This window comes from Peromyscus maniculatus, chromosome 2, assembly GCF_049852395.1.
Source record: "Peromyscus maniculatus bairdii isolate BWxNUB_F1_BW_parent chromosome 2, HU_Pman_BW_mat_3.1, whole genome shotgun sequence".
Lineage (NCBI taxonomy): Eukaryota > Metazoa > Chordata > Mammalia > Rodentia > Cricetidae > Peromyscus > Peromyscus maniculatus.
In genome coordinates, this window is record NC_134853.1 from 82,498,188 (window position 1) to 82,767,230 (window position 269,043).

Sequence of the window (269,043 nt, forward strand, 5' to 3'; positions counted from 1 at the left end):
TCTCCAAAACTGAACATATACTCAGACACAAAGCAACTCTAAAAGATACAAGAAAGTTGAAAGAACAACCTACATCCTATCTGACCACCACAGATTAAAGCTGTATACCAACATCAGAAAGTTTGCAAACTCATGGAAACTGAACCACTCACTACTAAATGAAAAATAGATCAAGAAAGAAGTGAAAGACTTTCTAGAATTGAATGAAAATGAATACACACCATACCCAAACATATGGGACACAAGGAAGGAGGTTCTAAGAGGCAGGTTCACAGCACTAAGCACCTACATAAAAAAGCTGGAGACATCTCATACCAGTAATTTAACAGCACACATGAAAGCTCTAGGACAAAAAGAAGAAATCACACCCAGAAAGAGTAGATGGCAAGAAATAATCAAACTTGGGGCTGAAAATAATAAAATAGAAACAAGCAAACAACAGCACAATGATACAAAGAATCAATAAAACAAGCTGGTTCTTTAAGAAAAAGCAATAAGATTGACAAACACTTATCCAAATTAACTAATAGGCAGAGAGAGAATATCTAAATGAGTAAAATTAGAAATGAAAGGGAGACATAACAACAGACACCAAAGAAATCAAGAAAATCCTAAAGATATACTTTAAAACCTACACTCCATCAAATTAGAAGATCTAAAAGAAATGGGTAATTTTCTTGATATATACCACTTACAAAGTTATATCAAAATCAGATAAGCAGCTTAAACAAGCCTATAAGTCCTAATGAAATAAAAGCAATAATTAAAAGTCTCCCAACTATCAAAAGCCCAGGGCTACATGGTTTTAGCACAGAACTATACAAGACTTTTTAAGAAGAGTTGATGCCAATACTCTTCAAATCATTCCACAAAATGAAAACAGAAGGAACATTGTCCAATTCGTTTTATGAGGCCAGTTACCCTGACACCCAAACCACCTAAAGACCCAACAAAGAGAGAGAATTACAGACCAATTTCCCTTGTGAACATAGATGTGAAAATTCTCAATAAAGTACTTGCAAACAGAACCCAAGAACACATAAGGAAAAGATTATCTGCCATGATCAAGCAGGCTACATCCCAGAGATGTAGGGGTGGTTGAACACACCCATCAATAAATGTAATCCACCATATAAAAAAACTGAAAGTCAAAAACCACATGATTATTTTATTAGATGCTTAAAAGGCCTTTAACAAAATCCAACACCCCTTCATGATAAATGAAGAGATTAGGGACACAAGGAATATACCTCAACATAATAAAGGTAGTTTACTGAAAGGCCATAGCCAACATCAACTTAAATGGAGAGAAACTCAAAGCAATTCCACTAAAATCAGGAACAAGACAAGGTTGTCCACTCTTTTCATATCTATTCAATATTGTCCTTGATATCTTAGCTAGATCAAGCATACAACTAAAAGAGATCAAGGAATACAAATTGGAAAGGAAGAAGTCAAAGTATCTTTATTTGTAGATGATATGATAGTATGCATAAGGGACCCAAAGAGTTCCCCCAGGAAACTCCTACAGCTGATAAATAATTTTAGCAAAGTAGCTGAATACAAAATTAACTCACAAAAATCAGTAGCCCTCCTATATACAAATGACAAATGGACTGAGAAAGAAATCTTGGAAATAAAATCTTTCACAATAGCCTCAAATAATATCAAATATCTTGGGGTACTTCTACCAAGCAAGTAAAGAGCTATATATGTGATAAAAACTTTAAGACATCAAAAGAAAGACAAGAAAGAAAGAAAGAAAGAAGGAAGGAAGGAAGGAAGGAAGGAAGGAAGGAAGGAAGGAAGGAAGGAAGGAAAGAACTGAAAAAGATTTCAGAAGATGGAGAGATCTCCCATGCTCATGGATCAGTAAGATTAATAAAGTAAAAATGGCCACCCCACCAAAAGCTATCTACAGATTCAGTGCAATATCTATCAATAATCCAACATAATTCTTCACAGATTTTGAAAGGAGAGTTTTCAGCTTCATGTGAAAACATAACAAACCCAGGATCACCAGAAGAGTCTTGAATAATAAAAGAACTGCTGGAGGTATCACCATCCCTGATTTCAAGTTGTACATCAAAGCTATAGTAATAAAAACGGGACAGTATGGGAACAGAAACAGAGATGTTGATCAATGAAATCAAATTGAAGACCCAGACATAAATCCACACACCTATGTACACCTGAGCTTTGATTGAAAAAAAAAAGCCAGAAATACACACTGAAAAAAAGGCACTTCAACAAATGGTACTGGTCACACTGGATGCCTGCATGTAGAAGAATACAACTAGATCCATACTTATTACACTGCACAAAATTTAATTCCAATTGGATCAAAGACCCCAACAGAAAACTAGAAACACTGAGCCTGACAGAAGAGAAAGTATGGGAATAGCCTTGAATTCATTGGCACAGAAGACTTTCTGAACAGAACACCATTAGCACAGGAACTATGATCAATAATTAATAAATGGGACCTCATGAAACTGAGAAGCTTCTGCACAGCAAGCGACACTGCCGTTCAGACCTCTGGCAACCTACAGAGTGGGGAAAGATTTTTACAAACTACATATCTGATATAGGGCTAATATCCAAAATATATAAAGAATTCAAATAATTAGATATCAAGAAAACAAATAACCCAACTGAAAATTGGGGTACATACCTAAACAGAATTCTCAAAGGAGGAAACTCAGATGACTGTGGAACACTCAAAGAAATGTTCAACATCATCCTTAGTTGTCAGAGAAATACAAATAAAAACTACTCTGAGATTTCATCTTACACCCATCAGAATGGCTAAGTTCAATAAAACAAGTGATGGTTCATGGATGTGTAGTAAGGGGAACACTCATCCATCGATGGCAGGAGTGCAAACTTGTATGGCCACTGCAGTATGGAAACCAGTGTGACAGTTCTTCAGGAAGATGGGAATCCATCTACCTCAAGATCCAGCTCTACCACTCTTGGGCAGATACCCAAAGGTCACTTCATCCTACCACAGAGACACATGCTCAACCATGTTCATTGCTGCTCTATTCATACTAGCTAAAAATTGGAAAGAATGTAGATGTCCCTCCATAGAAGAATAGATAAAGAAAATGCGGTACATTTACACAGTGGTACATTTTTTCAGCCATTAAAAAATAAAATCCAAAGGTAAATGGATGGGACTAGAAAAAAAAAATCCTGAGTGACATATCCCAAACCCAGTGGATTAGCTCTTAAGTCAATAATAACCAAGCTATAATCCATAGAACCACAGAGGTTTGGTATAGAGTTAGTAATGGGGGGTGGGCAGGCACAGATAGATGTCATTAGGAAAGGGAAATAGAGTACAGTTATGGATGTATGGGGAGTGAAATGGGAAGATCAAATGGTGAGGGGAGACTGGGAAAATGAGGGAGGGAATATGGGGAAAGACAGCTAAAATTAAGGGCCATTTGAGGGGTGGTATGGAAACCTAATATGGTAGAAGCTTACTAAAATATATACATAGATGAAAGCAACCTAAATGAAATCACCAAACAACGACTATATCTTGTCACCAATGAAGCTATCAATTTTGGAATTAAGCTACATCTAATTGAGTTGTTGGACTAAGGGGTCCCATAGCAATTCCCAAACAACCCAGGATATTGCCAAGTCTATAGGTTGCTCTCCAAAAACTGACACCAAGGCCCCATTGCTAAAGCCAATACCTACCCAACTCACTGAACATGGAGAAGGTGAGAGTGAGAGACCTTGGAGCACTCAGCCCCAAACAGGAGGTCTCCATCAAATCCCTCACCTCAGGGATCAGGGAACCCTGCAGAAGAGGAGGCAGAAAGAGTGTGAGAGCCAGAAGTAATGGAGAAGACAAGGCCCTCTAAATCAACATGATCAAAGCTCATATGAACTCACAGAGGCTGGAGCAGCCTGCACAGGACCTGCAAGAGTCTGCACCAGGACCTTTACACATACGTTATGGTAGCTCCCGGTTTAGTATTTGTATGGGATTCCTGAGTGTGCGAACAAGTGGGTCTCTGTTTCTTGTGCCTTCTCTTGGGATCTTTTCCTTGTGTTTATTTGTTTTGTCCAATTCTGATACTTTTAGTTTTTGTTTTATCCTACTATATTGTGTTTATTTTACTTAAAATAAATAAATAATAATAAAAAATCTCTTGGAAATACCTCGCTCTAGCAGCCACCCTGTTGGAGTAGCACATCCTTCATGGATCTCATGGGACAGGAACCCGTCTCTCAGATGGAGGAATAGTTGCTGCTTCACCTCAGACTGTTAAGTTAAAGAAGATTGGAGAGGGAAGACACCATAGGACAAGCCAGAAGTTTTCCGAACAACAGAAACAGCACTGACGAGAACCACACATTGGCAAACACTGATTGAGAATGATTTATTAGGGTCCAATTAGTATGCATTTCAATTCAAATAATCCTTATCGCCCCCATAAAAATGGCGTTAATAAACGTCCAAGTTCATTTCACTCATTTCCAGAATAAAACTTCTGCATTTTGTGTAAACTCTGAGCGAAATCTTTCTCCTGCTAACTGGCTCTCCACCTGCTTTTTTTTGTTCACCAGACACATTTCATGGGCCTTCCCTCTGTGCAGACAAGGGCCACACTTCACCTTCCCCTTCCCTAGAATGCCACTCTCTTCAGGACTTCTTTCTCTCAAACATCCTCCTGACCTTCCCACACCTGCTTCAGGGCTGTATTTCTTCCTCGTTTCTCCTTTTAGCACATCAATAGGGCCACCAGTCACCTGGACAATGTACCAGGCATCTCTGAGGACGATCATCTATTGGGCGATTGCTGGAGACACACACACAGCAGCCAGTTGCTAACAGACCCCACCCAGGCTACTTAGTAGAGCAATGCTGGACTCACTTCTGTGATTTCTTTGTGTTTTCTTCAATTCGACGTGACAACCGTGTCTGCCAAGAATGGGATCACCATTCCCTCAAAACACGAGAGGGAAATCACTAGCTACATTAGGTCATCTTGGTTATTGGGAAACATCTTGTTAAGAAGTCATTCTCAACTTGAGTAACCACTGTGTTTCTTCTGTAAAAAGGTAACTTTAGGGACATTTACACTGCCACTCCTGCAGTTTGAAAGTAGAATGTCCCTTTTTATAAAGTGAAAACACATGAGGACATTTCACATTTTAAAAAGTAGGTCCTTCATGGGAATAGGTCCTAAGTAAATAATCAATGATACTGGCAAAGTCTTATGTACACAAGATTCTTCCAATATTATAATAATGAAAATTTTTAAAAAAATCTAGTCAACAATACAGGAATGGTTAAATAAACTGAGCTGTATCCATTAAATGGAATATTATATGGCCGCTAACACTGTTTTTGTAAAAAAAAAAAAACATAATAATAATGCCATAGGAAAACCTAGCAATTCTGAAAGAAAAAGTTACAAAAAAATTTACAATATCATTCCAATTATGTAAAAAAGTATATAATATATGTCTGTAGGCATACATGCACGAGCTGGTAAAGATGGCTACCTCTGGGTTGTTATATCAGTAATCTTTCTTTTCTTATTCTTTCTCATACAGTTCTGCAATTTTCAAGTTTTCTATATTAAGTATGTATTATTTTATAACTTGGAAAACCACAGGCTTTAAAAAAACATCTGCTAATGTCCTGGCAATAAGAATGCACTTGGGTGTCTTAACTACGTGGTGACAGTACCACCACACTTCATCTTCTCCCAGGTTTTTAGAGTATACACTCTTTGGGTGATAAGATCGCACTCCCCGCCTTTCATGCCTGTTCCAATACCTTAAAAGGTCAAGTGGTGAGGATATTGTTTCTTCCACAGCCCAAATGAATACTGACTTTTACTAGATTCTTCTATCCCCTAGAAGAGTTAAAATATTATCCTTTCATCTTTAAAGAAAAACATACTGTATACACATGCCACATGCTTGCTTTCTAAACAAACACAAAAAACATTCTAATTTACAGTTTTCCTCCATAGTGGAAAAAAAATTCTCCTATGTCAATTTAACAGTCTTTTCAACCAGAAACACGCTGACAGGAATAAACATACTTATTAAGTGAAATGTATCCTCCAGAGTTTCTTGTTTTGTATTTTAAAGGGGAAGCCTGTATGAAGTCGTGTGCTCAATTTGGCAGATTTCTCTTCTGGCTTAGGCCAAACCACACAAAATCTTTTAAGTCTAGCTGGTGAAGGCTACACGGTCACCCCAGAGTCTGTTTCTGAATTCCACTGCAAGACATACACTTTCTATTTTCCAAAGAAGGAGGAGGGGTGGGGGCGCCACATAGGTTCATCCCCAGGCTATGTCAAGTCTCTTGGGTCTAGGGACAAATACTGCCATTGGTTAGTGTTTAAGTACAGGAGTAGCTTCCTCTCCTCTGGCTCCCCACCTTGCCCTGGCAATAGGGGTGGGGGTTCACAGCTTCACAGAGGCTGGCTGGCTTCCTTCTAAACCACAGAGTGGTCATTGCTGTGAGCTCCAGCCAGAATGGTGTGGTTGAGGGAGGAGGCTGAGCGGTCGGAGCCTTCCGTGGGGCCATTGGCGTTCTCACTGCGCTGGCAGCACAGGATCTGCCTGAAGGTGGCGCTCATCTCTTTGTCACGGTAGGAGTAGATGATGGGGTTCATGGCGGAGTTGAACTCAGCGAGGAGGAGGAAGAACTTCTCATAGGCCAGGACGTTGCACTGTGGACAACACACATCCAGCAGTAACAAGACCAGTCCCGGTGTCCAGCAGATAATAAAGGCACCTATGGCGACAGGGGAGGGGTCAAGTATTAGAAGGAGAATAATGAATATCATTATGAAATGTGTAACCAAAAAGGCACATGATCTCAGGTCTGTGTGCAAATCCTGAGACCAGAGCCACCAATCATGGAGACAACTGAAATGTTTGCTTCGGCAATAGAAGAAATAGTCACCTTAATAATGTGCTGTTGACTCAAGTCCTAGCTAAACCTGAGGGTGTATGACATATGAACACTTTTGAACAGACCACAGAGTTTGATGGATAGCTGTTCCATGAGAAAATGCATTAGGAATATACACTACTACATGAGTTCTTAAAAACTAAAATCTCATACAGGCATGGTTGCGGGGGGAGGGGCAAAAGGTAGACATTAATGACACAAGCCTCCAGGTTTATTGAAGATGCAGTTTCTATTTTCTGTTTACCAGTGCACAAATCATTGCTGTGCCTTTTAGGGAACTAGGCGTTTAAGCAAATTGAATTTTTGTCTCATTTTTCTCATCTGAAAAACATACCTCTTGGGGTTGGCTATAGAATGTAAAGGAATGCTAAGAAAATAATCACCCAGTGTACTTTAACAACCCCAACAACAACGTTGTTATTCCAAGATCTGTGGCGCGTAAACAGCAGCTTCCAGTGATGAATGTTTTCGTTTTTAACCCAGCAATCAAAGTTCTGGCATACACTTTACAAATGATAACTCACCTAAGCTGCACATATAACAGGCAAACTGAAACCCCACTGTACAAACAGAGAAACTGAGACCCAGAAGGTTTAAATGCCTCACTTAAAAGATCACTGCACTGGAAAGGGGTAAACAAGAGGCAAACCCCAGATTTTCTACTCCTGCCACCTGGCTCTGGAGTCCACATTCCTGAAAGTACTACATTATCCTTCCACTCTTCGCGACTTGTAAAGTTAAATATTTGTAACCAAATTTTATGTCTCAGCTGTTTTCTAACTTAGATCAACTCTCTGCTTTCTCCCCCGCAACTACTCTGCATTATTAAGATTTTTCTATAATCACAAGTGGTTTGGAAATTCAGATGGTAAAAGATATGCCATCTTATTTAGTTTCTGAGATCACTTTCCATTTGGAGCTAAGGGAACGTGTAAGTCATGAGATGATTAATTAGCCTTGATCACTATATTATCTTAGCATGTACTGGAGGGTCTTCTACTGAAGGAATATGGTAGCCAGGGGCGCAGTGTATGCTATTATTCGTCAGCTAAGAGGCCCCATGTTGGATAAACAGCTATCTAGTAGACAGAGGGTGAGTCGGGAGAAGCCTCACACGCATTTGGATCTTTATATCCACACAGTTACACAGGGTGGTGCTGGCCTCGGTGGGTGTAAACTTAGACTGGAGTACTCAGCTTGGATCAGTCTCAAGGATTGGTTTTCATAAAAAGTAAACAAATGTGACTTAGTCTCCAAACAGCCAACTTTAAATAGGAGCTTGCCTTCCTTCCTTCCTTCCTTCCTTCCTTCCTTCCTTCCTTCCTTCCTTCCTTCCTTCCTTCCTTCCTTCCTTCCCTCCCTTCTTTCTTCTCTCTCTCTCTCTCTCTCTCTCTCTCTCTCTCTCTCTCTCTCTCTCTCTCTCTCTCTCTCTCTGAACCTATTCAGCAGGGAAATACAAATAAAGCAAGAAGAAAAGTCCTCCATAAAGCTCTTTGTTCTGTAACACTAGTGTGTATTGGTTTGAAACCGCTGTTCACTTTGAAGACCATCCAAGGTGCTTCATTTTTCTTATAAATTCAATACTCTCGACTCTCCTCAGAGAGTGAAAACAATATTCCAAATATCAGCAGATAATAGCCAGACCACTATCTGAACCTTAATAAAAGTGTTAACAGAGCCTTCATTCCAAGCCCTTGAATTTCCTTTATTGAAAATCACTCAGAGAGCTAAACATGAAGGGAAATCAAAGGAATGCCTCTTGGGTTTCAGAAATAATGCCTTATTCATTGAGAAGCCAGGAAAGAAATTATTCTCAGGGTGGAAAATGCTTGGATGGAAAATCCACGGTCCCTTTATTCATCTACTTGGAACACACACACACACACACACACACACACACACACACACACACACACACCCGGGAATGGGAAAGCAATCCTAAAAGTTCCTTTTCCCTTTTCCTTTATTAAAGCTCTACTTGAGCTTACCTGGCTCCAAGCACAGGCAGATACATTTGAAAGAAAACAGCCTCTGTTCCCTGTTGGCAACACAAGGGGAAGCCCTTCGCGTACAGTTGCTCAGTCGCTTGACTTTGACCAGAAAAGGATTCAAACACAATCACAGGTTGTTTACGGTTCCTCCCAATGCTCACATTCAAGAAGAGCAGTCTGTTTAGGAAGGAGATGGCTCTAGAAATGAGACTTTGCACTTAACTTTTAGACGGAAAAAAAAAAAAAAAGCCAGGCAGTGGTGGCACATGTCTTTAATTCCAGCACTTGGCAGGCAGAGGCAGGCAGATCTCTGAGTTAGAGACCAGCCTAGTCTCCAGGACAGCCAAGGCTGCATAGAGAGAGACCCTGTCTTGAAAAAAATCCAAAAACAAAATACAAAAAACAAACAAACAAAAAAAACACCCAAAAAACAAACAAACAAACAAAAAAAAGCACCCTGTTAGATTTGGCCACAGGAAGTGGGAAATGCCACAGCCTGACAGGAGCCAGCTATGTGAACACTTTGTGAGGAAACTCAGAGTCCTCTTCATTCTTCACAGGAAGGAACTGGTTTTAGAACTGTGATTAGGCCTGACCACATTGTCTCAGAGTCTTCAAGACTCAATCAAGTGTCTTCATGATACACAGTTGACAGCCTCAGAAATCCACATTGAAAACCAGTCACAGGGACCTTTCCCACCCTCCTTCCCTTCTCTTTCTCAGGGGTGTCTTGAATCAAGCTGACCCAAAGACAACAGTGTATTCTAGAAGGGGAACAGGGGGCCTGGAAAAGTCCAAGGTGACTGAGCTCCTAAGTCATAGTGAACGGTAGTTTGAAATCAAATTTGCTCAAGTGACAGGTTTCCCTCTGTGCTTCTAAGAACCAAAGCCTCATCCATTTTTATTTCCTTTTTTAAAATAAGTAGACAACTCTAACTGAGTTGGGTCATCCGGCTCCATATGTGCATGATGGACCACATCCAGTCTGCAGATTTGGATGTGCACACACAAGCACATGCGTAGAGATGCGCTGATGAGTTGAACAGAACCCCCATGTCATTATCTGCAAAGCAGAGAAGCAGCAGCTCTCTTCCTACCCCACAGGGCACGAGGAGCAATGGGCAAATGTCCCTTCCACCGTCCGCCTCCCAGTGTTGGAGTGTCGCAGAGGAGGAAGCTTGTGCATACGGCTCTGGGGTAGATCCTCGGCACAGAAGAACATGAAAGCATGATATGAGCCATGAAGAGCTGGGGTTTACAGAGCTACCCACATTGCCAGACAGTCCCAGGACTCACAGTTAGGCATGGAAGGAAACCAAGAAGGAAGAGAGAGAGGGAGCAGAAGGGAGCCACTCCGCTGCAGGTGGCTCTGTGGCTTCTCAGCTCCATACTTCACCGGACGGGAAATAAAAATAATATAGAATTCCCGTGGCAAGGCTGCTTTTGGTGTTCTCTTTATTTGGCATATCTCTGACGGCAGATTCTCTACAGACCAAGGCACACAACCAAAGAATGGTATTCAACAGTATGAAAGAGAGGAAGTACAAATAGTTTGTGGTTACATATTGTAAAACCAGAAGTGGCAGAAGATAAGGTGTCCAAGGCCAGGAAAACCCTGTGTATCTGGCTAAGACGTTCATTTTCCAGCTTAGCACTGGTTCTCAGCTTGAATGGCATATAATAATAATGCAGATGGGGACTTGTAAGGAATGATGACCTTCATTTTAATCTCATTGGCCTCAACTGCCAGATTTTCATTTCAAAAACAGATTAGTGACAGTGGAAGAAGAACATGACCAAGATAAGTAGAATGTGTGTTTGTATGTGCACACATGCACGTGTGCATATATATGTATGTATATATACTCGGTTATTTCTAGTTTCTAAAATAGGAGTAAGTAGAGCCCAAATCAGGGTAGCAACACCAGGAAAGCAGTGTAGACTAGGAAAGTATTTGTGAGGCTGTCCTCCACCTGATGGTGAGGAAGAGGGAGAGTCTGCCATGACTTCTGGGTTTTCAACTTGAATGAAGCATGAACAGTACCTTTTGTGGAGGGAGGAAACGAGAGAAAGTGCTAGGTCAGCATTCTGTTGGTGGAAGTGGGGAGCAACAGTTGACAGTCTCGGTAGTCTCGTGTGGTGTGTTTTGTCTGAGGCACCTGAAGGATATCAGAGGGGGTGCCTTCAAGTCACCCCGCTAAGCTCCTGGGAGACTGAGTCTGGGGAGCCTTGACTCAGTGTGCAGAAAGATCCCCCTGACTGGTCTCGGTCACGAGGAAGATGGGGGTGGGAGGCTATTCAAAAAATGTCTGAGGGTTGCCTTTCCCTGGACAAGCTGCAATTCCTTCTTACACATCTGTCAAAGCAATCCTGGAGGGCCCGGTGCCCACATAAATGGAAAGAGAGGTGCTGGAATGTTGGTCCAAGAGGCAGGGAGGGAGGGGCAGCTTTGGAACAACAGGTCACAGCTGCAGACCACGGTCCTATAACCACACCATGCCTCCGACCACACAACCCACCAGACCCACCCACGGCACGAAGCTCACCACCTGCTCTCCCAATCAGCTGCTTCTCTGCAGTGGCTCTCTCCTAACCAGTTGATCTTCCATTCTTTGCTTTCATATGGAGCACAAAAACCAAAGCTAAAGAAAAATCAGGTAGCAGGGGCCAGAGAAGACCCCTAGAAAGAGAGCCCAAGACTTTGGATGAGCAAAGCAGAAAGCATTACCAGTCTGGGCTGGCAAAATTGTGTTTTCATAAAAAATTCAGGAATTCCACAGATCTGGACGAGTCAAGGTAAATCAATTCTACAGCAGCCCCGCACCCAAGTTAACCTCTCCGTGACTTTATTCTTTTCATTTCTCTAACAGGGACTTCAAACATTTTTTTCTTTCTCCTGGTGCCATTGAATTTGTGTATTCCCTCGGGGAAGTCCAGTTAGATCCCAGAATCCATTCCAATTTCAGTTCATCTCTGAAGGTCCATTGTGGTTCTGCTGTAACAGTTCTTATCTGACATGTCTTAAAAGAATCTCAGGTAGTTCTGGGATGTTTTGATCACACTATGATACTCTCGAGACTGCCAGTAAAGTTTACTTTGAATCAGCGGGTGGAGCTAGCCACTAGCTGACTAAAATTAACCATAGAGGTTTTGGAGGACCCAGGACATGTATAGCAACTCAGGAAGTAGTGGGGAGGGGCTAAGAAAGATTCTCAGCCTTTTAGATGGAGGACTGAGAGAGAGGAGGTCTCTGGTTGCTTCTCCATGGCTTCTTTGATCATTCAAGTTCTTACCCTGACTCCTGAGTTTTTATTGATAAAGAATACTTGGATTAATTAGATAAATGCTTCAGGTAGTGAACCTTAGACATAATAAAGCTTATTCCCCTGTCCAGTAGCTAAGGGGTCATTAGGATGTAACTATATGGGGTATGTTTAGGCAGTATTGGGGACTGAACCCAGAGCCTCATGCATGCTAAGCAAATGCTTTACACTGAGATAGACCCCAACGCCTTTCAACATTATTTTGAGAGTGACTCTTACCAGGCTGCCCAGGAGGACCCTGAGCTAGAATAATCTAGCCCAAGTGGGTCTTGAACTTGCAATCTTCCTACCTCAGCCTCCCCGGTTGTTGGGATTCCAGGTTTGTGCCACCAGTCCCAGCTTGTGATGGCCTTTAGAGATGAAAGCTTTTTCTAGAAGACTAACCTAGACTGTCATATATTGTTTTTCCTGTCCACTGAAAAGAATTAATTCATATGTTTTATGTCTGTCCTTTATAAAAAGAATTTGTTTTTAATCATGGGCATGCTTGTCTGTGTGATTGGATGCCATGTTTGTGGGTACCTATGGAAGCCAGAGGTGTTGAATCTTCTGGAGCTTGAGTTACAGGCTGTTGTGAGCTGCCTGATGTGGCTGCTGGGAATGAAAACCAGCTCCTTTATGAGAATCATCTATGTTCTTACCCACTAAGCCAGCTCTCCAGCCCTGTGTCGAGATGTCTATCTTAATACCAATTTCACTCCACCTAGTCAGTGTCAAACATTTCCACTTCTGTTTTGTAACCGTTGCGCATGTTTGTGTGTGTGCATATATGTGTGTGTGTGTGTGTATGTGTGTGTGTGTGTGTGTGTGTGTGTGTGTGTGTGTGTGTCTGTGTGTGTGTTCTTATGTGTGAAGGTGGCTGCAGCTGTGCATGTATGGAAGTCAGAGGACCATCTCAGGCATTGGTCCTCACCTCCTACCTTGTTTGAGGCAGGGCCTCTCTTGTTCGCTGCTGCATGTACCCAGCTAGCTGGCAGAGTGGGAGTTACTAGATGTATTGCTGTTACTAGATGTCTAGATGTGGAATGCTATAGTCTAGATCTGGGCTGCCTACCAAAGGTCCATGTGGTAAATAGAGGCTTAGTTGCCATGGCATTATGGAATTCTTGTCTTTTCCCTCCCCCATTTGCAAGAGTCCATGTAACCACTTTCTTCCTAGAAAGTGTGCATAAGCTGGAGGGTGTTTTCTCTCAGAGCACTGTGCTCGAGAATGGAGCACTGCAGACATGACACCTGATGGCACTTCCTCTCTATTTGCTGATACATGGCCTTCTTTACTTCTCAACCGTCACGTGGCACTGACTTCCTGCTTCCTAGACACAACACCTTCTCAGCGGCCGTTAGTGCGCCACTGCCCGTCCCATTCCCAGTTACCCACCCCTACGTCCATCTACTCCCACTCAGTCTCCAGCTGTCATTGCTTTCAGGGCGCCTCCCACAATGAAGTCAAAACCCCTTTCCTCAGTTCTCAGCACTCTGCGACCCTCAATGGTGAAGCATCACACTTGTCATTCAGTGTTTACAGGATCGATATTGGTTACAATTTCCCCTGCCATCAGGCCATCTCTGCTCTCCACTGGACAGTATCCTGTAAAGATCTATTGAATGAATCTTCTTTTCTAAAATCAGTAAATAAAGAACATGCATCATCCCACAAGAAAGTCTGTTCATCAAACTCTTTTCTTACACATGCCTATGTGAAATGTCAATTTATTTACTTTCACTCAGGAAATCACTAATGTTACCAGGGAACATCGGTTCAGATATATTGTCTTTGTTCAAAGTTGTTGTTTGGCTCTTGGTGGGCAGTTTTATTAAGAAGTATTCCATTTTTATTCTGAGTGACTTTCTAGCTATTCTTTTTGTTCCTTGGGGATGACTTTTATAATAGATACTGGATATTTTTAGAATCTACATTCAAATATGACTGATTCCTTACTTTTCTTTTGTATTTTCAGCATCTTGCTTTTTACTTGGCAACTAGGAAGGCATGCTGGACTTCCTTTCCAGGATCAATATTGGGTCTTTAGCTGTTGTTTGTCTGTTTTGTTGCTGGGTAATTCAGGCATTTTGTCAGTGATGGGGAATGGAGAACTAATTTATTTTTCATTTTAAGGGATGATTTCTTTTTTTGTGAGCAGTATTTTCATATAGTAATGCATCCTAACTTAGTCAATAAAATAGTGTCCTCCATCTTTTATAGATGTCAACTAGAACCCATTAGAAGCCAGTTTGTTTCTTATACTAACACGACTTCTATGTAAGCTGTCACTTTATCTTCAGCTGCACTGGAGGGCACCATGCTTTGGGGAGTGACTTCCCATTGGGGGAAAAATGTCTACATACAGGACTGCTTATTTGGGAGAGGATGGTATAATGAACTGCCACCAAAGCTGGTGTTTTGCCTATACCTACATATCCAGTGATGGCAATCTGATGTGTAGGCAAATGCAGTTAGATAACCACCTGAAGAGGGGAGAACAGGAAACACACATACACAATAATTAAGTCAGAGAGAAGCAGCATGGCCATCTGGCCAGCTCCAGGATACACAGGGCCATGCATCTTTTAAGCACACACACACACTACTTCCACCAGCAGCTAAGACACTCAGGAATAGAACATGACATTTGAGGTCTCTGTGAGCACACAAAACAGGAAATTATTGAATTTACCTTCAACAGAACAAACTGTACAGTAGTCTAAACCATGTTAAGAGGGGTCACCACCTGTCCCCTCCTCCCTGTATATACTTTCTCAAGTATATCCACCTCCGTCTCAAAGTAAAGATGTAGCAGGAGCTGAGGCTACAGACTTACCAGAGTATAATTGCCCACCAATAACCAAACATTAATGCCACCCTACAGCCTTACAAAAGATTTTTCTAAAAACTCTTAGATCTCCCAGGAAAATTATTGTTGTCAATTCTAGACGGACATCAGCTAACTTCAAAAGTAACAGTAAAGTTACAGCATGACTATAGCCCAGCTGTTACCAAGGTGATTTGAATAATATTTATCCTGTTCAAGGGATAAATGAACTCCCCAAAATCTTTCCCTTGCAAAAGTTCAACACGAACAGGAAGTTTATAATTGGTTTTGCAACATATTTAATTTTTAGCTATAAATTAAGAGTCTTCCAAATGATGCGCATCTAAACAAGTACTGAAATTTGGCTGAAAATGCTCATAGATTATAGCGAGGGACAAAATCCAATGGATTTTAATCTTGTACTTCATGAACTGCTTTCATGGACCAACATGACATGTACTACTTAGAGGGAAATTTCAAAGGCACAGAAACGTAATGGAAATTTCACTTACTTGTCTTTTTACTGCCAAAGGGGGGAAAAACAGAGTTTGGTCCAAAAGCAAATATTTTGTGTGTTCTTTGCAACCTAAAAATATTTATTACTTGTATTCTTTTCCTAGTGTCCAAAAGACATGAAAAGAAGAATGGCTGAAATTGTCAATGTGATTGTTTTTTTGGAGATCTGTTGAGTCTCCTCTGGCTGCCAGATGTCCTGGGTTGACCTTTTCAAAGCACAGATTCCTGGCAGAGTGGGAGGGAGGTACTGTCTGTTCTGCTATAATATGATAGCTGTGTGCTGAAGATATCTCCTGTTATCAAAAATGTTTGAATCTTTTTAAAGGACAGGTTTAAAAAAATGTAAAAAGAAAGACTTATGAAAAGCAATTATTCAAATGAGAAATGGGTGTTAGGGATGTTCATGATCAAGATTTTCATATCTATGACTATAAGTAATTTTTTGGCATGAACATCAGTTATTTTAATTACAGGTGTTGAATGAAACCCAGAGGATCAGCCCTGACAAAAGCAACTTTCAATGCAATCCAGTAAATTCTCATAGCACAGAAAACCTAAGCAACATCAATCTTTTCTAAATGCTTTAAAGATAAACTGTTGGGCTGGAGAGGTAGCTTGGGGATTAAGAGAATTACTAACTGCTCTTCCAGAGGACCAGGGTTCAATTTCCAGCGCCCACGTGGTGTCTCACAACTGTCTGTAACTCCAGTTCCAGGGGATCCGATAGCCTCTTCTGGCCTCCTCTAGGACAGGCATGGATGTGGAACACATACATGCAGGCAGAACATTCATACAGACAAAAATAAATACAGTCTAAGACATAGGTTGCAGCAATATCATTTTTGAGAATTTATCCTACAAATGTATCCACCTACTGTACAAGTCATGTATAATTCAGGAATTATTTGAAATACTGTTTATTCAAAAGATTAAGAATAACACACTGCCATAGAAAATAAAACAAATCACATTGTAGATAAAAAGTGGACTCATTCAATTTCTAAGAGCCGGATACTCTGTCTTTATTGCTACCAAATGAGCTCAAAAAATTGCATTAGTGAAAAAGAACACAATGTAAAATACGTATAACTTGCCACCAACTCTCTCTTGACAGGAGCATCAGCCAAGAACTGTACAACATGGGCCTCAATTTAGACTAAGAGTCAATTCATTTGAGAAATGTTCAGAACATCATAAAGACGATACATTAGACGTGCTACTCAACTCGAAAAGCAACACCTGTGCGCATGTGCCAATCCTTTGAAACACAGCCCGGGCTTTCTATCCGAGCGTGGGTCTTTCGACTGAGGCCCCATGTCTTCTTCCAAGAAAAAGCCACCACAAGCCACTGCCAACGTGGCCCCTCCATTACGGAGTCAGCACTTAAGACTTTCTCTTGTCTTCTTCATTTTTGCTTTAGAATGTTGTTGTTGTTTTAATCACATTTACATTTTTATTGTGTGTGTGTTTATGTCTGTGAACGCACACGTGCACTGGTGTGCATGTGGAGGTGAGAGGGTAACGTCCTCCTCCTCTTCTCCCACTATGTGGGAGTCGGGGATTGAACTCAGGTCATCAGGCTTGGTGGCAGGGGCCTTTGCCTACTAAGCTGTCCCACCCTCATATTTTTGTTTTTGAGACATGGTTTTACTCCCTAACTCTAGCTGTGAACTTGTGATCCAGTCTGCCTCCCAAAGGTTGAGATTTGTGGGTGAGCACCTCCATGCTCGGCTTACAAGTCTTCCAAAGCAACCTGACTGCAAAGGCCTTGCGGATAGTTCACGGTTCCTCCAGGTTTTCCAAACGGCTTCCCTTTTCAATTTGCTTTCACTTAATATTAGGAGAATATTCACCTCATTTACACATATATGTTTTCTTTGTTTGCATTTATGATTTATCAGACAGTATAAATTATGTAATTATGATAGTTTGGTATAAAGTTTTAGGAACAAAAACAATGTGGTTATGGGTAACTGTCAGGAGTTAAATTACTAGCCTTACAGTGATACTGTACCAATTTTTCTGTTTTTTTTTTAACTCATGCAAACATGAATATTTGTTATATATCAAGTGTTTTTCGAGGTAGTAGGGATATATCAATGAATCAAAGAGGAAAACAAAATTCTCTGCCCTCATTGACCCTGGGTTCTAAAATGGGTAAGAAAAGCACCTAAGAAAGTGAGCACAGTGCCTTTTAGAAGGAGCTGGTACCCGGAGACTGAGCAACAGAAACCCGAGGAGCCCCCTGCAGTAGTGATCCCAGGGGCTACTTGGTATGATTACAAGGGATGCTGCTGCCTTTGAACACAGGAAGGTGACATTTTGATGGTCCCAGTGATATGATTTGCTGATTGGATTTGAGAGGGAAAGAGGAGTCAAGTGGATTTAATGACAGGAAGGCCGCTGATGGTGGTTACATGGCGTTCTGAGAACAGAGGCCTCACTGGGACAGGTTCAAGAGAGGAAAGAAAACGGGCACCGCAAGTAAAGACAAATTGGGTGCAATTTTACTGTAGTAGAAAGAAAAGTGGTTGAGGCATGAAGTGTTACGGTTTACAAAGTTACGGTTTACATCAAGTTGGTGGAGAGGCGATTGAGAACAAACGTGTGGGCTGGAAATGGAGAATGCTTGCTTAGTATGAACAAATCCATAGGTCTAAGCCCCAGTAGTGTGTGAATCAGGCATGATGGGCACGTGTTTGACAGGAGGATCATCAATTCAAGGTCATCTGTGGCTACATAGTGGGTTTGAGGCTAGCCTGGGCTACATGAGACCTTGTCTTCTCCTCTTCCCCTTAAAGAAAGAATAATAGTGTGAATGCAAAGGCATGCATACCTGTGTACCTATATATCCTCATACACATAGAGTCTATTTTTAGAAAGCTATGTCAAAGATGGGTTATTGCCATGGCCAAGGGTTGCCATGAGAACAATGCTTCCCCGTCAATTTCTCTTTACTGGTGTTTTTACCACAATCACTATTTAAAAATTAACTCTAAAATCATATAGAGCTCACTATTGCCACCATTAACATACTTGGTGGTGAATTTAACTGCCAGAAGTTCACTGCACCTCAGTTAATTTGCACTAGAATAGGTATTTCAATAATGAATTCCTCATATAACCCAAGCAAATGACTGTATTATATCCAAGGCAGATTTTTAATAACTCAATAGGCCTGTCTGATGCCACTCAGCTCAGGCAGGTGGAAGCCACCCACCGGCCAGCCTGGATCCTCCAGGCCCGGGCTGTCTGAAGACATCCATGGGCCCTACCTGGCACCCCAGGGCACTGGGCAGGAGGGTGCCATTATGATGAGCAACTGTATAGAGGAGAAATGGGAGAGAGAGAGAGGCAAAATGGCTCATGTCCTGTGGAAAGAGATAGAATGGCTAAAGTGAAGGCAGTGAGGAGCAGGATGACATGGGTAGCCTGCTTGCCACCTGGTGCCATGGCGACCCTGGACCCTGGGCTGCTGCTGAAGGCCATGTCTGGGTCCATGGTCCTATTGCAGCTGGGGTCTGTGTTGACATCCATGGCCCATGTTGCCACCAAAGGCCACAAGGATGCCCAGTGTCTGGGCTGCTACCTGTGGCTATCTATGCAGATGTCAGAAGTCAGTGCTGCCAGGGGCCTTACCAGTCTGAGTGGTCTGCACTGCAACTCTGTGTCATAGAGATGTCCAGGACCAAGCTGCAGCTGAAAGCCATGTCTGGATCCGTGGCCCTACTGCAGCCAGGATCTGAGTTGATGTCCTTGGTTCCTATTACCACCAAAGGCCATGGGAATGCCTAGGGTCTGGCCCACCTCCTGAGGCCATGGTGGTGTCCAAAAGCCATGCTGCAGCTGTGCCATGCTGATCTGGGTGGCCTACACTGCTACCCAGGACCATGGTGACCTCCAGGCCCAGGCTGCTGCCAATGACCATATCTGGGTCTGTGATCCTAGAGCAGCCAGGGTCTGGGTTGAAGTCTGAGTCTGTGTTGTCACCAAAGGCCACACAGATGCCCGGTCTCTTGACCACAACCTTGACCACAGCCTTACTGGTGTCCAAGGACCATGCTGCTGCTGGTGCCATACTGATGTGAGTGGCCTGAGCTGCCACCTGGGGACCTGGTGTCATCTAGACCCACACTGCTGCCTAGGGCCATGTCTGGGCCTGTGGCCCTACAGCAACTGGGGTCTGTGTTGAAGTCTGTGGCCCCTGTTACCACTAAAGACCTTGTAGATGCCTAGGGTCTAGTCAGCTACCTGAGACCATGATGGTATCCGAGAGCCATGCTGTTACCAGAGCCATGCTGATCTGGGTGGCCTCAGCTGCCACAGGGGCATGGTGATGTCCAGGCCTGAGCTGCTGCCAAGGGCCATGTCTGGGTCCGTGGTCCTGCTGTGACTAGGGTCTGTGTTGATGTCTGCGGTCCACAGTACCACAGGGAACTGTGAGAACCATGCATGATGAAATCCGAGGGCCAGGCTGAGCCCCTTGCTGGACACTGCCACAAGAGATCTAGCCCCAACTCTCATGAAAGAGCTGCATTAGGGAGAGGCTCCAGGCTTCACCATGGGTGTGGGACATCTGGCTCTGATGGTGTGGGTTTAGGAGAGTTGGCTACACCCCGCACCTGACAGGGGCAGCCACAACAGCCAGATCCGACCAGCTCAACTACCACCCAGGCCCACATCCAGAACCTTGAGTTGGCCCACCCTAACATCCACCCCATCTATGACCTACTGGAGTACATGAAGGGAATGATACCCACAGGATCTCCACGACTCGGGGTGGCCACGGGATATCCAAGAGGAGTTTCGGTGAGGGTCTAGTGATGATGATACCAGAAACCAGAGGCCTTGAACCAGGCCAATGACTCACTGAAATGAACATTTGCTAGTTAAGGGGTCTACTTCGTGACACACCACAGCTTCCAAGACCACTACGATGAAAGAATATGTGATGGAGAGGCTGGAAAGATGGAGGAGCGAAATGGGTGTTGTTGTTGTTGTTGTTGTTGTGTTTGGGGTGGGGAAGGCCACAAGGGTGGAAGGACTGGGAAATAAGTGGAATTGTGGTGCATGATAGGAAATTCCCTATTTTTAGAATCAATAAAAAAAAATTGTGTTTAAAAAAACTCAATCAATAGGATAAAGACGGTCTAGGATAGTTCAGAAAGCCCTAAATTAATTTCCATGAGAACATCAGTCTTGCATTCAGAGGCTGCCATAAATGAGTAAAGGTAAATGAAAGGACTCTTGTGCATGTCCACCATGAATTTATGAGTGGACTTCCTCCAAAAGAAAAAAAAAGTGATTAAAATACAAATGTTGCTCCAATAGAAAATTTTAAGAAACTTGTTCAAAATCAATAAAACAAATTTCTTTTTAAGAATTTTAAGATTTATTGTTATTTTTACTTATGTGTATGTGCACATGAGAGCATTCCATGTGTATGTAGTGCTCACAGAAGCCAGAATAGAGCTTTAGATCCCCTACAGTGCCAAAGCTTTCCTCTTAGCAATCTGCCTCTAATTTTTGTTTTGTTCATGTGTACTCAAGGTGAGGCATGTCAAGTTGCAGAATGCTTAGTGACAGCATTAACTAAACCCAGCATTGGTCCCAACAGTTTAAAACAATTCTTCAGTCTCTTCCCATTAGCTGCTCTTGAGAGTCAAAGCTGGTGGGTTCTAAAATAGGGAGGCTTGTCTAGCATGCATTCAGTTCCCAGAACCAAAAAGAAAAAAATCACAAGCCTCCTAGGAGATGCAGAGTCCAGGGAACTTTTGAGTTTGATGTGTTCAAGATTCTTCTAACTGTCCTTAAAAAGCCAGTTTCTCAGCCAGGCGGTGGTGGTACACACCTTTAATCCCAGCACTCAGGAGGCAGAGCCGGAAGGATCTCTGTGAGTTTGAGGCCTGCCTGGTCTACAGAGCGAGATCCAGGACAGGCACCAAAACTACACAGAGAAACCCTGTCAAAAAAAAAAAAAAAAAAAAGCCAGTTTCTCCAGGTTTGAGAAGTTGGGCTTGGTGGGCAGGGAAAGGGGAAGTGGTGGTCTGAGGATGGGAAGACTCGCTGACTCACCTGGCCACAGCAAGGGTGGCAAGCTAAAACTGGGTCTTTCATCAGCTTTCCTTCTTCACTCCTAAAGACACAGCACCTCCACCCATGAAGCCCACGGGCCCCAGAGCAGGAGGAAGGCAAAGAGAAGGGACAGCCACGGCTTTGTCAGTTTCTAAAAGGCTTCTGTGGGCACGGCAACCTTTGACATGGATGAAAGACAGCATCACGAATAAAAGGCATGCTTAAGGACCGCGCAGCCCACGCACCAGAAAAGTTCCATAATATTGTAAACGTCACAAGTGTGAGGTGGATGGTGTTCATAGCTAGCCTTGGCCATGTGTGATGGGAAGCAGCCCATGGGCCACAGGTTGGACACCCCTGGTAAATGACTTTTTCGGGGGGAAAAAAAAAAAAAAAGAAGCCACTACCCAACACATGTTTTTTCTATTATGAGTAGTCTTAAGACTTCCCAACCCCTAAAGACCTAGTCCCTGGGTCTAGTTTAGACAAGACAGTATAGGCTTTCTCCCTGGTCCTCCCAGATACATACAAACCCTGGGAAGAAAGACAAAGAGAACACTAGGGCACAAGGATGAAGATGAACTGGGATGTGATCCCAGAGCTAGAGGAATACACAAACTCTGGATGCCCAATAGAGCAACAGCAGGCAGCCCATGCAGGCTCACTCCTTTCCTCCTCTCACTCCATATCATACAGGAATTCTCCAAACAATACCAGGGAGCTAGAGCATTAGCAAAGGGAAGGGTCATAATCCCTCTTCAGTAAGAAGACTGTGACCAGGGAAAGCATGGACCCCGCTTAGTAGGTCTAAAACTCCTCTTTCTCAGTGAGAAAGCAGGTGACTGGCCTTCCCAGCAAAGGGCTCCATTAAGGGGTTGCACTCAGTTGGGGAAGGGCACCAGAAGTGTTGGACAGTAGGAAATCTACTTGTCTTTTCCCTCTTACATAGGCGGCATCAGAAAGCCCTGCCCAGAGCCCCTCTCCCACCAGCTAACACCTAGCAGGGATCGGTAGAACCCAACTAGGTTCAAACACACCAACCAGACCAAAATAGCCGCACAGAGTCCCAGAAAATGATGTTGTCAACAGAAGCACATCCGATAGGTTAGGACTTGTATGCTAAAACCAACGGAGATGAAAGTCTGCTGACAGGAAATATTAAATGAGACTGTGAGTCTCTGAACACGGCACCCAAGTGTCCAGGACACAGTGAAAATCCACCGATCGTATGAAACCTGGGAATATCATAATATGGTGGGGAAATGACAGAGAACCAGCACTAACACGGAGGTACACGAGGTGGTGCAGTGATCAGCGATAATTTAAAGCAGCTGCTATACAAACATTTCCGAGAGTAATTTCACATTCTTTAGAAACAATTGAAAAAACTAAAAACCATTTTATTTTTTAAAAAAAAGAAATTACAAAACCAGTAATGAAAATTAGCTTAATGGGTCCAATAGCAAAGTGCCAATGACAGACACACAGTGTTGTAGAATTCACTCAGTCTGAACAACAGAGGAGAAAAGATTAAAATCAGGTGCAAAGCAGAGCCTCAGGATTTGGGATACAGTAACAAAATAGATAACAGTTACAGCATTGGAGTCCCAGAAGACAACAACAAACATAGGTGTGGAAAATTATTAGAAGTGATTACTTAGAAATTTCTAAATTTGAGTGTGTATGTTTTATATATGTGTATGAGTGTATACAAACACATAGGATTAAGAAGCTATATGAATGCTAAATAGGACAACTCCTCTCAAATTAATTTCATAATTAATGTTTTAAAAATCAGTATGGGAACATATATCTTAAAAGCATCCAGAAAGAACTGATGCATTATCCTTCGAGTGTTAGCAAAACGAAAATCGAATTTGTCATCTGAAACCATGGGCACCAAAGGTAGACCCATCCTTATGGAACAGCTTTAAAAAGTAACCTTTTTTCAAACAGGAAGAACTGGTACAAGAAAAAATCTTGAGAGAAAGCATCCAGGAAAAGGAAAGAGAAGGAAGGGAGCAGAAACCTGGTCACCTCTGTAGACGGCCCCTCAGGAGCGAGCGCTGCAGAGCAGATGACTAGAATACTCTTCAAACACCACCAGATGCACCAGACAAAATATTTAAACACTGGGAAGGTAAAGAGACGCTACGTCTACACTTCAAAATGATAAAAAGCACCAGCATTGCCTTGCTGTGATAAACACCATCTGTTTGTCCGTTTATCTGTAGTAACAGGAGAGCAACCTGGAGCTATAAACAAAGACTGCAGGGGTTGGGGTGGAGATCCTGGGCCTCAGTGGTTTAACCACGAGTACACTGCTCCCAATCAAGCTAATAAGCTCTGCCTGTGCTCATGCAGATGACTGCAATTAGATGCAGTCAGTCACAAAAAAATATGTTTGAAGACTTCAGAGCAGGCTGGGACCTGGGAAGAAGGGATTTTGTTGGAGGTGAGTAAGACGGTATAATGGTGTGTCAAACTGATCAAAGAATACTGTGTCTGTACGAAATTGTGGAAAAATAAATAAAAATTTAAAAGAGAGCAACCAATAAGAAAACTATGCAAGAAGACACACTTAAAAATAAATTAAGGTGCAATTCTAAAAAGCCCCAGTGTTTATTTAGGATTCTGTCCATTTGGTGATTCAATGTAAATAAAAGCATACAGCGTCCAGGAAAGTGTGGAGCTGGTCCTGGGGAGACGGCCCAGTCAGCAAAGTGCTTGCTGTGCACAAAGACCTGAGTTTGATCCCTAAAACATAGATTTCCAAACAAAACAAGTATGACAGCACAAACTTGTAATCCCAGCACTCAGAAGGAAACCTAGTCTACTGGGCAAGCTCTAGGCCAGTGAGAGACCTTGTCTCAAAATAAATAAATAAATAAATAAATAAATAAATAAATAAATAAATAAATAAATAAATAAATAACCTTAAAAATAATCAAGACTGACAGTGCCTGACAGGTAACACCCAAGATTATTTTTTGGTCTCTTCATGCATGTACACACACATGTACACACATCTGCACACACATGAATATTCACACAAAAAGAAGAGTCTAAAACTCGGTGCTACGTCACTCTGGGACAAATCCAATTCTAACCAGGGATGTAGGTTACTAGAACTTTCTGGGCCTCAGCATACTGCCTTCCAAGGAGGAGTGATTCTGAAGGCAGATCGGTAAGACATCTTCCAGAACTAATCCTGTCCATTCCTCCAAACCTCTTTTCTACAGCCATCCTACATTGTTACATGTGATGCACATTCTTGTGAAAATGGACTGAAAACCACAGAACCCATCCAGTTTCCCATGCAAAGACAACACACTCGGTGCTTTCAGGGGTCCCAAAGAATTGAGGAGAGACTCAGAGGACTATGTAACAGACACACTGAGGCACGGACCATTTTCACACAGAGGGATGTTCCTTTCTCACTGGCAGGGGAAAGCCAACTAGACAGAGTTAACTACCTCCTGCCGCTCACTTAGCCCTGCCTGTAGATCTGCCCTGAAATCCACAGATAAAGGAACTGAAAGCTATACTGACAGTGGTCCACCGACTCAACATTAACACACCTGCAGCTTTTCTTCATCAGCTCACGCTTCCACCCTTCCCGTCTGCAGAGGTCAATCAGAGATCATTTACCTTTGGGACGTCACGGGACATCATGGAGAGCTTCACACATTAGACAAAGAAAGGCACTTAAGACAAAAACAGGTCACCACTATGTTTTGTAAATAAGTATGGACACCTCAGTTTTATTATGACAGTACTGAGGTCTTTCTTTTCTTGTTCACAGTATGTAAGATTCAAAAGACTTTGTTTTCCCCTCAATCTCTATTTTCTGTTGCGAAATGGAATTCTATTTCCTAGATAGAAACAGATGGAGTGTCTCAAGAATGCACCGAGCTAGTGGTTAAGGCTCAGGCTTTGGTGTCAGATACACCTGGGCTAAAAGGCTCCGTCCGGTTTGTGTACTGGTTGGCAGGGTCCCGGCTCACCACCCTGGGCCTCAGTTTCTTCATTTATAAAAAGCTCATGACAATCCCCACTTTAAAGGATTGTTAGCAGAACCAAATCGACTTATATATTTAAAGTACTTGGCATGAAAGAGACATTCCACAGTAGCTGCTATAATCCAGGACATGCCTTTAGCAAGAAACTGTTATCAAAGGCAGCAATAGCTTTAGATAAAATTTCAGGAAGTCAGCTCAGTGAGGATCAGGGAACAAGAACAAAAAAAAAGACATCAAGTTCTATGTTTGGGATGTGGAGAGGGGGGACTCTCAGATCAAACACACTGCCACATTCCATGATGGGAGAGTGTCAGCCCTTCCCACCCATGGTATAATGTATTCCATTAAACAGAGTAAGCTCCACTTGTGTGTGTGTTTGTGTGAATGTTTGTTTGAGTGTGCTGTAAGTGAGACATGGACGTTTTCTTTAAAAGCCTATTTCGAGCTGTGTATTCTTTTCCCAAGTAGCAAACTTCTAGGTAAAGCCATACAATTACTAAGAACACCAGCACCACCACATTCTAGCCTGTGTTAGAGACCAAGTTTCTTTATTCTTTGTAAACATCAACCCAACATTTGCCAACATGGCTGCCTCAAAAAATCACAAGTACACATTCCTATCATTTTGTGGTAGGGTTTTCTCATGTTTAGATCTTTTCCTTGGGTTGACTCTCACAAGGAGGAGGATGAAGTGCTTGACAGCGACACAGTTATTAGAGGAGACAGCCCACGATCACAGCCCTTTGCAAACGGTCCTTCCTCCATGTCCCTTCAGGAAAAACTCTTTGAATGAAAATGCTTTCCTGTATAAAATGTACAAATATGCTCAGCAAAAAAACAGAAAACAAAAACAAAAAAAACCCATAGCCTACATAACAAATATATTCTGTGAAATTTGTGAATTATGTATTTTATCAAAACCCAATTTTAATAGTGATCTTAGATATATTTTTTAAGAGTCAACTAAAAGGATAAAGGAAATTTCTAAGAATTATGATATAAAGAAAGCTTTCATGGATGAACAATAATTTTCCAAACAAATCTAGACATAGCAATAAAACCCTATCTATGAATGCCTATGCATTTTCTGGTATTGCCATGTATCTACCTTATCACAAAAGTTAACACACATCTGGAAATGTTAAGAGCTGCACTAATCATGTTGTTTTAACAAGGAGGAGGAAGAGGTAATAACTGATCTGAATAAAGCACTAAATTGTAAAGACTTTGATAGCTGATGCCACAGTTTGGTTATTATGACGTATGTTGCCATAAACGCTGGACACGCACATACAAACGCAAAGAGGAACACCATCCAGCCACAAAGAGCAGGAAATGCTAACAGTTACAGCAACATGGATGGACGTGGAAGATGCGTTGACTGAAATGAGACATGAACGGTGAGTCTCACACTTGATCTTACGTTTGGAAAGGAAAAAGTCGATCCTATAAAATAATGGCAGAGTCACTGAGGACTGGGAGGAGCAGGTACCGGAAACAAAGATTGAAAATAAGTTAAACACACACACTGAACACAGAGGAAGGGTTGGTTCCGGTTTTCCATAGCACAGCAGGGAAATGCTAGTCTATCGACAATAATCTGACATATTTCATGTAAGTAGGATATGAACAGAAACAAATGAACTTTTGAAGGTGGATTTGGTTGTTATATATTATGTGTGCACTGAATCATGCAAATTATACTTTGCATGTAATATGCCTTGATTCTGAGTCAGGAATTCACATTACTGAAGACAAAACTAACCCAACCCCAACCCAATAGCCGAGTTTCTCATCTCTTGTTCTTGGGACTGAGAAGTATATTTTTCATCTAAGCACATTTTTGGGACTTTTTTCCATTTAAACTAAGAATTAAATCACTATTAACATAAATTACTGATTTAAATATTTAGAGTTAAAATATTATAACTTTTATAATTTTTAAAACATTGATTTAGATAAACCTGTAGTAAATTATTAATCCTTAATGGAATTTTTAGTAAGCTACTTTTAATATAGCTATTTTACTGAGACAGTATAAATAAACTGAATTATAATGGTTTTTACTTTAATCGTAAATGTTTTAAATCAGAAAATTCTGAGTTAAATTAATGACATCATATCTTTGAAAGAAAGCTAAACGAATTATAAAGTAGAATGATAGCTTGAAAGAATAAATAGATTTTAGTAAATACACTGAATAGAACACTCTATCGGAAAAGATTTACTAGGCAGTGCAATTAAGTAGACATTACAAAGAAATGCCTTTTTCTCTGTAGACAAAAAAAAAAAAAAAAAAAAAAAAAAAAAAGCCTGATATGAATGAAGCTTCCCAGAAACTTCCTTTGCAAACTCCAAAGGACGGCTTCTAGGGGTGTTGGCAAAACCAGGCACCAGAAAGAACCACGCTGAAGGAAAAGGGCAAGCATGCCTAATACCGTTTGGACATGAGTGTTCTCACAGAAAGCACATGTGTTGAAGATCTGTTCTCCAGTTGCTGGATCCAGGTGACTAAATCAAGAGGACTCTGACCTAACTGACAGATTAACTCACTGCCTAGTTTATCAGATTGTGGCATCGTTGAGAACAGCATGAAGTAGGAGGTGGCATCTGCTCAGAGAAGCAAGTCAGCAGGGTGTGACTTTGAAAGCTAGATCTTGTCATCACCTGACCCAAGAAGCTTCCTGTTTCTCTCTGCTTCCCGGATGGCATGAAGTGAGCAGCTTGTAACGCACCCTCCCATCATAATTTATTTCCTCATCCCTGGCTCAGACACACAGAGCCAAACCATGATGTGCTAATTACCTCTGAAATCATTAGCTAACTTAAATTTTTTCCCTTAAGTTTTTGCCTCAGCTATCTTGTTACAGTGGCAAACAGCTATTTAACACATATAGCATCCTTTGAGAAGTCTGTATCCTCACACATAACAAGGAGACTTTTGAGTTTCCATTTCAGAAAGGACAAGAGAATTACCAATCAGAGAGTAAACGTTTGATGCTCCTACAACTTCTTACATCTTTCCCATGTCTTCACTACTTTGTGTTTCTCAGTTGAGATCTGAATGAATACTTACAATCCACAGAAAGGCTAGGGGTGTGCCTTAAGGAGAGTCATGAAGAAGAAAGGCAACAGAACACCAAAAACCTAATGGGCAGGAAACCTCTGGTGATGGAGGAAGCTGAGAAAAAAGACTGTAGAAAGGAGGAAGGATGCACAAGAGCAACGGGAAACAAAGGCATAAATCATAGCTCCTAAATACTTAATAATAGAAACTGGAAAGAAAAATACAGCTTCTTCCCACACACACCCAACATCTGACCACCCAGAAGGCCAAGTCACTTCACTATGACCCTTTTCACCACAAAAGTGACCAGAACTGCCCACCACAAAGCCATGCTGAACCTGGAAGCTCAAGTATTACTAGAACTTTCCATCCGAAAAGGCTCTCACTCTTCACAAGCACAGACATTTCATCTCTGACTCAGAGATAGAACATCAAACTGTGAAAAAAGAAACGTTTGCCTTTTAATCACACACACACACACACACACACACACACACACACACACACACACTTAATAATAAAGAGACTTTTTATGGGGCAAAGACCTTTTGCCAACTACTGAGTTCTCATTTAATTATTTTTTTTTTTCTCTTTTTAGAAACAGAAGAGGAAACATAAAGGAGAATTTCCTTCTACCATAAAACCCATCCTTAGACATTGGCTATTCAAAGAGCATTGGAATTTCATAACAGAGTCAGTGTTTGGCTATTCAACTGTGCATTAGACTACAGAAGATGGCATAATCTAAATTGGAACCAACTATTAAAATCCAGTCCCATGTTTCTTAAAGAAGACAGTATCTCAACAATGCGTTTCTTCATGGCTCTACTGTGTGCAGGCAGAAAAGCTCAAAGTTCCATTTTAAATGTCACCAGGACACTCTGTCCTTCCTTATTCACAACCCCCACCCCACCCCCCGCCCACACACACCCAATGAAAAAGTTCACTCTCAGTTCACATGATGCTAAATCGTGCCTCTCTTGGGACAGCCAGGGTGAGTGAAAGACCTCAGGAAAAAAGCAAGTGGGAAACCAGGGAAGGTCTTCTGGTCAGCCTCAGGAGTTCAGCACAGGAAGGAGGTAGGGAGGCTGGTGACATTGACTGAGGAGTCCATTGTCATTTGCTCTTCCACAAAGCACCTGAAGATGAATGTCTATGCTATTCCCAAGGTACAGAATCTAAAATTAAAATGCTAAAATAAAATCACTCATCTCACTACCATGCAAGCAGAAGTCTGTTTAAATCTAGAGTTTCTGTTATGTTCTCTGACCTAGAATTCATCTTATATATACTAAGTTCCTTCTCTCTATATATTTATCTATCTATATTTTCTGTCTACCTAGCATATATCTATCTGCATATGTATCTATAGCTATATAATGGAAATATTGAACTGCACTGCACTCTATCATCTACCCATCTACCTACCTACCTACCTACCTACCTATCTAGCTAGCTAGCTAGCTATCAATCATCTATCTATTTTCTACCGGCATATGTATCTATAGCTCTATAATGAAAGTGTTGAATTGTGTTGGAACAGAGGAAATTTAGCATTAGATCACACTACATGAAAAATATTTACTTTTACTGATACACTGAGAATGAAGGGGGCCATGTACTCATCTGTGTACCCACTGATGAACCCACCAGGCTCCAGTGGCTAATTTCAATTCTGTGGTTACACAGACAGCCTGGGCAAGCCAAGAGGGACACAGACAAAAAGATGTGACTGTGGAAAAGAGATTAGTAGGGAGGAGGTGGACAGAGGAAGTAGAGAGATAAGAGGTATGGATGACAACAGTCAGAATGCACGATATACATGTACAAAATTGTCGAAAGAATGAACTTAATTAGTAAAAAAAATAAATAAATAAGGAACGTATAGACTTTTTTTTTTTTTTTGGTTTTTTTTTTTTTTTTTTTTTTTTTTTCGAGAAAGGGTTTCTCTGTGTAGCTTTGTGCCTTTCCTGGGATTCACTTGGTAGCCCAGGCTGGCCTCGAACTCACAGAGATCCACCTGGCTCTGCCTCCCGAGTGCTGGGATTAAAGGCGTGCACCACCACCGCCCGGCACATATAGACTTTTAGAGCAACTGACAGATTCAAAGTAGATTTCTGAAGGAGCTAGTTACCACTTCAGTATCAACCCTATAATAAAGTCAGAAATGTCCATTTTCTTACCAAATGAAAATCAGCACCCTCTATCATTCTACATGGTGAAATTTGATTGATTTTAAGAGTCTCCCAGTCAAAAGTTTAAAATACATTAATAGATGGTGTTAAATGTGTGTGCGCATATATATTCATTTGTATATTTTAATTATGGAATTATAATTACATCATTTCCTCCCTTTCCCTTTCCTCTTTCCAAAACCTCCCATATACCCCTTCTTGCTCTTTCAAATTCATGGCCTCTTTCTTCATTAATTGTTGTTACATACATATATGTATCTGTATATGGCTATATATTCTTAAATATATAAATATAGCCTACTCAGTCTGTATAATGTTACTCATATATATGTTTTCAGGAATGACCATTTGGTATTGCATAACCAATTGGTGTGCTCTTCTTTGGAGAACATTGTCTTAATAAATGTGTCCATTATTGGCTTTAGAGATATACACCTCTGTGTTACAGTGCAGAACAGAGACAAGAATATGATATGCTTAAGGAATAATAAACCCATTTTAGATGGAGCAGAATAAGTGAGTCTGACTTAAAGTCTGAAGGACAGACTACAATATGATTTTGGAAGGGTAACAATGTTAGATTTCAGCTTTCTTAGACAGTGGGGATCCATCTAAAAGACTAATTGGGAGACTCAAAGTGACTACTCTGTAGGAGGGAGAACAGGATGTTGAAAGAGGAGAGAACGGTTAAGCAGTTTAACTGGGTACCTATTGCCTTCCTCCACAGAAAGGGCGGCTCGTTGTTGTTGTTGTTGTTGTTATATTTACTATATTGTTGTTGTTATATTTACTATATTGTTGTTGTTATATTTACTATATTGTTGTTGTTATATTTACTATATTGTTGTTATATTTACTATATTGTTGTTATATTTACTTCATTGTTGTTGTTATATTTACTATATTGTTGTTATATTTACTATATTGTTGTTGTTATATTTACTATTTTGTTGTTGTTATATTTACTGTGTCCAGGTTTGAGAAGTACCACTTCCCTTTACCTTCAGCAGGAGACATGGCTTCTTCCCCATGATTATTTCTCCAAAAGGTTGTCAGTCTCTCTGAGGTTTATCAGTCCCCTGGAACACAAGCTCCACACACCCAGGGGTGGGGGGCCACACACCCGGGGATGGCAGTCCACACACTCGGGGATGGGGGTCCACACACCCGGGGATGGGGTTCTAACTGTAATCCCCAGTGCTTTCTTTCCATCTACATGATGTCTTTAGCATGGTGTGCCATAAGCTTCTCGCCCCATCCTGAGTTCCTTCTTCCCCAGATGGATAGTCTTTTGAAGAGTGACAGACACTGATACCTACATGGAAAGTAATTAAGAAAGTATGTAAGACAGGACCCCTCACCTCCTTCCACTTCCTGTCTTCGTTAAGACCCAGAAGCAGGGAATGGAGAGTGGGGGGAAGGATGGGGGTGGGAGGGATGGGGGGTGGGGTGTCTTGTTTTATTTTGCTCCCTGAGATGGTACTTCTTGGCTTCACTTCTCCCTACAAAGAAATGTTTTGGTTCCCCGGCTAATCCCATCCTTAACAATGAGAACAGAGCCTAGCCACCTGGCTTGCCCAGGAAGTTGAGGGACACACAGATCTCACAAATTGAAAAAGAAAACAAAACCAAAACAGGATAAAAACAAGTGTTTGTGGATGACAAGCATTCCTTTGTTCAAGCTTGTATTGAGTTGTAATATAAAAGTCATTAACTGAACAGGTTGACTTTGGACTCAAGGAGTTTTTAAACTCACTGTACAATTACACTTTTGAACTGTGGTTATGATTTTATGCTTTTTCTATATCTTTTTAAAAATAGCATAAAATGAAATATACAAAATATTTATCTACAATACAACCTCTGGAATCTGACCTGTGGACATCTTACATGAAATGTATACACAAGATGAACATACACACATGAACACACACATATGCACACACACATACAATCACACATACCTTTAAACATATTTTTCCTAAATCTTAAAGGTACAAGGGAGTAAAGGATGTGAACAGGCTAAACTCTTTAGATGTGTCTTTTCACTCTTACTATCAGTAAAGAAATGGCAACTGACTTCTTAAGGAAGAGAAGCTGGGGCTTGATGAGGCAAGATGGCTCAGTGGGTAAGAACGCTTGCTTTTTAGCCCGGCGGCCTGAGTTCAGTCTCAGAAACCGGCTCCTGCAAGTTGTCCTGTTACCTCCATACACACACTGTGACCCATGCAGGAACTAAAGGCAATGAAATCTTTAAGGCAAAAAAGAAGTGTAGTAAGCTCATCTTCTTTTACTTTTCCTACTTATTTTTGAGCATCTGACTCCATAATTTAATAAGTTATAAGACCGTCAACTTTAATGTTATGGTAAAAACAGCACCAGTGAGTAAAGAGCAAACTGCTCTGTCTAGAGCAATAGGACTTTCTGATCCAAAGTCAGACTTCAGATTTAAAATAAAGGAAATGGCACTGAAGGTGACATCAATTCTTTCTCTCTCTCTCTCTCTCTCTCTCTCTCTCTCTCTCTCTCTCTCTCTCTCTCTCTTTCACACACACACACACACACACACACACACACACACACACACACACACACACACACATCCACCAAGGCCTGTAGAAAATCATAGGAAACAGGATTCTCTCAACTTTATAAATGAGGAAACCTATATTCTTATTTCTGCATTTTTTTAAAGAAATGGCATTGAATATGATTTACTTCATAACCAGGACTAAGTGAGAGAATAATAAATCAGTACTTTGCACAGACTTTGTGACTCAGCCATGAGGCCCCGAGCCAGAGGACACCCATTATTATAATTGGGTGACCTTTGGCCTGCCCTAGAGTCCCCTTTCCTCTCCTTGTAGGTGAGGTACAAAAGTCCTCTAATGAGGCAGATGTGTCTTAAGCTCCTCAAGGATTAGGGGATGCTAATTACCCACCCTCTGACTGCAGCGACTTCAAACATTTTACACATAGTGAGATATACATTTGTTAAGTCCACCCAGATTTCAAGAAAGACATTTGGAAAATATAACTTGGAGAAAAAAATTATAACACACATGGCAAACTCAAGATTCTATTCTTTCAAATTAGGTAAAATAAAGATGTGACTTTCTTCCTCTTTGAAAGCTGTTGCCAGGGATGTTACTAAAATAGCTGAGGAGACACACGGAAATAACCTTCACAGAGACTTTCCTTCTCACAGATGCACTAGATAACAAACTGCCCCAAGAATGTGGGTACCAGAAAAACTAGTCATGCTTAGATTGTCTTAACTGCAGGGAAAGATATGTCTATCTGACCCCATTACTGTATTATATTTATTTTCCCTTTTCTTGGTAAATTATTATGTGTGTGTGCGCGCGCACATGCATTACTAGTGCAGATGCAGAGAGGCCAGAAGATGGTGTGGCTACCCTCCTCTATGAGTCTGTAGCCATTTCTTGGAGGTGGAGTCTCTCTCTGAACTGGAAGTCTACTTTTCCTTGGCTGGGCTGGAAGTCAGCAGGCCCCAGTGATTCCCTTGCCTCTGTCTGACTCAGAGCTGGACTTATAGGCATGGGTCAGATGCCTGACTTTATCCATGGGTGCTGGGATCTAAGTACCTGTTCTCATGATAACAAAGCAAGTGCTCTTAACTGCTGAGCCATATGCAGCTCCCTTTGTTCTCTGATATATATATTACACACACACACACACACACACACACACACACACACACACACACACACATGTTTAAGCTGTCCTGAACTCTTTTGTTATAAGAGTTTAGGTATAAACACAGGCCAATCTATACTCTGCAAAGAACTCTAAGAATGTTTATATAACAGTGCTATTTGGACATTAAAATTACCTACATAAATGACACCAGAATGTCTCTGATAGACTCTGAAGAATCCGCTCTGTTTTAACAGGGAGTATAAGATCTGTCACCCACAGCCATGCTGCAGACATGCAGATTACACCATGACTTCAGCATTGAACTCTTCAGGCATACCTGCAGGGTCACAGTTACATCATATTATGTGTTCCCATGCCACTGTTCCTTTGAACTACCCTTGTAGTGAGTGACCCAAGGCCAGAGAGGTAGCGTTTCAAAAACCAACAAGAGGAGAGTGAAAAGGCATGAGTCAGATAGGGGCTCAGAGAAGCAATGCCAAAAGAAGGGAAAATATGCTCAGAGATGCGTTCTTTCAGGGAAGACACATATTCTTGGTGCAAACAAAACAACAACAAAAACTCGGCATGGATTCAAATAGGTTACGTCCCGTGCTTTCAATGTAGGACAACGATCCTTTCTGAAATAACACGGTTGAAGAACAACTTCCTCTTCTGCGGTACTCAAACACCCTGAACATAATAAGAGAAACATCTAAGGTGACCTCCCACCCTGCCTAGCTCCCTCGTCCCACAGATGTGAGTAGACCTGTAACATGATGATGATGATGATGATGATGATGATGATGATGATGGTGGTGGTGGTGGTGGTGGTGATGATGAGCTTGGTTTAGTTTGGTTTTTCTGTGGTTTTGGAGCCTGGACCTCATACATGCTTACAATTTGCTTCCCACAAATAGAATATGGCACTGTCCACAGGCTGTCACTCCCTTGATTAGGCTCTGTTAAATGGCAAAGATGAAGAGGTTTTGCAGATGGCATTAAATTCTCTTTAAGATGATCAATGGGCAGATTAGTCCTGGGTCAACTGGACTTAATTAGTGAGTATACAGACGGACAGGTAAAGGTCAGACACTGGAAGCACCAGAGAAGGACCCTGTTGCTGACCTTGAAAAAGAAAGCTACCATGACTGGACAGACACAAGGAATCAATTCTGCTAGCAAGCTAAGCAAACTGGAAACAGGGGCTCCCTGTCAGGTCTCCATAAGAGAAGGTAGCTCAGCCATTGTGTGCACTTCACCTACCAGACCCTGAGCACTTAGCCAGCTAAGACAAATCTTAGCTTCTAACCTATAGAAGGCAGGCAATACAAGATAGCTTGTAACTAGAGTTTTCCTGCCTTGCCCACGGTCAGGACAAATCTTTGTCACCCGCCAGTCCCACAGCCGCTCAGACCCAACCAAGTAAACACAGAGACTTATATTGCTTACAAACTGTATGGCTGTGGCAGGCTTCTTGCTAACTGTTCTTACAGCTTAAATTAATCAATTTCCATAAATCTATACCTTGCCATGTGGCTCATGGCTTACTGGCGTCTTCACATGCTTCTTGTCGTGGCGGCAGCTGGCAGTGTCTCCTTCTGCCTTCCTGTTCTCTCAATTCTCCTCTCTGTTAGTCCCGCCTATACTTCCTGCCTGGCCACTGGCCAATCAGTGTTTTATTTATTGACCAATCAGAGCATTTGACATACAGACCATCCCACAGCAATAGCTATTTAAAAACCTACAGATTTGGAGTGTTTTGCTATACAGCATAGAAAACCAATGCAACATCTAAAAAGAATGAGGATCAATTTACATAAGAATTGCCTTCTATTAACTAAGAAAGAAGAAAATGCCTGGAACCTAAGATTCCCACATTCTACTTGGCCAAGCTCTCCCACAAGAGAGTTCCTGGTATTTCATTGATATGACTTCCTCCATTTTTGAGGTGCTGCACTGAAGAACCAAGGCCATTCAGAGAATATCAGTGCTTACTCATTCAAGAATACCTGCCTCAATAAACCAGGCAATGTTGAACCTGGCCACTCTGTGGCTTCCACAGTTTCTCACTCAGTCACATTCTTAGGTTGTGAGTGACTCAGCAACATCACGATCTAAAGTCACCATTCCAGTAACTCAAGTCAAGGCCTCCAACCGCAATTGACCCAAAGATTGGCTCTCCCTTCGCCTGCTACTCGGTTACGAAAATCGCCAACAGGCACCCGACCAGGACCAGAAACTTCCTAACAGACCTGAGTGGAAGAGACAATGTTCCATTCCCATTTTTAACACAGAGTCCAAAACACAGTCTAGAGCCAAGCTGTTCAGCTGAGCCCCTGCTCCATAATAGCATGTTCTCTGTGCTCTGCACAAAATTACACCCTGATGATGTCTTTCCATGTGGCTGTGCCCAGAAAGTGGTCAGGAGGCAGCAGAACTCACGTGGGTGACAGATGAGGTATGTGACCATTTAAAGGAAAGAGAAATGGGGGAATGATTATCTGTTTTTTCAGAATCATTCATTTGTCCACCTATTGGAAACCAAGCTTAGTCTTATTTTATATTTTCCTGAACTATGAATATAATGCTTTTGATGTGCAGTCTAATTAAGGTCTGCAAAAAATTGTTAGTTTCTAATAGAAAACACTGGCATTTTCTTCCAATTGCCTTAATTCTTAAACATCAATTAAAATCACAGTAACACTTGAAGGTACCAGACAAAACAGAATAGCAAATTTTTTAGAGCATAGAAAAATTAAAGAATAAACATCTTTTGCTTTTTTGTTTCTTCCTTTCTTCAGCCCCTCCTCTTACATTTTTAACTCCTGAAATGATGAAGCCAGAAACATAGCAAGTAAGAAGCCAACAAAGGCTGAGTTAGGGTTTATGGTCTAGTAAGTGTTAAATTATCTTTAGCAATCCACATGGCCTCTTGGAGCCTTGGGGGTTTTCATTTTTTAGCTTGTTTTGATTTTTATATTTTGTTGTTGTTTAGTGTGTATGAGTGTTTTGCCTACAACTATGCATGCGCACCATATATGTGCATTGTCCATGGAGGCCAGAAGAGGGCATCAGGTTCCCTGGAACAGGAGTTACAAATAGTTTGAGCCACCATGTGAGTGCTGGGAACTGAACCAGGGTCTTCTGCAAGAGCAACAAGTGCTCTTAACCACTGAGCCATCTCTCCAGGGAGCAGAGCCTCAGTCTTATCATCTCCAAAACCACAATGTCTCAAGAATTATAAGAAATGGTGACATTTGACATCCACCCTCAGGGCTGCTAGCCCGAGGTGGTTCCAGTTTCAGCATTAGATAGCCACATCGATGGCATCATGCCTTTGCCAAGAGGAGGCCAGCTGAAAATCCACAAGGGAATCTGAATGAGATGGAAATGGTAACTCAGTGTGAAACAAGAAAAGAAGATGGCAGTATCCCACCTGAGTCTGGGTTTTAAGAGAATGTGCACTCCCCAACAGGAAAGCTCAGGGCACAGCAAAGAGATTTAAAATAACATTCTTTTAAGTTATGCACTTACACTTCATTTTATAAAATAGCTACTACTTGATTAGGACCTATACGCTTACTAAACTGATTTAATCCTTTAAATGAAACTGGGAAGGATTGCAAAAGGGCACTGAGAAATTGTTGAGCATTAAGAACACTGAACTGACAAGGGACGGGAGCATCATCCAGGGATTACATATGCCTGGGAAGACAGTTCAGCAAAGGCTCTTCCAAGTGAGCTGTGCATCTGCTCCCCGAGTCTTAGGCACCTCTGACAGTGCCACGGTCCAGCCCAGGGAGACACAGCTCCAGGAGCTGCAGAAACAAACCTGGTCCCTCCTCCAGGCTGAGCTTTCTCACAGTGTGATGGCCATCGGCCGCAGCAAGGGAAAGGATGGGGCTTTGGGGTTTCAGGCAAGAAATCCAGTCACTGGACGAAAGCATGGAGTTACATGGTTTGTACTGACATCCTCGGCATCTCACCCAGTGATCTAACCTCTTGAGTTTCTGCCCTCCTGCTCACTTTACAGAAAGAAACTGAATACTATGCCCCAGTTGACTCCCTTGGTATGAGGATCAGGATCCAGGCAGTAACAGTTAACTACCATGCTAGACTGCGCTCAGCTCTTAGGTTCCAGGATTTGGAAGAAGTAAATTTAGACTTTATATGGCACGAAGTATTTCCAAGTGGTACATATATTTGAAGCATGAACAGATGTATTCCTGTTTCTATTTATTCACAGTTTCTAAATCATGGCTGTGTCCACCCTTTTTTTAAGGAGGGTGTTTGCTAATGTTTATTCTCATGAATGATAGTAGTTACAAAGTAAGAATATTAAGAAAAATCAGCCATTTGATTTGGACATAGAGGCGGCAAGACAGCTTGTTCCTGTACGGCAAGCAGCGAACTGACACGAACTTACACACAGTCATTTAAGAATAGGTAGAAGAAGTCATAATCTCACAGTAAACGAGTACTTACATTCCATATTCATCTCAATTCTATTTATATCAGCAAAGGGAAAAGAGGGAAAATTTAAATACCCAGTAAGTGTACAATATTCTATCATATTTATGTATTAAGCCGGGCAGTGGTAGCACACGCCTTTATTTCCAGCACTCGGGAGGCAGAGCCAGGCGGATCTCTGTGAGTTCGAGGCCAACCTGGGCTACCAAGTGAGTTCCAGGAAAGGCGCAAAGCTACACAGAGAAACCCTGTCTCGAAAAAACAAAACAAAACAAAAAAATATTTATGTATTAAAATGTTGAGAAGGATACATGTTTTCATAGATTCCTTAATAACATATGAAATATTCCTTACTTTAAAAAAGCATTCGGTAAACTACATATAGTACATGACTTCGCTTGTACTGATTTGCATGAAGAAATCTAAACAGTATATATGTTTTAATGCTTAGATTTTTCCATAAGAAATAAAATTCTAGATTATTTAAATGATTTCATTGGCTTTCTTTTATTTCCAAATCAGAATGCACTGTAATTTTAAAAATAACTGTTACTGAAACAGGAGTCAGTACTTAAAGAGGTAAAAGTGATCCACAGATTACCTGAGTCCCCAAACTTTGCCTGCCCTGTCATGGCCAAGTTAATAGGTCATTTGCACACAGTGAGGCCACCTCTAACAGAGTCTCTGTCCTGGATCCCCTTGCAGCTTCGTCTGTAGCTCTTCTGTGGTAGTTTCCTCACCGCTTGCCTTCCATGCTAACACCTGTTTCTGCACAGCACCCTCCCACGTCTCTGCAGGCTTTGGAACGGCAGGGCTCCCTCCAACTCATACATGCATCTGTGGCAGACTTTCTACCACTCCCTCTCATTGCTTATTCAGGTTTTTAGAGAGGCGAGAGACTCTTCAACATCTACCTTCCCCACAGAAAGAAGTCACGTTGCTTTAATTGAACGGTGTGCACACAGTTACAGTGTTCTTGACGGCAGAGAGGAAACAGAAGCAGATCCGGCAGATGGCATTCCCAAACATATCAGTCATTCTTTCCTAGATTTGGGATTGTGGTGGTTTGAATGAGAAGGCCCCCCATAGGCTCAGATACTGGAACACTTGGTCCCCAGTTGGTGGCCCTCTTTGGGGAGGTGCTGCAGTCTTGCTGGAGGAAGTATAATATCATTGGGGGTGGGTTTGAAGGGTTCACAGCCTTGGACCAGTTCCCATTCACTCTGAGCTTTGTGCTGAGGTGAAGATGTGCTCTATCAGCTCCTGTTCTTCCCCACACCTGTCACTTGCTGCCATGCCTCCCTGTTGTGATGGATGCTCACCCTTCTCTCCCAATAAGCCAAAGTAAACTCTTTCTTATATAAGCTATCGTGGTTATGGTATTTTATCACAGCAACAGAAAAATAACTAATACACACATGCATGTGTGTATACACACATGTATGTATATCTCCACCTATCAGAAGCCTGACCCCTTTATATATATATATATATGTCAGATATATATATATATATATATATATATATATATAATACACACATGCATATTGATCACACACACTTATTCCAGGAAGACAGACACACACACACACACACACACACACACACACACACATACACACACACACACACACACACACACACACACACACACACACACACACACACCTCTATATATAATTACTACTACACAGACAAATCAAGCCTGGCTTTCAAAAAGGATACAAATCCCATAATCCTTGCAGTTCCATCCCAACACCAAACTATTGAGAGTCTACACTAGTTGGTAATGAGTGGTGAAAGATAATGCTGTAATGAATAAACTAAAAACTAAAATGAAACTAATAGATTGGATCCATATACAAAGCCTCTGGTTCCCAGAGAGTGGAAAGGTGCCACTCATCATCACAGAAGCCTGGAAAAGAGGCTAGATTGCTCCAAAGAAGAGCATTCTGGGAAAACAGTTCCAACCAACTGCAGCAGGACAAAGATGGTACCTTCATGTCTGTGAGTCAGAGGGAAGGCAGGAGAAAGTCGTGTTCAATGTGTGCCAGGCACTGTGAGAAGCATTTGAACATATGTTGTTGCATTTTCCCATTGGCGGGAAAGTGCTATGGTGGGCTGAATGAGAAATGTTCCCATAGGTTCATGTATTTGAACTCTTAGTCCCAACCAGGTTCATGGCGTTGTTTGGGAAGGTAACAGAACTGTTAGGAGGTAGAGCCTTCCCGGGGAAGTATGTCCCTGGGGATGGACTTTGAGGGCTTATAGCCTGTCCCTACTTTCTGTCCCTGAATGCAATGGGGTCCTCCAGCTTCCTGCTACCCGCTCTCCCATGTCCTCTCCGCTGCGATGGACTTCACCCTCTGTAACTATGAGCCACAACAAACCTTTCCCTTCCTAAGCTGCTTTTTGTCACGGCAACAGAAAAAAGTAACCAATCCAGTGTCCTCTGTATTAGACGGGCAACAGAAACTCCAGGAAGAACAGGTCTATTACCTGTCACAGGGTTAATGTGTCAGTATAAGTGGGACTTTAAACCCAAGTCCACGTGGGTCCAAATATCAAACTCTACACCATATGGACCTGAGAAAAAGAAAAGGGATGGTCCCCTCCTGGGAAAGAGTAAAGTCAGTGTTCCCTCTTCAACAAAATCCTCACACAGACACGTGCAACTGTTCCTGGACTGATATGACACCAGGCATTGTGTTCCATCTCTTCTCCTGAGGGGAAGAAAGCACCCTAGAACAGCATCAGACCTCATGCCTTCATGAACTATGCTTACAGATTGTGACTTCTGAAGGTCCCGCTGTAACCATGTGCACTCTTCAGTCATGAAGCTGCATGTGACGCATTTTCCTAGGGTGTTGTAACTGGAGTCGTCATTTCAAAGACTTTTGAGAACAAGCAATCCGTATAAAAATATCCATTTTCATTGATAGGAAGTTCTCCAGGACTCAAGAATTTTATCTTTGCAGTTTCAAGCTTTGTCTAGAAACTCTTCAGCCCTTTCCAGTTTTCTCTCCTCATCCTCTCTCACATAACACATGCATACAAACGGATTTGCTGGGGATTAGACTGTCCCGAGTACTCAATATTTAAAGGGAACCAAAAAAAAATTTTTTTTTGCCAAGTTTGGTGGAAAAGGTGAAAGGTAGAATTTAAAACTGAACAAAAACAAGTTGACTACCAGGTCATTTAAAGCAAAGCTAGAGACTGGTGGCACTGTCGGGCCGGTGTGACTGACGTATTCGTGTCTGGATGCCAACACAAAGATTCCACTACAGTAGGTCTGGGCAGAGACCCAATACGATTTAACGAGCATCCCAGGTGACTCACGCGCAGGTGGTCCTTGGACAACACTTGACAAAACATTGACAAGGAATAGATAGGAAGTTGTCACAAGGGTTAAGTGGACGACCCAACATCACCCCAGCCGGCAAGCAGCTAACCTGGAGCTAGACTAGCTAGCCTTTCACACTATGGCATGTTCTCATGTGGTGTGCCTAACATCTTTAAAATTTGGGGTCACTGCCCTATAAATTGTAAGCTATATAGATAAGCAGCTGTAAAAGCCTCCAAGCTTGACACATGGTCGGTGCTTCCTATAAAAAGCTCTTTCTTGACCATCACATATGACCATTTAGAAAGTATTTCCTGTGTTCAGCTGATAAACAGACAGAGTTTCAAAGAGATTAATATTCTTGCTCAAAACTGGACTCGATAATTTTGGCCTTTTTATTTTTTCTTAAATGATGACACAAAGTTGGGTGGGTAAGGGAGGGGGTGGACCTGGGAGGAATGGGGAGTGGTGAGTGAATGTAATAAAAATACATTGCAGGAAACTCTCAAAGAACTAGAATACAAAGGGAAGAATTCTTGGTCAAAACCTTACCCAGGACTCAATGAGTTCTGATCATTAGTGAGCACCTAACACTAGCCATCACCATCAACATATGTTTATAGAAACTCTCTTAAGACTAAAAAGACTGACCCAGCAAAATTTAAAATTGGGTGGGGGGCAGGGAAGTAAAAATAAAACTGAAATCAGCCAAGTACTATATACTTCACTATGATATATATTGAAAAATTAAGTAAAAATAAAAATTCATAGTGGAAAATGATTTAGTTGTCAAAACTTATATTAAAATGAATAACATTTTAAAAATTAAGTCTTTGTGTAACTTATTTGAAAAAATTTAACACTGCAAATTTTTCAGTTAAATCAAAAAGAGAAGCACACTGAAGATGTTCTAAGTATGTTTATGTGTTAAACTACTGAAAAGATGGAAGTCAGCTAACAATACACAGTTCAGAAAATGACCTCAACAAAACCCAACCCCACGTGGATTAGCATTCAAATATCCACAGTTATGAAGATAGGGAAAAAAAACTGTAATCAGAATCTAATCAAAACAATGGGTCAAATTATTGCATGAGACAATTAGCCACATAGAAAGAGAACTACATGCTTGACCATAATAACAGTGATGAGCCAGTGACTGCCAAGCGATAGCATAGTTACTCTATGACAGCACCAAGCAGTTATGTCATGTGCTGCAGACAGAGCAAAGCACACACTTGGAAATATATTTTCTGCCCCCATTTCCAACCTCAGTATGCATTGTTTCATGCACAGATGCATTAGTGACAGATTCCTTGCTTCAGAGGTGGGAAAATCTAGGTTAAACTAAATAAACCACTAGAAAATTCTAGCGCAGAACTTCATTGGTCTTCCTGCTGTACCACACTGGCACAGTAATCTATGGCATAGCGGAGTTACTGTCACACGGTCTCTACTGCGTCTGCTCCCATTCTAAGGAACCATTCTCAGTTACTAGAGGTTTTAAATACCGTGGGATACATGCATGGAGACTTAGAAAGTGTTTGCCATGAAAACATCTCCCCTTCTACTAAATCAGGGCTTCATCTCCACAACATTTGTTTATTTAATCACTACACCACACACACACACACACACACACACACACACACACACACACACACACACATACATACACCACATACATTCTTTGCAGGATGTCTATGGCTTCTCCATTTTTGTTCAGAAACCCACTGACTGCAGTGTGGGCCACAGCATAGCCTTTCCTTCGGAACCAGGCCAGCACATGAAAGGGCCACGCTGCACACCACAGGATCAGCAAGGTCAGCTGGGCAAATCACTTCACAACTAAACGGTGACTCATCAGCTATAAGCACAACATTTTGTTCCCAGGTCTCTGTTGTGGGTCCTTTAAGGTTAGGCTCCTTTACACCTAATTGCACTTTTCTAAGGAGGAAAAAAAAAATAGCTCCAGTAAATGAATCCACACTTGCCACATAGAGAAGCTTTCTGAGGTACAGACATGCCCATTTAGAATGAACTCATGGAAGCCTACTTAACATGCAGCGCTCTTTGTGTCAACAAAAGTCTACTTAGGCAGGGTAAATAGGTGAAGCCATGAATTTCCAGCCTCCTGATGCCAAATTAAATCCCACTTCTTCAAAAAGACCCTGTTATTGCTGTGTCACCCTGTGAGAACTCCGTGTTTGCTTTGGACCATTATGATATGTCCTCTATTGATGAAGGAGACCTGCCAGGGTTTAAGTAAAGCTGTGACCACATTCAGTCTAGACTCTATCATCTTCGAGCAAATACATGAATAAAAAGCTTCTCAGAGGCTTAGGCTGTAGCTTAGACCACAAAGAAAAAATACCCAAGTTATAATAAACACAAGAAAACAAATCTTTTACTAGTCTGGCATGGCAGATCACATGTATGATCCCAACCTAAGAAAGGCTGAAACAGGGCTGTTATGAGTTCAAGGCCAACCTAGACTACATGGTGAATTCCAAGCCTTTGAATAGTATAAGACCCTATCTCAAAAATGTAAAAAATAAGTTTGCTTATGTGACAAGCAAATGTTAAAATGCTTCTTTTCAAATAGTAGGACAAAGAATGCATAAAAGAAGAAAATAATTCCATTTTGACCCAGGGGTGTAAAACCATTTGTTCACAAAAAGGTGTATGTGTAATTTCTGATAAGCAACCATACAGTTCTTTCATTAGAAAGGATCCTTTATTTATTTCCAGACAACTCTAAGTAAAAATTAGAAATAGTAAATAAGTATATTAGTTACCTTCTGTTGCTGTGATAAGCCACCATGACAAAAAGCAAGTTATGGAAGAAAGAGTTTATTTTGGCTTATGGTTCCAGGAGGAGAGTCCATGAAGACAGTTAAGACAAGAAGCTGAGTGCTCATGTCCTCAGCGTAGACTCAGAGTTCAGACATGCTGTAAAGGGAGGCTATAAAATCTGAAAGCTTACACCACCCCCTACCGCCCCATAGCTATTTTCTCCAGCAACAGTGTACCATTTCACCAAACAGCACGCCAACTAGGGGCCAAGTGTTCAAGACCTAAACCTATAGGGCACATTCCTCACTGAAACCACTATAATAAGTTAAGCCCTTTCTGGGCTTAAATTTATCATCAGGTAATATGGAAACACAAAGAAAAAAAAATGTACTCAACAGAATAGGTTCCCATCTAATGTGTTATTTCCTGTGCACATCAAGATTGCTTTATAAAAAAAAACCCAATGAAATTTCATTAAATTTGATGTCCAATTGAATTTTAAAAGATGGATAACAAATGTTACCTTTTATAACAGCCATGTGCTAACAGCAGACTTCTCAAAACATATCCCCATCATTAAACCACTTGCTTGTACAAGTACCTCATATGCAATAATTGTATTTACTAAATTAGAAAATCCAGGTATATGAGCATGTGTACATGCATGTGTGTATGTACCCCAGGTGCATACATATTGAGTTTATCTGTATCAGAAAATCAGACATTATGTTTAGTGTTCCAAAGATCTGAAATAAACCTCTAAGACTAGGACTTTGCATCTCTAGATATAACAGCTGTCCTGAAATTCTCTTGTTGTAATAATGATAAGAAAAATCAATTACTGACATTCTAAAATCCACAGTCCCACACAGCCACAACAGCCTGTAAGGTACCACAGTAAACTATGTTCCTATCATGCTTCAGATGTAGGTGTCAGGTTTTCACAGTAATGATCTTCCTGGCCATAAAACACATAGAGGTCACTATAGAGCCCTTCCTATTCTCTATAGGATATTAACTTGCTCATGTAGAAAGTCATCCCAGGGGCTGGAGAGACGGCTCGGCAGTTAGGAGCACTTGCTGCTCTTGCAGAGGATCCAGGTTCAGCTTCTAGAACTCAGATGGCAGCTCAAAACCACCCTACCTCCGGTACCAATGGATCCAATGCCCTCTTCTGGCTTCCATGAGCATAAGGCTTGAGCATGGTACACATGCCTACATGCAGGCAAATGCTCATAGACATAACATTCAAATTTTAAAATCTTGAAAAAAGAAAGCTATTTCATTTCTTCTAGACTAGTACTCATTCAAAATCCATCTACTTCATAACTATTTGATACTAATCTACTTAGAGTCTAATATGTATTACATTAAGAGAGAATAGGTTATAGTAGTGCAAAATATGATGATTTCAAGATACCGAGTATTCATGATAGACAGATAGATAAATAGATGATAGATAGATAGATAGATAGATAGATAGATAGATAGATAGATAGATAGATAGATATAGAGAGATAGAGAGAGAGAATACTTTACATAAGTGTAACATATAGGTAACATGAGAATAAAAAATATTATTTGACCATTATGGAAGATTCAAATTACATCTCCAAAAATTTATATGGAGAGTCATAACCCTAATAAAGTTTATTGTCATATGCAAATGATAAAATAATTACCTTCTCAGGGAAATGATTGTATTTGTTTTTTTTTTTTATTAAACTCAATATGTAAAGAATATCTAACAGAAATAATTCCTTCCCCTACATGTGCTTGGTAAGTCTGTAGGCTTCATATAAGATGTAATTCCAACTCTATTTATACCTTTCCAGACATTGCCCAGGTGCAATGTGACATTCCTACAGTCCTTGTACATGTTACCACATTATACTGCTTTATTTGCTATATTATTATTGAAATTACTGAAATGGGAGTCTGTGAGCACAGGTTCTATTTTTACTGGCCTCTTTCTTAACAGAGGGGTTAGAAGACCTTCAGTTCATGTGTAAAAATAAAATATTAAAAACAATTACGAACTGGGCCTTAGCCTAACAAATATCCTCGGCAGTCAGAATATGGAACTGCTTTGTGAGAACCGCCTTCTGACAAATGTCCCTTGAGTAGGCAATGAAACCACATTGAGTCTCAGGCTACACGGATACATTTCTATTGTAATGAACCAATCTATGCATGTGCCCCGAGTCAGGGTTTATTCTATCATCCTGCAGTTCTGTAGGGTTTCATGGTATGAGACCTCATCTACACCATACCATCATGAAATGTCCAAAGTGAGTCTCAAAGGAGAGTGTGAGGTTCTGGAAAGCAGACAGGCTTAATCCTTTTCTCCCTAGAATAGTGACAGAAACCACATTAAAGGTCCCATAGGTGGTCACACTGTGAAGTTGGGAGCAGCTGAGGATGGCACAAGGTCTCCTGATCCTATCTGTAGTGCTTTGGACGAGAAACATCCCCCAGTGTCTTGGGCATTTGAACTCTTGATCCTCAGATGGAGGGACTGTTTGGGAGAGGTTTGGGGGGTGGGGAGGGGTTAGGAGGTTTAGGTTCAGCCTTCTGGAAGAAATACATCACCAAGGGTGGACTTTGATTAAAAAAAAAAAAAAGCCTTGCCTTCTTCCAGTTACTTTCTCTCTCTCTGTTTGTGCTTGGGATTGAGATGTGAGCTCTTAGCTTCCTGCTCCTGCTCTGCCATGACATCCACTCTGCCACCACCTGAGAACTTTTAACCCTCTATCACAATAGCCAAAAGAAACTCTTTCTTCTTTACATTGTCTTCAGCCACAGTGCTTTATCCAGCCCCAGAAAAGTACACTGTAAGTCACATATCTGACAGGTTGTCCACGTACTCCAGACTTTCATCACTTTTACCACTCATCAACAGGAAAGAGAAAGGAGTTAGTTCTGCATGGCTTCTGGGCTGCTGGCTGCACCTTAAATGTTTCAGATTCACCTACAGAAGACAATGGCATTCAAATAGGTACTGGTTAAGTGGAATCTTTCACTCCCAAACATTTCTTAACAGTCAATCCCATTTAAATTTACCTATGGGGAGTGAAGCAGATCAAAACTGTCATTTCCTTGGCGTGGGAAAGGCAAAGACATTCACAATGAGATGTACAACCTACTCCAGAGCCAGCTGCTAAATAAAACACAATGGTCTTTTATACTGCGTCAGAGAAATGAAACACCTCCATTGTGTGCAATCGTGGGTTTGGTGCGTGGGTAGTTGTGGACATGAGTGTGTCTGGAAAAGATGGAGGGACAGTTGCTTGTGTGGCTACGACTCACTAGCCTGGGACACCTTCTTTCCTATAGTAAGTGTTCTCTGGGACAGGCTGAACAATGTGCTTCACATAAAGAAATCAGTTCCTATAACCCTAATTCAAAACAGAGGTTAAGGGAAGTTAAAGTCATTTTTTTTCCTTAGGTCCTGGGAGCTTGTGGTGAGAAGCCAAGATTCAAACTGTCCCATCTCACTCCAAATCTAAGTTTATAACCCCTGGAAACAGTGATTCCTACCTTCGTCAAAATCACCAAAGTAAAGGAATATGCGCATCTTTTATTCCATTTAAGGATGGGAAGGAATGACCTTAGTTAGCATTCAGTGTCTCAGCTTAAGAGGCCTGAGTCACTCCTACAGGCCTAAAATAAGAAAGAGCTCCATGAAGGATGGTCTGTCCACACCTCAAAAGGAACTCTGTTGGGTCCATGTGGTCTGGGGGTTTTGTTTCTGTTTGAATGTTTCTTTGTAATAAAAATATTTGAATGGAGATGGGCAACAAAGAATACACGGAGCTGCCGTCGCCAAGGTGTTTTCTCTGGGGCTTGGGGCTTGGGGCTGGGGCAGCGTTACGTCTGCAGAGTGTCTCTCCTGGCCACCACTCATAGGGCCAAGCCAACCCAGGGACTAGCCAAACAATCAAGGCTCTCATGAATGATCCCTCAGATTCTTCTTCAAAGAGGCCTTCACAGGGATGCCACTGGGACCCAAGGACACTTGAGGTAGCTTTAATTCCCTTCCACAGTGCAGGATGTGCATGTAGCTCGGTCACCTGTGGCCAGGAAAGAAGAGACTCTGTGTCTGTTCTCTGAGCAGCAGGACCAACTGGGAAGTCCTCCTTCACTGCCACCCAGGTTTCCATAAGAAAATAAAATTTCAAAACTGACTTCTCAGAGACGATGGTCAATAAAGGCACCACAGTGTTTAATGTTCAACAGAGCATCATAATATGAATCACTAAGAAGGAGGCACTTTGTACAAAGAACAGAGTCTATGTTTTTGTTCTGATGCCCTTTCTAAGTTTTCCACTAGAAAGATCTACAGGTTGGTCATCCTTAACAATCTTATTCATAAAATTAATAGAACCTTAAGGAATCTTGAAAATCAAATTGGCCAACTGATCTTATGGGCAAAGGTAGAAAGATATGAATGAACACAGAGAGAATGTAATTTGCCCATCATCACCCAGATAATCAATGCCAGCATGAGGATCTGAGGCAACCAAGCTAGTGAATAAAAGTGAGAACACACACACCTGAATAAAACCATTCATGCCACATTGTTGCTAAGAAAGTCAACACAATTGTAACATATGTCAGAGCTACAAAATAAGCAAGCAATTCAGTTCTGAATGTCATGTGTCAAAGCCTCAGGTCAGAGAATACCAGCTAGTTACAATGAGGCCAAATTCAAAGAAGCCCTTCCCATGGGCGCTTGCTACATTCACAGCCACAATGATTAGAGCCAATTTCAGTTATCCACACAAATACAGGCTGGTGTTCAGAAAGAAGGAAAGGACAGAAAATGTGGGTGGAACTGGGGTGCAGAAAACAACACACCTATCAGAACACTGGACCCTGGTTTGGTTATGTGCCAACTCAGCAGGAAATTATTCAATGTGAGAGCTTCACACTCTTCATTTGAAAGATGAAGGAGGTAAATGGAATGGTTTTTTAAAGACTCTCTAAACTCTGAAATTCCAAATAAGGACAGACATTTGTCTTCAAAAAAATAATAATAATAATTCTTCCTATCATTTTATGTAGTGGAACAAAACTGGTATGGACCTTCACACTTGAAAAGCAAAGGACAGGAAGCCAGGAAAATATGCACATGAAAAAAAAAAAAACAACATATGTGCCTAGTCTCCTAAGGATGTGTGGGGTTTTACCTGTGGTACCAACCAGCCAGTGTCTGCTTTTGCTACCATAAGTGTCTTTGTTTGGATCACAGTTTGTATACTGCCCCGCCTATAAGACCTGATGCTCATTTTTACTTGCACTTTAGCATTTCTTATCTCTCACCCTAAAGCCCAAACTCCATAGTATGTTTTGAAGGTTTCCTTCATCTGGTCAATACTCTATCCAGCATATCCACGGCATGCAAATCATACCTGATTGCTTTTAGTTTCCCAAGGGTGATAACCATTGCTCACACTATCCCCTGCCCCCCCTACCAGTTCCCCACCCCAGGCCTCCACACGACCGTAAGACAAACTCCTCTTCTACACCCGTCAAGAACCCACTCAAGGTAAAGTGCATGGCGCACAAACATGAGGACGTGAGCTTGGATCCCTGGCACCCATGAAAAGGCCCAGTGTGGAGTCACATCCCTATGATCTCAGTGCTGACAAGGCTGAAGAGGCAGAACTCAGGGGTACGAACCTTGGACTTGCTGGCCAGCAAGTCTAGCTAGTCATAAAGCTCTGGGCTCAGTGAGAAATCCTGTCTCAAAACATAAGGTGAGGAAGCAATTGAGGGAGACACACACTGTCAAACTGTGGCCTGTGTATGCACACACACTTATACACATACAGAGAGATAGAGAGACAGAGACAGAGAGAGAGGGACAAAGACACAGAGAGACAGAGAGAGACAGAGACAGAGACTATGGATCTACTCAATATTGTCTCTTCTGAGAGTCCTGCCCTCCCTTCACTCAGGGTCCCCCTATCCCTACCAAAACAAGGAGCCAACTGCTTTCAGCACATTCTTAGCTTCTCCAACATAAGCACTGCAAAGGATTGTCCTCACTGGTCTGCTTACCACTTAGTGTGTTATTAGCACTCATCAGATTCACTGAATTAAACTGAAAGAACCCAAGGTCAGCACCCTGTGGTGGAAGTGCAGGGAATCCATCCCTACAGCTGAATTCCATTTTGCCACTTACAAAGAGAAAGACCTTCCACAAATTACTCACCATATACTAACCAGGCACTTCAAGGTAAAATCGGGGGGAAATGAAACTTTCTCTAATAGTTAGTCCAAACAACACTTAAAAGTGGTGGTGAGTGTTGACTCTGGCACAAAGTACCTATATAATAATGGGTAATTTATCCTTACTGGTGACCACTGGCTATTGAAATGGACCAAACTAGGGGGAAAAAAGTATTCATTTTGCCAAGAGAGATGACCCCAATGCCCCACATTTATTCTACTTTATATGCCTCTCCGGGATCAGATGTCAAAGCCTCCACACCATCCCCAGGATTTTCCTTCCTGAATTCTGGTTCTCCTCTTGGCTAATTGTCCTCAGTAGAAGTGTCACCACAAATAACAGAGCAAGAAAGGAAAGGACTCACATCCTAAGACAGCCTGTGGTCAAATAAGGAAGAACGCCTCCTCTGCCTGAGTCACTGGGGGAGCCGACTCAAGGAATTCTTGGTAAAATGTCAAGCAGATGGAAGCCTGACCTGGCCAGTGGGGGGAGAGGCACTCCCTAGCTTCACACTGAGACAGGGAATGGGGAGTCAACTACCCCTTGAACAAAAGGTTCCCTCGGTGAGAAACAGCTGGTTTATGGATGCTGCAATACCAAACTACAGGAAACAGTGGGTGACATGTGACTCCTGAGGGTCATTAGAAGAAAGAGAAAGAAAAAAAATGCAACTTCAAGTCTTTGCCTCTGGAAACAAGGCAAAGGTGGAGTTTAGCAGTATCAAGGGAGAATATTAGGATCAACACAAAAAGCCCATTGGCCTGCAAACTCTCCGAGAAGACACGGGATAGTTTTACTCTTGAAAGGCAGCATGATATGGAGGTAAAACACACATAGATCATGGAGCCCAAGTCATGAGTCATATGGAATTCTAGCTCCTAGTTACATAGAGTCCCTAGACTTCCATTTCACCACCTGGGGAAAAGATAGCAAAGTGATCATGGTACTCATGTTCTGTAGGGTTGTCATTTCCAAATCCAAACCTCCAAGGTAGTCTGAGTGCTTGATGAGCAAGTAATGCTGCACACATTTGAAATAAAATTCTTACTAAGCCCTAGTACTCACTCAAAAGCAGCTATCTACACACTTATGCTTCCCAACTGATGCTGCCATTGTAAATCTCCAAGATGTATCTTCTCAGTTGTGGACCAAGAAATGCTTGTTTGAACATGAACACTGAACAGGTCTAAATGCCATAGACCATTCTCATACAGCAAAACCAAAGGCTTTTCCACACAAGTCATAAGTCATAGCCAGCCCAGAATAAATCAAAATAAAATTGATTTGCTATTAACTGAACACCCCAGTAGCTAGTCATTTTCTAGGTTGTTCATATCCTAATTAGAAGTCATGGACTCTTAGCCAGTTGTGGTGGGACAGGTCTTTAACTGAAGCACTCAGGAGGATGAGGCAGAAGAATCATGAATTCCAGGCTATCCTGGACTACATAGTGAGACTCTGTTTCAATAAAAAGCTGGCTTTATTTTAAACTTATGGAACATAATAGAAATATAGGCAGGTGTGTCTCCCATTATAGTTGACTAAAGTGATATGATAGTGAATTCACTGAGGCTCTCTCTTCTCTTCCATCTTGAAAGCTCAGGAAGTTGCTTTTCCTACCATATCCATCCATTCATTCATTCAACAATTGTTTGTTCAGTACCTACGTTGACCCAGACAGCTATAAAAGACTACATAGAGCATTTGACAGAACAAAGCCTTCGATCCCGCTGGCCTCCCCCAGGCTAAAAATCTTCATAAGTCACAGTTTTCAGATATTAAAAAACATTTGTGCAAAAACCAAAGTCAAAAATCCAGATTATCAGTCAATTAATTTATATGAGATGATTGTCAGGACAATGACAATGCTCATTTCTACAAGATGAACCCAAGTTTTCCAAATAACCAGACCCACCCCTTCTAGCAGGAGAGTGAATGGGACAAGAGACATTGGGCATCACTGTGACAAAAACCGGGTTCTTCTGGGCTGTGAATTCCCTATTCTGAACTTTCTACCATTCCCCCATGCATATCCCATACTTCTTCTCACTCTCTCTACTTTTCTCAAAAAAGGTTGTTATTCATTTACTGAACTCTATTCCCTAAATTACAATCATATCCCCATCTTGCCTCAAGTTATTTTCACTCATCATTCTGACTGGAGTTTTCCATGTTCTAAAATGTCTTCCATTCCCTGGCCACAGAATGATTATTATTTATTCCAGAGAAAGGTAACTACATTTGGTCTTTGTGGAGACTGACAGAATCAATGCTACTACTTCTGTTATACACACATTGGAAATTTGTGTGATGGATGGTGGTGGTGTTGCTTATGGTGGAGGAAAAACAACCCAATGAGGCACAAATGTTAATTTTATGTGAATCATTAATTGCAGTACATGATGTGGATATGCTGGAACTTATGCAAAGGTCAAGATTAAAGCAAGAACTTGGTGGGTTCATAGTCCAAATACCACAGTCATTTAGTGCTCTGTGAACTAAGCAGTGACATTAAAATAGAAGAGACATACACCCATGTCACAGTGACCATCAACATTTAGATGGCCAGCAAACAAATGTCTGAGTCAAGACGGAAGCAAAATGTCGCAGGTTATACATTGCATCTCACACACAGACCGTATCCATGGTAAACTGGAATGTGTTTTCTTCAGATCAGGTGAAGCTGTCTGGTAGTATAGAGATGCTCAAAGGCTTTGCTGGAATTAAAGAAGAAAGAAGCTGTTCTTGTGTTCACTGGACTTTGGATGGAATCAGACATCTCATGTCTGAGGTGATGGTGTCCCCAGTGAGGATGCTTCTTGAATGTTCAGTTAGTTAGAGAGGGGTTCAGGTGGGCTGTTGAGTCTGTGGCCTAAATCTCATTCTCACAGGTCTACAGCTCACACTCAATACAGCCATAGAGGATCATCATGACACGCTTGCCCTGACCCAAAAGAACAGGGTGAAGGTTTTTTCAGGGACGCTAACTTACTTAAGGGTAATCTGTGCTCCATCTCCTTCCATGGACTAAAATGAGTGAGAACCACAGTTTCAGAGATGCTACATAATCCCAGGTTATTTACCCCACTGTGCTTTCCAGAGAGCAGAGGATTACAGAACTTTTCCACTCAACTTCTGTAGCAAAGGTGAAACCAAATTTGTTTGTCTGTGTGTTTGCATTGTTAGGGATCTAATCTGGGGTCTTAAACCTGCTAGAAAAACAATCTACCTCTAGACACCAAATGAAACTCTCAGTACCAGGAATGGGTTATCTCTGATTGGGTTGTTAGCCAAGGGGGCCCCATGGAAATTCCCAAACAAGCCAGCATATTGCCAAGACTATTGGTTGATCTTCACAAACTGATAGTAAGTCCCTATTGCTGAAAACAACATCTACACAACTCACTCAATAGGGAGAAGTTGAGCTGGTGCCTACCTGTGGTGACATTTTATTTGTGCGCCCCAATAAAGCTTATCCTTGGATCAGAGGGAAAAGCCAGCCACTATATTAAACATAGAGGTCAGGCAGTGGTAGCACCTGCCTTTAATCCTAGTATTCAGAAGGCAGAGATCCATCTGGATCTCTGTGAGTTCAAGGCCACACTGGGAACAGAGCCAGGCGCGGTGGCACATACCTTTAATCCCAGTGCTAGTTAACCATAGAGGTCTAGAGATCTGTGCAGACAGACAGGAGGTGGTAGAGCTGGGAGGAAAGGAAGTGATGTAGCTGGGTGGAGAGAGGAAGTAAGACGTCAGAGCACAGAAAGGTATATAGGCATGAATATATATATATATATATATATATATATATATATATATATATATATATGAAGTAGCTCTCTCTGGAGGCTGAGGAGTTGATAGGGTGAGGTTGGCTGTGGCTTGTTCTATTCATCTGATCTCTCAGTTTTCACCCCCAATATCTGGCTCTGGGTTTTTTATTTATAAGACCGTTTAGCAATTCATCTTGCACCTACCCAGAGCTTTCATTCCTACTGACTAGTGTTCGTGGTACTGAAAGGTACTCAGCATGCTAGTAGCGGAGAAAGGAAACCACCAAGCCAGCTACAAGCCCTTCAGTCTACAATGATCGTCTGCCTACAAGACATGCTGATGCAATAGTGGCACAAAAGTTGTGGGAGTAACCAACAACTATCTGATTGTAGTTAAGACCCACTCCATGAGATGGAACCCATGCCTGACAATACTCAGGTGCCCAAGAGCCCTAAACTGGATAGGCCACGGACCTAGGGGAAAACCATGTACTCCTGTTCTGCTAAGGAAGTGCAGCCATAAAATGACTCCTAATGACATTCTGATACACTCATAGATCAGTGATCATGAGAGAAGCTTCCTCCTGCAGTAAATGAGAACAAATAAAGAGGTCTACAACTGGACAATGTGCAGAGAATGAGAGACCTCAGAACACTCCATCTTAAATGGGATGTCTCCACTAAATCCCTCCCCGCAGGGCTCAGGGAACTTTGTAGAAAAGAAGGTGGAAAAATTGAAAAAGCCAGTGGGGATGGAGAACACCAAGAAAACAAGGCCTTCTAGACACAACACACAATATGACCTCCTGGAGACTGAGGCAGCATGCACAGGACCTGTACAGGTCTAAGCCAGACAGGGTCCCAGTGCTGAGAGAGGAAGTGGACACAAGCCCCATCCCTTACCCATTAACTATCTCCAGTTGGCAACTGCTCACTACGGAAAAGTTAAGTTTTCTCCAGCAAAGTCTCACTGGGGGTACAAACCACACTTAAGGGCAGGCCCCGTGCCCAGAAGTAGATGGCCAACACAAAATTAACTCAATAGTATTTTTGGAGTGTTGTTATCTCATAATTCTGTATCTGGGCTTTTGTTTGTTTGTTTGTTTGTTTGTTTGATTGTTTTCATCTTACAGGTCTTTTGCTTACGTACTATGGTTTCCCAGTTGTGTTTTTATGAGATTTCTGTGTGTGTAAGTGTGTGTGTGCATCTGCATCTCTACATGCTTCATGTGCTGTCACTTTGGCTCCATTCTTTTCTGTTTGTTTTCTCCTATTCTTTTTTGGTTTTTAGTTGCCTGTTTATTTTCTGATGACAGAATGAAAGGCTGTGGATTTGGGCAGGGGGAGAGGCGGGAAGGGTCTGGGAGGAACTAGAGGAGGGGAAATGACCAGAATATACTATATGAAAAAAATATATTTTCAATTTAAACAAAGCTAAGGGAAAAAGAAGAGAAAAGTTACTCTACCACACAACTATATCCCCAGCCACTAAAGAAGCTATGGTTTGTTTTTCTTACAAGGATTTTGTTGTGGCATGTTTTGTTTATATGGGTGTGCTTTAAGATTAATAAATGTGATCAAACATTAACCTCAATACAGTCTATGAATAAGATGTGATTCAATTAGATAATTATTTAAACAAATTATCACCAAGTGAAATTTTTAGTTTCTCTATATTCCAAAAGACATGTTCTCCAAATGTCTTTTAGGTGGGTATATCTCCAGGTGCCATCCCAGTTCCTAGAACTTATTAGGTTTCTATAATTATTTTCTGAGCATGTAAATATATACATATATTCATACTGATCACCACCATGAGTTTTTTTTAAATCTAGGAAAACTTAAACTTTAAACTTAGTTTAAAGTGAAAGTTATTTCAGTTTAAAACTGGGTATGGTAATTCATGCCTATAATCCAAGCACTCAGGAGAGTGAGGCAGGAGTTTACAAGATAAGGTCAGTTTGGGCTATATATAATGAGTTCAAGGTTAGCCTGTCTCATGCTGAGAGTGAGAGAAATAATTTTCAAGGATGAGTTCCCTAATGGGTTATACAGTACTAAGTGGTCATAAAATGATATACATACAAGAAACATTAAAGGGACTGAACAGGTTATATTAATATATTTAGGCATAGAAAGATAGATGAGAGAGAGAGAGAGAGAGAAAGAGAGAGAGAGAGAGAGAGAGAGAGAGAGAGAGAGAGAGAGAGAGATGGAAGAGGAACATGGGACAGACTGCAGGGAGGAAAGAGGGAGAAATGATATATTTTAATTTTAAAATAAACAACAAAAATTATATGAATTTATAGAGAGAACAACATTATCATCTTTATCTTGAATTGTAAGTTAATGTCTATTAATATGAAGAGAAAATTAATTTTCCAAAACTAATTTTCATAAAGATTAGTGCCATAGATTTCCATAAAACTTTGGTCTATTTGCCTACAATTTGATGAGTTACAGAGAGTCTGCCCAGCTTCTGCACCAACAGACCCAGGCTGCTTTCTACCGTGGTCAGAGAAGCTTCTTTCCACAGTGGACAGCAGTCAATGGAGAGATGCAGAGCTGGTCCCAGTGCTGAGAATGAGATTCTGAGTGCTCAGCCCTAAACAGAACATTCACCACCAAGGCTGAGGGAACATCACAGAAGAGGAAGCAGACAGAAAGTAAGAGCCAGAGAACAGAGATGGCTGCTGAGGGATGCTGCCTCAGCACATGACAGAGCTGTCTAGAGCATGACCTCACAGCAGCAGTGGTTACCTGCACAAGACCTTCACAAGGCCAAGACAGCCAAAAGAGTCACAAGATCATCCTGGCATAGATGGGTAGATGATCTTCAGGAGCCACTCCATACTGAGGAGCTATTGCTCATGGATAGTTGCCGGGGGACGAAGAGTCATTGTCTATGGAGGAACTGAATACTGGTAGGTTTCCCATGTCCCACATCGATGCACACTGGACTTAGTGGGTTATCATAAAATTAAAATAAATAAACAACACAAAATCAAAGACATGAAGTTAGGAGGGGCATGTTGGGGAGATATAGGGAGAACTGGAGGCAGAGATACGTACGATTATATTTCATTGTATACATGGATCAAATTCTCAAAAATAAAATAAAAAACATAATCACAGCATATACACATGGACTAATAAATAACTATGTAGGAAAGCATAAAAGATGTTCATATCATATAAAGTACCATCCATTTGAATATCTGTAAAACAAAGACCTCAGGGCAAGAGTCTTACGATGTGGACTCTAATAAAATCTTTTTAAAGCTCAATGAAACCAGTCATTCTGAGGCTTATGTTTGCTTTGATCTTGGTGGTTTGGGGCTTTGAATGTTATGGAATTCTCAATTCCAGGAAAAAAATCTTCTATGGTATCTTTCATTTCATCATTTACAGAACAGCACTGAGACCAGTCTTTAGCTGGTTATAACTATACAAAGAATGGTAAGCTGGCATTGCCATAGACATTCAAAATGAAATTTCCCTGTTCTTTCATAATGCTGCATATATACCTGGTAAATATTCACACTCTGGTTTAGCACTATCATAAATTAGTGTGGCTACATGACAACTAGGAATCTATAAAGAAGACAACAGTCAAGACAGAACTCACCAAGCACAATGACCACAGTCTTCAGAAGGCTCATCATGGTGTCCCGATTCCTCCTGGGTCCAGAACTATGCCGGGACATTCTCATAGTCCTCTGGCGAACATAGCCAAAGATGTGAGCATAGAGAACCACCATGACCACAAAGGTTACTAGGTTGAAAATGGCCCAGAAGACTAAGTAGGAGTCACTGTAGAGGGGTGCCATGTTGGAACAATGATCAATATCACAGATACAGTTCCAGCCCACACTGGGTATGGCACCCATCACAATGGCCATGGTCCAGATGACCACAATCACCACCACCACACGCCTGTTGCTCATTCGTGTATGGAGCTGCATGCGGAAAACCGTGATGTGCCTCTCAATGGCAATAGCCAGCAGGTTGGCCACAGAGGCCGTGAGGCTGGTGTCGATGAGGCCCTGCCGGAGGAGCCACGTGCTAACAGTCAGTCTCCGAGTATTGGGTCCTGTGTTGAACATCAGGTAGAAGTAGGCCAATCCAGCGAAGAAGTCTGCAGCAGCCAGGTTGGCCATCAAGTAATAAATAGGGAAATGGAAGCGGCGGTTGACATAGATTGCCACCATGACCAGTAGGTTGGCCAGCATGATGAACACACAGACTGTGATCCCCAGTCCCATCACCAGCTTGCTCACCGTGTTCCATTCTGTGGCAAGATATTTCCCACTCCGGTTATAAAAGAAGGCAATAGACTCGTTGTAGAAGCACTGTGGTTCGTTCATGGCTGTGAACTGAAAAAGAAGATGAATGAATGAGTAAAAGAAACCCCAGATCCAAATTTAAAGATGGGCGGACAACACAAGACTCTGATAACATTTGCAAATGAAGAACTAAAATAAAAGCAAAGAATCTGAAAATCTGACACAGAATAATACAAACAGCTATACTGGTCACTTAGTACTCAAGATTAAAGATGGTGAGACAAATAAATGACAAGGTCTCTGCTTGGTGGTTGTGTGTCATTGAAGTTTACAAGAAAAACCACATGGCACACATACAAAAAAAATCTTCCTTAAAAGGCCCAATACAGCCAAAAATCTTACAGAACTTTGCAATTGAAGTATTTATCCTATGGAAGTCTACTCTGCCCTGTTATTTAGTAAGCAGAGGTAATTTCTGGAAATGGTATCATTGGCCAATTAGTCTGCATTTCTCGCCTCACACAGTGATTTTGACCTGTGACAGATATTATGTAACACAAGCTCCCAGAAGGACCATCAGGCCCAACATTTCAAAGGTCATACTATGCATCAAAGACTCTTTAGTCAAAGCCAGCATGTACTGTTCAACATTCCTGTGGTTAGCACAACCCACCCCCAGGACTCTTCATCCCCAGAATAGCATCCATCTACCAATCTGTGACTCTTGAGAATTTTCTTCCCCCTTGGAAGGCTTAATGTAAGCAGTTGATACCTGACACTGTTCCACAAGAAATAAAATTAGTTCAGAGGACATTATATGCCTTCCAGTGTAGAGTGATGCTGCTTTATAATGTGTTTACTTAATCTTTTTTTCTTTTAATCAAAGACAGTTGGAATATACTTGCATACTATTTATACTCACACTCTAGTCCAGAAAGGTTTGAGGTGGTCTAAATAGAATATAGGTAATCAATAAATAGTAGAGAAAAGTTATAAAATAAAAGATAATGAAGACTGCAATGGGGGGATATATATCAAGTAGAAAAAGGGGGGGGAAATCTCTTCCTGAGACCTTCAGTTCATTGGAAAGTTCTATAATTAGAAACTATTCCCTGAAGACATTTCATATTCTTCTTCCTCTTCTCATGATGTGATTTTTAAATCACTAAGACAATATGACAATTTGTGTGTGTGTGTGTGTGTGTGTGTGTGTGTGTGTGTGTGTGTGTGTATTAGGAATTAGACCTAGGACTTTTAACTGCAATTGCAGGCCTGCACATCCAGGCCCACCTTAATCAATATTTTTGATTAATAGGTCTACTAAATATCCATAGGTTGTACATGAATGTTTACAAAACACTAAATGATTTTTAAACAACAGTGTGAAATGCCTGAGTGATTAGTTTTTTGACTTATGACGACAACAACCACAAATTTTTGTTTTCATCCCAACATTTCAAGTCACATTGCTGTTGGTGCATGTGCTGTATGATTATCTCTTGGTCCCTCTCTTCATCAAAGAGATCACACTCCATGACCTTGTCTTACACCTCTTGGCATCTTCTATACAGTCCACAGCGTCTCCCTCACTGCAAATCAGAGAAGTTGCCCTATGGTGTTCTATTCCACCCCAAATCTTGCCCTTATTCTAGGTAATTCATTGACTTTTCCTGCCTGTCATTTCCTGTGGAATGACTCATCCCTAACAGGATTGAGGGCCAGATGACCCAAAGCAGTAAAAAAGATACTTTCTGAGAGCCAACCTGGATCTGCTTAAGGGCCTTAGCAACAGCAGCTAAGACATTATTTGGAGATGACCTGGATCAATGAGAGGCAGCCATGTCACACCAGCAGATGCATATTCATCAGACTTCCCCCCAGGGTGAGGTGGAGGGTATATAAGGCTTGCCTCTTCCTGAATAAACTAAGCTTGTTGTTTCAACATTCTCCCAGAGTCTGTGTCATTGACTCTGTGCCTACTTGGCCCCCTCCCCCAAAGGGGACAACAGCACAGGACCCTGTCACAATTTCCTTGACTTCATCTTCAGTGACCTATTCCATTACAGCCCAGTTGCCCACACCCATGATCACACATACAAGACTTTTTCAACCAGCCAGAACTGCCTGCTTTTGGAAATACTTGAGACATTCTAATTACTCGTCATAATTTCTCATTTTTCAATTTTTCTCATGTGATGCCTAGTACCTCTGTCTTTTGAAGACATCCATTTTCTTGATCCTTCTATTTGTTTTTCCAATGGATTACCCTCCCTATTTTCCAGTTTCTCTTTCATCCAGCTCAGGCTCCATAGTAATTAATTGATTTACTTTTTTGTGAACACAGGAACACAGTCTCTTCCCGAAGACCTCAAGAACTTTCTGATTACATGAGCAACAGCTACCATGTTAATTATTTCTCTTACTGCTGTAACAAAATATCTGGCCAAAGTCAGGTAAGGATGGGAGGGTTTCTTTTTGGCTCACGGTGTGATAGTATAGTCCAGTCTATCAGGGAAATCCTGCCAGCAGAGTGTGGAGCAGCGAATGAAACACACTCAGGATGCAGGGAGTGAGGAATGCTCTACTCAGCTGGCTTTTTCCTTCATAGTCGCTCTAGGGCTCCAGTCTACAGAAGAATGTCCCAACACACACACACACACACACACACACACACACACACACACACACACACAGAGTTAGGGTAGGTCTTCTCACCTTAATTAATCTAGAAACTCCCTCACAGACATGCCCAGACACTTGTAAACATTTCTCAAGTGTACAAAGGGGTTGTGAGCAGAACATTTTTAAGAAGCCTGAATCTATGATTATCTCTTCATTTCAAATCTCTTAACAAAATCATTTCCAAAAAATCTCCTCTGACCACTAAGGTCACTCATTCAGGGGTCCTGTGGGTTGAGTAATGGTTGTCTTTGGAAGCCATGATTGTACCTATCAAACAGAACACAATGAAAAATAATTTCTAAATACAAAAAAATGAAGTAGAGAGAGCAGTGGTGGTACATGACTTTAATCCCAGCACAGGGCGGGGTGGGGTGGGGGGTGGAGGGGAGTGGGGAGGCAGGCAGATCTCTATGAGTTCCAGGCCAGCTTGGTCTACAGAGTGAGTTCCAGGCCTACCAGGGCTTCACAGAAAAACCCTGTCTCAAAAAAAAATCATAAACAAAAAACTATATATATATATAGTTAAATATAAATATATATATATATATAATTCCTAGAGAATAAAAATGCCAAATAAAATAAAAGATGTAAGCTAGCCACTCAGCACGAGAGGGTCAGCAACAACATGAAGGAAATGGAGGATTAAAACAAATACCCAGTCATTCCAAAGATGCGAGGACTGGAGTGCAGCTGGAAAGGCAGAGCCCCAAACAAGGAAAAGCCACTGAATACGAAGACACATTCAGTACTGGTTCGTGTTTACATAAATTACAAAGCAATGTTCAAAGATGTTCAGTTTTCATATAGCTTAATGACATTTGGGAATCTCAAGAGTAAAGAGAGGTTCTAGAAGCATAAAGGGAAACTAAGGAAAAAGCAAGCTCACCAAATGTCTAAGGTAGAAAGAACAGAATAACCCCAGGGTTTCTAATGTGAGAACCTTTAGAGAGATGTTCTCAACCTGTGGGTCATGACCCCTTTGGGGAGTCAAATAACCCTTTCATGGGAGGTTGTATATCAGATAGATTTTACATTACAATTTCCTACCTATCAGATTTTTACATTACAATCCATAACAGCAGCAAAATTACAACTATAGAGTAACAACAAAAACAATTTTATGGCTGGGGGGTCGCTACAACATGAGGAACTGTATTAAAGGGTCACAACATTAGGAAGGTTGAGAACCACTGCTTTAGGACAAAACCCAAGGCATGAAAAATGTTGCTGTATAAGAGAAAACCTTTAGGTAGGATACTTGAACTCCACAGCGCAGATGACCTCACAGGAAACCTCCCCACAGGCTCAGGGGTTTGGACACTTGGTCTTCAGCAGGTGGTACTCTTTTGAAAGGTCATAGAATCTTTTGGATATGAGGCCTAGCTGGCTCACACAGGGCTGTAGGAGTGGAGCCAGGGAGTTAAAGGCCTGGTCAGCTTTAAGTCAGAGCTCTCTGCTTCTCTATGACGGGCCCACTTTATACCCCTGCCAATGTGCCTTTCAGTCATGATGAACTGTGACCTTTGAACTGTGAACCAGTCCTCCCTTTAGTTGTTTCTGTTAGGAACTCTACCACAATGACAAGAAAATAACTAATAAACACAAACGCCTGCGCACGCACGCGCACAAACACACACACAGTCAAAACCACTGGTGCATAAAACTCCCAAGACATACGATTGTTTTCAAATGGTCAAAAACCTAAACATAAAAATAACTCTTGAAACCAATTACACGAGATATAATTTAATAATATTGACATAAATCTATCATTGTACCAAAAAGTACTTGAGCTGGGGGAGTGGAATGTAAATGTCTATTTGTGGTCTCTTATTGTTCAGGTAAGAATCATGTAAGAGAGAGAAGAGGAGAAGGAGGAAGAAGAAATCAAGACATATTAAAATACTATTTAAATTGTGACAATCTGCAAAAATTGCCCGAATGTGCGGGGGCAAACAGTAATTTGGGTGATTACTGAAGTAAGGTCACTTTCCACACTGAAGAAAACATGTGAGCGTTTGGTCTCCAGCTGGTTGTACTGAAGGAAAGGGCAAAAGGCAAAGACTGAGACTCCCCAGGGTATCTACAGAAGAGCATAAGCAGTTTCCTCTTTACTTTGAGAAAAGAAACCAATACTTACTGTCAGAATCATAGGGACAATACGAATATGTACTCAGACAAAATTCAGTAAATACTTTTAAATGAAAGCTATCACTCTACAGTCTAAATCATTACAACTAGAAATCCTTGGGGAGTAAGAAGCTGCCAAATGTTGCCCTGGAGAGGGAATAAATACGCAGATCAGATAAAATTATCTTTAAATGAAATGTCCCTCCACGGCAGAAAGTCTGCATTCACGCCCTCCCTTTCCTCCGGCACTGCTCACTGCACCCCAGAAGCCAAGCATGGGGTGGCGGTGGGACCTCAGTGGCTACTCAGCGAAGCAGATGCTCATCTTAGAAATTTCCTCACCCTATCTGTGATCTTCAAAGTCACAAGAACCTGCCAAGGCTGAGCTCTAGGGGTGCTGTTCTGGAGCTGTCTGAGGTCTCTCTGTCCTTCACTCACTCATCTCCCCCTTCCCAGGCATTTATGGAATGTTAGCAATGGATGTAGCTCAACACTAGGCCTTCAAAGGGAACCAAAATGATACACCTAAGTGCCTGTGAAGCCACTTCCTGTCCATCTGACATGCCTTTCAATCTCCCACAAGGCAATTACGCACTCATTAGCCAAAAGGAAAAACAAACACCTGGCATAAAGCTCTCAAAGCACTAATTAGACCTGTGTGCTTTAGCAGGGAATCCGATAAGAATGTAAATACGTACTCCACTGGCATGCTTTAAGGGTATCTGAATCTATGCTGGGTAAAGTACCAGCAACATGATATAAACAAAGTCAACTTGCTTTCCACTTCTGTGTATGCATTTTATGTGCAAATAGATCTGTGTGTGTCGGTGCACATGCACAGTGTGTGTGCACATGTAGAAGCCAGAGATCAACCTTGGGTATTGTTTTTCATTCACCTTGGCTTTTGAGACAGGATCTCTCATTGGCCTGGATTTGGCTGAATAGACTAGGCTGGCTGGCCCATGAGCTCTGAGGAGTCACCTGTCTCCATCTCCTCGGGATCATATGGTTCCATTTCTATTAACACAGTGGAATGTGTGAGGATATGTGCTTCTCGAAGCAGGTCTCTTCCTGATTCTAATGTCCACCAGTTAACATGTTCAATATGGCAGGTAATGGCTCCGAGTCCCAGTTCTCTCATTTTGAAATGGAAGCATAAAAGATATCTATGACCTTTTCATTTCTAGTTATTAAATCTAAAATAGCAAACGGTCTACACTTGTCTCTCAATAAGAGTAGAAAAAGAGGCAGCATGGAATTTATTCAAATGTGATTAAGTTTACTACCAGGAAAATAATCCCCATCCTTCTTTGAGCCTCAAATTAAAAAGAAGAAAAATGGCATGATTTCCCATTAGAATTCAAGATCACAAAACAATACTGACACAAACTACAAGATGGCTTAACTCTAGTTCCCTAGGATGCTGAAGAACGTGCATAATGAAATGCTTTAGAAATTCACCTAAAATAGTACAACCAGTGATGTTTACATTGTGTAAAGAACCCGTGGACAGCAGCAAACTGTGAGTCAGTGAGAATACATCATGAGAGCCTTCTCAGGAAGGCTCTTCTCTACCAGGCTGAAGAAAGAGGAACATCATCACATTGGCAGATTTCCAGAGAAGTCTGAGTTGTCCCGAAGAGGAGGAATGATAAAAGCCACTAAAAATACAGAAGACATGCAGGCTTAAGTATAGCAAGTCTTGTAGATGCTTCTCTGAGTGAGCCAATTAAGAACTGCACACCAAAGTTAATGGGCTACACCCACAGCAGATTATCATGGTCAGTGAGGACAAGGTTTTAAATGGAACCAGAAAGCAGACATGGCTTTGTCTGAGGCAGTAAGTTTGAACTAAAGGCCTCTAATAGTGCTAGAAGTCTTAGCAATCTCCATATTAGTAAAATAATGGATCAGAAGAAAGTATCAATTCACACACAGTGCAGGTAACAAGAAGGGTAGCTTCACACTGGGAAAAAACAATTAGAGGAATAAGGACTTGCCCAACCAGGAATGGTGGCATGGTCCAGTAATCCCAGTACTCAGGAGGCCAAGGCGGAAAATGCAAGTTCAAGGTTAGCACAGACATGCATGAAAAACCACTGGAACTGGCCAGAAAGACCAAAACACACATATGGCAGCTTGATAGGGTGGCAAGGCTTTACCCATCTGTTGTGGAATATTATTTTAAGATGTGTTACATTTATTTATGCCGTGGAACATTTTTTCATGATGCAAAAATGTATTGCATTCGTTTATGTTGCATTTGTTTAACTCTGTAAAGTTGTGTTACTTTGCCTGTCTAAAACACCTGATTGGTCTAATAAAGAGCTGAAAGGCCAATAGCAAGGCAGGGGAAAGGATAGGCAGGGCTAGCAGGTAAAGAGAATAAATAGGAGGAGAAATCTGGGGGAAAAACGATCAAGGAATGAGAAAAGGAGGACCCCAGGGCACAGCTGCCCAACTACACAGTAAGTCACAGAGTAAGAAGTAAGGAAAGGTATACAGAAATAGAGAAAGATAAAAGCCCAGAGGCAAAAGATAGACAGGCTAATTTAAGCTAAGAAAAGTTGACAAGAAACAAGCCAAGCTAAGGCCAAACATTTACAAGTAATAATAAGACTCCATGTGTATTTATTTGGGAGCTGGGTGGTGGGTCCCACAAAAGAGTCAAAGAGTAAAAACAACCAACTACACCCATCAATTCTTCATTCATTTAAAAATATTAACCTATGTCATGCACAGAAACTCATTCCAGGCTGTATAAACCACTATCATACACAAAACACAAAACCCCATTTGGGCCAATGTGATATGATATATATGTGTATGTATGTATGTGTGTGTGTGTATGTGTGTGTATATATATGTGTGTGTTATACTACATATATATTATGTACATATTTTACCATATTATATATTATTTTACTATATTATATATTATTGTGTTGTATTTATTATAAATTATATTTTATAAGTTATTATATATAGTAATCTCTGAAATTTTTGGAAGAAAATAAAAAATATATTTATAACCTATAAATAGTGGGAAGATTTTTCCAAATGAAACCAAAACATTGACCAAATTTAGTTAATCAAAAAAATTAAGAATTCAGTACTGTAAAAAAAAAAAAAAACATAATGAATGGGAGGGGATGCTTGTATGAAATTTGGCCATTTATATGTATAAGATTCTCTTTACAGTGAAGAGTAAAGATTTCTTACCAAAAAAAAAAAAAAAACCTAAATGATTCACAGAAAAAACATGGGCAAGGACATGGCAGACAGTTCCCAGGAGAAGACCATAACAGTCAATAGCCACATGAAAATCCTCATCACCAGGAGCCAGATAAGGCTGAGCAGCATCTGCAGAAAGGTCCAGGTTTTTCCATCACAGCAAAATTAACTTGTCTGAAAATGTCACGGCCAGTGAGGACAGTCATACAATGCTAGAGAATGGAAACTCAGTACAACAGCTTTGAAAAATGGTTTCAAGAAAATGACTCAAATGCACATAATCAGACGCTGGACTCTAGGGAGGGAAAATCACAAATGTGTCTAAGGAGATTCAATATATATATAATTTTAAATAAAGAAGCAGCAGAAATACTGAACCACCAGAGGAGGAATAAATTACAATATAGTCAAGAGGCTATACTAAAAAGAAATGAAATAAAGCCAGTTCACAGACACTAACCATGAAAGCAAGCTGCACAGGTAAACATGTGGTACATCATCCTTACATTTAAAAATTATAGAAATGGATTATAATTATTCATATTTCTCTCACAGATACACACAGAGAGAATAATAATCATCAATTTCTGATCTGGATGAAAACATTAACAGCATTGGGAAAGGAATACAAAGGACTTCAATAACCATTTATTTATTTATTCATTAAATAAATAATTCATTTCCTTTATTTATTAAAACACAAAAGACTGAGAAATTGCATCACAATGTTAACATTTTATGAAGCAAAGTAATGGATACATTCCTGTACATTTCACATTTGTATTTAGATGAGCATAGTTCATCTAAAAAAATAATTCAATCTAAGTCATTAAAAGAAAGAGGTGGGGATGGGGCATCACAGCTAAGGTTGTAAAGTGCTTGCCATAGACTCATGAGGACCTCGGTTGAGACCCCCAGCAACCATGTATAAATACCATGCGGGGTGCCCCTGTAACTCCAGTGCTGGGGAGGCAGACAGGAAGATCCCTGGGGCCTGCTAGTCAGCTACTCTAGCTGAATCAGGGGCCTCAAATTCAGTAAGAGACCCTGTCTCAAAAGATAAGGTGGATGCAATTGAAGACAACTGGGATCAACCTCTGGCCTTCACCAGCACATGCCCTCATGAGGAGGAGAGAGTATAATTTCTTCACCTGAAAACTGGAGAGGAAAATGTCACCTTTTTGACAGGGGTATGGGGACTCACTATGCAATTCTGGCTAGCCTGCAACTCCTTATGCAGACCAGGCTGTCCCTCCCCGACTCTCACAGAGACATCTACCTGCCTCTGCCGCGTGAGTCCTGGGATTAAAGGCATGGGCCACCACGCTCAACCTAAACCCACCTTCCTTTACGACTGAGCATCAGTTACTCATTTCTGTGACATCTGTTCTGCTGACATGTAAACCAAAACCCACAGGGAATGAGCCTCCATGGGCCACAGGCAATGTCTGAAATGCTGTTGTAATGAACGGATGGGCCCAAACTACATAGTCAGTGTGCATTAGGTTTTCTGCAGCCTAGTCTACTTACAGCCTGTTCTGTTTCCATTTTCAAACAGAAGCCGCAAACACTTATTCCTTCTAGTTTTTACCATCATCTACTACTTTCTCTTGTCATTCCTTAGAGTAAAAACTGCTCTGTGAAACTGCTTTTGCTATGAGTGGACCAAGAATTGTAATAAAATATCCAATAAAAAGCACCTTCTCCTCTTTTACATATCAAGAGAAAATTTAAATAATTTTAAAAGAAAACGTCAACAAAAAGTACTTATAAGAATCCTGGGGCTGGTGAGATGGCTCAGCAGACTATGGCATCTGCAGCCAAGCCTCACTACATGAGTTCAATCCCTAGGACCACCACCTAGTAGATGGAGATGACAGACTCTATCAAGTTGTCCTCTGACTTCCATGTATGTGACATGGCATGTGCATACGCGTGCACGCGCGCACACACACACACACACACACACACACACACACACACACACACACACACGGGGAACATGAAATGAATAAATAAAGTGACATAATTTTTAGTTGTTTTTGAGACAAGGTCTTATTGTGTAGCCCCGCCTGGCCTAAAACTCCATAATGTAGACACGCTGAGCTGGCCTTGAACTCACAGAGATCTGCCTGCCTCTGCCTCCGGAGTGCTAAGATTAAAGGTGTATGTCACCACTGAGGCCAAAATGTAATTTAAAAAAAAAAAATTCCGATTAAGCCACGTATTGTGGCTTATATCTGTTATCCCAGAACACAAGAGGTTGGGGTAAAGCTAGGAGGTGAAAGCTCACGCCTTTAATCCCAGCACTTGGGAGGCAGTAGCAGGTGGATCTCTGTGAGTTCGGGGCCAGCCTGGTCTACAAAGTGAGTTCCAGTGGCTAGAGCTGTTACATAAAGAAACCCTGTCTCAAAAGGAAAAAAAAAAAAAAAAAAAGCGGGGAAGGGGATAGGTAAATTACAAATTCAAGGCTATGTTGGACTGTGGTGTGAAATTCTGTCTTACAAAACAATTGTTTTCAATTCTAATTAAAGGCACACTGTCCGGCGTGTCTGCTGACTGTAATCCTCATATCAGCAGCACACCCTCTCATTATCTGCTTCTTCTCCACTGCCAGGGAGGTGAATTCCCACATGCAGCCTCTGTGGCACCTTAGGGCTCCAAGCCACTCATGAAAGTGTGATACAGCAGGTGAGTCCCTCCATATGGACATGTCTCACAGAGGTGAGATACCTGACCATGTCATCTCTACACAACCCAGCTTATCCCTCCAATTTAGCCCTGATCTATGACCTGTGCCACTAAGTTACAGAGCTGCCATGCTCCTGGGTCCACTCCTCTATTACTTTTGCCGGGTGACTTTATTGCCTTACCAAGCACAGTTAAGGTACTGCTAAGCAAAGTTCTGGAGCAATGTGCTCAGAGTTGGGGCTCATGCATGAATCCAGTGAACAATCTCCAATCTGGGCCTGAACTTAGACTTCAAAATCTCCCTTTGCTGGCTGATGCAGACTCTTCTAACGTTAGTGTGTGGAGATTACCCTCTGGACATTCTGACCGTGGAGTCACGCAGCTCTTGTTCATCCACAACCATGCACCCTGTCCTTCTAGCTGCCAGACTTCGTAGCTCTGCTACAGGCTGAATGCATCTTTGAAAGTTGCTCTACGGCAGCTTCAGAGACGAAGCTGCACCACAGCCACAGCTCATGCTAAGGAACACGTAGACGAAACACACCTTTCCCTTCTTGATAGCCTGACTACAACTGTGATTTACCTCAGGGCAGTGTGGAAGTGACACTCTGCACCTATAGTGTGGCAGGGTCATCACCCAGCAAATTCAGGCTGATTTCTTCCACGATAGTCTCATGACAGCAAGGTTCAGAGCTCAAAGACGACAACCCCTGGACTCTATGGTTATAAACACAGGACATCGTGACACTTTGACATCTATGCTGACTCTGTAACAAAAGTCTGAGTATCAGGAGACCCTAGAATATAAAACTGGCACACCCCAGAGTGGGTGCGAAAGAGAAAGCCGCAGGCCCTTTAAGGACAAAGAAGCGGCTTCACGAACCATTCCAGACCAAACCAATTAAAAGGACATATTAGAAAGATAAATAAGCAAACTTCATAGGTATCTTTTGTGGTTTACCCTCGGCTCCCCACCACCGCCCATGTGATTTTATCTTAGGAAAGAAAAATTGAAAATGAACTCTCAGATTCCAAAATAAGATACCCTCCCAAACTTGCTGAGTTTATAAACACAGAAGGGGCATAAATGAATTTAAATAGCAATATAAGAAGAAATTTAACTTCTAATCGAAACACAGATCAAGATGGAATAAGTCAGAAATCTCCATGTTTATCTCCACATGCATTTATTCCTGGCAATACATGGGACTTTTCCATAGAGTGTTTATCTAACTTGCTTTCCTCTGATGGGTCTTCTGGCATAAGACAAATGCACATCACATACACAAACAGTTACGCAGTAACCACTTTCTCCCTGTAAAGGACTCTCACAACCACAATGGGGGACATGGTGAGAGCTAACATCTGCCTGGTATCTATTAAAGACGCCACAAGGCACTCAGCGGATGCCTTCCCATTTATACTCGCAAGAACGGTGCACATGGTTTTAATCCTACAACATGAAAAATAAAGCCGCAAGAAAAACCTGTCCTGAAAGGTCACTTAGCTGTGGTACACAATAGCTTAGACTTGTACACTCTATATGGATCTAAGCCTATGAACGCTCTCTCTCAGGCCCATGTGTGTGAAGCCAGATCACACTCCGCCTTCACTGTGTGGCACAGGGAACATCACATTGCAATTAATGGTTCATACTAAAATAGTATTTCACACAACTATTAATTATTTATGACTTAGGGTAATAAAAATCATGCATGACTCCTTGGCAATCCAATTTTACATGCAACTATTGCCTTGACTTCCTTACACGGGACACTCCAGTGTGCATCTCTTTTTTGTAGTCTTTGTTGGTGAAGCAGTCTGGTTATCATTTCCGTGTTCTTCAGCAAGTGAAGAGGAAAATGAAACTGTCTTTTTAAATGATGTGAGTTCGTGGGATGGATTAATAACCAAAGAGTGAGTGGATCAGTCCGCGGGCTTCCAAGACGACATAACTGAGTACAATGCAATGTCAGCAGTTGCTTTCAGTTCCTAAGTGTGATAATGGAATTGTGGTTCTATAAACAAACGATACCTGGCAGATGAATAGTGAGATGTGTGGACTGATAAGAGATGGAGAAAAGCTGGGGGCTTAAAGTGGTTCATCTTCCCACAAGTGAAGCGAGTGGGCCAAATGTTGGTAACTGGTGCCTCTAGGTTATTGTGAAAGGAGCTTATGTTCATTCTCGAGAATGTTTGAAAACCTCCTGACCATGGGATTCTACAATAACACACACACACACACACACACACACACACACACACACACACACGAGGAAGAAAGCGAGGGAGGGAGAAGTGAGGAGAGAGATTTTCTGAACTCAGAGTAACATATCCAGTGTTGCAATGCAACTTAATGGCTTTCACTGAACTCAAAGTAAAAGCTTCTAAGAAGTAGGCTTTGAAAACACAAAGGCTTTTAAACAGTTCCAGACCTCAGATGAGAACTGGGGGAACAATCTGCTCCAACACTGAAAATCAACACAATCATACACCTTTAAGGAAAACAAACAAAATCACTTAAAGGGATCAAAATCTCTCTGTGCTACTAGTGTGAGCACAAATGCCATCACACTCTTGACAGGCAGAAGGGAACAGAGTCCACAACACCGAAGGCAAAGGTTCCTTCCTTATTGGAACCCCAGGGATGGCAGCCAAGCACCTTGTACGTACTCAGACACCCATCTGGAGGCTCTATCACCAGGGCGTATCACCGAATGACACACTCTGGTATTGAACTACTGGCCCTTCCATTAACATCGAAAATAAAACTGAAATCCAAGTTTTCCCATTCGACTCCCTGGAACCTCATCAACCACAATGAAATAAATGTTTAGCTGAGTTCTAGAAACGGAAGACAGCAACTACCCCACACCCTCAACATCCACAGGATAGGAACACATCACCAAACCCTGTGGTTCCTGTCTACAAATACATCTCCTCAGGTTCCCTTGGATATGGATGTTTTTTATCAACTCCGGACTAGGGTAGCTATAAATCTCCCTCTGGCTGTCAGTCCAAGCATCCTGGGACTCACCTTAGTGATGTCAGGACTGGGGGCCGGCCCAGCACAAGAAAACAAGCCTGCATCTTGGAGATCAGGCAGGAGCAAAGCAGAGGACACAGACTTGTCTCACTTCAAAACACAAGGCCCATGCCTGGCTGAGTAAACAGAGCCCTGGGCTGAGTGACAATGAGCGCTTTCTTCCCTATTGTTGTTTGAAACAATTGCAGGCTATTTGTTCATATTAATTAGTTTATGTCTGGTGTGGGGCAGCCTTCCCTCGAAGAAAAACGTTCTTTGTTACCAGATGAATAGAAAAACCAACAAAAAAACCACAGCCTTTTTTTTTTTTCTTCCAATTGTTGCCTTTGCCTAGGAATGGGTTTTTCAGGCCTTTCCCACTTGAATGTGAGTTTATCTTCATACCGGACAGTCAGTTCACTTTTCAGAAGAATGTAAGTTCTCTGGCTGGATAATGTCAGAGTAAGGGGACTGCACTGTGGGAGCTGCTCATTATGTGCTACCTAAAGAGATGCCGCCTTCATATAATTCAAGCCTTCGCTGCACCAGGAGACAATAGGTAATAGGAGAGAAGACATCAGCACAGGCTGAGACACACAGCCAAGCCTGCCTTGAAGGAAATCATGACTGTACAAAGCCCAGAGGAAGAGTTGGCCTATAATCAGGAGGCTGGCTCATCATGACCTAGAGCCAGAATCCTAGAGCCAGGAGACCCAAAGGTCTACATCTCTCCTGAAAAATAAACCGACTTGCTCTGTGATCTAGTCATCCCAGCTCGCTGCTGACTCCTCCCAAATGGCTCAATTCCCAAATAACAAAGACTATTACCATGGCCAGCATGGGGTGAGAATGGGACTTGCTTACTCTGATTGGTATTGCTATAGAATTTGCCCCAGAACATTGTCAGTCAGGGTTCAAACACAGGTCTAAGACTCCAAGGCCTGCATAACAATCATGAAACTATACAGGCTCTGTGTGTGTGTGTGTGTGTGTGTGTGTGTGTGTGTGTGTGTGTGTGTGTGTGTTACTATAGAATGAACCCAGGGCCTTCCATAAGCTAGGCAAGCAGTCTACCACCACAGGCTTCATTAAGATATTGTTCAGTTCCTTAATATGGCTTTCAAAGTCCTGCAAAATCCCAAACTTGATAACCCACCCGTTCTAATACTAAAGGTTTGCCAATTTCTACAGTGTAACTACTACACCATGACCAATTTCAACCAGCTCACCAAATGCTGGGTTTGCTTTGGTTTGGTTTTTAAAGAGATTTATTTTATATTTGTGTGTGTGTGTGTGTGTGTGTTTGTGTGTGTGTGTGTGTGTGTGTGTGTGTGTGTGTGTGTATGTGTGTGTGTGTGTCTGTGGGGGGGTATGTGTGTGTGGGGGGGTGAGTACAGGTGCCCTCAGAGGCCAAAAGAGAGCATTGGGTCCTCTGAAGCTGGAGTCACAGACCTCTGAGCCTCCTAGTGTGGATGCTGGGAATCAAACACAGGTCCTCTGCAAGAACAGTTCCCACTCTGAACCACTGCGCCCCACACAGAATTCTTCAAAGTCCAACCATCAGACCTTGTGGTACGGTAGAGGAGCTTCTGGGGACAAGCCCGTGTCCCATGTCCCAGTGCTCACTGAACTAACCCCATGCTGTGCACTTCTCACATCAGGCATTTGCACGTGCTCTTTCTTCTCCCCTGTCAAAGAGCTCAGATCCGTGCACGGGCCCCTTGTCTGGTGGTCTTCTTTCGACAAGCCCGAGTGCTGGTTCCCAGAACAGCCATACTCCCTGTGTCACAGTCATGGTGACACAGCATTTGAACTTGTCATTTCCTTATCTGTCCACCTTCCACCACATTTCAAACTCTATCAAGGCAACAACCTTACTTATCTTATTTATTCTTGCCTGTAGAGGCCTGTCCTATTGCTGAGCAGTAACAACAATACATGCCAACATGCAAGGACAATAAGGCACGAGCCGTTGTTCTGAGCTGAATGCACATGACGTTTTTCAAACAATGCCAGCAGGCTGGCTTCTTCACCGTTCTGTTTATTTGGCAAGCGGGACATGGAGGCAATGAGAGGGTGAACACATTCCCTCAGGCTCAGCACTAAGTGTCAGAGCCAGGATCAACTCAAGCAGTGTGACTACAGGGCCCATGTGCATGCTTCCGAAAAGCAGTGTTTCATGCCATTTTTATTTATTTTTCAATAATGATCCTCAAGGAGAAAATTTTAATTAAATTTAAATTCTCCCTAATGAAAGAAGTCAAACGCTACAAAATGCAGTTCGTTAGGGTAGGGTTGAGCTTTGGAGGGATTTATCATCTCCCCAGATCCAATTTGGACCCTCTGGGGGGCAATAGAATTCTATTGAAAATGTATGTGCTGGCTTTTTCCCTCTGCAGTTCTGTTTATGAGCCATATGTTTGTCCTTAAAAAACACATGGTCTTGTTTTATAGTTTTAATGATCTCTTCCTGTGAGGATTATTCTATGCCTTGCTTTCTTTTCCCTTTATAAGGTGTCTTATGACAATACAGCCATGTTGAAATGCTCATGTTTTAACTGCTATACGCCATTTAAATCATATCCATATACCTGACTTTCAGTATCAGGAACTTTGAACTTTTTGGTGTGACTATCTTTTTACACTCTTCATTGGTCTCATGTGTTTAGACACCAGTATGAGTGCAAAGGTACCCAACTTGATTAAATACTGCCTCATCAGTATTTATTAATACTGATTAATACCCACCCCCTTAAGTCACTGTACCAAATTAACCCCACAGAAAGTTTTCAAGAGTATCTATTTCCCTAGGTGTTTATATTAAATAGAATCCATTTCTACTTTAGACAGTGATGAACATTTTGATGAGTCGGTTAAAAGCATTTATATTACTCACCGACCCACAGTAGTTTACATAACAGGGAAGATGGTGTGTAAATCAACGTTATTGGGAAGGCTGACAGATGACAGTGACGGATGCTGAAATGCCCGAACAAGGGCCTAATTCACTTCACAAAAATGGCCAAGAATAGACACTCGCAGGAACAGCTGCCTTGGGCTTTGAAATGGTAACACAAAGTCACACAAACTAAATCTCTTGATCCATACTCTAAGTCCCTACAGTACAAAACTCTACAGGGGTTCAAAGAAGCAAGACACCCAAGTAATCAAGTGTGGAAATCCTGATGGCCCCGCTAACAAAACAGAAATAACATGATGGAAATGAAACTAAGCTTCAAACATCCCCAAAAAAAACCCTGAAAGATTTAAAGAACAGCAAGGACTTTATTCACAGTGAAACCCCCCAAGTTAATCTATAGCAGTGGTTCTCAACCTTCCTGCTGCAGAATAGTTGTTTATACTATGAAGAGTGTCTTTGTCAAGGAGCCTTCTGATTGGCTTAATAAACAGCTGAATGGCCAATAACTAGGCAGGAAGAGGTTAGGCGGGACTTCCAGGTACCAAGAGGACTCTGGGAAGAAGAAAGGTGTTGACACCAAGAAGACACAGAGGGAGTTGGACATACAAAATGAAAGAAAGGTAAAAAGTCACATGGCAAAAGGTAGATTAATAGACGCAGGTTAATTTAAGTTATAAGAGCTAGTGACACAAGACTAAGCTAAAGCCGAGCTTTCATAATTAAAAGTAAGTCTCTGTATCATTATTTGGGGTTTGGCAATCCAAAGATAGTCCCATGAGAAAGACTCAGACTCGTTACACTTTCCTAATGCTGCAACCCTTTAATACAGTTCCTCATGTTGTGACCCCCAACCATAAATTTTTCATTGCTACTTGATAACTGTAATTTTGCCACTGTTATGAATCATAATGTAAATATCTGTGTTTTCCGATGGTCTTAGGTGATCCCTGTGAAGGGGTCATTCAACTCCCCCCAAGGGGTCACAACCCAGTTGAGAACTGCTGATCTACAGGAAATGAAGAATGACCCTCCTTCTTCCTCCCTCTTTATTGACTCTTTCTTAAAAAAACAAAACCAGATATCCTTATTTTAAATATGCACAAAATATAACAGCTTTCTAAATGAGACAGAAAAAAAAAAAGGATAAAGCAGCATCTTGTGTCATCAAGATGTAAATTTCAATCAATGTGACTGGTCCTCAGGGAACCCTTATATTATACAGTGTGTGTGTATGTGTGTGTGTGTGTGTGTGTGTGTGTGTGTGTGTGTGTGTGTGTGTGACATGGAAGTAAGAGCAGGACTGTGAGGGAGGGGAGAGGAGCCTAAAGAGAGGGGGAGGGGCAGCGGGACTGTGTGATGGGGGTGGGGGAAGAAAGACAGAAGACTGCAGGTCCCTCACATACAGAAGCTAGATTTAAAAGCTATGCCCCTGTGGTGGTTTGAGTGAGGATGTCTCCCGTAGGCTTATGTATTTGAACACTTGGACCCAATCTGGTGGCGCTGTTTGGGAGATTCAGGAGGTGTGGCTTTGCAGGAGGAAGCATGTCCCTGGAGGTGGGCCACTTCCAGATCACTCTCTGCTTCTGCTTGTGTTGCAAGCTGTGAGCTCTGGGCTGCCTGCTCCAGAGGCCATGCCTGCTGCTTTTCCATGACAATGATGGACTCTTAGACATTTGAACCAGAAGCCCAAATAAACACCCATTCTCTAAGTTGCCTTGTTCATGGTGGTTTAGAGTAACAAATCAGTCCATATATGTGACATGGAAACAGAACAGGGCATCTGGATGGGGTGGGAGGAGACAAGTATGAGGGACAGAGGCGGAAGAAGAGACGTGAGAGAAAATGAGCAAAGTACAATGATACATATTGTGAAAATGTCATACTGAAACCCAGTATTTTGTGCACTAACTATAAGCATTTAAAATGCCTCTTATTCAAAGGTACCTATTTTTTCTTAAACCTTTGCCTAAAATCGACTCATAAGTGAGAAGCCACACTGGACACAGACGAGTCACAACAAATGGAGAATAGGAAACCATACTGCTCTTGAGTGCTCTGCATACAAGCTACTGTTTTATCCACTGAAATGCTGGTGAAGGATAATAACGTTTGGAGTTTGAAGCTGAGGCAGGCAGGGAAGCACCAGTCCAAGGCACACTGGTGAGTCCATGTCTGTTTCCCTCCCATTGAACCACACTGCCTGCAGAGACTAAAGGGCAGCATATACTCAAAGCAGCAGGTTACACCATAATCTAAACAAAGAAGGCGTCCTTGCAGAATTTCTGCTCCCCATGTACAGCCAAAGCACTTCACAGGACTACTGCTCAGAAGTTTCTAGAACTCCATTTTGTTTTCAAATTTCCCAGAATGGGCCAAGGCAAAATAATAATTACAGGAAAAGAACAATGAAGCAGCCTTGGAGGGCTTGTTATAAGATTAGATCAAACTGAGAAATACTTGTACCACCACCCTCCTCCTAAAAGAAAGCAGAAATAAGAGAAGTAGAATCTGACTTGTCTTGCTTTGGAGTTTAATGACAATAGCAACAGTTGGGCATCCTCATCTGAGTGTGGTAAACCTGTCGTGTGTGTGTGTGTGTGTGTGTGTGTGTGTGTGTGTGTGTGTGTGTGTGTGTCCCCGTCCCCTCCTCCCCGTGAACAGAGGCCAGTTCATTCTTCCAGCTGCTCCCTCAACTACACAGCCTCTCTTTCTCCAAAGCACCCATCTAAGTACCCACCAAGTGACAATGAGAGGTGGGTTTGACCCAGAGTAAGGTATACTTCCTTAAAACTCGTTTAACTACTGCACAAAGCTATGATTAACAACAACAAAAATCTACCCAGTCACATCACTTACCTGGAGCTGTGAAATTACAGGGCTGGAAGTAGAGGCAGCCGCCATGACAGCGCCGTAGTTTGGAGTGAGGAAATGGCCCCAGCACTGCAATGCCAGGCACAAGAGACAACGACTGGGTTGGCCGATCAGATCTCGGTCATACTAGGAGGAACTGTAAGCCTGCAAAAGACATAAGGAAGCCCAGAATGAGTAGGAGGGGACTTACATGGGCCAGGGAAGAGTCCGGCTAGATCTAGAGGCTAAAATCACTCCCAAGAACCATTAGCTAAATGAACACAGGGGCCTGCTGAGGTAGATCTACCATCAAAAGCCATGACTCTCTTGCCACCTGCCCACACTAGATGCTCTGGGGAGACAGCAACAAGTTGGGGACACAGGAAGATTGCACCCAGAAGAGAAGCCACCTTGTCATTAAATAATGCCTTCTTAAAGCCTACATTTGAGATCTGGTCATCTATATACAAAGGGTGAAGAGCAGCTCCACCACCAAGCAGTAGAGAGAACTCCAGTTCAGCCCTAGCCCTCCCTACCCTTTTGCGGAAACAAAACCAAAAGCAACCCTGAGGCTTGGAGAAGGGAGTCTAGAGAATTGTACGTTTTTGTTGAGACATAAGAGCGGGATGAGATTCCATATTTACATTTCTTCAAAGAACATGGTGAACATTTTAAAGATTTAAGGCCAAGTACCCCAGCATCACATGAGTAAGTGACAAAAGGGATCAGGAACTCAGGGAGGTGGGGTGCTCCATAAATCAGACTGCCTGCCTCCAGGTAAGGGAAAGGGGATCCCTAAAATCCTTTGACATTCTCAAGGAGAGGGTGCTAAACAACCATAAAGTAAAATGCGTGCTTTTCTCATGTATATGTTCACTAAGAAAACTCAAAAAATGCTTAAGTCCCAGCAGTAAGCTAGGACCTTGATCCTGTCCAAAGACGGGCCAGGGGTGGTGCCCCACACTTTTAATCCCAGTACTCAAGAGGCAGAGGCAAGCAGATATTTGTGAATTCAAGGCCATCCTGGTCTACAAAGTGGGTTCCAGGCTAGCTAGAGTTACACAGTGAGGCCCCATCTCAAAAATATAGGGAGAGGGGGTTATCAGCCATGATCACATGAGCATTGCAATTTAGTCCATAAAGGGAAAATTTTCACCTGAAGAAGTTACGAACATCCCCTTCTTCTAAGTAAACATTGTGTTTCCAGTAGCTTTTATCTCACCTAGCAATCCCTCAAAAGAGATTTATCAAGGAAGGCATTCTAATCTCAGCACTCAGGAGGCAGAAGCAGGAAGACTCTGTGCTAGCCTGGACTATATAGTAAGAACCCAGTGATGAAAAGATAAAGGGAAACAAAGAAAGAAGAGAGATGGGGGAGAGGAAGAGAGGGGAGAGGGAGAGGGAATAAGAGAAGGAGAGAAGGGAGCTGGAGAAGGGAAAAAGGAAAACTGACAGAAGGGGAGGGGCGGGAGAGGAGAGAGGGAAGGGGAGGGGGAGGACACATGGATTTACTGAGCACCTATAGGAAACTAGGAACATATAGGACTGAGGCAGCCCCTGCTGCAAATATACCTTCTAATTTCACCAGTGTGCAGGAGATGCCTGAATACTGTTCAACTCTTGGAGAATGACAGTTTCCCTAATAATAAAAGTCACAATCCAAGGGCCCAAGGAGGAGCCCTGTGCAGTAGGAGCGGTGAAGCTGGACAGTGAATCCTAGTCCCTGGATCCCACAGTGTGCTGTACCTATGGCTCCAAGCTTCTGAGCCTCTGTAAGAAATGCCCTGGCCACACAGCGACTCCTATGGCTTGCAAGATTTCATTTTTATTCTTGCACAAGTATCAGGCCTTCACACCGTAGTTTGAATCACATCAGACTTTACTTGTTTTAAATGCAGGGTACTCCCTTTAGGAACAAACGCACAGCAAGCAAGCTTTGAGAGCTATCTCGGCCCAGCGTCAGCATGGGATCCCACAGCTACCCTGAGCCAATGCTGATATCCTCCTCAGCTCTACCTTTAGGAGGAAGAAAGGGACACTGATAATTTAAATGGAAGGCCCAGGGGAAAGGGCAATGGCTTTCTTTACAACAGCCTCCAGAGAGTGGATTCTACCCTAGGAAAATCACAGGACCCCACAGCGCACTGCTTTATACTAACACATGACCCTGTGCTCACCCCTGCTTTCATTTCTCTGTTTTCCTTATGCATTTATAATTCATATCATCTTTCCGTGTTCACAAATGAAGACAAAAAAGAGCACGATAACAACAAGAAGCCAGTAAATGGGAGTCTAAAAGACTCATACTGCATATTCAGATCCATCTCGTTTTAGCTCTAGATAACTTTCATTGCTACAGTATAAAGACCGTCCAGAGGGGAGCACAAGCACCTAGCCTATAACAATAAAAGGATATACCCCCCAAAACCAAGCTGTCATATGTCATATTACTAACAAGAGAGAAAGGAGAGGGGCCAGGGATTAAGGAAAGTCCTCTGCACACCAAGCTCAGTAGCAGTCATTCTACAGTGTCTCGGTTGGATGCTCATGACACAAGAGAGACTTCTGAGACTTCAAAACGTTATATGACCCAGCCACAGCCACGAAGCCAGGAGAGCTCTAAGACCTGAACCAGGACCAGCCTGATGCCAGCGCCCAGGTTCTTTCCTCAGGCCAACCCTCCAACTGGAAGGGTCCTGGAGGACTGGGCTGATAGCTCATTTAGTAAAGTGGTTACCTTGTAAGTATGAGGACATGAGTCTGAGCCCCAGTACCCACACAAAACTCAAGGTGTGGTCGCACGGGTCTGTAAGCCCAGCACTAGGGAGGTGCAGACAGGAGGGTCTCTGGGGTTCACAGACTGTCCAGCCTAGTCAGTGACTGCCAGATCAATAAGAGACCCTGTCTCAAAGGAGGTACACACCATTCCCAAGGATGATACCCGAGATTATTCTCTGACCACCACATGCACAGGCACATGTACACATACATATAGACACATAGAAGGAGAGAATTGGGGGAGGAATCCTATGATCCCAGTTCTGGGGAGGAAGAGATGGGAGGATCCCTGGGTTCATGGTTCAAACAATCTAGCTAAATGGTTGAGCTCCTCATCTGAAGAAATGTGGAATATTCCTTTATACTGTGTCAATATATGTTGCTATGATTGGTTTAATAAAGGAGCTGACTGGCCAATAGCTGAAGAGGATAAAGTTAGGCAAGAGAGCCAAACTCAGACTGCTCGGGGGAAGAAGGGTGAAGTCTAGAGTTGCTAGGAAACACAGACGGTGCAAGACATGCTGGAGGACATGTAAAGCCATGAGCCATGTGACAATACATAGATTAATAGAAATGGGTTAATTTACATTGTAAGAGCTAGTCAGTAATAAGCCTGAACTATCAGCTGAGCATTTACAATTAATATTAAGTTTCTGAGTGATTATTTAGGAGTAGCCACTGGCACAGGAAAACTCCACCCACAAAGAAATGAGGTGTTAAGCCATTGAGAAAGACATCTGGCCTCCAGAAGCCAACACAGCAAGTTAATCCCTGGCTACCACATGCATGCAAATACATGTGACACGCACGAACACATATTCACCTATACACCACACACACAAAATAAGTTTTTTTTTAATTTAAAAAAGGATTATGAATATAAACAGTAAGGAATGACATGGAAGCTACTTCTGATACAAGAAAGCAAAATGGAAAACCATATATAGACCCTCATCCAAAGAACAGAAACATTATACAAATTGAAATGGAGTCTCAAGGATCATGAGCAATTAAATATCATTTTAGGGGAAAACTAAAGTTTTCCAATAAGAAATACACACAGGCTCATTCCTCGTGATAGATTACCAGATTGATTGATGAGGGTAGAAACATTATGAATCAGCCCTAGAAACTGCTTATACCTCCAAACACATGTGCTGGAGAGAACGGACATGGACGGTCCACAATGAGCTAAGGCACAACACCCTCTTCATGAGGTTGCTGGTTCCAAGTGCAGGTACAGAAAATAAGCCAATGAGAATCCAGCAGACCTGAGAGTGTATCCAGAAGTGGGAGGGCACCAGGCCTGGGAGAGCTGGGGTACATTTGAAACACACTAGCTCTTTCAAGAGAGCCTTTGACTCCAGAGGCCAACAAAGCAGGTCAACTCTGGCTGCGCTAACTCCTGATTTACATCAGCTATGAAGATTTCACCAGAAAACTCTGAGAAAAGAATGCCATTAGCTGGCCACTGAGGGGGGCAGCCATGCCAATTGACAATGGCAACACGGATTAGTGAATGCCACACCAAATACCTAAAAGAAAAACTCTAGTTGGAAGCAGACTTCCATCTGACTGCTTCAACTGAAGCTGGCTCCCTCCCCAGGCCTCACAGGGAGATAAACCTCTAATTGGCAAATTAATCTACTACAAGCCTAACCTTTTTCCTTATACTGGATTTCGGTCAAGTAGTGACTCATACAAGTCTCTTGAAAAAACACAGGGTAGATCCCCGGCAAAGAGAGGGGGATGGGAAGAGAAGAAAAACTTTGAGTAGACACCAGCTTCTCTCTCTGAGAATAAGCAACAGAGAAATGTTCAAATGCACCAGGCCCATAAGACACGCTGTTAGAGTTTCAAGTAAAGGGGTTCCAGAATTAGAGCCAATACTTACTTAATCAGTAAGTATACTTCTTAAAGGAGAAACTTCTAGTTCATGTCAATAAGATTCCTGAGGACACGGTGGTTACATCTTTGAACACAGAGCATGTCACCATGATAGAAAAACAAGGTCAGAAAAGCATTTATATTAACCAAAGGAACAAAGAGAGGTAAGTCTGGATTTTGAACTTAAACAAAGGCAGTCAAGGAAATAGAAAACAGAAAATAAACAGTGACAAGAAGACAAACCAGATCTTTAAGATGGGAAAACCTGTATTTAAAGGCTCTAACCCATGCACAGGACAGGCGAACACAAGTCCTAGAAGGAAGAAAGCTGTAAATGATGGCACATGCCCATAATCCCGAGCTCAGGAGGTACAGACAGGAGGATCAGAAGTTCAAGGTCATTCTCAGCTAATGGCAAATTTGGTGTTAGCCTGGATTACATGAGATTCTGTATAAAAGAAACTTATTTTTACATGAAAGAATGACGTTATCATCATTTCTGAAACCAGAAAGGTAGAAAATTATGCCCCAATTTTTAGAAAACGGTTACACAGTTACACACTTGAGATGAAATAGGGGGGAAAATTCAGACTTTATATCTGTGTATTGTTGTATAACAAGCTTGACAGTCTGGCAGAAACTCAGACTGGACCCAAGACCTAGAGCATCAAGGAGATGAGGCACAGGCCAGCCAGCTTGTCTTAGTGTCTGTCCCCATCTGTCCCCGACCAGAACAAGACAGTGTCTGCCACCAGACTTACCTCCCCCAAAGCATGAGACAGAAAGGCTTGTCCTCCAGAATCTCTGATCAGAAGGAAAAGACTTAACAATAGTAAGTCTCAGAAGGAGATACTGCACTCGCCAGAACAAAAACAGGATGCTTTAAAAAGCAATCATTCCAAGTTTAAAAGGATTAGAATGTGAACGTAAGAAAGCTGGACAGAATTTTCGAATAAAATGGGAGAAGAGAGCAAAGGAGTAGAGAATGAGAGCAGAGACCCTGAGAGATTAATCAGAAGAATAAAGGAGTAAAGGAATGCAAGCCAGGGCAGGAGGGCTGCAAGACAAAGCGCAGCCTGGGCAACTTCAGGAGACCCTGTCTCAAGACAAGATAAAAAATGGAAAATGGAGGATCTATAATTCTTGGGTTGTAGATCAGTGTCAGAGTACTTGACTAGCACACACATGGCCCTAGGTTCAGGAAAGAAAGAGAAGGGGGAAAAGACCTCAAAACAGTCCCTAAAATGGAACATCATTTTTGTAGAGTGAAAAGGCCCACAAGGACCTGCCTACCTCAGTGGACTTGGATAGGATCGCATTAATCAGAGCTTTAAGAGGCAGGGGAAGGGCTACAAAGGCTGCAGCTTAGTGGTAGAGTGCACATTGAGCATGCATGCCACAGTGGGACTGAAGGCCAGAACTGCAGAAACTAACACTACAAAGGTCGCAACAGCAACATGCAATTGAATTAAAAATCCTGAAAGACCTCAGAAAGAGGCAGGGGAACTCATAAACCAATAGATGGGAATCCAAGCGCCTTTGGACGATTAAATAAGATCCCTAGATGCAATAAGACAGCGGAACAATGAATGATGAGGGAAGTAATTAACAGACGGATCCTTCCGGAGGATGTGGTTCTAGAGACAGGAAGAAAAAGGAAGAAATGGGAGGTGACAGCGAGGACAGTAAGTGCCAAGATAGAGAGACCCAAAAGACATTAACTGTGAAGAGCAATCCCTGAGTGATGCACACAGGGGTTGAGAAGGTATCCTTGGTAGACCAGCTGTCCATCTGGACATACTGAGAGCAGGTTTCTAATACTAAGAAAGCCTGGTATTACATGAAGAGTTCATAATGTAGAAAACTAACTCAGCATTAAAAAGATGATGAACTAAAAACAGACCCAAAACTTTTTTCCAGAAAAGGATCCACACATTTTCACAATGATGGTAAGGAGGTCCCCATCACCAAGGACTGGAGATAAACCTAAGCCATAGAGCACTTGCCTAGCATGTGCCAGTCCACAGGTTCAAAGCCTCAAATTCAACCCCCAGTGCGACAATAGGTGGGTATGAATACTGACCCAATTGAAACAATTGGAACAAAAGGGAATTCCAATTAAAAGGGCTCAGTTTCCTTAGCAAGCTTCATGGGACTAACACTTTACAAATATCTATAACTGATCCAATTTTTCAAAAATGAAATGCAAAGAACATGACCCAAAGTCCAAAACTTTAGAACCATCCATAAAAGGTAAGTGTCAATGCAGAAATCCAAGGTGATACCATGGAAGGCCATTGTAGAGAGAACAGCACAAGTGTTTATGGTAATAGAATGTCATATTTGTTAGAAATTGTGGCTCAGAGGATAGAATATTCAAATAAGGATAACCAGCACACTTGAGGAAAACAAATGGAACAGAGACGATTTATCAGGGAAAGTCATTTTCTTAGTTCAAGAACAAACAATGTGATAAGGATGGGCGGAGGGGCAGAGTAACTACTTCCTTAAAGGACCCGTGTAGGTGGACAGAAAACAGCCAAAGCGAAACTCCACAGCACTGACTACTAGGAAGACTCAAAGCAAAACTACAGTGCAGGGTCATGCTGAGGATGTGAAAGATTGGAACCCTCGTATGAAGTTGGCAGGAATGTAAAATGCTGCAGTCAACACAGAAGCAGTATGGAGGAGTCTCAGAAAACTCAAAATATAAGCTAGCAATCCTACTTTGAACACATTTCTGAAATAATTAAGATGGGATCTTTAGGAGCTAATCACATACCTGTGTTCATATAGCATAGATAGAGTGGCTTAGAGATAGAAGAAACCCAAGTGTCCAGTAACGGATACACACACATAAATAAACTGATTGGTACATACAATGAGATATTATTATGGATTAAAAAGGAAACAAGCCCTGACATAGGCACCAATAAAGGTGTACCTTAGTGACATTTTGCTGAGGGAAATAAGCTGGTCACATACTGTGTTGCCAGACAACCAGAAGAAAGAATGGGCCAGAGGGTAATGTTTAATGAGCATAGAATTACAATTTCATGATATGGAAAGAGTTCTGGAGACGGGCTGTATGCTACGGTTTGAGGTGACCTTTTAAAGTTTGTGTGTCGAGGCTGGAGAGGTTACTCAATAGTTAAGAGCATGTATTGCTCTTGCAAAGGTCCCAGGTTTGGTTCCCAGCACTGACACCCACACAGAAGCTCACAACCATCCGTAGCTATGGTTCCAGGGGATACAGTACCTCCTCCTAACCTTCTTGGGCACCAGGAACACATGTGGTGCATGGACATACACGCACGTAAAACATTCACACAAATTAAACAAAATAAATAAATCTAAAAAAAAATTGAGTTTATGCATTGGAGATTCAATCTCCATGTTCACCATTTACATCAATGGTTCTTGGAAGTGGAGCCAGATGATGAGGTCATGAGTGTGGGCTCCGATGATGGCACTAGAACTTCAAAGAAGAGGAAGAAAAGCTCCTGCACTTGGGAGGCTGAAGCAGGAGGATCACAAGTTTGAGGCTAGCTGGAGAGGTGGGGGGAGGGGGATGCATAAGCTAGCTTACAAACTGAAGAAACAAGATAAAACTGCATTAATAAACTTATTATCTTGATTTAAAAAATGGATGGACAGGCATAAATTTGCCATTCCAGACATGTTCCCAGTGGGGGGAAAATGCTGTGGAATATAAAACATAATTATGAAATGGCCCCAAATCTATGGTCACTACAATAGTGATGGATGCCCTGTCCAAATACATAGTCTCAGACTCAAACTAGTGTGCTTTATTATGCTTATAAAAATTGGAGAATCTCTATTTGGAAACATTGTCAGGAATGAGCCATAACTGTGAATTTCTGAGGTAAGGGAAAATGAACTCAAGTAAGTGCAGTCAGTCATGACAGAGCTCAAGAAAGGTGGGACCTGTGTCTTGAGGAGGAATGGAAGGAAGGAAGACTGAGACGATCTTGAAAAGTAGGAAAACTAAATTCCATTTTTGGGTAAGAGGCAGATTTAACACAACACTGTGTCTTCTCATAGCCCAAAGGCACAATGCCCAAACCCTTCATCTTAGTGAGTGTCCCATACATGGACCCAGAATAGTACAGGGATGGATGTAATCAGGACCTCTGCCTTTAGGGACAGGAGACTGGGTGTGTTTTCATTGTAGGCTGTTAGGAAGGGAGCCACTGAGCTGGGGTGGTTTCAGTTCAAAGCCTGCAGAGAATGACAAACTCCATATGCATATCCCAGACAAGCTCAAATTCCAACAACAACTGATGGATGGGTCATGGAAGATGCTTCCTCCTAAGAACACAGAAGTAGTTCTCAAGTGGTCTAAATTAAGAAATATGAGTATATAAGCGGATTGGGGAAAGTTGGGGGAAGGAACAAAAGGAAGAAGTCAGGGTAAGTTGGGGAGAGGACCAATAATCCTAATGTAGAAGTCTGTGATTGTGTCAGTAAGAGTGATTCAGCCCCACAACAGCTTCTCAGTGGTGGAGGATTCTGTTGAAAAGGCATTATCCATCATCAAAGATTCAAAGGAGCTGACATTCAACCATCTTTGGAAGAATACATCAACATCAATTCTGAGTGTTTAGAATAACAATAACAAAAAAAGGTGTTTTAAACAAGTATACTTCAACATAAAAAAGTTATGCTTAAAAGATACTTGTCTGGTAGATTTGTGAACAGCCACTTAAAATATACCTAGTGTGGATGCAACTAACTGTTCACCCCTCTTCTGGAATCTATTATGGACAGGCATGTGTATACATGGAATATATCAGAATCCTAATACTATTTTGAGTCCGAAGCTATGTGACTCTATAGTATACTAGAATTAATATTACATGCAGATATTTGGCTCTGAGAATGCTTAACACAAAATCATATGACAGAAAAATTGAAATGATCTGAACATCCAATAATATAGTAATTATCGACTATGTTATTAAAGATATATTTACATTCAAACCAGTTGTATCTAACCAATAAAATTAAACTGTGTTCAAATATCTTTCTCCTATGTGGGGAAACACACAGAGAAATATGTAATACTTAAACAAGTTTTGTTCTCTGAGGTGGTTTGTGTACTTAATTTTTCTGCTAAAAAAGAACGTGCTCAAGGGAAGTAACATGGACCAGATGAGAAAGCTCATCTAATAATAATAATAGAAATGATAAGAGATAAGAAGGTCAATTGAGACAAATCAATTTAAAACCACAAGGAACTACTACTAAGTATGTACTAAAATGGGTAACATTTAAAGGACCACCCACAGTAAGTATTGGCAAGGGTATGAAATAGTGCAGCCCGAATTGCTATAGGAATGTGAGTCTGGAAACAACTGGACCATTTCTATACAAGTTAAACATACTCTTGCTATCCAACCCAGTCATCTCACACCTAGTTACCTACTTGAGAGAAAAGAAAGTGTGTCTATGCCAAAGACCTGAGGACAAGTGCAGGTAGTGGCATCATCTGTGACATCCAAACCCTAGACAATTCAACAACACAGTACTTGTTAGTAAAACCAATGCGCTGCTGGTATGCACAACCCCGTCTATCATTCTCACAATCATTAAGGCAAGTGACAGAAGTCACATGAAACCCAGCATCCACTGTATGACTCTATAAAAGTATAGGAAGTGCAAACTAATCTGTAAATATCATAAGTGGCTGCCTTAGACTATAAGGCAGGTTAACGTGGGGAAGCATTTCAAAAGGACAGGAGGAAATTCAGTCAGTAGTGGATACTGCTCCTCTTGATTACAGTGTAAGACAAAGCAAATGCCACCCTTTATGTCTAGATACATCCTTCACTTTACCAAAAGAAAGCATTTGTCTCACCATTTTAAAATGATATCTCATGGATTTAAAAAAAAATAATGGGGGGTGGGTTGAGGGGAAGGCTGAGGGACAGGAGGATGAAGGAGAGGGGAATCTGTCGTTGATATGTAAAATGAATAGAAAATTACTTAATAATAAAAAAATATTAAAACATTTTACTTAAAGTGGGAAAGCCTGCCTTGTGAAATAATATGGCAAGTAATTTAAAATTGTTTAATTGTAACGAAGCAAGGGAAGCGGAATATAGGGTGGCAGAGATGGGTAAGAAGGTCATCTCCATAAAAAGGCAGCCATGAGCACATTCTGAAGCCCGAAAGGCAAGGGTACAAACAATAGAGAAGAAACGAGAGATGTAGACTCTGGTTTATCAGTATCAGTCGAACCAAGGATGGGTGTATTAGGAGAGATAGAAGTGCTGGGGATAAAACTCAGGTCCTCACACTTACTAGGCAAATGCTCTCCCACTTGAGCTACATCCTCAGCCAAGGATAAGTACAAATGTGTCCACACAATGAGAATGCTGGGAGACATCCTATGTCAAAAACAAGAAGCACATTTGATGTGGGGGAACTTAAATACTATTCTCTACTGAAAGAACTGTCTTGTTCCAGGGAAGTAAGTACATGATGCTCAGGCATCAATCATCAAGGAAGCCATTAGCTTTGTTCCACCAAATCTGACCATTGCTCAAGTAGGCAGAAGATTTTGGCATCATCCAGGTGATCCTGGTTTTGCAGTCAAGTAGAATGTAAGAGTTAGGGGTGTTGGAGGCTTTCACCAAGATTTCAGAGGAAGGCCTGGGAGGACAGACAATGTGAAACAAGGTTGAAGTTACCATGTGGCAGCCCTTGAGTATTCCATATAAAAGAGACTAAGCAGAGTTGGGGGAGGTGTATACAGCACGAGGTTATGAACTGAACTCTTAGCTGCCAAGGATGTAGGTGTGGTGATATGAAAACACATGAATGGGATGTGAAAATCAGAAAACAGTACAAATCTTGATGGATTTGGATAGGTGTTTTGTGGCTATATGGGAGAATGCCCTCATTTGTGAGAATTACCTTATAAAGTACTTGAAGCTCAGCGTTGAATATTAATATAAGCAATTCACTCTCAACCAACTGCTGAGATAAAGGTTCTTCCTACTCAGTACTATAATTGCAACTTTCCTATAGGCTCGAGAGAGAAATGGAATCAGGAGTGAGGAAAAAAGACCAGGAGAGATCCTTTTATTACAGAAACAGCTGTGATAAAAAAAAATGTTTGTAAATGCAAGTGTTCATATTTTGTTATACCATCTATAAGAATAGACAAATCCATGAATAAGCTTCATTTTGTAATTTTCAAACTGGGAAGAAGTTATTGTTACAAATTACATTACCCTCCTAGACACACATGTGCCTGCCTGGTCTTAGAGAAGACAAGAAAAGAAGTCTCAGATGAATCAAAACTTAAGAGCATGTTGCCAGACTCAAATAGGATTCCCAGAAAAGGAGCAGTCTAGACTCAGAGGAAAGGAGAGGCAACCCCAGACCACCACATTTGGCTCTGTTTTCAAAAGCCACAGAAATCCTTAGTGTTAGATGTATTTACGGCCGATACACAACCGAGAGAAGATGATCCAGCAACATGACCCTCAGGACTTCCGTTTCAAAGCTCTAGAAGCAATGGGACAAGGTGCTGTGTTCTTTGAAGACAGTAGATGATGAGATTTCTTCTGCCTACCAGGAGAATAACCTCTTCCAGATGTTGGTCAGCCCACAATGTGCTATTCAAAAACATGAAAGTCCTGTTTATTTTCAAAGTTCTAGAGCCTAGTTCCCTGAATAGCCTCCCATCAAACTGGAGATAAAAGGTAGCTTTAAAGGAAATCGGTATGCATCTACATCTAAGACACACATACGCCAAAAGTTTCATTAAAAAAAAATGTAGAATACAAACCTAGTATCTACCTCAGCCCTGGAAAAATAACGAGGCACTTAATTTCATTTCCCTTCCTGCTCCCAGTATGCACCACTCCACCTCAGTGAACTCCCTTTACAAGTAGAGAGGAGAAGCTAATAAAACTGAGCATTGTGCTGAAGGGTAATGATTCCCAGCCGGGTGTAACATATATGAATATTCCCATTTCCTGAGGATTCACATACATGATATTACCAGCTTAAAGGATCAGTGAGGACAGCCTGCCCTGGTCTCATTTTGTATGTGTATATGTGTGAGTGTGTATGTGTGTGTGTTTGCGTGCACTCGCACACACGTGCATTTGGAAGCTGGCAGACAACCTCAGCTGTTGTTCCCCAGACACTGTCCACATTTTTTTTGTTGTTGTTGTTGTTGAGACAGGTTCTCTCCTTGGCCTGGAATTTGCCACTAAGAGTAGGCTGGCCAGCACACCTCAGGGACCTGCCTGCCTCTACCACCACAGAGCTGGGTTATAAAGACTTGCCACACCTGGCTTCTTTATGTAGGTTCTGGGGGGTCAAACTCAAGTCCCCCTTCTTGCAAGGCAAGTGCTTTGCAGCTGAGCTCTCTCCTTAACTGGCATCATTTCTTCATAGAGCCATCCTGTGGACTGTATTTCAGCCACTCTGCTCAAGAAACAAAGGAACAGCTACAGAGAAAATTAAGTGAGTCTTATCTGTTCACAGTGAGTTTAGAAACTATGAGGACAAATGTAAAAAAAAAAAAAAGTGAGGCCTAACTCACAGGGATAGCACCCCAGCATCTCCCACCCTCTCTGATCTACACTCCTATTGTATCTAATGGTGATACCTTTTAAGATAACTGTTAAAGCTCTCCATCAAGAAAGCCTCAAAAAATGCAAAGGAAGAGCCTCCCTTTCTTTATCTAAACAGACTGTGAAGAGATTAGTAAAGCCCCTAAGAAATCACCCGGCCAGCCTCCGTCCATCCGCTCACAGCATCATCTGAAGACCAAAGGAGACCTAAAATCTGAAAGGCTTCCAACCACGGCATCATCAGCCAGAAAGATACCATCCTGCATGGCCAGAAAGCCGCAGGAGGCTAGTGCAAACACACAGTAAGTGTCACAGGGAACCTTCTAACTGGCACGCTGGTGGCCACTCAGAAGAAGGGCTTTTGCACTGTGACAGTAGGGATGCAACCTGAAGTGGGGGGAAAGTGTTTTTGCTAGCTGGGGTTACAGCTCATGGGGGATAGAGCATTTGCCTAACCCTGCAAGGCCCTGGGGTCAAACCCTAGTCTATCTGGGGAGAGGTGTTCCCAACCTGATAAACTACCATCTTGGGAAAGGCCCTTTCTCCCTGACCAACACTTCCCTGAGGCTGCAGAAGGGATCGGTGTGTGTCAGGGCCAGGGTGAGTGTGCCTGCTGCTTGAAGCCAAGTGAGGAGAGATTTAAAAAGAGCGGGCACAAAGCTGAAAATGCCTTGTATCCCAGAGTTCCCTGTTTGGTAGATACAGGTGCAGTGTGTTCGGTGTTCCGGGGCTGAGGAAGGGGTGGTTTTTTTGTTTTGTTTTGTTTGTTTTTTTAATTTTAAAAAAAAGCCACCTCTTCAAAACAGCCACTCAGTTTCTTTGGATTGGTGGCTAGGGAGGCAACCAGCCCAGTGTGACAAGCAAGGACTGGGCTCCTGCTGGGGCTTAATGACTTCGAGATGGAGCCTGCCCTCCAATCCATGATACATGAACTCCTCTCGGCTGGAGTTCGGAGCACCACACTGGTTTCTTTTGGCTCGCAGCCTGCCCTGCAGCTGGTTGTACTTACTTGAGGTATGGTTTATTTTGAAACAAAATGAACCAGATTTTCCCCACTGCCTATGTGTTTGCTTGGTATTGGAAAGCATTAACCCTGTCAGAGCCAGGCTAACAGTGCTCACAGTGCAGCCAATCGGATGGAAGGAGACAATGAAAGACACCAGCTGATACAAGCTCACCAAACAGAAAACGCATTTCGAAGTAAAAAGCAGACATTCCACCAATCACTTAATTTTGAGACCCCAGCAATCCCCAGCCAGAATACAGAAATACAGAGATAGATAATAGATAGATAGATAGATAGATAGATAGATAGATAGATAGATAGATGATAGATAGATAGATGATAGATAGATAGATAGATAGATAGATAGATAGATAGATAGATAGATAGATAGATAGATATAGAGATAGATAGATAGATAGATAGATAGATAGATAGATAGATAGATAGATAGATAGATAGATAGATAGATATTCCTTTGGAGAGATGGCTCAGCAGTTAAGGGCACTTACTGCTCTTGCCAAGGACCAGAATTTAGTTCCCAGAACCCACATCGGGCAGCTCACAACCATCCCTAACTCCAGTTGTAGGGCATCCAATGGTACTAAGGGCACCTGTATGCATGTGATATATATACACTCACACAGGCATACATATATACATAAAAATTAATAAATAAGTATTTTTTTAAAGTAAGATTTTACTCTGTGCCCTCTGGGGGCTAAATCAAAAGAAGAAACTAGTTGTATATTATTGAGAAAGAGGAAAACTACAGAGAGACCATTTTCTCTTATTAAATCTTAGTAAGAGTCATCCCATGATACAAAATACATAAAGATATTAATATGGCAGTATCTTCTAGCAACCTTCAATAAATTCTAAAGAAAAAAACACATGATTCTCAGATGGTAGACTATCTTTTTTTTTTTTTTTTGGTTTTTTTGAGACAGGGTTTCTCTGTGTAGCTTTGCGCCTTTCCTGGAACTCACTTGGTAGCCCAGGCTGGCCTTGAACTCACAGAGATCCGCCTGCTTCTGCCTCCCAAGTGCTGGGATCAAAGTCGTGCACCACCACCGCCCAGCCAATGGTATCTTAACAAAACTTAAACACTAAGCAGATTTAACCATAATTTAATGAGGGGTTTTAATTTAGTAGAACCTAGATATTCTTAGATGCCTATATTTCTGAAATCTCCTTAAGTAGTTCTGAAGTAAACCTTAGATTATTTGTAACCTGAATTCTTTAAAAATATCTAGTAGGAACAAGTTGTTATAATCTACATGGAGAGCTCCTGAGTGATAAGTAGGATAAAGGGAAAATGGAGTGAGCTTTTCCACCAAATAGAAAACACTAATTCCTGGACCCCACCAAGTCCTCCTGATCCCTCTGTGGGCAGGACAAAGAATCCATGTTTTAATAAGCTCCAGTAAGCTTACCCCAAAAGCCAAACGTGCATTCAACCAGTTCTTAAATCACATGCAGTCATGAGTGCTCCCTGGAAAGCTGTTCAGAAATAGATAACAGGCCTCAAGTCACAGTCTCTGACTCAGTAGGGATGGGCTGGGTCAAGGAACTTGAATTTACCAAGTTCCCAGACATGCTGGTGCTGGGGCGCCTGAGTTCACCCAGGGCACTACTCACTCCACTGTCCATTTCATAGCACAGACCTGAAAGTAGGTAACTCAAGACTGTGCACTAAAAAACAATTGTATGTGTTTTTAATACCCGGCCTAAGAGACAAAATGGGCATTTTCTCTTAAAAACTAAAACAACCTAGACTTTAATCCAAACTGAGGGCCATTTCACATGTTCAGTTATAAAGACTGGCAGAAAAGGTCTTCTGACTCATTCAGTAAAGATGTTAGTTGAAATCGTATGGACCAGGGAGGCACTGTTCTGAGAGGAGGTGTTGCCATTTCTAACTCTTGGACACAAAAACTCTCAGCCAAGAGCCTAACAGCACATTGCTTTTTAATAGAGCTTAATCAGAAGAGCATGGCCCCACATTGCCATGGGGTTGGCCTATAGGACAACGCCGCTGGCTGCTGAGCATCTTCCTGGGAGAGGCGGCTGCCAAAAGCAGCAGCTTTAGTTTAGACAAAGTCAATGGCAGGCTCTCCTCGGCTAAATGAGCTGGCCAAAAGGTCTGAGATCTCCTAAATTCATATCCTGTTCATGAGCCTGCGATCATATCACAGCTCGCCTGGAAAGGCAATTCTAATTTATACAAAGGCCTTTTTAAAAAGTTATTAGATGGCAATATTAAAGGCAGAAGAATGTGGATGTGGGTAGCTTTTTTGTCATTTGCCGATGAAATGTGATCCTTCAAAAGATAGTTCCTATACACTGCATTCTTCCTGGAGCAGCTCCATCAGTCCTTAAGAAACATTAAAATCTAACATCTTTCACACCAACTCAACCCAGAGATAGTACATTAGCATCAACAGCTGTAGTTAATCAATAAGGCCTGCAAATGATCATAAGGTAACTTCTGAGTAAAGATGACATCATCCCCAATCTGCCATAGGGCACACCCAACTTCCAGTTAAAATACAGATAAACAGAAACAAAAAGACAAAAACCTCCAAACAGCTCAGAAGCCAAGAACAGCGACTGAGAGGATTTCAACATAGGAATCCAAGAGATGGGGGAGGCACAAACATTAGGCCATGGTACCACTATTCCCCCGTTCTCCGACCTCTTTCAGACATCTGCTCATAGATCAGTTTATCAGAAGAAATAATCCACTGGCTGGTCCATAGCCTCCTGAACATGGCGGGCTATGTACAAGAAGAAATCTCAGTGATGACTTGTAACTCCAGGACAATGGGGCCCGCTTTGATTAGAGGCCTTCTTAGGGAGACAGGGTCAGGGTTCTCTCCTGGTTTAGTAGTCAGGCTACCGAGCCTGAAAGGGCACCGCCTTTGCCAGTGGTGTGAGCTGTTTGCTGTGCAAGGCCACCAGCCTAAGTGTGAGAGGCAGGTCTATGACCCCAGAGGATCTGCATCACTCCCACAGGGTGGGGCTCTACTGCCAGCATGGAAGCATGGCTTGAACTCCAAACTGCACAGCTGCAATGCCCCCTGTGATGCCCACTCACCTGAGAAGACTGCAGAAACACCGGAAGGTTGCCCACAGAAGCATGGGAGTGGTAGAAAGCTATGTCACTTCTGAGTGTGAAGGTAAACTTAATAATTCCCCCAAGAAAAGCAGTCTTGAGAGAGCTACCATTTCAGAATCAAAATCAATTCTAGCTTAGGATGATGTAATCATGAAGCGGTTTCTTTCAGCAGATTAACCTCGTTGAGTGTGTTTGCTAATTTTCTACAGTTAAAACCAAACATGTGGCCTCGGACTATTCCGAATAATTCCCATTAAAAATGGATAGATTTGGCAACAGAAGCAGTTTTGTTAATGACAAAAGAATAACAAAACAGGAATCCTGTTACTGTACTTACAATTGAACATGGCTCTTGACAGCATAGTTGATTCATTCAACAATAACTCAATTGGCTTACCAGGAGTAGAAAAGTCAAACCATCCTTTGCAATCAAAATGACTGTTTATATTCAAAATCTAAGAGAGACTATTGCAAATCCAATCTGACCTTCCATGGAGAGTCTGAGAACCAAATTATCCATGGAGGCTGATAAGGATTGTCAACATCACAGGATCTAGGATCACCTAGAAGACAAATCTCTCTCCATGTCTGAAGGGAGTTTCTAGATTGGATTAAATGGAGGGAGAAGATGCATCCCACATGGAGGACCCAGGGGCTGAGGTCCTAGACTGGATAAAAAGGAGAAAACGAGCTGAGGACTCACTCACCTCTTTCTGCTTCCCTACTGTAGCTACAATTCAGCCAGCTTCGGTCAGCAGGATAGACAGTGATCTCAAGCTGTGACCCCAAGGAAACCCTTCCTCCCTTATACTGTCAGGTATTCTGACAAAGCAATTAGAAACGTCACGGGGGGGGGGGGGGGGGGGGGGCGGACCTGAGAGTAAACCTCTATACAAAGCTTTGTAATAAAGATATGATACGTGCTTAGAACCAGGCACACACAAGAACATGGAGTCTACAGATGTTCACCCGGGCATAAAGAGACTTGACTAAAATGGTTCTTGGGCAGCAGGGGCTAAAAATGTATCTATCCTGGGATGATTCATCTCTGTGGTCAACTTGACTGGACTGAGAAATGTCATGGATTAGTGAAGACCCCAGGTGTGTCCATCGTGTTTCCAGAAAGGACTGATATGTAGGACAGTGCCTGAGAGGGGAAGCTCCCCTGAATGCATGCTGCAGCATCCATTAGGATGGGAGGATAGATGAAAGAGAAGGGGAAAGAAGGGAGCCAGCTCATGGTGGGAGCCCCATTCTTGCGGAACAAGGCCCTTGTCACTGGCACCACCAATCAAGAACACGAGACAACAGCTTCTTCAGCCTTTCCCATGCAGATGACTCCAGGGAGTTTCCAAAGCTTCAGCATCAGACTGGGGACTTCGGAGTTTATAGACATATACATACAGGATTTATATACACATGCATATATGTTCTCTTCCTCTAGAGAATCCTGACTGACGCATAAGCAGACCCCAAAATCACATCACACACAGAACTAAACCCCGGGTGGCTTACAGCCCTTAGCATGACTGACTGACCTAGGAAAATGCCAAGGTCATGCTTAACAAGCTCACATTTTCCTTTTAGCTCCAACTCCTCTTTGTTCTATTCTCTCTTTTGGATTGAACCCAGGGCCTCGGGCATGTGAGGCAATCACTTTGTCACTGAGCTACCTAGCTCCATTCCTGAATCCTTGTTATCTGTGCTAAGACTCGTGGAGGAAAAGCTGAAGTTTCGGGAAACAGGACAGAGATGGGAATCTTAAAACACAATTGCACTTGAAGGTCTTTTTGATCCTAAGAACTAACCACTGTCTTCCTCGCACACCAAAGAAAGTCATGGTAAGCTCCTGACTCAGGCAACACATTTGTAAAAGCCCATTTAGAATCCAGTTTTGAAGATAAACTTCATAGCTTCTCAAAGAATGTATGAGTAATTGAAGTCCACTGGACAGAAATGCCCACATGAGAATCCCTATGAAGGACACCTTTCGTGGTAGAGTAAGATTTCACCTTTACTAGAAGTTCATCTTGTCTCAAAATCAAATAGCTTACATGGAAGTAACAGTGTGGTTTTCTTTTCTATCTTAGAACTTCCTTTCTTCTAGGTTAACAGCTGTCTTGACTGATACTGCTGTTTCAGCTGATTAAAAACAGTAACAAACCACTGTAAGGGTATTCACTTCCAAAGCCAATTTTAGTGAGGTTGCTAATAAAATGACAGCTATTCTAACAAAGCTGTTTACTTTCTTATTTTAAAAGGAACAGGGTTTTAACTTTATACTCATCTCCCTACTTGCAAAACCATCTCACATGAGAAACCAATTTGATACTCACCTTAATCTGTCTGCTAATTGAATCACAGCAACACATCTGTGTATTCTAGCTATCTGGGGGACAAAATAATCACTTTATGTTACCAAACATTACTCATGACATGCCAAGTTCATCACACAAACCCACCTGACATGGGAAAATTATGAAAGAACGTTTCAAAAATGGGGAAACTATCCCACAATGAAACTAGCAGAGGGAGCTGGGGAGGGTGAGCATGCAACAGTGTCCACTGCTTTTGAGAGCAGAAAGGAGGGTGCTAATAAATCTTGATTGAACTTAGGATAAGTAGGAACCTAATATCATAAACAGAGATAGGATTTCTCCTGCTAAGGCTAATTGAACAAAGCAATGTAATTTGTCTATGGGAGACCTAATTTGCATACCCAGATGAGTTAGTCTGGGAATCACGGCAGATCATAAGATCCCATTTAAAATGGACATCTCTTGTCTAAGAGAGTCTATTGGAAAATATTTAAACCAGAGAGATTGAGGCTTATGAAAGGAAAGATTATGACCAGCCCAATCCCTGGAGCTTAGTAGGAAAACCAGAACATCCCAGTATAAGATCCCAACCCAGTTCACTGGTGCACATTCCCATCTCAAGAAAAGGGTGGCACAAGAATAATCATAGAACCCACCATCTGGGGATACTTTATGTAATTCACCAATAGAAGGACCCACAAACCCAAAGAGAAAGGGCTATCTGATGCTAACAGATTTACAAAAACACAAATGTCTCTGAGGATGCCTTAGGAGTTTTTCTGGTTAAAAAGAAAAATCTCCTTCCTTTCAGAAGAAAAAGGATGTGGTGGCTCAGATAAGAATTGTCCCTCATAGTCGCATGTATTTGAACACTTGGTCCCTAGTGGGTGGGGAGGTTATGGCATCTTCAGCCCTGTTGAAGGAAGTATGCCACTAGAGACAAGCTTTGAGGGTTTATAGCCTCACTCCTACTTTTTATATTCTCTCTCTCTCTCTCTCTCTCTCTCTCTCTCTCTCTCTCTCTCTCTCTCTCTCTCTCTCTCTCTCTCTCTCTCTCTCCCCCCCCCTTCCTGTGTCTGGACAAAATATGACCCATCAATTTCCTGCTCTAGCCACATGGAGCCATGCCTCCCCTGCCGTTATGGTCTCTCCCTCCAGACCTGGCAGGCAAAGTAAACTCTTTCTTTCTCATTGTTTTGGTCACAGTGTTTATCCCAGCATTAGAAAAGCAACCAGTACAGAGGATAAGTAAAGTAAACAAATATTTTAGGATTCAGAGATGGATAATGGTGGTAGCCACAGCATAGGCAGAGTGACCCAAGGTCCAATGCAGTGTGGTAGGGCCAGGAGCATCACTCTCCTAGTTCTTTTTTTTTTTGTTTGTTTGTTTTTGTTTTTGTTTTTGTTTTTGTTTTTGTTTTTCAAGACAGGGTTTCTCTGTGCAGCTTTGCACCTTTACTGGAACTCTCTTTGGAGACCAGGCTGGCCTCGAACTCACAGAGATACGCCTGCCTCTGCCTCCCGAGTGCTGGGATTAAAGGTGTGTGCCACCACGCCCGGCAGTATTCTCCTAGTTCATAGACACAAAGCGTGATGGAACAAGGAACAGGCTTAGAAGTGACTGTGGGGGAACTAGCCCCCACTTTTACAACCAGGTTACTCTTGAGCAGGGAGAAGTGAGGAATATGTAGATATAAAGAGATACCTAGACAACAAGAGGAAAGACAGAAACACAGAATAACCTTGGGAGGGCCTGGGTCAAAACCCACCAGCCCAGAACTTTATTCAAAAGGGTTTTTTTATAACGATGCCAAGGGGTGAGGCAAGAAGACCTCCCCCTGCAACCAAGTGTAGACCCTTCCAAATACCTGGTAACCAGGCCCACAGCCCAATCATTCTCCTATGCAGCTCTGCTGGGTAAAGCCACTAGGAAAGCTAGGTGGCGCCAACAAGTGATACTGTAATAGTAACATGTTCTTTACATTCCTTTTGACCACTGTTTCTAGTGGTCATGTGTAATTGTCATAGAATGTTAGTACTGGAGCCACATTAATTAGCTTTATGTGATCCTAACAGTGGGAGAAAACACCTAACAAACTGCTCCATGAAGATGAATGAAGTCAAGGCTCTAGCGTCCACCAGGCACAGAAGCCATAGTTCTCTATGTCATAAACATTCGCTAAATACTGGTCTCACAAACCCTGACCTTCCCGTGATCATCAGAGTCACCAATTTTGGCCAACATTGACTTCACAAGATGTTTCTCCCATCGATCCCAGCTTCCAATTAACAATGTTTGACTTTTATTTCATTTCATTCTCTTTTGTGACTTCAACCTTATTTTCTCCTCAGCCCCAGAAAACAAACATGCTAAAATTCCTGTTAAAAAACAAGAAGAGAAGAAAAGAAAAAATGCTCTCCTGATGTCAACTTCTTTGTCTCCCCCTTTTCACCCCTCTCCCCAACCCTCCATTTCAAAGCCACTAAAGAAACTGGGTTTATTGCTTATGTGTCCCTGCACATGCACTATGGTTTACCCCCACCCCAAAAAAAAACTTTGAGAAAAGACCATTTGCCTTTAAATAAGGACATTTTTCTGTTCTTATCTTACTTGACCCTTCAATGGCAGGGCACATTGTTAATTATTCTCCTTTCAAACTTGCCTTACTCATGACACCATGTTCCCTTGATCCCCACCCAACTCCTCAGATGCTTTCTCAGGCATCTTTGCAAGGACCAGGAAAAGCTGGTCCACCCTTACTTCTTTCCTTACCTTTTCCTCGGCTATCTCTATCTACTCTTCCTCTGTCCATCTTAAATACACCAGTAACTCCACATTTAGACAATCTTAGGATAATGACTCTTAAACATGTAGACTCATGCCAGGACATTCTCTACTATTTCAACTGACCTGTCTATCACTTAAAGCTTCAAATATAAAAAAAAAAAAAATACTCCAAATAGAAGTTGGTATTTTCTTGTGACAAATACATCACTAGATCTTGCCATTTCTACTTCTCAATAGGTTTAAATCCATTCTCTCTCCCACAGCATTCACATTCACTTAGTTCAAGTCACCGCCCCTGGACAAGTACAAGGCTGTTTAATCTTATTTTGCTTCTCTGCCCCTCTCCAATTTAACCTCCCATGATCTAATACAAAACCATGGAAATTCTTTCTACTGTCAAGGATCTGAAGGGAAGAGGCCAACAAGATATTCCCTGATTTGGACTCTGCCTCAGTTTCTAGCAAGTTTTCTACTGTTGTCCAACAGAACTACTCAGTTTCTAGAAAACACCAGGCTATTTCGTGTCTTTTTGCATCCTGTTTCACTGATTAGAATGGCCCTTTCCATTCCCTATCCACAAAGTCAACTCTTTTATCTTTCAATCTTCCAGTGCGGTCAAAGTCCCAGAAGTCTCCTCTTTCCTCATTCCCACACACACCCATCACTCTTGGCACAGAGTTGGCTATACTATTCTGTATGCCAACACCTCTGCACCTTGTACATAACAGCATTAATCACACTGACTTCTATCGTCTGGGCATCAACAGTTGGACCTTGAACATCTTAGAGATGGAGAGATCACCATAATTAACCTTTTCAACCAGATGCTCAGGGCTGGCATACTAACAGGACTCAGGCAAGATTGCTAACTAACTAAGAAGAGGGATGAAGACATGTGACCATCAGAAGTAAAAGAATGAACTAAACTGGCTTAACCACAAACCAATATTTAAACGTAACTGTTGCCTGGAATAATGGCACACACGCCTCTAATCTTAGCACTTAGGAGGCTGAGGCAGGAGGATCATGAGTTTGAGGCCAGCCTGGGCTACTCATCTCCAATTCCAGTTTAGCCTAAGCAACATAGTAAGACTCTGCCTCCAAATTTAAAAATAAACAAAATGACCCACTACTATTTCCTGATCAGTGGATGACCCAGCATTCATGCCTGCGAAGTATCACATTACACAAGGAGCAAAGGGTTGGCAGTGTGGTCCCCAAGCTCCCGCAAGTCACTGGCAATGCAAGAACCTGTCTGGTCAACCCGAGGTGTTCCATTTCCAATGGTCACCAGGAAGAAAAGGGAAGCTACAAATCACTGGGAAGGTGACTCTAAAAATGGCTCTGCAGTAACCCTCTTCCCTAGCACATCCCCTACTTCAGCTGTTCTTCTGTGGCAAACCTGCTCTCCTCATCATAAAGTCTTCCTTGCCTGTATCCACATCCACAGTACCCACCCCAGGCCAGGGCAGCTCCAAACTCAAAAGCTACCTCAACACACACACACACACACACACACACACACACACACACACACACACACACACACACTTCCCCCAAATTATCTGGCTATATATAAATCATACCACCAAACTGGTACCTAGGCAAGCAACTTAAACAAATGTTCCATTCACTAGAACTAGAACTGGATATGACTTTAAAAAAAAAAAGTCTTAAGTGATCCAAACAAAAATTAAAGGCTTATAATATCTTAGAGTAGGAAGAGTATATTTTATCATAATGCAAAACATTTAAAAAGAAGGTTAATAAAATAAACCACACAAACAGATAAAGCAACTTTCTATTTAAAGGGAAGGACGGAAGGAAAGGAACACACAATAAGGAACGTGCTTTGTATCTTAGATAAACTACTAATATCTTGAAAGTTGTAAAAACAAGAGCTATATTATTAAATATACAAGCTAAACAAAAACAAGCTGTAAAATGATAATCCTAATTAAAAAATTGATAAGCACAAACAAGAAATATATGTGAAATACAAACGGTCAATAAAACCAGAAAAATGTGCTTTTTGATTGATCAACAGAATCTAAATCTAAACTTAAATCTAAAGTGCAATTTCTCCCAATCGATTGATTTTTCTTATCAATTTATCCAATAATGTGAGGAAGAATTCTGTGAGACAGAGTTCTTTCATTCCTTCAGGCTAATTCTGGCACTGTCTACCAAGAATCAGCCAGCTACACCCTTGGCCCTCCCAATTCTGCTTCAAGATATTTCCTGCGGGAGATAATCAGCCATCTACGCTGGCATATCTAGATAAGGGCATTGTTACAAAACTGACCATGAAACCAAAGGCAACGTGACAGTCTGAAGAACAGGATTATTTGGTAAATAAAAATATTTATATATTCCAGACACTGGAGAGATAGTTCAGTGGTTACAAGTACTCACTGCTCCTCTAGGGGACCTAGATTCGGTTCCCAGCGCTCACATGGCGATTCAAAACTTTAACTCCAGTCCCAGGGGATCTGATGCCCTCTTCTGACCAACATGGGCTCCTGTACACATTTAGTGTGTATAAACTCATGCAGCCGTATACATACACACATAAAAATAAATCTTTTTACCAAATGCATTCAGAGGATAAAACACGTCCTGTTATTTTAAGAACTGACACTGTAGATGTCTTTCCAGGAATATTAAGGGCCAAATCCTTCCAGCATTAGAGCATCTGAACTTACTGAGTGCACATGCGCATATGAAAACCCACAAGCAGGTACCTGTGCAGTTTTCAGTCAGCAAAAGTAGCGAGTCTCCAAGGAAACAAAGTATGTCAGCCCATAGCTGAGGTAAAAGAAGGCTGAATGTGGCCAATGTCAGGATCCCAATCCCAGTAGTTAACTTTTAGTTCTGGTGTTTCCAGGCAGAAACCAGGACAGTCGAGTCAGATCAAAGATCCCTGCAACAAGCTGGGTGTCAACAGGTGAAGCAGAGAGGTAAACACAGATGTGTGTCACAAGGGATGGGGCACAGAAGTGTGACTGCCTCGGGACTCAGATGAAAGTCGCAAAGAATTCCCTGAGAACTTACAGCCAGACATCTGCTATTAATTAATCGGAGACTGGAGACGAATCTTATTCGTCTGGCCCACAAAAAAACTCAAAGTGAAAATTGAAACTGTAGCGCCCATGGGTTGAAGCAAAAGCAAAGGCAAAGGCATATTCTTTCCAAACTGATTTACCTTAAGTTCTCTATGCCCAGAGGGGGAAAAATCGCATAAGCTTATACAGACATGGAACAGGGTCAGAGGCAAGGAGGAGGAAGGCGTTGGGGCTGGAGGGGCAAAACATTTGGAAACAAGCCAGCACATACTGAAGTCATCCAAGCCAACACACGCAAAGTCTATACATACTGGAGTTGTCAGAAATGGTTTATAAAATGATAATGTAAAAGAAGACAATATTTTAATAATTATTAATAAGATGATAGATTTAAAATTATTCCATTTGAAAACGGGCCATCAAGATGGCTGGACAACATAAAGCTGCTTGCTAAGCTGATGACGCGAGTTTGATCACCTGAGCCCACCTGGTGGAGAGAAGCAATTCCTGACTCCCACAGGTTGTCCCTGACCTCCCAAAGCATGCATGGCCACCCCTTACACACAAATAAATAAATAAATGTTGAAAAACTGAGAGTGATTCAGAGTTTCCAGAGATGAAAAGTATCACGTTTATGTGGGGAAACTCAACAGAGAATAATACATGCAACGAGAGCAGCTGAAGAGGGAATTAATGGTCTAGAGTTTTACTGAGAAGAAATTATACAGAGCAGAGAAAAAAATCTGAAAGCGAAGTACAAAGGCAGGAAGTGCTGCAGCCTCAGAAACATCTAAGCAGAGACCCAACCTACAGAAGCAACAAGAGTAAAGAAACAATTAAAAAAAAAATCCCAGAGACCATGCACGGCTCATGCCTGTAATCCCAGCACTAGGGAGGCAGAAGCAGAAAGACTTCCATGAGTTTGAGGCCAGTCTGGGATACATAGAGTTCAAAGCTAGCCTGGGATACAGGATGCGATATGTCTTTAAAAATAAATAAATAAGGCCGGGCGGTGGTGGCGCACGCCTTTGATCCCAGTACTTGGGAGGCAGAGACAGGCAGATCTCTGGGAGTTCGAGGCCAGCCTGGGCTACCAAGTGAGCTCCAGGAAAGGTGCAAAACTACACAGAGAAACCCTGTCTCAAAAAACAAAACAAAAAATAAATAAATAAATAAATAAATAAATAAATAAATAAATAAGCAAACAAAGTCCCAGAATTAGAAGAAGACATGAGTTCTCAGAATCAGAAAATAGAAACATTAAAGTAATGCAGAAAGAAAGAAAAAAACCAGAATTTTCTAGACCACTGGTTAACACAATATGCTCACCTGTGGGTGTGAGCATGCTCAAGCCCCAACAACAGGCCTGCAGGCCTCACAAACAGCCTGCTGCTAGTGTTCACAGTGGCTGCCCCTGCTGTCTGAGTGTCCTTCTTACGCTGGTATTTGGGGAGCAGGGAGGAGACTGGGAGAACAAGAAAGCCAGTCAGGGATTCTGGACGTTGACACACATCTGGCATCAATTTTGACTCTTGGGAACCCAAGACCGGAAATCAAGGTAAGAGCTGAGACCACCTGTCTTAAAGCACATTCAGATTTACAACCCCTGGCAGTCACAGAGGCAAAGTCAATGGTTACCAATGCCTTTCAAGACAGGCCAGAAGAACTAGAAAAGGGCAGAGCTGAGAACATTTGCCTGCTGGTTCTCTTTTTAATGATATCAAAACTGCATCAGATATAAAACGGTTTGGTATGATAGCCTTGAACTTTCTGGAAGCCACAGATCTTAATCACCAATTTAGTCGGGAGTAAAAACACAGACCACAGGCAGCAGGCTTTCATGTGACCTTCGATACATGTTATTATCTAATGATAGAAAACCTCTCTGCCTACTTGAGCTCACACAAAATATCGTGACTTTCCTTCATCTTCCAGAAGCAGACCTCTGGAGGTTGATCCCCAGCCAAGAACAAGAGCACCAAAACGCAGAAGAAAACTTAAATGTCTCTGTCCAGTATTTGTCTGGTCTTTAAAGGAATGGCTTTGGGGTTCTGTCCAAAGTCACAGAGGACACAACAAGAAAAGACCAGGTCATCAAAGACAGTTGGAAAGCACTTCACTCCTAGAAACACCACAGTCTGCAAACAGTAAACTTCAAAGGCAATGCAGAGCTCTCCTGGCATTTGCCATGTGTGCGTAAGTGGGTGAAGGGTGTGTCTATGTTTGCTTTTAATGATCAGTCGACAGACTGTAGTTTAACTAGTCTTATTTCAGCTTTAGTTTCTTGGAGAGTGTTCTTAAAGTAGTTTGTGCATGGTGTTTATTAAAAAATGTACTGCAACATCTCTCACAACTGGAAAGAAACTTTTAGCGTTATCTGGCCCCACCTCCCATCCAGTGTTTCCATTGAAGAGAACATCTGTCGTGGAATCTCTGCTCAATCCTTCGGTTACAGGAAGCTCACTACCTTCCAAGGCCGGTGGTGCAGCCCTTGGGCAAGCCACATAGTACAAATTCTCTCTTAAGTACAGTTCAAACCATGGTACCTAAAAAGCCCATCAAGATGGGGAGGGGATGCAGCTCGGCGATGTGATGCTTGCCTATGATGTGCAAGGCCCTGGGTTCAATCCCCACTACCACAAAAAATAAGAAGAAGAAATTAAAAGCCCACCAAAGGCAACTAGCTGCTCTCCTGCAACCAAACTGGATCCACCAAACAGTCCAGGCTTATCAAGAGATGAAGTCAAAGACAATCTCCTTCTCGCTTCTTACTCACAGTCCCTACCTCTACTTCACAGATGTTTCCAACTCCTTTCCACTGTCACAGTACAAATATTATTTCTTCAACAAGTATGCACATCTGTGTACTCAAACACACAGCCTCCTGTAAGTCTACCAAAGCAGACATGAATGACCAGGAGTGCCCTGTGGATGTGGCTGATTGGATGATTGAGAGCAGAGCAGACGCCTCATAAATCTTACTTCCACTCCAAGGCTGTCATCTAAAACAGGGCCCTGTTTCCAAGTGTGACCCCAGATACACAGGTGTATAACGCAGGCATACAAATCAAGTGTTTCATGGATAACAAATCATAAAGAATATATATGTCAATACTGAGAATGCCTTGTTAAACAAATGCATAGTGCAAAATATAAATGTATATTTTGGGTCATTTCAGAAACTGCAGAAGAATCTGTCTTAATCTCAAGCCAAAATTCAATGGGTCATTTTGGAAGGAATTCAAGCCAGCAATTCAAACAGTAATTTTTAAAAAATCCAGCCTTCTGAAACAACAGAATTCAAAGACATATTAATTTGATAGTTACAGGCTGAAGACTTGACAGATAGGAAACACTAAATGTTTGCTCTCCATGATTAAGCCACTATGATTCCATGAGAAAACTTGATATGTATAGAAAAACAAAAAACAAAAGCCTACTGCCATCCATAACATACCATAGTCTTAAATCTGAGTTGAGACGTTTGGGGCAGCTTTGGGGACCCATGCAATGCAAGCTGTGTGTTTTCAGAACTGTGGCTGCAGTGGGGTCTGTGACACAATCAATATCTGATCCCATGGAGGGCCACGATCCACTGTTGGAAGCTGGGTCAAGAAGACAGTGTCTCCGGGGTGGAAGGGTGGGGGCAGGGTGGTGAATTCGATGGGGCTGAACTGCTGGGAATAAAGTGTTCTCTCACACTTGATCACTTTACTATGTGATGAAAAATACAAGTCTGGAGGAATCTTTCAAGAGAGAGAAAGAGAGGAAAAAGAGGGAGAGGAAAAGAAGGAAAGAAACTCCAGCCACAGAACAAGGACTTCCTCCCAGTGCCCCAGACAGCCAGGAGATTTGGCCTGCAACCCTTATGAAGTCCAGAATGTCATCCTTTCAAGTTCAAATTTCAAATGTTTCTTGTATCAGCCTCATGCGGTTAACACAGCAATCTCCAAAATTAAGCAAGCTCAAACTCAAAGTAGTTGATGGTTGGAACAACAATAATAATAAATCCTAAAGGGTCATTTTTCTATGTCCCGGGATGAGGACTGGATTTTCTTCTTCTCCATCAAGATCCTATTCAAATATCAAATACAAAATGTACTCATAGAGTTCTTTCTGTCACTTGGGGTCCTAGTTTTCAAACCTGCACTCCATATGAGTTCCAAATACAGATATAAACTTCAAACAAAACATCCAACCACAGAACTCATTCTGAAAATGCTCAGAGCCGTCCACTCCACGTCCATTTCCAAGAGGTGTAATGCCAAACCTCAAAACAACAAATGTAATAACCATGTGGCAAAAGATGAATCCAATTAATGTTACCTTAAAATAACTTCAGCAACTCTTCACTTTCCAGCCCTAATTGCCTATCATAGGACTTCAGAAGTCAGTGTGTGGTGGGAGACAAAAAAAAAAAAAAAAAAAAAAAACCAACAACAACACTTCCTTGACCCCGAGTGAACCCAGTGAAACCTGCATTAATGGATCCTAAGGCCTTTACAGAGGCCATAATCTGTCAAACATTTACAATTACAAGGAGCTCAATAAAAATGGGATTGCTAAACACTTTTGGTTTTTTTTTTTTTTTTTTTTTTGGTTTTTTGTTTTGTTTTGTTTTTCAGTTTGCTCTAGTCTTTTGATTAAAAGAAAAACATGTATTCCCCTTGAATTCTCCTTCCCCTTGAAGGGAAGGAAAAGCAGTGCCCCACCCCACCCCAAGTGAAGTTCTGTGGAAAAAAAAAATTCTAAGACTGGAAGGGACTTTGTGTTGTCCTTCTCCTCTCCAGATACATCAGTTACCAGGCATATCACTGTCAAGGAAAATTTCAACCAAGCCGACAACTTCTTCTCAGTATTTCCTTGAGAGACCGACTATTGAGTTTAGTTCCTTTTCACCAAGAATGTCCTGTGACACCTCAAAACCTCCCTTTCTAACCGGAACCGAACATCCCACAGCTGCTTGCCCCCAATGCACCATCTCTGCCCTTCAACATCAAATTACCCAGCTTCCTGGTCCCTCCGTGTTCCTCACCTTTGTCCAGCCTCACATCTCCCTATGTCAGGTCTCAGCGCATGCTCAGTCCTTGAGCTCCCCTCCGCCAGCCTGCTGCCTCCCACAGTCCTTTCTGCCCGTCTGCCCTTTGACACTATCGCCCTGATTAAAATCCACACTGCTGCTCTGTTCTCATTCACAATCACCAGAGACTCCGTGGAGAAAACCAGAGACGAGATAAGGCTGTCGCTATGAATCGATGCATTCTAATCCCAGCTGAGCCCTAAAGCTGTCCTGTCTCTCTGCTCTCTCCATTCCTCATATTGCCTCGTCCCTCAAAGAAAGCCCACAGCATGCAGGTCCATCGTGGAGAAAACAGAGGCTGTTACTCCAGAAGCTCCATGGCACTCTACTCCACCCCTCCCTCTCCCTGCTACCTCCCACTACATGAATGATCTGGGCCGTTCCTCTAGCTCTCCTCTCTAGTCTGTGTACCCCACTCATCTGCCCCACCTCAGACACACAGAACTGCCAGGTGCTGCCTCGGCCTCTAGATTGTCTGAAGTGGTCTGAAGTGAGGATCTCATACATGTTATTTTGCAAAAGCTTGCCACCACGTGATTTATAAAGTAATCAATAGTTGCTATATCTGGCCAGGATAGCCTTACCAGTCCTGTGATGTGATCCTCCTGCCTCTGACTCTTCAGCATATCCTACTGCGGTCATAGGCTGACCCTTATTGATGCTTGTCCTCAGTGGAGCCGAGGCTGGAAGCACACAGATCCACACAGAACTTGGCCACAAGGAAAGGGTGCACTGTGGGATCGCTTAAGCTTGAACTTGCTTACATTCAGCAACTATCAAACGTATGATTTTGTGCAAAGTAGTATTTATAGGCAATATCCTGAAAGCTGCCAGCCCATCATTCCGCAAGGAATGTGGAATATGCAGCATCTCCCTCAGACTTAGGCAGCAGAGCTACTTGTCTGAACTGTCTCCCCTTGGCTCACAGTTGCTCTCCTAAGATAAGCTTTGGCACTCTGCCACGGACCTGGACTAAATGTGGCTCTTTCGAAACTCTACTGTTGGACTCACAGGAAAGACAGTGTTTGGAATCAGGCATTGTGACTCGTGCATGTACTCTCAACCCGTGAGGGACTGAGACAGGAGGATTGCTGTCACTTTAAGGCTTTCTTGGGCTACTGTGTAAGACCTTTTCTCCCAGAATAATAATAATAATAATAATAATAATTGTATTATTAAAATTGTGCTTAGAGACACTGACCACTATTTTCACTGTCTACGGTTTGACAAACTACAGAGAATATCTTGTCTCCTCCCTACACTGTGAAGAGTCATGCCTCTTAGTCAGTTTTCATGCACTCAGGCGCTCTGGATCACATACTGATTGTTCTGTCTCTGTGTCAGCTACCTGGAAGGCTAGAACAAATGTATGTTCCTTTTCAAACAGATGGCTCAGACCCTGAGACAGACTCTCAGTGTTCATCTCTGCTTAAATTTACACTTTCACTTCCTCATTCCACCTTTCCTTCCTGTGCTCACTAAATGTCATCACAGTCAGTAGTAAAATATGTACACAGCTGATTTCAAATATTTCAAGTATTTCATAGTATTTTCACATAGTTCTCAACTCCGGCTGTCTTTGAGTTCATAGAGACAGTCTATCTTATCAACTTTGTCTGTCCAAGGTTTAATAACTGATCATTTATTGGATGTCAAGTTTGTGTTACCTGTGACTACTTCTGACAGTGGACGAAATGGTGAAGTACTTTAGAGAGGCTCATTTGATCTTCCCAAGATGCAAAGGAGGCTGCAGTATGGCTGACTCCCACAGGAAAATGAAGCTGAAACACGTAACATGGAGAATACGCACCAAACACGCGCAGGCACAAACGCTTTAGACTCTTCAGTATTTGATTAGGGTGATTGTCGAATTTTTCAACAACCAATCCATTATGTCACAGAAACACACTCATGAGGAATATTCCACCATCAGCTGATAAATGAATCCAGCTAGATATCAGACTTGTCGTGGCTGATTAAAGTCTGGGAGTTCAAAAGGCACAAGACCAAAAGAAGGCTGAGGACGTTCTCAGTCAGGACGCAAATCAGTAGGGTACCACAGCAGAGCATCTACCAGTGAGGTCGAGGCACCTTCCCTCAGTGCCATCCAAAGACACAATACTAATAAAATTTCCTGTTGCCTCAATCATTTTTCAAGTTCTAGGTGCACATTCTACTCACACCAACTTCTGTTTTTACTCTGGCTGTGCTGTATGAGGTATGAAGTGTGGGCATTGTTTTGGACATCGGTTTCATTATCACTATCACCGACTAGTAAAAAAATGTCTTTGTAGTTTGAGACAGCAAATTATGTAATCAGGAATGCACTCAAAAGGCAGTCACTTGAGAGGTTATAAAGATAGCTCATCAAGAAAGTGTTCCCCTTGCCTGCACAAGCATGAGTTTGGTCCCCAGAAGCAGCATTTTATTGGATTAGCAAACCAATCATTAATGGCAAGTGCCTGTAATCTCAGGGTTAGGGAGGCAGAGGCAGGCAGTCCAGCCTAACCTGATTGGTGAGTTCCAGACCAGTGAGAGACACAGTCTCAAAATAAAAGTGTGTGGCACCTGAGAAAAAAACACCCAAGGTTCTTGCACTGACCTCCACATACTTGTGTGCACGCACCACACACACACACACACACACACACACACACACACACACACACACACACTCGCAAAGAAAACCACCTGAAAAACAGAAAACGCTTCCCATATTTAAGTGTTCCCTGCAGCCACTGAGTCGAAGTAAGGTCCCTTCTACTTGTCACTGTGCTGAGGAGGCAGAAGGACACACCTAGAAAAGATTTGAACTAGAGAAACCTTAGAAGAAAACATCCCACGAACTTGACAATGGCTGTCTCTCAATAACAAGGATTATGGCTTCCTTTTCCTTATTATAGTTTTTATTTTCTACAATGAGTTAAAAAGCTCAAGGATATTTTTGTCTACTTGAAAACTAAGCACTACTGTTCTCAAGTGTAAAGAAATTACACAAAAAACTGTGGCTGAAACTTTAAGATACTAAAGAAATGGAAAATACAACTCCCTTCCAAAAGTAAGATAATGGCTGTCTTAGTATTGCTGGGGTACAACACCATGACCATAGCAACTTGGGGAGGAAAGGGTTTATTTGGCTTATGCTTTCATATCACTGTTCATCGTCAAAGGAAGAAGCCTGGACAGGAACTCAAAGAGGGCGGAGCCTGGAGGCAGGCGCTCATGCAGAGGTCGTGGAGGGAAGCTGCCTATTGCCTTGCTCCCCATAGCTTGCTCAGCCTGCTTTCTTATAGAAACCAGGACTTCCATCCCAGAGATGGCTGGCACCAACAATAAGCTGACCCTCCCACATCAATCACTAATTAAGAAAATGCCCTACAGCCTGATCTTATGGAGACATTTTCTCAGTTGAGGCTCCCTCCTCTCTGTGACTCTAGCTTGTGTTAAGTTGACTTAAAACTAGAAAGCACAATGGTTAGATGAACTATTGAACAACTTAATGGCTTATTATCAAGCTATTAAAATTCAACTCCAAACATGTTACCATATACAACAATGATTTAAAAATATGGTCTGTAGAAACAAAACACATATTCACTACCTCTAAAAAGAAGCAGACCATAAAACAGGCCATTATGGCAAAAGGTCATAAAAGAAAAGAAAACAGGATTGAATGATGATAATTCTACTCATTATAGAACTGCAAATATGATTGGGTTTGTTGTTTATATTGTTTCAAAAATGTTTTAGTATTTTGATCAGTATTTCATGTAAAAACAATTTCAAAGGAGGGGTAGTTTTTACATATTTGACACATGTTTAGTGGGTAAAATTTTACCCACTGGGTTATTTTGTCACTAAAATGAGATGAAAAGATGGAAAAGGTGAGGCAGAGAAGCAATGTGCATTATTTGTGTGTGAGAACAAGCTCAAAGCCAGCCACCAGCATCCACCAGGACAATTGCTGGCCAGAGTTAATACTTTCCTCCCAGTCAAAATCAGTGGAGACTATGTCAGCTTAGCCGGCTGTTGCGGAATATTTGTGTGCACTGTGAAGATGTGTCTCTGCCTAAGGCGCCTTCTGATTGATTTAATAAAGAGCTGAATGACAAGCTAGGCAGGAGAGGATAGGTGGAATTTCTGGGGACAGGAGGAAGAGGAGGAGGAATCTAGGCACATGATTTCGCCAGCAGACTCAGAGTAAGTCAGATGTGCCATATTAAGAAGAGGTGACCAAGCCACATGGCAGAACATAGATTAAAAAAAAAATATGTGTTAATTAAGTTATAAGAGCTAGTTGAGAAAAAAAATAAACTAAGGCCAAGCTTTCATAATTAATAATAAGTCTCCAGGTCATTGTTTGTAGGCTGATAGACCAAAGATAGCCCATTAAGAAAGCTTGTTATAGCCTGCCATAGCATATTATCATTGATTATGGGGTGAGTGACAGACATGTATTTTTTACAAAGATCCAGGGCCTGGAAATTGGAGATCAGGGTAGAGCATGGCTGATTGCGATGTTGGCTTTCATGTGGGCTTGGGTCTCACCTTCTTGTACATACAGCCTTTCCTCAGTGCACCTCTATGTAGAGAGCTCCCTGTTCTATTGGATTGAAGCTCCATTCATCTCATATGACCTCTCTCAATGCCAGCCAGTCCCTAAAGGCCTATCCCCACACAGAGGTATATTCGGGGTTCAAGCTTCAATCCTATTGGTGGGAGAGAAACTCTGTCCAAACCAAAGAATGATTTACATTTTACTATACATCTCTCTTGTGGTAGTAATGCGTTGAAGCACAAAAGCTCCAATTCCTGTTCCTAGAAAAATATTACTCATTCAGATGAGGATTTGAGACCTGTGGCCCTCTTCTTGGAAACCGCCAAATGGTTAAGTAGCTGGGACGTCCACGAGTACCCACCACCTAACACATGCTTCAGTGTTGAGATCACTTGGAACCAAGACATTCACCTGCTGCTTCCCATTCTGAAAATGACGTTTTTCTAGGAAGCTTTAGTCTCTCACCCACACTGCTTTTCTCCCAGGCATATACAGAAGGCCTTGCTCGGAATCTTCACAGTACATGGGAGTGCCTTGTATTCCTTCCGGTTCTGCCTTAAGTCTGAACTAACCACAGGACTCTACCCGGCACTGGACCAACCTATCTCTGGTATTAGCCTGAAGCAACACCCATGCCGATTACCTGCCTGGGCCAACGCCTCCTCTAATCCCAAACATTGTCTGTACCTGTGTTTCAGATTGAGAGCCTGGAGACCTGTCTGGTTTCCATGTATCAGTCACACTTAAGGGAAAGAATTCAACAGCAAACAGGGATTTAGGCGGATGCATCAAGCCCAAACACACATTAAATCCTCAGTTGCCTGGACTTCCAGGATAAATATTGATTATAAATGAGGAATTAGGTTTAGTTCAAAAATAGAGGGCTTATGCCTTGTTTTCCCTTCAATTTCTAAACAACAAAAGAGAAATATAAGGAAATATTCATATTGAAATTTGTGAGTGTGGAAAACGGAATGATTTGAACGACAAAAATGTTTAGGCATATTTTAAATCAGTTGATTTAACACATGGGTAAGAAAAGCTGCCCTGGCGGAGGAAATGGGGAAATGGTGGCCAGGGGCTACCAAGCATTGGTTATGAAATGTCAAAGTTTTGTTGACCTGAAGGGCAACACAGTGACCACAACTATACCATCTTATAAGTGAGCACGGGAGTACATGCCTGTAATACCAGCACCTGGGAGGTAGAGACCGGAGAATCAGGAGTTCCGTGTCATCCTTACCTAAACAGTGAGTTCAAGACTAGTCTGGGCCATACGAGACCCTGTCTCAAAATAATGATAATAATAATAATAATAATAATAATAATAATAATAATGTCTTATATATTTCAAATTTGTTCAAAAATGGGCCATAGGTGCTCTAACCCCTCCCACCCAAAAAAAAAAAACAAATAAATGATTAGTTAAATGTTGGATATGTTAACTAGCTTGACAGACTGAGTGACCATTTCACATCAAGTTGTCAAGTATTACTCTTTAAACACAATTATACTTCATTATAGTTGTCAGTTTCAACACAATAAAGCTAATTAGGGAAAATAAAAAACCAATTTTCCAGATACCTTTTACCTGCTTCTAAATATAGCTCATCCCTCTGAAACATTACCAAAACTTGGGCTAGTCATTAACCGTGAAAGCGGTCCCCCTCCCTAGCTCCTCAGCTCTGTCACACTTCTCTGGGAAGTGGCAACACCCACTCCTTGATGGCTTTACAAAATGTCAATAATTCACAATTTAGATACTCACATGTTTCTAAAGCAAGCATCCACAGATAAATCTAAGATAATCATACTTTACCATCTTCACTGAACCTCAGCAATTAAAAGAAAATCGTTTTTTAAATCCAGTGGTCAAGCTAAAGTCACTGGAGAATTACCTTCCCAAAACACAGAAGGATTTAAAAAACAAAACAAAACACAGAAGTCTCCAGCTTTAGCTAGAGCTTCTTGGGTAAGATTACCTAAACAGTACAGAGCCAAGTCTTTAAAATTAAGTAGCAAGAACAAAACAAAATCACAGAGTCACCAAACAATAAACCTGAGGAATGATTTGTTCAAATGAGACTCGAACCCTCTAAGTTGAGAAGGGCAAGGCCTGGGAAGGCTGGGGCATGGCCGTGTGGGCAGCAGTAGGGAGCTGGCACTCAGGTCTTGATTTCCCATCTCTCGGTCTCAAATTTGCTTTACAGATTTCCAATGTATATAATATTTCAATTATTGACACAGCTTCTTTGAAATTGTTAAAAAATGTTTCCATGGCAAAACAGTGTAAATACGAAATGAACAGCCTAGCAGAACAAAAATTCTTTGCACAATGAAAATCACCAAGAAGCTATACAATAGCCAACCACTTCACTAATCAAAAACTTCCTTTGGTGTTCTAATCTCCTATGGATTATGGAAAATTATTAAATTGGTAACTACTCTATATAGTAGTGTTTTTACTCCAAGCAGGGTTACTTTGTACCACATGGCTTTGCAAAGCCTTGTCCAGCCGCTCACAGAGCAGGCCGTCCATACATGCTGGCTATTACTTAGCAGTGTGCCAAAGGGCTACCGTGCAAGCCTGTTTCAATCAACAGCTACAATCATCTCAAAAAAACAAACAAAAGTCATTTCTATTTCTATTTGAAATTTGCTAAGGGACAGAGGGAGAGTTACAAACAGGAACTTCATCAAGTAGCACCAAAAAAAAAAAAAAAAAAAAGACAACTCATCAAACCAAAGATTACCTTCACCCGCCATTACTTCTGTGTTCCTTCCCTTGTTCTTATCTCCCGGGCCTGTGCAATCCCATGCACATGCAGCAGCTTAGCCCTTTGCAGAGTCAACCCATCTCATTCTGCAGACATGGCACCCCCCCCCAGGAACTCCTGAATCACTCTAATGTCAAATGAGGTTCCGCATGCAATCTCGTCTGTGCTTACCATCATGGCACTGACGACATCGTCTCTTACACATTGTAAGCCAGTGGCCAGCATTCTTCTTCCCACCAGACTCTAGGCTTCAGCCTACAGGGATAATGATCTCTTTCCTCACCACCACCACCCCCACTACAACCAACTACAGTAATACTCACAAAATTGCTGCTATATACCATGGCGAAATAGAAATCTAATATTCACTAGCAACTCACTATGTCCACCTCACTATGCTGCAGATGTTCAGAACAAACAAGACATGGAAAAAGACAAAAACAAAGGGAAGAAAAGGCCAAGAACTACAACATTAGGCGGAACCATATGAAATTGTCTTTTTTACAAGGTAAGATCAAGTACAAGCCATTTTATGTGATTTAGCCCATCGATGATGACAACTGAAATGGCGGCGAATATACTAACACGGCCAGTTCTCTTATTTGGCCACTTCTTCATGTCTAACTCATGCCTGAGGCTGATCACCAAGGTCCAACTAACAAAACACCGAGATCCCGCAATCAAAATTCACTATTTGGTTACACTGGCTAACATGTCCAATCAGGAGTTTACCAACTCATACCTAACCAGACTTCCCCCTTTCTCCTTAAAAAACCACTCCTGCAGAGACACCTGCTGTTGCCTTTGTCCAATCCAGAGGCAGTACCCCACCCCCTTGTCCCCTCGGAGTATTAAATCTTCTTTGTGCTGAGAATTTGGTGTCTGGGTATGTCCTGTGCCAACCAGAGGCTCCTTCATCCATTATAACAATAAACACAAAAGCAATGTTCCCTTATTCAGAGGTATCTCAAAACAAAATCCAGTTCAATCTTGCTGACAGGCAAATATATGATAAAATAACACGAAAAGTTTAAAATCAGACCAGGAAATAAAGGCATCTCAGATACAAACAACAGAAAGAATTAACAACATTAACTTGAGCAAAAAGAAATTTCCTAATGCAGAGGGTTGTTTTACACTGTATCTCACATTATGTATTTAACACAGAAATTATCAGAAAGTAGTTGACATTAGAGAGAGAGACAGAGACAGAGAGATAGGGAGCCACTTGTAGAGACACACTAAGGGGGCATTATTGGTCTATAACAGCTCAAGTATGGTTAACAGAATCTAGAATTTATGAATATTATTAGTATCATGACTGAACCAATAAGCACATATTGAACTTATCACCCAGAGAAAACCAGGCTCCTCTTAAGTATTCAGGAAACAGAAATTCTAATCCACAAGAAGAACAAACTATAAAATCTATATTCACATTCACTTACAAGAATCAACCAATCTAATCATGGGAAAGTCCACAGGCATAAGCATCTCCAATAAAGCCATCTTCAAGTGCATCCTGCTGAGCCTCCCAAAGCAACCTCTATGAATACAAGTGCCAACAAGGACATTTATCCTCCCAGTACTGTTTTAAATTTCACAGGAAACAGCATTAGCATAAAACAAAGAACTTAGGCTTACAGTCCACAGAGCCATCACCTACCTACAGAATTTAAGCTACTTCCATGTGCTGAAATTCCCACTTTCAAATGGAAGATCCCTACTCCCTCAAGAATGAGCAAAATTTAAAATAAAAATACTGCTGATGATTTCCAAAGTATTTAAAATGAAGCTCTGGTCATCAAAAATACTAATAAGTATGACAAATGCCTATCCTTACATAATTTCATCATTTGGAACAAATGACTTCATTTCAACTCAAGAAACAAAAAGCTGACTTCCATTTTCTCTTTCAGGAACCAACTTTTCTTTGTCTTCATCAACCTCCCCTTCCTCTCCCACCCCCACATCTCATTTTCAGTTCATTTAGCTCACCCTTCAAGTCACAGACACATTTTCCTCCATCTCAGAAACAATGTCAGCCTTGCCTCTTCCACTGGGTTTTGTAAATACCATGAAACCAAGACTATATCCGATTTATTCACACATACTCAAAAATACATTTCTTTATTTATTCAGGCATCTATCATAATTAATTCACTCATTCAATTTTTTTATTCAAAAAAGTTTCTGCTGTGTGTAGTGTATTGTACTGAGCACTGGAGAAACATCAGGAAACAACATGAGCAATTTTTTTAGAAGTATTTTCCTCATCTAAGAAGTCAGAAATAAATGAAGAAGGGACTGTGGGGCAAGCTGGACACACAGGAAAGATCCTTCAGTTTTACAGGCAGGAGCTAGAGAAGGTTTGCTGAGAAGGTGGTGACCTTTGAGTGAAGACAAGGAGAGCAAGCATTTAGATACCTGGGGAGAAAACTTCTAGGCAGAGAAAACAGTCAACAGGAAGGCCTTGTGTAGGTAAGCTCCTCCGGTGTAGAGCTTGTTTAGAGTAGGGATATAGGAGCCATTAGCATGTAACAATGGGCCAGGCTGCACAGGCCCAGGAGAAGAGCAGCAAGCAGAGATAAGAGGTGGTGATTAAATCTGGAGCATGTCACAGGCAGTGATTATCTGTCATTAGACATTTCATATAAAACATTGTAATGGCTTGCCTAGACAGTTTAGCTACAAAGCAAAACGTTATGAAATATTCAGTAGACCTTAATAGTTGAAGACCTGCAAGGAATTATTCCAAAATTCGATAAAGAAGTTTGGATTTGGGGTTGGGAATTTAGCTCAGTGGTAGAGCACTTGCCTAGCAAGTGCAAGGCCCTGGGTTCGGTCCTCAGCTCTGGAAAAAAAAAAAAAAAAAGACAAGAAGTTTGGTTTTGATTTGGGTTTTAAAGACAGGGTCTCATTCAGCCCAGGTTGGGCTCAGATTCGCCATGTTAGCTGCAGATGACCTTGATCCCCTGATCCTCCTGCCTCCACCTCCCAAGAGCCAGGATTATAGGTGTGAGCCACCATGCCCAGCTTCAGGACGACATTAAAGAGTGCTGAGACTCCAGATGAGTCTCCTCTCCATCCCAAAAATTCCAAGATGTATGTCCTGTTTTTCACTACCAAGTGTCATAAGCACATGCCTGAAGTATCATAACAGTTTTACAAAGTAAAGAATTGATCTTCTCTATCAAACAGTGTGGAAGACATGACAATATAATTATTTAAAGTAGAAATAAAATCTTAATCAGAAAAAGGTTTTTGTTTTTTAAATCCAGATAAAAAACAGAGTTGGACTGACTGTTTACCTCAATCAAGCGGTTCACTAGATTTTTCTAGAACCTCCATGGGTGCCTGCTGGAGTTTCTCTGGGTGTTCTTTAGGCTTTTGGGGTTTGGAAGTTCCTCCAAGGATTCAGTTTGCCCTTTATTCACCGTGATAACAATGAGTCCCACAGCAAGCTCTCCCGCTAACTAAAACTCTTTGTTTCTTCCTTTAGCCCCAAAATCACCACTAATCTCTCAACAATTTTAAGAGTATTTTTCAGACAACCATAACTGGAAAGGACCACTGGTGGTGGGAGTTCTGTTCACCACAGAAGATCATGCCAAAATCCACACCATTTCCTGTTTGGGGTTTGGGTTTGGTTGGTTTGGGGTGGTGCCTAAGACTGACCAGGCGAATGCTCTACCTCTGAGCTACACCCTTGATCCTCTGAACTTTTTGTGAGACTCATCTAAGTTGCCTAGGCTAGCTTTGAACTCACGCCATCATTTGAACTCTATCCCATCCTTAGAAATTTAATATGAAATATTTTATTTTCAGGGCCTAGACAGGCCCTGAACTTGTGATCCTCCTGCTTCAGCCTCCCAAGCAGCTGGGATTACAAGCCTAAGACATCAACCCAGAGTCATCCCATCAAGAGAAGCCATAATGGATTCTCAAAGAATGCCTGGTTGAGTTCAGTTCTCTGCTAGAGAAAAAACACTTAAAGACCAAAATTATATCTTGTCCTTGTTAAACCACTATTGCGGATTTTCTTTTTCCAGACAGAGTCTCATGTAGGCCAGGCTGACCTTGAACTCTCGCCTACATCTACCTTCACACGTACCACCACACTTCAGCTTGTGCAACAGCAGGGATCAAACCCAGAGTTTCGTGTGTCTTCGGCAAGCACTTTACCAACGGAGGCACATTCCGGCTGTGAATAGATCCTTCAATTTTGAAAGTTCTCACTAGCTTTCTGCACACATTTCAATAGTGTTTCCATACAATGACGTTCTCTGTATCGTGAGGATCCCTAAACACTGCAAGCTCTATCTTCTAAACTAAACTTTGAGTCAGATGTCCAGCTACCAGGAGAACACATCTGCCTCTATAGTTTTAGACAGGTCTAGAACTAACAAACCCCAGTGCAACCCTCTGCTACCCTGCTGTCTCACCTGGTAATGGCATCATAGCAACCACGGTAGTCCGGTGCCCTCTACAACCTTCAAGACAGGCCCCATGCACACCAGCACGATTTGCCAGAAGCCGCATATCCCAGGCATCTTCCCCAAGCCTGCCTCTCACATGCATTCCTTCTGGGCCGTCCTTCTTATTCTTAGGCATGGAATAAACTTAGCCAGGGGCCTGACACCAGCACCCAGCTGCCATGCCAATCACTCATCTACTCCCAGGCAGGGGAAGCTCTCCCTCCACCCTCAGAAGCGTGCAGAGCATTCTGTTTAAACTTTGGTTTGGAGTATTTATCACTGGCTGCCTGAGCTGAGTCATCTTTGGCTGTGTCTTTCCATGTTTATAAGCGAATCGCAAAGACACATGCTTTTTTTGTCTGCCGTTGAATTTTTCTTTCTAAGTGTTCTCAGCCATGCACGAGGATCCAAAATCCTCTAAGATATCAGATGCATGGAAATTAACTGACAGGATCTCAGATAAAAATGACTAGAAAGCAGATGTTGCTGAATCCGGAAAAGTCAGTCGGACTGCCCTGGCCTTTGAACCTTTCTGTCTGTGTCTACTCAGCAAGGAAGGCAAGGCGCTCTCTGTGGAACTGCAAAGAACAGTGGATCAGAATGAATGCTTCATTTTCTTGACATGACAATAATCCTTTTCCCAACAAATCATAGTCAGAGAGGCAAGCGACCCCTTAACAAAAGGCAATTCTGCTTTAGCTGTGCTGGGTTGCTCTGTTCTCAGACCACACCACCCTTATCATCCCCTGATTAGACTTCTAAGGAGGTGGGGGAGGAGTCCTCATTTAATGCTCCCACAGTGAAACCTGCCTATAATGAATAACTGCACCTGTCTCCGTTCCACAAGTGGTTCCAGACCTTCCCCTGGTACTTGGTTTTCCACCTAACAAAAGGCTCACACACAGATGCCTAGCACTTGCTCCCAGATGCCCTCCCCCCCCCCCGCCCCCCTTGCCTGAGACCTGGGGGCAACAGAGCCCTTGTGGAAAGAACACACCCTGGATTGGCATTATCCATCTTGAGTGTCACAGGGCTGGAAATGGTTTTCTGTTTCCCTCTTCAGAACAGTCATTCGCATCACCGACCAGAACTCTACTGAATGAAGTCAGGCTGCAGTCCAGAAGAGTCCATGCAGGCAGGCTCTTCTGGCTTCTGCTTGTTGCCTTTGATGGCAACCTTGGATACAGCCTAACTAAGACCAGGGGGAGCAGAGACAAATGGAAACATGCTGACATGATGACACACAAATGCATAAAAACATACACACACGTGCCAACAAGCGAATACAGGGATCGAGGCTTGGGCGACCAAAGGCCAAGAACAGAAGGCCGCAGGGCAAATCGACGATGACAAAGCAGTGACCTCAGACAGGCGGCTGAAGTGGCAGAGATGATGTCTTTTACTCTAGACAAATGTGTACAGCTTGGATCACTACAAAACAGTCTACATTTACAAATAAATATAGTGCCTCTCTTCCGGTTGGACCCTTTCTATAACGTTTGTATCCTTGGATGATCTCAACAAGACCACCCAAGTTAAACACCAGACTCAGAATCTTCTAGGAAGACGCCATAAACTGGGCATAGAAACTCAAACACAAATTCAGTCAAAAATAGGAACATCCAGAAGGAAAGGGAAGCAAGCCAAGGCTACAGACAAGACATGCTGGGTCTGGCTCCACGTTTTCACAACTCACAGGTAAATCTAGGTGAACTGTTTTAAGTTTATAAAATGAAGGCCTGGATACCAGGCTCCGACTTCTTCACCTAGGGGAAACACTGAGAGGGCTTTGAAGAAGCTGCTGAAACAGAAGAATCACTCAAAAGCCGTTCCTCTGCATATGAAGGCATTTCAGAAAAGCTTCAGTTGGTCACATGATTCGACAGGAAGAAGGAGGCGGCATGGTGGTGTCTGACTGTGTTCCCAGCGCTTAGGAACCAGAGACAGGAAAACTGCCCGTTGAAGGCCAGCCTGAGCTACACAGGTGTGAGTGGTGAGAGAGAGAGAGAGAGAGACAGACAGACAGACAGACAGACAGACAGACAGACAGACAGAGAGACAAGACAGAGAGACAGACAGAGAAACAGACAGAGAAAGAGAACATGATGGAATGCCATCTCCATGACAGAAGAGACCTTACTTACATGTCATGTTTCCAACTGCTGCCCAAGGGCAGATGGACATTTAACAAACACCCACTGAACATGGAAGGACTGAGAGACCCACATGAGGGATTACACGAAGAACAGGAACTAGACTTGGGAAACCCATACTACCAGTGCGTGTTCCTAGTTCACAGACATAGAAAGAAAAGCCCTTTGACTTACCAGACACAGCGGAGCTTGCTCTAGAGGCCTTGTGACTCCCTCTAGCTTGATCGCTTTTGTTCCCTCTCAGGCTTGGTTTATCTCCCAGGGTCCTTCCAGATTCTAATCTTCCATGGCTCCTCCCCCAGCTTCAGCATTTCCACTTCCCCTGCCTTGACCCTTGACTCAGAAGGTCAGGGGTCCCCTGCCCCTTTGCCTTTGGTGTTCTCAGAGCACTGGGAACCCATGATTGGGAACCCTCACCAGACTCTTGACTGGGCATGGGGGGGTGGGGCTTGCGTTGTTCATTTCTGCCCATCCCTGGTACTCTACACAAGGCCGATTGGCACCAGCAGTCAATTACACTCCTCTGGGCTCGAGCAGATCTCACCTCCTCTGGCCCACATCTACCTCGCTCCAAGGAGCCAGCCAGGCCTACCCTTTATTGGGGTAGAAATTCAACGAAGAGTTGGGTGAGTCACTGGGACCCAGGGAAAGAAACCTGAGCGTAGAGAACTGACAGGAAGACCAATCCAATCCAGTGTTTCCAACTTAGATAATGAAAAATAAAAAAAGGAAATTCAGGGGTGGTGGTGGGTCCTCCAAACCCTTGGGGTGTTGTTGAGGCAGAAATGGTTGCTGTGAGTCAGAGGCCAGGCTGGGTCTCATACCTCAGGCTCATCTGAGTGAGCTACACTAGAAGACCCTGTCACAAAAGCAGGAAAGGGAGGGTGGCTGGAGTAAATGAAAAGGCGGGCGGCAAACTGTAAAGAGAATAGTTCACCATAACTCCCCGCTCCCCCCCACACACACACACACCGGGAAAACTTGCATCTCTAGAAGCGTGGGCCCACAGAATGTCCACAGCAGACAAAATGCCCTTTAAGTGACAGTTTCAACCTTTGGGTTCAGAGATCCAAGCTTTGTTCTTCTCTTCTAGAGGAAGACACTGGCTTTGAAAGCATTTTCTTTTATTTCTAGGCTAACACAAGCACACCCCGACCTCCCCGCTCAGGCTCGGACATGTTTGCTTTAGCACTGGACTAAAGTGAGGAGTCTGCCCTGTCATTACATCACTTCTTTAAAACGGTACCACAAAAAGAAAATAAATTATAACCTAAATCCATGGGTGCATTAAAATAGTTCCCTTTCATTTTCAGAAGGGGAGAAAAAAGCCCTGACTTTTATGTGAACTTCAGGGTTAAAGTCTCCACAGTAGTGGAGGGTTGTGGGTGGTGGGTGGTGGCAGAGAATGTCCAGGTCTTAGCACAATTCCCTTGGCCCTGTGCCAGCAAGCAGGTACTGTAAGAATAAAGGCTGCACTGAAGTCACACGGACTTACTAAAACAAAGAGCCAAGAAATTTCAATCCCCCACTCACTTAAAAAAAAAAAAATGACCCTTTGAGAACCCTAAAGGAAAGAAAGTACGTCAGCCTTCGACTTATTCAAATTAATTAACTAGTTGATTTTTTTTTAAATCATGACAAACCTAAGTCCCCACCCCATGCCTTGCCCAAGATTTAAAGAGATTAGTAAATAAACAAATTAATTAAAAGTTACTGAGAGGACCATGCATTCAAATTGTATCCAGAAGACAACAAAATGCTAACCTAATCTCTTTTAATGATCTGTCTCCTTAGCCGCCTACCATTCTAGACTCAAGGGTAACTCAAAGTCTTTACCCAAATCAGCTTGACATGCAGCTGAAAACTCATCCATTCTCCTGAGTAGCACAAAGGCGGAGGGCAGAGAGGGTCCTGCATTCTCCTAAAGGAATTCCATGAAGAGTCCCCTGAGATATCACTAGCTAACTCATTCAGAGATGAAAAAACAAAATCCACGCATATTACTCTACAGGACTGAGCAAGGCACTTCTACAGGAGTTTTGGAAATTAAACTCCATAAAGGACTCTTAGGGCTCTACTCCCAGTCCTTTAAAAGAGACATTAGCCCTATTTCTGCACTAATGATAATCCTCTCTCGTCTGTACTACACATAGTCCACACTGTGGTTAAGATGCTATGTGTAATACAAACAGGGTCAAGAATGCCAGTGTGGAGAAGAGTCGTGTTTAAATGAGCTTTAACCAGCAAGCTGTTCCCCAAACAGAAAAAGGAAAGCATGGATGCTCAGCCTTCTGTCTGCAAAGGGGCTTGAGCACACATGCTCAAAAGGCCCCACGGGGCCCTGTGCAACCCGGGAGCCTCATCCATTTGGAATAAATTAAGTTTCCAAAAGGAAGCTATCATTTGGAGGGGATAAGAGGGAAGAAATGACATGCAGAATGTTCTAGAAGCTTTAGATAATAACATTAAATAAATTGGCAGTGGTGCCACACAACTTACTATCCACAAGTACACAATCATCTCTCAAACACTTCCCCTCCACTCTGCCGCTAAGCAGTATGACTCGGGGTCTTCATGCATCTTAAGATTAAATAATGCCATGGCACAGCTCCTTAAGGTAACATCCAGGCCACCTTCATCACCAAGGACCCAGACCACACCACCTCTGAGAGGTCCTCACTCTCCCCATTGAGTTTTCAAGGCACGGGCCATTCTTCAAGCTGTCTGTCTCCCCACCACAGTTAGACTTTCAGGTTCTGCTCCCCAGCCCGTCAAGGTTCTTAAGACTTCTCCATTACCGCACAGTGAAGCAACATGGCACACACACCCTCTTCACTATCTCCAGCACAGTTGTCTGTATCCCCACCTTCTGAACTGCAGCTCTTTCTAGAACTTCCTTTCCATCTTCTTCGTATCTGTTGCAACAAGAATCCCATGGTTGCTTGTTTAATTAAATTCTTCTCCTTCTCTCTCAACAGTCTAACACACCCAGAACAGATACTTAAATGCTAACGTGATCGAGACTTGGAATTATCCTGCTTTGCAAAGGGTAAGAAGCCAGACAGAAGTTAAGATGCTGACTGAGTTGGCAAAGGCAGAGGCAGCTTGTGTGTCAGTGTTCAGGACAGCACACCCACCTTCAAAGGAAATCACGTTCCCCGAGTGTGTAGACATGATGGTACCAAGGAAAGGAGAGCGGAAGGGAAGAGGGAAGGAAGGGAGGGGGAAGGAGGGAAGAGGTGGGGTAGGAGAAGGAGAGAGGACGAGGGGGAGAGGAAGGGGAGATGCTGAGGGTAGGTGGCCACACTTTAATCACAGACATTAAAAAACTGACTTTAAACTAAACTCCTAAAGACATTATGAGTCGAACTCAGCATAGTGCAATCTGTTCAGAGTACAAATTTTCATACCAAGCATCTGAAATGATCCTTTTTTTTCCTAAAAATCACAAATTTCAGATTGTTATTGTACACTCAACGTTGACTCAGCAGCTAGGATTTACTCTTCCCTTGACTATCCCACTAGGTCAAACAGAACAGATTCTGTAAAAACTGTCATCTGTGATACAATCTGAAAAACAAAATCAAATTGCATTCTGAAAAATACTAGCTTTGAATGAAAACAGGAGTTTCTAAAGTGCTGCCACTTAAATTCTCCCTTCTGTGACTTCTTACCCATCACTCACAGGGATGCTGAGCTCTGGAGGATGCAAAGAGCAAGATGGGCAGGTGACCGCCTAGATCTGATGTCACCTTCAGGCAGACTCGCCGGGTTGTAATAATAAGGAGAAAGTGTGGCTGGTTCCCTCACGGGCGAAGAAAGGAAGAACTAGAGAAAGTCAGCTCCCCGCTTATTCCTTACCTCAAGCACTCCTTCTGATGGGTTTCTTTCTTTATTCTTTTTTTTTTTTTCGTTTTCTTTCTGTTGTCCTCGCATTTCCCCACTTGACTAAATCTTTCCCATTTCCCTTCCTCAACTATTCTATCCTAGAGAAGTCACTCACCACCAGCTCCCGGTTATTGGAAAGACAGAACAGCCAAGATCATGGCACCGGTTCATTTTCCTGAGAGGACACCAAGACCAGGAGCTCAGAACAGGCTCGGGTTGCGCCGCTAGGGGACGCTGTGTACAAGGGGGCTCCGATGCCGAGGCCCAGTTCTGCAGCTGCACTTCTCAGCCTTTCTGCCTCAAGAGGCTTCCCTCTCTTTCTGCAATTTTTTCCCTGAAATTAACACTCAAGACCAAAGAAAGGGGAAATAAAAGTAAAAAAAATAAAAAATAAAAATACGGCTTTCATGTACTTAGAGCCCTGGTGATTATTATTCATAATATTGCATCTGGAGAACCAAGGGCAGAAACTCGGTGCTGTTACAGCTGTGTGTCCATGTAGTTCACTGTGGTGCACATGGCCTTAAGCCTAATTGACTCCTCTTCCTTGGTATTCACTCTCTCTGACAAAAGAATATGTTCTTCCGTTTTCCAAGACTTTGAAACTCAGACCTGTGTGACTTCACAGTCACGTTAAGTAAGCAAAGGACACTTACACAAAAGGACAACCGCACAGCCCTGCCAGGAAGCCTAGAGGATTCTGCTTTAATTAACCTCCTTCTAGTTGAGGTCCGCAGTAGGTATCTATGACGATGGGTAGAGATAGTTTAAGAGTGAAACTTTCACACGCCAGCACTCGCTGGAAACCCACATGGAAGAAATCTGTAGGTTTCAACTAAAGAGAAAAAGAAGAAAAAAGTCGAGCGAAAGGGAGAAAGAAAGAAAAAGGGAGGAGAAGAAGAGAAGAGGACGGAGAAAAGACAGTCCAGGGCCCCAGCCTGGAAGCAGCAACAAACCCTGGATGCCTCACATCAAAGGCCAAATGGCAGCAAAGGGGGGAAAAAAGCCTAAAGTTTAAAGCCATCCACGGTAAACTCTCCCTACAGGAGCCAACACAACGGATCAACCTATTCAGGCAAAGCCAGGTCCCTCCCCTGCCTTGCATTTCCCAGGTACTAGCTAAGCCTCGGGCGGCTTCACGGAAAGTTTAAATTCCTTCGACTCATGGGACGACAAAGTCATCAAGGAGCAGGGAGCTGAGCGCGGGGCGCTGGGACACTCGGGCCATCTAAGTCCTCGGGGATGCCGCACCAGGAACTTGGAGCGCCCCCCACGCCAGCCCTCTCGCGCCCCCAACCCGACCCAGGTAACCAACCGGAGGCCACCTACGTGTCCCTCGGACGGGCCCTGGGGCGCACTGACCTGGCCAAAGGGCAGGAGGGCCGCCGGACGGCTGCAGCGACTTCCCTCCCGGGCTGGGTTCCACCGGCTGGTGCGGGAGGCCAGGGCAGCCTCGCCTCCTGCAGGCGGCCTCACACACACGCGCGCACACCCACCCACTCCGGGCCCGCGGGCGCGCGCACTCCCAGGCGCTCACGCGCACGGCTACAAAGCCGCGGGTGGTGGGACAGTGCGAGCTGATCGCGCCGATGGGAGGCGGGGCCGTCGCCACCCGCGCCGGGGGACACCCGGCCGCCAGCGCCTTTACCTGCTGGGTCCAGCTCCGCAGTCCCCGCAGCCCCGGGGCCAGCCCAGCCCAAGCCTCACCCGGGCACGGCCCGGGAGGTTACGAGGGTAGCGTTGCGCTCGGGAACAAGACTCCTGGGGCGTCACTGCCGCCCGGTCCCGACTTCCCCAGCTCCGCGAGCAAGCGGGCGGCCGGGAAAGAAGCGCGGGTGCCAGCTTTCTTTCCTCTCCCTCCGCCTTCTGGCGCTTTCTGCCCCGTCCACGTTGCACAAATCAGCAACTCCCCGCACCCCCCAGGCGCCTTTCCTCAGCAGCTACCCTTACCTGCGTGGCACCCCCAGCGCCCCTGACGCCTGTGGTTCCCCTCCCCCAGTCATTCACAGAACTTCCCGAGCTGCTGTGGGTAGGGGGGTGGCGGGTGAGGGGAGCCTAAGCCTCCCATTCAGTACCTTCCTGGCGCTCTCCTGCAATCCTCCACATCGGACACACCCACCCGGGTCACCTCTGCCCCCTCCCGCGCTCACCCCAGCGCCTGGCCGCTTGCAGAGCTTTGGTTGACTCCCAGCACGGTGCATTTTTGTCTTGTTGCTTTCCCCTCCTCATTTGAAAAGCCCTGGAAAACATCGCAGAGTCAAAAAAGAAAGAAAAAAGGGGAAAAAAAAAAAAAAAAAGACTTGGCGTATGGCCTCCTCCTAGCTGACTTTCTAAACTTTTCAGACAGTGCAAAGTTTCAACCAACGCGGCCCTGGACTACATACAGGCCGTAAAAAAAGGGTTGGCTTTGCCGCTTAAAAAAAAAAAAATGGTATGTGAGTCTCTCCGTCTTTACAACTGCAAATCAAAGCGACTGTGGCTTCATGCCCCTGGCTCTGATTATAAATTTCTCTTCCGCTCTCCCAGGGTAACTTTGTAAGGGCAAACTGTGGTTTCCACGGAGTGATTAAGGGCGGGGAAAGCACACCTGTGGGTGTGGGCGGGAGCAGGGCCTGAGAATCATTTTCTGGAGAGCACCAGCCCAGCAGCCTTACCATCACTCAGTAGATAGAGCAGCAGAGAGGACTTCCCAGCCTTGCCATCACACCTACCTCCAAGCCCTCCAGGCCCTCAGGGTTTCCAGAATCTTCAGAAGTCTCTGCTTCTAGCCATAGCTGAGTCCTCCACGCATCAAAAGCAGACGCCTGGGAGTAAAGGCCTGACCATCTCTAGTCAGAGGGACATCTAGGGTTGTCAGACCACAGTAAAGTGGGACTAGCTGACGGGACTGTAGCTGATAGGGAATGAAAGACGATGAGGAAATGGATCGCCACCCCCTTGCTTTGTAGAAAGAGGTCACTGCCAACAGTGATGGGCAGAGCCGATAAGACAGGGGGGGGTGGTGGTGGAAAGTTTTCAAGCCTTCAGCAGGTTGTGACTTGAAGGGACCACGACCATTTCCTGTCTGTGGTTTTTCACAGTGCTCAAAGCTGAACTCTAAAGCTGGTCATTTATTATGCAAAGCTGTTTACTTTTAAAAATTATTGTTCAAGCTACACAGGCATGGTGCCGCCCACTTGTAATCTCAGCCCAGGAGAGCTTGGAACGGGATGGAGTGTTTCAGGCCAGCCTGTACTACATGGCCAGCCAGGGCTATACAGCAAGACCCTCTCTCTAATAAACCAGAGGAGAAAACTGTTCAAATCTCTTTTTAAAAGACTTTGCTTTCCAAACTCCTTTTCTACCAATTGGAGACTTATTTTATAATTATCTACTTAAAATAGAAAAAGTACTCCCAATTATTACTAATATAGTCATACTCAGCACTAACTTTGTTCTTGACAACAAGCAGAAACTCATCCAATAGGGTAGCAGGCGGTAGTCGGAGGTACAGTGCTGGCCTAGCAAGTACAAGGCCCTGAGCTTGAGCCCCAGCACCACAAAAATACATAATAAATAATCCTGTAAATATAAACCCCTTCCTATCACAAATACTGATGGCTGATCTTAAACTATGAGCAAGTTGGGATGAACATGAAACCATCAAGTCTTATGCATATATATTAAAGAAAATAATACATTGAGAGGGAATTTCCCTTAACTATAGCACTACTAAATTCAGAATAATTCTATTTATTGCCTAATTTTCTCTCTTTTCCTACTCCACCTGTTTTGTTTCTTCAACACCAATACTTCTCTAGTTAATGAAAAGAATATTTTAAAGGGATTACCATGGTTACCCATTCCTCACTGGTTAAAGGCACAAGATAAACAGGCTTCTCTGAGCCGGCGCTCATGTTGATGAATTTCAGTATGCTGGTGTCATCTCTTGCCTTTTTGAGAAATGTATTGACTATGTATCAACTATGTATTGACTACTTTTAGTACTCTGTGGTCCTTCCCCAAATGGGGATGTCTGTCCTCATTAAACACATATACGTTAGGGGTGAAAAGATGTACCTCAGGAGTAGATTGCTAGCCTAGCAAGCACTGGTGTTGATCTCTACCAACACACACACACACACACACACACACACACACACACACACACACACACGCACATATACACATATGCATATATACACAAACCTATATGCACATACGTATACACACATATACACATGCACGCACATACACACACAAACACACACACACACACACACACACACACACACACACACTGAGTTACTTGCTTTATCTCTTCCTTATTCCATCTACCACAGCCAAAAATGAAATAAGCAAGAGGTCTGCCTGGACAGACCTGTCTTGCTGACAAGCAAAGGCCTGTCTGGATGAGACTGCTCTGCAGCCAGCTTTAGGTCAACAGCCAGAAGTAGGTTAGGTGTCCGGCACAAAAGAGAGACAGTGAGATACAACACAACAGTAGAGCCAAACTTAGATTAAACCAGTTCAAAGAGGGCCAAGTCTGTAACCCAAGATGGCAACTGTGCACTGTATTTCACAGAATTCCATGTTGTCTTGTTTGGGGTTTGCATGTTGTTTAGATGTACAGTCTCACAATGAGGCCCAGGCTGGCCTGGGAGGCACTGTGTAACCAAGGCTGACTGGTCTCAAACTTTCAGCAACCCTTCAGCCTCCCTCGTGGTGCTGACGTCACAGGCGTGAGCCATGCTCTTAAGTTGTCTTTATCCAGGACAATGTATTTGAATGAGTTCCTTATAATCCTAACATCTATGCCGTTGTCTGGATGTTGTCTGGATGTGATTAGAAGAGGGTGCCTAGACACACTTTATTTATGTCTGTCTGGAGCCCTCCTGTCATTCAGACTTAGTTCCCCCACTTCCTTTGGGTGGTCACTCTAATGTTCTCCCCTCTGCTTTGCCAGGCACCATGTCTCTGAATGTGCTTCTTCAGCTGACCTCAGCAGAGGCAGCTGGGGGGGGAGCCAAGCTGCTCCTGCTGTCAAGCATGAGGCAAAACACCTAAAGCAACCCGGGAGGATTGCTGGGACTTGCAGATTCAATGAAAGACCGGATTTGAGGGCAGCGACAGAGTAGGGCACCTGATGTCCTGTGGCCTCCACATGTACGGGTGCCTGTGCACACGCCATGCACAAACACATACACACAAAACATCTTCACGTACACAGATTACCTAGTGGTCCAAAACTTGTAAACAGGGGAGTGTTGGCTGGGGTTGGAAAAGCCATCTCTCATTTCCGTGGATGCTGTCATTTGTTCAGAAGGGTTTGCTGGCTCTTCCTCCTTGGCTCTCCTCGCTGAGTTCCCTTCCCTCTGCAGGAAAAAAACAAACAAACAAAAAAAAAAAAAAACTACGAGCGAGCAACCAAAACTATCAGCTCAAAGATCTGCTGGAACTTTCCCTCCCTTCTTTAATGGAGAAATTGATCCAAGAATATATTTGGGGAAATGGCATTCTTTGAGGTTTCAGCCTGCTTGACAAAGGGACCTACCTCTTCCTTCTCCCAGTATTCGGCCTCTCTCTAGTGTTTTTCCCTGGGGATGGGGTTTATCCCTAAGGACATTTTCTATTTTAAAAGGCCAGAGGCAAAGGTGGGTGGTGAAATCCAACTTACTTTTAAAAAAGGAAAGGAAGAAAAAGTAACCCTCTTTAGGAAAACAATGGCCTGAGGACACTCAGGGATGGGCTCTAGAAGCTGGAGCCTGTAGCTTCCTGGTGTCACTGGGGCGGTAAGAAACCAGAGCCCGAAGCTGAGTGACGGACCTTTGCCTGTGTCTTATCACACATCTCTACGTGAATAACTCAGGTAAGGATGGCGGCGGCAGACCAGGGTGGTAGTTCCTTCTCCCTACCTAGCTGAAAGAGCCGAGATTCAGCGGCCAGGGAAGGCAAAGAGGGTAAGAACACAGGTGCGTGTGTTGTGCATACAATTTTAGAGCTAAAAATAGACATAACTACAAAGGAGTGGTCGGAAAAGTGGACACAACAAAATATTACTGCACAAAACCAGCAAGAGGATAGGAATGTTTCTGGTAAAATGGACTAAAAAGAAAAGAAGTAACTATGAACGTGAAGATTCCAATTACAATTTTAGTAGAATTTTTTGAACTAAAAATAGGGTGATCGCTAAAAATCTCAAATCAAAGTCCAGTGATGGTGGCGCACGCCTTTAATCTCCGCACTCCGGTGGCAAAGGCAAGCAGATCTCTGTGAGTTTGAGACCAGCTGGATCTACAGAGCTAGTTCCAGGACAGCCAGGGCTACACAGACAGACCCTGTCTTGAAAAACCGAACCAAACCAAACAAAAACACAAAAAGAGAAAGAAAATAAAATCTCAAATCAAAAATTGAAAATATTAATATATTTAATTAACTATTAAATAATTTGAATTATAACTTTAAATTTTACCTACATAAAAGATCAAAATTTTTGGTAACTATGATTGACCAAATATTCACATACAGATAACCTCAAAGGATTTCAAAGAGCTAAGTCTGGTGGTGCATGCCTGCTACCCCAGCATTCAGGAACCTTAATCAGGAAGATCACAAGTCCAAGGTCAGCCTAGACAATGTAGTGAAACCTAGTCTCAAAAGAAAAAAAAGTTTCAAAGAACAGAAAAAAGAAGAACATTTCAATAATTTTATGAGTTAATAAATCTTATTGCTAAAATTAAACAGACATAAAAATGGACCAATATCATAAAGAATGAAACTAAATTCTGCACACCATGTTGTCAAAGCAAGTTCAAAAATGGGTTTTAACATAAACATTTGATGTTAACACCACAAATGTAAAGCTGGTTGGTTGGTTGGTTGGTTGGCTTTTGTAGCGAGGGGGATCAAGCCTAAGGCTTGGTGCATACTAGGCCAGTACTCTACCACTGAACTATCACCCAGTTTGTGAGAATGGTTTAATATTAGAAAATGTAAAATAATTCACCATTCATTTCTGAAAATGTTCTCAAACAAAAACAGGGAAGAATTTCCCAAGCAAAATAAAACATCGCTCCCAACAAGCTGTCCAGAGGCATTACTCTTAGTGATACTTAGAAATCTTCTTATTAAGGTTAGTAACCAAGATAGCTTCTATCATGTACATTCAATAGTGAACTCCGGCCCCTTGCCAACAAAGGAAGGCAGGAAAAAGAAATTAGATGATAGAAAGGTTAAAACAAAGGGCTATCATTTATGGATAACATAGTGTCATCATAAGAAATCTAAACAAGTTTTATCAAGTAGTACATTAAATATAGTGATCTTCAAAACTGTTTAACCTAAGAACAACACAAGAGAAGGCCCCAGCACATTAGAGATGAGTTTTGAATGGTCCCATTCACAACTGCAGCAGGTCTTTACGACAGCTTGGACTAAAGCTAATACAAAATGCTTACATGAATAGTACTATAGAGCTCTATTAAGATAATTTTCACAGACCTTGACAAAATGATTACCGTGGTTTGAAATAAAATGGCCCCCATATGGAGCATCACTATTAGGAGGTGTGGCTTTGTTGGAGTAGGTGTGGCCTTGTTGGAGGAAGTGTGTCACTGTGGGAGGGGGCAGGCTTTGAGGTCTCCTATGCTCAAGCTATGCTCAGTGTGACACATAGCTGCTTCTGCTGCCTGTGGATCAAGATGTAGAACTCTTAGCTCCTTCTCCAGCACCATGCCTGCCTGCATGCCTCATGTCCTGCCATAATGATAATGAACTAAAACTCTGAAACTGTAAGGCACCCTCAATTAAATAATTTCCTTTATAAGAATTGCTGTGATCCAAGAAAACTCACAGAATCAACTAACTTGGGCTCATGGGGGCTCGCAGAGACTGAACCAGCAACCAAGGAACCTGTACAGGACTGACCTGGCCCTCTGCATACATGCTATGGTTGTGTAGTTTGGTCTTCTTGTGGGGCTCCTAGCAGTGGGGGCAGGGGCTGTCTCTGGCTCTTTTGCTGGCTTTTGGAACCCTATTCCTCTTCCTGGGTCTCCTTGGAGGTGCTCAGTCTTACTGTAACTTGATATGCATGTCTTCTTGATATCTGCGGGAGGCCTGACCTTTTCTGAATAGAAATGGAGGGGGAGTTGGGGGGCAGGTGCAGAGGGGAGGAGGAAGGGGAAACTGAGACCAAGATGTAAAAAGGAAGCGGGGGCGGGGGAGAAGATGAAAGAAAGAGGGGGGAGGGATGGAGGAAGGAAGGAAGGAAGGAAGGAAGGAAGGAAGGAAGGAAGGAAGGAAGGAAGGAAGGAAGGAAGAGAAAGATATATATATATATTTTTAAAAAGTTGCCATGGTCATGGTGTCTCTTCACAGCAATAGAAACCCTGACTAAAATAGACGTTGGTACCAGGGACTGGAGTATTGCTGTGATAGTCTGGACAATGTTTTTGTTTGAAGAGATATTGAGTTTGGGACTGTAGATTAGGAAAGCAGTTGAACGCTTTAAGTGGGGTTTAATGGGCATTTAGTAGGAGCATGGAAGACAGTGGTACTGAGGGTGATTTGAACTGTGGGGCCTGGCTCCAGAGGTTTCAGAGAAGAAAAATGTTAGTATGTGGCCTAGAGACTGACTGGTCTTGTGATATTTTTTGGTGAAGAAAGAGGTTGTTTTTTTTCCCTTCTCAGAAGAGTCTGCCTGAAAACTAAAGTCAAGAGTTTGGGTTAATTCCCTTGGCAGAGGAAATCTCAGGACAGTCTAGTATAGACCCTGTCATATGGTTACTAGTGTTAGCTCTAATGAAGATTTATAATGAAAAGGAACAAGCTGAGCAAGGGAAAATACAAAATGTACAGATTGAGAAAAGGGGCACCAGGAAGTGGAATGGAGCTAAATCCTGTGTTCAAGGAGATTAAACAGATTAAGAAATGGAATAAAGGGAGTGGTGACCTCAAGGCAAGATTCCACCCAGCTAAGTTTCCAACTTGTGAAAAGGAATTAAAGACAAACTTAGAGCTAGATGTGGTGGAGAAGACCTTTAATCCCAGCAAGTCAGAAGTAGAGGCTGACAGATCTCTGTGAGTTCCAAGACAGCCAAACAGAAAGCTGGTGAAGATATAACTGAATGAGGGAGCCATGTTCCAGCCCTAGCAAGTGAGAGGACCAAGCAGATGCCATAACAGGCTGCTCAGTCTTCTCTCAGAGATCAGGCCTCAATTTCAGTTTCTTGAGACTGAACAAGTAGTTTCTGAGAGAGCCACAAACAAAGGGCAGTTAATCACTGGTGCTCCTGACAACAGGGACAAGGGAGATGGGACACACCAAGCCTGGGCCACTGAGCCAGCCCCCACAGTCAGTACATACTAGGCCAGCCAGACTCCACAGCAGCTCAAGGACAGGGCCTGGGACTTGTCCAGGCCTGCCCCAAAATGGAAAACTATAGCCCTGACCAGCCCCTGTCTAGCCCTGGCCAATTAGAATATACTAATATGATTGCCACTTACTTAAGCCAATCATATCAAGTGACCTAATAGCCCTAGGACCTTCCCTTGGCTGTGCTTAAAAGGAGCCTATACATCCCTCTGGGGCGAGGAGAGGGTCTTAGCCATTCTTCCTTTGTATGGGATGGCAGGCCCCAGCATGCTGGAATAAAAACACTCTTGCTGATGGCATACATGGATGGTGATCTTTTGGGGGACTTCTCTAGGACCCTAACGGCAAGCAGCAGAACTTGGCAGCTTCAGCCACATGATTCTGGATTTAGAGTCAAGGATTGAAGAAAGGGGCTATGGAGTCTTCCTCTTCAACTAAGGAAAGCTACTGAGGTCAGGTATGTGTTGGAGTGTCCCTGAATGGAAGCCTAAAAAAAACATTGTGTGAAGCTGTGAAGGTGAAGCCTGGATTGCCTTAGAGACTCCAAGATGTTGGAGATGCCAGAGCTGTGGGATACCTGCTGAGGACAGCTGCTAACAGGGAGTGGAACCAGCCTGAGAGAAAGAAATGTGTTGCAGTCAACAAAGCTGAAAGGAGTTGGCGATCTGATGAACATTTTTATATTAGACATGGAGATACAGAGTTTGGAGTTCTGGCAGCTGGTTGTCAGTCTTGCTTTGGTCCAATATTTCCTCATTCCTCTCCCTTCCCTATGTTTTGGAATTTTAATATATATCTGTGCTGTTATATGTTGGAAGTATGTGATCTGTTTTTTTTTTTTTTTTTTTTTTTTTTTTTGGTTTTACAGGGGTTACAGTTAACAGATTGCCATTAGTCTCTGAAGAGACTTTTTGGATTTTGGACTTTTTAAACAGGGTTGAGACTGTTAAAGACTATGAGGACTTCTGAAGTTGGACTAAATGCATTTTGTGTTATGATATGTCAACAAGCATATGGGGTCCAGGAAGTAGAATGTGGTGATTTGAATAAAAATGCCCCCCATAGACTCATAGGGAGTGGCATTATTGGAGGTGTGGCCTTGTTGGAGGAAGTATGTCATTGGGGGTAGCTTTGAGTTTTCAGAAGCTCAAGCCAGGCTCAGTGGCTCACTATCTCTTCCTGCTGCCTGTGGATCCAGATGCAGAACTCTCCGGCACCATGTCTGCCTGCATGCCATCATGTCCCAACCATGATGATAATGGACTAAACCTCTGAAACTGTACCAACGAAATGTTTTCCTTTATAAGAGTAGCTGCAGTCATGGTGTCTCTTCATAGCAATAGAAACCCTAACTAAGACAATGACTCTTAACTTCATATGACTAACTGAAGAATATAAGGGGCTTAGAATAATCAAGAGAATCTTAAGAAAAGGAACTGGTCCAGTGACTGATAGACACTAAAAAAAGAACTATGAGTCAGTGGCACTTAATGCTAGGATGGCTGGCACTTTGTATAATGAAAACAATAGCTCCCTTCCTTGTACCAACTTCACAAGCATTTTGAGACACTGTTTTTATTTTATATGTTTGAGTGTCTTGCTTACATGTATGTATATGTACCACATGTGTGCCTAGTGCTGGCAGAGGTCAGAAGAGGGTATGGAGCTAGAGTTGTGGATGGCTGTGAGGTGACAATGAGGAGCCACCATGTGGGTGCTGGGAACTGAACCTTGTCTTCTCTTGCCCACAGAGCCATCTCTCCAGCCCTGTTTTCATACATTTTTAATAAGTTAAAAACCTAAATTTTCAAAGCGAAAGTTTTCAAAGTTTAGACTCTTCATCACCGCAGAGCAGAAAATGTTTCACATGACATAAAAAAGTACAAGCCCCATGAAGTAATATGGCCCTTTCTTTCAGGTAATATGTGGCCATTATACTGTGCTAGGTTTTCTTGAGCTCAGGTAGCTGTTTGGATGTCTGTGCCAAGTCACACAATGGGAACGTTCTGAGAACTGTGAGTGGCATTGGGCCACCCTGTGCAACAGTGGGAAAGAGGGATTTTCTGTACTTCGAGTCTTTTCTGTCATTTCCATTGTTCTGTCTTATTGGCCTCTTATACCTTCTGGAGCAAGGTGAAAACTATAATGCTAACAGTCCCTCAACCAGAAGCTCTGAAGCTGTTCTGGGTATAGATCCAACCTTTGAGAACCTAATCAAAGCTGTGAAACTTCTATACCCATAAACACACTCATTTTGATTTGTGAGAGATATCTTAGCTATAGTATATGTTCTTGGGCACCCAGCTGTGGAAGACTAGTTCCCATTTTCCTCCCAGGGTACTCTTGAGGAGAGAGGGATAAGAGATATTAGGTAGAAGGATAAAGGGGAGAAAAACAGATAGAAACACAGGATCGCCTTGGGAGGGCCTAGGTTAATATCCACCGGCCCCTTTTGTCTCTGCTAAAGGGCTTTTTATAGGAATGCCAAGGAGTGGAGCAAAAGACCTCCCCCTAGCATAACCAAGTGCAAACTCTTCCAATCACCTGCTAACCACACACGTGGCCAAGCAGTCCTCTAATGTAACCCTGCTGGATAAAGCAAGCTCAGATCTCACTAGGAAACCTTTGTGGGCCTCCACACCCAGCTAGTCTAGACTTCTTAAACTCTCTAGTGGTTAGTTAAGGCCATTGCATTAATAAGATTGTATCTCGGTGGCTAAAATATTGGAAAGAAGCAGCCTAAGAAGGAAGAGGCTGTTTTGGCTCATGTAGCAGAGGATTCCAGTCCATCCTTTAGGCAAGGCATAGTGGAGTGACCCGGTTAACAGCAGCAGGCATGTGGCAGAGGCAGTTCACAACCTAGTGGACCAGGAAGCAGAATACCAAGCCACAATCATGGACTGGGCTATAATGTTCAAAGGCCCATCCCTAGTAACCTGTGACCACTGGCCAGGCCTCGTGCCCAAAGGCTGGGCAGCTTCTTGATGTATCTCCACAACATAATGGCAAAGCACTAAAACACAAGCTAGGGGGACCATTAAGGATTCAAACTGTAACAGCTTCGGACCCAATTTCTCCCCAACAGAATGCAACACAAAAGGCTTCTTTTAACTGTAGGACCATCTGTAAAATCCTCCAACACATGCTTCTTCAAGCCTTTCTGTCCACTATGGCTCTCTGAGGAGGTAATACCTTTGGAGGGTATGGATTAAAGATGATTGGCAGCCATAGTCCTGACACCTAAGTGACCACATGGAAAAGGTCCCTTGTTTTGTCTTCTTATTTGTCTTGTTTGTTTTCTTATTTCATATTTTATTTTATTTTGAGACAGCATTTCACTATGTAGCCCTGACTTGCCTGTAACTCACTAGTTAGACTAGCCTGGCCTCCAACTGACAGATCTACCTGCCTCTACCTTCCGAGTTCTGTGGTGCAGGGCACTACACCAAGCCTCCAGAAGCCCATTTCTGCCAACACAAACACCCTGTTTGGATTTTCATTTTACAGGAAAAAAAAATCTTGTTCTCTGTGACACTAACTGGGGAATCTGCCTATTGCCTTAGCTTAACTTGGGTATATATTAAAGACATTCTGAATGTTGGTTCAGAGCCTCTGTGGGACTCATCATCCAAGTCTGTGGATGAGTCAGAGAAAATGAGAGACTCTAGTATATTGCCTGAGATTGAATCTCACTAAAAGAGAGCCAGATAGAAAGATGTTACACCTTTGTACAAATGCTACCTGATTAAGCTTATGTCTGCTGACTCACTCTGCCAACCCCCTGCATTTCTCAAAGACTGACCAAAGGCAAAAGCAGAGGACCTTCCAGAGTTAAGATACACACACACACACACACACACACATACACACACACACACACACACACACACACACACACACACACGCGCGCGCGCGCGCGCGCGCGCACGCGCACACACGATATTGGCAATACTGGGTACAAGTTATTGATATACCTATCCCAAATGGATAAAACTCATGCTGAGGACAGCAAGATGGCTCAGTGGACTTGTCACCAAGCCTGACAAGTTCCATCCCCAGCATCTACACAGTAGAAAGGGAGACTTTCTGACCTTCGCATGCTCACCATGGCAGGTGCACCCCCACAACACACAAGACTCCATGTACAAATAGATACATAAATGTAAAACGATGTTGAGCAAAAGGTAACAGACACAAAATACTGCATTCTATATGATTATATAAGGGTTTAAAATGGGTGAAACTAATCAATTACAATAGAGACAAAACAGTGGTTGCCTAAGGAATGGAAAGAGACTCAAAGGCTTACAAGGAAAGTTTCTATGGCAGAGAAATGTCTTATAGCTTTTTTGGTGTGGTAGTTACAGTGTGTATATAATTGTCCTAACTCATCAAACCAAATACTTAATATTAATAAAATGTATTGTTTGTCACCTTCACCCCAGTTATTCATTAATTCATGTAATATGAGAAAGGACTATGGAGCCCAGACTAGGCTCAAACTCATGATTCTCCTATCTCCACCTCCAGACTGTTGGGATTACAAGCATGTGCCACCACACCTGGCTCAATTATACACTTTTAAGTGAAAATGAAATTATGTGGATTTATTGAAAACAAATTAGTGGTGTAATAATGTTCAACCATAAGACCCTTTGGGGCTATCATTGTCACTGCTACATAACCTTAGAACACCCAAGAGCAAAAACTGATCATGTAACTGTATAAAACAGACCTGTCACAATCACACCCTGAGACAAGTAGCTTTATAAGAAATATATTTAGTTTGTTTCTGTGCAAAACTTTGACTTCCCATTGCCAACACCCTAATTCAAAACAGACATAAAATATGCTTCTGTGGACAGTGGTATACTAAATGCTCTGAGATCAGTAGGCTATAATAATTCTGAGATGGACTCATCTTTTGAGAGTTTTGTTCTATATCATCTTCTCCCTGAATTTGTTACTCAGGCATGTATGTGACCAGACAGAAAACAGAAGAGCCGAAAGTATTCACAGAATGATGAGAGGTCATTCACAGAGTGATGTGGCTAGACCTGACGGGAAAACATGTTAGGTGTGGGACAGTAACAGAGTGAGGTCTGTGTGTTCTGAAAGCAGTGGGCCCCTGCTTCCTGAAGTGGTGTTAGAGGTCAGGTTGCCTCAGAAGGGAAAATGCTGCAAAGAACGTACAGGTAGAAGTGGCAAAGCTACCCTCTGGGGACCAGGGCTCCAACTCACCCTACAGAAAAGGACAATGAAGAGGCAAGGGATGCAGTGTTAGTAAAATCAGAAGGTCAAGATTGTCCTTGGCTACACTGTATATTCAAAGTCAGCATGGACCACATGGGACCCTATATCAAGACAACAATAAAATAAAAATGAAATGTATAATTAAACAAGGGAAGTTATAACAACTGAGCCTTAACAGATTTCACTGATGATGCTAATTGAGCTCCCATGTCCATGAAGACATCCAGCAAAGGAATACAGTCCTCCTGATAGTCCTTTCATGGACTTCAGGTTTCTGAAAGATTAACAATAAAAACAACAGAACTTCTTCTCCAAGAGAGATCTGTACTGGTGTGTAGAAATTTAGGTAAGATAAGATAGACTTGACCCTGTAGTAGCAAGTCTTGTCAGGTGCAAATGAAATGCTCATAATCAACTCCAAAGAGGACTAGAGGGGACACAATCTTCCCATAATTCTTACTGTAAAGAAGAGTTCAGGAGTGCAAGGCCTGTTCATTTCCACATACACGGAGGCTGAACCAGTCTGGGTCAGTCTGACCCCATAAAACAGATGAATAAGTTGGCCATCAAAGAAGAGAGGGAGAATACATGCAGGCTTGGCACTGTAGACTCTGTCTTAGTTACTTTCCTCATTACTGGGGCAAAACACCTAACAAAATCAACTTAAGGAAGTTACGAAGGCACACAGTTTGAGGGGACAGTCTATCATGACCAGGAAGGATAGGAGAGATAGTTGCTCTAGCTATGGCACAAGTGTGAAGGAACTGGCCACACTGTGTCCACGGTCAGGAGACAGAGAAGTGAATGTTAATGCTCAGCTTAGTTTTTTCCTTTTTGTTCTTTTTGATTCAGTCTAGGACCCCAGCCTATGGGCTAATGCCTCCTGTATTCAGGTTTAATCTTCCCTCCACAGTTAAGCTTCTTTGGAAATTCCAATGATGACAAAACATACACACATCACACATAGCACACACACATCACACACACACACACACACACACACACACACACACACACACACACACACACACACTACTAGTCAGCAACATATGCCCCAGAGGTGTATCTCCTAGGTGACTCCAAATCCAAAGCAAGTTGATAATGAAGATTACTCATCATTGTCTCCTACCTACCAAATCAAGTCTACCAAATGTTGTTTCTGAATGTGCAAGCTGCCAGATACAGAAGCCAACATTAAATCCCTAGAGTGTATTATTACTAGAGGGGATCCGTTGGCAGCTTGCTGCAAATTGACTAGATTAGGCTTCTTCCATCTTGGAAAGATTACTGGTTCCTATTCTGGATGTATCATTTTATTTCCTATCCTTGGAGCCCTATCCTGATGCCTTTCAAAAGATGTAGCTAGCCAGTGTTTAGCACCTGGACAGCCCTCCGTGCCTTTTGAGATAGAATTTGATTTTCCTCAGCATGTTCTTTCAGCCTAGGATGAGCAAAGTAGTGATAGGCAAGATGACTCTTCCCACAGTGGACTATGGTCAGTAATGACTAAGGAAAGTTAGGCCTAGCCATTTCTGTCTAAAGGGAGACATCTCTGATGGGCCATCTTTGCTTCCAAGGCCCACACTGGGCTAGCAAAGGTTTTGCAGGGGTGGGGGAAGACTACATGATGGTTTGGTGGCATTCTCCTCCCCACACTGCTTATCTACCTCTTCCTTTCACAGATGTCGCTCTCTGATAGATGCACTTCTCTTTTGTTTGTTTGTTTTTAGAGTCAGGGTTTGTCTGTGTAGCCCTGGTTATCTTGAAACTCTGTAGACCAGGCTGGCCCAGAACTCACAGAAATCTGGCTGCCTCTGCCTCCTGAGTACTGAGATTAAAGGTGTGCTTAGAAGGTACACATTACGGGTAGTACTTCCTAGAAATCAGCCAGTGGGGCTGAGTTAGAAGTACATCTATCAACTCAACCTCACTAGCTGATTTCTAGGAAGCGCTAACCATAATGTGTACCTTCTACAAGTGACCTAGCTGTCTTACTATTTATCTTTAAATAAATTTCACATGACAGTCTTTCAGCTGATACTTTCTAGTTTCCTGACTGGAAACTGTTATATCTCCTTACTATGTCTTAGCCCTTTGTCTGTGTTAGCATTGTAGATTTAGCAGCTTGTAATCATTTGCATTACTAAAGGTTGCTTCATCCTTACAAAGGCAGAGCTAGATTTATCATGCTCCTTGATTGCTATGTGTCTCATTAGATGTTTTATTTATAGTCAACCCCTTCATACTGACTTCCTTGGATTCACTTTATTGTTGTGGAATATTAGTTTAAGATGTGTTACATTCATTTATGCTGTGGAATATTTGTTTAATGATGCAAGATATATTGCATTTTTTTTTTAGTGTTGAATTTTGTTTAACTCTGTAAAGCTGTGTTACTTTGCCTGTTTAAAATACCTGATTGGTCTAATAGCTAGGCAGGAGAGAGAAATAGGTGGGGCTTCCAGGCAGAGAGAATAAATAGAAGGAGAGGAAGGGAGGAGCAAGAAGAGGAAAAAGAGAAGAGAATGGCAGGGCCCCCAAGAGCAAAAAGTTAAAAACAAAACAAGAAAAACCCCACTACATTTTGGCATACCAAAGTGAGGCTTGAATATCCACCTAGAACCTGAGAAAGCTGAAGAAAACAAAAACAAAAACAAAAAAATAGAGATAGCTCCTTTAAGAGTTTCTGCCTTTATAGCAAGCCCTTGAGCAGCTAGTATGCTAAGTTAAAAAATTAAAAAGGTAAGTAAACAAACAAACAAATCAAAATGTCTGTTGTAGTGCAAGGATTAGCATTCTAGAGCTCTGGGGGATGAATGCGGTTTCTGATCAAACACACCTCCAACTCTAGCTTTAGGCTTGGCTCTCACTGCCTGAGAAACAGGTAGAGCCAGCTGCCAAAGCCACAGTGGAGGTCCTACCTGTTTAAAGGATCATGCAGTCAAAAAAGACTAGAGATATGTAGTAAAGACAGATCCAGATGGAAAAGACTTCTAAACAGGTTACAGTGTGTTTAACAATGTGCATAGGCTTAAGAAAAGAGAACAGTTATAGTCATTGGGGGGGGGGGGTAGTAAGTAGTTTAATAAAGTTTTTAAAGAGAAAGTAATGTGTACATACAAAATAGCCAGGTAGAGATGGGAAATACACAGGGAGTCTGGATCTTGTATGTTGCTGTATTGACTTTGAATTTTTTTATTACTGAAAAGGAAATGACAGCTGCTAAGAGACATAGGGTCAAGAGAAGGACTGCTGACATAAACCAGCCTATACACTTTAGGAATGCCTTAACTTTAAAATGGAACTCAAAAAATGCATTGCTTTGAAGAAGAGGTCTTGCTTTTGTTTCCATAGGAAAAGAGAGGCTGTGGAATCCTTTAGGGTTGATATGGATCAGGTTTGATCATGGGAGACCTCCTGAAATTCGACAGGTGATATATATCAATAAAGGTTACAGCTGGTCTTCCCAAGGACTTGGCCATTACCTCAGTTTTCTCAAGGACCCCTAAAGATGCCTCTGCCCACAGATAACAGAAAGCAGTCTGCAGAACACTATGCCCACATTCCCAAGAGATAGATTGGGTGGTTATTGGTTATTTGGTGAGTTATGGATGTTATCATTTAGGAAAATATAGGAATATAGGGTAAAAAAGGCAACTATTAATCTCAGATATTCTGCATTGGCATGAATCTTGGTATTAATACAAATTTAAAGTTATTTTTGTTATATTGTATATATATGTTTCTACTCTTGTTTGGGATATTGTGCTTATGCAGCTCATTTAAAATGCAGTGTATAATTAAGAAATGAGGTTAGTAATTAATCTATAATAATCAAACTTGTAGTCACATTAGGTATGTTTTCAACATCATAAAGAGATATATTTTAGATAAACAGACTTCAAAGACCTATAGAATATGGCATTTAAATTTTTTGTTAACATAGGGTTTTTCATGACAATGAGACACATCTGCTCTGGTAGCACTAATTTACTTCAGAAAAGATGATGGACATTAAAAAAACTCCTTGTGGAGTTTGCATTCATTGTGGCAATGTTAGCCACTGGGCAAAGAAACTGTTCTTGCCTTGACTCTGACAATATACAAACTGGACATGCAGGACACACAGGGAAGCAACTATCAAACTTTGCCAATACAAGGCAGGACAGTCCTTCAATTTTCCTGCTTCACTGAAAAGTCTGCCAGATATTCTAGGCCTGTAGGCCAAAGATGGATGCCCCAACATTGCAGAGGAACTTTGGGTGACTGTCCAGGAAGCCAAATGTCTCTGTTGTTAGGTAACATTATACCCTTCTGGAGTCTTTGATGGAGTTAAAGACTAAATAATTAGAGTTATAGTTTTCCTTAGTTATGATAGAAAGTAAATTAGATATAAAACTTTGGAATCACTAAGATGAGATAGATAATGGAGTCTTTTCTCTGAATTTGCTAAATACAAATAGACTGAACATTGTAAATGTAATTCTTACCTGATAACTCTTTTGTTGTATATAGTTTTACTATGTTAAAGTTAAAATCTTTCATTTTTATTTAGACAAGAACAGGAAATGTGGAATATTAGTTTAAGATGTGTTACACTCATTTATGCTGTGGGATATTTGTTTAATGATGCAAAGATGTGTTGCATTCTTTTATGTTGCATTAGTTTAAATCTGTAAAGCTGTGCTACCTTACCTATCTAAAACACCTGATTGGTCTAATAAAAAGCTGAACAGAAAGTAGCTAAGCAGGGGAGAGAAATAGGTGGGGCTGGTAGGCAGAGAGAATAAAGAGAGAAAGAAGGAGGAGGAGTGAGGAAAAAGGAAAGGGAGAAAGGACACCAGGGGCCAGCCACCCAGCCACATAATCAGCTAAGATGGAAAGAAAGGAATATAGAATAGAGAAAGGTAAAAGTCCAAAGGCAAAAGGTAGACAGGATAAGTCAAGTTAGGAAAAGCTGACTAAAAATAAGCCAAGCTAAGGCCAGACATAAGTGAGAATGAGTCTCTAAGTATTTATTTGGGAGCTGGGTGGTGGACCTCCAAAAAAAAAAAAAAAACACTAAATACTCTGTTTATTTTATTCTTTGTTGTGGAGTAATCTTTTTGTATACTGTGAAGATGTGTCTTTGTCAAGGTGCCTTCTGATTGGTTTAATAAAGAGCTGAATGACAAAAAGCTAGGCAGAAGGTCTAGCTGGGACATCTGGACAGAGAGCTCTGGGAAGGAGAAAGGCAGAGTCACCAGCTGGCCTCAGAGGAATCAAGACATGCACAATGAGAGGTAAAAGCCACGAGTCACATGGTAACACATAGATGAATAGAAATGGGTTAATTTAAGTTATAAGAGTTAGTGGAACAAGCCTAAGCTATAGGCTGAGCTTTCATAATTAATAATAAGTCTCCGTGTCATTTTTTTTTTTTTGTGAGCTGGCAACCCAAAGAAAAATCTGTCTGCAAGTCTTTCCCTTTAATGATTTTTTAAAATGCTCTGCAACTGACATATCACTGTAGATATAACCAACTGTCTTATTAAATAAGAAACATAGAACCAATGTAAAAGAGAAAGCCAAGAGGTCAGAGCTCAGTGCTAAAACCTTACCCTTCCTCCTGCGGTGGTCCTACCTCTCCGAAAGAGACCTACTTCATGTGTGTTTGTCTTGATAAAGTCTTTCTGTTCTGCCTTCTCATTGGTTGTAAACCTAAACACATGACTGCCTCATCACTGCCTGTAAGTACAGCCCTCCAGGTCTTAAAGGCGTGTGTCTCCAATGCTGGCTGTATCCTTGAACACACAGAGATCTACCTAGCTCTGTCTACCAAGTGCTAGGATTAAAGGTGTGCACCACCACCACCACCACCACCACCACCACCACCACCACCACGCTCTTGCTATGGCTCTAATAGCTCTGACCCCTGGGGCAACTTTATTTATTAACATACAATGGAAATCACATTTCAGTACAAATAAAATAACACCATATATCACTTTATACTTTTTAAAAGGGTTTTGTGGCTGATTTCCAGGCTCTAAATATTTGTGTCCCACTCAGATTCATATGCTAAATCCTAATGATGAGGGTGAGAGTATAAGAAGGAGGGGGTATAAGAGGTGGCTAGATGGTGAGGATTCTCTGGTCACGAGTAAGATGGATGAGCTTATGGATAACAAGCCCCTGAAGACATCAACTACATAAGAAATGAGCCTTCGCCAGACACAAATCTACCAGTATCTTGACCTTGGACATTCTAACTTTAGAACTATGCTCTATGAATTTCTTTTGTTTAAAATTTGCCCATGCCCTATGATGTAGATAATTATTGTTTGTCAATTAAAGTCTGCTTTCACAGGTGCTGGGGCTTGAACCTAGGCCTTTGCACGTACTGAGCAAGTCCTATACCACTTAGCTACATTCCAAAAGAAAATAAGATCAACTAGCCAATTTACTGTGTTTTATCACAGTAATATAAATGGTCCACATCATTGTGTGTATTTCAATCCTTGCACATATTAGATTTTTCTGTCCTTTTCAGAAGGAAGGAAAGGAAGGGAAGGAGGGAGGGAGGAGAAAGAGAGAGGGAAGGAGAGACAGTGAGAGACAGGGGTGTGTGTGGGGGGTTGCTGATGAAACCTAAACCCTCATCAAAGTGTTCAAAACTAGGTACCACTCCTGTCCCACCCCTGTTCTGTGTACTGAACCCAGGGCCTCAGAAATGCTAGGCAAACACTCCACCACTGAGCTATATCCCAAGTTAAAAACAGGTCTTCTATGTGGGTTTATAAACCCTAACCAAACAGGCTGGAGAAGGTTTATCCCTACAATTGATACTGTTGCTTCATTAGCTCTGCCTCCTTTGGGGTCAGCTCTACCCCTGCACTGACTCCATTAGCATTTGGCTACTTTGTTGTCATTTTTTGTTTCTTTGTCTTTCCCATTGTTTTAGTTAAGGTTCTATTGCTGTGAAGAGACACCAGGACTAAGGGAATTCTTTAAAGAAAGCATTTCATTGGGGGCTTGCTTACAGTTTTAGAGGGTCAATCCATGATCATCATGGTGGGAATCAAATACTCATGGCACTAGAGCAGTAGCTAAGAACTGGTCCCCGAGTTGCAGGCAAAGAGAAAGAGACATTGGGCCTGATGTGGACTTTTGTTTTATGGGATTTTCTTTTATTTTGTTCTTTTCAGCATAATAATTTTATTGATTCTTTGGGGGTTTCACATCATACACCTGGATCACACTCATTTCCCAGTCCTTCTGTGTTCAGTGCCCCCCCACCATTGTGACCTCCCCCACTCAACAAAATAAAAATAGAAAGAATAAAAACACAAGTCCAATTTGTGTTATCTATATACTCACTGGAGCACAGTTAAACTCTTGATTTGGGCTTTTGAAACCTCAAAGCCCACTCTCAGGGACTTTCAAAGCCCACTCTCATCCTCCAACAAGGCCACACCTCCCAATCCTTTCAAATAATTCCACTGAGGACCAAGCATTCTACGGTAACCATTCCCATTCAAACCACCACAGCCCCCAAATCCCAGGACAGTGCTGAGACTGTGAAATCCACATTCCAGTCCTGTTAGCCGCTGAGGTTTTCTTTTCAATCTCGCCAGTGTATATTTCATTCACATTTTCTTTAAATTGTCTCACAAGTCTCTCTTCTGTTTTCCAGCTTCGTTTACCTCTTTTCCTGGTTGAAAAAGGAAAGCCTATCACACTACCACCATTTTATAGCAATATTCCCTTTTCATAACACAGCTGCCCCAATAGTTCTAAACCACCCCTTATAGTCCACTAAATAAGTAACCCTAACTTAGTACCCAGCCTGTAGTAGCTCAGCAAATACTCGTTAGATTAATTATTGTAAATGAACAAATGTTCCTTTAACTGTATGTCAAGTTCCACACTGTAGGGAAAAGATAAAATGCTAACAAAATTGACAGTTTAGACCAAAGAAATTAGAAATATCAAGTGTCTGTGTTCCAAGTTTTCCAAAATCAGTTTTAACATGACCTAAGATGATCAATATTTAATTTAGATCCATTTAGAAGAGACAACTATCATTGAAACTTTGTTCAGCCTGCATTACAGGGTGGGCCCTTTGTTTCTTAAAAATTGCCTCAAAGAGCACATTTATTTATGAAACGTTGAAACCTCCCTGCCTTGAACTCCACAGATGCGTTCGAGGGCCCCTTTTGTGGGCTCTTGAAGAAAGATCAAGGAAGTGGGGGGAGGAAGCTTCTTCTGGCAATACTAACCAGCCACAAGTGACCAGAGAAAGCTTCCTGCATGAAAGTCACTTGCCTAGAGGTGGGGCTGGGTCATAGCTCGCCTGTGTGATCACCACCCCCCCAAACAACATATGAATGCCAGATGGTTGGAACGGCTCCACCGAGACACTGATGTGTTCATTGTTTGGAACTTGGTTTTGTAGCTTTCTCCATGCAGTGATTTGATTGCAGCATTTAGGAAGTTGGAGAGTGTTCCCGTAAATGATTCCACCCTTCAAATGTGAAGCTGGGGTAGGCCTATTAGCCTGTTTTTCCATTAGTATGTCATTCCCACTTTCTTACTCAGAGGTGGATAATTCAGACAAGGTTCATAAAAAGCAAATGTGGGTTCTGTGCTTCAGGATTTTTACCCAACTTTGGGGAACTTGCTACTGAACAATACTTCCCTCACTTTGTTCATGAAGTGTTTACATATGAATTTACATGGAAAAATCATAACACTAGCAAAGGTGTTATTACATAGTTATATGACTCTTGTGTGTTACTTTCTTAGATCTTAAATCATTTTAAACATTATATATATATAAACATCATATATATATATATATTGACTCATCTCAGCATCACATCAATGCTGTGAAGTGAGTACTATTATTTCTATTTTGAGAAACTAAGGCATAGTGAAGTCAGGTTACTTACCTAAACCTAGGTAGGTAGTAAATGGTGAAATTGTTTTAGCCTAGAGTCTGTGTTATTAACCACCTCACCACACACTAAATTGTTCTAAGTGCCAACCAATCCATCTCACTGTAAGGGTGTAGCAGCAACAGTCGGTTCTCTGCTACCTATCCAATTAGTCCTCTCTCTCTCTCTTTCTCTCTATCTTGATTTTTTTTTTTTCAGACAGGATCTCATGTAGCTCAGGTTGGCCTCATATTAACTAAGTAGCTGAGGGTGACCTTTTAATCTCCCTGCCAGTGTCTTCCAAATCCTAGAATCACAAGCAGGTCCCACCATGCTCAGCTTCCTGGTCCTCACTAATGTGAATGGTCTCAGCTTCCTGGCCCTCATTGATGTGAATGGTCTTGCTATTACTGTGGCACATATCTTGTCTACTGCGAACCTGACATAATATCCCAGGACATCTAACCGCCTGTCAACAAAACTAACGTATTGCTGAATCATGGAAAAATACACTTGTATATTCAAGCAATAGAGGCTTGATTTCCCACAGTCTGACTGAGGATGCTCTACTCTTGACAGCCTCCATTATACCAGAGCACATGAGAGGCAGGAAATGCATGGGATTACAAAAGACAGAAGTGGGCTATAAAGTCAGAGCTTTGAAAAGCACTGGGGTGTTGTGAATATCGTGATGTAACACACCAAAGTCCGTATGATCACTGGGTCTCAGTGGATCAACATATGCCTGTCCTCAAGTGAATCGACATGGAGATAGATGTGGTGATATTGTGTCCCCCAGTATATTGTGTACCCTAATAAACTTGTCTGGGGTCAGAGAATAGAACAGCCACTAGACATAGAGACCAGAAAATGGTGGCACACACACCTTTAATCCTGGCATTCTGGAGGCAGAGATCCATCTGGGTCTCTGTGAGTTCAAAGTCACACTGGAAACAGCCAGGCGTGGTGGCACACATCCTTAATCCCAGGAAGTGATGGCAGAAGCAGAAAGGTATATAAGGCATAAGGACCGGGAACTAGAGCCTTTTTTGGGCTTTTAAGCTTTTAGCAGCAGTTCAGCTGAGATCCATTCAGATGAGGACACAGAGGCTTCTAGTTTGAGGAAACAAGATCAGCTGAAGAATTGGTAAGGTAAGGTTGGCTGTGGCTTGTTCTATTTCTCTGATCTTTCAGCGTTCACCCCAATACCTGGCTCTGGGTTTGTTTTTATTAATAAGACCCTAATTATAAGATTCGTGCTACAGATAGGATCACTAAAAACAAGCATTTGAAGTTTGACACTGCCAGAGGACTTCTCAGGCAAGTGAGCAGTCAGAGGCTTTAGGGAATGGCTTTAGTCAAAGGCTGGTGAGTTAGCTCCCTGGATGAAAGTACTTCTCACCAAACCTAACAACCTGAGTTCTATTCCACAGAGTTCAATCCCCAAGACCCACATGGTGAGGAAAGAGAACTGGCCAATCAAGTCATCCTCTGATTTCCACATGTACCATGAGGGACCTGAGCACACATGCCCAATCCACATCTACACATTTAAAATGTAATTCAATGCATTGAAGAAGGTTACTGTTTACGTCACTATAAAATTACTTCAGATGCTTTAACTTCGCAAGCAAACGAACTAGTAGAGCCATGTTCCCATCGCCTGCCTTCCTTGCTCGCACGGGCTCACAGCAGTACACCTCTCCAGTCTAGCATTTAGTGAGTTTCTGCTTTTGCCCTTGCGGCAGGATTGTGTGTGTTCCTAAAGCACCCAGAGCACAGAGTTCCTCATCACATTGATTAATTAAATGAGTCAGGATGCTGGCCAGAGTCAAGCTCTGTAGTAGTGATCTTGTGACTCTTGCAGGCACTAATAAAAAAGGAAATATTGGATTTCCTCTGGAATGGAAGTCGTGAGTCTGGAAGCTTACAGTGTCAGAGACCACTATGAATAAGAACTTGGAACAGGGTAAGTCAGCACTCAGACCTTTATCTTGAGGTTGTATTTTGACACCTGAGTCAAGATGCACGCACACTCCATCCCTGAACTTTTACATCCCATAAGTCAACAGATGCCAATATTTATTTCAGCTTTTTGCATTCTCCCTTTCTTTCCAAGGAGTTTTAAAAGGAGAAACCCATTTAAAGAGAGTTTGTGAGAGAAAACAGTGGAGCATTTGAAGAAGGTCCTGGAAAGAACAAGACAGGATTTTAGAATAGCCCTGAGCTGAACTAATCTTTCGGGGCCTTAAAGTAGAGGACCTACACTGCTCATTTAAGAAAAAGAAAGAAAATATTCGGCCTTTTAACACAGAATCCTCGAGGTGAGTAGGAAATGACTCCAACCAATGACTCCAGCAATTGAGAAGCAGTGAAGTTTTATGGTGGCAGCTAAGAGGTTCCACTTGGGTCACTGTCGTGTGATTTCAGAGGCTGACCTTTTGGTCTGTGAGCCACAGATGGCTTTGAGTGCTTTGGAAAACGAGGCTGGCCTGGATTTCCATACTCCTCCAGAGAGCAGGATGCAAGTGGTCACCAGAAATATTCTCTTCTCTTCTTCCCTGGCAGTCAACTTTTAGCTGGGCGTATGGATGCTTCCCTGGAGCTTCCATTTCACCAGACTACTTTGTAGTAGATAAGGTCATGTGAATCATATACATCAGCAGAAAGGAAGAGGTGTAGGCAGCCTTCTGTATCATAAGGAAATAGCTTAAACTCCATCTCTGTGCTTTCTCCTTCTAGCTTAATCTAATTTCAACCAACAAATGAAACTCCTAGGAATTGAAGAATTAAGATCAAACAGTGTTCCTGAATGACTAACTCAAGGCAAGGGAGCTATCCAATGAGCCTGGACTACTTAATAAATTGTTTCTTGACCCAGGAAATATATATATTACTTAAGCACCTGTATTTGGGGCCCCCTTTTCCAGCAGCCCAACACATATTCTAACACCTTTATTTTCAGCCTCTTGAAGCACAGTCTTGTCCACCTTCTCCTAACAGCTCATTTCCATCCCATAATTCCCTTAAACTACACTGTCTTTGTTAGGGTTTCTATTGCTGTGAAAAGACACCATGACCATGGCAACTCTTACAAAGGAAAACATTTAATTGTGGCTTATAGTTCAGAGACTCATTGTGATGATCACCTCATGGTGATGATATGGTGCTGGAGCTGACAGTCCTACATCTTGACACATAGACAACAGGGAAGTGGTCTATCTCACTGGGTGTCGCTTGAGCATATGAAACCTCAGAGCCCACCTTCACAGTGACACACTTCCTCCAACAAGACCACACCTACTCCAACAAAGTCACACCTCCTGAGAGTGCCACTCCCTTTGGGGGCCACTTTCTTTCAGACCACGCACGCACGCACGCACGCACGCACGCACGCACGCACGCCTTGTCTCACTATGGTCTTCAAGTCAACTTCTATAAGTTGCTGCAACAACCACTCAATGACTTTCCCTCTGACAACCAAACTGAAACTTCCATCAAACGATACTGAGAAAATATCTCTGCTCAGTGGAAACTTCATATCAAGCAGGAGCCCCTGTGCTGTCGGAATTGGATTTTATCCATTTCCAAAAGCCTCCCCTGTTTGGATTGCATGAGGGGAATGTGGTGTCGTTCTCCATCATCTGGAAGTCTTTCTCTGCTCGCCTAGTCATTCTCATGGGATATTTCTAAACAAAATGCTACATTTCGTGTTGTAATTAGGTGCAACAAATAGGAGGAATGAAAATTGAAAGTATTTTTCTCCATAAAATAGATGAAATGTTTCTATTTTTCTTGCCTTCAAAATTATACACAGCTTAATGAACAAGAACTCGGTTTTCTCCTCCACCCAAAGTTAGAGAGTGTAACTGTCCACCATCCTGAGACTACCTGCACCCTGCTGCTCTGCTCTGAGTGAGCCCATGGAGAATTGCCTGGCTGTCTAAGGGCAGCAGGTAAACCATGCTCACTTCAAGCACATCTGTGATTCAATTCATATCCCAGTTTCTATTCTCCCTGTTTACTGCTGTCAGTGAAATTCGTACATCTTAACTATGAGGTTTTTATTCAAGTGACATGTTTTCTTCTCCACAATCTGAGTTTGCTCAGTTTCCTCTCTGTGTATATTCTTTATTCCCTGGTTTTCTTGCCTCTTACTCTCTCTCTGTCTATGTCTCTCTCTCTCTGTCTCTGTCTCTCTCTTTCAATCTTGCTCTCCCTCTCTCTGTCTCTCTTTCCTCCCTCTCTACCTCTTCTCTTTGTCTCTGTCCTATTTCTCTCTGTCTCTGTATATGTCTCTCTCTGTGTCTCTGTGTGTCTCTCTCTTTGTCTCTGTGTGTGCCTCTCTCCATTTCATTATCTTAGTTCTTGAGAATGAGGATCTGGTTGGCCAAGTTTAGTTAGTTGGATAAAGCTTTCTTGTTCCACATTTCCTCCCGAGAGAGGACCACCTTTGGCCACAGACTCCTCCACTCCCTGCTGCCTCCAGTGTGGTGGTGTGAAAGAAGGCTCTGCCACAGAACTCTAGGGTAGACCAAGGAGAACATTTCTTAAACATAACTACGAGGAAAGTAAGCCTGATGATTAACTTTTACACACTCATTCTCGCTTATCCATGCTTTATACTGTTGTTCTCTTGGGGAACACTGTTTGTTACTGTAGTTATTATTTTTGCAATGTTAGGGATTGAACCAGGGCCTCATGAATGCTAGGCAAGTGCTCTACTGCTGAACTGAATTCTCAACCTATGATTTTACCTTCTATAATTAAGTTATCTCTGGACTATTATTAAATAATTAATAATATTTTGATTATTTGGATAAATTTGGATAGTATTATGCTATTTAAATACCAACTATTCAAAATATAATTCATAACTGTATATCATGATGATTATTTACTTTCTTATTGTTATTACTTTTCACCTCTTACTGTGCCTACCTTATCAATTAAGCCTTACCACAGTTGTGTATATACAGGAGAAAACCCTACATAGAGTTTGGCATTATCAAACTACTGGGGGTCTTAGGATATATCCCTGCAAATAAGGGACCACCATATTAATATAATGAATATGCAATCTATGAAACTCATGCTTTATATATTTTAATGTTTATTTTCAAGGTTCATTTAGTAAGCACAGCTCAGATAAACACAATGGCTGACTTCTAAAGTTAATGTTGAATCCCGAAATTCTACTACATGGAATTTTCCACCATAAACCACATAAGGAAAACTGTCCAAGTTAAGGATAGAAGCCCACTCATGCTTAGTCACCATGGTAATTCCTTCCTGCTTCTAAGTGGCAACTGCATTTCCAATCAGGTGCCAAAATTCCAAGATTTGCCAAGAGCAGAGCTTGTGTGTATGAGTGGGCAGGTTAAAAATCATTTAGTCACCTGAAGACCGGACACTATAAGCCCGTTTACATACAATGTACTGAGTGGCTGGTACATCATTCCCTCAATCTGAGCTTCACTTTAACTGAGTGGGGCCCAGTTCAAAGACTGGCAAAAGAGCTACAAGGAAACTGTTATTCAGATCTGGTTGTAACCTAAACATTTTTCTTTTATTTTTATTTGTATTTATTTATGTTGGGGAGTATTACTTGCTACTCTGTGTGTGTTTTTGTGTGTGTCTGTTTCTGTCTGTCTGTCTGTCTGTCTGTCTGTCTGTCTGTATCTATCTATCTATCTATCTATCTATCTATCTATCTATCTATCTATCTATCTATCTTGCTCTCTATCTCTCTAACTGGTTCTCTCCTTCCACTCTGTGGATCCATGGGATTGAACTCAGGTAGATAGGTTTGGTGGCAGAGTTCCTCTACCTGCTGAGCCATCTGGCACCAGTCTATATTCTTTATTGTTTATAACTTTCATTATACAGATGTAGTTTTGTGCCTTGCTCATATACATGCCTAAATACAGATTCTTCACTGGAGACTGACACATTTTTCCTTCCTCTCCCCCATCGCCCTCTCTGGTCCCCCTCTTCAGGGCTCTCTTCCACCCAGCTCACAGTGCTCCTTCAACTCTCATGTTCGTCCCCATCTCTCTAGAGTCCAGTTGTGAGTTTGCCTTATCTCCATGAAAATAACATTATTTCCTTCCTCTTCCCAGCTTATGGAACTCCACTGTACACACACACACACACACACACACACACACACACACACACACACACACAACTTTATCCATTCATCTGTTGGTGTATGTCTAGGCTGTTCCATATTGTGAATGAATAACATGGGTGTAGCCTTTACATCATTCAAAGAAGTAAGGTTCCCAGCCCAGCCCAAATGAGGTCTAAGAGCACAGCACTGGCTTTTGCTGCCACAGAATGTGGCAAAGAAGTGACACATGGGGATAGGAAGATTGGAGCTTAGCCTTGAGGCCCATTGACATCACAGCCAAACCCATTTGGCTAAAACTCCACAAATCTGCTAGTGAGGGTGGAGCCCTCATAACCTAGTCCCTCCGTAGGGTCCCACCTCTTAATACTGTCATAACAGCAACCAAATGTCAGCATGAGGAGAGGACAAGGCAGATAAGAAGCCTACCAAAGTACACTTAAGATTGTTAAGGAAGCCCCACGCCAGCTACCGATGCTTGTCATTCTAACCCTTCCTTTATGAGTGTGCAGACAGGGAAAACTCACTAGAAGAGTCTCAGCCACCAGGAAAAGGCACAGTGAGTGAAATATAAGAGAAAATGGCCGTAGCAGAAGAATGTAATAGAGGAAACTGAGTAGCACTTGGAAAACATTCCAACTAGTGTTTTCCCAGGAGATTTAAAAAATAATTAGAAATTACAATAAAAACATGCTTCCATTAGAATGTATTCGCAAGGAGGAAATGGGTAGGAATGACCCAATTCTCATAGATTTGAAATATTATTGCTAAACAATGAAAACAAAACTGATAAGTAGCAAAATGGACCCTGCAGGAAACCAAACTAATAGGCAATATCATCGCTTCAGGTCTCAGACAAAGTACAACCAGTGCTCTGATGGGATTGCAGCCAGTGCATTAGAAAACCAGGGTTGGAATCACAGCCCATTTCTCTTTGGCTATTGAGATTTGCTGCATCAGGCAGTCTTTCTAGAGGGCTGTGCTAGTCGGCCAATGATTTCCTCATTGATAACCTGAGTTAGCATGACCTCTCTCATTGAATTGTCCTGAGTATTAAATGCTGCCTTAAGCATTTGCAAAAGTCTTAGTGTCTGACTTAAAACCCTCACATTTGTAGTTTTAGGGCAAAGGGCAGTGAAAACATTTAAAAAAGGTGTTGGGGAAACAGGACCCTGGAGCTTCTAGACCTATGAGAAGCCAGGGCTAAATGTGCTCAAAGTGATAGCCCAGGGAAGCCACAGAGCTGTGAAGTAGTGAGGACACAGGGGTGTGGCTAGGTAGATGGAAGCCCCACCCCCTGTGGTGTGCCACACTAGAGAATCAGTTGTTCCCACATGCCTCCATGCCTTCGCAGGGGCCCTGTTAAACACCCACTGTTGAAACCAAGTGACTCTGAAGGCAAAGGCTTCTCACCTTGTCCCATTCAAGTGGTAAGATGCACACATCAAGGTTCTGCTAGTTAATAAATCCATGCCAAAGGCTCACAGTCATTCATCAGTCTCTTTTAAGACTCATTTTTTGTTTTGTCCTGCTGTGGTTTTGTAGATATTTTAGGGAGGCATTGTGTGAGTCTGCTTCATGGAGACTCACCATAGGCAGGTACCTGGTTATCAGCATCTAACAAAAACATGAGGCACAATCCAACTCACTCTATTCCTCCACCATTCATTTCTGTATGACCATGCAGTAAGTTTCATTCATTCATTCATTCATTCATTCATTCATTCATTCAGCCAGTCAGTCAGTCAGTCAGTCAGTTAGTCAGTCAGCTAACCACATTAAGTAAGGCTGAGCCCAGGGCACTGCACATACAAGGCATCCTGTTACTAATCTGCATCTCCAGGCCACACATCTCTATCGGGAACCAGGACTGACCGAGCACTTAGATACAACTTTTGGCTGCTTTAATCGAAGCGTTAGCTGCAACTCGGTGGTCCCGGATCTCTTCTTTTGCCCCTGTCTTCTCTTTGACGTGCTTGGCAAACCTGCATGCTGAAGCTCTGGACAGACCTCTGTCAGTCCCCACCCCCTTCTGTCCTGCTTTTTAGTGTTACTGTGCTGTTGCTCTTTGGGCAATTTTCTTCCCATGTCTGCCTCCCTGTGCCCATTCCCTCTGAAGTCCAGACCCTTGCTGCTCTCAAGACTCCATGCTGTGCTATGTAACCCATCGGCAGCCAGACTCTCCCAGCCCGAAAACCTGCTTTTCAACTCTAGCATGTCTTTGAAGGTCTCTCTTGTTAAAATGCAGACTCCAAGGCCTCACGCAGCCCCAACAAATCAGAAGTTGTAGTAGGTCCTGGAAGTCAGTATTTGACAAGCCTTCTGGAAGACTCCAAAGCACATTTGCTTTTAAGAACCAGTGACCCATTAGGAAAGGCTCCTCCTTCCTGTCAATTCTTCATCTTTAGCTTCTTCCATTTTTATTTTCTGTCCTTCCCCTCTTCCTCCCTTGAAACTTAATGGGCCATGCTGGACTCACCAACAGGTTTCTAGTCCTTTCATTATCCTTTTGTCTCTTCTTCCTCCTCCTCCTCCTCCCTCTCCTCCCTTTCCTCCACACTCTCTTCCATTCTCATTGTCTGTCTTCCCCCCTTTCTCCCTCCTCCCCCTCCCTCCTTCTCCCTCCCTCCTCCCCCCTCCCCTAGCATCTAAGGTCACCCAGGAGTATTACACACATCTGATAGTCTTTATTTCTAAAACAGAAAGGAAGGAGAGGAGGAAGATGGGCTTGTGCTGGATAGAGGGTCCCCTGAGGTTTGGACACGTCGACTGCAGAGCAGAGAGCCAGGAAACCCCAAAGTAAGCACAGCTGGAGTCTGTAAAGCTCCCCCTTCTTTGATTCAGAGAGAAACAAGCAAGCCACTGCCCTGCTGCTCCAGCTGTTCGTTTCCGTTGTCTGGAATGTATAATAAACGGAGTTCTAAAAGCCGACAGTGCTGCCGACTTTCTCCCTCACCAAATCTTACCAACCTGGTGTCTTTCAGGAAACCTTCTCCCCACAGACCTTCCATGAAAACGGCTTAATTATTCCATGTGATGCTTGAATTGTGTGAGTAGACAAAGAAATTTCCTTCAAGCCTTTAGCTGCAGAAGTGAGGACACAGGCAAACTGTGGTTGTCATTTTACTCAAAACCGAAAGCTCAAAGAAAATTATGTACAAGTTTATTGCTTTTTGTTGCAATCTATGGCTACTAAAAAGTTGCATGCTAATTGAATTATAGTAAATGAAACTATACCCAAACTGTATCTCCAGAGTCTATTATTTGGAGAAAGAAACTTGGAGAAATTCTGGGCCACTGATGGATTCTGTTTGCTATACAACTATTCATCTTACTGTGTCACGTTTTTGTAAGTTAAGGTTGATCAAAAATCCTGGGGGCACATTCAAGGTAGTGGTGGTACACACCTTCAGTCTCAGTACTTGGGAGGCAGAGGCAGGTGGATCTCTGTGAGTTTGAGGCCAGTCAGGTCTGCATAGTGAGTTCTAGGACAGCCAGGACTGTTACACAGAAAAATCTTGTCTCAAACAAACAAACAAACAAAAAGACAAAAATAAAAAAAAATGCTAGTTTGTTCCAGAATCTTCTCTAACCCCTAGGCTTTGTGACCCAGGAAGGGATACTCCTTGCACTTGAAAAGAAACATATCTCCACCAATATCATTGCCAGCTGTTTTTTTGGAAAACAAACTCCACTTTATTTGAAAGTGTTCACAGAGACATGTTTGGTCTGGTGAACTTAAATAATTCATAGACAGATAGCTTTCCTAGATATGGGGGTGGGGGAATGTAAGAGGACCCCCCTGAGAATCATCTTCCAGGGACCGCCTAGAAGCCTGGACTTCTCATCAAGGTCCAGCTAACAGAAGGCGCTGAAACCATCAGCCCCGGACCTCCGCAGCCCGCTGTCAGGCAGAGGCTTGGCAGAACGATGTCCGTTTCCCTCTCGTTCTTATTATTCTCCCTCGCTTTTAGAACAGCTCCTTGATAGCCACCAATGGCCCCTCCGTCTGTACAAAACCGTGTTAAACACAGTGGGTTGAGAATGGCAGTGGAGGGAGCTGCGGCTGCGAGGAAAAGAAGAGCCAAGGAGAGGGAGGAGGTGAGGTGGGGGGCAACTGCAGAACAGCTTCATATGCCCGTCCCGGTCCAATAAACATCTCTTTCATATTCAACACTGGCTGGAAGTACTTTTACATAAGGGGAGAGAAGACCTTTTCATACTTCTGAAAGGTGAGCACAAGATCAAAGAGGCCAGGATGGACGTTCCTTGACTGGAATTCTACCAACACAGGCGGAAAACTCATTTAAAAAAAAAATAAAAATAAATAGACTCACAAATAAAAATAAGCCTCTGGGTTTTAAGACTTCTGGCCTGTGTTAGACGGAACATCAGGAACCAATTAAATTGCTCTCCCCTTTTTGTTTATTCTAAATGATACGTCGTCGTTCCCCTCTGATTAGACCAGCATCGCATCCGCTGTGGCAGGGTCTGTTCCTTCCCTTGGTTAAAACCCTTTCTCCACAGCCCAGGAGCTGGAAAAACATTGAAAGTCTGCACTGTGTCACATTTAGGAAAACCAGCTAGATATCCATCTTCGGTGGATAATATTTTCTTTTGCCCCCAAAAGACATTGGCTGTTGGTTGAGTGTCTGGGTCCACGTGTCTGTGAACCATGGTACTCAGCCATCCACAATGAGTCCCTTTTGGATTCGCTCAGGCTTTTCCCCACCTCCTGGGAATATAATGGGATATATTCTTCATGTTATGCTTTTAGTTTACTTTGTGCAGGCTTATGCCCATGGGTCAGCTCTGAAAGGATGAAAACTAGGCTTAGAGCCTTGTTGTGAAATATGGACTGTAAAGTGACATCAGTCCTTCGCATTGCTAATTGAGAGCACAACTTAGCCTGTCTGTTTCCCATCTGCCCATTGGGAATCATCCACCCAGTGAAGGGCTCTATGTCTCATGTCTGCACATTAGCAAACCTCCATGTCTGTCCCTGGGGTGTAGTTCCAGGAGCAGGGTGAACCTTACACACTGGAAAGAGCTACCAGTTAAGTTTGTAAAAACCACAAGTCACGTGGCTATTGACTTGTACAACACATGTAATCATTCTTGTGTGTGTCATAGGAAGAAAAAAAAAAAGGAAGAAAGGCATTTGATCCAGTGTCCTCTTCTATCTGTCCAGCGTGACTAAGACAAGCCCTGAGCCTCAGAGTGTTTAGACAAGCATACAATCCCAGGACAACAGACTTTGTGAAGCTTGAGTTTCCCCAAGAAATCCCAACAGTGAGCTCTGGGATCCACCCCTGCCTTGTGAATGTCCAGCTGATAATCTCAGGAAATGAATGAACATTATCTCAAAGGTGAAAAACAGCTTTTATCCCATATTCACAATAAGCCAAAGGCTGGGCTCTGATGTGCTCCGTGTCCACTGTTTTCCTACTGCATGCTACTGCACAGATCTTTCCTGCTGAGTTCCACCATCGGATTAGGTCACATGGCTGCAGCTGTAGTTGGTGGGCCACCTGCCATGCTAGCTCCACCCCATGGATGCTTTCTATTAGTTTCTAGGAGACAGAAAGGAATTCTCACCTTCATAGGAACAGCATATTGCCTAGAATTGCTGGGCGTATTCAGGTATGCCTACTAGGGGCCGTTCATATGTGAGTGGCTATAAAGGGTAGAAGACTAAATCTGGCCAAATTTCTAATTCAAAGTCATCTTCAACTATGTAGCAACTTTGAGGCCAGCCTGAGCTACATGAGTCCAGAGAGAGAGAGAGAGAGAGAGAGAGAGAGAGAGAGAGAGAGAGAGATATTAATCTCTAAACTGTATAGCACTGTATCAGGGATAGCAAATAATTTTTTCTTTTATTGAAAATATATTTTTTTCATACAAATACACCCTTTCTCTCTCTCCTTAGAAAATGAACAGGCATCTAAAAATAATAATAATTAAGAGAAAACAAAAACAAATAAACCAGAATAGGACAAAACAAACAGAAGAAAAAGAGCCAGAGAAAAAGCACAAGAAACACATATTTATGCAGACATACGCATATTTGCATACACAGAAAGCCCAGGAAAACACAAAACCAGAAGCCATAATATATACTCAAAAGACCTGTAAGGCAAAAAAAAATAAATAAATAAAATAAAAAAATTTTTAAAAAAAGCCCAGACAAAGCATTCTGAGACCACGAGTAAGAGCCAGAGTTGTTACAGGCACAGTTCACTATGGCACAGTTTCACTTTCGTTCACAAAATCCTTAGGAAGGAAGGCTTTCTCTCCGCGTGTCTTAAACACAGGAAACAGGAACTCCAAAGGCCATTGGCCAGAGTCATAGAGAGCAAAGCAGTGACCAAGTCAGGATTTGAACTCCTGTCTAACAGGCTTCAGAGCGAGTACTTCCCGAGACCAGCCTTAAAATGGAGAATCCATGGTAAACAAGTCTCCTGCTCAAATCACGTCTGGCAAAACCTGCTGAACTGCCCACCCTTCATTTCCACCAAGCTCCTCCTGCGTACAGCATCTTCCCGTCCTTCACGCTAGATCCCTTGCTCTCCTCTTGTTCCACTCACGCTACATTTGTCCCCATCTTTGACTTTGACGAGGGCATGTCCTCTCTACACCAGTTCCCGTGTCCTAACCCATGTCTTGTATGTAAGGGCTCTTGAGATTTTAGCTTTCCTTAGAGGCCTTTTCAGAGGAAGTTAGAAATAAGGATAGTTATTCCCTGACCATTCACCCACATACTATTCTCCATAATTACCCTCCATAGTTATTATTCTGCATAGGTATGTTTTCATTTTAACATAGCTTATATAATATACAATTTGCACAAGATACACATGTACCATATGAGTTTCTTCTGTTTGCAATATGTCTATGGTGTTGCTGTCTTCTGAAGCTGATGGTTCATGAATGTTTATAATTTTAAATTGTGTTGGTTTGAATGAGAATGTCCCCCATGGACTCCTATACTTGAATACTTGGTCCCCAGTTGGTGGGACTATTTGGGAAGGATTCAGAGTTGTGACCTTGTTGAAGTAGGGGTGCCACTGGGGGTAGGCAAGCCCACAACATTGCTAGTTAGCTCTCGGCTGTCTGTTTGGAGATGAGATGTCAGCTCTCAGGTACTGCTCCAGCTCCACACGATGTCTGCCTGCCTGCCACCTTGTACCCTGCCATGATGATCACGGAGTCTAGCTTTTTGGAATAATGAGCCCAAAATTAAACTCTTCCTTTCATAAGTTGCCTCAATCATGGTGTTTTGTCATGGCAATAGAAAAGTAAGACCATTGCTATTGCCAAAACTGAAATAGACTTCAACTTGGACAAATTTTCCCAGCACATAATACTATATTCTTTTGCATGCAATAACATAAAGCTTATCATTTTTTTATTACAGAAGTTTACTTTTAGTAACATTGTGTCAAATAATACTTGGACAAACTCCTTTAGGAATGGGCTGACATTGGAAAATTAACAAAATCAAAAGATGATTAGACCATTCCACACACAAAATAACACACAGCCTGGCCTGGGGGTGCAAGTCTGTAGTCCCAGATACTCAGGAGGGATGAGGCAGGAGAATCACAGGTTCAAGCCAGCCTGGGCTACAGAGTGAGTTCAAGGCCAACCTGGGCAATTTAGTGAGACCTTGTCTTAAATAAAAGGTAAGATGGGGGACCAGGGTGTAACTGAGTGGTTGAATGTTTGCCTAGTGTGTGCCAGGCCCTGGGTTCAGATGTGCCAAGCCCTGGGTTCAAATCACCAACTATTGCTCAAAGTCAATGCTCCTCAAACTAGCTGCACATTAAAATTCCTTGAGACACCTTAAAATAATACCCGTTCTTAGATCCTAACCACAGAGGTATTGACTGGATTTTTTTCTAGGTGAGTTTTTTTTTTTCCAAGTGGTCCCCGTGCTCAGTGAGGGAGCACTGCTGTTCTGAGGGTTCTTGGGCTCACAAAGGCAAGGTGGGGGGCCACTTCCCAGTCCTGCATATGCACATCCTAACCAGCCCAGAAAGTGTGCCTTCAGAAACTTATTTGGTCCCAGTAAAAATCTAGAGAAGGGATTTTCATCCCATAAAAAGGGGAAAGAGGATTTCACCCAGCTAAGAAGCATTCTCCATCAGAGAGGTAATTGGCCTCCATAACTGGCCTCCTGACAATATCTGAATGCACAAACTGAAACCTCAAACCCAAATGCAGGGCCATTTCCATAAAACTCCATTGAAGGCTAAATTCCATTTATCATCAAGTTTCAACATTCTGTGTATTAGCTCCATTTTACTGGTTTCTACTTCCAAATATCTTCCTAAACTAAGGAACCACAGAGTCTCTCTGCAAAGAGCCTTTGTTAGTTCTTAGCCAAGGATGATACTCTATCAAATGTCAGTCATCTTGGCTGTTCAGCTACTCTTAAGTAGATTACACCCAGACCATACATAATAACTCTTCTGTCGCTGCTGTCACCAACACAACAAGCTGCAGCCGGCACCCTGAACGCTACCACCATTGGACACCAAGACATCACAGTCACTCGGGTTCATGGGATTTCTGCCCTTCTCCCTGTCATGTGCTAGGTCCTGCCTGCTTGAGTTACTAGCAAAAATTCAAAGAATGGGGGAGGCATTCCTGATTGACTGAGCCTAAGTTGTGTATCCATTTCTTAGCTTTAAGGAAATCTGGGAAAACAAAGAAAGATCCGAAAGCTTCACCATCTGTAGTAGGGATCAGGTCTAGTCCTTTGACAAGACTCAGATACGAACCTATTTCCAAAATATAGGTTATGTTCATACTGGACAGCCCTAGCCTTATAAACACTTCCTATAAAACTGGTTAAAATTATTATTGGAAGAAGAAAAAGGGAGGCGGGATGTTAAGAGAGTCATTGTCCTATCTAGTAAAAAGAAAAGCCATATCTAGAATTCAGATTCACTTTCAGGAAGGTCCACAATTGTATAACAAGACACAGATAGTGTGAATTAGCTTAATTTTTTAATTTCAATATCAAATAGCTAGTGAGTTCTTTTCTCATGTAAAAAAACTCACTAGCTATTTGATACTGAAATTGAAAAATTAAATTTCTCAAATAAAAGTAAATAAAATAAATGTCTTTCTCACACCAAAAGCTGTCTGGTATGGGAGATGAAAAGGACCAAGCTGTCTGGTATGGAAGGATTTCCAAAGTCTAGGTTATTCAGGTAGGAATAGCACCATGAATTTCTAAGAATGCTCTTTGTAAGAAAATCATTACTCCAGTGTTTGGAAAATACTGTATTTCCTGATACCATGCCCTTCTTCCAGTGCCCAGTGGACAATTGTGAAAACACACACACACACTCATGCGCGCACACACGCATGCACGCGCATGCACATACATACATACATACATACACACACACACACACACACCTACCTTACTTAGTAAGAAGAATAGATAATTTGCAATAATAGTTTGTCATCTAAATTTCTGAGTCTAGAAAGGCAACATCTCTTAGAGAATGCAAAATCTGTAACTCTATAATGAGGGTGGCCTTTTACAGGAATAGCAGGGACTTTAGACTTTAGGAACCACACCCTTGTCCCTCTCTTCTCCAGTCCAGTATTTGAGTATTTATGATGGTCTTTCCCCAACAGAAATGTTTCCTACCAACATACACACACAGGGTGACACACAGACACACAGACAAACACACACACACACACAGAGACAGAAAGAGAGAGAGAGAGAGAGAGAGAGAGAGAGAGAGAGAGAGAGAGAGAGAGAGAGAGAGAGAGAGAGAGACGTGCGCATGCACACAACTGCTGGAAGCTTTGAACCCACAATGCTCTAATTAGGAATCAAGGCTGTCCCTTCCCTTAGCATCCTTTCATGAGAACTAACATTTGCTGAGCACTTAGCCTGGGAAGGGAAGCCAAAGCCCTAGATGACATCACAGATGATTCCTCTTTCTTAGGTAACAGTCTCTGTCGGAGCTTGCGACCTTTCTTCCCTGTTAATCTATTCTTGTAACACAACATCCATTCCTCCACTGGTTCTATTCTCTCCCAGATCCAAACAATGCACAGGACAGGTAATGTTCTTAAGTTTGCCCTTAGCTACGTTGTTATGTTAGTTCCGTGTTTGTGCTTGCACGGGTTTATCAATCACTAGAATTTGGTTCTAAAGAATTGGCAGGTGCAAACAAAAACAGGAGAAACTATTTTCATGCTCCAGAAAAGAGATCTTAAGACTATGTCTAGAAACCTCACAAATGGAAAGTCTCCCCACAGTGTAAACTTGAGCTTATGTTCAGTTGGCTTTTGCTGTTTTAGGATTCCATCTCTATTGCCCAAAGAAATAGAATTTAGAAACTCTTTAAAAGCTAGTATTATTTCCTCCTACCCTTACATGAAGAAGGAGAAAAGATCTGAACTTGCCTCTATTTCTCTGTCCTTGTTAGTTTTCTCTTTTTCCTTTTTTTTAACCTACTTCCTCTTTTGTTAAAGCTCCAAAGGAGCCGGTCTCTGATGAGGGGAGTCCAGCTCAGCACCAGCACACACATAGTCACGGTGCTAGAGTCTCACAGAGTTTTGTTTCGTTTTAAATTTTCTTTTGGTGCTCTGTGCATGCAAACTAAGCACATGCTTTCCCACTCATCTGCCCTCAGCCCTAATTAAAACTTCCGGTCTGGTGCGATGCTCTCAGAAGCATAAGAACTGCATCCATTTACTGAAACAAATAAAAAAAATTAACACACAAAGCATGAACCCCATTCTATAAGCCTCACCTTCCACCAAGTTCCCTGATGAATAAAATCCTAACTTTCTCTTCCCGAGTCTTATTCTTTTAGAGCCAGACAACAGAAAGATGTTACAGATCTTTGCTCTAGGGTAGGAGCCAGGATACACTCTAAGAGGCTCTAGGGAAGCAGCTGACTCTGGATAGTCACAGCTTTTGATGAGATGGGTTATCAGCTAAGAAGTTATTCAAGAATGTTTTCTAACTTCACTCAACATACTCATCCTTACACTCATAGGTAAGCATAGCTCTCACCCCTCATCAAAAATGCTCTTGTTGCAGCAGATGGAGACCGTTACCAAAAGCTAGAGCTACTCAAAAGGCAGAGAACGACTGAGTATGGGTTGCCCAACCACAACAGAGAGAGCTACAACACAACTCCTGCACCTAACATTCCAGGAACATCCCAGAAGAGGGGGTGGAAAGATGGTGAGAGCCAGAGGACCAGTAAGTCTGCTGGGAGATTGTTCCTTCTAGCTGTGACAAGGACGCTATACCCATGCAGTCTCAATATGGCTGCCTAATCAAGACCTGAATGATTCCCACACCAATTAACAGACACCTAACATAGATGGGAGAAATCTCCTGAGGCCCCACCCATAGCTGAAGAGAGAGAACTCTCTTAACAGCTGCTGAGAGAGAGAAAATTAGTCTTCCCCAGGGATGAGCTCCCTGATTCGTTATCACTGAGTTGTCAGCCCAAGTGGTTAGTGAGTAATACTGAATGCACTCAGCAAGCTATATTTGTATATTTATTCGTTTATATGTGTAACAACCATTAAAGGAGGCTGTAAATTTGGGAGGGAGCAGGAGTGGTTATGAAAGGGGTAGGAGGGAGGAGGAGGGGAAATTATGTAATTATATCTTCATTAAGTTTTCCAAATCAATAAAAAAAGAATATGACTTTAATGAAATCTCAACTGGAAAGGACTATCCATCTACACATTCCACTCTGGTCAAGGGTGGGATGCTACAGTAACTGATACTGTTGTCTAAGAAAGAAATAGGAAAAACCTCAGAGAAGGACCAAGCTATCCATAATAGGAAAACTATGTGTGACTAGCTGGTAGAAAGAGGTGACTGAGAAAGATTTTGCCCATCCTGAAGTCAACAGTGTAGCTGTGGAAACTTGTCTCTGAAGGGAAACTTTGAGAGAGCTGTGAGTTACCTTTTGGCTGCACCATTTTGGGGAACACGGGAAAATTTAAGAAACATCTAATTGAATTAGAGTAGTGTTGGGACAACCGAGCCAAGCAAAGGCAAGTTCTAGAGACACGGCTCTCGTGATCTGGGTTGTGGGGGCAGAAACTCAGATGACACATTGTCTGTGGGCTCTATACAGGAGCTAGAGTCGAGCTGATCCTTAACAATTATGAGATCAGATGGAAAATGACCGTCCTGTTGGTCTCCAGAGTCCTCGGATTGTTCTGGTGACCTGTTTTGAGAAGGTGAGAACAGAGTGATGACTTAGATAGAGGACTGAATGCTAGCTACTATTGGGTAGATAGTCTGCTGGCCTCCAGCCAGGTCTGATATCACTTTGTCATACTCGCCACCATTTCTAGAAGGAACCAGTTAAAAAGAAGCCTACAGGAATGGTAGAATCTCTTAGAGCATGTGGAGGCAGTGATGCTGAATGCCTTGGGACAATTCTCACAGCAGTATTTATTAAGGTAAGAGCCACTGCCAAAGAAGGCCAAACATCTGGACCAAATTTTTAAATTGGTAAATGCCCTATGGCCTGACTTGATTCCAGTGGAGACTTATAAAGGCTGCCATGTGTGATCAGTAGGAACTCATTGGGGTTTGGTGAAAGAATTTTGGCAAGAGCTCTTTGAACCATATGCTTCCTGAAAAGGTCTAGGGAAACTCCTTGGGCCCAGATTTCTAAGAACCTAGATAAGATCATGTGCTGGTTGGTTTTTATGTCAACTTGACAAGAACTAGAACCATCTGGGAAGAAGGAATCTTAATTGAGAAAATGCCTCCAGAGCATTGGCCCATGGGCAAGCTTGTGAAGCATTTTCTTGATTGATGATTGATGTGGGAGGACCCAGGTCACTGTGGGTGGTGCCACTCCTAGGGAGGTGGTCCTGGATGGTGTAAGAACACAGGCTGAGCAGAAGAGGAGAAAGCCAGCAAGTGGCCCTCCTCCATGGCCTCTACTTCAGTTCCTGCCTCTAGGCTACTGCCTTGAGTTCCTGAACTGAGTTCTTTCGATGATGGATTCTGGTGTAGAAGTGTAAATAAAATAAACCCTTTTCTTCCCAAGTTGCTTTTGGTCATAGTGTTTTATCACAGCAATAGAAACCCTAAGCAAGACAAGTTGTGAATACTGTCACGGGTGAGAAGGGGTAAATTCTACAGAAAAAAAAAAGATTATTTTATGCATGTAGTCTTCATTTGAACAATAATAAACAACTTAGTTTGTATCAAGCTTGGCATTTACAGTGCAAAGGATTCTAGCTTCCCAATAATTGTGCTCATGCTAAATTCACCTCCTAGCCTTCTTTGTCAATTGTATTTATTCACTTAGCTACTGTTGTCTAGTAAAGTACAGCTACATAATTTTCTTATGAACTTGCTATCATCAATGGATTTATTTCACAGATTTATTCCAAAGGCAAATTATCCATGATAAAATGAATGAAAAGATGAGGACTTCTAACACTGACTTCTTATATGAGCGTGGAAATGTTAACTGTTCAAAATACTTTCTATTGATTCAAAATGGAGTCTACTTTATTATTATCAAATTATTATGACAACATTTTCAATGTGTTGTTTAATGCATTTTGCTTAATTTTACAAGTGATTTAATAATAGCACTTCCCAGTGGTGTTGCTCTCAGGATTAAGTGAGGTGGCATGTATATGGCACTTACTGGCACAGAAGAGCTGCCCAGTACAGTTTACTTCTGAGAACTCTGGGTGGTAAACCCTTTGAGACCTTTCTGCTTCCTCTTCGTCCTCTTGTTAGACTGTCACTAGCAGAATGTATGATTTGGCCCCCTAAAGCCCTGAACTTCTCTATCATTACATCTAGACATATGCCGTTGTTCCCAAAAGCCGTTACCTTCACGATTACTCCAAACAGTCATTCTCTACCATAATGACCATTTCCACAAACTCCTTCTGGAATCCACCCTGTGCCCTTCTGCCTTCTCTGCTGGTTGCATATCCTAGCGCAATAACCTTTCTTTTCCTCTTACGGGTGAGTCTTTGGCCAGTGCCCAGAGTCAGCCTGCCTTGAATAGCATCTCCTACCGCACTGACCTACTACAACTTCAATGTTTCCCTGTAGTTCAACTTCCAGAGAACAAGCTCGGGGCCAGGGGAGTGGAGAGGGTGCTGTTAGGAGGGAGACAAGGTTAAAAAGAGGTAAAGAGAAAGAGAGAGAATGTATGACAGAGACAGAGCAACAGAGAAAGAGAGAGAAACAAAGGACAGAGTGACAAAGACAGAGATGGAGAGAGACAGAGACAGAAAGAGAGGCAAAGAGACAGAGAGAGGGAGAGAGACAAAAAGAAAAGGAGAAATGGAGGAGGAGGAAACCTCCTAGTTCTTAAGAGCCTTGAAGAAAAGATAAAGAACTAGGGCCTGGGGGGTTGGTTCCATAGGTTAGAGCCTGAGAACTTGACTTCTAATCACCAGCATCCATAAAACACACTAAAAGCTAAGCATGGTATCAGGTCCAAGATGAAGGCCAGAAGCCATGGGCCACAGCTGAAAGCATTCTGCTCCCAGAGCTCTCAGAACTGGACCCATCAAGAGTGATGATCTTCTCCAGAAAGGCTTTTCTTGTGTGAAAAATGAGCTTCTGCCCAATCACCCTCCTGAATTACCAGGAAAAAAAAAAAAAACTTTCTAGCTCAACCAAGACAACATTAACTTTTCCACACTGAGGAATATCTGTTGTGGAATATCACTTTAACTAGGCAAAGATGTGTTACGTTTGTTTAAGCTGTGGCGTTTACTTTAACTGTGTAAAGGTGTGTTATTTGTCTATGCTGCATTTAATGATGTAAGGATGTGTGTTTAAGTACGTAAAGATGTGTTGCATTTGTTTCAACTTGCCTACCGAAGGCACCTGATTGGTCTAATAAAAAGCTGAATGGTCAATAGCTAGGCAGGAGAAAGGATAGAGGGGGCTGGGGGGTAGAGAGAATAAATAAAGAGGAAGAGAAAGAGGAAGAGAGAAGGGGACCCTCCTGAGGCTAGAAACCAGGCAGCCGCCAGCCAGCCAGACACTGGAGACAGCAGGAAAGTAAGATAAACAGAAAGAGTGAAAAAGCCCTGAGGCAAAATGTAGATAAAGAGAGAGAGATTCAAATAAGAGCTAAACTAAGGCTGAGCATTCAAAACTAATAATAAGTCTCCGTGTCATGATTTGGGAGCTGGTTTTGGTGGCCTAAAAGGAAAAGCCCGGTACAAATATCTGAGTGTCTGTCACACTGAAGTATACCTTCTTCATTGGAACTCAAGGTAGTGCCACAGGCTCAGCGCCTTCCATGTCTTCCAAGTGCAACCCTCTCCCTAGATGTTTTAAGGGGCGATGATGAGATCATCGGTTTTGAGGATATTCTTAATGATCCATTACAAAATGAACTGATGGGCGAACTGCACTTGATGGTGGACTATAAGCTGGGCTTGCTGTAATACAGCGTGCTATGTAGGAAGTACAGAAGTGCGTTTTGTGGTTGTCTCTGTTATAGTCTGATATACACAGCATTAAAGTTCTCTCTCTCTCTCTCTCTCTCTCTCTCTCTCTCTCTCTCTCTCTCTCTCTCACACACACACACACACACACACACACACACACACACACACACACGCTTAGTGTAGTCACACAGACTTGTAACCCCAGTGCTGGGGTGTGTGTGTGGAGGGGGGAGACAGGAGAATCACTGGACCTAGAACACCATCCTAGACCCAGAGTCGTGAGAGATCTCTTTTGCAGGGAATAAGGCAGAGAGTGAAGGAGCGGACACCAGATGTGCTCCCCTGACCTCTGCCCAGCCGTGGCTATGCAAACCTGTTGGAATTCCTGACTACTCCCCCAGCTACATGACCACACATGCGCTGGCAAAACGATTAGTCATTCCAGGGCTTTACGTCCTACGCAATCTGTGCACTGTGTGATCACGTAGTTTGAGCGTAGCATGATCACGCAATCTATGCGCATGCATGGGGTAGCCCCATAAACCCATATGCGCATGTGCAGGGAAATCCATAAAAAACAGGTCACTCCTCCCCCTTCTTCTTCTCCCTCGCCCCCATGTCTTCCATAGGCCCAAGCACGTTCTCTTCTGTCCCTCCTTCCCAAATAAACTCTGATAGTGGGTTTTGTCATGCTTCGTGACTTTTCCTCAAAGGGTAAAAGCGCCACATAAAACCAACAAAACCTGCACCCCCGTGTATATACTCAGGCACCAGACATGCTCCCTGACTTCTACACAACCACCACGAATATACCATTGCATAGACCACACGACTCTCACACCTACACACAAAATAAATAAAATCAAGAAATAAAGAGCTAGGCATGGTAGCACACATCTGTACTCCCACCACTAGGCAAGGAAAAGGAGGATCAAGTTCAAGGCCAGCCTTGGCTCCATGTCTCAAATAAAATGAGATAGGGGAGGGGGAAGAGGGAAAGAGAATAAAAATATAATCAAAGTGGAAGAGAAGCTAATGGATACCTTGTTGTGGCTGGGAGTTCAAGCAGAGTCCAAGAAGACTCAGCAAGGTCTCTTCACCCTCCACTCACACCAGGCCCCTCCCCATCTGACCAATAGGAAGCGGCGTGTTTACAATTCTATGTGGTGACTTGGATTTCGTTTTAACTTAATCTTAAATGAACAAAATTATCATTCTCATCTCATAGACATTGCAAATGAAACTTAGATGCTCAGAGCTAAGAGTGTCTCAGATGGCCTGACCACAGGAACAATCCCCTTGACCACTGAGCTCACACAGAGACCAACCTGCCATGGCTCTCAGCCCAAAGGAAATAAACATCTAACCTACCAGTTCATTCTGAGACTTTCACATCAAGTCTCTTGCTGACACATTTTAAGGAGCGAGGGGGTGGGGAGGGGCAAGGATCTGACTAAAATCATTAGTGCACTTTCCTCCACACACCAGTCTCCTCCGTAATCCTGATAAGGAATAAGTAATAGCAATTGTTGCTTTTGAGAAACTTCCCTTATATCATTACATTTGGTTTGTAAAACAATCCTTTCAGGAGCTCAGGATTATCTCCATTTTGTAATGGAGGTCAAAATGGTCAAGTGACGAAGTAGCTTGGGTGGATTTAACTCCGATCTCAGAGGTTCTCAAAGCTCTCACTCTACCCACAGTACTGTCTTCTAACTGGTTTGTTGTTGTTGCTTTGATTTGGTTTTTTTTTTTCAGTTTGTTTTGTTTTTGTTTTTCTTTAGAAAAAAATGTATTACAACGGTCTTGCCTGTGGCCCATGACTTATGGCCATCTTTAATTCTGCATGCAAAGATTAAAATGATAAAGAGATTAAAACCATTCAAGTCCTCAATTCTTGATTATCTCAAATTGCCAAGTAAAGCTAACTTATCCCACAAGCCAAGACCTTTCAGCAAGAAAAGGAATAAAACAAACACATTATTTTATCTTTCATTATGTGGTTTTGGAGCCCCATAGAAAGCAACTCAGCTGTGAAATTGAAAAACAAAAACCAAATGGTTTGCAAAGAAGTTCTGACATCTATACTTTTTAACAGGTAAGAGAAAGTCGAAAAGATGGTACTGGACTGACTGCAAGAAAATAGGAACGATAAGATTCCACAGAGAGAAGACCCAGGCTTGAGTTCTGGTCTGGGATCTATGAAGCAAGTGTCCTTGGTTGGGAGAGGGGCAATAAGAGGTGGGGGAGGGGAGAAAGGGAGAGGGGTCCCAGAGGGTGGAAGGAGAGAATTGACTTCCACAAGGAATCTGACCTCCAAACATACACCATGGTAGGCAGACATGCTCAAACTCACACACACACACACACACACACACACACACAAATTAAAAAATACTAAAATCTTTTAGAGAACTGTTACCTTAAGAATCCCATCTCAAAAAACACAAACCACTAACATCAGAAGAACGAAGGAGGCAGGCATAAATCGTAATGATGTTAAAAATAAGAAGACATTAGGAACTGTGTCTGTAACTTTGACACCTTAAGTGAAATAAATTCCTGACCAATTCCTGAAACTGACATAAGAAAAAAAAAAAAAACCCTAAAATTTGAATAGTTTTTATACCTATCAATTAAAATCTTAGCTAAACCTCAGTGGTGACTGTTTAGTCCTGCTGGGGCCCAAGATCTACAAGACACATGTGTTTTTACATGTGCACATACACACACACCTTGAGGTATGCTGTGACACCCCATCCCCAAGGTTTCTCTTGCATCCGTCTCTGAAGCTGTCTTGGACAGTCTGACTCCTGGGGAGACCCCCTCCACTCCCGCTGGTACTCACACCCTTTCATATATGGGCGCTATCTTAGTTAGGGTCTCTACTGCTATGACCAAACACCATGACACTTCAGCAGTACTGTTCACCACTGAAGGAAGTCAGGACAGGAACTCAAACAGGGCAGGATCCTGGAGGCAGGAGCTGATGCAGAGGCCATGGAGGGGTGCTGTTTACTGGTTTGCTTCCCCATGGCTCGCTCAGCCCACCTTCTTATAGAACCCAGGACCAGCAGCCCAGGGGTGACCCCACCCACCATGAGCTGGGCCCTCCCCTGTTGATCACTAAATGAGAAAATGCCTTCCAGCTGGATCTCTTGGGGGCATTTCCTCAGCTGAGGCTCCTCCCTCTGATGACTCTAGCTTGTGTCAAGTTGACACACAAAGCCACCCAGTACAGGTACCTTCTCTAACTACAGAGATGATCTGTATTTGAGGTCAAGAATTTGCCCTTGCCTCCACCTTTCTCTTGGCCTAGGAAGAGGCTCCCACATAACAGACATTTAACAAAATCTTAATGGTTACAGAGAGAAAAAAATAAAAAGCTCTGTGAATTCTCTGTGACTGATTTTTAAAGATAAAAAGGAATAACTATCATTTTACACTTTCATGGAAGAATTCATACACCTCCTACTTTAGCATCAGTCTCCAAAATAAGTGTGAGAGGCTCGTCTGCCAGAATTGAATACATTCACAGTCTGTGGTGATCCAAAGAGCAGGAACATTGCTTCCGTTCTGGAGGGTTCTGCTTTGCTGTTCTGTTCTATGCCAGAGAATCTCAGTGCCTGGTGTCCCAGGTCAGGATAGATGGTGAGACCAGGGAGACACATACCCCTGCCCTCAAATACATTCCTTTACAATCACCACTAAGTTTCAGCACAAGTTTGTCCACGCTAACGCTAGTGATGAAATGTAATGGCCATTGCAATAATATCAAGAGTGAGTACCTGTAAGAAGTAGTCAAGCCAGATGTGATGGCTCATGACTGAGAGCCTAGTACTCAGAAAACTGAGGCAGGAGAATTGCCATGAGTTCAAGGCCAATCTAGGCTACACAATGAGTTGCAGGCCAGCTGTGGCTATAAAGTAAGAGCCTATCTCAAAACAAAACAAATAATTGGGCCACTGGGGTACCATCTTCATGAACAAATTTTTTTTTATTTTTTCTCTTTTATTGAAAACAGACTCTTTTCTCATACAATATAACCTGATTACAGTTTCCCCTCCCTCTGTTCCTCTCAATTCCTCCCTAACTCTCTTCTTATCTGGTTCTACTCTCTTTCTGTCTCTCATTAGAAAAGAATAGGCTTCTAAGAGATAACAGCCAAACATAGCAAAATAAAATATAAGATAAAAACCATCACATCAAAGTTGGACAAGGCAAACCAACAGATAGAAAAGAGCTCAAGAGAAGGCACTGGAATCAAAGATCCAGTCACTCCCACACTTGGGAGTCTCATAAAAATATTAAACTGAAAGCCATAATATGCATGCAGGTGACCTGGCACAAACCCACACGGGCCCTGTGCTCTCTGTTTCCGTCTCCGAGTTCATATGGCCTTACTCAGTTGATTTAGAGGGCCTTGTTCTCCTGGTCCTCCCTCCCCTCCGGCTCTTACACTCTTTCACCTCCTCTTCCACAGGGTTCCCTGAGCTCTGAGGTGAGGGATTTTATGGAGACATCCTATTTAGAGCCGAGTGTTCCAAGGTCTCTCTTTGGCTGTGGGTCTCTGTATTTGTTCCCATTTGCTGCAGGAGGAAGCTTCTCTGACGATGGCCAAATAAGGCATGATCTATGAGTATAGCAGAATATCATGAAGAGTCATCATTTTATCCCTACTTTTTTTTTCTTTCTCTCTCTTTTTTAAAAACAAGCGGTATTTGGTTTCACCGTAGGTCTCTAGACTATCTAGTCTCTGGTTTTTGGTCACCTGAGCAGTGTCAGTTGTGGGTTCCATCTCATGGAGTGGGCCTTAAGTCAAATCAGAAAGTGGTCAGTGACTCCCACAAGCTTTGTGCCACTGTTGCCCTATGAGATTTTGTAGGCAGGAAGGCATTGTTTGTGCACAGATCAAATGGTCTGTGGCTAGGTTGGTGTTTACATTTCTCTTTTGGTACCTGCAGAGTACCTTCCTGTACCAAAGACACTAAAATGTAGGGATGTAGGTTCTATGCAGGCACAAGATTGACCTTTCCATGTTCAATGAGTTGTGTAGGTGTGGTCTTCAGCAATGGAGCCTTGTTGTCAGATTGTGGAGAGTAACCTACTAGCTTGGCGACAGCCTGGGTTGTTTGGGGGATTTCCACGAAATCCCTTTGGCCAACAACTCAATTGGATGTAACCCATTCCTGGTGCTGGAAGTTTCATTTGGTGACAAGAGATGGCCCACTGGGACTCTGTCTTCCCCATTGTGCAGAGACTTCATTGGGATTGCCCTCGTATGTTTTAGGAAGTTTCCACTGCACTAGGTTTCCATACCACCCTTCAAATGCTCCTCAATTCTAGCTGTCTTTCCCAAAATTCCCTTCCTCAACCTCATCCCCCATTCTGTCCTCCTTGCCCCCAGTCCGTCCATTAAATCTATTCTACTGACCCCCTCCCAGGAAGATCCATGTATCACCCTAGTCCCTTCCTCTATGGGTCTAAAGTTTGTAGCTTGGTTATCATTTACTTAACAGCTAATAGAATGGATTGAATTTTTAATGTTATTATTGTATTACTTGGTTAGTTATCATAAGATGGATTTTATTTAAAAGTGAGTCCCCAGATCCTTTACTTTCTCCTCCTCCTCTTCTCTCTCTCTCCCCCTCCCCGTGTGTGTGTGGGGGGGTATGTGCGTGCACGTGCACGTGCACGTGCACGTGTGTGTGTGTGTGTGTGTGTGTGTGTGTGTGTATAGATCTGTCTTACTTTTTCAATTGCTGTGAGAAAATACCATGACCAAGGAAACATAAAAGAATGAGTTTAATTTGTGCCTAAAAATTCCAGAGCGTTAGTGTCCACGGGGAACATACCAGTAGTCAGGCAGGTAGGCATGGCCCTGGTAGAGTAGCTGAGAAATTATACCTTAAAACCTGGAAGCCCATCCCCAGTGACACACCTCCTGCAACAAGACCACACCTTCTAACTCTTCCCAAACAGTTCCACTAACTTGGAACCAAGCATTCAAATATATGAACCTATGGAGGCCATTCTCATTCAAACCACCACAATACCTGTGCCCGTGTACTTTGCCTGTGTATATCCTCCACTGTTACGATGTAGCAGGTGCCAGCACCATATTCTTATGCCTCCTAGCTTTGTATTTATTTATTTATTTATTTATTTATTTATTTATTTATTTATTTATTTGACATGGGATATCACTATGTAGCTCTGGCTGGCCTAGAACTAGCTTTCCATTTGGCCTTGAATTCACTGGGACTCACCTGAATCTACCCTCCAGTGTGCTGGGATTAAAGGGGTGGGACACTACATTTAGCCTTACTAGGCTCTAGAACTGTCAGAAATAATTCCTTTATAAATTAATATTTTGTTGCAGAAGTAGAAAATGGATTAACTTCAGTGAAAGCCTCTATCCTCAGCATTGCCACTCCTTGAATCTTCCACAGTCAGTGCTGGGTTTTGGATGTGCATGTCCCCCAGAGGCCTGTGTGTTAAATGCTTGGCCCAGACTGTGGTGCTGCCAGCATCTGGGTGAAACCTTTGGAAGGGTGGGAGGAAGGGAGGGCCTTATGGAAGCAAACTGGTTAGTTGGAGAAATGCCCTTCCAGAGCATACTGAGACCCTGGCTGTTTCCTATATCTTACCTTTGCTTCCTTTCCATCATAATGTGAGCAATCTTCAGTGTGAACCCCATCATGGTGGGCCATGGTGCCACAGGTCCAAAGCCACCAAGGCTAAGTCCCATGGATTGAAATCTGAAACAAAAACTAAAACCTTTCTTCCTGATGAGCTGATGGTCTCAGCTATTTTGTCACAGTGATGGAAAGCTGACTAGCACAGGTTCCAAGTGCAGAATGTCTCCCCAGCTCCTCTCTGACTTCTTTAAAGTGGAGAGACATTCTGAGTTCTAGAAAATACGAAACCAAGAAAAGTCTTCAGAGACCTAGGAGTGGAGAAAACAATGATGACAAACCAGAAGGATCCAGGAGAGGCTATGCAGATGGAGTCCTGCCTGCACAAGTTTAGCATGGCTGGGAAAACTGTAAAGTAGAACAGGACATCTGATAATAGGACTACTGCCAAGCGCCCATTGCTCTCAGTGTCTTAGAAGGAAGAGTAAGATTTTTCTAAGGTTGTCCAAATCAAACTACTTGAATTTATAAGTGCCTCCTTTGCTTATAGGTTTCCAGAATGGCACCACTATGCCCTCAGGGGGCAGTTCATGTGCTGTCTATGCCCATCTTCTCCCAGAGGACTCCCCTACACAGACTACCTTCATCAGCTTGCTTCTGCAAGGAAGAGATCATGTCTACAGTGCTAAGACCATCTCAAGACAGAACCAGAAGACTCAGACAGACAAGGAAGTAAGAGTATGTGTGTGCCGTATCCTATAGGATCCCCCATCCCCCCCAAAAGAAACCCACCAGGTAAGAACTGTCTGATTACTGAGTGTTCTGGAACAACATTAGGAGAAAAGAAATAGGTTCAGTTAGAGAACTAAGGTGATATATACTGGGGTCTGGCATGTTCCCAGGGGCTCATGTGTGGAGCCTTGGTCTTCAATGCAACAAGACTCAGAGGTGGAACTCAGAGGAGGCCGATGGGTTATGGAAGCTGTGATTTCATAATTTGGTAGTCTATTGGGGGCTGGTAGAAATTTAGGAAGTGGAACCCAATTAGTAATGTGCCTTTCTTATTCTGGGCCCTTCCATCTGCTTCCTGGACCTCACAAGGTGAGCAGCCTCCTGCAACATGCTCCTGCCAAGATACTTTGCTTCATCAACAGAGCCGGCTGGCTATGGGCTGAAATCTTTAAAACTAAGAGCCAAAATATAAATGTTCTTCCTTAGAGCTGACATTCTCAAATATGTTGTCACAGCAAAGTAAAGCTGACTAGCGTGTTAGGCAACACCCCTCACACACTGGGAAAATGTGGAGGCCGATGACATAGTGCTGATAGGAACTTATTTTCAGACCTTCCTATTGAAAAGCGTATCCTCTGTTAGATCACAGGGGGACAAGAGGATAGCTGTCCCTGTGGAGTTAGGCACAAAGTGGCATTCTGAAACCCCTGTCCAACATCCCTGACACATCACACCGATGTGCATCCAGCCAGTTTGGATGTTCCCAGAAGCTGATCGCTTAGAGCAGTTTGTAAGCAGAGAGGACACTTCCAGAAAGCTTTCCTAGACAATATTGCCAACTTGTTCCTATGGGCACCAAGTTAACCAAGTTGTGTTAAACAGATTTCATGTATTCTTAAATTCCCTAGGCTTCACATCTTAGTTAGGAAATCAGCATAGGCCATGTCTGGGCAGTCATAGAATATGACAGGATAACCAACCAACCATAAAACTCACCTCAGGCATGCTGGGAACCAGGAAGCTACTTGATCACCCTAAGGGTGCAACTGTGTGTGTGTGTGTGTGTGTGTGTGTGTGTGTGTGTGTGTGTGTGTGTGTGTGTTGTTGTTGTTGTTGTTGTTGTTAGGCAGAGGTGGAGGCTTGAGGAAAAATATAATTCCCTATTAGTCAAATAAACAAAATGTCAAAAGTTTGGTGATGACATCAGTCTGTCATCATCATCATCAGTTAAGGAATCAAGCTCTCTGCTCTCTGAGGTTCAGTGTGTCTGAAACTCCCTGTCTTCTTCAAGGTTTACTACGAATTCACTGTTCCTCTCCTGCACTGGTTCACAGCCCATGCTGTGTTTTGTAGTTGCCTGGAAAGTTTAAAAACAAACAAAAATCCTACCAATGCCTAATTCCACTCCAAGAGGTTCTTTTTGAGTTGGTCTTAGGGTGCAGCCTAAGGTACTATGAAGTTGGTTGATTGGTTGATTCTGGCAAGTAGCAACATTTGAGAAGGAGGGACCTCATGCCTTAGTACCCAGGGTCTGGTCCAGGGACCTGGCTGCTTGTTTACAAATAGGAATTCCCATAGAGCATGGTGGCACAGGCCTGTGCTCTCAGCACGAGAAAGTACAGGCAGTCAGGGGGAACTCAAATTCAAGATCAGCCTGGGTTACATAGTGAGACTCTGTCCCAAATCAAAACAAAACCAAACGAACAAACAGACCAGAAACACAAAAACAAATTCCTGTGCACTGTTCATGTCATAGTCTTCCACCCGAGTTTTAGTACAAGAGCAGGTGATCTGTGTGTGTTGAGTCCCATAGCTCTTGTTTTCTGTGCCTGCCCTCCATTCTGCGCAACTGTAGTTCGTGTGTAGCTTGGAATCACCGGAAAGAGCCATTTTAAAGTAATGGTGCATGAGTCCCTCTGGAAATTGATATAGTTAGCTTTGAGTGTAGCTCAGGCAGTGGTTTTAATTTAAAGCCCCCCTCCCCACCAAGGTTTTAATATAAACTCTGGGCTGGGAGTCACTGCCATAGGAGGATGCTTTTTCTTCTTCCAGTCTAACAGCCTTGTGTCCGTGAAATATTTAGGTTCCCCGGAAGACAGAATACTCTAATTTTTCTGCATTGATTATCAATTTGACTACGCAAAAGCAGCGGCCAAGCTGCGGGCTTAAGATGTAGATTCCCATGGCCTCATCTTTAGACTTTAGTTTCTTTTGTTAAGTCTGGGATGGAAGTCGAAGTTCTGAACTTTCAGAAGCCCTAGCTGGAAATCCAAAGATTGCATCACATTTGAAATCCACCACTGTCGACACAACAAAATAGAAGAATCTGGAAAAGAGAGCCCGCGAGGGCTCCGAGCACAGCATTGGGGAGCAGGAAGGAATGATATAGGTGAGGTAAGATGGCCGCTGGCAGAGAGGAAGGAGAAACATACAGAGCAGTTGTTAGGAATGGGTGGGCAGTAGAGATGGGGTCTGTCCTGGTGGAGTGAGTGCTTCCTGTCTGATCCGCTCCTAGGAACAGCAGCACGCCTTACCGCGCTGACCATCTCGGAAACCTGTTAAGCTTTGAATTGCTGCTTCCCAAGGCCCTTCTTGGTCTGTTGGCTAAAGACTGAGAAGACACAGATGAACTCAACATAAACGAGCACTGCCCAAAGCCCCAATTCTACAAATGCACCACGCCTCCCTAAAAAGATGCAAGCAAAAAGCTTGCTTGCAGAACTTGAGCAAGTCATATGTCAATTGTGTTGGAAATGAAAAAGGAACCCTCGATTTTAAAAAAAAAATTGTTTACTTATGTATACAATGTTCTGCCTGCATTCCAGAAGAAGGCACCAGATCTCATTATAGATGGTTGTGAGCCACCATGTGGTTGCTGGGAATTGAACTCGGGACCTCTAGATGAGCAGCCAGTGCTCTTAACCTCTGAGACATCTCTCCAGTCCCTCAACTTAATTTTTCAATCACTTAATGCTTCTTTGGAAAGTATGCACTTAGCGTTAATATTGGTTGCCCATGCAAACCATTCTTGGATTGGAAGAGAAAAAGAATTTAAGGGATTAGAGATAGTTCCTGGTATATAGCAAGCTTTTTTCTTTTTTCTTTCTTTTTTTTTTTTTTTTAATATACCGTTTCTTCAGGTTTCAGGTTTAGGTCTTTGATCCATTTGTAGTTAGTCTTTGTGCAAGGTGATAGATAGATTCGGGTCTAATTTCATTCTTCTACATGTGGATATCTGGTTTTCCCAGCACCATTTATTGAAGATGCTTTCTTTCCTCCAGCTTATATTTTTGGTGTCTTTGTAAAATATTAAATGGCAGGTTACATGTGCTCATGTTTGGGTCTTTGATTGTGTTCCATTGATCTATGTGTCTGTTTTCTGGCAGTACCATACTGTTTTTATTACTGTGTCTCTGTAACATCTCTTAAGATCTGGAATGGAAAGCCTTCCAGCATTGTTCTCTTGGCTGAGGATTGTTTTGGCTATGGGGGGGGGTCTTTTATGGTTCTATATGAATTTTAGGATAGGCTTTTCTGCTTCTGTGAAGAATGAGATGAGGATTTTGAATGGAATTCCATTGAAACTGTAAGTAGCTTCTGTTAAATACTCATTTCACAGTATTAATTCTACCATCCAATGAGCATGAAATGTCTTTCCATTCTAGAGGCCCTTCCCTTCCCTGGTTAGGTCTATTTCTAGATACTTTATCTTTTTGAGGCTGTTGTGAATGGAAGTGTGTCCATGATCTCTTTATCTGTATGCTTGCTGGTAATGAATAGAAAACTTTCTTTATTTGTGAGTTGATTGTGTATTCTGCCACATTGCTGAGTTTATCATTTTCAAAAATGTTCTAGTATAATTGTTGTAACGTCTGATGTGTAGTGTAAAGTCATCTGCAAACAAGAGAAGTTTGGCTTCTTCTTTCCCTACTTGTCTCCTCCAGTTTCCTTCTCTTGACTTATTGCTTCAACTAGCATTCTGAGAACAATAATGAAAAGACTGGGAATAGTGGACACCCCTATCTCATTCCTGACTTCAACGGAGTTGCTTCAAGCTTTTCCCCATTTTTGTCAAAAACAGCCATCATAAAAACTCACCAACAAGTGTGCCTAAGCATGAGCTAAACAAGCAATAGACATGCCATAGTGGGCAGGGAAAGCCCATGAGGGCTCAGCCCTGTGTAAGAATCTGCAGGGAGCTAAGGAATGCTAAAAAAAAAGGAGAAACAGTCTTACCCAAGGGAAGAACATACCAACTGGTTATCCAATACCAAATGGTCAGCCCTGAAAATGTACACACCAGTAGCATTATATGGATAAACAGGTATATTCAGGGATATATATGTACATACATACATATAAAGGCATGTAACAATGATTAATGAAAAAAAGAGGCCATGAATTTGAAAGAGAACAAGGACCAAGGAAGGGTTTGGAGAAAGGAAAGGGAAGAAAGAAATTATGCAATTGTATCATAATCTCAAAATAAAAGAAATAATAAAAAATACTTTTCAGAGAGCAGTTTTTGATTCACAGCAATAATGAGAGGGAGGCACAGATGTTTCTCATACTCTCCTAGTCCCATCAAATCCCCATCTGAGTGGTTTATTACAAGTGATGAGCCTACAGTGGCCTGCCATAAAGACTCAGAACCCGTGGTGTTCTCTTTAGACAAGAAGACAATGCCATGCATCTATCTACCTTTGCAGGACAGTTGAATCAGAACTACAAAGGGCGACTGCTCTAGACTGAGTTCCCACACTAGATTTGCGGCACCGACCGGCCGACTTGAGAAATCAGCGTTAGAGATAACAGCCCAACTCCTCTATCAGGTTGGTTTCAATTAGTGTGATAAGGAGGTTTCCTCTGCACACAATCCTTACAACAAAAGATGTAATCTGACATGGACTGGCCAGGGATTGTTCTAGTCTGCCTCACTGTCCCCAGAGTTTAGGGGAAGTAACTTTGAAATGACCAGTCCCCTTCTAGTTCGTATTTGTTCGCTTACTTTGTAATTGTTACTTTTTTTTCTATTTTCTTCCAGTCCTTTTCCATCTATAAAAAACAATTTTCTTCTACTGAGCTCATTGGAATAATGATTCTATTTTATCAAATAGAATCTTGCTTAATTCTAGAATTTTAAAAAAAAAGTTATTTAAGGTCATTAAACCCAATTGCTATAAATCTGCCCTCTGACAATACTTTTTTTTTATGTTGAGTTATTTTACTTTATAAATACACGATCTCTTCACTCTCCTCCTCTGTGTTTTGATATTAGTTTTATTATGACACTGTAACTTGTGCAGGCTAGCCCTAAATAGATAGGGGAGTTGTCTGTCTCTAACCTGCCCACCTCAGGGATCATCCCTAAGGTCTTAATGAGGTTTTTACTTTGTTATAAAAAGAACTCCCAGGTAGGGACTTGTCAAGAAAAGCTACAAGTTGTTAATGACTTACCAACAGACAACTTTTAAGAGATTAGAGTGAGTGAGGCAGGAGATCAGACCCAGGCTCCAGCATTTCAAGGAGCTACAGGTGCCTCTTCCGACCCCCAATAGATTTATCCAACAACCATCTGGCCTTTACAATGAGGGTTTAACTCTAAAGTCTCATTCACACGTAATCACCAATGCTTCACTTGCTGATGAGAAAACTCTAGGAAGTGGCAAAGGGCTTAAATCCATCTCTATACAAAGCAGAATTGTAGCCATTCTGTAAATCCCCTTTCCTTAGTAACTCAGCCCAACTTCGCTCATCACCGAAGTAGGCAAAGACGGGTCTTCCTAAGGTGTCACTGAGACATGCTAACATGAGACATCAGCGCACACTAAACAACCTCAGGTCACAGGAGGGAAGGTTCCTCTCCTTAATCAAGTTCCACCAGATGGAACTGTAAGTGCAGTTCATTCATGAATTTAAGACCTCTAAATTCACAAGACCCCCCACTCATCTCTTCATTCGGGAAGCAATCGGGTTTTTTTGTTGTTGTTGTTTTTGTTGTTGTTGTTTTTTGTTTTTTCGAGGCAGGGTTTCTCTGTGTAGCTTTGTGCCTTTCCTGGAACTCACTTGGTAGCCCAGGCTGGCCTCGAACTCACAGAGATCCACCTGGCTCTGCCTCCCGAGTGCTGGGATTAGGGAAGCAATCGTTTTTTTTAATGAAAAGTGTAACATGTAGAGGTAGGTCCCAGTAACTTCTGAACTGGAGGCCTCAGTTAAGAGTCTGTCCCCCTATTTTACCCACTTGAACTCACATGAGCCTTGTCTTTCTCTCCATCCTTTCGTAGTGTGCTTCTCTGCAATCCCAGTCCACAGGCTTTGGCCCCAAGCTGCTATCAAGGGCGTACAGAGCAGTGTTCTATACTTCATCTTAACTCAGATGATCTCAACGGTCCCACATACATCTGCTCTTCTTCCCACGCCCTCCATCCCTGTGACACTCCTGGAGGTCACTATGATGACTTCTGTGACACTCAGACACTCTTGCGGAGTATTTCTAGGCTCTACACTTGGCTGTGTGTTTTCTGACATTATGAAACCCCGCCTTCTGTTCTGTGTTATGCTCACATCTCTCTAGGTTATCTCTCAGGCAGCAGCCAATCATGGAATAGGACATTTTCTCCACATTGTCAGTTTATTGCACTGTCTGTATTTCCCATGGTCAGGTCCCAGACTTCAGATGAGAGGCCCCATTCCACTTGCTGTCCCAGCAGGGGTTCTCAAAGGCAATGGGCTGACATTTGGTGGGGGTTTGCAACGAGGGCAGGACCACAACATGACATGGGCAGAGCCTGGTAGACCAGTCTATAATTGTTTGGAGCTCTTAAGGAAATGGAATCCCAGCAGGTTTTTGGTTCCTTGCTTGATTGGCTTTCTCCTCTCCCTTAGGCATTTGCTCCCTTACAGCGCCTTCCCTGTAACCTTTCCTTTGTCTGGGCTTACAGGTGTTAAACAAATACCTGCCATAGATTTGGGGAGCTTTTGCAACCCATAGAAACAGGGGGCCTGGCCACTCCTGCTAATGTGACCTCTGGTGGCTGCGCCACACTTTGTAGATTTGACAGGACTTCTTCAGCAGGCCTCTGCCTGCTTTCACCAGGCCCAGAGAATTTCTATAAATGTGCATTTGTTCTACCAACTATAGGAGGGGCAAGCATTTGTTTATTTTGTGTGTTTTGCTTTTTGTCTCATGATCTCAAGGTGTTCTGAAATGAAGGCCAAAGGACAAACCTAGCAAGCTAATAAATAAATATTAAATCTGGTTTTGACAATTCAAATCCCCCATCAAGTGGAGACAATGTTAATAGTGTAGTAAGTACACTCTCACCACTGGGTTAAAGTTGAACTCCATATAATGAGAAAATTGTCCCCAAATCTGCTGACCCATAGCTCTTCCCTCCCCAGGCCCTCTATCAGGCCTGATCTCTGTATTCATTTTCCAAAGGAAGAACATGGAGGAGGAAGTTAACAGTTCAGAGACTTGGGATAGAAGGGGAATCATTTTACTTCTATATAAGGAAAACAGAGTCTTCCCTTCTGCTGCTGAATTATGCCCTGCTCACCAGATTTCTGCTGGATAGTGTAATACAGCATGCTACAGTACAGATGTTTATCTTGTGTCCCTCAAGGTGGATGAGGCTAGGAAATCCCTCATCCACTTATTTGTTGAGTCATTCATGAAGTGTGAGGGTTAAGATGGACATATACTTTATTGCCTAAGCAGGGGCAATTTATAAACTGAAAGGAGGCTTCATTAATTACACCAGGAGAGTGAACTCATACCAGGACCGTTCTGAACAAAATGGAAGGTTCCTAGTATAGAGAAAGCATCCTGGGATGAGCACAGCCACATCTTCCATTTTATGTCTGTGGATGGGGAAGGGAGGAATTCCTCTTTCTAGCTACAAAGTCAGTGCTCTCACCCGCTCTTAAAATACCAAAAGGGTCTGTTAGCCTACAGCATCATTTGGGTGAGACAAAACTATATGTTGGCTCATCAGCCACTCATTTCAAGACTGATACAATTTTCTCTATGTATGTATGGCCCAGTTTCTTATCTATATTTGAGAATAGGTTGGATTTTTGAGAGATAATTTTGTATTCAGTGTCACTGGTTAATGAGGAATAGGTCACCGAGTCTGAATCTCACCTTTAACAGTGCTCTCTTTGAAAATAGTTACTTTGCTCTGAGTTCATTTCTGTTCCTGTGATAAAATATCCTGATACAAAGCAACCTAGGGAAGAATGGCTTTATTTTAGCTCATAGTTCCATGTTGCTGTCCGTAGGAATTCAAGGTAGCTGGAACTTAAGACTACCAGGCACATCACAGCCATAGTCAAGAGCAGGGAACAATAAATACAAAATGCATAATTGTTTGCTTGCTTAATTATGTGCAGCTTTATTTCTTCACTTGTATGCAGTTCAGGACCTGCCTAGGGAATGGCGTTGCCCACAGTGGACGGTGTTTTCACATATCAATCAACTACATTGTGACAATCCCCCATAGATGTGCCCACTGAGTCTGTCTCCCCAAGTGATCCTAGGGTGGGTCAATTTGACCGTTAAAGCTAACAATCATATACTTTTTCACTCACTCGCTGGGATATTTTAGAGGTTGGTAGAGATAAACTAGGTGAAGTACATAAATATGTGTGTGTGTGTGTGTGTGTGTGTGTGTGTGTGTGTGTGTATTTAATGATGTGTGTGTGGTGTGTGTGTGTGTGTGTGTGTGTGTGTGTGTTTATTTAAATCAAAATGTAATGAAAGGGGGCTGTGGAAATAGCACAAGCTGAGCACCAAAGTTCAGATTCCCAGAATCCACATAAAAGTGTAAAAAACCAGCTGGTCATGGCAGCCTGACTATTATCCCCGGATGCTAGAGGCAGAGAGCAGGGATCCTTGGGGCAAGCTGGCTGGCTGAACTAGCTGAATCTGTAAGCTCTGGATGCAAGTAAGACACCTGTCTCAGCATCTAAAGGCAGAGCATGGTCAAGGAAGCTACTCAACATCAACCTCTGACCTCCATGTACACATGAACCACACACATGTAAATGCACACACATGCACACGCACATACACACACCATGTACATACACAAAAAATAAAATAAAATATAGCAAAAATAATCTTTCTCTCATTTTGTTTTTTAGGGAATATACACATGCCCCCAAGGAATTTCCCCCTCTAACCAATGGGACAGAACTCCAACTTTTTCTTCAAGCTCCAGTCCACCCGCTGAGAGCACACCATTTTACTCAGCCCCTCCATGTTCCTGAGTTCAAACAAAGAACACTTTCAGCTTCCAGCCACCCATGTTCCCATCCCTTTTAATATCAGACATAGATGTCCCCACGGCCATCAATAGAGCCAAAAAATGACTGAAACCTCTTCTATTTAGCTCTGGGAAACAGGCCACATGAGGAGGGAGGGAACTTCCTCAAGTGTCCCACATGAAGTCACTTTTGGCTCTGTTCTGATTTTGTGAATGGCCTGAATACTGGAACTCCTCATCTCGACAAACAGCTTGAGACAGCCTGAATTCAGTTCTGAACCCTGTGACCTGGGACAAGGCCTGTGAGCTGATCTTGATGACTTAACCTCCCAATAAACATATTGGGATCCAAGTCTTCTAATGGCCGATTCAGTTAAAATTGAGTCTTGAGGGTGGATTCCAATCTACTTGAAGAGATGATTTGGATGAAAATAAGCAGGGCTACAGAAGGAAGACCATGTCGGGACACAGTGAGAGGACAGCAGTTGACAAGCCAAGAAGAAAGACACTGGGGGCCATGAAACCAGCTGACACTTTGACCTCAGACTTCTGGCCTTCAGAATGGTAAAAAAAAAAATCTCTCTGGTTTAGCAGCTAGGCTGTATGATTCCTTGTTATGGCAAGCCTGGCAAAGCAACTCAGGAAATGCTTTATTTAATTTGACATAGGTATGCACCACAAGACTCCCGGATGAAGTTGAATGGAAAAAAGGGACATGAGTTGCTTTGCAGTTGGGGCGCTGCTCTGCAGAATTGTGTGGTAAGGAATGTACTTCTCTGTTTACAAGGGGGTCTAGCAGCCACACCACCCAGAAGTGATAAGTGTGTGGCTACTTGAGTATTCTATCTCCCCAGAGAGATGGAGAGAGATTTGTGAAGTGATAGTTATTTGGTGGGTTAGATGAAATTTGGCCCTTTTCTGTGGTAGCTAAAGGCTTAGACCTGCCTTGGCTAGATCATAATGAGTTAAACACACAAAATTCTTAATGGTAGAAGCATAAACTTCTAAGGATCGTATGACATTTCAAAAGCAGAAAGAAAAGCACATGAGTAACATCTATGCCTGTTTCCTCCTAATCCCCCTTCCCTTCAATCAGTTTGTCACCTGTCTGACAGATAAGACTTTTGGGTTGGCCTTTGCCTCAGTTTCCCCCACCACTGCTGACTACCACTGCTGTTATTCTAACCCACTTAACTCCTGGCCCACTCTATCATCTACCTGATGAGGCGGGGGATTGAGTGGGTTTTCTGTGTAGAGTGACTGACTGCCAAGGGCACAGCTGCTTGGGTCAGAGTCTGAGCTCTGCCTCTCAATAACTGTATAGCCATACCCAAGTATAAACCTCCAAACCTTCATACACGTGAAAACGAGTTCCTCACAATGCCTCATAGCGCTGTTGGAGAGGAAATGAGAAAACAGTGTTCAGGACAGCACATACTGAGACAATCAGAAATGCTAATTGTTTTATCAGACTCTTAAAATTCATTACTATACAATGTTTACCATGCATAATTGTGCCAGCCTCAATTTAATCCATTTTCCATATAATTTATACTATAAAAGCAATAGACATACTATCTTTTCTTCTTCAAATCTTGTGCCTAAGACATTGAAGTAGTCAATAAGGAAGCTGACTATTCTTCACACGAAACTCCCGATTCCAGTCTCGTTAACTTTCCGTTGCTATAATAAAGTACCTGACATAGACAACCTCTGAAGAGGAAAGATTACTTCAGCTCATAGTTTTGGATGCAGCAGTCTGTGATCAGTTGGCTCTGTTGCTTTTGGATCTGTGGTGAGACTGCACATCGTGGATTCACGGATGAGAGAAACTGCTCCCCTCAAGTCCAGGGAGGAAAGAGTCAGGGGTGCCACAAATCCCACTGGATATTTATCGTATCTAAGGGCTTCTCACTGGACTATACTCTCAAAGGCTCCTCCACCACCCACTAGTGCCACAGGCTGGGACCCAAGACTTGAACACATGAATGAGCCTTGGGACACATTCAATACCCAAGCCACAGCTGTTTGACATTTCAGTAGCTTTCCCCATAGTGATCCACTCCTCCTGCTCTCCCATGCCCTGAGATCTTTCTCCAAAGCATGGAACTCAGCTTTACCATCCTTCAGAGTCTACCGGGGATTTATGAGACAGGCCTTTTAGGTGGCCTTTGTCAAGCAGACCTACTCCAGCCCAAGGCCTGCACAGGGTGAGCAAACAGCAGGTACTCAGTAGACATCATCATCTATAGAGAAGAAAGCCTGAAAAGGTATGCTGTTCATAGGTTTAAGTGCCCTCCATTAGCTCTGTCATGGGCTACTGATGGCCACAATGGTTGACAATCTAAACAACAGAAACTCATTCGCACAGAATGGAAGCCCAGAAATACAAACCAAAGTTTTGCAGAGCCAAACACCCTTCAAAAGTCCTAGACCGTCTCCTTCTTTGCTTCTTCCGGCCTCTGGTCACCTCCAGCTCAGCTTCCATCTGCGCTGGCCTCCTTCCCGAGTCTCCTGTGTCTTTCACTCACGGGGCACTTCCTATTCTCCTAGAAAAGGACACTGTCCATCTGGCTTAGGAGCCACCCCAAGGCCAAGATTTTTTCACTGGAGATCCTTAGCCTAAATATACCTGCAGTCTCTGGTTCCAACAGAGCTAGTTAACAAAAACCCAGACTTCAAATTTGGACATATCTTTGAGGAGCCAAGAGCCCGCTTACCTTTCAAGAGGCAGGGGAACCACAGAGTAAGAGACCAGAACTCAGAAACCCTGACCATGTCTGGGAAGGAAATGAGTATGTGTGTGCTTGGTTTTGCAGAGGCTAGATTGGGGCATTCAAACAGGGCTTTACTCTACTAATCAGGAATTTATTGTACAGCACAGGCTGGCCTTGAACCCCTGCCTCAGCCTTCCAAGGGCTAGGGTTTATTGTGACTTACATTTGCTCTCTGCTTCTTATAATATAAAATCATTTATATAAGGTTCTCTTTTTCAAAAACTTGACCATAATGTTTGTTAAAGTTAGTTTTTATGATTTACAAAATTATACCCGTACATAGCTGAAAATTTATGAGACTCATTATAAAAAGGATGATAAGTCACAAAATCAAAAGCAAAGCCTGAGACGCTTTGCACCATAGCTCCTTCTCATTTCCTGCTTCGGGGGGACAACAGCCTTTCATCTTCAGCTGACACTCTCGGCATCTTTTTCCATGTATTCCATAATGGGTGTATGGCCATATTTACTGATTTACCAGTTTGGCATTGCCTATTGTCTCCTCTGCCTGCCTTGCCTCTTTGTCTTTCCTGCAGGTCCACCATCTCTGCACAAACACACACACACACACACACACACACACACACACACACACACACACACACATGCACATACACACGCACGCACGTACTTCATATATTCACTGTCTAGTCACTTCACATGCATGCAAACATACCTACATCACATATACATATACACTCGTGTACTCACACACATCACACTCATCCACACATGCTCATATATCCACTCATAGACACATATGCACACCTATCCTATTTCCTTTCACCCCCAAGATGATCAAAATACCTTAGGTGCACACATGAAGTTCTTAAAGAATTAATACAAATATTATATTACGTTTTAAAATACTAATTTAGTTTCTTGGTTTGTTAAAATCAATAGTAGTTACATTAAACTAGCTGAGCCAGAAGTCTTATTATAATCATTTTTCCTCATACAAATGTGGCTTTCAGTGATATTAGGAGTTTCGGTATTTGGTCTGGTTGTTTGTTTGTTTATCACCAACACACCTTTAGTCCTTCCTGTTCTCGGGGTCTCTTCTTGACACAATTCTCTCTTCTTCTTTGTATCTGTTCCCTGCAGCTTCCTGAATTGTTTGGGGGGGCTCCCTATGCCCGCTAAGCAGCTGCCAACCCCTGGCCCCTCACGCTGAGGATTCCTTCTCTTTCTGTCTTGCACAGAGCTCTCTACTCTCCAGGGTCATGGCTTCCTTTTAATTTGTTTATCCTCTCGTGCTGTGGCACCTCTTCCTATGGCCTTCTGGGAACGGATGTTTGAATGGCACCATCATAGAGACCCCTGATCTCTGACAATGTCTTCAGTCTATTTCATGCAAAACTGACATCCTAACTGGGAATCGAAATTCCAGACTGAAAATATCTTTTATCTGATATTTGCAAGAAACTGACTCACTGATTTCTAGCTTCCTCTTGCTGTCAAGAAATCTAGAATCTAAAGTCCCTGTTGACACCCCTCCCAAGCTGCCAACTCTACTTCCACACTTACAGAATTTTCTCTTTGTACCTAAGGTTTTGAAATTCCACCAAATTTTGTCAGTTGGAGCCATTAAAAAGCCATTCACACTCTTAGATAAGATTTTTTTTGGAGAGGGCTTCGTATATCCCAGGCTGTCCTAGAACTCACGATCCTCTTGCTGCCACCTCTCAAATGCTAGGATTATAGGCATACGTGATCATGCCTGGCTATCTGACAGATTATTTTCAAAAAATGTGATTTTTTTTTTTTACTCTTGAGGATTTTAAATATATGTACAATGAAATATGATGATGTTCATTCCCTATTTCCCTCTTCAAATCCCTCTTTCCAACTTCATGTTCCTCCTTCCCTCCTTCTTTCTTTTCCTCCTCCTTTTTATCTGCCACTAAGTCCCGTGGGTGCGTGGGTTTGGATCCAGCCACTGAAGTACAGGAAACCAGCTAGTGGTCACACCCTAGAAAAGGATAATTCTCTCTCTCAGCCCGGATTGAACTCTTGAAGACATTTTAATGGAGGACCTATTTACAAAGATCCTGATGAGAGGAACCCAGGGACATGGATGTATCCTGCATCTAGCAAGTAAAGGAAACTAGAGGCTCCTTTGACCTGACAGGATGGAGGAAAGAAAGACCTATATCAGATGGGGTAGGAGTGGGTCCTGTACTAGGATCGGCAGCAGAAGCATTAGTCACTGCCAGGGATGGTCTTATCGTAGCCTTTGCTACCTGGTTGTGGTGAACCTGGAACCATACTTACGTCCTCATTCCCTCACATGTTCTTCCCTATGGATGTTTGGTACTTGATGGCTGTTTTGGTCTTTGGTTTATCATACTCTCTTTCCTCTAGTCTCATAGTGAATGTGCTCCTTTGTTCCAAGGCAAGGTATAGATACAGGAAGGAGACTGGCTATCAGACCATAGTTGCTGGAACTGAGCTGTGTGCAGTGGACGACCCAGCATCCTAGCCAGAAGGAGCTATGGCTTTTGGCCCACTCCTCCAGGGCCCTGTGCAGGTTCCAGGCTAACAGGAAATAAACAGAGAAGTAGATTTGTATCTGGATGACTTGTAGGGTTAGCCCTCCCAAGGAGACACAAATGAGCGGTCTGTGAAGAGAGTGGGACCCACGGGATGCAGAGGACAAATGGGTCCTGACAGAGTACCCGCTGGCCTCAGTAGTACCAACTTCACATGACTGAGGAAAGTTGCCTCTCGACAAGAAAGCAAAAGATGCTTGCTGCAGGTGGACCCAGACCTGAGGGAATGTGACCTTACCAGCATGGCAGGGCTGAGTGGGACCATCACCCTCATTCCCTGGGCCAGACATCTTTGTCAAATGGACAAACTTTACAACCATGTAAAGTACCCCGGGTCCTCATTTAGAAATTAAACACAGCAAATTTTCAGGTAACCCATGCCTCACAAGGCATCATGGCCCTCAGAAAGAGAGGTCTGTAGTCATGACCCTCAAGTTCAATAGCTAGAATAACTCAGCAACTCTGAGTTTTTGAAGCTAAGAACAGAAAAACTAATGGTAGCCAACTTACCAAACACAAGAACTGTAAATGACAAGCCAGCAGCAGAGAACACTGAGACATCAGAATCATGAGACTCCTCAATGCCTCCGTCCAACTGAGCCGGCCACTGCACTGCCCCGGTGTGCCCTTTATTCCAAATCAAGCTCTATTCTACAGCTGAGGCCAACAGATGCCTGGCAGCAACCTCAATGGCACTGCTCTGCCTCTGTCAGAAATGGCTAACCAGGAGTCCACACCGAATTTAACCCCTCCGGTACAGTGAGCAGAGGCAGAAGGAGAGATTGTTTTGTGGAGCTGGCAGATGAGAACATGGTCTTCTTAGATCCCAAAGGGGCTGTGGACGTGCAAGGTTTGAAATAGAAGACTATCAAGGCAAAGGAACCTTTAGCATCCCTTCCGATCCACTTCTCAGAGATGAAATATATGCGATCATTTTTCAGAAACATTTTCAAGTTTTTGTGTTTGATTTCAAAGCTTGGGTTCTGTTCATCTTGCTGAGAATCCTCCCAGTGGGGGAGGGAAGGTTGCTGGAGAGATGGCTCCAAGGTTAAGTGCACTGGCTGCTCTTTCAGAAGACCCAGATTCATATTCCCAGCATGCACATAGTGGCTCACAACTGTCTCTAAATTCAGCTCCAGGGGGTGTGATGCCCTCTTCTGGCCTCTGCAGGAATGTCTCGCAAGTAGTACAAGGATATGCATGCAGGCAAAACACCCAAAAACATAAAATAACATTTTTTACAAATCAGTCTTACCAGTAGTACAGAAAAAAAAAAATGTTTTTTAACAACTATATTTAGTGGTTCGGTGCAATTTTTAAAATATAGGATAATTTTTAAAACAGTTCCTAAAGTATTTTATCAATAGTGCCTTTAAAGACCTATTATATACATACCAATTTGACTATCAGTTTCCATGTCATCTGAACACTCAGAAACCATTGTAAGATTGCTCTGAATTATTCCAGTCTTAATGAGGTATTTGAAAAATCAGTGCTTTATGGCTTCTATAGAGTCAGATATTTCCAGTCTAGGTCTTATGGATATTTGAAATGAAGAATCAAAGTGTTGAGAATCCTGCCTGTTTGAAGACCTATCACAGGCTGCAGCTGTAGTGACAGCTCCCACCTTGCTTGAGAAGAAAGATGCAACAAGCTGGGAAGAACAGTGGAAGTCGGGGTTGGGGCCCAGTCTGGAGACAGCCATGGGTGTTTGGGAAGTCCTCTCTCAGCTCCAGCCGTGAGGTGTCTGCACTGAGCCAGGACCTGCTGGGGCCCATCATTGCCTCTCCTGCCTTTGAGTGGCTGTAACTTGGAGGCTTGCATCCCACAGAAGGACCCTGAACTGACTGGGGTGAAATTACCTGAAATGCTACATGTGTAGCATAGAGCTGAGGCCACCGAAAACACGCAGGAATTACAGGCATGCTCAAGCTACATTTCCTCTCCTGGATTTTTTATTTTTTGTTTTGTTTGCCCTGTCTATAGTATAATTGTAGGGATGAACTAAAGTTCAACAAAATATAGAGTAAGTGGGAAGTTTACCAATGAGGCTAGAAATATTCAGGACAAAAAGATGAATATTTCCCAGGTGTTCCGGACCAGGGGTTAATATCAGGAACCTTCAACTGCCTAGGCAGCACTTTGGCAGGGTATCTTCTGGTGTAATTTTAAATTCTATGACTCAGGAAGCTTAATTATACAAAGGAGAAATACCTTGTACTAATTGGTTTCATCAGCAATTTCTCTAATCACCAAGTCATAAATTAATTCAGCAGGAAATCTCACAGAACACAAGAACACAAAATGTAAAGAGACTTCTTGGGTTTTTTTTTATTCCATTTCTTTCTTCAATATCTGTTTTTTCATACATGAATAATTTTAACAAAAAATATTTCAACATATTGCCCTCCTAAAATATGAAGTAACACAAATGTATTGTCAAAGCAACCTTTTGCTTTTTTTAATTGCATAATTTGAATTTTTCTTTGTTGAATTTTTCTAATTCTATAACATTTGCTTTAAATTCAATGTTCTTGGTATATTTTCCCCACATTTTTGTTAAATAAGACACGTCCATTGGTTCCTCATGAATTCCCGACGAGGTCTGTGAGTCTTTAAAATACATATATGAAGAAATCACAAAATTATTTCTATTTAGAATGCTGTGTTTGGGGGAAGCGTTTTGTCGTCAGAGACTTAAGACCTGCTTGAGAACTTGAAGACCCTGGCTAGCTTCTCCAGATGAAAGACGAGGGGGCTGCAGTTGCTGGAGTAATGTATTATGTCGTATCAAAAGGAAATATCTGAAGGAAATTAAATCTGGTGTAGTTCACACAGACCATTTGTAGCCACTGAAAGAAGACCCACAAAGCCTTCGAGATAAAGCTGAAGCTAGAGTTTCAGGGAAAGCAAAGGTGTCAAACAGAGGCATAAATATCGTGAGGCAGAAGGCATCCTGAACCATAGGGAAAGAGCAGGCTCTGGGGCCAGGATGTAGCTTGTTGGCAGAGCACTGGTTGAGCATACACGAAGCCCTGGGTGAGAACTGATAAACCAGATGTTATGACATACATCTGTAAGCCCAGCACTCGGGATGTGGAAGCAGGAAGGTTGAGGCTAGCCTGGGCTACATAAAAACCTGACTCAAAAGGCGTGGGGGGGCTAATTTAAAATCCCAGCCATGTCAATTTCTAGATCCAAAGTAGGATAAGCTATTGAATCCTCTAAGACTCATTTTCTCAATTGATAAAAGGATTTCAATAATACTTCGCAGGATATGAAGAATATTATCTATGTAGGTAGGATATAAAACTATTATCTGGCCCCTGTTTAACCTATTAGAGTGATGAACAACTTATCAATACATAGAGAAAGGCTTAAAATTTACTTCTAAGTTGCTTTCTAATCTATTAAAGTAAGTGAGATACATTCAAAGCAAATCACTGCTTCACATGCAGATCGGCGGTAGAGCATATGTCTAGACCGCACTTGACTCTGGGTTCAATGCCTAAAACTAAATAAATACAAAGCAGTTAGTATGAAAAAATGAGCTAGATGAATAAAGACTCTATTGAAGGATATGAAAATTGAAAAAATTCAAACATTGAAAGGTGGCATCTGGGAAGGTCTTCCTCTAAAATATCTGATATTTTGTGGGGAAAAATAAAGTACTGTGTTGGGGGGGGGTAAATTAAATTCTACAGGCTTCATATACTGCAAAGCGAGTATTATTGAAATCATTTTGTCAATGAAGAAGCACAAAAAAAAACCTCACTCTAAAATGTCTCATTTTTGAAAAAAAATAACTTGGAATAACTATGCAACTCTTGGGCTGTCAGAGAAGAGAGGGAAAGTCTGGGTTGTCCTCTCTATGCTCTTACTGACGCTCAGGTTTCTCACCCATGGTTAGGAGAGCTAAACCCCCAAGCTAGGCTCCACGTTCATCTTAGTCCCTGGGTCTCCCTTGTTCGTAAGCAGCCTTCTCTGGACCTGATGCTGACTTACTTTCCTCGAAGGTTACTCCACCAATCATCACTATGGGTCTTTCTTCTTCCGATTGCCCAACCCTCAGTGTGGAATCAAAAGGCCATGTTCTCGTCCATAAAACAAACAAGCAATAACGTCCAATCTACGAGTAGCAATTTCCTCGCTGCTCCCATAATCAGCTGAGGAGCACCCTCATCCTGAACGTTTATCTTAAGAATTAAACCAAGGAGCTTCCTTTCCCGAACGCTCCTCCAGGCCAAGGACTGTCTGTGTGCGGCCCCTGTGCGCTAATCCTTCTCACAACTGGGGTCAGCAGCTGTTTCAGAGGAGAGGAAGCAGGTTGACTGAGGAAGGAGGCATGCGCCCACCTGTGCAGCCACCTAGGCCCCAGGTGCTGAGATAACAGGACACAGCACATTCTCTAACTGAATACCTTTGGTGCCTTTCCTAGGCACGACCCCAGCAGGGTTCCCAAGGGATTCCCATCACCCCCAGGTTAGATCAGAGGCTTTCCAACTTCAAAGCATTTTCTTGTTAAAATGTTATGGTAAGACACAGTGAGGCACACACTCTGTATCTACCAGGATCACCTTCCCACAGAGCTGAGGCAGCCCAGAGGGCTGGGTGGACTTTAGCCTGCTTGCTTGCTTTGTAAGAGTCTTGCTTGCTTTGTAGGAGTCTTTTTTTTTGGTTTTTCAAGACAGGGTTTCTCTGTGTAGCTTTGCGCCTTTCCTGGGACTCACTTGGTAGTCCAGGCTGGCCTCGAACTCACAGAGATCCACCTGCCTCTGCCTCCCAAGTGCTGGGATTAAAGGTGTGCGCCACCACTGCCCGGCTGTAGGAGTCTATTTTTATACTACTATAATGGAACACCACAGACTGGATACTTTTTAAAACTTCATTTATGTATTTTATTTTTTGAGATGGGGTATGTCATCACATTGCTCAGTCTGACCTCACACTCACTGCTGAATCAGAGCTGGCTTCAAAATCCTCATTGTGACACCTCAGTCTCCCCAGAGCTGGAATTACAGTTTTATAGCACTATGTCCAGCTTCGGGTTGGGGCATTTATAATAAGCAGGAATGCATGTGGCTAGAACTAGAAGCCAAGAAGTTCAGGATCATGGGGGCCAGTCTCCAGCAACAGTTTTCTTAGTGTGTCCATCTATTTCAGAAGACAAAGGGCAAGAGAAGGTGTGGGAAGTGGTAGAGAAGGAGGAGGGGGAGGAGGGAGGGCAGAAGGGAGGGCAGGAGAAACAGAGCTGGGGCAAACAGCTTGACTTTTAGAGGGATATTGAGACAGAGTTTCATGCCACCTAGACTAGCCTCAAACTTGTTATATAGCCAAGGTTGGCCTTGAATTGTTGTTCTTGCCTCTACTTCCCCATATGTGTGGAGATGGAGGTGGACTTCAGGTGTCTCCCTTGATTGCTTTCCCACGTTACTTTTGAGACAGGGTCATTCTTTGACCTGGAGCTCATCAATTTGTCTAAACTAGCCTGCCAGCAAGCCCCAGAGATCTCCCGGCTCTGCCTCCCCAACACTTGATTACAGGTGCATATACCACCATCCCTGGCTCTTTACATTGCTGCTGAGGATCCACCCTTGGGCTCTCATGCATGTGCAACAAGCACTTTACCAACTGAGAGGTCTCCCAGGCCCCACATGCATCTTTTCTACAAGGAATCTGCCCCTGTAATAATGGCAGTCATCTTTCATGACCCTCATGACCCAAGAACCTCCTATGAGGCCTCACCTCCCAACAGGACTGCATCAAATACCAAGTATCTAACACAGGAATGTTAGAAGCAACTACATCAGACTCCCAGGTCAGCAGGGATTCCCTCTAATGAGCATTTTGAATCCCCAAAGTTCAGGGGACATGACTATTCTACGGGAAACTCTGTCTCAAGGCCCTGTAAGCATAAAGTCTTAAAACCATTAACCTATGACTACCATGCCCATGTGTACACAGAGTCCTCATGGCCCTTGGCTGTTTTCATTAGTAGGAATGACTGATGCTGTCTTAGACAGATAGCACCTCCCCTTTGATTAGCATTTTTACATTCTGCAGAACACATCTATTTTGTCTAATATTTCACTAATATTCTTTTGTATCATGAGCCTCCCTGTTTTAGTCACTGCTCTATTGCTGTGAAGAGAAACCATGACCAAGGCAACTATATAAGAGAAAAGCATTTAACTGGGGCCTTGCTTACAGTTTCATTATCATCATGGCCAGAAGCATGGTTGCATTCAAGCAGACACCAGAGCAGTAGCTGAGAACTACATCCCGATCTGTAGGCAGAGAGAGAGACTCTGGGCTTGGCAAGGGCTTTTGAAACCTCAAAGCCCAACCCCACTGACACACTTCCTCCAACAAGGCCACACTTCCTAATCCTTCTAGTCCTTTCAAATAACGCCACTCTCTGGTGACAAAGCATTCAAATACATGAGCCTATGGGGGCCATTCTCATTAAAACCACCATACTTCCCCTTTTCTCCATGTTTTTAGGCACCTTCCAGCCATTCGATATGTCATATGAGGATTGGATGCTCGTCACCCACTAAAATGCCACCAGTTAATGATTTCAACCAGATAATTAGAGCCAAATTGGCATTAGAAGTAAAGATGAGAACTTCAGACTTTACTTCTAAGGCGATAAAGGCTTTTTAAAAAATGTATCATCTACAGGTGCTTTCTGGAAAAAAATTAGATTTGTATTTCTGTATAATTTTTTAACATGAAAGGTCACATGAGGCAGAAAAGAAGCAAAATAATGGGTGAGGGTACACACTGTTCCAACACACCAGACCCTCTGATAAGAAGAGACACTGAAGCTAAAGGGTGATTTTGAAAAATATCTACGCAATTATATAAAATTTCAAATCACAGGGGGTGGGAAGCAAAGAATATACAGCCCATAGAGAAAAGACAGAAAATACAGAGAGAGGAAAAAGATAGTGTAGAAAATTCTAGAAAAAAATTGAATAAATCCAGTTACCACTACCTCTAGTGAGCAAAAACTCTCCCTCGTGTGTCAGAAAAGAGAGTCCAGCCATATTCCATTTCTACAAAATTCATAATGAAAAACTACAAAATGATCTGAAAAGATAAGTCAAACGGATCTCAGCACCCGGCTGCACTGCAAGGCTCTGGCACAAAACAGTTTTTAAAAAATGGGGAGGGAGATTGAGTGAAGGTGCTGGCCACACAAGCTTGACAGCCTGATTTAAGATCCTCAGAACCCTCACAAAAGATCCGTGCCCATGGGCTAGCCTGGCCTACACAGAAGCAAAGAGACCCTGACTCCAACAAGGTGGAAAAGCAAGGGCCCCCACTCAACCGCACCCACATATAAAAACATTTGCACACTCTCGTATGCTCACGTCACACACACACACACACACACACACACACACACACACACATTTTAAAAAAGATATCACAGCAATACTAGCAAAATGAAATCATGATCACAATATCAATACCATATGAATACGAATTAAAAGCAAAAACATAAATTGGGCCTAAAAAGACAATTCATATTAATGAAAGAGATTTCAAAACTAACGAAAATATTCATGACTGTGTATCCATGTTAATGAAACAAAGAAGGAAAGCAGACACCGCCATTAGCAAGGCATTGAGAAGTGTCTGCGTGGCTTTGATCAAACAACTGAAAACCTTTAGCAAGATGTTTGTTTACTGTGACAAGTTCACAGTGATGGAAGCACTTTAGCGACAAAGGCTTTGTATCTGCACGAACAAACGGGAGTGGCTCGAAAAGGCTCAAACCAGCTAAAGGGGTGGCCCAGAACAAGCCAGCTCTAAGAGTTCTGAGAGAAATAGAGACCAGATGTTGGAAAGCCCTGAAGAATCATGTGATGTAATAAATATCTGTGCTGATCTGAAGCATATGCTGCATCCTGCAGAGTAGCATCCAAGTGTATGGATGCTATGCCCAGCTCCTTCAACAGGCTGCTCCCTGCTTGAAGAGATGAAGTATATGGTTACATCAGCAGATTTCTAGGGCATAGGCTCTCTAGTATATTTCTTCCACGAGTTCTTATTTAGAAGAAGTGTGTGAACTACCATTATAATGGATAGGGAAGTATATAAATCAGAAAATAGCACTGTTATGGTAGGGCACAACTATGTGAGGAATTTGCATGTGTTTCCCTGAGGACAAATCATTGCCTCCTATCTGATGGTGATGGCAGGTCACCTTGGAGAATTTTGCCATAGTAGAGCTTTCAAGTTGACGCTGCTTATTAGTAGGGTAAACAATCAGCTTACCAGACAAATTACTTGAGAAAATCCATACTGCTGGGACCACACTTAACCTTCATTGTTGCCAACATGGCCATTTTGTGGATAAGACCATAAAAAATAAATACACAAATCAAACAACAACAAAAAATTTACTTAAGGAAAAGACATTATCTGACATCCACAAGATAGATCATCTTGTCAACCTGATTGTTGGATCTTTGTCTATCGTTAGTCCATATAATAGAACATATTTTTTTGTGTATTCTTAGGCCATTCTATAAGGTTCATCCACATATCTCATATCACCAATTCTGTGTTTTTCATTTCCCAGACCTCCTGGCTAAATGGTTTGTTTCCCATAATTTGGTATGCACATGTCTTACTAAAACCTGAAGGGCACTTTTTAAAAACACTAAATTAGCATAGTTTCCTACACATAATAAACTAGTGTGATGCCTTTGGCACATCAAGATAGCCAAGGGGCCCTCCAGGCAGTGTAAGCAAAGAAATCAAGAGACTCTGAAGGAAGACTAGTCTCCTTACCAGGTGAATAGAAACTGCTATTAATTGTGATTACTAGTGAGAATTTAATAAAATAAAACATGTCCTAGGTTGATAATTTTATATCAAACATTGGGGGATGTTTTACTCTAGTAAGAAATATTATATTTTGAACAATAGCTGCAGCCAGAGATGTCTCGAGTACATTATTCATCACCATGCAATTGCATATCATTGTAGCTTATTGCCATCTCAGCCAAGGAATCATTTTCATTAAATCAGAGGGAAATTTTGCCCAAGAATTCTAATCTTCAGAGTTCGATTTGAGAGCTTTTCTTTTTACCACGTACCAATCTCAATCCTGACAGATGAAGAACTTTAAGAAAAGCTTTGGTCACAAGAGTGTGAGTAGTCATTTCAGGGACCTAGGGAGTATCACTAAAGGGTTCTCTTACAGGTCTGTGAGCGTGAGGGATGTGGAGAGAAAATAGTTACTGTGCTGCTTGCTTTTATGTCAACTTGACACAAGCTAAAGTCACCAGAGAGGAGTGTAGGTGGAAGTTTCTATCCTAGAAGCCACTCCCCAGTAACCACAAAGGGGCTTAATATTAATTATAAATGCTCAGCCAATTACTCAGGCTTGTTACTAGCTAACTCTTACATTTTCAATTAGCCCGTATTTCTTATCTATTCTTTGCCATCTGGCTTGGTATCTTTTCTCAGTATGGCATGTCCATCTTTTTTCTCTCATCTGCTTGACCCCTGACTCTGCCCTTTTTCCCAGTGTCCTCCTAGTCTGGCTCTCCCATCCAATCTCTTCCTGCCCAGCTATAGGCCAGTCAGTTCTTTATTAACCAATAAGAGTAATACATAGTCACAGTGTAAAGAATGGTTATTCCACAGCATTTTCCCCTTTTTGTCTAATTGAAAGGAAATTTTTAACCTTAACATAGTAAAACTACATATAACAAAAAACGGTTACTAAGTAAGAATTACAATTGCAATATCCAGTCCATTTGTATTTGGCAAATTCAGAGAAAATCCTCTATTATATGTCTTATCTTTGTGACTCTAAAGTTTTATACATAATTTATCTCTTATCCATAACTAGGAAAAACTTTAACTATGACTATCTAGTCTTCAATGCTGACAAAGACCCCAGAAGGGTAAAATGTTACCTAATGACAGGAACATCTGGCTGCCTGGACAGTTACCCTAGGTTCTTTTGTGATGATGGGGCATCCAACTGTGGCCCATAGGCCTAGCATATCTGACAGACTTTCCTGTGAAACAGAAAATTTTGAAGGACTGTCCTACTTTGTCTTGGCAAAGTTTGGCAGCCACTTTTTATTTTTGCATCCTACTGGTCCAGTTTTGATAGTATACTGTCAGCAATTAATACAAGGACAGTTTCTTTGCCCAGTGGCTAGCTTTTGCCAAAAAGAAAGTAAACTCCATACAGAGTTTCTTCAATGCCCATCATCTTCTCTAAAGCAGATTAGTGTTGGCAGGAGCAGACATGTCTCACTGTCAAGAAAAGGTCTATGTTATTAAAACACTTTAAATGCCATATTCTGTAGGTGTTTGAAGTGTTTGAAGACCATTTATATATCTAACTATATTTGTTTATGACCTTGGGAACATACCTAATATGACTATAAGTTTGACTATTATAGATGACTATTAATCTGTATTTCTTAATTATATATTACATTTTAAAATGAGCTGTATAAACAAGAGTAGAAACATGCATACAGTATAACAAAATTAACTTTAAATTTGTTTCAATAAACTAAAGTCCATACCAAAGTAAAATATTTTGAAATTAATAGTTGTTTTTTGGGTTAAAGTGGATTCAATAATCTACCCTTTTAGCTCATCATTTCTACATTTTATCTCCCTTTTTTCCTTTAGAAAGGGATTTTTTAATTTAACTCTTTTGCTTAGTCTTTTTTTTTTAACTAAGACCAATAACAATTTGTAACCAACCTCCCTTAAATGATAATAAACATCAACAACCCATCTTTTGGGAATAAGGGCATCATTGTCTAGTCTACTTCCTATTTTGGGGGGCATTGGAATCTTTGGGGGAACCTTGAGAAAATCAGGATAATTGTTAAGTCTTGGCTGGAGTATTTTGTGAGGCTGTATCATCTCAGCCAGCAGCCTTGAAACTGTTCTGGATGCTGGATTAACTGGGCCATCTGTTTTTATTGGTGGCTGGTCCTCTTGTTCTGAAAACACATAAACTTTTAAAGTTATTAACACAAGTATAGACTGTGGATTGTTCACAAGTCAGCCCAAGATGATTTTATTTTTGTCTTATGTTTGAGCAGGTAAAATATACATTACATGTTTAGTAGGGTGGGTTTTTTTTTGTTTTTTTTTTTTTGTTTGTTTGTTTTTTGGCTTATTTTTCTATGTTTATAGCCAGGATTTTAGGAGGTCTTTCTCAATCAAACCTGATAATCTTTAACCTGGTATGAATCCACAGCCTCTCTTTTCCTGTGGATATAAAAGCATAACCTGTTTCCACAGTAACTTGTCTTTTTACTTCCACTTTGAAGTCAAGACATTTTTTAAATATATAGGTTGGTTTAATCCAGCAGTTTCCAAAATCCAGTGTGTCTTAGCAGCTGTCATTCCTTCATTAGCAATCAGAAAAATCAAACACAACACAATGACATACAGGATCCAGACTCTCTGTGTATTTCCCATTTATATGTGGCTTATTATATTTTTATTACTCTATTCCTTTGTTAATGACTTTCTCTACCCTTTTTCTTTTTCTCTCCCAAGCCTATGCATATTTTTATACACACTGTAACCCATTTAGAGTTTTTTTTTCCACCTGAATCTGTCTTTACTGTGTACCTGTAATCTTCTTCTGACCACATGAGTCTTTAAACCGCTAAGTGGTGTGGCTAGGACCTCTGCCTCTGTTTTGGTACTGGCTCTATCCTGCTTGGTTACCTGAGAGCCCAGATTCATGGCAGAGGAACTAGTACTGGTGAGAGCCACATTTACCACCCCAACTCTGGGGAGTTTTTGAGTCCACACTGCCACTGAGTAGTAGTACACTGCCTGCTGTTCGTAAACCCCATTTAAATGTTTGGTGGCAGAGCCTCTTAAAAGAGCCACATCCATTTTTTTTTTTTTTGCTACTAGCACTGAGCCAAGAAGCCATCTCTTAAAGGAGCTGTGCCTCTGCTTGCTGCTAGCAGAGCCTACCTGAGAAAGGGAGGTTACCAAGAAGCCATGCTTGACTCCATTTTTTGTGTGTTTAGAATCCTTATTTAAGTTTTGTCAGGTCTTATGTGGAAATTCCAGCCTCACATTGGAATACCATTTTAGGTGGACTTTTCTTTCCTGCCCACTAGTTCCCAAATAACCTCACAGAAGTGTAGATGTAACCAACCGTCTTATTAAAATAAGAAACAGAGAACCAATGTAAAAGAGAAAGCCCAAGAGGTCAGAGCTCAGAGCTAAAAATCTTACCTCCTGCGGTGCTCCTACCTCCCCGAAAGAGAGCTACTTCCTGTGTGTCTGTCTTTAAATAGTCTTTCTGTTCTGCCTTCTCATTGGTTGTAAACCCAAACACATGACTGCCTCGTCACTGCCTGTAAGTACAGCCCTCCAGGTCTTAAAGGCGTATGTCTCCAATGCTGGCTGTATCCCTGAACACACAGAGATCTACCTAGCTCTTCTACCAAGTGCTGGGATTAAAGGCGTGCACCACCACCACCACCACCACCACCACCACCACCACCACACTCTTGCTATGGCTCTAATAGCTCTGACCCCCGGGCAACTTTATGAACATACAATGAAAATCACATTTCAGTACAAATAAAATACCACCATACAGAAGCTTAATATTAATTATAAATGCTCAGCCAATTGCTCAGGCTTGTTACTAGCTAACTCTTACATTTTCAATTAACCCATATTTCTTATCTACACTTTGCCACATGGCTTGATACCTTTTCTCAGTACAGCATGCCCATCTTTCTTCTCTGCATCTGCTGGTGACTCCTGACTCTGCCCTTCTTCTTCCCAGCATCCTCCTAGTCTGGCTCTCCCACCCAATCTCTTCCTGCCCAGTTATAGGCCAGTCAGTTCTTTATTAACCAATGAGAGTAATGCATATTCACAGTGTACAGAAAGATTATTCCACACAGAGGAGGGAGCCTCAATTGAGAAAATGCCTTCATAACATTATGCTGCAGGCAATCCTGTAGGACATTTTCTTAATTAGTGATTAATGGAGGAGGGTCCACTGTGGGTAAGGACAACTCTGGACTGGTGAGCTTGGATTCTATAAGCAGGCTGATCATGCCATTGGAAGCAATCCAGTAAGCAGCACTCCTCCATGGCCTTTGCATGAGCAACTGCCTCTAGGTTTCTGCCCTATTTGATTCCTGTCTTTGACTTCCACATTGATGAAAGGCAATGTGGAAGTGTAATCCAAATAAATCCTTTCCTCCCCAAGTTGTTTTTGGTCATGGTGTTTCATCTCAGCAATAAAAATCCTAACTAGGACAGTTAATGTAGTGCCCTGAGTCACTAATAGGGAACTACATTTATAAATTAATTGCTATATCCAGAGATGCTTTATTGGAGCAAGGAGGTAAAAAAATATTCTGTGTTCTCTCTCTCTCTCTCTCTCTCTCTCTCTCTCTCTCTCTCTCTCTGTCATTAGAATGGCTTACAGGCTGTGGTCCAGCAAGTCCAGGCTGTGGTAGACAGCTAGCAATGTCTGTCTACCAATGGACAGTCCAAGAATCCAGTAGTTGTTCAGTTCATGGAGCTGTGTATCTCAGCTTGTCTTCAGTATGCACCCAAATACCAAAGAAGTAGGCTATAATGTCAGTGAAGGAATGGGCATACTAGTGAGAACAAGCAGGCAAGAGAGAGAGAGAAAGAGAGCAAGCTTCTTTCTTCCATGTCCTTTATATAGGCTGCCAGCAAAAGGTGTGGCCCAGATTAAAAGTAGATCATCCCACCTCACAGATCCAGATTAAAAGTGGGTCTTCCTACTGCAAATGATTTAATTAAAGAAAAAAATCTCTCACAGCTGTGCCCAGACATTTGGGTTTTAGTTAATTCTAGATGTAGTTAAGTTGACAACCAAGAATAGCCATCACACCCTGTAAGACTAGGAAATGCAGGTTCTGAATGCAATGGATCATTAAACAAAACCCCCAGTGCCAGGTGTGGGCTACCTTTGTAGAACTGCTCTGTCAGAGAGGCCCTCCAAACAATACTAACTCTTGCTAGTTCTCTTGATTACTCATATAACTAGTAGGAAAGGCACTACTACTGTAGGCTCCTCAAATTTCAGATGAAAGATGTAGGGAAATCAAACTGAACCTAGGCTAGATTTCTCCACTGGATGTCTCTCATGGTACTGGATGGAGCTATGTAGACTGCTGTGAGGTAACTGCATCAGAGGACAGCTACGAACACTACAAACAATAATACCAACTTGCCAGGAAAATGTGCCCACTCGTGTAATGGTGGCATGACTGTTATGAGCGTAACCAACTGATCACTAGTTGGATTGGGGGCTTGTTATGCAAGGAGATGCATGCTTAATACTATGAACCTGGTCCAAAATTTGTGGCTGAAGACAGCTTAGACTTCGGGGAGTAGCCTAAGATGGCTTCTTAGCCAAATTGACATAGCATCAGGCTAACCCCTAAATATCAGTATTTGTACTCACAGACAAAGACTGCTCTCAGCCTTAAACAGAGAAGCTTGTCGTTGGAGTAAACAGAGGTAAAAACCCATGGAGACACAAGAAGCTGGACAAGACATTTGCGCCACCCTCCTTAAAACTTGGGAACACTGTGGAGGTAGAGGCAGAAAGAATCTAAGACCCAGATGATGATGAGAGGAATTATGAAACACTGTCTTCTAAGCACACATGGCCATGGCCATCATGACCTCCCAACAGCTGTGCATACTCAGACTGGATCTACAGAACCAGAGTCCTTCTGATAGTCAACTATGGCAGGGAAGACATTCACTCAGAGTCCTACTGCAGATCTTTTCCCAAGTGACAGGTTCTGGGAAAGGGGGAGGCATGGTAACTATTTGTATATCCACTGGTGAGCTCACCATGCTCTGATGGTTAGTTCCAAACCTGGGGTCACACAGACAGCCCCAACTAAACTCTCTGGGACACTACACAAAATCAAAACTAATAAATAGGGGAAAGAGATGTAGGGAGAAGGGGGTGCTGGTAAGAGGTGGGAGGGGATAGGAAATAGGGGAGAGTTGGGGAGAGGGGCGGAACACATCGCAGACACATATAAAATTGTGACAGAACAAATTCACAGGGAAAACACCGTGGAAAATGAAGAACCTGTGCTGTGTGGTTCCTTCTCAGTCTGCCCTGAAATGATATTCTATTGCCTTGAATCCCACAGGGTTGACTAGCATCTCTCAAACTAACCCATCCATTTCTCACAAGGTTGAATTATAGTTTTGCTTTCTGTTACTTAAAATGCTAACAAACCATCATTAAACATCTGTAATTAAACCCCACACAGCTTGCAATATCCCATGCCAATTCAAACTTGTATCAATGTGTCCTGAATTTTAGGTGAATATTTTAAAAAAATGAAGTGTGTGAAAAAATGAAGTGTGTGCATGTGTGCGTGTGTGCGTGTGCGTGTGTGCGTGCGTGCGTGCCTGTGTGTGTGTGTGTGTGTGTGTGTGTGTGTGTGTGTGTGTGTGTAAATTTATATATAATGGTGGAGGGCTAGAGGAAAAGGTCAGAGTTGGTGGGCAGTTTTGTACCATAAAAGCAGGAAAACCATTACATCTATGTAAATAGTTCTAGGAATGAACATGATGACATGAACACGGAATTGCATGTCCAGTAGACGGACCGTTACAGTTTTTTAATGGGGCTGTTGTACTCCCATTCAATTTTGTCTCATCTTGACAATGATACACATTCTAGAAACTGGCAGAAGCCTTTTACCTTCTCAAATTCTGTAATAGCCCCTGGCTTCAAAAATCTAAATATTCACCACTGGATCAGAAATAAAATAGACACTTTTAAGGAGAGTAAGAGAACAAAAGAATGGTTTTACAAAGATGTTTGAATTCATAAGTTACCTTACCTAGAATTCTAATCTCAGATTTCTAATATCAAGATCCTAGCTTAAAATACTTGCTGATTAGAATAATTACCCACAAGAAAATAACATCATTTTAAGGTTCTCTCCTAAATCCAAGTTTACTTTAAGCAAATAATTGAATTTAATGTAGGGATTATCCCTCACGGGGGCAGGAGAGTGGAGCAGCCGGTAAGGTGCTTGCCATGCAGGCATGAGGACCTGAGTTCAGACGCCCAGCGCCCACATGAACAGCCAATTACGGCAGTGTGCATTTGTGATTCTAGTGCCAAGAGGCAGAGACAGGCTATCCCTGGAGTTTACTGGCCAGACAGTCAAGCTAAATTGGTGAGTTCCAGGCTCACTTAAAGATCCTGCCTCAAGGGGCTGGAGAGATGGCTCAGAGGTTAAGAGCACTGGCTTTTCTTCCAGAGGTCCTGAGTTCAATTCCCAGCAACCATATGGTGGCTCACAACCATCTGTAGTGAGATCTGGCTCCCTCTTCTGGCCTGAAGGGATACATGCAAGCAGAACACTGTATACTTAATAAATAAATCTTTAAAAAAAGATCCTGCCTCAATAATAATAATAATAATAATAATAATAATAATAGTGTAAAGGTACTCTGATACTTAACACCAACCTCTGGCTTCCACATGCATGCATGTACACACAGGTGCACATATACAAACACATGCACACATTTGTGAGCATGCAAAGAATTAGCTATAGGAACTCTGTGTACTCGAAGAAACATTCTGGTCCTGCTCTATGAAAGGAGACTTTTCTTGGCTGGCTGTAGTTTGTTAGTAGAGAAATGTTTGTTTTCCCTCCCTGTTGCTACCATCAAACACGCCGCGGATCACTGTTACCATTGTTACTGTTTATGTCAGAGAGACATTGCAACATTGAGTAGGAAGTCACTATCATAGAGGGAAATTATTTGGGCCATGAACAGCTATTTACACATAAAGCTAACTTCATCTTTGTTTTGTTTAGGTTGCCAATTATCAGAGCTAAATTAATCTTTTCGTTTAGACGTCCCCTGAGCCCCAAGTCTCTCTCAGGCAAGTTTTGAATACCGAACGATTTATTTGTCACTAACCATCACAAGCAAATAAATGTCTAGCCTGCTTTCCAAATAGTTACATTGTGATGTTTGCTCTCATGTTTCTGTAATCTCATAGAATCAACATTACAAACAAGGACACATAGAATTATACCCATTAGATTTGGGGTATAATAATGAATGCAGTTATTCTGTATTTAGAGATAAAAGGAGGCCAAGGGATCTATAAAAGTTGACTTGTATTGATCAGAAAGTCAAGATAATCTCTAAGAGCAGAAAGACTGACATGCCATTAAAAAAAGACTCAATAAGTCAAGGATTATGTGCCAGAAAGTGGCCAAATTGCTTCACATAACTTGACTTCTTCATCTTTAGAACAAGCTTTTGATCTAGGTCATTTGATTCACATTTTTAAAATTAAATAACTGGATTTCAAAAGTTTAAATTACTTGCCTAGAGTCGTACAGTCTAGTGGATTATAGAAGCAGGATATGCTTTGCAACTTATTGAAGGAATTGACTAGAAAGAAGTAAAGAAGAGCATTGTCTTGGCTACTTTTCTGTTGCCATGACAAAACATCATGACCAAGGCAACTTATAAGAAAAAACATTTAATTAAAGGCTCACAGCTGCAGAGGGTGTGCCCATGCCCATCAAGGTGGGAAGCATGGCTATAGGTAAGCAGTCATGGTACTGGAGCAGTAACCGAGAGCTTACATCTGATCCACAACCATGAGTTAGAGAGAGAGAGAGAAAGAGAGACAGAGACAGAGACAGAGAGAGAGAGAGAGACAGAGAGAGAACAAAGGAGCTAATTGGGAATGGCATGGGCTTTGGAACCTCAAAGCCTACCCCCAGTGACACACCTCCTCCAACAAGGCCACACCTCCTCATTCGTCCAAAACAATTCCACCAGCTGATGACTAAGTATTCAGATATACGAGCCTATGAGGGCCGTTCTCATTGAATCCACCACAAGCATGCTGTGTGGACTTAACCTCTATGAATTTGCAGCGGCCCAAATTCACAGAACTTTGCTCCTTTCCCCAGCAAGGTTTAGCAAACTTGAAAAGGGATGAAGAACTGGGGGTAGTGGTGCACGCCTTGAATTCCAGCACTCAGTATTCAGGTAGAGGCAGGAGGATCTCTGTGAAGTTGAGGCCAGCCTGGTCTACAGAGAGAGTTCCAGGACAGCCAAGGCTACATAGAGAGACCCTGTCTTTAAAAAAAAAAAAAAAAAAAAAAAAGAATGAAGAAAGATAATTTCTGAAGTTACCCAGAATTGACTGAGGACTGACCTAGAAAGTTGTGGCTACAAAATGATGTGGGTAAAATTTTGGACATGCTAACAAGTGCTAAATGTCAGATATGAGGGGGATGTGCTGACAGTTAAGATCGGGTTGGGTTGATTGTGAAATTTAAGTGAGACTGGGAGACAAGAGTCAGTAAAGACAGAAGAAAGATCGGACAAAGGCTTTAAAAGGATTAAACAAGAGCAAGCTCAATCAGACTTAGAAATCTAAATTATGTTTTAACTGGTCATGGGAATCAAGATGGCGGACTCCCTCAACTTCCAACCCATCTTAATGGCTAAATGGAGCAAGGTCTGCTTATCCCATTCTCACTAGGCAAGGGTTGGTTCAAGATTGGACCCATGGGCTAGCGTGGGTGTTGTAAGAGAGAGTCTGCTGGGAAGTAGTTGATTACTATAACAGGAGGCAGAATCAGCCTCTTCTTCCTTCAGATATTGTGGTGTCCTAGGGCTGGTATGAAACCACTGCAGCCACCTTGTTCCCAATCTAAGGGAAATCCAGTCCAGAGGGAAAGACAGGTACAGGTACAGGGGACTGCAGGGAAGCACCACCAAAGCCATTATACATGTGCCCAAAGCTGCTTTCTCTGTGAATTTCAAGTCAGTTACAAACTTCGTTAGTTTTTTTAGCAACAAATTGAACAACTTTCTGTTATTTGCTATCAAAATCATCCTAGAGTTATTCAAAGATGGCTCAGAGGTGACAGTTTATATTCTCAGTTGTAAGTATCCAATGGAGAGAAACCTGAAGATGGAAACAGAGCATGGAAAGAGGCGGATGCTGACAGCGTGAATCTTAGAGAAAGCAGAGAAGAGAAATGCCCTGAGAACAGCAGTGGAATCATAGGCTAAACGTCATTGTGACTCATGTCCTCATAAAATAACGCATTCAAATCATTCAGAGCTGCTTAAACTGTGAGTCATGACCCCACACAGGATCCAGTAACTCGATGTGGGCACATCCACCAAATGTGAGCAAGAGTGAAAGCTGTCTGGGTACGTGAGGACCGAAATTCAGAGGGAAATCCAATGCATCAGGAATCTGAGGTGCTGGCAGGGCGCACTGTGAAACCTCACAGAAGCCCTGGCTCTGAACACAGAGCGTCCCTGGTGCCACGTGACACCACCAAACACTGCTTAAACACCCTGACTTCGATCCACGGCTGTAGTATGTAATGAACTTCAGCGTTGTCACTTATGGATAAAGTTTTCTGCTCTTAGGGAATCATGATGGCGAATTGTAGAAACCAAACCCTTTTACAACCATCGTTCTACACAATGTGTCAAGTTAGTGTATCTTTGGAATAGACTGAGTTTACACCAACAGATACATCCATGTCACTAGTATGCAAATTTGCCTTGGTCTTTAATAAATGATGAAATTATAGGTATTCCAAAGAATTGTTTACAAATGTATTTCCTTGTGATTTTCAATAAATGTGTTTGATTTGCATAGCTACTTTATATACCTAAACTCATGGCCCCCTAAGAACGTCCTTAGTAAAAAGGGGCATACATAGAAAAAGCTTAAGAAGTCCTTTAACTGCTGGGTGGTGGTGGCACACGCCTTTTATCCCAGCACTCAGAGGTAGAGGCAGGCTGATCTCTGTGAGTTCGAGACTAGCCTGGTCTATAGTTTGAGTTCCAGGACAGCCAGGCCTGTTATACAGAGAAACCCTGTCTCAAAAAACAAAAAATAAAAAAATAAAATTGGGGTCTGGAGAGATGGCTCAGTGGTTAAGAGCACTGAACTGAATGCTCTTCCAGAGGACCCAGGTTCAATTCCCAGCCCCTACATGGCAGCTCACAACTCAGTTTCAGGGGACCCGACACCCATGGCAAAACACCAATGCACATAAAACAGAAATAAAAATAAATTAAAAAGTCTTTGTTTAAAAAAATTATTTAACCAAGTATTAAATGCCCATAAAATGCTAAAATTGTGCCTTGTGAGCAAAAACAGATGCAGTCAATGAACTTAATGGTCCAGTAAAGAGCATAAACATTAATTGAATAAGTATATAGCTAGGGAAGATTTCCATTTCAAGGTAGAAATGGGAAATGCCTACCCTGCAAATCACTTGCCCTCATTTCAGACACTTGGGGTGGGATTTTAGTGCCTTGCAATGAAGGATGCTGAAACTGTAAGAATTGGGTTTACTATGTCAGCAATGGGTCTACCAGGAAAAGCTAGCCATGTGCTGTTCCCATCCAAAATGGCACTTCTGTGAACAGATACCAGACACTTGTAGCTGGCCTTGAATCAGAAACCTCTGTCTGTCCTTCACATAATGTAGGACACAGATGTGTCGGTCTACCTCCTGCTGAAGAAAGGAAGGAGTGCAGAGGTTAAGGTGACCTGTGCACCGTGGTGAGGAAATTCCAACTTCACGCTGAACTCCTCAGCCTGCTGCATTACTTCCTCCAACACTGCTTGGTACAGGCGGACATGTGGGGAACATGAGTGAATTCATCTAGGATCAGGGATCTGTAAGACCAAGATGATGAGCAAAACAGAGATGTGCTGGAACTTCTGATACAGGAAGGAATGGTTTTGAAATCCTGATTGCTGGGCTGGAAACTGGAGACAAGGGAAATGGAGAAAAAAGATGCTCAAGGAATTATTAGATTAAGTGTTACGAAGAGGTCGAAGAAAGTCCTGGTCAGAGTGCTGAACCAGCACTTGTGAGGACAGGGCATTGTGCCCACAAACTATGCTGGGTGACTTAGTGATTTTTGTGGTTGGGTCCACTAGAAATGCCAGTAATTAGGATGGGGTGTGTGCGAGAGAGATTGCTGACTGGTTGGAAGGTGTTGTTACAAGATGGTAAAGGAACGGAGGGGGCAATGAGGAGGCTGAAGAGGACAGGACCGAAGATGTCAGCAACAGACATTCTAATGCGGACTGGGAAGCCCAGAGACCCCAACCCTCTACAAAGAGCTACAGCAACTAAAGAACACTAAGAATGGGAGACATAGTCTTCCCCAGGGAAAAGCACACCAGTGATCATCCAGTCCCAAATAGCACTGAAAACACATACATATGAGAACATTGTACAGACTAAGAGGTTATATTTTCGTATTTAGGAATATATGTGTATATACATATATGTATATGTATGGAACATCAACTAAAAGAAAGCATTTAGCTGGGGATGGCTTATGATTTTAGAGGTTTAGTCCATTCTCAACATGGCAGAAATCTTGGAGGCATGCAGGTAGACATAGTCCTGGAGGAGGAGCTGAAAGTTCTACATTTGGATCAGCAGGCAGCGGGAAGTGGATGCCATACTAGGCCTAACTTGAGCATCTGAGACCTCAAAGCCTGCCCCCACAATGACACACTTCTTCCAACAAGGCCACAACTACTCCAATAAGGCCACACCACCTAATAGTGCCAATCCTTAGGGCCAAGCATTCAAACACATGAGTCTATGGGGGCCATTCCTATTCAAACTACCGCAGAGGGTTATTTGGGAGGGTTTGGAGGGAGGAAAGGAAAGGGGGAAATAATGTAATTATATCATAATCTCAAAAAAACTCACAAACCCCACCTTCAGACAAAGAAGAAGATGTGAGTTTAAAAGGTAAAAGGCCACAGCTATTTAGGAGGGCTTCAGGTGTTTCAGGGGAGAGGAAGATATCATTTACGATGAGGAACCAGAGGGAACACTTACGACCCAATAGGTTAGCCAGATGGGGCTGTGGGTTTCTGACTAGAGAGCTTGAGTTCCAGAGAGAACAGTAAAGAGTGTCAGCTGAGAGAAAAGATGGAGGCTAGGTCACCTGTAAGGAACCAGAAGGCATGATGGGTTTTACTTGCACATTGGGAATGAGTCAGATGGAGGGTTTGGAGCCTCAGTTGTTATAAAGAAGGTTGTCTATTGGTCCCAGTTGAAAAAAAAGACTTAACCGACATCCCCAAATGATGGCAGATAGAAACACTGTAAACACAATTGTTATTGGACAAGCTTCCATTTGTGGAGTGAATGTTATGTGATAAACACTATTTGACTTTGATTGGTTTCCTTAACTCTCACAGTAACCTCCATTGGTTCAGTAGTGCCATTTCCCTCTACAGATGGGCAAACTGAGACCAAGGCTGCCCAGCCAGAATCTAACATTTACCAGCGGTGATCAGTGACAGAATGTTAGCCTGGTGTGGCTAGGCTCAATCTCCAGCAAAGAAAAATAAAGCTGAAATTTAATAGAGTTGCCACTGGTAAGTGAACAGTAATGTTCATGAATGTTTCATTTGGTCTACATGATTCCAAAAGAAATACATATCATTTGATGCTTAGAGGGTTTGCACCTAGACCCTCTGGCTGGTTTTAGCATTACTGGATGATTCCTGTGGGCATCTCAATTTGCTAATATCACACAAACTATAAATATCTTGGTTCATATTATTCAAGCTCTAAATAAATATTTAATAAGGAAAGTTGGGTTCCACTTTTTGTCATCACAATGGTATACCTTGACAACTCTAAAACTGGATAAACTATATTAAACAACTTAGTGCAATTACTGGACCACAAGCAATGAAAGATTGTGAGCACAAAGCACGGAATGCTAACATGGGATTCACATTTTCCCAGGACTGTTACCTGGGGACAATTTCCACATGGTTGGATGGAGAGGTGTAGCCCAACCAGAGAAGAGCATGGAACAGTGTTACTGAGATAATGGGCTGGAAGAAACCTGTGGGAGATCCTGCGGCAGCTGGAACTTACAGAGAGTAGTTTAAAGAAGCAGAAAGGTCCAGAAGTCTTCATGGGGACATCAAGAGGTTCCTGGATAAACGGTTAATTCATTAATTAATTAGTGGGTTGGTTAATTAATTAATTAACAAAAGGTGAGTTTTTAAAAAGTCTAGCAGAGAGCAGCTGCCTGGAGATGAGAGAGGTCAAACAGAGTGGAGAGAGGATTTTCAGTCCAACAGTTGTGGAGAGGCCTATTAAGCATCCTGGACAATGAGACTCTAGAAATGCCAGTGACTCTTACATTTAAATGATATGTAAGTAGTCAGTCTGTTTCTAGGGTTAGAGAGATGGCTCAGTGGTTAAGAACACTAGTCCTTCAAAAGGATCCAGGTTTGGTTCCCAGCACCCATATAGGGTGGAGTACAACTTCCTCTAACTCCAGTTCCAGGGGCTCTGACACCCTCTTGTGGCCTCTGTGGTTACTGCATACATGGTGCGCAGACATATATGTAGGCAAAACACCCATACAACATAAAATAAACATAAATAAATTTACTTCTGAAATCAACTTTCCAACTAGAGGATGGCTTGCTGTGCTGGGATTCAGAAGAACATCTTCAGATGGACAATGTTTGGTGACTCTCTAAAACAGTTCCCAAGACTCTGTATAAAGCTGGACTCAGAGCTATGATTTATTACAACAAAATTATCAAAGCAAAGGCCAGGGGAGATCATGCCCAAGCTTCCAACCATCTTCCAGGGGAGTCACTCAGGATGTACTTAATTCCTCTTGCTAAAAAGTCACGTGCCATGCGGTCTACCACAGAAGCTCCTTGGAGACCCTGAGCACAAGACATTTTATTGGAGACTGGTCTCAGAGGCACCCTCTGCCTGGCATGTTCCAAAATTCCAAGAAGGAAAACAAGTTTGGTGCAAACCACAATTACTTGTACAAACTTTCTAGGCACAACAAGCCACTCTCCCCAATTCTTGAGATACTGGGAACCTTCTAGAAATCAAATTTCCCAGATAGCCAGTCAGGGGTCTCCTTGCAAGGAGGCCCTTCTAAAGACATCAGTCTCATACCTGCTATAACCCTTTTTCTGCAAACATATCTTCAATCAAGATACAAAATAGGAGCTGGTGAGATGGTCCAGTGGGGAAAGGTGCCTGCCACCAAGCCTAAGGACCTAGGTTTGATTCCTGGGACCTACATGGTAGAAGCAAGTTGTCTCTGCATGTGTGCACCATGGAAAACTCCTGCACAAGCACATTCATGCACACACATACACACATACAAATAATATAATAAGAATTTTAACTAAAAAGATACAAATTAACAGGTATGGGAACCAAACATACAAATGAGTTAGATTCACCCATGCTCAAATAACATCAAACAGAGGGGGGGAAATTAAAAATTTTACCCTAAAGCAAAAAAACGAGCTACCACCTGGAACATGTTCACAAAGCAAAACATTACAACCTCCTAGAATTGTACAGTTAATATTTATTTCAGAAAAATGAGGAAACCCAGAAAAATATCAAAGAATTTGGACTCCTTGAAACCCTAAAATCATGACTTGTCACTGGTAATTTTTTTCTACTCATGTGAATAAATAATACATATCCACATAGTTAATAACACATTTAATATAAAATCTTTATTTAGTTACCTATGTTTTTCCTTATCATTAATAACTCTAAACAATGAAAAATATTGTTAAAACTTCTAAAGTCTCCCCTCCCCATCCTGATGGATATATAGGGTGTTTTGTGTCAGTTTTTCAAACTTTATAGACTCCCAGTAGCCTCCAATTTCTCTAACAAGGCCAAGAAGCCCCACATGATCCAGGGCCTGGCTCCCTCAGTAGCTCCATTCATCTTCCACATGGAGTTACCATGACTTCTGAACTCTCCAGCTACGTCACTGTACCCCCACTTCATGATTTCACATGTGTAGATAGCCCCTACAGTATACATTATAATTACCAAGTTTTTATTGGTCCGTGTACTATATAAACACGCAATTTTAAATTTTATATAAAGCCCTGGGTAGATGATAATTTCCATCAAGCAGAGGCTATGGTTATTTACTCCTCTCAAGGATACAGTCGCAGTAGTCAGTATTGTCTGTAGAATACAAACAAGGACTTCAAGAATAAGCCCATAAATAATCTGCTTTCACATGAATTGTTAAATCACTTAGTTTATTTGATCCTTTTATCCACTGGATTCCTGCTATGGATATCACTTTGTATGCTGTGAATGTGTTACTTTGATTGGTTAATAAATAAAGTATAGGTGGGACAAGCAGAGAAGAGAATTCTGGGAACAGGAAGGCTGAGTCAGGAGACGCTGTCAGTCACCGCCATGAGAAGCAGATGTTAAGATACTGGTAAGCCACAAGTCATGTGGCAACTTATAGATTAATAGAAATGGGTTAATTTAAGATATAAGAACTAGATAACAAGAAGCCTGTCACAGCCATACAGTTTATAAATAATATAAGTCTCTGTGTGTTTACTTGGGTCTGAGTGGCTGCAGGAGCTGGGTGGACACAGGAAAACTTCAGCTACAGATTCCCACATTTTTTAGATTGTCACTTAAGTATCTTCTGTTTATACAACTTTGATTTCATTGATCTTCTAATAATTTCTTATGACTAATAAAAATTATTCAACTCACCACATACTTTTCTAATTTGGAACTCCTACTTAGTCTACTAATTCTTTAATTTTTACACTTATTTGTACCTAGAGTTTTCCTGCCTTGCCCACAGTCAGGACAAATCTTTGTCACCTGCCAGTCCCACAGCCGCTCAGACCCAGCCAAGTAAACACAGAGACATATATTGCTTACAAGCTGTATGGCCGTGGCAGGCTTCTCGCTAACTGTTCTTATAGCTTAAATTAATCCATTTCCATAAATCTATACCTTGCCATGTGGCTCGTGGCTTACCAGTGTCTTCACATGCTGCTTGTCATGGCAGTGGCTGGCAGTGACTCCTTCCGCCTTCCTGTTCTTTCTTTTCTCCTCTCTGTTAGTCCCGCCTATACTTCCTGCCTAGCCACTGGCCAATCAGTGTTTTATTTATTGACCAATCAGAGTAATTTGACATACAGACCATCCCACAGCACTTATTACTTGGAGTTTTTTCTTTTAGCAATGTCTCTTTGTGTAAACCAAGCTGGCCTCCAACTCAAAATCCCCCTGCCTCAATCTCCACAGTGTTGGGATTTAGGTCTTCACCACCATCTGTAGATTTCTTCTTATAAAACTACAACAATGAACACAACACTGGTGTTCTTATCACATACAACTTTGTTCTCATCACAACATTTAGTCATGACATTCCAATGCTGATCAGCACATAATACAGTTCTTTGAATTGATGTTATCTCCTGTTTTTAAAATCTTCCCACACTCGGGTGATTTCTTATATTTTTTAACACTTGTCTCTCTTGCCTTTTGGTGCCTGATGTTTTGTGGAGGGTTCGTTAAAAATTAAGGTGCTTGGGCTGGAGAGCTGGCTCAGAGGTTAAGAGCACTGACTGCTCTTCCAGAGGTCCTGAGTTCAATTCCCAGCACCCACATGGTGGCTCACAACTATCTGTAATGAGATCTGGTGCCCTCTTCTGTATACATAATAAATATAAATAAATCTTAAAAAATATTTTTTAAAAAACCCTAAACAATAACAAAGATTTAAAAAAAAATTAAGGTGCTCACACTCACAGTTTTGCTTCTCTTTAAATAGTCCACTGGAGTGAACCTGAGGAGGGGAATGACTGTCGTTTCACTGGTGTGATTGTTATTGGTGACAACAGAATCTAGAATCACCGTAGAGACAAATCCATGGGCCTGTCCCCAAGGGATTTTCTAAATTACGTGAATTGGTGTGGGAAGACCCAGGCTAACTGCCAGACTGAACGAAAAGAAGCAATAAGCTGAGAGCTGCTTCATCTCTCTCAGCTTCCTGAATGCAGGTGTCATGTGACCAGCCGCCTCCGACTGCTGCCACCATGTTATGTCCTGCGTCCTTCCTGCCGGGAGGAACCCTCCTACTGCTGCCACGGCGTCGTGGCGTCCTTCCTGCCGTGACAAACCCTCCAACTGCGAGCCGAGCCGAAGCAAACCGTTCCTCCCTAAGCTGCCTTTGTCACAGAAACGCATGAAGTGACGCTGTCGGCTTGTGAAGGAACTGATGGCCCTGCACGTCCATTCAGGTCACAGAGACAAAGCCTTGCTAACTGGGAAGTGTAAATCACTTCCTGAAACTTAATGGCAAAGCATGAGCACAGATCCCTGGAGGGTGCTGAGGAGGAGGGATCATTGAGGTTCATAAAGTCTGGGAAGAGCCCTGTCTATTGTTCAGAACTTTCCTCACCTGCTCAGTCTGCTGTCATTAGTATGCTTTGGCCCATTACAGACTGCTCTCAGTTGAGTTCCAGGGTGCTCTTACACAGGACTGTGAACACATTTGGAACGAAACTATCTTAGTCTGAAGAAGCCAGTTAGGAAACAACATACCATCTGGGAGGTGGTGGCGCACCCCTTTAATCCCAGCACTCCGGAGGCAGAGGCAGGTGGATCTCTGTGAGTCTGAGGCCAGCCTGGTCTACAGAGCGAGATCCAGGACAGTCAGGGCTACACAGAGAAACCTTGTGTCAAGAAAAAGAAAGAAAGAAAGAAAGAAAGAAAGAAAGAAAGAAAGAAAGAAAGAAAGAAAGAAAGAAAGAAAGAAAGAAAGGAAAGGAAAGGAAAGGAAAGGAAAGGAAAGGAAAGGAAAGGAAAGGAAAGGAAAGGAAAGGAAAGGAAAGGAAAGGAAAGGAAAGGAAAGGAAAGGAAAGGAAAGGAAAGGAAAGGAAAGGAAAGACCAAATCTGTAGCACAAATCTTAATTGGTTTTATAATAAAAAACAAAAAACCCGGAGCCAGATCTTGGGATAAATGCTGAAAGATCAGAGGAAACAGCCACTTCTCACCTCACCAGCTCCTCAGCCCAATGGGGAAGATCCTATCTCCAGGATTCCTCAGACTGAATGCCCCTGAGTCTTCAGCAAAAAAAGGGGGCCAAACTTCTGTCTCCTCCTGCCTTATATTCCTTTCTCTGCCCAGCCGTATCACTTCCTGTCTCAACCTTCCTAGTGCTGGGATTAAAGGTGTGTGACTCCCAGTACTGGGATTAAAGATGTGAGCCACCACCACCTAGCTCTCTTTCTCGTATAGTCCAGGGTGGCTTTGAACTCACAGAGATCAGTCTGCCTCCTGAGTGCTAGTGCTAGGATTAAAGATGTGTGCCACCGCTGCCTGGCCTCTGGCTAACTCTGTGGCTGGCTCAGCCCTCTGATCTTCAGACAAGCTTTATTTGTTAGAGCATAGACGAAGTATCATCACACATATCTTTGGGACTGACTTTGCAAACATGGGAATCTAAGTTCAAATCCCATTAGCTGCACAAAAAAAGCTGAGCATGGCTGAACAAGCTACTAACCCCAGCATTGTGGGACAGAGACAGGAAGATCTCAAGAGTTCTGGCCACCACATACAAAAGCATGGTCACATACCACACACACTTAAAAAAACAAAAAAACAAAAAAAACAAAACACCGTGTTTTAACCAGGATCAGAGACACAAACCTGAGAGACACTGCCAGTCTAGACACACAGCAAACACAACCCCTGCAAACCCTGTTCTGGGGAATATAAGAGTCTTCTAGAGGGAGTCCCTGAGACCTTAGTGGGGGATGGGCAGAAGGATCCTAGTAAAAGTCTTATCACCCTGTGGTCAGACATATGACGGCTCAGACCCTCTCCTTGAGACTCAAAGGGAACTCCTGCCTGAGACAGTTCTCAAGGTCAGGCACCTCTGGGTTACAAACCAATAAATCCATTTAACAGCAGTCAGTTAGACAGAGTCTGCTTTACCAGATGTCACGACTTCCTGCCACAAGGTCATGTGATCACTACTCTATGGCCCTATTGCAAAATATGTGCTATTAATAACTTTACTTTAAAATGCACTGAACATAGGTGAAGTAAATGTGGCATCCTAATACCTGACAATATATGTAAAGAGCCACGAAATATTTGTGTAATTAAGCCTTGAAATTTCTACATAATAAGAACCTTTTAAACAATCAGAAAAGTTCAGCATGTGAAGGAATTTGCCACCAAGCCTGATGACCTGAGTTCATTCTTAAGGCCCACATACTAGACCCAGAGAAATGACTCCTCAAAGCTGTCTTCCGATTGCCACACACATGCTGCCACACACGTGTGATCCCAATACATGCACAAAATAAGTATATGTAATTTAAAAAATCAGAAGTATGCAAAAAGTACTAAAAGGGTTTGTTTGTTTTTCCCAAGACAGGTTTTCCCTGTGTAGCCCAGGCTGGCCTGGAACTCTCTCTGTAGACCAGGCTGGCCTGGAACTCACAGAGATCCACCTGCCTCTGCCTCTGGAGTGTTGGGATTAGAGGCGTGTGCCACCACCGCCTGACTAAAAGGGATTTTTAAAACTTTAAAAATTTGCATCAATAAAATGCCGCCAAACTCGGGAATGAAAACCGCAAGATGTTCATTAACTCAAAGCCAGGAAACACTAATTAACAGTGAAAAGGAGGAAAAGGTGCATTAATTGAACTGTTAACATAGTTTAGCAGTTTTGAAATTCTACATAAAATTAGAGCAATGAATAAAAGAGCAACAGGAGAATAAAACAACCAACCATAGTTTGAGCAGTTAAGAGATTTAACTGCTTAAGCTATTGAACTGAGAAAGAACTCTGGTATATTCCCCACAAAATGGCCTCCCGTGGCGCGGAGCTCACGCCGCAATGAAAAGCATGGGAACAGGGCACAGCAGTGGGGTATCCACCATCTTCGCTTTTGGTTCTGTTTTCTCTTTTTACGTACATTGAGCCTAGACGTGAGTTTTCCTCAGTAGCCAATAACAGACCTTAGTAACCATCGCTTCCTTTCACACTTGCATATAAGCACCAGGACATGAAAATAAATGTGAAAAAAAAAAGGATCATCATCTTTATTTACACTAACCAAAAAAAAAAAAAAAAAATGCAAGCCATCTAAACTGTTCAGGACTAGGAAAGTGAAGACACATTCCACTCTGCCACCTCCAGGGCAATAACAATTTCGAAAGTACAACCTAGGAACAAATTTTACAACTGTTGGAATTCCTGGCCACTCCCCCAGCTACGTGACTGTGCATGCACTGGCAAGACACTTAGTCATTCCAGGGCCTTAAGTCCTTCGTAATCCGTGTGCTGTGTGGTCACGGAATTTGCACACAGCATGATCATGTAATCTGTGCACATGCATGGCATAGCTACATAAGCTCATACGCATGTGTGGGGGATGGATCCATAAAAAGCAGGTCACAGACCCCTCCTCTCCTTCTCTCTCTCTCTCTCTCTCTCTCTCTCTCTCTCTCTCTCTCTCTCTCTCTCTCTCTCTCTTTCTCTCCATGATCTTCCTTCCACTGGCCTAAGCACTCCCCTCTGTTGCCCTTGCCCTGATAAACTCTTATAGTAGGTTCTTATAGTATAATGAACATGTGGTACATTTATGAACATCTAGTGAGAGCCATCATCATAAAATGTTACTTGTAATTGTTATGGTCACAAGAGGTTCTTCAATACTATTTTTGGTTTTATTTGGGTTTGTTGATGTTGTTGGAGAGTTTTTGTTGTTGTTTTAGTTTCTTATACTTTTTTTTAAAGAATGAATTTTTCTTTTTCTTTCTTCCTTCTTTCTTCCTTTTTTTTTTTTTTTTTGTTGTTGTTGTTGTCGTCGATGATGAAACAGGATCTGAATATGTAGCCCAGGCTGGCCTCGAACTTACACCCATCATGCCTCAGCCTCCTGAGTGTTGGTATTACAGGCAAGCAAAACACATTTGGTTTGTTTGGTTTTTTTTGAGACAGAGTCTTACTGTGTTGTTCATCTGGACACACACTCCTATACTGGAGAAATTCATTCACATCAGCTTCCAAGTGGCTGGGACCACAGGTGTGCACCACCATTGCCTGATTATGAGGTAACTTGTGTAAGAAAAGATATATATGAAGTCTCTTGTTTGTATCCATAATTTGAGGGTCTATAACCTCAAGTCCTCAAAGCAAAGGGCTATGTGGCATCCATTAGATCCCCATTTGCAGAATTCTCCTGGCCTAGATGACATCTTAAATAGCCATGTTAAAGGTTTCTAGGAAGCCATAACAAAAAAGGTATTTTGTAGCATAAATGAACGCTAAGCTTCCAGAAGAAAAGGAGTGGTGCTCTAATGTGGGACGGCAACAGATAGGGTCCTTACCTTATTCCCAGGTAAGGACCACTCTTTGAGAGAACTAAGGAATCTGCCTGTCCCTATGCAGGCAAACCTACAGGACAGAATTTTGTTTAGTGGCCAAGCCACCCCTGTCTATGGAAGGGAGGTAGACAGAAAGCATCTAGTCCTGGGGTTTCGCTGACTCATGTTAATCACAGACACTCATAAGGACCTCACTGGGAAGATGGCAGTGTACCCCTATCCTCTAAGCTGCCCAGAGTCTACTGTCTGCATTGAAAGTCTTGCCCTCTCTCAGCCTCATTTTCAAGTTTCTCAGCCAAGTACCTGATAGTAGCATATGGTAAGTTAAGACAATCCATCTTTCCTTGTCAGTAATTATAAAGCTAATAGATGTCATTGTCTTTCATTTATCCACCAAAAACATCTGGGGACCATTATAAGCTAATAACTTGATAGTACAGTTGCTATTACCATGTACCTTCAAGCAGAGTTGATTAGGGATATATACAGCAGCTACTTGAGAGACTGGGGGTGCTGGGGAGATGGCTCGGTGGATAATGCACTTGCCTTGAAAGCACGAGGACCAGAGTTCAGATCCCTAGCACCCACATAAAAACTGGGCAGACCTAGCAGCCTCCCTGTAACTCCAGTCTCTGGGAGGCTGTACAGGGGATCCCCAGGCAAGCTGGCTATTGAGACTGACTGACTTTGTGAACTTCAAGTTCAGAGAGAAACCTTGCCTCCATAAATAAAGTAGAAAGTGATAGAGAAGATGCCTGACACCAACCTCTAGCTTCCAAACACATTCAGACATGTGCACACATCCCCATACATATGTACATGCATACATGAGCACCCATAAACATGCAAACATATGTCACACATACATACACACAAAAGAGAGAAAGATTTAATTCTGTGTCAGGATGCTATGCACAGTTCATGGCCACTGTTTTAGGATAAGAAAGCCCTCCCCACACTTCTCAGAAACTAATTCCTCCACCCCAGTGCCTGACAAACTCTTGTCCACACTTCCAGAGCCCTCCCTAATAACAGCGCTACGCACAGCTGTGCCCACCTATTTGCACCCCTGGTAGTGTCTCTGTGCCCCCAGGCCTACAAACCTGTGCAGCTGTCTTCTGGACTTGTCTGTTTCCTGCAACAGAAAGTATGCTTTACGGGGGAGGGAGAGTCAGAATAGTCAACTTTGAGGGAGAGGAAATGAGGAGAGGTTATCTCAGAAGGAAGGACACACTCAGGGGAAGTTTCCAGATTAAGCCAACATTCTATAGTTTAATAGGAGTTTGAACTAACCAAGAGGGTGCATTTGTTTAATTTCTAACAATTAACACTTAATTCATGCTTCTCATTGTACATAAATTACATGTCAAAAACTTATAAATTGTAACTCCTGTTGATGCTACAGAGGTACAGTATAGCAATGTCAATATACGTAGGCCCTTAACTTTCCTTGAGTTTCAGCAACAATAACATGCCTTAATGTATGTTTAGAGTGACGGATGTAATGATGCTTGAATGGATGGTTCGAATAATAGATGTCTAAGTGGCAAAACAAGAGCAGATGTTGATAGCAGAATGCAGACAATGGGCCTAGAAATGTCTACTGTGAAATCTGTTCAGTTCTGCTGCATGTTTAACATTTTTTGCATAATAAAATACTGATGGGAAAAAGAAATCAACTCATATTCTCAGACTCTGCATTAAATAAATGATAGAGTAAATGTTTTATGTTGCTATATCGACCGCTAATGACTTCCTCCACTTCTTCTGGCCATGACTGGTGTGTGTAGGGGTGGGTAGGTACATGGGGGAGATACGTGCAGAGGCTACAGGAGGACATTGGGTGTTCTACTATGTTACTTGCTTTATTCTCTTGAGAGAGGGTCTTTCAGTGAATCCAGAGAAAGTTTGGCAGTCAGCAAGCCCAGGAAATTAACCATGTCTCTGCCCCCTCAGCACCAGGGTCACGGAGCAGCCATGTCTGGTATTTTTCCTCGTGGGTGATGGGATCCAAACTCAGGTCCTTATGCTGTGCAACTAATGCTCTTGTCCACTGAGCCATCTCTCCAGCCTCCTTCTCTGCTTCTAAACATTTTAAACTTTTGAATTTGTATTTCCCTGACAGCTGAGGATGTTGGACATTTCTTTAAGTGTTTCTTGGCCATTTGAGATTCCTCTGTTGAGAATTCTCTGCTTAGATCTGTACTCCACTATTTGTTTTGTTGATGTCTAGTTTCTTGAGTTCTTTATATATTTTGGATATTAGCCCTCTGTTGGATTGGGGTTGGTGAAAAGCTTTTCCCATTCTGTAGGCTGCTGTTTTGTCCTGTTAACAGTGTTCTTTGTCTTACAGAAGCCTTTCAGTTTCATGAGGTCCTATTTATTAATTGTTGATCTTAGGGCCTGCATGATTGGTGATCTGTTCAGGGAGTTGTCTCTTGTGCCAGTGTGTTCAAGGCTGTTCCCCACTTTCTCTTCTATCAGGTTCAGTGTATCTGGATTTATGTTGAGGTCTTTTTATCAATTTGGACTTCAGTTTTCTGCAGGGTAATAATTACAGATCTAATTGTATTCTTCTACATGAGATATCCGGTTATGCCGGCATCATTTGTTGAAGATGTTTTCTTTTTTCCATTGTGTATTTCTGGGCTTTTAAAATCAAAAATCAGGTATCCATAGGTGTGTGGATTTATGTCTGGGTCTTCTATTTGATTCCATTGAGCAACCTGTCTTTTTTTATGCCAATACCATGATAGTTTTATTACTATTGCTCTGTAGCAGAGCTTGAAATCACAGATGGCAATACCTCTGGATATTCTTTTATTATACCATATTTTTTTTTTAGTTATCCTGGGTTTGTCCATATCAAGTTGAGTATTGTCCTTTCAATGTGTGTAAAGAATTGCATTGGAATTTTGATGGGGATTATCCTGAATTTGTAGCAAGTTTTTTGTAGGATGGCCATTTTTATTATGCTAATCCCACCAATCCATGAGCATAGGAGATCTTTCCATCTTCTGATATCTTCTTCAATTTCTTCAGACTTGAAGTTCTTGTCATACAGGCCTTTCACTTGCTTAGTTAAAGTTATTCCATGATATTTTATATTATTTGTGCCTGTTGTGAATGCTTTTGTTTCCCAGATTTCTTTCTCAACCCATTTTTCATTTGCATATTGGAGGGCTACTGATTTTTTGTTGGTGGTGGTGGTTAATCTTGTATCCAGCCGCTTCACTGAAGGTGTTTATCAGCTGTAGGAGTTCCCTGGTAGAATTTTGGGGTTACTTATGTATACTATCATATCATCTTCAAATAACAATACTTTGATTTGATTTCTTCCTTTCCAATTTGTATCCCTTTGATCTCCTTTAGTTGTCTTACTGTTCTAGCTAGAATTTCAAGTACTATATTGAATAGCTATGGAGAAAGTGAATAGCCTTGTCATGTTCCTGATTTTAGTAGAACTGCTTTGAGTCCCTCCCTTTAACTTGATGTTGGCTATTAGCTTGCTGTAAACTGCCTTTATTATATTTAGATATGTCCCTTGTATCTCTAATCTCTCCAAGACTTTCACCATGAAGGCATGTTAGATTCTGTCAAGGGCTTTTTCAGCATCTAATGAGATGATCATGTGGTTTTCTTCTTTCATTTTGTTTACATGGTGGATTACATTGACAGATTTTCATATGTTGAACCTTCCCAGCTTTAGTCGTTTCAAAACCAGCTTTTCCCTCTAACTGATGCTGTGGCTATCTCAAAGTTTGGCTCCAAGCACTTCTTCTGATCTTCAGTGTGAGAACACCAGTTAGGTTTCTTCATCTGAGATCCAGAAATGGACTCTAACTTAAGTAAATGGGGAACTTACAGAAAGGATTTAGGGGAGCCCCAGCATTAGTGAAATCTTGAAGGAATATACAGAAAGTGCATTGCTCCAGAGTTCAGTGAGAATGTGTATAGAATTCCACCCTACATACTGATGCCAAAATGAAAAGGCTACTGCAATTTAGTTATTTTCAGAATCTTGCTCATATTCTCAATTTCAGGCAGAGAATTTTTATCCAGTCTCCCTTGAATGTTAGACTGAGGCCAGGGGAGACAAATCATTCCCAAATGGAGGTTCAGATGTTAACACCAAAAGATAGCAGCATGGATTCTGAAAAACCTAAACAGACAAAGACCACAGAGCACTTATGATTTTCCCCACCCTTCATAAGACACTCTCAATATCTTATTTAACCATGACTGTTGTCCACCACCACCCACCTCTCCCATTTCCTCATTCCAACTCAGTCTTGTGATTATCTTAAAATTCCCACCCGAAATTTCCTAGGTTGTATCTGGTTCCCTTATCCTTAGCCAGAACCTCCAAATAAGCACTACTGCCCCGATTAGGGGTTGTGCCAGTTCCGCTCAGGGAACCTCACTGGTGTCTCTAATCCTAGAACACTCTGTGCATTTGTTATCTATTCCAAGTTGGCAAGTTCCCTGGATATTGGTCAAGATGACATCCTGGTCGACTGGCTGCCCAGCACAGTGCATCTGAACCTAAGCAAGCCCAAGGAACTTAACTGGCCCGCCGGAGCATCTCCCTCTGTGGAAAAACAGCACGTACCGGCTGGCTCTGGCAAAGCAGCCGCTTGTACACGGGAGAACAATGGCTGTTGGGAAGGCTGGGTAAGTCATTTCAAGCAGCTGGATTTGAAAGAGCAAACGGGAAGTTTTGAGGAGGGGATGGAGACTTGGCTGTGGAGCCACACATGTGGGTTGTGTTAGTGTGACTCAGGAAGGTCTGGCTGTAAGGCTGGCACACTAGCACAGCGGATGCCGGTGCCTCTCTGATAGTTGGGAGTGTGCCCAACAAGAACTGGCATGGAGATTGTAGGACGATTCCAGCTTCATGGGCACCATACCATACTCCTGCACTTTCAAGGTGTCGTCGAAACACCAGCTTCATTGTGGAATGGGACACCATCAGCAGATAGCAGCCCGGGGTTCCTATCATCCCTTGCTTTTCCAAGCTCTGACTTCATTCTCTCCAGGGCATTTTCTTGTCGTTTTCCTGGTACGTGGGGCTGCAGCTGCTTCCTTTGGCCATATTTAAGTTTAGAAATGAATGGGGGCTAAAAGTCCACAGCTGCCTGTTCACATTCAGAATGTTTTCACTCTACTTTTTGGCTTCATAATTTATGAGCTATTTGAATTTGGGAAATCATTTGGGCGTCCCTAAATTGTCACTTCCTCATTTGTTTAAAAAATCTTTCCTATATACTTTAGATTATAAAACGATCAAATGTCCTAACTTTTGGATACTCAACTATGAGGATCTAATATGTTTGGATAAAATTGCATAGGTCTTATTGAATATACTGATCGTTTTTTAATGTGGGATTTATATTTGGTCTTTAATCCTCTTTGGATTTCTTTAAAAATAAAAATTAAGTTTATGATTATTGAAAAGATAAAAGGGCTAGAGATGTACTCAGTGGTAAAATGCTTGTCTAGCATATGCAAAGACCTGAGTTCAATCACCAGCATACATCTACAAAAAAAATATAAATAGTACTGTTTTAAAGAAAAATTTTAACAGTGAAGACTGCCTACTATTTCATCATGGAACTGAATTTTGGAGAGCTTACCCTTTGACTACGCATATGTTTGTGAAGATACATATATTTTATAAAAAAAGATGCATCAGAGATACATTATTTTATAAACTCCATTTTGAATTTCACAATAAGTTACAGAATTATATATGAATTAAGCAGTTTGCAAAAATATGAAGTATCTTGTAATGCTTCTTATTATTATCATTATAATAGCTATTGTTACTATTGAGCCAAAACTTCAGTTTCCTAGACAATGATTAATTGCAAAACTGTATTTCAATATTTAAAAAATAGTATTATGATTAAAAGAAAACAAACCAAAATGAAAATGTCCAGCCTGCCGGGAGCTAAATGAAGAACAGGAATCTCTGAGAAGGGCTTACAGATGTGAGTGTGTTAAAGTGGTGTACGAGTGAGTTGGGACCTGGGTTTTAAAGTCATTAAAATATTACTATTTTTTCTCATTAGATCATAGATTTAAAAAAATTAGGCCTTCAAAAATACTGACGATGTGGTGGTTTTCACAGCTGGACTTAGGGATGTGTCTATTTGGAAGAATGTGAAGGTTAAGATAAAGTCTCATGTAACCCAGGCTAGACTCCAAATTGATATGCAGCTAAGGATGTCCTTGAAGCTTCTACTTGGCTCCCACCTCCTAAAGGTTACCATCTCCCAATAGTGCTACCCTAAAATCCAGCCTTTAACACATGGGCTTGGGGGGACACTTGTCTAAACCACAGCAGTATGGAAAACGCAAATTCAAGAACAATTCCCAGGCATCATGTTTTGTTTTTTTTCTCATACTTTGAGTTGTCCATGCAGACCATTATCTTATCTACCAGAACAGTCCACAGTTAATTTTCTCTTGAGTTCATTTACACCCCGACTACATCACCACTTCAGACACGTGGGTGGGTACAGTCTCTTGGTGTGTCTCAGTTGGGTGCAGTCCTAGGCTTCACTCTCTTTCCATAGAGTGAATGGACTTCCCTGAATGGCTTCCCTGCACCCTGCACCTTCCCTTCAGTTCTTCCCTGACGTTCAACCTCTTCCTGGAAGCAAATGCAGATCCTGGGAGATAAATACCACATCCCCGTGTGCCTCTCCTTTAATCTGTGCAACCGCCAGGCTGCGGTCCCTGGGGGAAAAGGGATGCCTGCTTGTGGATGGAAGTTTGAGAGAAAAAAGACAGCTTTGATGCCTTTATAAAAAGAATTTACAAAGTCAGGGAGGGAGCCTTAGCTGCCCAGTGTGCCTATGCCTCTTAGAGGAGCCAGGAGTGGAAGTCAGTCAAATCGTTCAATTGTTCCTGCTTTGCTTTCCAGCATGGCAATGCTCTATGGCCCTCAAAAGGAAATCTGTGGATGTCTGATCTTGACATTTCAACTTAGAGCCCGGCACCATAACTGACTCTTCTTCTGGTCTGTGAGATGCAATCTCTTATCCATTGTAGTCAAGATCTTTGTTTGGTTAGGTAGATTCGGTGCCTTTATTTAGTCAGTTTTATACACTATTAATATCCTAGAAGAACACTGAGGAAGGAACTTTTCATGCAGGGAATTCTAAAAGTAAGTTTGGTAGCATGCCTGAGGTCCTAGGTTCAATGCCAAAAAAAAAGAAAAAAGAAAAGAAATTTAATTATTAAAAATACTAACAAACTTGGAACTAATAACACTAAGGATTGTTAAGATAAATATTTTACCATTAGCTAGCAGTGTGAACAGTACCTTAGATTGCTATTTTAAATTAATTACTGGGAATATCTGTTTATAAAGAAGTTTTTCTATTTTTTTTTAAGATCTAATGCCTATCATTTTGTTTAGTTTTGTAAATTCCTTTCATAAAAACCAGTTTCAAGGTTTTCTGGTCTCATATCCACTTCTAAATTTGTTTTCCATTCTCTAAGCAAATGGCCCTAAGGAGAACTTTGTGGAGACTGATTAGAGAAACAGGTAGCATCAAAACAGGAAAAATGACTTTGTTTCTTGCTCATGGGCCCTAAAAAGTAATAAGACCACATGAATCTGATTCAGTTCTTGCAAGGTTAAGAGTATCCAGGACTGGCAAGATGGCGCAGCAGGTGAGGGCGGGAAAGGTAAAGCCTTTCTCCCAGGCTGCCAACGAGGCCCCTGCTCTGCCCTCCTTGTGTCTGGCTCTGACTTACCTGTGAACAGCTACATGCTGAGGGTCTCATAGTCACTCTCTACATCAAAGCTGGAAGCCAAACGTCTCCAGTGGCTTTAAAGCAAGTTAAATAAACGCCCACTGGGGAAAAGAGAAGAGGCTGTGGCCCAGAAAAATCCAGAATGTTTGGAACAATGTGAGACAGCAGACGCTAGAGAGAATGACTCCCTCCTTCCTACTGAGCAGGGCCAGGAGAATGACATCCCCAAGTTTCTCAGAAGCCAGCTGTGATGGATGAAACCATGTAAGAAAGGACATGCTGGCCAGTTCTGAGGAAGGTGGTCATCCAGAAAGCTCCAGCTGCGCATAGCTGCTTTGTCCAAAGGCTAGTTCTTCACAGGGCAACCCGAGAACTGGCCTTCCAGTGACCAGACAAGATGGGGTCATAAGAACTCTGCCATGGGCCTGCAAGATGGTTTGGTGGGTAAAGGTGTCATGCCTCAAAGCCTGACAACCTGAGTTCAATGCCTGGACCCACAGGGTAAATGGAAAAAACTGATGCCTGCCTCCAAGTTGTCCTCTGACGTGCACACTCACACACATACACACACACATTAAATGAATAAATAAATAAATAAATGTATTTTTCCAATGAAAAGATAGAACCCTGTCACTCGTGCATTCAGTAAAGTTCCAAGCATCTCAGTAAAACACAACTTCAAAAACTAGAAAAAGTACGGCACAGAGGTAGAAAGAAATAAAATAGCAGGTGATAGGGTTCACAATCAAAACATTCTGTAAAGCCCTGTACACTCGGGCTGGCTGGTGAGATGATTCAGTGGGTAGACACCTACCAACAAGCCTGACAACCTGAGTTTTGTCCTCAGGTCCCACATAGTGAAAGAAGAAAACAGACCTAGAACTCATCCTCTGATCCCCATGTGCAGGCTGTGGAATGCACACATGTGCACACATACACACACACACACACACACACACACACACACACACACACACAAAATAAATAAATAAATGTAAATTTTAAAAAGGCCTGTGTACTTGCTAACAATAGGCAGCCAATCTTAGCTTAACAAGAAATGCCTTCTGAATTAGTAATGCGGGAGTAAATGAGTAGTTGACTACAAAATGTAAGGACTATAAATTAATAATAAATGACATTTGAAAATACGATCAGACCAATTATAGCTGGATGTGGTGGCTTATCCCTGCAATCCCAGTGTGGTGGTATTGTGTTCCCCAAAATATTGTGCACCTAATAAACTTATCTGGAGTCAGAGAACAGGACAGCCACTAGATACAGAGGCCAGAAAATGGTGGCACTCACGCCTTTAATGCTAGCACTCCAGAGGCAGAAATCCATCTGAATCTCTGTGAGTTCAAGGCCACATTGGAAACAGCCAGGCATGGTGACTCACACCTTTAATCCCAGGAAGTGAGGGCAGAGAGCAGAAAGATACAAGGTGTGAAGACCAGAAACTAGAAGCTTTTAGCTGGTTAAGCTTTTAGGCTTTGAACAGCACAGTTCAGCTGAGATCCATTTGGATGAGGACACAGAGGCTTCCAGTCTGAGGAAACAGAATCAACTGAGGAATTGGCAAGGTGAGGTTAGCTGTGGCTTGTTCTGCTTCTCTGATCTTCCAGCATTCACCCCAGTACCTGGCTCTGGGTTTGTTTTTATTAATAAGACTCTTTAGATTCATGCTATATCCCAGTCTCTAAGGGGATGAAGAAGAAGGATTGCTTCGAGTTCAACACAAGCTGGGTCATACAGCAAGTTCCAGGCCAGACTCAGCAACAGTGTTAGACTGTCTCAAAAAGACAGCAAAATTAAGGCCAATTATGGTTTATGTTGTAAAGATAATCTTGCAAATATTCTTCCCAAAAGAATTCAAAAGTTCAATTTAATTCTAATCTACCTTCCTGAAGGCTTAGGAAATGGACACAAATTGTATACATACATGTATATGTATGTGTATGTGTATGTATATATGTGTGTGTCATATACACATATGTAAAGGGGAAGGAGAGAGAAATTCATGTGAGAGAGAAAGCAGAGGGAGGAGCAACATTTTGTCACTTTTCAATGACAAAAATGAGCAGGAGGAATTGCATGAACCCGGTTTGAAGACTCAATGAAATAATATTTTAAAAGACAGCAATTGTGGGTAAGAAAGGTAAATAATGCCAAAGACCAGAACAGATCCAAGACATACAAAAATCCAGGACAAAATCATTCATTGCTTCTCACAATTCTGAAATTCAGATAACTCATATGAACTATTTCTTCCTCAAGCATTGCTGACAAAGCTGCCAGGTTGGGCTGGAGCCTCCAAGAAGGCTTAACTACACATCTGCATTTCACATGAGGAAACTGGATTGTCATCTGGGGGCTGGGGGAGCCTCTGTCAGGGGACTGGGGGAGCCTCTGTCTGTTTCTTGTCTCTCAGCCATTTGGTAATCTACCATGAGTTTCTTTACATGACGGTTGATCACAAGAGAATGGAGAAGTCCACCCCTTTGTCTTTTAGGACTCACAACAAATGCAAAATAATCACGGCTGCATTCATTTGGCCAAAGCAAGTCACAGAAGCCCAGAGTGAAGGAAAGCTGTGACCCAGCTCCTGGTTGAAGGAGTTTCAGGGGCTTAGAAGGACAGGAAGAAATGCTGGCGTCTACCTCTGCAGACAACTGGTGAGTACTTAGTTGTTATGATACACACATGCAAACACATACAGACCTGGAGCCTGGTTTTGCAGACCCAACAGATCAAATATCGCTTTCAAAGAACAGGAAAATAAAGAATGCTCACCAACTCCTTTATGGTGCTTATTTAACCTTGGTTCTAAATGCAGACTAAACCAAGAAAGAGAATAAATCAGTCTTATTTTTTTAAAGCATAAAATACTTGAATAAAATATTACAGAAATTAAATCTATCAATATGTCAAATAAATGATATATTGAATCCATGTTTATATAGGTTCACATCAGAAAAGCCACTTCATGTTTAACAAAATAAAAAGGAAAGAAAGAAACATCTCAAAGGTAGAAGAATGGAGCTTTTTTATTATTCAAAAAGGATTCATGAGTTCAAAGGACTCATAGCAAGTAAACATAAAGATGAACTACCTTAAGTGCCTGAATCTACTGAAAACTTAGAAAAATTGCCTGGAAGGGAAATATTGAGGTGTTTTCCATAGAGACAGGAATGTGATAAGAATCACCATAGTGAATGTTTCTGTGCTACATTGCCCCAGAAGCTCCAGTCTGGGTGGGGAGAGGAAGGGAAAGAGAAAAGAAAAATGATATAGAAATTGGTGAGGCAGAAGCCAAGCATGAATTGTTTCCTGATAATATTCTTCTTACTTGGAAACCCAGAGCAACTCTTCAAATAAATTAGACAACAATATAATGTATACACCTGTGTGATTACAACATAAAATTGTAATTTATAGAAACAGTTGGATCACAATATAAATTTCTTTATTTCCTTACTCAATAAGAAACCAAATGGAGCTGAAAAATCAATGATTGAAAAACTGCTCACATGCACATAGCTATTGTCAGATCAAAACAAAACATCTTAACTTCAAATTAATTCTTGTAAACTAATACCCAATGTTTTTCAGGAAAATTGTTGACCAGATCGATGAATGTTTAGGAAAATGGAAAGGTGTTTTGTTTTGTGTTGCTGGGGGGCTCCTCTCCAGGCTCCACCAAGCCCCGCAGTCCCACAATCCACGTTTTGTTTTTGTTTGTTTTTTAATTTTAAAGACCCTAGATCATAAAAACAAAAAAACTGATAAATTAGACTCCATAAAACATGTTACATGTTACTAGAAAGTCCTAACATTTTACTATAAGCTGTGATAATATCCACAAATGAAGCCAAAGGCATTTCTCTCCATGAACAAAGCACATCTGTGTATTTGAAACTCCACCTGACAAACTTTCCAATAGAAGTATCAATAAAGAAGCAGAAAGTAGACACAAGAAAGTAGACATGGGAAGTGGAGAGCCTGTGTAAGAAAACAGCCCCAGGAAGCATGTGGATAGAATCTAGCCTCCCACCGCACGATAACAGCTGTGGTATGATAGATCGCAACCATTGACCAGAAAACAACAGCCAAGCAAAGCCATGTGTGTTCTTCAGGCAGGCCCCTTTCCACACTGCTGTTAGGAACTGGCGCGGCAGAACTAGCCTCCCATCCAGATTTCTGTAGCATAATTTAATAGTATCAATTGCTTGGCCAGCAATTCTATAGCGAGGTCTATCCTCCAGTATAACATAATTACACACAGAGAGACTCACACACACACACAAATGTTCCTCATCAAGATATAGTTCTGGTCTGACAAGCTCACTATAACTTGAAAATACCGGAAGCCAAAAGTGCATATATCACACAAATAGGCAAATTATGCAGATGGTCATTTTTCAAACATGAAAATTAAACCACAAAATACAATATCCAAAAATAAAACCAGACTGAGGAGAAGGCTCAGAGAGTCAAGTATTTACCATGAAAGCATGAGGTCTTGAGTTCAGATCCTCAACACTCACACAAAATCCAGGCCTGCACGTTGGCACACATCTATAACCACAGCCCTTTGGGGCAGGGAGCTGAGACAAGTGGATCCGGAGGCTGGTAGGCCAACAGTTGAGCCAAAATGGTGAGCTCTAGGTTCCGTGAGAAACTCTGTCTCAAAATGTAAGATGAAGAACAACAGGTGTCGATCTCTGGCCTCTACACACACACACACACACACACACACACACACACACACACACACACATTGACAACACAGAACTGACAGCTACCCTCATGAACATGGTATTCAACCAGGAGCCAAGACTCTGTGTGACTGTCCAGCAATGGGAGATAATCCTGTATCTTTCAACACTAGCCCATGAAACAAGCAAGAGCGAACATGAAAGGATGGCTCCTGACCAACACATGCTGATTTCACATCATTGTTAAGCTGAAAACCCCTAAATCAAAGCATTATATATAAATCGGGATCCAGCTCCATGTGTGCAAAGTTGCCCATAACTTTATTTCAACTCTAGAAATGAGGAATAGGCAAGAAATAGGATATGGCTAAATAACCATTGATGGTTATTTCAGATTTGTATATACGTGAGGACACTTCCCCCAAGAGTTTTATTCGAGGAGGACCACAAGTTCAAGGTCAACTTTGACTACACAGCTTAAATTGAGTTTCATGTGGAGCTGCTGCTCAAAGAGACAAGTGGAGTATGATGCCAACCAGCTCTATGACCTGCCTCCCAATTCCTGACTGCCCAAGTCCACTTGTCCACCATGACCATAACAACTCTTGTTAAGAAAAACATTTCCCTGGGGCTGGCTTACAGTTCAGAGGTTAGTCCAAAAACCTTATCCCTAGGAATCCCTAAAGACAGCATGGGAAACCTTGGGTGGGGAGTGCTCCGTAGTGTTAAAAGACTATTGAATATATACTTTGAAAACTTCGTAAACATGAATAAAAGACTCGTGGAACCTGTGGTGGTTTAAATGAAAATGGTCCCCATAGGCTCATAGGGAGTGGCACTATTAGGAGGTGTGGCCTTGTTGGAGGAAGTGTGTCACTAGGGGCAGGCTTTGAGGTTTCAGATGCTTAAGCCAGTTCCTGCTGCCTGCCCATCTGGATGTAGAAGTCTCAGCTCCTCTCCAGCACCATGTCTGCCTGCACGCCACCATGCTTTCCACCATGACAATAATGGACTAAACCTCTGAACTGTAAGCCAGCCCCAATTAAATGTTTTCTTTTATAAGAGTTGCCATGGCCATGGTGTCTCTTCACAGAAATAAAAGCCCCAACTAAGACAGAACCACATGAAAGTTAATGTACAGACCGATATGATCTCAATTAGATAGATAAATGTATATGAATATCCAGTGATTGGTTGGCTCTTTGTTATGTCTGTACTTTTCAAAATTCTTTTAGTAAGGCTAAGTGTTCCTTCAATAATTAGGGAGAAGTAGAAAATCATTAACACACATGAATACATTTCACTCAAATCCTTTAATTATGTGCATCTATAGGGGAAGGTCTTGGAATTTTAAGAAAACCTTTTATTAGAAACAGCTAAGGAGCTCTCCAACAATCTACCTCTGGGACATTTATCTTCAGTGTTATTCAGAGCACATATGAAATCAATTACAGCCCCCAACTGGCTTAGGGAGCCTCTGTGTGCCTGCGGCCATCTCCACAGCAAATTGCCTCAGCCGTGGTCAAAATCAAAATTTCTCAGTTGCCTTGGTTGACCTAGAAATGTTTTATGTAATTTGCTATTATCTGGAAGGAAAACAGTTGTTAGAAAATAAATCTCCTTTTTAAATTTTTAAGTGTTGCCAAGAAATATCCTTCATCATTTAGACATGCCAGAAAAAAATCCAGTAAATAAATGGAATCTTCAAAATGAATTCTAAACATCACTGTTCATTAATCTCCAGACACCCAACATGGAGAAGAAGAAAACAGTGCTTTAAAGAGTTAATGAATAATGGAATTTGATAATTTAAAAAAAAGAATAAATAAGTGAATGGATAATGACAATGTTATAATCATTTTTAAGATGGGTAGAAAAATAAGAGGCATTTTCCACAATAAAAGCAAAACCCAAAAAATTAGCTTCTAGTTATGATCACTCTTCTCTTTATATTTTATTAATTTACTTACTTATTTTTGAGACGGGCTGGCCTTGAACTCCTGAACCTCCTGCATCCTCCTGCCAAGTGAGTGGTAGGCTTGCAGGCGTAAGAGCATGGCACATCCTGGACTTGGCACATGCTGAGCCAGCACTGACCAACTGAGCTCTGCCTGCAGGCAGGCCATGGTCACTAGACTCAAAAGGGCCCGTTGGCCTTAGGCAATTTGCCCGTCTGTCCATCTGTAGCTTCTTCACCCCCCATCTCTCTAAAATGACTGGCTTGAACCTTTTCTCTTTCTTCCTTCAAACATCCATCATCCTTAAGCCTCAGGAGACGATCTTCCTTCCTTTTTCACTGAGAAAGCAGAATCAACCAAAAGATGCCTGCTTGTACTTCACCCATCAACTCCACCGACTTCCTGGTACGTGTGCTCCTCCTGCTCCTCTTCATCCCTCCTCTGTCTGAGCCATCCAACTTAGCAGTGGATGGCATCCTTCTTGCCCTCCCAGGGAATAGCACTGCTCCAATTCTTCCCTCTTTCTCCTGCACCCTCACTTTCTGTATAAACAGCACCAGAGGCTCTTTAAAAACAACCCTCACTCAACCTCCTCATTCCCCATTCGCCCTGAGCAGCCACAGTACATTCCTGCCTTCCTTCAGTGCAAAACCTGAGAAGGTTGCCTGTTTGGGCATCTCAAGTTCCACTCTCCCATATTGTTTGCACACAGTCCTTGCAGCCTTTCCTCCCAATCACACCAATGACAGTATTCATAACACCCCTGTCTACCTCCATCACTCACACTGCATCCAGCACACTGCTTGCACTACCACCATTTAGCACACCATGACTTTACTCACTCTTTTATCCATCTGTCCACCCCTACTAGGTTGTACACTCCAAGCACTGGATCACAAGGGCCCAGAAAATGGTCTGGCAAATAACAGGTACCTAGTAAATGTTTGTTTAATGGATGGTTGGGGAAAAATAAACCACTATCCCTATGACTGAGTAATTGTTAAATTGGACAGCAGAGCTTCAAACCCAGATGTATTTTATTTTTTAAATCGTGGCCCCATCAGTTAGTACTACAGCCTGGATCTCCGATAATGGTGACTGAAATAGATGGCAGTCTCGTGAGTTCAACAGGGTCTACAACAAAAATAAATTGGGAGATGTAAAGCTGTGAATTCATTTAGCATTTTTCAAAATAAGCAGTACATTATGGGAATTGCTTCAGCTTACTCGAGTGAGTAATGAGGCAGTCTTGGGCATCTATTCCACAATCCAGAACAGCAAATGGAACAGCCACACCCTAGAGATGGCCAGTACAGATCTGGGAGCTCCAACTTCCATGGAAGGAGTTTAGCAGATTCTCTCAGAGCTACAGATGAGGGCTACAGCAACGTAAAAGCAGTCAGTCCCTGAGGCTGGTACCAGAAGGGGCCCCCACCACACGCATGCAGTTTCAGCTCAAATGGCCTGATCAGCATCATTCGTCTTTATGAAGCACAGCCCTTCACATCTCCACAGCGTCCGGATCTCGGCAGCAATTCTACAACACCGCAGAAGGCACAGAGCCCAGGACAGTTATCTGGAGCGACAATTGATGTCATGAGCCACAAGACTAAGTTCCATTCAGCCTCTCTTTTGTGAGAAGACAGATCATCAGTCACATGTTTGGGGAAGGTTACCCTGTCTCTCCAGTTGCAAATGTTAAAAACTGTCATCTGAAGAGGTAAAACTTCAGGGGCGATCTATTTGATGGAAAAGTTCAATCATGTCAGATAAATGGGATGCTCGTGTACTTCTCCAGAGGATTAAAAAAAAAAGAGAGAGAGGGCCACGATAAATGGTCTTGATGTTTATTTATGTATTCAACTCATGTGGAAGGTATTTGAGAGTCAATAAGTATCTCATCCCTGTTACCTTGGAAACTATCTGATGTCAGTACAATTCACTGGTCCAAAGAATGAAAGGTGGCTTAATTTATTAGTTCTGTGATCTTCTAAAGAAATAAATAGGGGGCCGTGGAGACACCCACGCATGAGAAAATGAATTCAGGTCCCCAGCACCCACATCAAAAGCTGGGAACCGTGGCAGGTACTACCCTGTATTCTCGGACATGGGAAACCAAGATAGGAGGATCCTTGAGGCTCACTGACCGCTAGTGTAGTTAAATTGATGAACTTTGTCAGTGAGAGGCCCTCTCTCTAAAAGAAAGAAAGAGAAAGAGGGAGAGGGAGGGGGAGAGAGGGAGACAGAGAGGGAGGGGGAAAGGAAAGGATAGGTTCTCTCTCTCTCTCTCTCTCTCTCTCTCTCTCTCTCACTCTCTCTCTCTCTCTCTCTCTCTCTCTCTCACACACACACACACACACACACACACACACACACACACACACACGTTTTGTAATGAGGTATACATTTTTTCAACTACCAGCCTGGTTTTCTAAGCTTACCTGTGTAATCTTAAGAATGGAAACAAACTAGCAGCACCAAGGGAAATGCCGATGGTCAGGCTCGGAAAAAAGAAAGAGAAATTACAGCTTAATATTAGGATTTTTCTCATTCTTTTTTTTCATCCTCATTAGCCCTCTGGTCTCAGATTCCAGTGCTGGCAATACCCACGGTGTCTTGGAGCTTGTTTTTGTCACACATGTAAGGATTTATTTAACTTGAAAGCCCCCTCCCCCCTCCCGGGTTCATGTGTGTGGAAACTGTAACGGAGTACCTTATCACGTGTTTCTGATTATGGATCAGCACACACAGCCTTCCAAAGAATAGTTATTATTCCAGGACAGAGGTTTTGCCCAGGCTTTCAAAAAGCACACTCAAGATCTTGAGAAACTCAACAAAAACTCTGTTATTTTTAATCAGCAAAGGGGTATGTTCAAAGTTAAGATGTGGAGAACAGGCTTTTCTCTAAAAAACAGGGAAATATACCACTTGAAAACCAATTCCACTTGTGCCCTGAGCCAGATTCCAAGCTCTGTGGCAGAAAATAATACATAAGAAAACAATATAATCTCTTTCTTCTGTACCCACTTCTCCAATGATCATCTGAAAGACTTTTATTGATTGAATTTTATGTTTGGGGGGGGGGTGTTCCCCAGATGTCACCAGGATTGTCACTCTGCATCCAGACAAATGTTTCCCAAGTCCCTAAAATATTACACTCACCCGTGTGAAACTCTGTTAGCACGTTAGAGGAACTAAGCCCGAGAGTTCTGGCTCCCCAAGTTTGAATTCTCCCCTTACTATCCTATTGACATTGCCCCGTGAATTTCCACAAAGCAAGAATTCCTCATCTGAAAAGTGGGACGGAAGCATAGCTGTTTCACTGGGCTACTGCAAGAATCATCCGAGAGAGCTGCGTGTGTTGGTGCATGCTTTTGATCTAAGCAATTGGGAGGCAGGGGCAAGTGGATCTCTGCATTCGAGGCCAGCCTGGTCTACCTAGAGACTTCCAGGCCGGCCAGGACTGGTAGCGAGACCCTGTTATCTACAGTAATGGATGTGAAGCACATTGCACACAAGAAATGTCAAACACTATTATCCGGCACTTTATCTGCGAATGAGACTGTGATCACAAGTCACATCACTTGTTTTGGACCAATCTAATTGCCCTTGCTAGCACCACATGCAATCTTTCCTTCTGAAATACTATATGGCAGTGGGAGGGATGATAATGAGTTCCAGCTTGAATTTAGTTCTCCAAGACCAGAAATGCTACACTGCCCCCACCCTCCTATTTGACCTAAACTCATTTCCCACCACCTCGCAGAGCCGCCGGAGAAGGGAAGAACGAAGAAACGTGACGACAAATAGAAAACCACTTTTTCAGAATGGGACAGGCTAACACAAGAATAAGATATGAAGAAGATGGGGTGTAGCTCAGTGGTGGGGCGCTCTCCTAGCTTGCACCAGGCCCTGAGTTCAAACACCAGCACTGCCAAAAAGAAAACGGAGGAAGCAAATACAAAGAACATTCAAAGAACACTCCTTCAAAGTGAGGAGAAATGAATTCTGATACATGTACACGTACACACACACACACACACACACACACACACACACACACATCATTGGAATAGAGGAACGATGGGATACTCCAGTCTCCACTATCCATTCCTTCATCTACTTAGAACATCCTTCTGCCCCCTCCTAGCTGTAGCCAAAAAGAAATAGTGAACAGAACGTAAACGTAACCCTGTAAATTAAAAACTAGAAAGACTAAAAAGGGGCTGTGAAGTAAACTCAGTGCACACTGAGTTCCTCTGTTGTCTTTTCCCAAATCCTGTCCAGAAAGGATTCAGTACCTGCTGCTTTCATAGGAGCTTGACAAGCATGTTTTAGCAATTATAATCAATGTCTGACCTTGACATGAGAAAATGTTATTTCTCCAAGTTAAAAAGAGCCTGCAATGGCCCTTTGTGGTACTTTCCCATCCCCCCATAATTAGGCCTCTCTACCTCATTTTTTTCCTTCTTCTTTTTTCTCCTTTTACTGCAGGATTTATAAAATCCTTTGAAACATGTTGTTTCCAGATGTAGGTCCCAAGTGCCCTGTCATTTACTTCTTGTCCGAGCACTGAGCAGATGGAATTACCCAAGTTCAGCTGTATGAATCCACCCTCCAATGCCTTCATTAAACCCCAGGATTTTAAAGAGTCTGCCCAGTTCCTGGCAGGGACCTTTCCTTACTTCCACCCCCAAGCTGTAAATTACTAGCTCATTAGACTCAATTGTAAATGATTAGGTGTCTGGAATGCACTTTCCTTTCCCCAGGCCTCCTTGGAGTAATTACTGCACCACAGGCCTAGCTACTTAACTCCAGCAACAGAGCTTCTCAGTCGCTTGCTGAGGAAGGAGCTTTTCTTTTTCTTAGGGTATTAAAACTCTATTATCATTTAGCTCCAAAAGCAGACGATTTGTGACCATCCATTTCCTCACTGGACAGTCGGTCTTTTAACAGGAGAGCGCTGCAATCAACAGGTCTTATTTTTAATTTAGAATTTATTTTTCTCTCCCCCACACAAGCCGTTGGAACTGCAGAGGGGGGCGGGGAGTTCTGAGCATCAGTGAGATAATTCATGTTTTAAAGGCTACAATGGGCACTTTGAGTTTCCAAGGTGATGACCATCTTGAAATTTCACGTTTTCTCTTTTGAGACAGATAAACAACGGTAACTGGGGATTATTTTTAAAATTCCTGTTCACCCAGTTCTGATTCTTTGACGAGAATTTTTTTTTAAGTTCTCAAGACCTTGCTGAGTTTGGAAAGGTGGTGAGTAAAAGGTTGGGAAGGGGTGTGGAGGAGAGGCTGTCACATTGAATAAATAATCTAGCGGCGGTTCCCAGCCTGCTTGCCATCATTTTAGCAGAGAAGGTAAAACTAATATCCCCTGAGGGGCGAGAGTCGGAAGGTCAGTCCTCTTGCCCGCTGGAGTTTGGACCTCGGGAGTTGACTCATAGGCCGGCATCTGAAGACTTTCCTTGCACCAGTTTGGGGCTTTTCCGCCTCTTGTTTTGCTTCAGTCAGTCAGCTGTGTGCTTCACCATGGTGGGGGACGGAAGAAAAAGATACTGACTTAGCGGAGGGAGAGAGGAAATGAGAGCCATGAACACAGTGCCTTAGCTGAGGCCAAAGAAGTATGAGAAGCCCAGCCCGGCAGAGAGAGCGCTGGTTCTCACCATGTGGGAAGCGAGAGATTCAGGAGGTACAGAACCAAGCAGCATCGTTCATCCCCAACTTACCCTTTGCCTAGGAATGTGCTGTTGGATGTTGTCCTCCTTGATGCTTAAGAATACCCATGCATCCTTGTATAGGAGAAAAAAAAGGAGTGGACTAAGCAGCTTAAGGGGCTATTTGTTGACAGGCACTGTGTTCATGGAGAGGAAAAAGGAGCTCAGCAGAAAATTGCTTGGCAAGACTGGTCCCTAAGTGGGATGACCGGGTGAAATTGGAATAAGCGGGTATAACTTGACCAAGGCTCCTCAACTATCATGTCAGAATTAACAGGACTGTAAGAGATAATGGAGCTACTTCTCAGAGGAAGCAGAGGAGCGAAGCATTATTGAAATCACAAAGTGAGATACAGGAAACGGGGGCTGGGACTCTCCTTCATGCTCACAGCCTAGCACAGATTTGGCTTTGGAGATGGCTTTGGGAATGTAGTATCACTCAGTTTAGGGACTTGGGAAGTTGTTCTTGCTGATATCATGGTGGACACCAACCACTGTTATACTCTAGATGTTTTACAGATGTCAGATTTTCAGAAGGATCCACCAGACAGAAAAATACAAAATAAAGTAAGACACCAGAGAAGTAGTCAAGGAAACTCTGAAAAATTTGGGTGTCATTGGTCAGTCTCCAGCAAGCTCCATGGAATGTATTACTATAGAGTTTCTACCCATTGAGTTCAGCAAAATCAGCTTATACAAAGAAACATCAAAATTAGAAAAAGAAATTAGCCAGTGAAGTCCTTTGAATTACTACAAAAGCAAGATTCTCAAGAGTCTCATGTTAACTACTTCAGGTAATTCATTCTTTGCAAAATTTTTATTCATCTTTCAATTAACACATAAAAGCAAGATGATGGAATAAAAAGTGGTAATATTCACCTTTCTAACAAAAACAATCACATGCTGTCAGAATAGCTCCAGGAGAGTTCTAGAATGTAGCACAGTGCAACACAAAATCAGAGGATGCGAAACACAGGGAGCGGTGGGGAATCCTTAGCTGTACCCCTATCCTGTGTTCAGGGGTCGTTCTCAGCCAGTCAGGCTTCACCGAGTGGGAAAGAACGACCAGAAGGATCTCAGCCCCTTGCAGCCTTTGGCTACTGAGGTCCCCACAGGCTTCACAAATGCCCACTCAGCTGACTGGATTGTTGAAGATTGTGCCACTGGATGCTCCCTGGAACCAAAGTCACCACAATCTAGGCAACCCGGCCTTCCTTCTACAGGTGGAAGTCCATGCCAGAGCCAGGCTGGGAGGTCTGGAAGATGTGGCTACTCTATCAGATACAAGGGCATTGATGCAAAGAACAGAAACCAAGGACAGCATGGCGACATAACACAGTCACGAGAGCAGAATCCTTCTCCAGTAAATGACCATCCCCAAAGAAATGAAGATCTATTAAAAATAATTGTATTTGGGGAAATACAAAGAAAAAAGAGGTAGATGATGCAATGACCTCTAGAAAATAAGACATGAACAAAGCCAGAAATTCAACAGAGAGATGAAGATCATTACACAATGAGAGAGTGGACCAAATACATACAGATCCTGGGATGGAGAGACACAACTAAAGAACACAACAGAAAGCTTCAACGTCAGCTCCAACTGAGCAGAAGACAGCATCTATGAGCTTCCAGACAGGCCTTTTGCCCCTCTCCAGACAGGGCACAAAAGAAAAGATCATGAAAAAGAATGATAACGTTTGTTTGTTTTTATTTTATCTTATTTATTCTCTATATATGTATATATATGTATATATATATATATATATATATATATATATATATATATATATTCTCTTTTACTCTACAGGTCCTTTGGTTATATATTATGGCTTCCAGTTTAGGTTTTTTATTTTGTTTTGTTTTATTTTTTAAATATGGGATTCCTGTGTGTGCAAACAAGTGCTATTATATATTATTTATTATATATTATATATTAATTATCTATTATGGTTTCCGGTTTAGGTTTTCTATTTTGTTTTGTTTTTTTAATATGGGACTTCTGAGTGTGCAAACAAGTGGCTCTCTGCATCTATAGTTCTTTCTTGTGCCTTTTCTTAGGCTCTTTTCCTTCTTTTTGTTCTTTTTCTTCTATTCTTATTGTCAGCTTTTGGTTTGTCTTTATTTTCTTTTATGGTATTATTACCCCTCAAAAGCCTGTTTTCTAATGACAGACAGAACTGGAGTGGGTCTGGGTGGGAGGGGAGATGGGAAAGAACTAGAAGTAAAGAGAGAAACCCATTGTCAAGATATATTACATGAGAAAAAAAAATCTATTTTCAATAAAAGGAAAAAAATTTAAAGAAAGATAATTAAGATAAGAAACATATGCATTACAAGAGTCTGAGGAAGATGAAGGAGAAACTGTAAAAAAAAAAATAAAACAAAGACAAAAAACTTTGCAAAGTTTGGAAGAGATATGGACATTTGGCTCCATGATGTTCAAAAGTCCCTAAATTAAAAGAGGTCTTCACCCAGACACATTATAACTTCACTATCAGAAGCCAGAGTCAAAAAGAAAAATTTTAAGGCAGCAATAGAAAACAAGTTACATACAAGAGAATCTTCTTTTAACTTTCTTTGTATTTATTTTTTGTGTCTTTCACATCACGTATCTCGATCCCATTCATTTCTCTGTCCCTTCATATGCGCCCTCTGCCCTTGCAACTTCCCCACCAAAGTAAAATAAAATAAAATTTAAGAGAAAAAAAAGAAGGAAAAACCTCATCAAGGAAGCTGTAGTGTGACAGAGAGTCAGGCAGAAACCCTTCACTTGCAAGTGCTCATTGCAGAGTCCTTGGTCTGGTTTGAGGCCTCTGGTTTCTGCTACACTATACTGGGCCCTCACTGGGATTCCTCTTGAATATCCTGTTGTTACCCTGTGCCATGGAGATCCTGCAGCTTTGGGTCTGCAGGACCAGCCCCTTCATATGCTCCAGCAGATCAAAGATGGGGTGGATGTTGGAGCAGGCCAACTCATAACCCTGGTTCTGGGACTGGGTCCTTGCAGGGTTGATCAGTTCACCAGTTCTCCCCTGTCCTCACCACCAGGGTGAGCTCTCCAGCATTGCCCTGGCTAGTTCACCCCTTGCATGGATGAGCAAAGGGCGGGGCCGGTTCTACTTTCTCATCCTCAGAGTTGGCTCTCCCACACCTACACCTTCAGGGCCAGCTCTATGTTGCCCAGGCAAGGTGCAGGGGCCACTCTCCTGAGTGCTGCAGCCAGTGAGGATACCAGAGAATCTTTATCAGATTATTAGCAAGTTTTTCAACAGAAACCTTATGAGCAGTGGAGAATGAGGGTGCGAGACCCTACATTCAATCTCTTAACACAAACACACACACACACACACACACACACACACACACACACACACACAGTAACTATGCAACATGGTGGATGTAGTAATCATTTCACAATATATATCAAAACAACATGAGCATTCCTTAGGCATGTACAATTTTTAAAAAGTGCTTACTAGAATATTAATGGTTTTTCTTCCACCTCAACCACAAACCATTTCAGAGTTTTGACAGTAATATAAATATTTTGTGTATTATAACCCACTGTGAATTATCTCTTAAAACATTTCTACTTGAATTCTCACAGCTCTTTATACATTAAGTGTGATGACACCTGTAGGTCATCTGTTTTGCAAATACATTAACCCACTTTGGAGTTAGATTTCAGGTTATTTGTAATAATTTTGAAGATGAAAAGCTTATTCTACTTTATTCTCTTTTCTTACTGTTCTGCTTAGAAATACTTTGATAATGATGTAAGCAAAATCTGCTCTCCTATATTTTTAATTAATTTTCTTGTTTTTTTTTTGTTTTTGTTTTTTTTTTTTTTTTTTTTTTGTTGTTGTTGTTGTTGTTAATGGCTTTGCAGTCTGGTTTTGGAGCTGTGGGTAAGCAAAGGGGCCACTTTTTACCCTCTTCACAAATGGGCATTTTACTGCTCTTATATTAAATAAAACATTGCCTTGCAAAATTTCAAGGAAACCATTTTTTGTTTGTTTGTTTTGGGGGTTTCTTCTTCTTCTTCTTCTTCTTCTTCTTCTTCTTCTTCTTCTTCTTCTTCTTCTTCTTCTTCTTCTTCTTCTTCTTCTTCTTCTTTTGAGACAGGGTTTCTCTGTCTTTGTTTCTTAACTTTCTGCTCTTATTGACCTCTATTCGCAGATGCCCCGTGCAAAATTGTACTAAAACTCTGATTAAAACATTGCTTTGTGATTTTTCACGAATCTTTTTTCTTCTCACAGTTTTATTGCAGTTTTTCTTCAGACTCACATACAGAATTTGTGAAAGAGAATTCACTGGAGATTCGCACATTATAGCTCACTGGAGAGGTGTGAAGAGAAAGGAAAAGGCTGCCAGGGAGAGCAAGCCCTTCTTGTGTGAGAGGAAAGCACAGACTGCAGTCCCCCTGAGGTTTGGGCTGGAAGAATGGCAGGAGGCAGGAGGGCACAGTTAGGCTCTTAGCAGTCACATGAGGTAACCCAGTGGAGCAGGCTTCCTGGGCCTTTGTTTGGTGTTTGACAGACATATCTGGAAAGACCAGAATGCAAATATACAACCCAAAGTCCACTGGAAGAAGTGACCTGTCACCATTCCAGGATAAGATTGCTCTCCCCCAAAAGAAAGAAAGGAAGGAAGGAAGGGAGGGAGGGAGGGAGGGAGGGAGGGAGGAAGGAAGGAAGGAAGGAAGGAAGGAAGGAAGGAAGGAAGGAAGGAAGGAAGGAAGGAAGGAAGGAAGGAAGACAACTTAAACTAATTTAAGCTACAGATCAACCCAAATCCTGTAAAATTTACTGCATCAAAGAGCTCTCCACCCAACTCTGGAGGCCTGAGAAGAAGAAAGGATACGATCCCTGCTGGACGAAGTAAAGTTGACTCCAGGGTCTGTCACTCTCGAATGGAGTAAAAACTTACAGTTCCTGAAAAGAAAATGGAAAACTCAACTATTGTTCAAAGGAAAACACCAATCGAAGGGAAGCTACAGATAACCAAAACACTGCAAAATTGCCACGAGCGATGTTTTGTAAACATCACTCCCCCGCCACAGATGACAGATGGGGAATTTTCACATAGGGGTGGAACCACCACTAACCTCAATAGAACAGAGTTCCAAAATATTTTAACTGACATGAATATTAATTAGCTTAGTTTAGCCATTCCCTGAAGTATATATATATTTTAAAACAACTTACTACAAGACAAATGTATATAGTCAACTAAAAGTAAATACTAAAACACTCTATATTTTTTACACTTTATTTTTATTTCATGTGCATGAGTGTTTTGTCTTCATGTAATGTCTGTGTACCACATTCACACACAGTGCCTTCAGAGGCCAGAAGAGGGTGATGGATCTCCTGGCTCTGGAATAATAGATGGTTGTGAGCCACGTGGGTGCTAGGAATCAAACTCTGGTCCTCAGGAAGAGCAGCCAGGGCACTTAACCACTGAGCCATCTCTTCAGCCCCTCAATTACATTTTAGATATTCAGTGGTTGGCTTATTCAGACAGCCAAGGAATCCAAAGACAGATTAGCAGAAACAGAAATTCAAACACAGAGTAAAAAATAGCTTTAAAAGTAGAGCAGAAAAGAATATTAAGATAATATCTGTAATTAACAATCACCAAAAAAAGATGAAAAAAAAAAACTCTACTAAACATTTAACAAAAAATGACATAGTCAAACATGATGATGCATGCCTGTTATTCCAGCATCCAAAACGCTGAAGCAGGAGGATCAAGGGAGGCAGGGGGTGGGATGGGGCAGGAGTAACCAGGGTCGGGGAGGGGAAAGTGCCGTCAGGATGTAAAATTAATTAAAAATCAATTAATTAATTAATTAAAATTAAAGCTTGAGACCAGCCTGTAGTGCACCATAGAGAGATCCTGTCAGAGGAAGAAGGGAAGGGGAAAGGCAGGGAGAGGCAAAAGAGAAATAAGACCAGCCCTGCACAAACTCTTTCAGAAAACAGAACAAAGGAGACTACTACTCACTCTTGTAGACAAACATAACACTGACATCAAAATATGACAAAGTCATCAAGAGAAAAGTCATAGGCTAACATCCATCACCAACTGTTGCTGAAGGGCTTCTCTCCAGGTTCCCCAAGCCCCGCAGTCCCACAATCCACTTATAAAATAATCACTCAGACGCTTATATCACTTATAAACTGTATGGCCATGGCAGGCTTCTTGCTAACTGTTCTTTTATCTTAAATTAACCCATTTTTATAAATCTATACCTTGCCACGTGGCTGATGGCTTACCAGCGTCTTCACATGCTGCTTATCCTGGCGGTGGCTGCAGTGTCTCCTCCTCAGCCTTCCGCTTCCCAGAATTCTCCTCTCTCCTTGTCCCACCTACTTCCTGCCTGGCCACCTACTTCCTGCCTGGTCACTGGCCATCAGTGTTTTATTTATATAGAATGATATCCACAGCAACCAACACAGACATAAAACATCTAAGAAAAATGTTCTAAATTGAACCTAGAACGACATGTAAAAGCTAGTATATCATGACCAAGAAATGAGAAGTTGGCTTAACATTTTAGAATCTATTATTTAAATTTTCCACATTTAAAGAACCAGAAAAATAAATCTTATTATTAGACACAGAAAATAATGATTTCACAAAATATTCTTCCATTAATTAAAAAAAAAAAAAATTCTTGGAATAGTAGACATGGCAGCAATGTCCTTGACCTGACAAGAGTATCTACCACACAACACTACAACTCAACAGATTAAACCCTGTAAGCAAATCAGTCCCCACCATTGCTGTTTCTACTGGCCATTGGGCTGGTAGTCCTAATTAATTAAATAAAGCAAGGGGGAAGCTTCTAAACATTGGTAAGGCAGAAGGTATACTCTTTAGACATGGTTCTGAGTATAGAAATCCCCCTTACTCCACCCCCCCAAAAAAGGTATGAGCAAATGGCAGTAACATATGAATTTTTGATAAAACTGTTGAGTATGAGAACAAAAGACAAAAAAAAAAACAGGATTATTTCTAAACACTAACAGCAGTGACTAAGAAATGTATCTTAAAAACATAATTCATAAGAGCATCAAAGCTTGTAAAACCTGGGTTAAAAACTAGATAAGATCATTTAAACAACAACTATAAAATATGGTGGGGCTGGGATCATGGCTCATCAGGTGAAATTTCTGCTGTACTAACATGATGTTCTGCTGTGGATATCACTCTGTATAAATAAAATGCTGATTGGCCAGTAGCCAGACAAAAAATATAGGTGGGATAAACCGAGAGGAAAATGCTGGATGTGGAAGGCTGAGCCAAAGAGACACTGCTAGCCGCCACCATGACAAGCAACATGTGAAGATGCCGGTAAGCCACAAGCCACATGGCAAGGTATAGATTTATAGAAATGGGTTAATTTAAGATGTAAGAACAGTTAACAAGAAGCCTGAGCCATTAGGCCAAACAGTTTAAATAATATAAACGTCATGTGTTTATTTTATAAGTGGGCTGTTGCGCTGCCAGGGCTTGGTGGGACCCAGAGAGAAAACTCTCCAGCTACAGTGTTCTGAGTTCAGATTCCCAGCAAGCACAATGGTGTACATCTGTAAGTTCAGGGCTAAAGAGTGGAAATGGGTGGATACCTAGAGTTCGCTGGCCACAACCTTAGCTTCAGTTCGAGACCCTGTCTCAGAAGATAAGGTGGAAAGCAATTGTTGAAGACACCCAACATCAACCTGGAGCCTCCACAGATGTACACCTGGGATGCCAACATTTGGCTTCCACATACATGCACAGGTGAGTACAACACACACATACCACCTGCCCCCCCACACACACATACATACACACACACACACACACACACACACACACACACACACACACACACACATACACAAACACACAAATTGTAAAATATTATGGAATAAAGTCAACAATGTAAACAGATGGAGACATTACCACATTTGTGTATTAGAAGGTTCTATGTTATTAGCTCCTCGGTCCTCCCCGTATTACTCCAGAAGGGAAATAATAGCCCCAGTGAAAACCCTCAGCAGGTTTGATTAGGAGATCCGTACAAACTAGGTAGTGGGCTAACAGAACTGAGAAACACTTCAAGAACCCCAACCCTGGAGAGGAGCTGTAATAGTACTTTCTCGTCCAGACCACCAGCCTGCAAATAACAGCATGGAAACTTATTAATTATGAAAGCTTGGCCTTTAGCTTAGGCTTGTTTCCAACTAGCTCTTATAACTTAAATTAACCCATTTGTATTAATCTACGTTCTGCCACATGGCGTTAACTCTCTTCCATCTTGAACCTCCTGTTTCCTCTTCCTGTCTCTCTGGTGACTCCCTTTTCTTCTTCCCAGAGTTCTCTCTCTGCCTGGAAGTCCCACCTCTACCTCCTGCCTAGCTATTGGTCATTCAGCTCTTTATTACACCAATCACAGCAATACATCTTCACACAGTATACAAATATCCCACAACAAGTTATAATATTGACTACCAAATCGAAATATGGCAATGTAGTATAGTATTGTTTTAAAAAAAAAAAAGACAGAAACACCAATGAACAGCATAGAGTACAGAAATAGACTCAAGACAAGGTCTTGATTTTTGACAGTTTCCAATGCAACTCAATTTTTTAAGAGAATTTATTTTTTAACTGTGAGTATATGTGTATGTCTGAGTGTGGTTCTGTGCACACGTGTGGCCAACATACATCAAGAAATAAAATTAAAAAACAGTGAGATACAAATTCACACCAGAAGAATGACTAAAGTCAAAAGAAAGAGGATGAATATGGTAGCAGCTGGGTTCACACGGTGTTGGTGGGAATAAAAGATGGTGTATTAGTGACTTTCTTACTGCTGTGGCAAAATATCTCACAGAAACGATGGAAGGAAGGAAAGACTTCTTCTGATCACCGTTTTAAAGGGTTCAGTCCACCACAGCTTGGAAGGCAGGATGGATCTCAGCTACTCACATCATGTTATACCACCAAGCAGACGAAAGGGGAACGGCAGTGTTGGGAAGGTTTTCTTAGTCACATTACACTTCATATGTGCTCATAGCCTGTGGGATGGTGGCACCCACACTCTGGCAGGTCTACCCACTTCAGCCAACCCTTTCTGGAAATGTCCCCAGAAACATCCAGAGGTGGGCCTTACCAGTCTCCTGAGTGAATCTGACCAGGCCAGTCAGCAATGAAGATTAACTTCTTCAGGTGAAATCCTTTTGGAAGGATGCTTGTTCCTTTCCAATCAATCTGAACATCTGTCTACCCTGTAATCTAGCAATCTCACTCTGGACGAAGAGAAATGGAAGCACACAGGCATACCTCAGAACTGAAAGAGCAGAATATAGAAATAAGTTGAGTAAAGTCATGCAATGGAGTGTCACACAGCCGTGAGAAAAATAAATGACCAGTAACACACAACTGCATGGACGGTTAAGAAGAAGAGACAAAGGGAGCTTTGTACGCTTATAGGGCTCCCTCATAACAAAATGCCATGTCAGGGAACCCATACTCCTCCTGCCTCAGTTTCCCGAGTAGCAGGACTACAGCTGTGCACATGAGGGGCAGGGTTACTAAAAAAGCAGTGAAAGCTCCATCCTTATTCCTCCAATCTTGGAAAAGAAGCCTTTAGCATCTACTATTAAGTATGACGCCAGCATTAGTTTGTGAAAGCTGTTCTCAAACATATGAAGACAACATCCATTTATCTTTAGTTCTCACTCCATTTTGTCATGATTGAATAGAATTTTATATCTCCAAGTTTATAAAATAGTTATAGAAATAGATCTTCAGAACACATTAAAAACATTCCAATGGTTCCCTCCTTCCATCTAGCCGGCTCGCGATTTGCTGTGCTCACGTTTCTACTGCTAAGTTACTCCATGATGGTCTTTTTCTCTTAACACGTTGAACACCTGCTGGTCTGTCCTCACCGGGGCTACCTGGCTCACTTTTAGGAGGCATCTTCTGCTCCCCTGACCTGAAGCAGAGTCCAATTCAGCTTCTTCTCCGTGTTTCACCCACTTTGCTCTGCATTTCCAGGTGTCCTACCCTGCCTCCGTGGGTTCGGAAAGCTCTTCCTCCCTTTCTTCGGAGGAGATTCTTCTGCTTTTTCTGACTCTCCTTCACCCAGCTGCAGGGAGGCAGCTTCTTGTCGGCCATGGTACCTGGAAAGCCCCTCTTGTACATGCTCTTCAATTCCCAGATCAGCAAGTCTGTTGTTTTCTATTATTAGTTTTCTCCCTTTTTCCACAGCTTCCTACCATGGGAGTCTTCGGGTTGTGAGAGGGGTAGCAGATGACAGCCTCACGCATCCCATCGCCATGGTTCGATTGAAATGGAACTTAGTGTAAAACTAACTGACGTGGTTTTTTTTCCCCACTGAAAACTAACTTGAAAAAAAAAAAAAGTACCCTTCTGTAAAACAGGAGCTGTGATTATTTAGATAATAGTAACAATAATTTGAGCTGCTACATTTCAATTATAGATTCACTATAAATTCTCTAAATGTATGTGTGATATATGTATGTACATATTCGTGTGTGTCTGCATGAGTGTGTACATGTGTGTGCAGGCATGTGGAGGCCACGGATCTCTTATTAGAACTCATCAATTCAGTTGGACTGGCTGGCCATTAGCCCCAGCAACCACTCAGTCCTCACCTCTCCAGCACTGGGATTGTAAGGGGGGCTGCCGTGCCCAGTGTTTGACATGGGGGTCAGGGAATCCAGACCTGAGTAAGCCATTCCCCAACCCCAACTCTTAAAACTTTCAAGCTAAGTCTTAAAAACAATGTGATTGGTCTTGCAATAAGATTTGAAAATAATTATTTATAGCCAAAATGATCTTGGAACCTTCCTATAATCTCCAGTAAAAAAAAAAAAAAAAAAAAAAAAAAAAAAAAAAAAAAAAAAAAGAGCAAGCATCATTCCATCCCTGGTGAACATCTCCACCATCTTTGAACTTTTAAAATTATTCCACTGCTTATTTCATGATTTCAGAAGGTAAATTCATGCAAATGATTTCTAACTTGTCGTGCTTATATGTATATGCCTTAAAAATTAAGGGATTCTTTTGAACAGACTCAGTCATTTTATAAAATATAACCTCTCTACACAGGAGACCAGCAGAAAGTTAACAGTAAGTTGTAGGCCGCAGCTGGTAAAGAAATAGGCCCAAATCTCTTCAGAGTTCAGAATTATAGGTTTGAATTCTCATCCTGAGCTGTTTTCCCTGTGCCAGGTTAGTAATTCTGTGTCTGGCGCTGCGGTTCAGTCGTAAAAACAATGAAACTCCATCAGGTTGGGCTTGTGAGAGCGGAAAGCAGAGTGGAGGGAGGAGGGTGTGACTTCAGTCAGCATCTGAAACTCAGCTTTAGAAAGAAAAACAGCGGAGACATGATGTCATCCTGGAGAAGGTAGCCGCACTGTAGAGCTGGCTTTTTTTCGAGCTGGCCTGACCTGAGATTTTTTTTTTTTTTTTTTTTTTTTTTAACAAAATCCAGATGGAAAGAAGGGAGAAATATATGTATATATTCCAAGACTGAAACAAAGACTTCAAGCAGTGACTTTTTCACTCATGAATTTAGCATGCTTGGATTTAATGCAGACCCAGTAGAGGCCCCCCTCCCCTCTCCCCCCTCCTTACAGCAGACCTTTTCACCCCCCTCTGGATCTGCAGGAGGCACCGGTCTGGTTACTCTCCTGACCACTAACTGAAGGCGGCTCTTTAAATCCTGCTGATGGGAAAGTCATCAACTCCAAAACTCAGGTTTGATTTTTCTGGTTTGGATTCTGTATTGTTTTCAGTTTTTAACTTCCTGGAAATTGGGATAGTTGATAAATGAAACTTTGCAGCTTAACTGGAAAAGGTCTGGGTTGTCTTTTTGTTGTTGTTGTTGTTTTTGCTGGGGTCAGGGGCGGTGTTTTGATTTGATTTGTGTGTGTGTGTGTGTTGTTGTTGTTGTTGCTGCTGTTGCTGAATTGTCTGTTTTTACTTGATTGGCTGGTTGGTTTCTTATTTCTATATTTTCCATACTAGAACATAAAATAATGTATTCACTATCATCTTTGGTTTAGAATATACGCAATACTGCAATTCCAGTGATGGAGACTAATGAGGCAGAGAGATTTTATTTACGTTGTTCTGCTTTCTCTTGTCTTCATTTTAAAGATGTCTTGGCTTTAGGGGAGACCTAGAAAGAAAGTCCCCACGGAACTGAACCATGTTCTGTGAGAATTCATATGAGTGGTATAGAGCCAATTCTACTGGTCCCTTCCCACATGGGAAAAAGGTTCTCCCATACTGAAGATTCACAGAGAGGAGCTCGCTGGCCTGTGTAAGCACCCAGAATCTCCAAATAGGAAAGACAGAGTGCGCAGCCTCTGTTCCTGAAGATCAGGGGCTGAGGCATCTGCCTGAGCAAGAGAAGGCAGGAGAAAAAGGTAAGAATCATACGTAAGGGTAACACGTGAGATGGGATGGGAGATGGGATGGGAGACACTTCATCTTCTGTAGGTGCCACAGTCTCAAGATCAGCCCACATTTGAAAAGAAATGGAGAGGCCGGAAGCCCTGCAAACTGAACCACCTACGTGTCCTGAAGAACTCTGGCCAGGCCCAGCCAAGAATTCCCACAGCACTGACAGGAACCCAACCCATCAAGAGTATCTCCTCAACAGCAGACAGACAGACACCCATGGTTGAGCAAGGCCACCCGTAGGATGGCAGTAGCATGCAGCAGAAATCAAGACAAAAGCACCCACGAACTGCTCTGCCTGCTGGTCCCCATTCTCCACCTGGCTCTGGGAAGTGAGGCTGACACCCTCTGGACTGAGTATGCCCCTGCGTTTGTAGAGAGTCCACTGAAAGCTAAAGTCAGTTGTCACTCTCTGTGGTCCCAGTCACTCTAGCCACCCATTTGCCTATCAATGTCAGGACTTTCTATAGATCAGGCATCACAGGGCAGAAAAAAAAAAAAAAAAAACACCTTAAGTGTGGTGACATATTGTGTACCCTAATAATATTTGCCTGGAGGTCAGAGAGACAAAGGAACAAGCCACTGCCATGTCTCACCTCTAGGACTCCTCCGCCTGAAAAGTTCTGTCTCCCCACACCTTATATACCTTTCTCCGCCCAGCCATCACTTCCTTCTTAGTACTGGGATTAAAGGTGTGTGCCACCACTGTCTGGCTCTGTTTCTCTCCTAGACTGAATCAATGTCATGTAGTTCAGGGTGGCTTTGAACCCTCAGAGATCCAGATGAATCTCTGCCTCCCAAGTGCTAGGATTAAAAGTATGTGCCACCACTGCCTGGAATCTGTGTTTAATCTAGTGGCTTGTTCTGTCCTCTGATCTTCAGGCAAATTTTATTAGGGTACACAATATATCACCACATTCAAATATTTCCAATAACCAATGAAAAGATGTGTGATATTAAAAGAAGCAGAGTCATAGGGGTAGAGGCTTAAAAAACTTATCTAGAGACTCAGAGCTCATCAAGTAGGGAATTAAAGATACAAACCCAGGTCAGTCCAACGTGAAAACTCATCTTCTTTTCACATTATGCTGACTGCCTTAGACGAGACAGGAAATGTTATGGGAATACACTGTCGGGTCAAGTTAGTCAGAACTATTAATATTAATACAATATTGTCATCCACAAGGACTGTTTTCTGTCTAGATTAGACAATATACTCTGTATTTAAAATATACAAAAGAAATATCAGCTGACCAGAGATCTGGTCATTGATTCCAGGGACTCATAAGCCCCCAAATTTTCTTGGGTTCTCCAAAGAATACCTTGATTGTGGTTGCTCTGTAAAGAAGCTAGGAGAATGTGTCTCTCAGAGTTTATTTCTATGTGTTAGTGAGGAAAGGTAGAGGGACTTGTTACTAAAGCCCTCTAATAAAGAGTTGGAGAAGCCATTCTGGAATGTTCTGGACACTACTCCTTAAAGCAAAGGAGAACTCACATCACCACTTTTATTTTGCAATGTTTATATTTTTAGTGTAAAATATGACACAGTTTTGTATGTACTAAGGATTATAAATAAGAACACACCCATTATTTGTTTAGTAGTCTCCTGCAGTGCCAGGAGCTGTTTCAATTCAAATGGCTGTCCCTCCAGCCATTACTGATAGGGACAGTGCCACACACAGGAACAGTTTTCTATCATACCTCATCTGTTTAGCATTGCATCCTGAGTTTCCCCCTAGCTATTGAGGCAGGCCGCGAAAGTCTTGCATAAGGGCAGATTTATTACGGATGAAATGAATACAACACACTCATAAATACAGAACAAAGCTGTGCCTCTGCCTCTTCATCCACCAGGGAGAGATGGGGAAGGTCTGGACAAGGTCACTGAGCCATTGCATCAGGAAGCCTTTCACAGTCCAAGGGGCAGTGGGACCCTCTCCCATGGATTCTTAAAGGGGCATGTATCTTCAGAGAAGACCACATCCATTGGGCCAACCCACTCCAATCCATTGGTTATGAGACCAAATGGCAGAATTCCCACAAATATTTCCCCCTTTTTGTCTAAAGTAAATAGGAAGTTTCTAATCCTAACATAATAAAAACTATATACAATAAGAATAATTATCAAGTATTGTCCAGAGAAAGAAAAGGTAATAATCTTAACAAGGAATAAAGAACAATTATCAAGAAAGAAATACACCAGGCAGTGGTGGCACACGCCTTTAATCCCAGCTCTCGGGAAGCAGAGCCAGGCGGATCTCTGTGAGTTCGAGGCCAGCCTGGACTACAGAGGGAGTTCCAGGAAAGGCAAAACTACACAGAGAAACCATGTGTTGAAAAAAATACATCCTAGATGTCCAGACTATCCACAGGTAATAGGCAATTTTTATAGAGATTACTCGAATTGCTGTTCTTCCTGAAGAATCTGAGTTTTGTACCTAATATGTCCTTAGTGAAGATTTGTGAGGATTGTAACTGTAAATATCTAATCTTCAACCCCATCAAAGACCTGAGAAGAAAAATAACATTGCCTGAGTAAGCATGAAGTGCAAGCAAGTGACTTCCAAAACAAAGTGCAAGGAATGACAGAAACAGCTGGCTGCCGGGACAATCACCCAAGCTTTCTCTGTAAAGTTGGGACATCCAACTTAGGCTTACAGGCCTAGAATATCTGACAGACTTTTTTTCAGAAGCAGGAGAATTTGAGGGACTGTCCTACCCTGTCTTGGCAAAGCTCAGCAGTTGCTTTTCTTTGTGTCCTGCTTGTTCAGATTGGACAGCATACTTACTGTCAGCAGTTGAGGCAAGGGCAGTGTCTTGCCCAAAAGGCTAGTTTTGCCAAGAAGAAAACAAACTCCATGTGGAGTATCTTCGGTGCCCATCATCTTCTCAGGAATAGATCAGTACTGCCAGGAGCAGACGTGTCTCATGTCAAAAGAATTCTAGGTTATTAAAATATTTTAAATGCCATATTCTTTAGGTCTTTGAAGTGTTTGAAGATTACCTATCTATTTGGAGTATATCTCTGCACACCTAGAAAACCTAACTAACATGACTATAAGTTTGACAAACATGGGTGACTATTAACATCTAATTCTTATTAATTAATTCTTATGTAGTTTAAGGGCTAAACCTTCACATTATAAAAATAAACAAGTAAGCCGGGCGGTGGTGGCGCACGCCTTTAATTCCAGCACTCGGGAGGCAAAGCCAGGCGGATCTCTGTGAGTTCGAGGCCAGCCTGGACTACCAAGTGAGTCCCAGGAGAGGCGCAAAGCTACACAGAGAAACCCTGTCTGAAAAAAAAAAAAAAAAAAAAACAAGCTATAGAGGGAGGTAATGCCTTATGCAAAAATAGAAACAGATGTACAATATAAAGACAATAATCTTGAAATTGTGACAGTATACAAAAATATCTCAACCAGAGATAGAAATGTATAATGCAGTATGACAAAATAGCCTTAATTTGCATCAGTATACAAAAATACCCTAAACAGAGGTAGAAACATATATACAGTATAAAAAAATAACTTTACATTTGTATCAATATTCAAAATACCCTGAACAGAGGTAGAAATATATATACAGTAAAACAAAAATAACTTTACATTTGTATCAATAAACAAAAATATCTTAAACAGAAGTAGGAACATATATACAATGTAACAAAAGTAATTTTGAATTTGTATCAATATACAAAAATCCATACCAATGTAAATTATTTAAAACTGATAGTTGCTTTTTTAGTTTACAAGTAGATTTAATAATCTACCTTTTAATCCTATCATATCTATCTCCCTTTTTCCTATTTCAAATGAGATCCCTGAGCCTAATCTCTATTATTCCACTCCCAACCCTAACAACTTATTACCAACCCCCTACAGATGACAATTATCCATAACACTGAGAAAAATCCAAAAACCACCCACCTCAACTATTGGGAAAGTGATTGTCATAGTCTTAGAATTACTTCCTGCTGTCTGGGGGTGATGGTGTCTCTATGGGACCTTATGAGGACTAAAACAATAGTTAAATCTTGGGAGAACTAGCTGAAACATTTGTATCTAGTCTCTGAGTAATGAGTAACGCTTATCTGAAGTTCTGGCTGGAGAGGTACAAGAGGGTGGATGTCTTGAGCAGTTTGTAGTGCAAAACCAATCTTTGGGTGGTGTTTATCAGCATAATGGCATTATAGTGATCTAGGCAGTGCCGTTGTTGTGGGCCCCATCATTCTTTTGGAGACTTCAGAGATCACTGCTAGGAAAATTTATTGTTCACTGTGGAAAATTTAAACATCATTAATATCAAAATGGAAATTTTAAATTATAAGATAGTATACATCTAAAGAAAAGTTTTAAAGAGTCAAATTAAATTTGAGGAGAAAGAGATTTATGACAATAGTCCCTAGGTTTTGTTGTTTGCTGTTTTTTTTTTTTTTTTAAGATTGATTGATTGATTATGTGTACAGTGTTCTGCCTGTATGTATCCCTGCAGGCCAGAAGAGGGCACCATATATCTCATAACGGAGGCATTGTGAGCCACCATGTGGTTGCTGGGAATTGAACTCAGGACCTCTAGAAGAGCAGCCAGTCCTCTTAACCACTGAGCCATCTCTCCAGTCCCAGGTTTTGGTTTCTTTCTGTCCTATACCAGGTGGCTCTTCTGATATAAGACAAAGACTGAATTGTTTTTTAACAACATACTTGGGTTTAGAGAAGGAGAGAGCTACACTTCAACTCCGAAGTCAGCTTCAGTTTTTAATTGAGTCAGGACAATGCGTATTTTGAGAGTTAAAGAGATTTTACCCTATAGGAGTATTTATACCATCATGCCAGATTGTTTCATTTCTTGGTGATTTTTTAGGGTAGTTTTCCCTTCTTTCTTAGATGTCTGTCTATCCAAAGGTCCTTAGTGTCCTTAAGATGGATATTGTTATTCTCCTGTAAAGACAAAAACAGAACCCTGCTCTGACCCTAATTTTCTTTTGACATGTTGAATCACCATACGGGTTGATAAACAATCACTTCTCCTAATCAAGAGGTCTCTCCTATTCAAATCGAACCTATTAATTTTGAATCTCTTCCCCAATGTAACACATATCCTGTTTTTCATTTTGAAGTCAACACATCTTTAAAGTACACAGGCTGATTTAATTCAGTAGTTTTTTTTTTCTATTGTCCATTGTCTCTCTGAAGCTGTTGTTCCTTTCTCATTAGCATTTAAAAAAATTAAGGTTAATAAGGCATCAGGTAATCTGTCTCTGGGTGTCTTTATTACCCCTTTCTGTTCTTGTAAAGTATGATTAAATCTTTTGATAACTACTTGTCCTATAGGATTGTGTGGTATGCTTGTAATATGTTTTATATTGTAATATGTAAAAAAAAGTTTCATTTTACTAGAGACATATGCTGGAGCATTATCAGTCTTAATTTGTACAGGTATCCCATGATGGCCATGACTTCTAATAGATATATAATTACAAAATCAGCCTTTTGGGAACTCAAAGCATTTGTCCATTGAAATCCTGAATATGTATCTATAATTTCCTTGGCTCAATGCCAAGTGATGGAAAAAATCCTTTTTCAAACACTTGTTATTGACATTTTTTAATGAAATTCTGAAGCCTCCCTCACATTTCCTACTAATAACTGATCAATTTCATCATTACCTTGTGCTAGAGGGCCTGGCAGACCTGTATGGGAGCTGATATGTATTATATATATGGGATAATTTCTATTCCTGACTATTTCCTGTAATTGTATAAATAACCAAGTTAATTCTGATTCATCAGGAAATTCAGCGGTTTCAGTGTGTAAAACAACTCTTTCTGCATTTTGAGAGTCAGTGACTATATTGAAAGTTTCTGTAAAGTCCATCAATACCATGAGAATAGCATACAATTCTGACTTTTGGACAGAATCACAAGGGCTTTGAGTTACTTTACTTAGTTTCCTGATTTGTAACCTGCCTTTCCTGATTTATTTGCATCAGTATAGAATGTAGGGGCTCCAGATATTGGTGTTTCCCATACAGTGTGAGGAAGGACCCAACTGGTTCTTTTTATGAATTGAAATATCTGTTGTTAATCTCTCCCAAAAAAACTACTGCAAGCTCTTTGCCAATGTTCATTTTCTGCCCACAAAGAGGAAATTTCAACATTAGTAAAAGGTACTACAATTTTTGTTGGGTCCATTTCTGTCAATTGACAAAGTCTTAAATTTCCTTTTTGAATCAACTCAGAAACATTTTCCACATGTCTTTAATTTTTTATGTTGTTTGTGTGGTACAAATATCCATTCTAAGATAATATCTTCCTTCTTCATTAAAATCCCTGTAGTAGAATGCATAGAGGGTAATAATATAACCAGAATGAAATCAAGCTCTGGATCCAAACGATCCACACAACACCTAGTCATTACCAATTTCCATAATGTGCCAAGGTTGTTAATTGGGTATGGGCCACCAGAAATTCTAATTGCGGCAATGAAGAGAATAGACCCCTAAAGGGCTCACCTGCTAACTATCCTAGAAGAAACAGTAACCACAGCCACCATCCAAGATTAGGGTGTCTTGGAGAGGCAGCAGAAAACCCAAAGCATTATATCAAAAGCCATGAGGCAACTAACAAAAAAAAAATCTGAAGACATCTACCCCAAATACTAGAGGATAAAGGTTAAAATAACTGGGAATTTAGAGATAGGATGAGATAATGAGAAGGGGAGGTTTTCATGAACAGGGTGATTAAGTAATTTATCCTTCAACTGGGACACTTGATACATTATGTTGGAACAACAATATATAAATGGGGGAATTCCCAGGGCAAGTGAGATAAATAATTGCCTTATTTATATATCATAGGCAATCAAGAAAGCCCAAAAGCACAGCTCCCGTGAGTCAGCAAACATCTTGGGTATTATTGCATTGTCAAGCATTTTGTCAATGCCCACCCTAATGGTGGTGTCATGGATCCTGTTCTTATTCTGTTGCTGATGCATATGCTGCTGAAGACTAGGTGATACGATGTCTCAGCATGGTTTAAACAGGAGGAAGAGAGAGAGAGAGAGAGAGAGAGAGAGAGAGAGAGAGAGAGAGAGAGAGAGAGAAAAGAAAGAAAGAAAGAAAGAAAGAAAGAAAGAAAGAAAGAAAGAAAGAAAAGAAAAGAAAGAAAAGAAAAGAAAAGAAAAGAAAAGAAAAGAAAAGAAAAGAAAAGAAAAGAAAAGAAAAGAAAAGAAAAGAAAAGAAAAGAAAAGAAAAGAAAAGAAAAGAAAAGAAAGAAACAAGAATAGTTCAGCGGGACCTGGGGAGCAAAGACTAGAGAGCTCCTTAAGATGATGATACACATGTCTCCACTAATTACTCAATGCCGTCAGTGATGACTGTAAGCTAGGCAAGAAAAACTAATTATATAGTACACTGAAAGTTCCAGAACTGCCCCCCCCCCCCAGTCCCTGTATTCACCATGACTCACGGACTTCACTGTGTCATTTTTCTATTCTCTGCTGAGTAGAGCAGGAAGGCTTGGTAGGATAGATGAATGAGGGATAGTGAGAAATGATCTTGCTAGCTTTGCATGAGCAAAGGCACCATGAGTCCATTTGACTCCCCCACAATCTCACAGGGGTTCCGGGAGCACATCTTCACTTGCTGGCATTAGCCAGTAACATGTCTTGAGTCAGAGAGACAGACAGACCATTGCTTTGTTATAGATGGACTTCCCAGACCTGCACAGACTCTAGCTCAAGCGCAATACCCAGAAGAACCTCCCACAACTTCAACATTCTAAGCTACCTTAGTAAAATCTGTTTCAACCAGTCAGGATCCATCTCAATTGTACACAACTACATATGCTAGCTGATAAAACCATTTAGAGGTCGTTTGCCATTTGCCCTTCATCTCCTCCCCCCCCACCCCAATTCTTAGTATGATTTAATGGATGTGTAAATCTCTGACATCTACATTAAACCCTATGGCCAGAACATGTAGAGTTGTTGTATGTTTTCTGTATTGCTTTGATTATCCTTCCTATCTAGAAAAAGGCTTGAAATTCTTGTTCAACTTTTGTAGGTATTTGGGGGGATAGGATAGCCAGAGTAGTCATAGAAGGTTATCTCCGATCTGTAACATTCTGTTTTTAGTGCAGTCAATGCACTGTTATCTATGCAACAAAATGCATGTAGATAGACAATAGTAAAACTGTAGCCCAAGTACAGGCCTAGCACTCATGCATTCAATTAATGCTTACTGGGAGAATGGTAAAATGATTATTTCAATGTTTTCACAATGCTGTTTTATAGACAATGAAGATAAGACTGGAACAGCACTTATCTGTAACTCTGCTTTTTATGTGTATTCTGATGATACATGAATTTAGTACATTGATTTTTTTTTTGAACAATTTACACAGAGTTACAACAGTTTTATCAGTTTTCATGTCAGATCTGTTGCTTAGGCATACCAGGTTAAATATTTATAACATAGAAGTTACTCTCCCCGTGTGTGTGTGTGTGTGTGTGTGTGTGTGTGTGTGTGTGTGCATATCTATGTGTCTGTGTATGTATACATGCATATACATGTGTGTTTATATGTGCATATATATAAATATATGGAACAGATATGCCTAAAGAACTAATCTCTGCCTTTCACACACTTGACAGAATCTGGATAAAAGGAAGTTGTTCCAGACAGCTATAGAAGCTATCTGGGAATTTCCCTAAGTCTTGAAGTTTTATGAACATTTAAGCACATTTGATAATTCAGGTGAAAACAGTTTCACACACAAACTGTTTTCACCCAAAAATGTTTCCAACTCAATGCAATTATCACTGTCCACTCTGTCACTGTGTAAGAGACACCCTCCCCATTACTAGGTCAGGACTGTCTGGCAAACACTGAGGCAGTGTGACACAGAGAAAGGACAGAGGACTTGGAGGTAGGCAGAGCTGGCCTGGAAAATGTATGGACAAGAGGGCCTGTGTGTCCATGTGGACCATCCTGGCTGCCCATTGCCTAGAGATAGAAACACTTCCTTCCTTCCTAGGGACACCATTTCAAAGTGAATGAGAGCTCTGTGAAGAGCCATGAGCTGCTTCATGACAAGGGTGGAGAATAAACATTGAATTATTAAATCTACACATTATAATTCATTTCTTTTTGGCCCAGAAATAAATACTTCACTGTCCACTCAGGATGCTGAGTGGACAACTAACTTAATAATATATGAAAAGTATTAAGTGCTGAAAACCCTGACAATTAGTTTCGAAGTTCTGTATTATTTTAATCTTAGTGATTTAGCCTTTGGCTTAAATTAAAAATGTTCCTTTATACATTCATTTATTACTTAAGTCTTCTGAATTCCAAAAGGATTTAAGGGGCTTAAAATGAAAGCAGGGGGGGCTAAGGAGATGGGTCAGCAGGTTAGTGCTTTTTACACAAGCCTGAGAACCTGAGGTTAACCCCCAAGTTCCTGTACCAAATGCTGCACATGGCTGTGTAACCACAGCACATGGGAGAAAAGATAGGAGGATCCTAGGACCCTAGGACTTGCTGCCCATCTGCCTAGTGCCAGATTCAGTGAGAGACCCTGGCCCAAGAGGATAAGGTCAAGAGTGACAGAACAGGACATTTGACGTCCTCTTCTGGTCTCCTTGTGTGCACATAGATAAACCACCTGGGGAGGGGGGCTAACTTGAGTGTGGTGGTGTTATGGATATAGTTCTGTATGCTGTGAATGTATTGCTCTGATTGGTTAATAAATAAAATGCTGATTGGCCAGTAGCCAGGCAGGAAGTATAGGTGGGACAAGCAAAGAGGAGAATTCTGGGAACAGGAAGGCTGAGGCAGAAGTCACCAGCCAGATACAGAGGAAGCAAGATGTGAAGGCAGAACTAGGAAAAGGTACCAAGCCACGTGGCTAAACATAAATAAGAATTATGAGTTAATTTAAAATGTAAGATCTAGCTAGGAAAAAGCCTGAGCCATTAGGCAATACATTTTTAATTAATATAAGTCTCTGTGTGTTTATTTGGATCTGAGTAGCTGTGGGCCCGAGCAGAACTGGAGAAAACTCTGGCTACATGGTGGCTCATACCTATAGTCCCAGCACAGCAGAGGCTGAGGCAGGAGGATTGCAGTGAGTTACAGGCCAGCCTGGGTTATAAAGTAGGGATGTGTCTTTAGGAAACAACAAGAAAAGAAATTAATGAATGAAAAGAAGGGAACTCTAATCAAATCATTTTGAGGATGTAGTAAAAATTAAGCAATTGTTAAGAAAACTATGTTGGGCCAGGCAGTGGTGGCACTCGCCTTTAATCCCAGCATTTGGGAGGCAGAGCCAGGTGGATCTCTGTGAGAAAGAAAGAATGAAAGTAAGAAAGGAAGGAAGGGAGGGAGGGAGGAAGGGGAGA

The 269,043-nt window shown here is 42.1% G+C and overlaps 1 protein-coding gene across 9 annotated transcripts; it reads right to left on the reverse strand.

Moving 5' to 3' along the window:
- Window positions 1–4,378: 4,378 nt before the first annotated feature.
- Window positions 4,379–130,469, reverse strand: Lpar1 (lysophosphatidic acid receptor 1). 9 transcript variants are annotated; one of them, XM_042271205.2, is made up of 5 exons: window positions 130,285–130,469; window positions 129,724–129,812; window positions 79,068–79,226; window positions 58,872–59,619; window positions 4,379–6,781 (listed from the first exon to the last, which is right to left on the reverse strand). In XM_042271205.2, exons 3-5 carry the CDS (start codon window positions 79,110–79,112, stop codon window positions 6,480–6,482), a joined length of 1,095 nt encoding a protein of 364 aa, XP_042127139.1. In that variant the 5' UTR covers window positions 79,113–79,226; window positions 129,724–129,812; window positions 130,285–130,469; the 3' UTR covers window positions 4,379–6,479. The 9 variants fall into 9 exon arrangements, with proteins under 9 accessions (XP_042127139.1, XP_076420386.1, XP_076420389.1 ...); XM_076564271.1 differs by lacking the exon at window positions 129,724–129,812; XM_076564274.1 differs by lacking the exons at window positions 129,724–129,812; window positions 130,285–130,469 and adding an exon at window positions 129,524–129,548.
- Window positions 130,470–269,043: the final 138,574 nt, after the last annotated feature.

What these genes read in the sequence shown, in the direction of transcription:
- Lpar1 (XM_076564271.1), bottom strand. Translation starts at nt 79,112, where the DNA reads ATGGCGGCTGCCTCTACTTCCAGCCCTGTAATTTCACAGCTCCAG. An exon ending in CTGTAATTTCACAGCTCCAG is followed by an intron (nt 59,620 to 79,067) that starts GTAAGTGATGTG and finishes CTTCTTTTTCAG; the next exon opens with TTCACAGCCATGAACGAACC. An exon ending in GACTGTGGTCATTGTGCTTG is followed by an intron (nt 6,782 to 58,871) that starts GTGAGTTCTGTC and finishes CTGTCGCCATAG; the next exon opens with GTGCCTTTATTATCTGCTGG.